This window comes from Phyllobates terribilis, unplaced genomic scaffold, assembly GCF_046119375.1.
Source record: "Phyllobates terribilis strain yellow unplaced genomic scaffold, ASM4611937v1 Scaffold_1__5_contigs__length_1240528914, whole genome shotgun sequence".
NCBI classification, from domain to species: Eukaryota; Metazoa; Chordata; class Amphibia; order Anura; family Dendrobatidae; genus Phyllobates; species Phyllobates terribilis.
Genome location: NW_027362761.1, coordinates 437297910 through 437586267, shown reverse-complemented (window position 1 = coordinate 437586267; position 288358 = coordinate 437297910).

Genomic DNA, 288358 nt, shown 5'->3' with positions numbered 1-288358 from the left:
ATTAGTAATGGGGGTGTCTTATAGAAGCCTCTCTACTACTAACCTGGGCTTGATCTCAGCTGGCATTATAAGCTGACATCAACCCCAGCCCTATTACCCTACTGCGACCGCTACAGGGCAGTGGGAAGAGCGAGGCTAAGTGCCAGAATTGGCGCATCCTATGGATGCGCCATTTCTGGGGTGGCTGACGGCTGGTGTTTCTAGCCTGGGAGAGGGCCAATATTCATGGCACCCTTCCTGGGCTATTAATGTCAGCCCCCAGCTGTTTGCCTAGCCTTTGCTAGCTATTAAAATAGGGGGGACCCCATGTCATTTTTTTGGGGCCCCCCATTTTAATAGCTAGTAAAGGCTAGGTATTCAGCTGGGAGCTGATATTAGTAGCCTGGGAAGCTCCGTGGGTTTTACCCCCTTCCCAGGCTTCAAACATCTGCCCCAGCCATCTGCTTAACCTCCTCTAGAGACTAAAATTACGGGGAACCCCACACCAATTTTTTTTTTTTAATAAATCCTTTATTTTAACACTAAATGACAAGTACAGTAATCAACACTACCACTGTACTTCTTATATATACAGTACAGACCAAAAGTTTGGACACACCTTCTCATTTTAAGATTTTTCTGTATTTTCATAACTATGAAAATTGTACATTCACACTGAAGGCATCAAAACTATGAATTAACACATGTGGAATTATATACTTAACAACAAAGTGTGAAACAACTGAAAATATGTCTTATATTCTAGGTTCTTCAAAGTAGCCACCTTTTGCTTTGATGACTGCTTTGCACACTCTTGGCATTCTCTTGATGAGCTTCAAGAGGTAGTCACCGGAAATGGTCTTCCAGCAATCTTGAAGGAGTTCCCGGAGATGCTTAGCACTTGTTGGCCCTTTTGCCTTCACTCTGCGGTCCAGCTCACCCCAAACCATCTCGATTGGATTCAGGTCTAGTGACTGTGGAGGCCAGGTCATCTAGCGTAGCACCCATCACTCTCCTTCTTGGTCAAATAGCCCTTACACAGCCTGGAGGTGTGTTTGGGGTCATTGTCCTGTTGAAAAATAAATGATGGTCCAACTAAACGCAAACCGGATGGAATAGCATGCCGCTGCATGATACTGTGGTAGCCATGCTCGTTCAGTATGCCTTAAATTTTGAATAAATCCCCAACAGTGTCACCAGCAAAGCACCCCCACACCATCACACCTCCTCCTCCATGCTTCTCGGTGGGAACCAGGCATGTAGAGTCCAACCGTTCACCTTTTTTGCATCGCACAAAGACACGGTGGTTGGAACCAAAGATCTCAAATTTGGACTCATCAGACCAAAGCACAGATTTCCACTTTTCCAATGTCCATTCCTTGTGTTCTTTAGCCCAAACAAGTCTCTTCTGCTTGCTGTCTGTCCTTAGCAGTGGTTTCCTAGCTGCTATTTTACCATGAAGGCCTGCTACACAAAGTCTCCTCTTAACAGTTGTTGTAGAGATGTATCTGCTGCTAGAACTCTGTGTGGCATTGACCTGGTCTCTAATCTGAGCTGCTGTTAACCTGCGATTTCTGAGGCTGGTGACTCGGATAAACTTATCCTCAGAAGCAGAGGTGACTCTTGGTCTTTCTTTCCTTGGGCGGTCCTCATGTAAGCCAGTTTCTTTGTAGCGCTTGATGGTTTTTGCAACTGCACTTGGGGACACTTTCAAAGTTTGCCCAATTTTTCGGACTGACTGACCTTCATTTCTTAAAGCAATGATGGCCACTCGTTTTTCTTTACTTAGCTGCTTTTTTCTTGCCATAATACAAATTCTAACAGTCTATTAAGTAGGACTATCAGCTGTGTATCCACCTAACTTCTGCACAACACAACTGATGGTCTCAACCTCATTTATAAGGCAAGAAATCCCACTTATTAAATCTGACAGGGCACACCTGTGAAGTGAAAACCATTTCCGGTGACTACCTCTTGAAGCTCATCAAGAGAATGCCAAGAGTGTGCAAAGCAGTCATCAAAGCAAAAGGTGGCTACTTTGAAGAACCTAGAATATAAGACATATTTTTAGTTGTTTCACACTTTTTTGTTAAGCATATAATTCCACATGTGTTAATTCATAGTTTTGATGCCTTCAGTGTGAATGTACAATTTTCAAAGTCATGAAAATACAGAAAAATCTTTAAATGAAAAGGTGTGTCCAAACTTTTGGTCTGTACTGTATGTGACTGACATGTTTCTATGTATCTAATCTATGTGTGATGCTCTATTCTTTCTATTCTAAATTGTTGGGTACCGATGCTGAATTGCCGGCCGGCTTTTTTAAAGAGACGGTGCATCAACACTGTCACTGTACTTCTTATACATGTGACTGACATGTTTCTATCTATCTAATCTATGTGTGATGCTCTATTCTTTCTGTTCTAAATTGTCGAGTACCGGTGTATGCCGCTTCTGAATTGCTGGCTGGCTTTTTTAAAGAGAGCATCTTCTGAGCAGTTTGTGTGCTTTTGGACACCTTTGAAGGTGTTTTCTATGTGTTTTCTATGTGTTTCTATGTGTTTTTGTTTCCCTGCCATTGGTTTTAACGGTGTTCAACGGTGTTTGACGGTGTTCTAAGGTGTTCGACGAATAGTTCCACGAACCTCCCCGGTGTTCGACGAACCTAACCGAACCCGAACACTATGGGGGTGGCTCAACACTACTCAACACTAGTAACTGTCCTTTTTGTGATTCATGTATAATTTTGATTGGTCTTTTTAGGAAAGTAATTTGTCCCTTGTTAGGGGCATACACGTTGACTAGGGTGTAGCATGTATCATTTATTTTGCAGATGAGAATTAGAAAGCGGCCATCTTCATCTTTAATTAAGTTGATTTTTTCAAATTTAGCAGTGTCTTTGACAATGATAGCTACCCCTGGCCTTTTCATTTTATTGGAAGATAAAAAAATATTTGGGTAGTTTTTGTTCATGAATTTAGGTGGATTATCAATTGAAAACTTAGTTTCCTGTATGCCTGCAATGTCAATATTTAATTATGTAAGTTTTTTCCATATTAGGAATCGTTTCTGGGGTGAATTTAGACCTTTAACATTGTAGGATAAGAATTTGTTAGCCATAGTCTGAGTCAGATGCTTGGGTAGCAATGTGGAAATTTTGGTAAGATAGAGTGCATAGGGGCATAGGGGTAACATTTTGAGATAGTAATTCTGTGACTTCCATTTTCAAGAGGGGTTACCGGTAAATGAATGGTGAATGAACAACCGGGTTCAGAGGCACCCGTAAATTTTAAGGGACTCGTAGGTCACTAAAGAGCTGGTAGAGAGGAAGAGTCAAAGCAAATGTAAAACTTCCGAGGAGACTAAAGTTTTAGCCTTTGTGCCTAGGCTGGACCTTAGTTAGAGAGAAATGGGTTAAGTGCTTAGGTGTGATATGAAGCTTCATGTATTGGATATATGGAGATCCTTAAGAGTTTTTAATCCCGCTGCTGTCTCGACAATTGTACTCATCTTTTGTTTAAAGGAGAAGATGACATTAGTGGTTGGTCGTCCCCATCTGTAAGGAATTTTTTTCTCTTGGAGGATATCAGTGATCGGTTTCACTGACTTGCGTCTAGTCATAGTCTCTTTTGATATGTCTGTGAAGACTTTAATTTTCTCGAATGGAGAGGGCAATGTTTTATTGATCCTTAAGAAGTTGGTGATCTGGTCCCTCGTCTGATAAAATGAAAATTTTACTATGACATCTCGAGGGATATCATTGGGTAGATGGGATGGCTTGGGTAGTCTACAGTGGTGGCCAAAAGTATTGGCACCCCTGCAATTCTGTCAGATAATACTCAGTTTCTTCCTGAAAATGATTGCAATCACAAATTCTTTGGTATTATTATCTTCATTTAATTTACTTGCAAGGAAAAAACACAAAAGAGAATGAAACAAAAATCAAATCTTTGATCATTTCACACAAAACTCCAAAAATCGGCCGGACAAAAGTATTGGCACCCTCAGCCTAATACTTGGTTGCACAACCTTTAGCCAAAATAACTGCGAACAACCGCTTCCGGTAACCATCAATGAGTTTCTTACAATGCTCTGCTGGAATTGTAGACCATTCTTCTTTGGCAGACTGCTCCACGTCCCTGATATTTGAAGGGTGCCTTCTCCAAACTGCCATTTTGAGATCTCTCCACAGGTGTTCTATGGGATTCAGGTCTGGACTCATTGCTGGCCACCTTAGAAGTCTCCAGTGCTTTCTCGCAAACCATTTTATAGTGCTTTTGGAAGTGTGTTTTGGGTCATTGTCCTGCTGGAAGACCCATGACCTCTGAGGGAGACCCAGCTTTCTCACACTGTGCCCTACATTATGCTGCAAAATTTGTTGGTAGTCTTCAGACTTCATAATGCCATGCACACGGTCAAGCTGTCCTGTGCCAGAGGCAGCAAAGCAACCCCAAAACATCAGGGAACCTCTGCCATGTTTGACTGTATGGACCGTGTTCTTTTCTTTGAATGCCTCTTTTTTTTCCTGTACACTCTATGTTGATGCTTTTTCCCAAAAAGCTCTACTTTTGTCTCATCTGACCAGAGAACATTCTTCCAAAACGTTTTAGGCTTTCTCAGGTAAGTTTTGGCAAACTCCAGCCTGGCTTTTTTATGTCTCGGGGTAAGAAATGGGGTCTTCCTGGGTATCCTACCATACAGTCCCTTTTCATTCAGATGCCGACAGATAGTACGGGTTGACACTGTTGTACCCTCGGACTGCAGGGCAGCTTGAACTTGTTTGGATGTTAGTCGAGGTTCTTTATCCACCATCCGCACAATCTTGCATTGAAATCTCTCGTCAATTTTTCTTTTCCGTCCACATCTAGGGAGGTTAGCCACAGTGCCATGGGCTTTAAACTTCTTGGAAGACACAGGAACATTCAGGTCTTTGGAGATGGACTTGTAGCCTTGAGATTGCTCATGCTTCCTCACAATTTGGTTTCTCAAGTCCTCAGACAGTTCTTTGGTCTTCTTTCTTTTCTCCATGCTCAATGTGGTACACACAAGGACACAGGGCAGAGGTTGAGTCAACTTTAATCCATGTTAACTGGCTGCAAGTGTGATTTAGTTATTGCCAACACCTGTTAGGTGCCACAGGTAAGTTACAGGTGCTGTTAATTACACGAATTAGAGAAGCATCACATGATTTTTCAAACAGTGCCAATATTTTTGTCCACCCCCTTTTTAGGTTTGGTGTGGAATTGTATCCAATTTGGCTTTAGGACAATTCTTTTTGTGTTTTTTCATTGAAGACAAATTAAATGAAGATAATAATACCAAAGAATTTGTGATTGCAATCATTTTCAGGAAGAAACTGAGTATTATCTGACAGAATTGGAGGGGTGCCAATACTTTTGGCCACCACTGTATGTGCTCTTTCTAATGAATATTGGATATCCGATAAGGTGGGAATTATTGTTTTAATCAGGTCTTTCATGAAGGACATGAGTTCGGGGTTTTTGACCTTTTCCGGAATTCCTCTAAATATGAGGTTGTTGCGGCGGTCTCGATCCTCTCTATCCGCTAGTTTATCTTTCAGAAACTTTATGTAAAGGAATTTTAAATATATCATAGACATACATTTGTACCATGTGGCTCAACCAGCATTAGAAAATGTTAGCTAGAGCATGTATTAGCTGTGCTGCAGTTGGTGTTCCAAACTGAAGAATTTAAAGACAATTTTGATCAATGCATTGCATATTTTCAAGGGCCAAGAAATTTGCTGTTCCTAAATACATTTTCCTATGTTTTTTATTTATTCTTTCGAATCCTGTGTTTTTTTTATGTAGCTGGATATTTCCCGGCGTTAGATGGTTGATTCTAACTTTTAAGCTGTGTAGTGATTCTCTATTCCCAAAATACTCTGACATTTTGAAAAAAAAGTTGTGCTTTGAACTGTTTCGATCAAGTAACTATAGCCAGAGGAGTTAATTAAAACCTATAGAGAGACATATATTGATTAATTAGATCACAATTTTGACACGTGTTGCAATTTCTCATAAGGTTAGTTCAGACCAGTGTGCTCTCTACCAGAAACAAGTACTCAAGGGTTCAAGTTTTACACATCACTGTCACAAACAAACAATATCAAATCAATATTGAGCCAAAGACACAGCGAAAAGTTTACAGGCAAAACAAAAAATGTGAAAAACTTAAATCACCTGTTAAGCCATAAACCTGAACCAAACATAAAATATGTTTTTTATAATAAAAAAATAAAGTTTAATGTTTGTATATACTGTATAAAATAAATCACTGAAATCCTTTAATTGAAAGTGTCAAATAGATGTTTTTTAGTAATTTGAATCAGATGCCAAAAAACATTTATTTTGCGATTTTAAATCTTTCAATAATATTTTTGCATGATTATGGGAGCAGCCATGTTGTCTGAGACAAAGATTTTCTTTACAACAGCCACATGGACCTATCTAAACTATTAATATGGGCAAACAGGTTAAAGAATGTGATACCTGTATGTCTCATATCAGATGTCCTCTTGTTGAATGAAATATATGGAAATGACTCACTTTTATGGGAGAATTTCCAAGATATTTTCATGAAATCAAGATGATTTATCAACAACAAGGCATCTAATATGAGGCATACAGGTAACACTCTAATCAGCAGTCTATAACCTGCATGTTCATATTAATAGTTTAGATAGCTCAAATGTGGTGACAGATTCTCTTTAAAATAGGAAAAAAGTCTACTTTGGACTTTACGCCAAATTCATGAATTGCATGAGTTTTGATAAATTTTGTGCCAAAAATAGCAACTAATGCCACAAGACAAAAAAGTGTTTTTCTGTTACATTCTGTGTAAATTGTACTGAACAAAAATTGTGAAATTTTTCATCAGATTGCATAGAGATGGGGTTATTCTCCTTTAGAAGCTATAATACTTGCAAAAACAATCCATACATAAGTAATAAAAAAATAAATATTAATGCAAAAGAAACATAATAATTAATTTTAAGAATATTTGTGCAAATATTATACTATAATGTTGTAAGAGTAGCTCTGACACCAACTTAGATGTTTCTGAGATTCAGACAGGGGACAGCGAGAAGAAAGAAAGGCATGTGATTTCCAACAGTCTCCAAGGAGTTCTAGTGGATTGTTCATATACAGTAACGACTAGTGATGAGCGAGCACTAAAATGCTTGGGTATTCGTTGCTCGGGTCGAGCACATTGGAATACTCGGGTGCTCGGTCCGAGCAACGAGCCCATTGTAAGTCTATGGGAAACTCAAGCATTTTTCCAGCGCTCCCCCCCCCCCCGGCTGTTTGCAGAGGGCCTAAAAATTGCCCCAATCGATGAGAACAGTGCTCAAATGACATGGGAACAGCATGAGGAAGACCCCTGGAAGCATCTCTAACTCCCAGGTCACTGCTGTCTACAATGTTGTCAGAGTATTACGTCACTTTTACGGACGCACAAAAAAACATACAAAAATGAAATCACAATGGATTTTCCTGGGAAAAATGTTAAGGAACATACTTGCCAGGGTAATGACTTGTATATAAGGCAAAATAAATATACAAAAACAAAAATGCTCCTCCACACCTTGGGCTATGTTCACACGTAGCATTTTTGAAGCGTTTTTGCACTTTTACATTGCTTTCAATGGTGAAAAATACATTCACCGGTAAATGTCATTTTAACATTTTACAACCTTATCTGGCCATATGGTGTATCAGACATGATCAGACACATTCTGTTTCATTTATGAAGCAGTGACTCTGAAAGTCACAAAGCCTATTTTATAGGGCCAACAGGCGGCCCTTACTATTCTTAAAAGGCTAGCAGTCGGCCCTCACTATTGTTAGAGAGCCATCAGCCGGCTATGCTTTGTTGTTCCCATTATTAATGATTGGGTCTCCTATACTGTTATTGCATATGCAGAAACTGCAAGGGCTGCCAAAAATTTGGATGCACCCCAATACCCCTTTGAAGAGACATAGAGGAGGGCCTCAGTAAAAAAAAATGTTCCCATTATAAAGGAGTGGGTCTCCTATAGTGGTAATGCCCATGCAGTGATTGCAAGGGCTGCCAAAATTTGGGAAAAACCCCAATAACAATTTAGAGACACATAGAGGTGGGCCTCAGTAACGAGTACGACATGTTCCCATTAGAAAGGAGCGGGTATGCTATACAGTTATAGGATATGCAGTGAGTACAACGGCTGCCAAAATTTAGGAAAAACCCCAATAACAATTTAAAGACACATAGAGGTGGGCCTCAGTAACAACAGGTTCCCATTAGAAAGGAGCAGGTCTCCTATACTGTTGTTGCGTATGCAGTGACTGCAATGTCTGTCAAAAATTTGGAAGCACTTCAATGGCCCTTGCAAAAGACGTATAGGAGTGCCTCCTGAAAAAAATGTTCTCATTATTAGGAAGTGGGTCTCCCATACTGTTTGCCTATGCAGTGAATGCAACGGCTGCCAAAAATTTGGAGGCACTCCAATGCCCATTGCAAGAAACATAGATATGGTGATATGGTAGATATGGTGGTGATATGGTGGTGGAGGATGAGGATGAGGAGAAGGAGGAGGACAAGAGCAAATAGACAAAATCAGGAAGCATATACCCATGTCTGGGTGTGCATGGGAACAGAGTTAGGCCTCTCAAAAAAAAAGACACTGTATTTGAGTTTGTTACGCTGCTATCATTCGGTGGTGTTGAGAAGTCTGGCCCAATCCAGCCCTTGTTCATTTCTATAAGAGTCAGCCTGTAAGCATTTTCAGTTGACAGGCGGATGTGCCTATTGGTTATAATTCCACCAGCGGCACTCAAAACCCTCTCTGACAAAACGGTAGCGGCAGGACAGGCCAGGACCTACAAGGCGTAGAGAGCCAGTTCATTCCACATGTCCAGCTTGGATACCCAATAAATATAAAGCACAGAGAAATCACGGAGGACGTTGGTATGGTTGGCAAAGTACTCTTTCAGCATCTTCCTAAACTTTTCCCTCCTTGTGAGAGTACCCCGCGCCTCAGGGCCTGTGCGGTGGGAGGGCCTGAGAAAACTGTCCCAGAATTTTGACAGTGTTCCCCTGCCTCTGCTGGATTGAATTTGTGTCTCTCTTGCCTATACTCCTTGGTTGTCCAACGAACTGTGACTTCTACCGCCAGCGTTTTCAGAACGGAATTTTTTAATAATTCCACAACAAGGGCCTTCTGGTGCAGCCCCATTTTATTAGGCCTGTCTGCCATGGGAATAAGAGATTGAAATCTTGCCTAGTACCATGGGTCTAAAAGAGTCACTAAGCAGTAATGACTGTCAACCAAAATTTGAACAAAGCGAGGGTCACGGGAAAGGCAGCGTAACATAAACTCAGCCATGCGTGCCAGACTGCTAATAGGCAAGACTTCCGTGTCCTCACCAAGACTGACCATGCTCTCCTTCTCATCCTCCTCCTCTCTGTCATCAGGCCATCTGCGCTGAACAGATGGTATGGCCAAAATATCGACCAATACCTCATGTAATATATTTATCTTATACATTATTTTTCATCTTTTTTCACATTTTCCATTTTTTGCAGGATGCGGCCAGGCCCTTCATCTGACCTGGGTGGTGCACGTATATAGTGCCGGGCAGCCCACTCAATTTAAAATTATGGGCATCATTAATAGGCTGTAAGACAGACACAGTGCACCACACCTATCTGTGTGACTGGCGTCCTATATAAGCTGCATTTGTGTGCAATATTAATACAACACAGCCACTCACATATCTGCCAATTCATGGAGGGGGTAGCTGTCGCATCAGTATTTCGCACCTGTGCGGCCCCTGCCTTTATCATGGGGTGTGCTGCGTCCTGCTTGTGCTTTGGTAATCTGACCTGGCGTTGGTAAGGCTGTTTTTTCCTGTGATGTTCACTACAAATGGCTGGATTTGAATTGCAGTTATATGTGATTTTAGATAGCGGGCCTGTAGTTTACTAATACTACTCTTCGCAGCGACCTCGTGTGAATAGCTTCACTGACACACTGCAAAAAAATGTAAATGGAGGCCAGAAATGGCTGAATTTGGACCACAGTTATATGTTATACTAGATATTGAACCCGTCCTACGCCCGGGTGGCGAGCATTTTTATTGGTATATGGTCTCCCATGCTGGTATGTGCTGCCTCCCTCCTGGTAATTCTACTGCCCCCATCCTGTCCCCACCATCCTATCCTGGTATGCATGACACCCCTCATCCCAATCCTGGTATGCATGGCACCCCTCATCCCTATCCTATAATGCATGGCACCCCTCAACCCTATCCTGGTATGCATGGCACAATTCACCCCCAATCCTGGTATGCATGCCACCCCTCACCCCCAGTCCTGGTATGCATGGCTCCCTCATCCCCAATCCTGGTATGCATGGCACCCCTCATCCCTAACCTGTAATGCATGGCACCCCTCATCGCTATCCTGGTATTCATGGCACAATTCATCCCAATCCTGGTATGCATGGCTCCCTCATCCCCAATCCTGGTATGCATGGGTCCCTCATCCCCAATCCTGGTATGCATGGCACTCCTCATCCCTAATTCTGGTATACATGGCTTCCTCATCCCCAATCCTTGTATGCATTGCTCCCTCATCCCCAATCCTGGTATGCATGGCACCCCTCATTCCAAATCTGGTATACAATGCACCCCTCATCCCCAATCCTGGCATGCATGGCTCCCTCTGTTATGATCTGAAACATGTACTAAGGAAAGATAGGGGAAAGCTGTCCCTACAGTAAGACTAAGCTGAATCCCTACGATGTAGCGGGCTGCCTGTTCCTAGTGAACAGACCCGCCTTAGTCCTCGGCTAGTCTGAACGAAGACCTATAGATTTAAGGGAGGGATCCCTAAAAGAACTAAGGACTGGGACAAAAATGGGACACCTCCTAAACAGAAGTTGTTGCAGAACACAAAATCACAAACTGACAAAAAGTACTAGAGGTCCCAGAGGACCAAGCGAACTTGACAGAGAAAGGCACAGAAGCACCAAGCTAGAGAAACAGTAAAATACTGAAGTCCAGCACAGCCAGAAGGGCGGAGCTGGAATATAAAGGCAGATGGTCACATGACCGCATACCACGAGATAGAAAAAACAAACAGGAAGGTTCTAACAGTACCCCTTCTTTTATGAGGATCCTCCGGATCCTCCAGGCCCAGGCCTATCCGGAAACCTCCTGTGGAAAGCTTTAACAAGCCTAGGAGCAGAGACATCATCCGTCCTTACCCAGGAGTTGTTTTCAGGAATGAAACCCTTCCAGGAGACAAGATACTGTAATCTCCCTCTATGCCATCTAGAATTCAAGATACGAGAAATTTCATATTCGTCGTCTTCCACCACAGGAGGAACTGCGACATTGGCGTCCCTATCAGATACGTCAGCCTTTTTCAACAAGGAAACATGAAACACAGGATTAATCTTCCAGGAAGTAGGGACATCCAACCTAACAGCAGACCGGTTAACAACCTGAAGCACCTTAAATGGACCCACAAACTTAGGACCCAGTTTTTTAGAGGGAATCCTCAACCCCAGGTTTTTTGAGGACAACCAAACCATGTCACCCAAAGTAAACAAAACCTCTTTACGTTTCCTGTCAAAATACTTCTTGGACTTCTTGTTAGCCTCTTTAAGGTTACAACGTACATTAGTCCAAACTCTCTCCAAATCACTGGAAAAATTCTCCTCCTCCGGCACCGCCGACCCCAATTTGGAGAACGAACCAAAAGACGGATGTTTCCCAGTACAACAAAAAGATGGAGAACACCCAGCAGAGGAGGATGCATGATTGTTAAGAGCAAATTGTGCAAGAGGCAGAAACTCAGACTACACCTCTTGATTGTCCGCCACAAAACAAGGCAAAAACTGTTCAACATCCTGGTTCTTTCTTTCAGTCTGTCCATTCGACTCGGGATGATAACCAGATGAAAATAACAAATGGACTCCCAACCTGTCACAAAAAGCACGCCAAAAGCGAGCCACAAACTGAGGTCCTCTATCAGAAACAATATCCATGGGAACGCCATGGAGCTTGACAATCTCCTTAACAAACGCCTTAGCGAGTGTCTTGGCGCAGGGCAACTTAATGAATGGAACCAAATGACACATCTTACTAAAACGGTCCACGACCACCCAGATGACAGTAAAACCCTTTGACACAGGAAGATCAGTAATAAAATCCATAGTGAGATGCGTCCAAGGCGCATTAGGAACCTCCAGAGGGCAAAGCAACCCCGCACCAGCAGTATGTGAAGCCTTTGACCTAGCACACACAGTACACTGACGCACCCACTTCATGAATTCCTTCTGCCATCCAGGCCACCAAAAACTGCGACTGATAAGTCTCTTAGTCTCCGAAACTCCTGGATAACCTGCCAACCGAGACTCATGACACTCCACAAACAAACCTCTCCTAAAGGCTCTAGGCATGACCAACCGCCCATGGGTAATGTTAGATGGAGCATCATCTTGAGCATTCAGAATCCCATTCTCCAAAACGGAGTCCAAAGCCGCCACTACAACTCCTTTCTGTAAAATGCTCTCCTCCTCCTCGGCACCGACCGTAGGAGAGAAGCTGCGAGATAAAGCATCGGCTTTAACATTCTTAGTACCAGGGATATAGGTAACAGAAAAATGAAACCGAGAAAAAAAAAGTGCCCACCTAGCTTGATGGGCATTCAAGCACTTGGCAGCATCAAGATAGATCAAATTCTTATGATCTGTGAAAACCTGAATAGGAAATCTAGCGCCTTCCAAAAAATGACACCAATGTTCAAATGCGAGTTTAATAGCCAGCAACTCCTGATTTCCAACATCATAATTCAGTTCGGTTTCTGAACATTTTTTTTCGAAAAGAAGGCACAAGCATGTACTCCACCCTTGTTCTCCTGAGACAAAACTGCTCCGACCCCCACCGATGAAGCATCGACCTCGACCAAAAAAGGCTTGGTCTCATCAGGCTGCATAAGGATAGGGGCAGAACTGAACCTCTCTTTGAGATGCTCAAATGCTTCAATGGCCTCAGTAGTCCACTGGGCCGTATTCGCACCTTTCCTGGTGAGATCGGTTGGAGGTTTAACAATTACAGAAAAATTCTTAATGAATTTCCTGTAATAATTGGCAAAACCCAAAAATCTCTGTATAGATTTCAAACCAATAGGCCTAGGCCATTCCTGCACAGCCTGAACCTTCACAGGGTCCATCTCAAAGCCCTCACTGGAGACAATGTAGCCCAAAAAATTTATTTTCTGCACCGCGAACTCACATTTCTCCAGCTTAGCAAAGAGTGAATTATCACTCAATAACTGCAAAACTTCATGTATACTCTACCAATGGGACTCTAGATCTGGTGAATAAATCAAAATGTCACCCAAATACACAACCACATTCTTACCAATCAAAGGTCTCAGGATGTAATTAATAAGGTTCTGAAAAAATGCAGGTGCATTGGTAAGACCAAAAGGCATCACCAGATTCTCAAAATGACCTACCGGAGTGTTAAACACAGTTTTCCATTCATCTACCCTCCTTCACTCGTAACAAATTGTATGCCCCCCCGGAGATCAATTTTGGAGAACCACTTGGTTCCCACTAACTGGTTAAAGAAGTCAGGAATGAACGGCAATAGGTAGGAATTGCGTACGGCAATCTTATTAATTTCACGAAAATCCAGACATGGACGTAAACCGCCGTCCTTTTTTTAACAACGAAGAATCCAACTGCCACAGGTGACTTAGAAGGCCTAATGTGACCAGCAGCCAGGCTAGTCTCTATGTACTCCTCCAAGGCCTTTCTTTCAGGGATAGTCAGATTAAACAAGCGACTTTTGGGAAGAGTAGCACCCGGAACAAACTCAATGGGGCAATTATAATCCCTATGAGGAGGTAAAACTTGCGACTCCTCCTCCGAAAAGACCCTCCAAAAATCTTGAATAAGTACCGGTAATTCCCCTTTTTCCACAGCCGCAATGCGACCATTACAACATTTATCATAGCACTTCGGACTCCAAGACTTAATCACATTAGTAGACCAGTCCAATAAAGGATTGTGCAGTCTTAACCAAGGCAATCCTAGAACAACTGGAGAGGGCAAATTATCCAAAACAACCAAGTCCAAATTTTCTTGGTGAACTCTATTGATAATGAGGGGAAATGCAGCAGTCTTGTGAGTAATATATTTCAAAGGAGTGTTATCAATTGCAACCACAGAAATAGGTGATGACAAAGGTTTGGATTTCAATTTAAGATTTTCCAAAAACCCTTTGTCAATCACATTAAGTGTTGATCCACAATCCACAAATACCTGAAATTCAATCAAATCTCCCTGCAGAGTAGTACTCCCAGAAAGAAACTCTCCTGCAGAGCGAAAACAAGCTATACGGGCGTAACTGACCTTTTTTTTTTCTTTACTTAAACGACGCTCACAATACTTAATCAAATGGTCAGCTTTACCACAATAAAGACACAATCCCTCGGCGAATCTCCGGTCTCTTTCCTGAGAGTGGAGTGACATCGCCCCAACCTCCATCGGTTCCCCGCCGTCAGAGCAGATTTTCTGGGGACTAGGACCTGACATTACAGGAGTCTTTACCTCATTGAGCCTGCACCTCAGTCTCCTGTCTATACAAACAGCTAAGTGCATAGCTTCCTGCAGAGTCTCAGGTGCAGGGAATGCAATTAGCAAATCCTTAACCCTTTCACTCAGACCCTCAAGAAATAAACATCTCAGCGCCGGATCATTCCACTTAACTTCTGAAGCCCATCTCCTGAAGTGTGTGCAATAATTTTCAACATCATCTGACCCCTGATTCAAACGTCTAAGTTCTGATTCAGCAGATGAGATTTGATCAGGATCGTCATATAATAGTCCCATAGCAGAAAAAAATTCTTCAACAGACCTTAAACACGGATCATTAGGCTGGAGAGAAAAGGCCCACCCCTGTGGTTCATTGCGCAAAAGTGACATAATAAGACCAATGCGCTGTGATTCATTCTCAGAGGATCTTGGTCTCAAATGAAAATATAACAAACAAGCATTTTTAAAGGAAAAAAAATCTTGCTGTTTATCATAAAATCATCAGGCAGTCCTACCTTGGGTTCGACAAAATGCGTTCCAGGACAGCTACTCACGTGTTGCTGAAGCTCGGCCACCTCCAGAGACAATCCCTGCAGGCGTTGAGCCAAATCCTGGAGGAAACCATTCTGATCTCCGAATTTCTTTCCTGTTAGTGTTTTGGGCAGGACTTACTGTTATGATCTGCAACATGTACTAAGGAAAGATAGGGGAAAGCTGTCCCTACAGTAAGACTAAGCTGAATCCCTACGATGTAGCGGGCTGCCTGTTCCTAGTGAACAGACCCGCCTTAGTCCTCGGCTAGTCTGAACGAAGACCTATAGATTTAAGGGAGGGATCCCTAAAAGAACTAAGGACTGGGACAAAAATGGGACACCTCCTAAACAGAAGTTGTTGCAGAACACAAAAAGATGAACTGACAAAAAGTACTAGAGGTCCCAGAGGACCAAGCGAACTTGACAAAGAAAGGCACAGAAGCACCAGGCTAGAGAAACAGTAAAAAACTGAAGTCCAGCAAAGCCAGAAGGGCGGAGCTAGAATATAAAGGCAGATGGTCACGTGACCGCAAACCACACGATAGAAAAAACAAACAGGAAGGTTCTAACACCCTCACCCCCATCGTGGTATGCATGGCACTCCTCATCCCTAGCCTGGCATGCATGGCACTCCTCATCCCTATCCTGGAATGCATGGGCACCTCATCCCCAATCCTGGTATACATTGTACCCTTCATCCCTATCCTGGTATACATGGTACCACTCATCCCTATCCTGGTATGCATGGCCCCTCATTCAAATCCTGGTATGCATGCCCCCCCCCACATCCCTATCCTGGTATGCGTGGCCCCTCAGCTGAATCCTTGTATGCATGCCCCCCCCCACATCCCTATCCTGGTATGCATGGCCCCCTCATCCCCAATTCTGGTATGCATGGCTCCCTCATCCCCAATCCTGGTATGCATGGCTCCCTCATCCCCGATCCTGGTATGCATGGCACCCCTCATCCCCAATCCTGGTATGTATGGCACCCCTCATCCCCAATCCTGGTACGTATGGCAACCCTCATCCCCAATCCTGGTATGCATGGCACCCCTCATCCCCAATCCTGGTATGTATGGCACCCCTCATCCCCAATCCTGGTACGTATGGCACCCCTCATCCCCAATCCTGGTATGCATGGCAACCCTAATCCCCAATCCTGGTATGCATGGCACCCCTCATCCTCAATTCTGGTATGCATGGCACCCATCATTCCAAATCTGTTAAACATTGCAACCCCTAATCCCAATCCTGGTATGCATGGCCCCCTCATCCCAAATTTGGTATATATGGCACCCCTCATCCCACTCCTGGTATGTATGGGACCCCTCATCCCCCAATCCTGGTATGTATGGTACCCAATCCCTCATCCTGGTATGCATGGCACCACTCATCCCCCAATCCTGGCATGCATGGCACCCCATCCCTCATCCTGGTATGTATGGTACCCCTCATCCCTATCCTGGTATGTATGGTACCTCTCATCCTGGAATGCATGGCACCCCATCCGTCATCCTGGTAGGTATGGTATCCCTCATCCTTATCCTGGTATGTATGGTACTCCTCATCCTGGTATGCATGGCACCCTATTCCTCATCATGGTAAGCATGGCACCCCTCATCCCTATTCTGGTATGTATGGCACCCCTCTTCCAACAATCCTGGTATGTATGGCCTCCTCATCCCCGAATCCTGGTATGCATGGAACCCCATCCCTCATCCTGGTATGCATGGTACCCTTCATCCCTACCCTGGTATATATGGCACCCATCATCCCCCAATCATAGTATGTATGGCCTCCTCATCATCTTCCAAGCCTGGTATGCATGGCACCCCATCCCTCATCCTGGTATGCATGGTAACCCTCATCCCTATTCTGGTATGTATAGTACCCCTCATCCTGGTATGCATGGCACCCCTCATCCCAATTCTGGTATGTATGGCCTCCTCATCCCTGAAACCTGGTATGCATGGCACCCAATCCATCATCCTGGTATGCATGTCACCCCTCATCCCTATATTGGTATGCATGGCACCCCATTTATTATCTTGGTATGCATGGCACCCCTCATTCCAATCCTGGTATGTATGATACCCCTCATCCCTATACTAGTACGTATGGTACCCCTCATCCTGGTATGCATGGTGTCAAGAAAGTCAGCCGCCATCTTAGGTATGATACGTCATACCTGAAGATATTCCCTATTGTCATTTCTAAAAATCCCTCACACAGCTCCTACCATGTCACATTTCTCCAGGCCCTGGTAAATAGAGCAATTCGCCCCACCTCTGGAGATCAGTCTCCAGGAACTTCTTTGATATGGTAAATAGATGGGCCAGCTTTTTTGTTTCCAAGCAGGACAGAGTCAGGGAGACCCTAGGGGGTAATTAACACCTTGATGTCACTTGAAACCAGAAGCAAACCATTTGTACAAGCATGCAAACCTCTCCATTGTCTCAATAAACCATGTGCTTTATTTGCGGAAAATGTCCACCAAAAGCTACAGATATACTATCAACTCATAACCACACAATACAAGTTAGGGAACCAGAATAAAATGTATCATGTGGGGAAGGTGCCAGCGGCCACAATCCTGGGACTTATAAATCCATGAGTTGCCTGGAAAGCTAGATATTTAGAAGAACCATATACAAGTAGAGATGAGCGTTGTTCTACTCGAACTGTTCGCCAATCTCAAATTCGAGCTGTTTTGGGCGGTGTTCGAGCCGGTCGGCGAACACGAACAATTTGAGAAAAATTCGGCTGTTCGAGGTTATGTTCGATAACTGTTCGTGCACCAAAATCATAACTGGATTTTTTCTCAGTAATGATGAAAATTAATGTTAATACGCAGTTTGAGTGTACAGCGGGGCGGGGGGAGGGGCAGGGGATGGATCTCTGCAGGAACAATGAAGATCTCCATTTTTTTTTCTCTTTCCCGCATTTGCAGTGGGGAGGTGCAATCTGTCAGCCTATCAGCAGCGCACACACGGAGCGAAGTGCTTTTTTTCACACAAGCAAGGGCATGTGTGATTGGCAGTGTATGTCACATGTCCTTGCCCTATAAGACCAAGCCATTTTCCCCGTCGCCACCATTTTCTCACTGCTGCAGCTGCGTGTTAGACGGCACCGCTGTTGCTGTGTGTGCTATACCTTGTTAATTTCAAGCCAATTTTCGCACAAATATACAGATAGCTTGGGAGTAGGGAATAGTTGTGATTGCAGTCCTTTTAAGGACTAGGTTACAGCATTTCCTACGACTTTTATCAGGGAGGTCTGTGCTCTTAAATAGATAGGTTGTGGGAGTAAAGACTAATTGTAATTGGAGTCCTTTTCAGGACTAGGTTACATGAGTTCCTATCAGTTTTTGCCAGGCAGGTCTGTGCCAGTGCTGTGCAAGTTTTTTTCACAGCATTTGGCTGAATCTAGCAAAGCTAATCCTTTTTGGCCTATTGCAGAGTGTGTTAGTCAGTGGAGTAGCCTATCTGTGTTGCAAGATATAACACCTGTGTATAGAATACCAATTTTTTTACTGCACCTAGTGAAGTAAAATCTTTTGGGCATAGCATCATTCTATTAGTCCATCTATACTGACCTCCATCAGGTTGCAAACTGAATATAATTTTTTTCTGCATCTAGCTCTGAAAAAATATTTGGGCTTCTAGCGGTGTGTGGGACTTGGTCTATTAGTCCATCTATACTGACCTCCATCAGGTTGCAAATTAAAAATAATTTTTTTCTGCATCTAGCTCTGAAAAAATATTTGGGCTTCTAGCAGTGTGTGGGACTTGGTCTATTAGTCCATCTATACTGACCTACATCAGGTTGCAAATTAAAAATAATTTTTTTCTGCATCTAGCTCTGAAAAAATATTTGGGCTTCTAGCAGTGTGTGGGACTTGGTCTATTAGTCCATCTATACTGACCTCCATCAGGTTGCAAATTAAAAATAATTTTTTTCTGCATCTAGCTCTGAAAAAATATTTGGGCTTCTAGCAGTGTGTGGGACTTGGTCTATTAGTCCATCTATACTGACCTCCATCAGGTTGCAAATTGAATAAAAAAAATTTCTGCATCTAGCTCTGAAAAAATATTTGGGCTTCTAGCGGTGTGTGGGACTTGGTCTATTAGACCATCTATACTGACCTCCATCAGGTTGCAAATTAAAAATATTTTTTTTCTGCATCTAGCTCTGAAAAAATATTTGGGCTTCTAGCAGTGTGTGGGACTTGGTCTATTAGTCCATCTATACTGACCTCCATCAGGTTGCAAATTAAAAATAATTTTTTTCTGCATCTAGCTCTGAAAAAATATTTGGGCTTCCAGCAGTGTGTGGGACTTGGTCTATTAGTCCATCTATAATGACCTACATCAGGTTGCAAATTAAAAATAATTTTTTTCTGCATCTAGCTCTGAAAAAATATTTGGGCTTCTAGCGGTGTGTGGGACTTGGTCTATTAGTCCATCTATACTGACCTCCATCAGGTTGCAAATTAAAAATAATTTTTTTCTGCATCTAGCTCTGAAAAAATATTTGGGCTTCTAGCAGTGTGTGGGACTTGGTCTATTAGTCCATCTATACTGACCTACATCAGGTTGCAAATTAAAAATAATTTTTTTCTGCATCTAGCTCTGAAAAAATATTTGGGCTTCTAGCAGTGTGTGGGACTTGGTCTATTAGTCCATCTATACTGACCTCCATCAGGTTGCAAATTAAAAATAATTTTTTTCTGCATCTAGCTCTGAAAAAATATTTGGGCTTCTAGCAGTGTGTGGGACTTGGTCTATTAGTCCATCTATACTGACCTCCATCAGGTTGCAAATTGAATAAAAAAATTTTCTGCATCTAGCTCTGAAAAAATATTTGGGCTTCTAGCGGTGTGTGGGACTTGGTCTATTAGTCCATCTATACTGACCTCCATCAGGTTGCAAATTAAAAATAATTTTTTTCTGCATCTAACCCAGCCAATAGTTTTGGCCTAATACCACAGTTTGGCCACTCAGCTCTGCTCGGTTACCATCCATTGTTTTTTTGTGCAAACAACTCCAGAGTTGTGAATTAGTTAACCACCAAAATGAGTGGAAAAAGGCCTGCTGCTGGTGGAAAGGGGAATAGGCGTGTTGGGAAGGGGAAAAAAGGTTGTGTCCGTGGGGTAGGTGCAGAAGAAAGACCATCTTCCAGCCAAACTAAAATGTCTACTTCTTTTAGCGGACAATGTGATAAGATCCCTTTCTTACGGCCACGCCAATCGCTACAAATTCCAGATGAGGCACAAAAACAGCAGGTGCTTCAACGGATATCAAGTGCTCCTTTAAGTGGGCTCTCCTCCACATCAACTTCAACATCACAAATACTCCAGTCCTCAAAGGTGTCACCCAAATCGCACTTGCTTCCTCACAGCTTTCAAATCTCCAGCTGCCCGTCTGAGTGTGAGGTAGAACAGATGGTTGAGTCTGCAGAGCTGTTTACTCATACTATAGCCTGGGAATCAGAGGTCGACTCCAGCGCTTCTGTGAATCCAGACGAGGAAATGATCTGCACTGATGCCCAGAATCTTTATGAGTCGGATCCAGGACCAGACGCAGAAGGTTCTGACCATAATGTAGACCCTCATTCCCAAACTGTAACTCCTGTTGGTGGAGAGAATGAGGAAGACGATGATAAGACTCAAATACCTGATTGGAGCGACAACTTTAGTTTTTTGTCAGGGCAGGAACAGGTTGGCTCTGAGGACGACGGGTGTGATAACGCACAGGGTGATGATGATGAGGTCGGAGATCCCACTTACTGTCAACCCACAGTCAGCCAAGAGATGAGGTCAGCAGAGGAGGTGGAGGAAGATGCTAGTGACGACGAGGTCAGGTTGCGCCTTCCTGGACAGAGACGTAGTACTGGAAGCACGTCAACAACTGCATCCTCAAACACAACTCTGCCTCTCACCACAAGTCGTGGTGGCTCTTCAGGTCGCATGGGTGCTAAGCCTTGCATAGCCTGGGCATTTTTTCAGATCGATAAAGATGACCCAACTCGTGTTATCTGTAACATTTGTCAGCAAAAGCTAAGTAGAGGCCAAAAAATACATAGTTTGAGTACTTCATGCATGAACCGGCACATGGACATGAAGCATAAGTTGCAGTGGGAAGCTCAGTGTGCTACAATGCGGCCTAGCCGGCCGGGCCAATCACCGTCTGCCATATCTTGTGCATCCGCGGCCTCTTCATCCTCTGTGACTGGGGGGACAGCAGTCACACCTGTTTTGGGGCGCAGACCTGCCACCTCTTTACCCGCAACAGCCAGCGTGATTGGCAGGTCATCATTTTCTTTGGAGGTGGTAACACCAGCTGGTGTTGAGCGCTGTCCGACATCGATAGCACCACCTTTGGATCAAGGCAACCTAACATGTCCGCCTGCATCTTCCTCACAGACCGGCAGTTTGCCGGGGACACCCTTATCAACCCCGTCTAAGCACAATAGCCAGCCCTCGGTCCCTCAGATGTAGACAAGTAAAAGACCATTTCCTCCTAGCCATGAGAAAGCTAAGAGGTTGAATTTCACCATCTGCAAGCTCTTGGCTACAGAAATGCTGCCTTTCCGCCTGGTGGACACAGAGGATTTTCGAGACCTTATGTCCGTCGCAGTGCCCCAGTACCAGATGCCCAGTCGGCACTACTTCTCAAAGAAAGGTGTGCCTGCGCTCCACCAGCATGTCGCACACAACATCACCGCTTCTTTGAGAAACTCTGTGTGTGACAGGGTGCATTTCACCACAGACACTTGGACGAGTAGGCATGGACAGGGGCGTTACATGTCGCTGACTGGGCACTGGGTAACTATGGTGACAGCAGGACAAGGGGCTGCTGTCCAAGTCTTGCCGTCCCCACGAGTTGTGCGTCAATCCTCTTTATGTCAAAGTTCCTCCACTGCTTCTGCCTCCTCAACCTCCTCTCGGTCTTCCACCTGCACCCAAAGCCTGTCTGGTCATGCCACAAGCTTTCTAACTGCGCAGAAGGGATCCTGCACACCTCCTTACTATGCTGGCAGTAGGGCTCAACGTCATCAGGCGGTTTTTACATTGAAATGTCTGGGAAATGTGAGTCACACAGCTGAGGAGTTGTGGTCAGCTCTGGAGAACCAATTTCATGAATGGTTGTCTCCACTGGACCTGAAACCAGGGAAGGCCGTGTGCGACAATGCTGCAAACCTGGGTGCGGCCCTTCGCCGGGGCAATGTCACACACGTGCCTTGTATGGCTCACGTGTTGAACCTGGTTGTCCAGCAATTTTTAGCCCACTATCCCAGACTAGATGGCCTTCTGCAGAGGGCACGGTCGCTGTGTGCTCACTTCCGCCGTTCGCATCCCGCAGCTCAGCGACTTACATCTCTACAGAAGTCGTTGGGCCTGCCACTTCACCGGCTAAAATGCGATGTGCCTACCCGGTGGAATTCAACTCTGCACATGTTGCAGCGACTGTGGCAGCACCGACAAGCCCTGGTGCAATACGTTCTGACGTATAGCCTGGGCCAACGAGATTCACAGGTGGGGCAAATCACGCTGGAGGAGTGGTCTCAGATCAGGGACCTATGCACCCTTCTGCACAGTTTTGAAATGGCGACGAAGATGTTTAGTGCTGACGATGCCATTATCAGCATGACTATTCCGGTGATTTACATGCTGGAGCACATGTTAAACAGAATTCGGAGTCAGGTGGTGGCACAAGAGGAGGTGGAGGAAGTAGAGGAGGAGGAGTTGTATGCGGAAGGGCTAACATCTGCAAGGTCCAGACGGTCGGCAGCACCAAGGCGGCAGGCATGTGAGGGTGGGGGAGATGGTTTTACCAGGGCGCATGGTAGCAGCCAAACTAGTGAGGAAGGTGCAGGAGCCCAGGAAGAAGTGGAGGACAAACTGATGGAAGACTCATCAGATGAGGGAGACCTTGATCACATTTCTGTTGTGCGAGGTTGGGGGGAGAGGATAGAGGAAGGAAGCATGATTGTTACCTCGCCACCAACACAACAGGGACTTGGTGCTCCTGGATGCGCAACACACATGAGTGCCTTCTTGCTGCACTACCTGCAACATGACCCTCGAATTGTGAGAATTAGAAATAATCCTGACTACTGGGTTGCCACACTGTTAGATCCCCGGTACAAAAGTAAATTTGCAGAAATTATTCCTGCCATAGAAAGGGATGCACGCATGCAGGAGTATCAGCAGAGACTGTTGCAGAATCTTACATGTGCTTTTCCACAAAATACCAGTGGTGCACGTAGTGAATCTCACAGTTCCAACTTGCCAACCGTGGGACCGTCAAGTGTTCAGCACTCAAACCGTAACAGAACCACAGTATCTGCTGGTAACATCAATTTTGCGGAATCATTTCACCACTTTTTTAGCCCATCCTTTGCAAGGCCACAGGAGACAAGAAGTCTGACACATAGTCAACGCCTAGAGACGATGGTACAGGAGTATCTCCAAGTAAACATTGAAGCCACGACTGTGTCACTGGACCCTTGCTCTTTTTGGGCTTCCAATCTGGATAAATGGCCGGAGCTAGCCACTTACGCCTTGGAGATCTTGTCATGCCCCGCAGCCAGCGTTCTGTCTGAACGTGTGTTCAGCGCTGCTGGTGGTGTGCTGACAGATAAGCGCACGCGGCTCTCCACTGATAATGTAGACAGACTCACGTTCATAAAGATGAACAAATCATGGATCCGAAACGACTTTTCTACCCCTGTGTCATCCTGGGGAGAGTAAAAGCTTGATGATTGGTTAAAATCACCCTACCAACCGTTTTAAGCTTTCAAATTACTAATCATGTTTATCTGTATCTTGACTGGAAAATAATTTGGGCTTTGTAGCAGTGTGCAGCACTGATCCTATTAGGCCATCTATACTAAAGCTTCACCAGATTTAAAATTAAAAATAATTTTTAGCTGCATCTAGCCCGGAAAATAATTTTGGGGCTCCGAGATGCGCAAGGCACATAAGTGCCTTCTTGCTGCACTACCTGCAGCATGACCCTCATATTGTCAGAATTCGAAGTAATCATGACTACTGGGTTGCCACACTCTTAGATCCCCCAAACTTTTCGATCAACCTTTTCATTTTAATAAAGACCAAAAAAATGGTCATTTTTGAAATTATAAGCATTAGCAGGTTGTTAGAAACTGAAATCAAACAGTTTTCAACTCAAAACTTTATTCTAGGTGATGTTACATTTTCACATAGGACCCCTTGTTCGAAAGGAGCTTCTGAACTCTCTCGTCCATTGAATTTGTCAGGTTTTGGATGGTTTCTGCTTCAATTGTTTTGCATGAGGACAGAATACCCTCCCAGAGCTGTTGCTTAGATGTGAACTGCCTCCCGCCATCATAGACACTCCTTTTAATGATGCTCCAAAGGTTCTGAATGGGGTAGAGGTCAGGGGAGCATGGGGGTCACACCATAAGTTTGTCCCCTTTTATGCCCATATCAGCCAGAGATGCAGATGTTTTATGTGCAGCATGAGATGGTGCATTATCATGCAGAAAAATGATCTTGCTGTGAAATACACGGTTCTTCTTCTTGAACCATGGCAGGAAGTGCTGTTTGAGAAAATCCACATACATTATGGAGTTCATCTTTAGCGCCTTCAGGGATCCTAAAGGGGCCGACAATCTCTCTCCCCATGATTCCAGCCCAAAACATTACTCCACCTCCTCCTTGTTGGCGCTGTAGCCGTGTTTGCGTGGGGTGTACATCAACCAGCCATCCTCCACTCCATCCATCTGGACCATCGAGCGCTGCACGGCACTCATCCGTGAACAAAACAGTTTTGAAATCAGTCTTCATGTAATGTTTGGCCCACTGGAGCCGTTTCTGCTTGTGTGAAGTGGATAGAGGAGGTCGACAGGATGGCGCATGCACAGCTGCAAACCTCTGAAGGACCCTGCATCTTGTTGTTCGGGGGACGTTGGAGGCACAAGCAGCTTCAAAAACTTGTCTGCTGCTATGACAAGGCTTTTTTGCCGCTGCTCTTTCAACCTGACGTAATTGCCTGTAGGAAAGAGTCCTCAATTTGCCCTTATCAGCACGCACACGTGTGTACTGTGAATCAGCTACATACTTCTTGATTGCCAGGACACTTCATCCTGATCATCGCACAATGTTGATTGTAGTCATGCCTTGACCTAAACACTCCACAATTTGTTGCTTCTCAGCAGCCGACACATCCTTTTTCTTTCCCATTTTGGCAGAAAATGTAGGCTGCTTAATAATGTGAGAGAGCCTTCTTAAGTAGTCTTGCCTTTCATTGGACACACCTGCCAAACTAATTAGCACAGGTGTCTGCAATTGCTTACAGTGATATAAAGAGCCCTGACACACATCACCATCAATGAGTTTAACTGACAAACAAACAAATTCTTCCCTTATCACTCCTAAACACTTTTTGTATAATAATTTGGAACGCAGTGTACATGTGCTTTTCCACAAAACACCAGTGGTTCACGTAGTGAATCTTACAGTTCTAACTTGCCAACCGTGGTCTGTATGGAGTTGTTCAATAAAGGGCCCAAAATTAAGATAACATAGATGGGAGAGGTCTCTATGAATAGGAATTCCTAAGTATTTGATACCCTGTGAGGGCCAGGCAAAGGGAAAGTTGGACTGGATGGAATCCTATATGGATTTGGGGAGGGAGACATCGAGGGCCTCAGACTTCGCTGCATTGATTTTAAAATTTTACCATGTAACAAAGTGATCTATTTCAGCCATAACAGCATGGATGGATATATGTGATTGAGTGATATATACTAGGACATCATCAGCAAATAGAGAGCACTTGTACTCGGTGCCTCCCACCTCAATCCACCTAATATTGGGGTTATGGCGAATTGATGAGAGCAGGTGCTCCGTCACTAGGATGTATAAGAGAGGGGACAGAGGACATCACTGCCTTGTCCCATTGGTGATTGTGAAAGGTGATGAAAATGTTCTGACGCACCCCCTGGGCCTTGGGACACCCGGAGCCGGACCCTTTTTGGTGGATGCTGGTGGTTGTAGTCTTCGTGGCGGCGACCCAGTTCCGTGGCTCAGGGCGGTCAAACCAGTGGCGGAACTATTTATGTGGTTTTCATGTTTAAATGTCCGACTACGCCACCCGTGGATTGCGGTCAGAGTGAACCGCCGCTACAGGGCAGACCACTGAGGCTGGTGTTGTGGGTGCAGCAGAGCGTAGCATAACTCCCCAAAGGAGGAGTATAGCCTCAGGGCAGTGTATGCGGAGGATGGGGGTGATGGTGCAGGGCAGCAGCAGTAACGACACGGAGTCAGTGATGCAGTTCAGGGCCTTTACTCACAGTTCTTATTATCCAGACCACGTCTGCAGGTAACGGCTGCCCACGTCGTACTGTGCTCACCAGGTGAGGGGCTCAGACAACTCCCAGATAACTTTGGAGCACTTCACAGGACCCCCTTTGTGTGTCCTTTGTCTGGCCTTTCTTACCAACACTTCTGTCTGGCTGCCTCGGGCCTCCTCTTGGTAAACTTGGCGCCAGTTTCCCTGACCCTATGTGGTGCCTTCCTAGCGGGTGTAGCGAGGGGCTGTGCCACATAAAATGTCAGAGCCTCCGGTTTCTAGCTGAGGGTCGTTTCCTGCCTCCACTAGTTCGGGGACCGGTCTCCCCCTTTGGCCTGACCCCTCCACGCAGGTGGATTCGGGCCTGCGGTGGCGACTCGCCCGTCCGCACCCCTGGGATCCCTTCATTCCTCGTTCCTGGAGCCTTCTCCGCTCCTCTTCCTTCCTTCTCCCTCTTCCAGGCCTGGGCCTCTGTTACTAGGCCCGCCTCCGGAGCAGAGCTCATGCAGAGCCCCTGCTCCCTGCCACTTCTGCTCAGACTTCTCTGCACTGAACTAAGATGGTGCCCACCTTTTATACTCCCTTCTCAATGCACCCAGGAACTGCTTCCTCCCTGCTCCTGCACTACAGGGTTCCCCTTCCTCAGTGTTCCCTCCCCCCACTCCAGCCAGGGACAGGGACTGTCGTGCCCATCTCAGGGGCATATTGGTCGCCCTGCCCCATGGCAATGTGGTGTAATGCATGCAGGTGTCGGGTCCTGATCCACACTCCATCCTTACCTGAGAGTGAGATATCACACCTCTGGGTGAGGTGCAATACGTCTTTAGCAACCGAGCCCTCAGGGTGCTACAGTTCCATTTATCTTCAGCCTAGGTGACGTATTGCGATACAGGGCCGTGATTTTGGCTATAAAAGGGTCCCCTAGACCCCTACCCCAAGCTTTTTAAGAGAATCATATATGGCGTGCCAGGAGACTCTATGGAATGCTTTCTCAGCATCCAACGAGAGTATCTAATTACAAATTTTTAACTGCATCTAGCCCAGGAAATACTTTGTGCCTAGTAGCAGGGTCTGCTAGTAAGCGGATTATCCCGGCTGTTAAGCAAGCTGCACCACCTGTAGTTTAGACACTTAATTTTTTCAAAGGAAATGCTTCGGGACCATGGGATACTTAGTGAAGAGCATCAGGAGGCACCCCAAGGCATAGGGGCTGGGACTGGCAGTAGGATGCCTTGCGGTGGACAGCCGAGCTCGATCCTTATAAAAGCTTTTTAACTGCAGCAGCTTTAGTGGACGCTACTGGAGCTGGAATTACCGCGGCTGCTGGCATGAGACTTGCCCTCCAATAGATCCTTGTAAATGGATTTAAAGTGTATTCATTCAAATTAGAGAGACAATTTAAATTAAAAAGCTTAGAGCTGCCTCCACCACAGGGGGGCTCGCTCGACCCACCAGCGGACAGGCACCAGTATTGGGAGAGGGGGGCTGGCCGTCAGGGTTCACCGCGGCTCTGGCACAAACCCGGCGACACGGAGGTGGCACGGGCAGGAGCGGACTGGCCGTGTCGGCTTCTCACTTTTTGGATTTTAGAAGGGCATGACATGCCTATATCTGTGTCTCCCCCTCCTTTTACTCCTCCACCTCTTTTATTTTCGCATGACTATATGTACTTGTCACTTTTCCATGTGTTAGTTATGTCTTCTGAGCAGTTTGTCAGCTTTTGGACACCTTTGAAGGTGTTTTCTATGTGTTTCTATGTGTTTTTGTTTGCCTGCCATTGGTTTTAACGGTGTTCGAAGGTGTTCGACGAACAGTTCGACGAACAGTTCGGCGAACACACGGGTGTTCGACGAACCGAACCGAACTCGAACACTACGGGGGTGGCTCAACACTATATACAAGGTCCCAGGTCGAGGCATGTTTAGAGTCAATGGCTTCCCCAGAAGAGTAGGATCACGACGAGACCTCTGGTGATATGATGAGATCACCCCAGGGAAAGTTATGGGTACTTTTCTCAAAACTGGCATTGGTAGGGGGGGCTGGGCTTAGTAAACTGACATCACCAAGAGTGGGGTGACAGGACTTTAGTATAGCCAACAGCCAGAAACTCCCTTCAGTTTTGACCAAGGAGATGATGTGAACAACTCCTAACGTCGGGTCCAGGTCTCTGAGTGGGAGGAGCACCTTTGCCATGTGCTGCTGAGGCCTGGACGACTGCAACCAAGCTTGAACCTGTGGGATAGCAAAGCCTCCCTTGCACCACAAGAACGGTAACTGATTTATCGCTGTTATTCCTGTGTTTTGTATTTCTAATTGTTATATCTCTTATTCTGGCCAAATACCATTGTATAGTTAATTGTATAGCATTGTAATCTAGTGTATTCTTATAATCTATTAAATCATAAAGTAATCGTGGGCTGTATCCTTTACTCTGCATATACCAATCCATTGGTCCAGAAACGCTTGGCTGAAATGCTACTGGGTTGGTTCCTGACCCGATACAAGTCTATTAACGGACCGGGCTTGTATCAAACGAGAACTGGTGGCAGCATACCATCTGGGGGATTTGAGGAAGGCTGGCAGTGACGGTCGGAGGTGTGGATATATGTTACTGGCGCAGCCAGGGAAATATATATATACCGCCCTCACTGCAGAGGGCCTCAAATACCCAGAGGGCTACAGGACGGCCTCTCCGGCGACCACTCACTCTAGGTGCAGTACCTTGACTGACCTGAGAGGCAATGGGGTGCCAGAGAGTTGTGTCTTTATCGTGGCGTCACGGATTGGTGACATATAAGGGACAACACACCACCGTGTTTTCCCCCGCTGGTAGCAGCTTCCTGGCACTACTTACTCTAGGTGCAGTACCTTGACTCACCTGAGAGGTAAGGGGTGCCAGAGAGCTGCACCCACCGGCCGGCATTTCAACACACATGGCAAGCCATTCCTCATCCTGGCATGCATGGTAACCCTTATCCCTATTCTTTTATGTATGGCACCTCTCATCCACCAATCCTGGTATGTATGGCCTCCCCATCCCCCAATCCTGGTATGCATGGCACCCCATCCCTCATCCTGGTATGCATGGTACCCCTCATCCCTATTCTGGTATTATGGTACCCCTCATCCTGGTATGCATGGCACCCCTCATCCCTATCCTGGTATATATGGTACCCCTCATTCTGATATGCATGGCACCCCATTCCTCATCCTGGTATGCATGGTACCCCTTATCCGTATTCTGGTATGTATGGCACCTCTCATCCCCCAATCCTGGTATGCATGGCCTCCTCATCACCCAATCCTGGTATGCATGGCACCCCATCCCTCATCCTGGTATGCATGGCACCCCTCATCCCTATTCTGGTATTCATAATACCCCTCATCCTGGTATGCATGGTACCCCACATTCCTATCCTACAATGTATGGTAACCCTCATCCCTATTCTGGTATGCATGGCACCCCTCACCCCACATTCCTGGTATGCATGGTCCCCTCACACCCCAATACTGGTATGCATGGTGCCTTCAAGCCCCAATACTGGTATGCATGGTCTCCTCACCCCCCAATCCTGGTATGCATGGTCCCCTCTTCCCCAATCCTGGTATGTGTTGTACCCCTCATCCTGGTATGCATGGTCTCCTCACCCCCCAATCCTGGTATGTGTGGTACCCCTCACCCCCAATCCTGGTATGCATGGTCCCCTCACCCCCCCAATCCTGGTGTGCATGGTCCCCTCACCCCCCCAATCCTGGTATGCATGGTCCCCTCCTCCCTATCCTGGTATACATGGTATCACTCATCCCTATCCTGGTATGCATGGCCCCTCATCTGAATCCTGGTATTCAAGGTCCCCACTCATCCCTATCCTGGTATGCACGGCCCCTCATCCGAATCCTGGTATGCATGGCCCCCATACTGCCCTATCCTGGTATGCATGGTACCCCTCATTCCTATCCTGGTTTGCATGGCCCCTCATAAGAATCCTTGTATGGATGCCCCCCGACATCCCTATCCTGGTATGCATGGCCCCCTCATCCCCAATCCTGGTATGCATGGCTCCCTCATCTCCAATCCTGGTATGCATGGCACCCCTCATCCCCAACCCTGGTATGCATGGCACCCCTCATTCCCAATCCTGGTATGTATGGCACCCCTCATCCCCAATCCTGGTATGCATGGTACCCCTCATCCCCAATCCTGGTATGCATGGCACCCCTCATCACCCAATCCTGGTATGCATGGCACCCCATCCTTCATCCTGGTATGCATGGCACCCCTCATCCCTATTCTGGTATTCATAATACCCCTCATCCTGGTATGCATGGTACCCCACATTCCTATCCTACAATGCATGGTACCCCACATTCCTATCCTAGTATGTATGGTAACCCTCATCCCTATTCTGGTATGCATGGCACCCCTCACCATACATTCCTGGTATGCATGGTCCCCTCACCCCCCAATCCTGGTATGCAGGGTCCCTTCAAGCCCCAATACTGGTGTGCATGGTCCCCTCACCTCCCAATCCTGGTATGCATGGTCCCCTCACCCCCAATCCTGGTATGTGTTGTACCCCTCATCCTGGTATGCATGGTCTCCTCACCCCCCAATCCTGGTATGTGTGGTACCCCTCACCCCCCATCCTGGTATGTATGGTCCCCTCACCCCCCCAATCCTGGTGTGCATGGTCCCCTCACCCCCCCAATCCTGGTATGCATGGTCCCCTCCTCCCTATCCTGGTATACATGGTATCACTCATCCCTATCCTGGTATGCATGGCCCCTCATCCGAATCCTGGTATTCAAGGTCCCCCCTCATCCCTATCCTGGTATGCACGGCCCCTCATCTGAATCCTGGTATGCATGGCCCCCACACTGCACTATCCTGGTATGCATGGTACCCCTCATTCCTATCCTGGTATGCATGGCCCCTCATCCGAATCCTTGTATGCATGCCCCCCGACATCCCTATCCTGGTATGCATGGCCCCCTCATCCCCAATCCTGGTATGCATGGCTCCCTCATCTCCAATCCTGGTATGCATGGCACCCCTCATCCCCAATACTGGCATGCATGGCCCCCCTCATTCCCAATCCTGGTATGTATGGCACCCCTCATCCCCAATCCTGGTATGCATGGTACCCCTCATCCCCAATCCTGGTATGCATGGCACCCCTCATCACCCAATCCTGGTATGCATGGCACCCCATCCCTCATCCTGGTATGCATGGCACCCCTCATCCCTATTCTGGTATTCATAATACCCCTCATCCTGGTATGCATGGTACCTCACATTCCTATCCTACAATGCATGGCACCCCTCATCCTCAATCCTGGTATGTATGGCACCCCTCATTCCAAATCTGGCATACATTGCACCCCTCTTCCCAATCCTGGTATGCATGGCCCCCTAATCCCAAATTTGGCATACATGGCACCCCTCATCCCAATCCTGGTATGTATGGGACCCCTCATCCCCCAATCCTGGTATGTATGGTACCCAATCCCTCATCCTGGTATGAATGGCACCACTCATCCCCCAATCCTGGCATGCCTGGCACCCCATCCCTCATCCTGGTATGTATGGTACCCCTCATCTCTATCCTGGTATGTATGGTACCCCTCATCCTGGTATGCATGGCACCCCTCATCCAAATTCTGGAATCTATGGCCTCCTCATCCCAGAAACATGGCACCCAATCCATCATCCTAGTATGCATGTCACCCCTCATCCCTATCCTGGTATGCATGGCACCCCATTCCTCAACCTGGCATGCATGGTAACCCTAATCCCTATTCTGGTATGTATGGCGGCTCTCATCCCCCAATCTTGGTATGTATGGCCTCCTCATCCCCCAATCCTGGTATGCATGGCACCCCATCCCTCATTCTGGTATGCATGGTACCCCTCATCCCTATCCTGGTATGTATGGTACCCCTCATCCTGATATGCATGGCACTCCATTCCTCATCCTGGTATGCATGGTACCCCTTATCCCTATTCTGGTAGGTATGGCACCTCTCATCCCCCAATCCTGGTATGTATAGCCTCCTCATCACTCAATCCTGGTATGCATGGCACCCCATCCCTCATCCTGGTATGCATAGCACCCCTTATCCCTATTCTGGTATTCACGGTACCCCTCATGCTGGTATGCATGGTACCCTGCATTCCTATCCTACAATGCATGGTACCCAACATTCCTATCCTGGTACGTATGATAACACTCATCCCTATTCTGGAATGCATGACACCCCTCACCCCCAATCCTGGTATGCATGGTCCCATCACCCCCCCAATCCTGGTATGCATGTTTCTCTCAACCTCCAATCCTGGTATGCATGGTCCCCTCACCCCCCAATCCTGGTATGCATGGTCCCCTCATCCACAATCCTGGTATGTGTGGTACCCCCCATCCTGGTATGCATGGTCTCCTCACCCCCCAATCCTGGTATGTGTGGTACCCCTCACCCCCCAATCCTGGTATGCATGGTCACCTCACCCCCAATCCTGGTATGCATGGTCCCCTCACCCCCCCAATCCTGGTATGCATGGTCCCCTCACCCCCCCTATCCTGGTATGCATGGTCCCCTCACCCCCAAATCCTGGTATGCATGGTCCCCTCATCCCTATCCTGGTATGCATGGCCCCTCATCCGAATCCTGGTATGCATGGCCGCCCCACTGCCCTATCCTGGTATGCATGGTACCCCTCATTCCTATCCTGGTATGCATGGCCCCTCACCCAAATCCTTGTATGCATGGCCCCCCCACATCCCTATCCTGGTATGCATGGCTCCCTCTTCTCCAATCCTGGTATGCATGGCACCCCTCATCCCCAATCCTGGTATGCATGGCACACCTCATCCCCAATCCTGGTATGCATGGCGCCCTTCATCATCAATCCTGGTATGTATGGCACCCCTCATTCCAAATCTGGTATACATTGCACCCCTCATCCCAATCCTGGTATGCATGGCCCCCTCATCCTAAATTTGGTATATATGGTACCCCTCATCCCAATCCTGGTATGTATGGGACCCCTCTTCCCCCAATCCTGGTATGTATGGTACCCAATCCCTCATCGTGGTATGCATGGCACCACTCTTCCCCCAATCCTGGCATGCATAGCACCCCATCCCTCATCCTGGTATGTATGGTACCTCTCACCCTGGCATGCATGGCACCCTATCCCTCTTCCTGTTAAGCATTGTACCCCTCATCCCTGTTCTGGTATGTATGGCACCCCTCATCCCCCAATCCTGGTATGTATGGCCTCCTCATCCCCCAATCCTGGTATGCATGGCACCCCATCCCTCATCCTGGCATGCATGGTACCCCTCATCCCTATTCTGGTATGTATGGCCCCCCTCATCCCCCAATCCTGGTATGTATGTCCTCTTCATCACCCAATTCTGCTATGCATGGTTCCCCATCCCTCATCCTGGTATGCATGGCACCCCTCATCAGCATTCTGGTATGTAAGGCCTCCTCATCCCATAAAGATGGCACCCAATCCATCATCCTAGTATGCATGTCACCCCTCATCCCTATCCTGGTATGCATGGCACCCCATTTCTTATCCTGCTATGCATGGCACCACTCATCCCAATCCTGGTATGTATGATGCCCCTCATCCCTATCATGGTACATATGGTACCCCTCATCCTTGTATGCATGGCACTCCATTCCTCATCCTGGTATGCATGGTAACTCTTATCACTATTCTGGTATGTATGGCACCTCTCATCCCCCAATCCTGGTATGTATGGCCTCCTCATCCCCCAATCCTGTTATGTACGGCACCCCATCCCTCATCCTGGTATGCATGGCACCGCTCATCCCTATCCTGGTATTCATGGTACCCCTCATCCAGGTATGCATGGTACCCCGCATTCCTATCCTACAATGCATGGTACCCCACATTCCTATCCTGGTACGTATGGTAACACTCATCCCTATTCTGGCATGCATGACACTCCTCACCCCCAATCCTAGTATGCATGGTCCCCTTACCCCCCAATCCTGGTATGCATGGTCCCCTCAACCCCCAATCCTGGTATGCATGGTCCCCTCACCCCCCAATCCTGGTATGCATGGTCCCCTCACCCCTAACCCTGGTATGTGTGGTACCCCCCATCGTGGTATGCATGGTCTCCTCACCCCCCAATCCTGGTATTTGTGGTACCCCTCACCCCTTAATCCTGGTATGCATGGTACTCTCACCCCCCAATCCTGGTATGCATGGTCCCCTCACCCCTAACCCTGGTATGTGTGATACCCCCCATCCTGGTATGCATGGTCGCTTCACCCCCCAATCCTGGTATGTGTGGTACCCCTCACCCCCCAATCCTGGTATGCATGGTCCCCTCACACCCCAATCCTGGTATGCATGATCCCCTCACCCCTAACCCTGGTATGTGTGGTACCCCCCATCTTGGTATGCATGGTCTCCTCACCCCCCAATCCTGATATGTGTGGTACCCCTCACCACCCAATCCTGGTATGCATGGTCCTCTCATCCCCCAATCCTGGTATGCATGGTCCCCTCACCCCGCCAATCCTGGTATGCATGGTCCCCTCATCCCTATCCTAGTATACATGGTACCCCTCATCCCTATCCAGGTATGCATGGCCCCTCATCTGAATACAGGTATGCAAGGTCCCCCCTCATCCCTATCCTGGTATACATGGTACCCCTCATCCCTATCCTGGTATGCACGGCCCCTCATCCGAATCCTGGTATGCATGGCCCCCCACTGCCCTATCCTGGTATGCATGGTACCCCTCATTCCTATTCTGGTATGCATGGCCCCTCATCCGATTCCTTGTATGCATGGCCCCCCCACATCCCTATCCTGGTATGCATGACCCCCTCATCCCCAATCCTGGTATGCATGGCTCCCTCATCTCCAATCCTGGTATGCATGGCTCCCTCATCCCCAATCCTGGTATGCATGGCACCCCTCATCATCAATCCTGCTATGCATGGCACCCCTCATCCCCAATCCTGGTATGCATGGCACCCCTCATCCCCAATCCTGGTATACATTGCACCCCTCATCCCAATCCTGGTATGCATGGCCCCTTCATCCCAAATTTGGTATATATGGTACCCCTCATCCCGATCCTGGTATGTATGGGACCCCTCATCCCCCAATCCTGGTATGTATGGTACCCAATCCCTCATCCTGGTATGCATGGCACCAATCTTCCCCCAATCCTGGCACCCCATCCCTCATCATGGTATGTATGGTACCCCTCATCCCTATCCTGGTATGTATGGTACCTCTCATCCTGGTATGCATGGCTCCCTATCCCTCATCCTGGTAAGCATGGTACCCCTCATCCCTGTTCTGGTATGTATGGCACCCCTCATCCCTCATCCTGGTATGCATAGTAACCCTCATCCCTATTCTGGTATTTATGGTACCCCTCATCCTGGTATGCATGGCACCCCTCATCCCAATTCTGGTATGTATGGCCTCCTCTTCCCAGAAACATGGCACCCAATCCATCATCCTAGTATGCATGTCACCCCTCATCCCTATCCTGGTATGCATGGCACCCCATTTCTTATCCTGATATGCATGGCACCACTCTTCCCAATCCTGGTATGTATGATACCCCTCATCCCTATCCTGGAACACATGGTACCCCTCATCCTTGTATGCATGGCACTCCATTCCTCATCCTGGTATGCATGGTATCCTTAATCCCTATTCTGTTATGTATGGCACCTCTCATTCCCCAATCCTCGTAAGTATGGCCTCCTCGTCCCCCAATCCTGGTATGCATGGCACCCCATCCCTCATCCTGGTATGCATGGCATCCCTCATCCCTATTCTGGTATTCATGGTACTCCTCATCCTGGTATACATGGTACCCCGCATTCCTATCCTGCAATAAACCAAGCAATGTGAACTGAGGTCTAAGATGGTACACATGCAAGAAATAGGAGCATGTTCACACTAGCAAAAAGAAGCAAAACCTACAAAAGACAAAAAATATATCTAATACCCTACCATCATTATATATAAATGTAAAGCAAAGTAGCATATGACATATAGGGTACTTAGTGAACTATTTTTGATCAAAATAAGTATACAAGCCGTCCCACCAGCGACATGGTGACCCTAAATTGGGACGGTACCTATACTGTCTATATTATAAACCTAACTGTATATCAAAGTTGAAGTAATGCATATAAAAGGGTAGACAAATAGAACCGGGTCCCAATATCAGACCACCTAGGCCCGTGGTAAGCTACATATATACTAACCAGCTCAACAAAGGGGATGCCACACCCTTAATTTGCACAGAATGCAAACAAGACAAAAAACCAAGCAATGTGAACTGAGGTCTAAGATGGTACACATGCAAGAAATAGGAGCATGTTCACACTAGCAAAAAGAAGCAAAACCTACAAAAGACAAAAAATATATCTCATACCCTACCATCATTACATATAAATGTAAAGCAAAGTTGCATATTAAATATAGGGTACTTAGTGAACTATTTTTGATCAAAAAAAGTATACAAGCCGTCCCACCAGCGACAAGGTCATCCTAAATTGGGACGGTACCTACACTGTCTATATTAAAAACCTTACTGTATATCAAAGTTGAAGTAATGCATATAAAAGGGTAGACAAATAGAACCGGTTCAGTGTCTACGCATATCGTGATGTCCGGCGCCATACACACTCCTCTTACCTGTAACGGCTCCATGCAGTCTTCTGTCTGGAGCCAGACTGCGCAGGCGTGTCGCAATTGCGCAGTCTATAAGGCTTCAGAGAGAGACACGCAGCTCCCGTTATATTATAGACGTCTGACGAAAAACCACGGTTTTAAATAGCGGGCCTGTAGGTTTCTATTCTTCACAGTGACCTAGTGTGAATAGCTTCACTGACACACTGCAACAAAATGTAAATGGAGGCCAGAAATGGCTGATTTTGGACCGCAGTTATATATGATACGTCTGACGGACAAACATGATTTTAAATAGCGGGCCTGTAGTTTACTAATACTATTCTTCACAGCGACCTCGTGTGAATAGCTTCACTGACACACTGCAACAAAATGTAAATGGAGGCCAGAAATGGCTGATTTTGGACCACAGTTATATGTGATACGTCTGACGGATAACCACAATTTTAAATAGCGGGCCTGTAGATTACTATTCTTTACAGCGACCATGTGTGAATAGCTTCACTGACACTGCAACGAACTGTAAATGAAGGCCAATATTTTCCACATTCACTACAAATTTCTGGATTTTTATCGCTGTAATATGGAAAATATTTGGCTGTATTCTGCAGTGCTAAAAAGCAAATGGAGCAGAAAAATGGTGTACTCTGGATTGCTTTTTAAGCAAATAATCAGAATTAAGATAAAAAAAATTAGCCCTGACCCCTGATATCTGGGACTATGTCTACAAGTATCTGTAATAGCAGGATCAGTCAGAACGTGCAATGGACACTGTTGTGCTGTATACACTGTCTGCCACATACCCTGCCTGCCTTGCTTTTAAAGCAAATAACCAGGATTAAGATAAAAAAAAATTAACCCTGGTCCCTGATATCTGGGGCTTTGTCTACAAATATCTATAACAACAGCAGCAGCAGACAGAACGTGCAATGGACCCTCTTGTGCTGTATGCACTGCAGTCTGCCACAAACCCTTCCTGCCTGCCTAACTCCTACTATCACTACTGAATATATGCAGCTGGATTAGTTCTCAGAAGGACTGTTAGTTCAGATGGATATATTGATATGCTGTGGAATTCTTTTAATAACTATAAACAAGCAAATTTCTCCCTGACTTAGCAGCTGCTCTCCCTACTCTGCCTTTTTCCAGGGTAATCTGTGACGAGCCTAATGTCACAGGGTCTTAAATAGACCCGAGGACACTATGCAGCCAGCCAATCACTGTAATGCCGCAACCAACATGGCTACGGCATCCCTGCATATTCATTGGTTCTCCTGCCTGAGCAACCCAGAAATACTCACCGAGTGCTGAGCTCGTCGAGCACCGTGATGCTCGTGCGAGTGTCAAGTAGTGGCGAGCATGTTCGCTCATCACAAGTAGCGACCAAAAGTTTTGCGCTTTTATTTAAAAGTGTGGTTACTTTTGTCTGGTCGTTTTGGTGCCATTTTCCTAGTGATTTTAGTAAATGAGAAGCAAATGGTTAACAGCTATAAGAACGAAAATGGTGTTTGACATTGTTTTATCCCTTTATGTGTTAGTTTTCAACATTTGCTGGGCCAAATGTTTTGCATATTTTGTCATGAGTAGTCTATTTTTGACTACATTTTATTTTATTTTTTTATGTGTGTTTTAAATTAAAACATGGCAAAGGCAAAGCCAAATTTATCACCAGATGTCAGGAAGCATATTATTCTGAGAGTGAAGTCAGGCAAAAGCTAAAAAGAGGTAGCTATAGAATTCAACTGTAGTTAGAGTCAAGTGTCACGCATATTAAAGAAAGAAAAAGAAGGTTATGGAACAGCTGACAAACCTAGAAGTGGATGACCATGGAAAACTTCCTCCGGAGTTGATCACAATCTTAAGGAAACGTCTAATGTCCATAAAAGTGCCGCACGGACTTTGCATGAAATGGACAAAGAATATGAAGTTAAAGTGAGTCGCCAAACTGTGGTGCCACAGCTAAAAGCAGTAGGGTTGAATGCACGAGTTCCAGTCAAGAAGCCTTTCATCTCTGCAAAGAACCCGAAGATCCGACTTAAGTTTGCCAAAGAACACAGCCAATTGAAAGAGACAGATTGGTCTAAGATGTTGTGGTCGGATGAATCCAAGTTCAATATGTTTGATAGTGATGGGAAGCACTATATATAGCGCCCAATTGGAAAACATAATGATATAAGGTACCAAACAACTACAGTGAAACATGGTGGTGGGAATGTCATGGTTTGGGGCTGCTTTTCTGCGTCATCCATTGGCCCTCTGCATAGAATTAATGGAAATATGAATGCTTCCATGTACAAGGATATACTGGAGAATGTAATGCTGCCACATGGTAAAACCAAAGTAGGCAGGGGATGGAAATTCCAGCAAGACAATGATCCTAAGCACACATCCAATTTATTAAAAAATTGGTTAGCAAATAAAAATGTTCGCCTGTTGCAATGGCCAAGCCAAGTACCTGATTTATACCATATAGATCACCTTTGAGATGAGTTAGTGCGACAAGTTCGGGCCCGTACCCATAGCAATAAAGATGAATTGTTTGCAGATTTGAAAATGGAATTGAGTAAGATCCCTCAATATGCCTTGAATCCCCTAGTGGCTTCAATGCCCTGTCGTGTGGTGCAGTAGTTAAAGAAAAAAGTTATGCTGCAAAATACTAAGTTATAGCATTGTAAGCAATGAATTACTCTCTATGTTGTGATCAATAAATAGTATATGCAAAACTTTTAGCAGCCAATTTTCTTAAATGAAATGACCATACCTATATTCAAAAGCATTTTGGTTAAAATTAAGGTCTTGCATGATGACAACTTCATACACTTTCAATTCATCGCCAGGGAAATGGCAACACAACAACCAGACAGAGGTAATCACACATTTTAAAAAAATGCAAAAATTTGGGTTGCTACTGTATATGTTTATACCCTTCTTAAATGTAGGTGTTATGTATATAAATTTAGGCATTACTTACATGATAATAAGTAGCATAATACAGTGGGTACGGAAAGTATACAGACCCCTTTAAATTTTTCACTCTTTGTTTCATTGCAGCCATTTGGTAAATTCTAAAAAGTTCATTTTTTCTCATTAATGTACACTCTGCACCCCATCTTGACTGAAAAAAAACAGAAATGTAGAATTTTTTACAAATTTATTAAAAAAGAAAAACTGAAATTTCACATGGTCATAAGTATTCAGACCCTTTGCTCAGACACTCATATTTAAGTCACATGCTGTCCATTTCCTTGTGATCCTTTTGAGATGGTTCTCCTTCTTCATTGGAGTCCAGCTGCGTTTAGTTAACTGATAGGACTTGATTTGGAAAGGCACACACTTGTCTATATAAGACCTCACAGCTCATAGTGCATGTCAGACCAAATGAGAATCATGAGCTCAAAGGAACTGCCCAATGAGCTCAGAGACAGAATTGTGGCAAGGCACAGATCTGGCCAAGGTTACAAAATAATTTCTCATTAATGTAAACTCTGCACCCCATCTTGACTGAAAAAAAAAACAGAAATGTAGAAATTTTTGCAAATTTATCAAAAAAGGAAAACTGAAATATCAAATGGTCATAAGTATTCAGACCCTTTGCTCACTATTGAGTAGAAACACCCTTTTGAGCAAGTATAGCCATGAGTCTTCTTGTGAATTATGCAACAAGTGAGTAACAGCCAGTCCAAAAAGAGAAACAGCTATTATCAGGAGACTGGCTAATAGTGACAGCATGGAGCTGCACATTGCTGTAACATCCCAGACATGAGGGGTGAGCAGTGAAGAGCAGTTCCTGTCACGCCATCCCCCTGATAATGTCTCCTTGTCTTCAGTCCAAGGTGAGGGGGCGTGGCCTGCTCCCTGCTAGCAACCTTGCAGTGAAGGAGACATTATCAGGGGGCTGGCTACTACTAGAACCCAGGGGCAGGCCACTCCCCTGCCACACCCCCTCATCTCCTGCTACATTGAAGGAGACATTAGGTGGGGTGACTGCTGCTACTAAAAGCCAGGAGAAGGCCATGTCCCCATTACTCCCCCTCTTCTTGGACTGGTTGTTACAGCAGGGAGCTTCACACTTCTGTGTGACTTATTATCCCAGATGGGAGAGGGGAGCAGTGAAGGGCAGCTCTTGTCACACTGAATTACAAGTGTTCTAAAGATAATAGAACTGCACTGGGCATGTCATCTTAATAGTTTGAGGGCAGGGACAGTAACTTTTTTTTTGTCTCCATGGAGTATCCTTTTAACCTGTGTACATACTTACCTCCACAGTTATTCCGCTGCCTTTAATATCAAGCCACTTTGGACACTTTTATGCTTTAAATCCTGTAGTAACAGTTTGGGGAAGGCTGTTTTCTGTTCCAGCATGACTGTGCCCCACTGCACAAAGCAAGGTCCATAAAAACATAGTTTTGTGAGCTTGGTGTGGATGAGCTTGAATATCCCACACAAAAACCCTGACCTCAACACCTTAAAACATTTTTCGAATGAACTAGTATGAAGATTATGAGAAAGTATCAATCTCATCTAACATCAGTATCTAATTTCACAAATGATTTTTTGGATGAATGGACAAAAATTCCTACAAATAAATTCCAAAGTCTTGTAGAAAGCCTTCCCAGAAGATTGGAAACTGTTATAGCTGGAAAGCGGAAACTAACTTCATATTAATGCCTATGAGTATAGAATGAGATGATATAAAAGCTCTGGTACAAGTAATGTGTAGTTGTACCAATACTTTTGTCCAGATAGTTGATTCAATGGTATATTAATTTAACAATTAAGTTATTTTTAACTATTGCAATTATTTTCAATAATTATTAGGTATATTAAATGATGTATTTTACATTATTTTTGTGGCTTGAAGAAGCATAAACCTTTTTTTTGTGATTGGATGACAATAATTAAGCAAATACATTTCCTTTTTCTGCAGTTTGCAATGAAGTGACATTTGGCAGTGAACAACCTTTTTAAAGTTCAAGAGCTGCATTAAAAGAGGAATGATAAAGGGCATCATTAGGTGAAAACTGTTACTCACTATTTCAATTACTTAGCTACACGAGTGCTTGTGAGAAATAATAGACACAAATCATTGCTATTGACTAAGTATCTATTCAGCTGCCTGAAAAGCAATTTAGACCCAAATCTTTGTCATAAATTTGGGGATGTTAAAACAAGTGTATATATGTAGGAACAGTTCTGCATTTTGGTACATTAAAGATTCCAGAGAGCTCTTTCTAATCCAGTCAAAAATGATGCACCTGCTATTTTCACCTTATTAGCCTGATTGGTGTCTCATTAGTTTTGCCGCAACCTTTCCTAATGATTTAGATATAAATAATGCATTTAATATCTCCTAAACTAGATTCTCAAAGTTTCATTCCATACAATGGAAAATGTTAAATCTGCCCATTGTAACTGTTGTTACTGTATCAGAGCATGCCTAATGTAATCTGTAGCCTTGTGACTTCATCTGATTATTTTACAGAACATAATGGCCACTAATAAAGTTCGGATCTGCTATTAATAGAAATATTGGTGTGGACTAACAATCTTTCTACAATCTAATCATTTTTGAATTTTTGAATACATATATACAGTGTTCACCATAAATAAGTACACCGCAACAGATTTGTCAGAAAGCTGTTAGGTTGCTTTTAGAATCAACATTTTCTATGGGATACCATACTACAAAATACTTATTATTTTGTATATCCAAAAAGGTAATTTTCCTAACAAAATTATTCAAGATTAGTACACCCCAATGAAAGTCTAGATTTTAGACTACAAAATTCTAATTAGGCCTCAATTACTCGTCTGTGTTTAAATAGCACATGGACCCAGTAGGCTTCTGACGCCAGACCTTGGTCAACGGTGTGATGTCAAAGGCCTTCTTCATGCTGGAGGGCCTGGCACGGAGTGAAGATAAAGGAATAGAATGTTGTTTGTGGTCAGAAATAAAAAAAAGGCTGGAAAGAGCTTCACAGAGGACTGGACATGGGGCAGTGGCAACAGGACATGTGAGCAAAGAGGTCATTTCTTTATTCCTTTCCTGGCACTCTAAATTATCAAGATGGCAGCTGTCATTCTGATAAATACACATGTAGAAAATTATAGATAATTCAGATTCAGAAGAATCAAATTGTTTTGTAAAATTCAAAGCCTTGAGCCAATTTGCTAATCTCTAGTATATACATATCAGCCATAACAATAAGACCACCTGCCTAAAATTGTGTAGATTGTACCTAGCATCTTTACAACCGTATTGACCCATTGAGACATGATCTCCGCAAGACATTTAAAGATATCCTGTTTTATATGGCACTATGAAGTTAGCGTGCAGATTCTTGAAGTCCTGTAAGTTGTGAGGTGGGGCCACTATGGAATGGACTGTTTTCTACTGCATTTTCCAAATATGTTTGATCTAACTGGGATTTGAAAAACTTGAAGGCAATGTCAACACTTTGTGATGTCTCTCCAACCATTCCTGAACAATTTTTGCAATGTGGCAGGGCAGATTATCCTACTAAGAAAGAACACTATCATGAGGCAACACCACTGCCATGAAGTGGTGCACTAGGTCTACAACAATGTTTAAGCAGGGGTTACAAGTCAAAGCACAAGGTGACTGCTATTGAAGAAACCCAGTAGTAATACTACTGCCTTGAGTCCAATTTGTGTCTTTAGCAGCCATCTATGGAGACTTCCGCTCTCTGATGTTTAAATGATCAATAAGCAGGCAGAAGGGGGACATCGCCTGAGGAACTGGGGTAAGGCATAATGGTAGTTACAGATTCAAGTGACACAACATAATAGTTTATGGCAGATTAAGAAATTCCACTATAAAGTGGCCAACCCCTATAGCATATAGGATCCTGACTAAAAATAACCACCCTAAAGAGTAGGGTTAGACAGTCTGAATCTCAACTTTATATAAATGGTACTAGTCTATTCTTATTAAAATGTATTGTTCTTAAATGGATTGTCCATTGTTGTCAAATGTGGGACTTTGAGAAAAACAAAAAATATTCCTAAGCACTAACAGGAATGTAGTTGTTACTTACCTGCCTGTTGTGCCCGACGCCATTCTTCACCGGCACAGAGTGGCTGCCGGTGATTCAGCTGCCTCTGCTGATGTCACATCGACAGAGGGGTGGGTTCTTTTCCACCCTGCTCTGTCAATGGGGTGTCACTTCCGATGTTATTCTGGCTGACAGTTAGCTCCCCTAGTGAGAATCCACCTGTCAATCAGAATGATGTCAGAAGACCCGCCCTGTCAACAAAGCAAAGCGGAAAAGAAGCAGCTGCTCTGTCGATGTGACGTCAACAGAGGCTGCTGAATTGCCGACAGGAGCGATCTGTAACTGTTCTGTGCTGACGAAGAACGGCGCCAGGCACAACAGGCAGGTAATTAGCAAATATCTGCCTGTTAGTGCTTAGGCACATTTTCTGTTTTTCACAAAGTCCCGGATTTCCCCTTTAATAATGGCAACAGAGTGCTGCATAAATGAAACACTGATGTACCCTTATCTCTACTTGTAAGTGACATAATTGTGAAGGCTGAGGCCGATCAACAATGCTGATTGACTACTGTGGTCTTTTACATTGTTCACATTAGGAGACCAGCAGGGGACACATAGTTGAAAACAGAAGATTGGCACCAGTCCAGAAATGACTGTATATATTTTATATATGTATACAATATATATTTATATAAGTATATATTTTATAAATTTATGCAGCACCCTGGGGCTACAAATAAGTGGTTGTCAAATAGTGGACAGCCTCTTCAATGACGGAATAGAAGTCAAAGTGCATCAACATAAGATAAGACTGCTATGAATAACCTTGAGTTACATTGTGACCTTCAGTCATTTACATTGCAGCACACTGCACCATTAAAGGTCCTAAACCGGTGATACCATACTAGAGGAATTAAAATACGCTGCAGATCAAACATCCCTAGCTGTGCATTTTATCCCATTGCATTTTCCTTACTGGAGGAATTAACTGATTTTTTATCTATTTTTTTAAGCAGCACCAGCATTTTTGCAGTGTTCCCTCTCTTTTGATAAAAACGGTCACAAGCTGATACTGGAGTAATTACTGTTCATTTAATGATTTACAATAGGTACTTTTGAACTAAATGCACGTATATGCCCAGGCACCTTATTTTTGTCTCTTTAATGCAAAATTGTACATTTTCCACTTAGACTGACTGAACCTTCTCAGTAACTGGGATTTATAGACTAAACTGACAGCTAACCAATACATTACAGTCTGAGTAGTCACATTGATAGGCTCTCCACACCTATGTTGTCTAAAAAAATCAATTTCAGCCAAATATGCCCTGCGTGAGCTATCACAAAGTTATAATTTTAGCCAATTCAGGACAGATATCCCTATCATGGGAAAGGGATGCATCAACTCAGTAATAATGCAGTGCAGTGTACGGTCACATAACGATTTCCACTCTAGAATTACTTCTCAACACTCCAAAACTATGTATGAAAAAAGTGATAACTCTTCATTGAAATACCACATCCTCCAGCTTCTTAAATCCTAAATCAGTTTTAGCAACAAACAGCTCATCTTTAGGGACAAAATTATGTCTATCGCATTAAAAGAGTTATTGCTCTATTGATTTGCATAGTACTTAGCTGCCACATTTACTCACATGAACTGATAAATTTGCAATGGGTGACAGACAGAAAAAAGACAGAAATTGATTTATAAGTTTGTGTAGAATAAAGTCATTGAAAATGCCTCTATTAAAAATCTGCAATTTTTCACAAGCCCTCGCTTGCCTTAATAAATGTGAGAAAGGGTTTGATTTCATTCAGAATTAATGTAGTTTGAAATTGAAATGAGTCGCACTTCCTGCCTTTAGGAGATCTGCTGACATTTCCAGCGTGATCGTTGCTGCCTGGGAAACAAAAAATATGAAGAAAGTAGAAAATAAGATAAATTCTCTATAATTTGCACAATGAGCGCTTAGGACCAATTTTATGAGGTCAAAAACAATTACATTGTGAAAATGTCAGTTCAATATAGGCAATGAGTAATGCTATATATGGAATATCAATAATTATTAGATTTGCTTGTAACAGTATATTAGATACTGGGTGATTTACCTGGGAATTATGGAGGCCCTAGTTCCTTAATATCATTATTTCATTAAAATGTATTTTCTACCACTGGGAATGCAGTAGAAAACTAAAATTACAAAATACCAGAAAAATGAAGGTAAACAGAAAAAAGTATTTTAAAGGTCTTTCCTCCAATTTAGAAAGTAAAAATCTTTGCAACTATTGTAGCAGATGGTAATTCAAAGATTTTATCCTCTGGATATTTATATTTACCCTTTTTTTACTCTACATTTTTCTACAATTATATTGTTTTCAATTTTCATGCACTGTGTGATTTGTACTTGATTTCCTTTGAATATAAAATGGAGTTTCTTTGAATATAAAATGGTAAAAGGTTATTTCCATGCAAACAATAAATGCCTTTTATTAGCTGAAAGTTTACAAAGGGCCTGAATAAATCCCCATACAGTGCTCCAAAAATAATGGCATATTTGTACACTGAATATTTGATGTCAAATTTGACAACAAATCCTGGATTAATACATAACACTGTTTTGCGTTATTACTCTGTTTATGAATAGAACATTCATACCATTCATGTTGAAAGCTCATTGCCACCATAAAACATAATGGCTCTCTACACCAGAACATACAGTGGGTATGGAAAGTATTCAGACCCCTTTACATTTTTCACTCTTTGTTTCATTGCAGCCATTTGGTAAATTCTAAAAAGTTCATTTTTTTTTCTCATTAAAGTACACTCTGCACCCCATCTTGACTGAAAAGAAAAATGTAGAAATTTTTGCAAATGTATTAAAAAAGAAAAACTGAAATATCACATGGTCATAAGTATTCAGACCCTTTGCTCAGACACTCATATTTGAGTCACATGCTGTCCATTTCCTTGTGATCCTCTTTGAGATGGTTCTACTCCTTCATTGGACTCCAGCTGCGTTTAATTAAACTGATAGGACTTGATTTGGAAAGGCACACACCTGTATAAGACCTCACAGCTCACAGTGCATGTCAGACCAAATGAGAATCATAAGCTTAAAGGAACTGTCCAAGGAGTTCAGAGACAGAATTGTGGCAAGGTACTCAAGATTCCTAAGAGCACAGTGGCCTCCATAATCATTAAATGGAAGAAGTTTGGGACCACCAAAAGTCTTCCTAGACTTGGCCATCCAGCCAAACTGAGCAATCGTGGGAGAAGAGCCTTGGTGAGAGAGGTAAAGAAGAACCCCAAGATCACTGTGGCTGAGCTCCAAAGATGCAGTAGGGAGATGAGAGAAAGTTCCACAAAGTCAGTTATCACTGCAGCCCTCCACCAGTTGGGCCTTATGGCAGAGTGGCCCGATGGAAGCCTCTCCTCAGTGCAAGAAATATGAAAGCCCGCATAGAATTTGCTCAAAAACACATGAAGGACTCCCAGACTATGAGAAATAAGATTCTCTGGTCTGATGAGACGAAGATAGAACTTTTTGGTGATAATTATAAGCGGTATGTGTGGAGAAAACCAGGCACTGCTCATCACCTGCCCAATACAATCCCAACAGTGAAACATGGTGATGGCAGCATCATGCTATGGGGGTGTTTTTCAGTTGCAGGGACTGGACGACTAGTTTCAATTGAAGGAAACTTGAATGAGGCCAAGTACAGAGATATTCTGGATGAAAACCTCTTCCAGAGTGCCCTGGACCTCAGACTTGGCCGAAGGTTCACAAGACAATGACCCTAAGCACACAGCTAAAATAACAAAGGAGTGGCTTCAGAACAAATCTGTGACCATTCTTGACTGGCCCAGCCAGAACCCTGACCTAAACCCAATTGAGCATCTCTGGAGAGACCTGAAAATGGCTGTCCACCAACATTCACCATCCAACCTGACGGAACTGGAGAGGATCTGCAAGGAAGAATGGCAGAGGATCTCCAAATCCAGGTGTGAAAAACTTGTTACATCATTCCCAAGAAGACTCATGGCTGTGCTAGCTCAAAAGGGTGCTTCTACTCAATACTGAGCAAAGGGTCTGAATATTTATGACCATGTGATATTTCAGTTTTTCTTTTTTAATAAATTTGCAAAACTTTCTACATTTCAGCTTTTATTCAGTCAAGATGGGGTGCAGATTGTACTTTAATGAGAAAAAAATGAACTTTTTAGAATTTACCAAATTGCTGCAATGAAACAATGAGTGAAAAATTTAAAGGGGTCTGAATACTTTCCGTACCCACTGTATATGTTATAGGCCAAAGGTAATTGGATGATGGTGATTGTGTACATTCTCTACTTTCTGGTTAAAATGAAGAAGATGTTATAGAAGAGGATTGACAATTTATTTGTGACAATGTTCCATAGGAGAAAGATCATAGATTCCACATGTAAGATGATGACGACTTTAGTAAAAAAATAAGAGACAGAGACAATGCATTTTGGCTCTAATGAACGAGCCTTCATCAGATGCAATAAAGCAAAGAAAGGAAAGGTCCAGCTTCTGCTGTCAAAGGTTGTGAAATAAAACCCATGTCTTTATTGGTGATTGTTCTTAAAATTGATACACATTACAATAATGAGGGGAAACCTCCACAAAACCAAGATGTATCAAGTATGTTCTTAATCCTTGCATATGGAGAGCAAATCGTAGATCACATTTATATGTCTTCCTCCCGCCATGAAGCATTACCAGACAGAATTTTTTCCTGCCAAAACGCCTTAAAGGGAATCTGTCAGTAGGTTATTGCTATGTAATGTGAGGATATCATGAGGTAGGGGTTAAAATACAGATTTCAATGATGCGTCACATGTCAGGCTGTTTGCCGTTGTTTACCTACAATGAAGGTTTTGTCACCTAGTGATTATCATTTCCTGGACTTCAGCTACAGCAGCCCATGCATGCTAGTCCAATTCCACCCCCTCCTGTAATAAGCAGCTCACTTTCTATAGATATGTACATAAAGAGCTTGGTGTGGGTGGGGTTAGCTTTATCATCTCTGCTGCATTGCTAAATCTATAAACTCTGACTGTGTCAGAACCATTGCACCCAGTAAACTAAGTAATGCATCGTTGGATTCAGGGTCTCTTTGCTTACATCATGCTGCTCTCAGATGAGGTAGCAAAAACCTGCTGATAGAGTCCCTTTAAAGGGATTCTGTCAGCACACAATGACTATATAAACTAAGTTCTGTTGCTCAGTGCTTCATGGCGGAGACAATCATTTAAATATACCTTCCCTCCTGCTTATTTTCCCTCTATATCCACCACCCCATTATTTGACTGACAGATCTGGCTTCATAGAGCCAAAGAAGGGCAGGGATAGAGGGAACACAAGCTGGTAGGAAGATGTACACTGCTCAAAAAAATAAAGGGAACACTTAAACAACAGAATATAACTCCAAGTAAATCAAACTTCTGTGAAATCAAACTGTCTACTTAGTAAGCAACACTGATTGACAATCAATTTCACATACTGTTGTGCAAATGGAATAGACAATAGATGGAAATTATTGGCAATTATCAAGACACCCTCAATAAAAGAGTGGTTCTGCAGGTGGGGACCACAGACCACATCTCAGTACCAATGCTTTCTGGCTGATGTTTTGGTCACTTTTGAATGTTGGTTGTGCTTTCACACTCGTGGTAGCATGAGACAGACTCTACAACCCACAGAAGTTGCTCAGGTAGTGCAGCTCATCTAGGATGGCACATCAATGCGAGCTGTGGCAAGAAGGTTTGCTGTGTCTGTCAGCGTAGTGTACAGAGGCTGGAAGCGCTACCAGGAGACAGGCCAGTACACCAGGAGACGTGGAGGGGGCCATAGGAGGGCAACAACCCAAAAGCAGGACCGCTACCTCCGCCTTTGTGCAAGGAGGAACAGGAGGAGCACTGCCAAATGACCTCCAGAAGACCACAAATGTGCATGTGTCTGCACAAACGGTTAGAAACTGACTCCATGAGGGTGGTATGAGGGCCTGACATCCACAGATGGGGGTTGTGCTCACAGCCCAACACCATGCAGGATGCTTGGCATTTGCCACAGAACACCAGTGTAGTATCGGCGTCTCTGCCCCCTGACAGGCAGAGACGCCGTCCCTCTTACCGCCGCGCTCCCAGCCCAGCGTCTTCTGGCTCTCCTGCTGCTGCCGAAGCGCGCAGCTTCCCGGGCACTGTGCTTAGGGCGCGCGCGCTCCCTCTTAAAGGGGCCACACGCGCCGTCCTAAGGAGTCCCCGGCCAATGTCCGGAGGACCTCTCATATAAAAGGCACCTCCTCCAAAATGGAGGTGCCCGTGCAAGGTTGTAGCTTTGTGTCCTAAGCTCTGCTTCAGCCCTCAGGTGCTACTGCTAGTCTGACTACCAGTCCAGCCCGCCAGCCTGACTACCAGTCCGCCAGCCTGACTACCAGTCCAGTCCGCCAGTCTGACTACCAGTCCTGTCCGCCTGCCTGACCACCAGTCCAGTCCGCTAGCCTGACTTCCAGTCCAGTCCGCCAGCCTGACTACCAGTCCTGTCCGCCAGCCTGACTACCTGTCTCCGCCAGCCAAGTGTACTCTCCAGCCCGACGGTCTGCCTATGATCCAAACCCGCCAATCTGTCTATGGGCCTGGCTTGCCTGCCTACCTGGAGAACGTACCAGTTACCTGCCGTGCTTATCAGTCAGCCAACTGGAGGCTCCTACCAGTTACCTGCCGTGCCTACCCGGAGGCTCCTGCCAGTTACCTATGGGAGTCACCTGCTCTCATACAAGGACAGGCACAGAGTAGCACCTGGTCTCTCTGCTCGGTTCTTCCCTGGTTCACAGAGTCGATTGAGCCGCCGTGCGACCTTGGTCAGTCAGAGTTGATACCTAGTTCTGCCCCTCTGGTCCCTCCTTGCTCCGCAGCACAGAGGTACCACCACCCGGATCTGTAACAGTTTGCACGGGCCATGGAACCCGGTGGCCTCCAGGCTCCTTTGCTTGCTGACCTGTACCAGGAGGTTTCTCGTCAGAGATCCCAACAGGAAACCATCCTGACCTACCTGTGGTCTGTCAGCTCTCGCCTGGACACGCTGCCTGTCCCACCTGTGCCCGCCTCGAGCCGAGAGACATCCGCTCCGGCGGCGCCGCTGCCTATCAATACCACGGCATACAGCCTAGGACCCCGGCTTTCTGCGCCTCCTCGTTTTGGGGGTGACCCCGTCTTATGTCGGGGTTTTCTGAACCAGTGCACGCTGCACTTTGAACTTCTGGCACATCAGTCTCCCTCCGATCGGGCCAAGGTGGCGTTCATCATGTCTCACCTCACCGGGGAAGCATTGGCATGGCTAAACCCTCTATGGGAGAGAGGGGATTCCCTGGGGTCCGATCTTCTGGCTTTCCTCACTGCCTTCCGGAGGGTCTTTGATGAGCCCGGATGAAGGATTTCTATTGCCTCCTCATTGCTCCGTCTCCGCCAAGGGAGTCTCACCGTGGGCCAGTTTGCCATACAGTTCCGTACCCTCGCTTCTGAGCTTTCCTGGGACAACAAGGCCCTGGTGTCCACCTTCTGGGATAGTCTTTCCAGTCGGATTAAGGACGAGCTAGCCGGCCAGGACATTCCTACCACCCTGGATGACCTGGTGTTACTAGCTACCCGGATTGACTTCCATTTCCTAGAACGTGCTAAGGAGACTACCCGGGAGAGAAGATTTCCTCGTGTTGCTCCTGTTTTCCAGAAACCTGCCTCCCAAACAGCAACTCCCCAGGCACGCTCGCCTGAACCTATGCAGATCGAGCAGACCAAGATGTTCAAGTTTCGCCAAGAAACACGCCAAGCCGAGGGGAGCTGTTTCTACTTTGGTAGTAAGGAGCACCTGATCCGTTCCTGTCCGGTGAAGCCGGGAAACTCCAGTGTCTAGGACCGCTCGGAGAGGTCATCCTAGGCAAGAGTAAATCCTCTCCGTTCTTGACTTTATCCGTCTCTATTTCCTGTGGAGAGAACCGCTTCTTTGAAACCGCGCATCTGGATTCCGGAGCCGCTGGGAATCTCATTTCCCAGTCCCTTGTAGAGAAGTATCAGATTCCTACCAAACCTCTGGTTGAACCATTGGCAGTCGCTTCCGTGGATGGAAGACTCCTTCCGGTGACCATCTTGCTCGTCACTGAGTCCGTAACCCTTCAGGTGGGAATGCTGCACTCAGAGAGGATCTCCTTCCATGTTCTTTCTGGACTCTCTCACTCCCTATTGCTAGGTCTACCCTGGCTACAGAGACATGAATCCGTTCTAAATTGGCAATCCGGTGAGGTGCTCCGTTGGAGGCAGGATTGCCATGAGACCTGCCTGGTCCCGGTTTGCCCGGCTCGACCTCCGTCTATTCCGGCTAATTTATCTGGTCTACCGGCACCTTACTGGTCCTATGCAGATGTCTTAGACAAGAAGGAAGCAGAGACACTGCCACCTGATAGGCCATATGATTGCCCTATCGACCTGGTACCCGGTTCACTACGCCCCTGTATCAATTATAGAGGACTCAACTACATTACTATCAAAAACAAATACCCCCTTCCGCTCATCCCTGAGCTGTTCGACCACCTTAAAGGCGTGAAGATCTTCACCAAGCTAGATCTTCGTGGGGTGTATAACTTGGTCCGGATCCGCCAAGGAGACGAGTGGAAGACGACATTCAATACACGGGACGGCCACTATGTGTGATGCCCTTCGGCCTCTGTAATGCTCCAGCCGTCTTCCAAGAATTAGTTAACGACATCTTCCGTGACCTCTTATATTCTTGCATGGTGGTGTACCTGGACGACATCTTGGTCTTCTCTCCGGATCTTCCCACACACCGGAGGGATGTTCGTCAGGTCCTGCTTAGGCTTAGGCAGAATCACCTATACGCAAAATTTGAGAAATACCTCTTCGAGCAGACCTCTCTTCCATTCCTGGGCTATATTATCTCTAAGACAGGTCTAGGGATGGACCCTGAGAATGTCTCTGCCGTCTTAAAGTGGCCCCGTCCGGAGGGGTTGAAGGCGATTCAGCGATTCCAGGGCTTTGCCAATTATTACCGTCTCTTCGTCCCACATTTCTCTTCCCGGATGCTCCCATCTCTGCACTCACCTGTAAGGGAGCAAATCCTAAGGAATGGCCGTCCGAAGCAGAGGAGGCCTTCCTCTCCTTAAAACAAGCCTTCTCTTCTGCCCCAGTGCTGCACCGTCCGGATAGCAACAAACAGTTCTTTCTGGAGGTTGATGCTACCTCTTCTGGAGTCGAGCGGTGCTCACCCAGAAATCTCCGTCCGGGAGAATGGTGACCTGTGGCTTCTTCTCCAAGCTCTTCTCCTCATCTGAGCTCAACTACTCCATAGGAGACCGAGAACTGCTAGGCATCAAATTGGCGCTGGAGGAGTGGCGCTACCTGCTTGAGGGGGCTCTGCACCCGGTGGTCTTCTACACTGACCACAAAAGCCTGGCATATCTAGAGAGTGCCCAAAGACTCAATCCGCAGTCAGGCCCGGTGGTCTTTGTTCTTCGCCCGCTTCAACTTTATCCTACATTACCGCCCTGCAGACAAGAACGTTAAAGCCGATGCCTTGTCCTCATCCTTCCTGTCTTCTGATCAAGAGGAGGAGCCTATGCATATCATCGATCCCTCCAAAGTGATGAATGTGGCTCCCTTGGACCTGTCTCATCTCCCACCCGGTAAGACGTTTGTAGCAGTTCCGGATCATAAGAAGGTTCTTCACTGGGGTCATTCATCTAAACTAGCCGGCCATGCTGGCCAGAAGAAGACCTTCCTGCCCATTACCCGGCATGACTGGTGGCCTACCCTGCTCAAGGATGTGGTGGTAGACTTAGTCATGGCCTGATCGTCCAGTGCCCGCAACAAGGTTCCCAGACATCTTCCAGCCTGCCGTCTCCTGCCTCTTTCCGTACCTGCTGCCCCGTGGCAACACATAGCTATGGACTTTATTACTGATCTCCCTGTTTCTGCTGGTTGTACTGTCATTTGGGTGGTCGCAGACTGCTTTTCTAAAATGGCCCACTTCATCCCTCTGCCTGGTCTCCCGTCTGCATCTGTGCTGGCTAAGGACTTCATCCATCACATCTTTCGTCTCCACGGACTACCCCTCCACATTGTGTCTGATCGCGGGGTCCAGTTTACTTCGCGTTTCTGGAGAGCTACGTGTAAGCTGCTGGATGTCACCCTGGATTTCTCCTCTGCTTACCATCCGCAGTCCAATGGCCAAGTGGAAAGTATCAACCAGATCCTTACCAGCTTCCTCCGGCACTTCGTCAACGCTCACCATACCGATTGGGTCGAGCTCCTTCCATGGGCTGAGTTCTCCTATAACAACCATGAAAGTGAATCTTCTTCCTAGTCCCCGTTCTTTGTGGTCTACGGTCAACATCCCCGGATTCCGTTTCCCATCTCCGCTTCAGGGGACAACCCTGCCGCGGAGTCTCTGGTCAGCGAATTTTCCACTATTTGGGAGGACACTAGGTCCGCACTTCTTCAACCCTCCGAGCGGATGAAGAAACATGGTGATAAGAGACGCCTGGACCCACCTAAATTCCGTCCGGGAGACAAGGTTTGGCTCTCCTCCAAACATGTTCGTCTCAAAATACCGTCCTATAAGTTGGGTCCACGGTTCATCGGTCCTTTTGAAGTCCTCAAGCAAATCAACCCAGTAGTCTACAAGTTAAAACTCCTGGCCACCTTACGGATTCCCAACTCCTTCCACGTATCTCTCCTCAAACCAGTTGTGCTTAATTCTTTTTCCGACAATCCAGGTACCTCCCCAGCTCCGGTCTCCGCTGAGGATGTCGATGAGGTAGAGAACATTCTGGCCACCAAGAGGTTAAGAGGAAAAACCTTTTTTCTGGTGGATTGGAAGGGGTTTGGCTCAGAGGAGAGAACTTGGGAACCCAGGGAGAACATCCACGCCCCGCCTCTCCTTAAAAAATTTCTTTCCGGCCTAAAAAAGAGGGGGCGTAAAGGGGGGGTACAGTAGTATTGGCGTCTCTGCCCCCTGACAGGCAGAGACACCGTCCCTCTTACCGCCGCTCTCCCGGCCCGGTGTCTTCCGACCATATGCTTGTGCGGTTGGCCCTGGGCTCCTCCTTATGCAGGACAATGCCAGACCTCATGTGGCTGTAGTATGTCAGCAGTTCCTGCAAGATGAAGACATTGAAGCTATGGACTGGCCTGCCCGTTCCCAAGACCTGAATCCAATTGAGCAAATCTGGGACATCATGTCTCACTCCATCCACCAGGAGTTGGCGGATGCTTTAGTCCAGGTCTGGGAGGAGACCCCACAGTAGACCATCCGCAACCTCATCAGGAGCATGCCCAGGCATTGTAGGGAGGTCATATAGGCACGTGGAGGCCACACACAATACTGAGCCTCATTTTGACTTGTTTTAAGGACATTACATCAAAGCTAGATCAGCCTGTAGTGTGTTTTTCCACTTTAATTTTGGGGGTGACTCCAAATCCAGGCCTCCATTGGTTAATAAATTTGATTTCCATTGATGATTTTTGTGTGATTTTGTTGTCAGCACATTCAACTTTGTACAGAACAAAGTATTCAATGAGAATATTTTATTCATTCAGATCTAGGATGTGTTATTTGAGTGTTCCCTTTATTTTTTTGAGCAGTGTATTTAAATGATTGACCCGCCATGAAGCATTGAGTGCCTGTACTTGGTTTGAACAACAGAGTCCCTTTAAGACTTTCAGAGAAAAGATACACAAAAAAAATAAACAGAGTATTTGTATATGTGAATGGTGTCATATACTAAGTAAAAATAACAAATATAGATAAAATACAATAAAAGCAAGAAATTGAATAGATCCAGGTCATTACTAATTGGGGGTTAATAATATAACTTGATTTCTTTCTTAAGGTTTAACCCTAGAGGGACTTGTGCATAAAAAATATAAATCCAGAAAGCTTCATTGTTATGGAGGGCTCTCAATAATCTTCACAAATATTTATTGATGTATATTCAATGACATAGGTAACACATATTGATACGTTTCTGTTATGTGCTGAAATTAAATGTTTTTAGGCATTCATGGAAACTTTCTATAAATGTTATGATTAGACGGTTGTGTAATTTCATACAAGTGTCCCCTAATCCTGGTTTTGTTGTGGAATCTACATTATTTAAATTACACCGCATACACTTAATAATATATACTACTTAATCGGAGTTACAATTCAAGAATTCAATTTTTATTTTGATTTATTGATTTGGTAGTTGCCAGAACTTTATAGCCCGAAGTTTTATCCTTTTAATCAATTCCGATTAGTAAATGAGCATTCCTAGTGTGTTCCAAGTGTAAATGCAATGGCATGCTGTGATATTTAGAAAAATATGGATTTTAGAGAGAGACACTCTAAGGGGTTTCATGATGTAACCCGTACAAAGCCACAGAGAGTGGTGAGTCTCAAAAACAGTTGCCAGGGGATTATGGCCTAAGGATTATCAGGAACAATTGGAAGAAAACCCCTAACATATTTATGTAAAGGACTGGTTTCCTAAGATCTGGTTCAAGGCCATCAGAGACTTACAGAGGAAGAGCGTTAAGTGGTGAGTGGAGGAAGATGAAACTGTGTCTACAGGAGAATGCACCAGGAAAGTTTCTAATAGGGGAGTCTTATCAAGTTAAACTATGTGCTGTAAACATCACGAGAACCCTATGGTCAATCAGCAGCCACTTCACTCTCCCCGCCTTTGGATAAATCACTTACATCCAGAAGAAGTGAGCGCTGCTGCACTCTCTTCCTCCGGATGTATGTGATATGTCAGAAGGTGGGGAGAGTGAAGCAGCCACTGATTGGCCACAGGGATCTCGAGATGTCACACTGCGATCACCAGGAGAGACAGTGCTGACACCACTGGAATGGCGACAAAGGTGAGTATAAGTGTGCTTATTTTATAGGGGAAACATATGGATTGAGAAGGGGTTGTCTGAGCAGTGGACAACTCCTTTAAGAAAAATCTAAAGAAACAGGTGAAGACAAATATTGTTATAAATCCCGTCTTCATTTTTCCCTAAATGTCCACTGTAATTAAAGTAAATAAAGCATCATCACTAGTAATGAGCGAGCATGCTCGTTACTTGATATTTACGAACATGCTCGGGTGTTTTCCGAGTATCTTCAGCGTGCACGGGTGTTATGTTTGAGTTACACCGTGCACATGATTTGCGACTATTTGACAGCTTTAATACATGTGAGGCATGCCTGTTTCTTAGGCATTCCTCACATGTATTAAAGCTGTCAAACAGTTGCAAATCATGTGCTTGGAGTGACTAAAACATAACGGCCTGTATTTGGGGTTACAGGATAGTCTCTACATTGTAATACATTTTAATATTTCCACACTAGAGAATTAGTCATCTGAATGTTAACTACTTGTCTCCTATACGTGTGTGAGTTGACAAGCGTGCACAATCAGGCTCGCACTGGCCCATAGGAGAACAGGAGAATCCTCCGGTAGGCCAATGTGAAGGAATCCTAATGAGTAGTGCTATTACACTTGATTCACAATTTGCAGAAAAAAAAGTGTAAACTAATCATTCATTAAACAAACTAGCCAAATTAATATGACATAGAAGCCAAAATAAATTTGTGTACTAGGGTCAGGTTATTTTTGCATGTAGCTGGGCCCTAACAATCAATGTTACTGGTGGGCCAATGCCAACCCAGTCCGACACTGTGCACAGTCTTGTGACAGCTAAGGCTTTGTTCACATCTGCATCCCTATTTTTTTATTCCATTCCAGGAGAAGAGAGGAACTCATGCTAAAAGCAGCACCCAACAAACCACAGTGACTATAGTACAGCTTGTTAACCTTCCATAAGCGTGTCTCATTTTGCCAGAATAATTAACACAATAAAGTTTTTAAGCCTTTAAAGTTGTCTTTAATCCTTTCATCCGAACTTTTACTTTTGACCCCCTTTTAAATTTGACATAAAAAATAAAAATCATATTTAGGCCTTATTCATATGTCAGTATTGGCCAAAATTTTACATCGGTGTTTGTATGCCAAAACCAGGAGTGGGACTTTCAGAGAAAAACTATAATTGAAAGATTGACACCTGTTCTGTGTTTTGGAGACTGTGACTCTGTGTCTGAATAAGCCTTACACATATTTGCCAAATTTTCAGATTTATTTGGGACAATCCCAGAAACCATATCTTTTTTGTGGGTGTGGTTAAATTTACAGTATATTAAAAAGTGGATGATTTTTGTTTTGGTAGCACATTTGGGTGAAAGTATGCTCACCGAAACGGTTAACAGAACATGCTCACTCATCACTAATCATCACCAAACTTTGTCTATACGTATATCTACTAATTTACCAATGTATGGCCAATTTATATTTTAAAACTCTTCTTTAAGGATTCAAAAGACCATAAAATAATCATCTTGGCACTTTTGAAATAATAATATGCATTACATAAAACAAGTATTGATTCGTTGTAAGTGGTAATGATGACAGTATTTATATGTTTCTTTTTTGTCAGTAAATAGAAAGTTTCCTAAGGCAAAAGACTGCTCTCGGACACTGAATCTTACAGCCCATTCACATATCATTCAAACACAAATAGTCCCTTGCATTAACAATTCTATATTATATATGTATGTTATTTTGTTTCAGAATGACACATGAGAAGTAATCTTCCCTTTCCCTTTCACTTGTACGCTCATTTCTCTTCTCTCTGCCTGGATATACCTATTCAAGCTTTCTCATCTCCATAATTTTCTATTTTTCCACCATAAGAAAGCATGAGAATATATTCTAATTTTGGCTTCAGTGAATAGAACCTGATAACAAATGCATTGTGTAACGAGACTTGGGGAAGAGGCATTTAAGTACCTCTCAGAAATCACCATCTCACTCAGACAGTCATACATTTCATTTAAGTATCCTTATACAGACATTTTTCTTTGATTTAAACAAAGTACTACAGTATGTGTTTATGCATGAAAATGAGTCCAAATACAATGCATGCTTTATACAGTCTTCTGAAATTAAAATGCAGTACATACATATGAATTATTTTGTTAATCCTCAAAATTAATTTTGTCTATCCTCAAAATTAATTTTGTCTTTTAAAGCACTACTCCAGCGTTTTTTTTTTCCAGCACTAGAGTGCTGGAGCTTTAAATTTAAGCCCACTGCCCCAGTTCTTATACTCAATTTCTGGCGGATTCACCTTTTACTGATGTCGCTCTGGTCCCATGGCGCCGTTTTATGCCGGTAACTTCTGACTAGCCGGAAGTCAGAAGTTACGTCACAAGAGCAGAATACAAGTCTATGAAAGCCAGAACAAGACTCTCATAGAGATGTATTGAAAAGTGACCTCGGATGCACTCCATGAAACACTGGAGCTGCCGGAAAGTCACTTTTCTCCGGAGATCTACAGGAGCAAAGCTGGAAAAGGGTGAAGGCAGCAGCAGGTGAGTATTAGACAGGGGGCAGGGGAATTAAATTTTAAACACCACTCCAGCAATGCAATAGAAAAACCGCTGGAGTGGTGCTTTAAATTTATTTTAGTATCTCAGTATTCAAGATGACAGGACTCTTACTCTTTTGTGGGACTAGTTTGGCAGTGGGGTAGGCCCCTTACCTGGTCACCAACTATCATGGACCATACCTCTAAAAGGACATTTTCAATGCAAATTTCAATGGTTTTCAATAAGGGTTTCACTGTACCTATTCATCTATTTTTCTATAGTGCCACACAATATCAGTATGGAGGAAAGAAAAGACATACAATGTTTAAGAGCTAACAACAATATCATCATCAAGCCAGCAGACAAAGGAGGAGCTGTAGCAATCATGAACATGTCAGATTACATACAGGAAGCACACAGACAACTCTTGGATATAAAATACTACATTCCACTTAAGGAAGATCCACCAAAAATTACACCAAGGAACTAATATATATCATCAATGGGTTTGATTCTACTTCATCATCACTACTGGAACATATAATACCAGACAATCCCCAAACAGATACCTTCTAAATGTTACCTAAAATACATCTGGGAGGCCAATCATCTCTGGTATTGGGACATTAACTAAGAATATCTCAGTCTGTGTGGAGAACATTCTGAAACCCTTGGTGAGGCTCACACCCAGCTATATTCAGGACACCACGGATATTCTCTGCAAATTGTCAGTCTTGGGCCTTCCGGAGGACACAATACTAGCCATCATGGATGTAGAGTCTGTCTACTCCAACATTCCTCAAGAAGATGGGATTGCGGCATGCAAACATTTCCTACAAAAAAACAATCTGGCCTCAGAACCAACTCTGCAGTTCATCAGGCTTGTGCTCCATCACAGCTACCATATATATTCGAGTAAAAACTGACTTTTTCAGCCCATTTTTTAGGCTGAAAAAGCCCCCCTCGGCTAATACTCGGGTATATACTCGAGTATATACATAGTCCAGTGGTGGATAGTGGGGAGGGGGTTGCGGTGGCGGAGAAGCAGGGCACACGCAGTAGCTGGCTGCTGCAGCTACCACGTGTGCCCGCTGCTAAAGGGAAATGAATATTCACCCATAGGATTGGAGAGGGGTGAATATCCCTTTCTTTAATAGAGTACACACAGTGTCAACAGTGCCGCAGCTCCCACAGCGGCTCAGTAATCCTTTGTGCCCACTACTATATAGAATGCATATTCACCCTTCTCCACACCCATGGGGGTGTGGGGATGACGGGTGTCATACATACCAGGATTGGGGATGAGGGGGCCATATATACCAGGATTGAGGATGAGGGGGTCATGCATACCAGAATTGGGGATGAGGGGGCCATGTATATCAGGATTGGGGAGGAGGGGGCCATGCATATCAGGATTGGGGATGAGGGGGCCATGAATATCAGGATTGGGGATGAGGGGAGCCATGCATACCAGTATTGAGGATGATGAGGCTATACATATCAGGATTGGGATGAGGGGTGCCATGCATACCAGGGTTGGGGATGATGGGGCCATGCATACCAGGATTGGGGATGATGGGGCCATGCACACCAGGATTGGGGATGATGGGGTCATGCATACCAGAATTGGGTTGAGGGGAGCCATGCATACCAGGATTGGGGATGATGGGGCCATGCATACCAGGATTGGGGATTAGGGGCCATGCATACCAGGATTGATGATGAGTGGGAAATACTTACCAGGATGGGGAAATTTACCAGTAGCTGCTGCATTTCCCACTCTATGCTTATACTCGAGTCAATATGTTTCCCAGTTTTTCATGGTAAAATTATAATTACCATAAATAATCTGGACAGGCTCAAAAGATGATCTGCTTACCTTCCACAATAACTTCAACAAGTTCCACCCAACCATCAAGCTCACCCTCAACTTCTCAAAGTCCCAAATACATTTTGTGGACACCACCATATACAGTACATCAAAGACAACAATATACAAACATCAATTTACCATAAACCCACAGGATGTCCGACATATATTGGATGGAACAGCTTTCATCCAAGAAACACAAAAAAATCCATCATCTACAGTCAAGCTCTGAGGTGCACTCAAATTTGTTGAGACAGTAAGGACAGAAAAGTACAGCTGCTCTCACTGAGGCATGCATTCCTACAACAAGGATACTATCCACTGGTAATAGATGAACAGATCCACAGAGCTACAAGGATCCCAAAAAAAAACCTGAAGAAAACACCTGAAGGTCTGAACTCAAACGTAAGTAGATGTGCATGCAAAATGTAAATGCATGTTCACACAAGGCCATTAAACAGAGAGAAACCAAAGACAAGAAAAATACCCAAATAACTGAAAGTAAATATATAAATCGCACAGTGCAAAAATAATGATAAATAATAAAGGGTATTTAGTTAACATAATTTTGATCAAAATAATGTGAAAGCCATCCCGCCACAAGGATCCCAAGAAGCAGCCTCCTGGATTACAGACAGAGGGAGGACAACAACAGGGTGCCTCTTGCGGTCACATACAACCCAAACATGAACACCCTAAGGAAAATTGGTGCTGATCTCCAACCCATATTCCACAGACATCACAGAAAAAGGAATATTCCCAGAACTACCACTTCTCTCCTACAAACAGCCCTTTAACTTAAGGAATTTACTTGTGAGAAGTGTCCTCTCATCACCATCAGTGATGGGCACATTCCCATGTAACAATAAAAAATATAAAACTTGTACCCACATATTATCATCAAATACAGTCCACATACCAAACACAAATCAGGAATATAAAATCATGGATTTCTTTTCATGTACATCCTCCAATGTAGTGTACATGATACAATGTGCAAGGTGCTCTGAAGGTGTCTATATTAGGGAAACCATGCAAAAACTACAAACAACAATGAATTTACACAGACACACAATCAGCAATGAACTGGACACGCCTGTGGGGAAACATTTTTCTGGACCAAGACACTGTATGACAGACTTAAAAGTCTTAATATTAAAAGGTCATTTCAGGGATGACAGAGAGAGAAAAATTTGGGAATTCAAATTGAACTCAATTTAATACCTGGATTTATGACTCACTACATGGATACAGTTCGCACTTTCACCAGATGGACTAAAGATAACTAAACATTCCCACAGCCTTTACATTAGTAACTAAAAGCCTTAATTTGATTTCCTTGGCTTATCATTAGGAGGCATCACCCCTTACACCTCATGAACAAATGTCCTGCTGTAATATCTCTTAAATATTGTGCCTTCTTCATTTGTCTTAATTCATTTGTAATCCTGCCTGAAGAAGGAGCCTCTGTGCTCTGAAAGTTTGCATATATATTTTTTCTGGTTAGACAATAAAGGTATCACTCCGAGAATACTTTTGTCATTTTTAGGCATAAAAATATTTACTTCTACAGATCAGTAAATGGGAATGCACATCCAAATAAGATATGTAAAAAAATAGAATCCTCAGGACTTTCAAATTTAGACTATTTTTGGATGCCACCATTCCAAAAAAGATATTGGCGCCTATTCATCTTTGAAACTTTTTAAAATCATTTCAATTTTTGTCTGGTGATATTAGTTGCCATTTTTTGGCCCCAAATTCTTCAAAATGGTGCATGCATTTCAAAAATTTGGCGCAAAGTACAAAATTTTAATTTTTAATGTCTTGAACTTTTTTTTAGATTTTGGCACCAAAAGTTGCATGTTTTGCAAAATGGCACAACAATTAAATCAAAATATTGGCGTCCTCAAAAATACACCAGGAAGGGGACTGGAAAGGAGTTGTGCCAAATTTTGCGACTTTTTAAAAGTCACAATTGATGAATATGGGAAAAAAATCTGGAATTGCTAATGTGTAAAGATAGCCATACACATTAGATAAGGGTCAGCTGAACCTACCTATTTCCATGGTCTGACATGCTAATGTTTGCTTAAACTCCTTATCAATGGCAGATGAAAAATTATGCCTATTGGATTTCAACATACCCATTTGTATATTTATACATGAGATAAGCTACTGTCCAAAATATTGACAGCTGATTTTTTTCACCTTTACCCACTAAAAATACAAGAGTGCATGTTTATAAGGGACCTTGTAGGAAGAGAGGTTTGTTTAAAGAGCAGGAAATCCTCCTTGAGTGACAGATCTGATCAGTAGTTTATCCTTCTACAGTGACACAATAATTGTGTGTTATTGTCCTGAAGTCTACACTGTTATCACTAAATTTACAAATAAAAATGACATGGACATAGCTCAGGAAAGTGAGAGCCATGATTGGTAGAACCGCTCTATAAACTGCCCATGGTGGGGCTGGGGGGATTGTAATTATGTAGGATTGATAACAGCTCAGTCAGGAGCTGAGGAGAGATAATGAGATGAGCCACTAAATGCTATATAGAACTCAATGGGCTGGAGAGAGCTCTCATGAGTTAACTCCTCAGCCTGGCATGTAATTACTGCACATACTCAGCCCAGCTCTGGTAATAAATCTTCTTGGCAACAAAGAGTAGACTATGGAAGATAAAAGCTCTCCTATCAGGAAAACTATAGCAGATACAAAAAGCAAGTCAATTAAAGCATTTTAACCACTTAGTTTCCAAGCCAAAATTTTCTAATCTGTCATTTTATGTGATTTTAGCTCTGCAATGTTTCAACATATCCTAATGACTCTAAGATGTTTTTTTATGACGCATTGTACTTTGTTAGTGGTAAATTTAGGTTGCTAAGTTTTTCATTTATTTATAAAAATATCAGTAATTTGATGAAAATTTGTAAAAATGTCAAACTTTGCTTGTTTATACCCTTAAGAAAAATTGTTATAATACACAAGCTAACTAATAGACATTTCACATGTCTACTTTATGTCAGCTTCATTTTTCAAATGTCCTTTTATTTTGCTAGGGTGTTGATAGGTTGAAAATTTTGCAGCAATTTTTCATTTTTTTCAAGTAAATTTAGAAAATGTATCTTTTTTGACACCTATATACCATTGAAGTTACTTTGAGGGGGCTTATCTTTTGGACAACCTTCCAAATTGATACTATTTTACACACAGTACTTCTCAAAGTAGTCAAAATTGCTGGCAGATATCTTATTATCTCTCCAGGTGCATCACAAGGATGAATGCAAGTAGAATGAATGAAATTAAAAATTATTTTTTTCCCACTAAAACAGGCCACCATAGCTAACAAACCTTGAGGCCATTACTTAGTCTCGAATTGCCATGGCAACCATAAGGACAGCACAATCATGATCTTGAGGTGCCAATGGGGTTGAACAGGGAACCCTTTTCTTCTATTAATCATCTGGATACCACGTTTGTTACTGGCAGCAGCATCTAGGGGGCTAAATGGCTATAATTGGTGCCAACATGGATAGTGGTAATAGTATACAGCTGATATCCGCTGCATTTTCACCAGTCAGTTGATGCTATTCTCTTATTTATACGGTGTTTAAAAAGGCATATTAGTAGTCAACAATATGTTAATAACAAGAGAATACCTTTTATTTCATTAATTCACTTTGACAAAGCTGATGTAGTACAGAATGGATTGGTTTCAATAAGACTGATTTGACAGTAATTTCTTCTTTTATGTTAGAGCTGAGTAGTAATATTCAGTTATGTCATTCTTTTTCAATAGTATTGTGCTAGTGGTTCCCTCATGATAACAGCAGTTGTTATCATGATGGATGATGGTGGTAATTGTGTTGATTGATGTCTCTATGCCTTCAGACTACTACGTCCCCTCATGGGCAATACAAAGAAAACAGTATTCTTAAATTCTTTACTTACTGTTCTCATGTGCCTATTTATGCACTTTAGTTGTGTCAATCCTGAGGTGCAGGCTAGAAGAGGTAATATCAGCACTGGGGTAAAGAGACTAAGTAAAAATACTTACCAAAAGCTAAAATGTAAGTCAGAAGAAATTTTAAGTTCTATACTTTCACCCAAATGTGCTACCAAAGCAAAAATCATCCACTTTTTAATATACTGTAAATTTAACCACACCCACAAAAAAGATATGGTTTCTGGGATTGTCCCAAATAAATCTGAAAATTTGGCAAATATGTGTAAGGCTTATTCAGACATCTGTATTTTTGATCAGTTTTTGATTAGTTTTCTATGCCAAAATCAGGAGTGTCTCCAAAACACAGAACAGGTGACAATCTTTCAATTATAGTTTTTCTCTGTAAGTCCCACTCCTGGTTTTGGCATACAAACACCGATGTAAAATTTTGGCCAATACTGACATATGAATAAGGCCTAAATATGATTTTTATTTTTTATGTCAAGTTTAAAAGGGGGTCAAAAGTAAAAGTTCGGATGAAAGGATTAAAGACAACTTTAAAGGCTTAAAAACTTTATTGTGTTAATTTATTCTGGCAAAATGAGACACGCTTATGGAAGGTTAACAAGCTGTACTATAGTCACTGTGGTTTGTTGGGTGCTGCTTTTAGCATGAGTTCCTTTCTTCTCCTGGAATGGAATAAAAAAATAGGGATGCAGATGTGAACAAAGCCAAAACACAATGACTGTGCACAGTGTCGGACTGGGTTGGCATTGGCCCACCAGTAACATTGATTGTTAGGGCCCAGCTACATGCAAAAATAACCTGACCCTAGTACACAAATTTATTTTGGCTTCTATGTCATATTAATTTGGCTAGTTTGTTTAATGAATGATTAGTTTACACTTTTTTTTCCTGCAAATTGTGAATCAAGTGTAATAGCACTACTCATTAGGATTCCTTCACATTGGCCTACCGAAGGATTCTCCTGTTCTCCTATGGGCCAGTGCGAGCCTGACTGTGCACGCTTGTCAACTCACACACGTATAGGAGACAAGTAGTTAACATTCAGATGACTAATTCTCTAGTGTGGAAATATTAAAATGTATTACAATGTAGAGACTATCCTGCAACCCCAAATACAGGGAGCAAATAATCAAAATTAGTTGGAAAACTTGTTTATTATACTTTATGTTTCCATTGTGTTTTTCAATTCTAAAATATTAAATAAAGGCTTTTAGAATCTGTGATAATACTGCTGAGGAAATAATGATGGACAATATACTTAGCAGGAAAATAATTAAGGGTAAAAATCCATTAAACCACTGAGCGTTCTAAAGAGATCCAATTAATTTTTGAATCTGGTTAACCAAGTGGGATGTTTGCAAACAGTGTGAATTCCCAGCAACTAAATGTGTGTCGAGTAGAAATGTTAATCTTGTTAATGAACACCGTTTCCAATGTTTAGCCTGTATTGAAATGTATTAGTGCTCTGTAATGTTGCTCACTTTTCAAACATGGGGGTCCTTTGCCCATTTCAATTTTGAATGTTGATAAGCTTTAATCCCCTAACCCTTTCATGACCTGCATATTTTTTTGTTTTTGCCCTTTCATTTATTCCTGAACCCGCTGCATACAATGTGCATGCAATCTGTGAGCAAAATATATACATTATATGCCATTAATGACTTAGAGATGCTCAACAGAAGTGTGCCCTCACAATTTAGAGTCACTATATCTGTTACAACGATCCCTTAGGTGCTGCCCATGGAGCAATGAGATCAGCCCTGCTGCTGTTTCAACTTGTTCTTGTAGATGATGCAGATGATGTGCCTTAATAATACACGACTCTTTTTAAATTCTAAGGCCTCAATTCATTATGACTGTCGTTTTATATGCCATTTTTAATGATGGCCATGCAAGAATAATATGCTCTGAATTTATTAAAAGGAACACACCCCTTAATCATTTTGGCACATCTTCTCAGTGGCGCATTCTGGAGCAGCATTTCTGGCATAAGAAACACCACCACTTTTCAAAAATATGACAAATGGGTGTAGACATGACTGGTCTTCTCCCAGCTCTGTCCATTTTGATGGAGCTGCTCAAAATAGTTGTGAAAAGGCCAAGAGTTGATTTTCAAAATGTTTTATGACAGTTTTCTGGTGTAATTGCTGAGGTCTAGTTGGGACAGAAGCACGCTTGAGGGCATTGTGTGGGCACACCTATAAGAGCCTTAGAATCTACAGTTGCAGCCCTGTGGCTGGAGTAAAAAGGGAGGAGATATTTTCACGATACCTTTGCTACTCTTTCGGGAATGAAGAATTAACCAAATTTTTTTTACTTTGAAAAGGTGCCAATCCAGCACCAAAACGCGTTGGTTGAATAAAAACCAAGATTTTATACAAATGAGACTTCTTCATTCCTGAAAGCACAACCAAGGTATTGTGATATCTCCGCTGAAGTGAGTTTTCTGGTTTAAATACTTTGATGAATCGGGGCCTAAATGTAGCTATAAAAATGTTGCTATTATAAGGTTAACACATAGAAAAGAATGTCCACCTATAGTGATATTTTTTAACTTAAATGCACACATTTAGGGCTAAGAATATTGATTTTTAGCCCTAAATACATGAATCTGATGAAAAAAAAAAGTACCCAACGGTGGACAGCCCATTTAAGTATATTTAACTACAGAAAAGATTTGTAGTTTTATAGTTGATTATACTTGACTACAAAGAGAAAAATTTGACTTTGCTTTAAAAAGCTTGAAAAAAATAATTTCCTTTATTATCTGTTTCCTGTTGTCTTTGTGCTTAGGCTTTGATTCACATATGTGATTAAAATTATTTTCCATTGGCATAACCTTTGAGTCAAGATAAAAGCAGAACATGTTTTTAAATGGAGAAACAGTTGAACATATTTCTAAGGGTCACCTCTCAAGTCAAGTGTCTGTTGTAAATTGTTTCTTAATTAAAATGTTGCTATAGCTGACTGGACTTCTTCAATTATCTGTAATTTTTCATGTACATAATGTACACTCATTTATCAGTTTAATAATACTGGCAGCCGGATCCACAATTAAGCACTGATATAATTTAAGAAAGACTTTTAAGTGTTGTTGCCTAGATTCTCAGATTGCACGGTTAAGAAGAAAGACATTTGCCAGTAAGACAAAATATCACCTTTGTGCAGAAACGATGTTAAAGAGTTGTCATTTTTCCTTACATGACTTTTTTAGTAATTATCTGTAGTCTCTATAAAACAAAGATTCTCAGATATGTTTCCTGAAACTCTGCTTCGTGACACCCCTCTACTTCTGACAATCTCACATGGTCAGCTCTAATTAGACAGTGTGAGAATGTGTAGAGACATGCACTGATAACAAGGACATTGTAATACCCAGCTGTAAATGAAAGATGTTATTTTTTAAATATTCACTTACATCCTTGCTGTCCCCATTCTGGCACTTGGTCTACTCTTCAACACACTGGAAATGCCGTAGCTATGACCCTTCTTAGCCAGTGATTAGTTCAGTTGGCAGACACTGACATACAAAGTGTAGCAAGAATGGGACCAGGCATGTCTCAGAAGTGGAGCTTTAGGGGTTAAGCATTATTTATTTTTATATATTTAAGCAGTTTAGGGTATTTAAAAAAAATTTTTTGCTTTTACTGAAAAACCCTTTCATTCATACTTTTCCATGGAAAATAGCAAATGTTACAGAAATGAAACCAGCCTTACCAACACCAGGTCAGATTACTAAAGCACTAGCAGGATGCAGTAGACCACCATGATAAATGCGGGGGCAATACAGGTGCAAAATACTGATGCAAACAGCGACTCACAAACTTACCAGTTTATAAAGGGGGTGACTGTGTAGTATTAAAAATGCACACAGATGGGGCTTGCATAGGACGCCAGTCACACAAATAAATGTGATGCACAGTGTTTAGCTTACAGCCTCTTGATGACGCCCATTCTATTAGATCGCCCCAATTCACCCAACCAACACTAAAGGGCCTGGCTGCATCCTGCAAAATGGAAAAATGTGCACAATTTTTTTTTTGAATTTTAGTGTTAGTACTCCTAAGTATGAGGACCCTTCACGTGGGTTGCGAGCTTGCGTGTTTTGGCCAAAATATCGACCAATACCTCATGTAATGTATATATTTTATACATTATTTTTCATCTTTTTATTGCACATTTTTCCATTTTGCAGGATGCAGCCATGCTCTTTAGTACTGGTTGGGTGAATTGGGTCATCTGTCTTGTGGGGTGCACTTATATAGTGATGGGCAGCCTATCTGATCTAATAGTAAGGGTGTCACAATAGGCTGCAAGCCAGAAACTGTGCATCATACGTATCTGTGTGTCTGGCGTCCTATGCAAGCTTCATCTGAGTGCATTTTTAATACTTCACAGCTATACCCTCCATGAATTGGTGGGTCTGTGAATGGCTGTTTGCATCAGTATTTTGCTTCTGTGCTGAATTTTTGTCTATTTCTAAGAGTTAATCACAATTTACTGTATTGTTGGAAATTTGTGATGTAATATATGATCTGGCCAGTAGAGGGCAGTGGAAAGGTCTGACTTCCTGCGCAGGGGTTTGGCAGTTGGAGACAGTTGCAAGGGGAGTTCAAGGAAAGAGTGAAGCTGTGCATCTTTGGAAAAAGGTCTGGATAGAGCGGTGTGACTCTGGATCTGTTTTTGGTTACTCTGGGATGTGTTGTTCGGCTTGACATGAGCCGATTTGGTCACAGCAACAAAGGATACAGCATCTTGAGCTAGGCCACGTGATTCTTATTTCTAACAAATTAGAAAAGCCCAGCATTAGAGAGATCAGCATTCTCTAAGATCTTCAAGTCAGCGTTTCTGATTATTCAGGGTTCAGCCCAGCAAGGACCCTGCTATTTCAGTCTCAAGGTGTACTGGTACCAACTTACATCTGAATATACATGTGCATATATAAATATCCTTATAGAGGTACAGTTAGTTAGTAGAAAAGACCTCTTCAAAAACTGCTCCGAGTAGGCGATTATTAAAGTGCTGGCACAACACTATCATTTTATGGTTTTATGCATAGAAAGGATTAATCACATGTATTTTGTTTGCATATAACTGTTAATAATGTTAAGTGTACCTATGTATACTCTTAGTCGGTATTATTTAGAGAAACTCCTGTCATCGTATTTGTTATTTATACACTGTTTACCTACCATCCTTTCCATTTTTTGTGTTTATAAACTGTTTAGTAAATATTTACAGTACAGACCAAAAGTTTGGACACACCTTCTCTTTTAAAGATTTTTCTGTATTTTCATGACTATGAAAATTGTACATTCACACTGAAGGCATCAAAACTATGAATTAACACATGTGGAATTATATACTTAACAAAAAAGTGTGAAGCAACTGAAAATATGTCTTATATTCTAGGTTCTTCAAAGTCACCTTTTGCTTTGATGACTGCTTTGCACACTCTTGTGCTTTTTTCTTGCCATAATACAAATTCTAACAGTCTATTCAGTAGGACTATCAGCTGTGTATCCACCAGACTTCTGCACAACACAACTGATGGTCCCAACCCCATTTATAAGGCAAGAAATCCCACTTATTAAACCTGACAGGGCGCACCTGTGAAGTGAAAACCATTTCCGGTGACTACCTCTTGAAGCTCATCAAGAGAATGCCAAGAGTGTGCAAAGCAGTCATCAAAGTAAAAGTAAAAAGTAATATTTTTTTGTTAAGTATATAATTCCACATGTGTAAATTCATAGTTTTGATGCCTTCAGTACAATTTTCATAGTCATGAAAATACAGAAAAATCTTTAAATGAGAAGGTGTGTCCAAACTTTTGGTCTGTACTGTATATTATGTTATTTAATCTTTGTGTCTGCTGATTGCTGCTGTACCCCTCGTCCTGTGGCCATCCCTCATCCATGTTTCACTTTTCTGTGAGCTGATTTTAATTTTAGTAAAATAGCAAATGTGTCACAATACGGAGTTCTAAAAATGATGTTCCAGAATTGCTGTTTTGTAGTAAAAACAAGTATTTACCAGAAAAGACATGTCAGGAGAGCTGACAAGTCATCTCTAACAGTGGTGCTTACTATCATACACAAAATCAATTTCTTATGCTGAACTATGTCACTTAAGCCATACGAACATAAGTAAATGGAGATTCATAAAAACTGCTACTAAAAAGAACTATGGTGTGCTGTTTTAAATTGTTGTACAGTGAATATATCTTTAAAGCATGTTGTCGAGAGACAAATATGGTGACACACAGACACTTGAATAACTAGAGACAATGTGATTCACATATGTTGAATTAAAAATAACCATCAGATTCATGCTGCCAAACCAAAGGTTAGCACGGATCAGACACTGGCTGCACGATTGAAGCTGTATATATCTTACTATGGAAAACTGCAGCATTTCAGAGTAAGTATACTATGAAATGTTGGTCAGGGACAGGGACTAGGAGTCTCATCTCTCAATTTTCTCCTTGCCTCAATCCCTTTGACTGACAGGTCTCTCCTTATGTACACAATTCGGGAAAGAACTGTCAGTGAACTGGAGAGGGGCGGTTAGAAGCTGTAGCATTTCACAGTAAAACAAATTTGGCTGCAATCAGAAAGCATGAATTTGATGAGAAGTTCCCTTTAAATAATAGAAACTTGTTTAATGGCACTCATGTCTACACATTATTTGGTAAATTGTCTTAATGGACTTGGAAAATACAGAAGATTTACTGACTATGATCTCGAACATGACATGCTGCAGCTAGAGAGCAAAAAACTCTCAGATAAGTGCATATTCCATTAAACACTTCTATACAATGCCTAAAACTATTTTAACCCATCTTCCGTAGGACATTTTCAATTTTAAATGTTGTTCAATTAACAGTATGGCCCATGAAAATGCAATCTCCTATTATTATTTTAGCTATAACAAAATAAAATAATTTCATTTTTGATCAACAGTTAAAGGTTTGTTTTTTTTTTATTTATGTTCAACAAAAATGTAGATTAAAAAAATAATAATAAAAACTATAAATTATTTCAGTGGGCCATGGCATCAACATTGAAAAGTTTTGGAAAAGTAAACTTTTGTTGGAAAAAAAAAAATCTTTGGGAAATTGTGGACTAGAATAAGCAGTAGTTTACTTTAGCTGGTAGTGACAATTTAATTTTAATTTTTATTATCTGGAAGCAGTGAGGCTCACTAAAAAAAGTGAAAGCAAGTTTGTATTTTGTTTTCGGTGGGTGAAACAGGAAAACGAAGAGGACATGGATTATTTCAGCTTTAACAACAAATTGAAATTTGTTTGGCAGCTATAACAATTTTGGTGAAAAATTGTAAAATTGTAAAATTCTTTTTTGGGAGCAGCTGCTAGCTTGTTGTTCGGAAAGTGAATAAGCAATGGTTTTGTAATATCCTTCCAAACATCCCTTGATTGCGTGCAATTTCTAGTTTCTAATATTTACATGATGAACAGATAGGAGAGTAGAGGCATTGTCACTGGCAGAAGCAGAACAGTATAGTACAAAATGGGCAGGCAGATGCTATGTGTCACTGGTGTGTCAGAGGTGACAGACAGTCACCCTGTAGTGGTTTGCAGGAGATCTCCATGTTTGGCAATGCAGACAGCTGCCTAGATAGGAGGCTGTGTTTAGGACCCAGCGACTACCTCCCTTTAGTCTGGGTGTATATATACCTGGTGTGTCTAGGTGGGCATTGCCGGTTATACTCATTTCTAATTGGAACTTGGCTGAAGCAGCATCATGTCCTCTCTGGAGTCTTGTGGCCGTGTGCCCTGTTGGAGTTCTTTTAAAGCTGAGTTGTTGTTCCCTTGTGTTGTCTTCCCCTTTTGTCTTTAGAGTGCTAGCGGAGGTTGACTAGTGCTCATCTCCTTCCACCTCCAGCTATAGCCTTATGCCAGGGATAGTAGGGCGAGGCATGTGATCAGCGACAACTGCGAAGGCTATATAGGGACGTTAGGGGGAGACAGGGTGATGCTAGTCCAGATTATGAGGTCACCTCTTCCCCCTTTCCCTAGTGTCTGGGCTCCCTTTACCGTCTGTGTTGCACTCACGCCTGGCGTGACTCTCTGTGTTGCACTCACACCTGGCATGACATTATGCCAATCAGCTGTTGGTGAAAGAAAATCTTCACTGATCCAAGCATGATTTCATTTTGACAAACGTAAAGGTTTCGACACTTGTGGGAGTACAATTTTGTCCTCTTTGGTGTAATAAAACCACCTTCTACAGTGAATACTCTCTATGACAGTACACTTGAAGTAGGACAAGATAGTATGCCAATAACAAATTTGGCTAATGTTTGCCACTAGTGTTGAGCGAGCACTAAAATGCTCGGGTGCTCGAAGCTCGGGCCGAGCTCACTGTGATACTCGGGTGCTCGACCCGAGCAACGAGCCCAATGTTAGTCTATGGGAGACCCGAACATTTTTGCGGCGGCTCCCCCGGCAGTCTATAGAAAGCCTAAAAAGTGCCCAAAACGATAGTGACAGTGCTCAAATGACATAGGGACAGCATGGGGATCGCCCCTGGAAGCATTTCTGACCCCCAGGTCACTGCTGTCAACAACGTGGTCAGAGGTATTAAGCCACTTTTACAGGCTCACAATAAAACGTTCAAAAACGAAAGTGAAAGTGCTTTCCTGTGAAATATGTTAACCCCTTAACGACCATGGGTCTTTCTGTTTTAGTGTTTTCCTTTTTTGCTCCCCTTCTTCCCAGAGCCAGAACTTTTTTAATTTTCATTCAATATGGCCATGTGAGGGCTTATTTTTTGTGGGACGAGTTGTACTTTTAAACACCATCACTGGTTTTACCATATTGTGTGCTGGAAAATGGGAAAAAAATTCCAAGTGCAGTGAAACTGCAAAAAAAAATGCAATTCCGCAGTTGTTTCTTGAGTCCTTTTTTTACCACGTTCACAGATTGCTAAAACTGACCTGCCATCATTATTTTCCAGGTCGTTACGAGTTCATAGACACCAAACATGTATAGGTTCTTTTTTATTTAAGTGGTGAAAAAAAAATCCAAAGCTTGCTAAAAAAACAAAAAAAAAATGACGCCATTTTCCGAGACCCTTAGCTTCTCCATTTTTCGGGATCTGGGGCCAGGTGAGGGCTTATTTTATGCGTGCCGGGCAGACGTTTTTATTGATACCTTTTTGGGGTAGATCCGATGTTTTGATCGCCCGTTATTGCATTTTATTGCAAAGTTGTAGCGACCAAAAAAACTTAATTCTGGCGTTTAAAATTTTTTTCTCGTTACGCCGTTTACTGATTGTATTAATTCTTCTTTTATATTGATAGATCGGGCGATTCTGAACGCGGCGATACCAAATATGTGTATGTGTTTTTTTTTTATATATATATATTTTATTTTGAATTGGGCGAAAGGGGGGTGACTTAAACTTTTATATATTTTTTATTTTTTTTATTTTTTTAAAAACTTTTTTTTTACACTTTCTGCTTGCTTCTATAGTCTCCAGAGGAGACTAGAAGCAGCAGTTGTCTGATTGCTTCTACTGCATACAAGCGATGAGCAGATCGCTTGTATGCAGGAGAAATGCTCACTTGCTATGAGCGCTGACCACTAGGTGGTGCTCATAGCAATTGAGACATGACAACCACAGGCGTCTGCTGCAGACCCTGAGTTGTCATGCCCACCCATTGGTGACCCGCGATCACGTGACGGGGTCACTGATGGGCGGGGCTTAGGACTCCCGGAAGCGCGAGTTAAATGCCACTGTCAGAGATTTAACATGTTAACAGCCGTGGGTGGATTGCGATTCCAATAATCAGCTGACATGTGCTCGCTTCAGTGCGTGCTCACCGCCGGAGCCCCCGCTGAACCGGCCTTCTCGACCTGGTGCGTACTTTTACTGACCAGGTCGGAAAGGGGTTAAGGAACATCCTTTCCAGGGTAAAGACTTGTGTATAAGGTAAAATAAATAACCAAAAACAAAAATACTCCTCCACACCTTGGGCTATGTTCACAAGTAGCATTTTTTATGCGTTTTTGCACGTTTGTATTGCTTTCAACCGTGACAAATGCATTCACCGGGAAATGTCATTTTAACATTTTACAACCTTATCTGGCCATGTGCTGTGTGACACATGCATACAGTGCTAAAAAGACACGGGAACAGCATGGGGAAGACCCCTGGAAGCATCTCTGACACCCAGGTCACTACCTAAAAGTGTGCCCATCAGAAGTGATCCTTGCCGCATCAGAAGATGCAGACTTGCAACTATCCCCGTGCAAGTCCTTGTCCCAGGGCAGTGTTCAATTGTACCTCCCCCATAACTTTCAATACAAACGCAAGTATGCAGCCTGCCACCCACCCACCCCCAGGCTGCAATACCATACTGCTAGCTTGCTTGCACTTGAAATTGGGCCTTTTAGGCATGTGGAGGTGGAATCTGGCCACCACGTCATGGCTGCGTCGGTAGCCTGGTATTCATACTCAGTCCCCAGCCGCCCGGCGGCCGGGTGTCCACGCTTGGTCCCCAGCCGCCAGGGGGCGGCCGGGTGTCCATACTCAGTCCCCAGCCGCCCCGCGGCCAGGTGCCCACACACAGTCCCCAGCCGCGTGGGGGTGGCCGGGTGTCCATAAACGGTCCCCAGCCACCCCTATTTGTCCCGGTGCGCCTTATACACAAGCGCGCATACCAAAACATTACCTGTGCCCTCCCCAGTGCATTTAGTGGGAAGGACAGCCTAACCACAAACACGTGGACAAGTGAATGTGGCCAGGAATGGTCCATCTCACTGACGCCTTCACACTGGGTTAATATTGTGGAAGCCGGGACACAGTTGGACACTGGGATGCAACACGTCCTCCAGACATAGAGGATTGCGGGTCCTGGGTCAATCAGGCTTCAACACAAAGTTCGGAAGGTAGACAGCAGCAGTGGTCGGCCTCCTACACAACGATTAAATTATTCATGATCATGAGGCCATCCACCTCCTTAGCTTTCTGTTCCTTGGAATGCAAGCGCATGTATGTAGTAGCAGCTAGGCCTGAGGTGGTCAGCGTTTTGGCGCATATTCTACCTCCTTCGAGGATTGCTGGATGTTTTCCTGCTACTATCCCAGTTCTATGACTCCCATTAAAACAAAGCTTCAGGTGATGAATGATGGATGAGGTGGTGGCAAAGGAGAAAGAGCATGAGGAACAGGGACCATTCACATCAATATCAGGCCAGCCAACCACACATGTCTTGTAGGATATGTTTCTGTACAAAAAGGAGCGGTTCAGCTACACAGTTATAAGGCATACAGTTAATGCAATGCCTACCAAAAATTTCGAGGCACTCCAATGCCCCTTGGAAGTGACATGGAGGTCAGAGGGCCTTAACTAAACCGTTTTTTCCATTTATAGCAACTAGGTCTCCTGTACACTGTTGGCCTAAGCAGGGAATGGAAGGCTTTCCAAAAATTATTAGGCACTGCAATGCCCCTTGAAACAGACGTGGATTACAGCATATTAAAAACCTTCTACCCATTATTGGGGAGTGGGTCTCCCTTAGTGTTCGCCTATGCATTGAAAAGCAAAAGCTGACAAAAATTAGGAGGAAATGCAATGCCCGTTGCAAGAGTCGTGGAGGTTAGAGGTAATTAAAAACAACATGTCAATGCCCCTTGGAAGAGCTGTGGAGTTCAGAGTGGTTTAACAAGACGGTTTTAATGCCTCTTAGAAGAGACGTGGAGTTCAGAGTGGTTTAACAAGACAGTTTTAATGCCCCTTGGAAGAGATGCGGAGGTCACAGTAGCTTAACAAGATGGTTTTAATGCCCCTTGGAAGAGACGTGGAGTTCAGAGTGGTTTAACAAGACAGTTTTAATGCCCCTTGGAAGAGTGGTGGAGGTTACAGTGGAATAAAAAGACAATATCAATGCCCCGTGGAAGAGACGTGGAGGTCACAGTAGCTTAACAAGACGGTTTTAATGCCCCTTGGAAGAGTGGTGGAGGTCGCAGTGGAATAAAAAGACAATATCAATGCTCCTTGGAAGAGTGGTGGAGGTTACAGTGGAATAAAAAGACAATATCAACGCCCTGTGGAAGAGACATGGAGGTCACAGTAGCTTAACAAGACTCTTTTAATGCCCCCTGGAAGAGTGGTGGAGGTCGCAGTGGAATAAAAAGACAATATTAATGACCCTTGGAAGAGACGTGGAGGTCACAGTAGCTTAACAAGACGATTTTAATGCCCCTTACAAGAGCCATGCAGTACAGCATATTAAAAACATTATTCCCATTATTGGGGAGTGGGTCTCCCATAGTCTTTGCCTATGCCTTCCAAGCAAAAGCTGCCAAAAATTAGGAAGGGGGAACTTGCAATGTCCCTTACAAGAGCCATGCAGTACAGTATATTAAAAACATTATTCCCATTATTGGGGAGTGGGTCTCCCATAGTCTTTGCCTATGCCTTCCAAGCAAAAGCTGCCAAAAATTAGGACGGAGGAACTTGCAATGCTGGCAACATGGACCACGGTCACCCTGGTGGTATAGTGGTCATGGAGACTGAGGATAAGGAGAAGAGCAAAAAACAGCCGAAATGAGGAAGCGTATACCCATGTGTGGGTGTGAAGCGATGCATGGGAATACACCTCCCGAAATAACACAGTGGATTTGACTTTATGTTACTCTGCTGTCATTTGGTGGTGATGAGAAGTCTGGCCCAATCCAGCCCTTGTTCATTTTGATAAGGGTCAGCTTGTCAGCATTGTCAGTTGACAGGCGAGTGCGCTTATCAGTTATAATTCCACTAGCGGCACTAAAAACACGCTCCGATAACACGCTAGCGGCAGGGCAGGCCAGGACCTCCAAGGCATACAGAGTGAGTTCATTCCAAGTGTCCAGCTTGGATACCCAATAATTAAAAGGCACAGAGGAATCACGGAGGACGCTGGTACTCCCTCACCATCTTTTGAAACTTTCCACTCCTTGTGAGAGTACCCTACGCCTCAGGGCCTGTTAGCTGGGCAGGTCTCAGAAAACTGTCCTAGAGCATTGACAGTGTTCCCCTGCTTCTGCTGGATTGGAGTTGCGTCTCTCTTGCCTGTATGCCTTAGTTGGGCAGCGAACTGTGACCTCTGCCGCTACCGTGTTCAGATGGGAATTTTTTTAATAGTTCTGCAGCAAGGGCCTTCTGGTACTGCCCCATTTTTGTAGACCTCTCCAACTCAGGAATAAGAGAATGAAAGTTCTCCTTGTAGAGGGGGTCTAAAAGTGTCATCAACCAGTAATGACTGTCACCCAACATTTTGACAATGCGAGGGTCACTGTTAAGGCAGCGAAACATAAAGTCAGCCATGGGTGCCAGACTGGTAACGGGCAAGACTTCCGTGTCCTCACCAAGATGACGACTGATAGTGTTGAGCGATCTCTAAAATGTTCGGGTGCTCGAAGCTCAGGCCGAGCTTACCAATGTTAGTCTCATAGACTAACGAGCCCAATGTTAGTTTATGAGAGACCCGAGCATTTTTGCGGCAGCACCCCCGGCAGTCTGTAGAAAGCCTAAAAAGTGCCCAAAACGATAGTGACAGTGCTCAAAAGACATGGGGGCAGCATGGGGATCGCCCCTGGAAGCATTTCTGACCCCCAGGTCACTGCTGTCAACAACGTGGTCAGAGGTATTAAGCCACTTTTGCGGGCTCACAATAAAACGTTCAAAAACGAAACTGAAACGGTTTTCCTGTGAAATATGTTAAGGAATTTCCTTTCCAGGGTAAAAACTTGTGTATAAGGTAAAATAAATAACCAAAAAACAAAAATACTCCTCCACACCTTGGGCTATGTTCACAAGTAGCATTTTTCATGCGTTTTTGCACTTTTGTATTGCTTTCAACCGTGACAAATGCGTTCACCGGGAAATGTAATTTTAACATTTTACAACCTTATCTGGCCATGTGCTGTGTGTCACATGCATACAGTGCTGAAAAGACAAGGGATCAGCATGGGGAAGACCCCTGGAAGCATCTCTGACCCCCAGGTCACTGTCTAAAAGTATGCCCATCAGAAGTGATCCTTGCCGCATCAGAAGATGCAGACTTGCAACTATCCCAGTGCAAGTCCTTGTCCCAGGGCAGTGTTCAATTGTACCTCCCCCATTCCTTGCAATGCAAGCGAAAATATGCAGCCAACCACCCACCCACCCGCAGGCTGCAATACCATACTGCTAGCTTTCACTTGAAATGGGGCCTTTTAGTTTGGAGGAGGCCGAAGCTAGCCACTACCTCATGGCCGCTTCGGCAGCGAGGTATCCATACTCTGTCCACAGCCGCCCGGCGGTCGAGTGTCCACGCTTGGTCCCCAGCCGCCACGTGGCGGCCAGGTGTCCATACTCGGTCCCCAGCCGCCCTGATTTCTCCTGTCACCTTCCCCCACACTTTTCTTAGCCTGGCCTGCTTTAGGGCAGCATTGGACGAGCCCACCAGAGAACCAGACTCCTCCGGTGGGCCCTGGCTTCTCCATCAGGGGAGTTGAGAGTGCCTAGGTGAGGAGCATGATGATGATGATAGAAGTTAGCATCTGCTTTGTTTTCTTGGAATGCAAGCGCATGTATGTAGTAGCGGCTAGGCCTGAGGTGGTCAGCGTTTTGGCGCATATCCTACCTCCTCCGAGGATTGCTGGATGTTTTCCTGCTACTATCCCAGTTCTATGACTCCTGTTAAAACAAAGCTTCAGGTGATAAATGATGGATGAGGTGGTGGCAATGGAGAAAGAGCAGGAGGAACAGGGACCATTCACATCAATATCAGGCCAGTCAACCAGATATGTCTTGTAGGATATGTTTCTGTAACAAAAGGAGCGGTTCGGCTACACAGTTATAGGGCATACAGTGAGTGCAATGCCTACCAAAAATTTCGAGCCACTCCAATGCCCCTTGGAAATGACATGGAGGTCAGAGGGCGTTAACTAAACCTTTTTTTCGATTTATAGCAACTGGGTCTCCGGTGCACTGTTGGCCTAAGCAGTGAATGGAAGGCTTTCCAAAAATTATGAGGAACTGCAATGCCCCTTACAAGAGCCATGTGTGGCACCCCAGGGGTCTGGTCACCACTGTAATAGAGATATTACGTCGGAGAGCAAGTGGGAGGTTTCCTGGTCAGGATCCCTTAAACATGCAACATCCTCCTGCCCCAGTCCTGGGAGGGGAGAATTCTGCCCTTATAAACTGGATCTGGGGCGGGGTTGAGTGAGTCAGAGAAGAGTCAGAGTGAGAGAAAGGGAAAGTAACAGCAAGGAGCTCTGTAGGAGCTAGGAGCTAAAGACCAGGGGCAGGAAGCTGAGCAGCGCTCGCCCTGGCAGAAGACAATAGGAACCGGACACAGGAGTCCGAAGCTGTGAGGACTTATATATCCAGCAGCAGAAACCAGCCGGCAGGGGATTTCAGGTCCTCTGGCCATAGAAGCCCGGAGGCTCAGTCACAAGCAAGGGAACAGCACCGCAGTCGTGGAGCGGAGGCTAGCAGAAGGCCCCAAGTCACCAGCCATACGGGTGAGCACTACACGGTACACTCAGGGACGTGGGCTACTTCTACCCGCTTACAGCAAGGCAGCCAGGAAGAGTGCAGACAGACGGGGAGGCCTACAACTCCACCTGGCCAGGGGAACTCCTGCTTGCTCACAGACTGACCAGGCCTCTTATGCTAGCCAGTACTCCCGGGAGGGTCTACCTTATAATCATCAATAAAGACCCTGAACTGCACTGCAAAGACTCTGAGTCGTTCTTGCTGCGCTCGTGCACCATCACCCCCATCATCTACACTCACTGCCCTGAGGCTATACTCCTCCCGAGGGGAGTTATCCCATTCTATGCTGCACACACAACACCAGCCTCAGCGGTCTGCCTCGCAGTGGTGGTACTCCCTGACCGCAATCCACGGGTGGCGCAGTCGGACAATTAACCTCAAAACCTAAGAAAGACTGCCACTGGTTTGACCAGCCTGAGCCACGGGACCGGGTCACCGCCACGGAGACTACAGACCCCAGACACCCGGCACCTGGTATCCCACACACGTGTACACACGGCCCAGGGGGCGCGTCACATGCAGTACAGCATATTACAAACATAAGTCCCATTATTGGGGAGTGGGTGTCCCATAGTATTTGCTTATGCCTTGCAAGTAAAAGCTGCGAAAAATTAGGACGGAGCAACTTGCAATGCCCCTTACAAGAGCCATGCAGTACAGCAATTTACAAACATAAGTCCCATTATTGGGGAGTGGGTCTCCCATAGTATTTGCTTATGCTTTCCCAGCAAAAGCTGCCAAAAATTAGGACGGAGCAACTTGCAATGCCCCTTACAAGAGCCATGCAGTACAGCATATTACAAACATAAGTCCCATTATTGGGGAGTGGGTCTCCCATAGTATTTGCTTATGCTTTCCCAGCAAAAGCTGCCAAAAATTAGGACGGAGAAACTTGCAATGCCCCTTACAAGAGCCATGCCGTACAGCATATTACAAACATAAGTCCCATTATTGGGGAGTGGGTGTCCCATAGCATTTGCTTATGCCTTGCAAGCAAAAGCTGCGAAAAATTAGGACGGAGCAACTTGCAATGCCCCTTACAAGAGCCATGCAGTACAGCATATTACAAACATAAGTCCCATTATTGGGGAGTGGGTCTCCCATAGTATTTGCTTATGCTTTCCCAGCAAAAGCTGCCAAAAATTAGGACGGAGCAACTTGCAATGCCCCTTACAAGAGCCATGCAGTATAGCATATTACAAACATAAGTCCCATTATTGGGGAGTGGGTGTCCCATAGTATTTGCTTATGCCTTGCAAGCAAAAACTGCCAAAAATTAGGACGGAGCAACTTGCAATGCCCCTTACAAGAGCCATGCAGTGCAGCATATTACAAACATAAGTCCCATTATTGGGGAGTGGGTCTCCCATAGTATTTGCTTATGCTTTCCCAGCAAAAGCTGCCAAAAATTAGGACGGAGAAACTTGCAATGCCCCTTACAAGAGCCATGCAGTATAGCATATTACAAACATAAGTCCCATTATTGGGGAGTGGGTGTCCCATAGTATTTGCTTATGCCTTGCAAGCAAAAACTGCCAAAAATTAGGACGGAGCAACTTGCAATGCCCCTTACAAGAGCCATGCAGTGCAGCATATTACAAACATAAGTCCCATTATTGGGGAGTGGGTCTCCCATAGTATTTGCTTATGCTTTCCCAGCAAAAGCTGCCAAAAATTAGGACGGAGCAACTTGCAATGCCCCTTACAAGAGCCATGCAGTACAGCATATTACAAACATAAGTCCCATTATTGGGGAGTGGGTCTCCCATAGTATTTGCTTATGCTTTCCCAGCAAAAGCTGCCAAAAATAAGGACGGAGCAACTTGCAATGCCCCTTACAAGAGCCATGCAGTACAGCATATTACAAACATAAGTCCCATTATTGGGGAGTGGGTCCCCCATAGTATTTGCTTATGCTTTCCTAGCAAAAGCTGCCAAAAATTAGGACGGAGCAACTTGCAATGCCCCTTACAAGAGCCATGCAGTACAGCATATTACAAACATAAGTCCCATTATTGGGGAGTGGGTCTCCCATAGTATTTGCTTATGCTTTCCCAGCAAAAGCTGCCAAAAATTAGGACGGAGCAACTTGCAATGCCCCTTACAAGAGCCATGCAGTACAGCATATTACAAACATAAGTCCCATTATTGGGGAGTGGGTGTCCCATAGTATTTGCTTATGCCTTGCAAGCAAAAGCTGCCAAAAATTAGGACGGAGCAACTTGCAATGCCCCTTACAAGAGCCATGCAGTACAGCATATTACAAACATAAGTCCCATTATTGGGGAGTGGGTCTCCCATAGTATTTGCTTATGCTTTCCCAGCAAAAGCTGCCAAAAATTAGGACGGAGAAACTTGCAATGCCCCTTACAAGAGCCATGCCGTACAGCATATTACAAACATAAGTCCCATTATTGGGGAGTGGGTGTCCCATAGCATTTGCTTATGCCTTGCAAGCAAAAGCTGCGAAAAATTAGGACGGAGCAACTTGCAATGCCCCTTACAAGAGCCATGCAGTACAGCATATTACAAACATAAGTCCCATTATTGGGGAGTGGGTCTCCCATAGTATTTGCTTATGCTTTCCCAGCAAAAGCTGCCAAAAATTAGGACGGAGCAACTTGCAATGCCCCTTACAAGAGCCATGCAGTATAGCATATTACAAACATAAGTCCCATTATTGGGGAGTGGGTGTCCCATAGTATTTGCTTATGCCTTGCAAGCAAAAACTGCCAAAAATTAGGACGGAGCAACTTGCAATGCCCCTTACAAGAGCCATGCAGTGCAGCATATTACAAACATAAGTCCCATTATTGGGGAGTGGGTCTCCCATAGTATTTGCTTATGCTTTCCCAGCAAAAGCTGCCAAAAATTAGGACGGAGAAACTTGCAATGCCCCTTACAAGAGCCATGCAGTATAGCATATTACAAACATAAGTCCCATTATTGGGGAGTGGGTGTCCCATAGTATTTGCTTATGCCTTGCAAGCAAAAACTGCCAAAAATTAGGACGGAGCAACTTGCAATGCCCCTTACAAGAGCCATGCAGTGCAGCATATTACAAACATAAGTCCCATTATTGGGGAGTGGGTCTCCCATAGTATTTGCTTATGCTTTCCCAGCAAAAGCTGCCAAAAATTAGGACGGAGCAACTTGCAATGCCCCTTACAAGAGCCATGCAGTACAGCATATTACAAACATAAGTCCCATTATTGGGGAGTGGGTCTCCCATAGTATTTGCTTATGCTTTCCCAGCAAAAGCTGCCAAAAATAAGGACGGAGCAACTTGCAATGCCCCTTACAAGAGCCATGCAGTACAGCATATTACAAACATAAGTCCCATTATTGGGGAGTGGGTCCCCCATAGTATTTGCTTATGCTTTCCTAGCAAAAGCTGCCAAAAATTAGGACGGAGCAACTTGCAATGCCCCTTACAAGAGCCATGCAGTACAGCATATTACAAACATAAGTCCCATTATTGGGGAGTGGGTCTCCCATAGTATTTGCTTATGCTTTCCCAGCAAAAGCTGCCAAAAATTAGGACGGAGCAACTTGCAATGCCCCTTACAAGAGCCATGCAGTACAGCATATTACAAACATAAGTCCCATTATTGGGGAGTGGGTGTCCCATAGTATTTGCTTATGCCTTGCAAGCAAAAGCTGCCAAAAATTAGGACGGAGCAACTTGCAATGCCCCTTACAAGAGCCATGCAGTACAGCATATTACAAACATAAGTCCCATTATTGGGGAGTGGGTCTCCCATAGTATTTGCTTATGCTTTCCCAGCAAAAGCTGCCAAAAATTAGGACGGAGCAACTTGCAATGCCCCTTACAAGAGCCATGCAGTACAGCATATTACAAACATAAGTCCCATTATTGGGGAGTGGGTCTCCCATAGTATTTGCTTATGCTTTCCCAGCAAAAGCTGCCAAAAATTAGGACGGAGCTACTTGCAATGCCCCTTACAACAGCCATGCAGTACAGCATATTACAAACATAAGTCCCATTATTGGGGAGTGGGTGTCCCATAGTATTTGCTTATGCCTTGCAAGCAAAATTTGCCAAAAATTAGGACGGAGCAACTTGCAATGCCCCTTACAAGAGCCATGCAGTACAGCATATTACAAACATAAGTCCCATTATTGGGGAGTGGGTCTCCCATAGTATTTGCTTATGCTTTCCCAGCAAAAGCTGCCAAAAATTAGGACGGAGCAACTTGCAATGCCCCTTACAAGAGCCATGCAGTACAGCATATTACAAACATAAGTCCCATTATTGGGGAGTGGGTCTCCCATAGTATTTGCTTATGCTTTCCCAGCAAAAGCTGCCAAAAATAAGGAAGGAGCAACTTGCAATGCCCCTTACAAGAGCCATGCAGTACAGCATATTACAAACATAAGTCCCATTATTGGGGAGTGGGTCTCCCATAGTATTTGATTATGCTTTCCCAGCAAAAGCTGCCAAAAATTAGGACGGAGCAACTTGCAATGCCCATTACAAGAGCCATGCAGTACAGCATATTACAAACATAAGTCCCATTATTGGGGAGTGGGTCTCCCATAGTATTTGCTTATGCTTTCCGAGCAAAAGCTGCCAAAAATTAGGATGGAGCAACTTGCAATGCCCCTTACAAGAGCCATGCAGTACAGCATATTACAAACATAAGTCCCATTATTGGGGAGTAGGTGTCCCATAGTATTTGCTTATGCCTTGCAAGCAAAAGCTGCCAAAAATTAGGACGGAGCAACTTGCAATGCCCCTTACAAGAGCCATGCAGTACAGCATATTACAAACATAAGTCCTATTATTGGGGAGTGGGTCTCCCATAGTATTTGCTTATGCTTTCCCAGCAAAAGCTGCCAAAAATTAGGACGGAGAAACTTGCAATGCCCCTTACAAGAGCCATGCAGTACAGCGTATTACAAACATAAGTCCCATTATTGGAGAGTGGGTGTCCCATAGTATTTGCTTATGCCTTGCAAGCAAAAGCTGCCAAAAATTAGGACGGAGCAACTTGCAATGCCCCTTACAAGAGCCATGCAGTTCAGCATATTACAAACATAAGTCCCATTATTGGGGAGTGGGTGTCCCATGGTATTTGCTTATGCTTTCCCAGCAAAAGCTGCCAAAAATTAGGACGGAGGAACTTGCAATGCTGGCACCCCGGTGGTATAGTGGTGGTGGAGACTGAGGATAAGGAGAAGAAGATTAAACAGCCGAAACGAGGAAGCGTATACCCATGTGTGGGTGTGAAGCGGTGCATGTGAATACACCTCCCGAAATAACACAGTGGATTTGACTTTATGTTACTCTGCTGTCATTTGGTGGTGATGAGAAGTCTGGCCCAATCCAGCCCTTGTTCATTTTGATAAGGGTCAGCTTGTCAGCATTGTCAGTTGACAGGCGAGTGCGCTTATCAGTTATAATTCCCCCAGCGGCACTAAAAACATGCTCCGATAACACGCTAGCGGCAGGGCAGGCCAGGACCTCCAAGGCGTACAGAGCGAGTTCATTCCAATTGTCCATCTTGGATACCCAATAATTAAAAGGCACAGAGGAATCACGGAGGACGCTGGTACGATCGGCAAGGTACTCCCTCACCATCTTTTGAAACTTTCCACTCCTTGTGAGAGTACCCCGCGCCTCAGGGCCTGTAAGCTAGGCGGGTGTCAGAAAACTGTCCCAGAACGTTGACAGTGTTCCCCTGCCTCTGCTGGATTGGAGTTGCATCTCTCTCGCCTGTACGCCTTGGTTGGGCAACGAACTGTGACCTCTGCCGCTAGCGTGTTCAGATGGGAATTTTTTTAAGAGTTCTGCAGCAAGGGCCTTCTGGTATTGCCCCATTTTTGTAGACCTCTCCACCTCAGGAATAAGAGAGTGAAAGTTCTCCTTGTAGCGGGGGTCTACAAGTGTCACCAACCAGTAATGACTGTCACCCAACATTTTGACAACGCGAGCGTCACGGTTAAGGCAGCGTAACATAAAGTCAGCCATGCGTGCCAGACTGGTAACGGGCAAGATTTCCGTGTCCTCACCAAGATGACGACTGACCATGCTCTCCTCCTCCTCCTCCTCTTCCTCCTCCCCCCGTCCTCAGGCCACCCACGCTGAACCGACGGTATGACACTTGTACAGGTACTACCGTCTACAACGCATGATAGCAGCTCCTGTTCTTCCTCCTCCTCCTCCTCCTCTCCCTCATTGTCCCCCAATGCACGTTGGGATGAGATGAGGCTGGGCTGTGTGTAATCGCCCGCTACGGCTTCTTGATCCATCTCATCATACTCTGGCTGCAATGCCACCTCTTTAATTCTCTGCAGAGAGCGTTGCAAAAGACAGACAAGTGGGATGCTGACACTAATGATGGCGTCATCGCCACTCACCATCTTGGTGGCCTCCTCAAAGTTTGTCAGGATGGTACATATGTCAGACATCCAGGTCCACTCCTGAGGTCTTATGTGTGGAGTCTGACCTGAATATCGACGGCCTTGTTGCAGCTGGTACTCCACAACTGCTCTCTTCTGCTCACAAATCCTTTGCAACATGTGGAGGGTAGAGTTCCAACGTGTGGGGACATCACACACCAGTTGGTGTGCCGGAAGCTGCAAACGCTGCTGCAACACAGCAAGGGCGGCAGAAGCTGTAGCCGACTTGCGAAAATGAGCTGACAGGCGGCGTACTTTCACGAGCAGATCTGGCAACTCGGGGTACGATTTAAGAAACTGCTGAACCACGAGGTTAAGCACATGAGCCAGGCATGGTACGTGTGTGATCTCACCTCGCCTCAGAGCCGCCACCAGGTTACGGCCATTGTCACACACGACCATGCCGGGATGTAGGTTCAGCGGTCTCAGCCACAGATCTGCCTGCTCTTTCACAGCTGTCCACAACTCACAAGCAGTGTGAGGTTTATCACCAAAGCTTTTGAGTTTCAGCACAGCCTGTTGCCGCTTGGCGGAGGCAGTACTGCAATGCTTCCAGCTTGTAACTGATGTGGTGATATCTGAGATGGAGGATGAACATGAGGAGGGGGAGGAGGAGGAGGATGCGCAGGAGCTGTACACTGTGGGGGCAACTCTGACTGACATAGGGCCCACAATCCTCGGTGTGGGGAGGATGTGTTCCGTCCCAAGGTCCGACTGGGTCCCGGCTTCCACTATGTTTACCCAGTGTCAGAGAGATGTACCGTCCCTGGCCACAAGCACTTGTCCACGTGTCCGTTGTCAGGTGGACTCTCACAGTAACTGCGTTGTTGAGGGCACGGCAGATGCTTTGGGACACGTGCTTGTGTAGTGCGGGGATGGCACACCGGGCAAAATAGTGTCGGCTGGGGACCGAGTACCGAGGGATGGCCACCGCCATAAGATTGCGGAAGGATTCCGTCTACACCAGCCTAAAAGGCAGCATTTCCAATGCAAGCAGTCGTGAAATGTGCGAATTTAGGACTGTGGCCTGTGGGGCGTTAGCTGCGAATTTCCGCTTTCGTTCAAAGGTCTGGGTATGGACAATTGAACGCTGCGGTGGGACGTGGACGTGGACGTTGATGCTGTTTCTTGAGAAACTGCCATAACAAGTGAAGACTGAGAGGAGGGGGCATCTTTACATGCAGTATGGACAGGGGATTGCCTTGCACACACAACAGGGGGTTCTATTGCACGCACAACAGTGGAAGAAGCAGTGGTGACACCCGCTGACACTGGTCGTGGACCCTGGGTTTCGCCCCACAAAGTCGGGTGCTTTGCTGCCATGTGCCTGATCATGCTGGTGGTGGTCAGGCTGGTAGTTTTGTCACCCTTGCTGATGCTGGCATGGCAGGTGGAACATATGGCCTTTTTGGGGTTATCAGCAGAGTCTTTAAAAAAATTCCAGACTGGAAGACCTACCGCTTGTACTGGCAATGTCCCTCGTGTTGGTGTTACGGGGAACGATTGCCTGCCTTCTGTCTGCGGCCACCACACTGCTTCTTCCTGCCTGTTGGGGTACTCTGCCTCCCTCCCCCTGTGTGCTGCTGGCCTCACTCTGCATGTCCTCCTTCCACGTTGGGTCAGTTACTAGATCATCCACCACCTCCTCCTCTTCCACTTGTGCACCACGATCCTCCTCTTCACTTCCTGGCAATTTTGTCTCGTCATCGTCCACCTCTTGTGACAGATTGCCAACGTCGACTTCCTGTGGCCGTGGCTGTTCAAATATTTGGGCATCGCAACATGGGATCTCCTCTTCCACCACTTCAAGCGTATCCGGCGAGGGGCCCAAATATGGAAATGGACCAGTGAACAGCTCTTCAGAGTGTCCAAGTGCAGGATCACTTGCTGTCTGACGACACTCGGCATGGTGGGAGGAAGGAGCATCAGGGTGAGGAGGAGTATGCGGTCGAGACTCACGGCTACTAAGAGTTGACCGTGTGGAAGACAGACCGGAGGTGGTGGTGCCCAGGTAACAGGAAGTATTGTCTGCTATCCAATTAATAACCTGTTCACACTGATCAGTTCTCAATACTGGTGTTGTTCTGTGCTTCCCTAGAAATTCGGTCAAGAAGTGGGAGCGAGAAGATGTGGCTGTTGGTTGTGGCACATTTTCACCTTGGCCACGGCCCCGTCCTCTGCACGAACCATCACCAGAACGTCCACTTCCACATCCCTTGCCACGCGCCTTGCCCATTGTAAATTAAGTAAAATAGCTTACACTTGCACTATCAATGGAAAAAGGGTAATAAAGAGTAGATTAGAACCTTGGAAGAGGAAAACCACAGTTATTGTTTACTGGGGTATACCACACTTTTTTAAATAGAGATATTTGCGGCTGAACAGTGAGCGACACACTCAAACTGCTTTTTTTTTAGATACCAAAGGCCCAAAACTGGATAGTACAGCGATTTGACCCGTGGAACTGCGAAACCACACTGGGATGTCGGGCCTACACAAGACTATTTTCAACAGATATATTTTTGTGTCACAACAGTCAGGAGACACTACTGTTTTTCTTTACAGAAAAAACTACCAAAACCTGAATAATAGAGATTTTTTACCGTGGGATGGCAAAACCACAGTTATTGTTTACTGGGGTATACCACACTTTTTTAAATAGAGATATTTGCGGCTGAACAGTGGGCGACACACTCAAACTGTTTTTTTTAGATACAAATGGCCCAAAAGTGGATAATACAGAGGTTTGTACCGTGGAACTGCAAAACCACACTTGTATTTCTCGGGCCTACACCAGACTATTTTCAACAGATCTATTTGTGTCTGAAAAATCAGGGAGACACTATTATTATTTTTATACAGCAAAAAATGCCAAAAACAGGATAATAGAGATGTTTTACCGTGGAACATCAAAACCACAGTAATAATTTACTGGTGTATACCAGACTTTTTTAAATATATATATTTGCGGCTGAACAGTGAGCGACACACTCAAACTGTTTTTTTTAGATACAAATGGCCCATAGAACTGCAAAACCACACTTCTATTTCTCTGGCCTACACCAGACTATTTTCAACAGATATATTTGTGTCTGAAAAATCAGAGGCACACTTTTTTTTGGGGGGGGGCACCAAAAGGTTAATAAGATGGGTATTTGTACATTGTGAAGGAGGAAAAGAAAAAGAGGATTTAGATTAAAAAAAAGGATTTTTCCTGGCCCCCGGGACCTGGAGCTAAGTCCAGCAATTTCAGCAACAGGAGCAGCACACAGGACCGTAATGCAGCATTTGCTGGTATAACCACTGCGTCTCCTATACAGCCTGCCTGCCTGCCTGATATACCTGGGATGGATATTAGTCCTGAGAAGGACTGTTTGTTTGATCTGGCAGCCTTTACAGACCCTACACTAACTATTTTGCAGGATATATCTCTCCCTAAATCAGCAGCGCTGTCCCTACACTGTCTGATCCGGAGCGACTGTGTCCAAGATGGTGGCGCCCGGTTTTAAATACTCGAGATGACGCTGTGCGGCCAGCCAATCACTGCAATGCCCACAAACAACATGGCTGCGGCATTACAGTGACTGGCTGGCATTCCCTGCATGTTCATTGGCTCTGTAAAGAGCACCAAACATGCAGGGCGGAGACCCGAGCTCCTGCCCGAGCAACCCGGAAATGCTCGGTGCTCGCCGAACATCCCGAGTAGCGTGATGCTCGGTTGAGTACCGAGCAGTGTCGAGCATGTTCGCTCAACACTATTTGCCACTAATGCAATCTATTGAGTCAGAAATTCATTGGGTCAGGGGTCAGAACATTTGCCAGAAAAAGGACACTGTTGAGATACAACTGAATCTGGTTTTCAGGCAGCGCTTTTCTGCTGATATGCATCAAGGGGTTCAGTGGCTTATAAATTATCTGGGCCATCATATCATAAATACTGTAATCGCTATTGCTGTCTCAGCTACACATAGCAGTAGGCTGCCACAGACAGAGGAGCACTGACTCAGTAGAGTCTCATGGTCAGACATGAAGTTGGCAGACATCTGCTTATCAAATGCTTCACTAAACAGGGAATACAGCTAATACTGGTGTAAGATGGCCGCCATACAGGTCTTTGAGGGGAGATATGTTGCATCGAGGTTGGTAGCATCGGTGATGTGAGCCCGGTAAAGCATGCTCCAGCACATTTAGTGCTGAGAGAGTTAATAGGGCGTATCAGGATCGGGTTTTACGAGCAGTCATAAAGATGGGTGGGAGTGGTTTCTCACATATCCCCACCTTGGGGCATGGTTTGGGAGATAAAATGGAGACCAAGTGCGTCATTGAGTGTCTGTGTCAGGTGGACGCCGTTATACTGATTTATATGATACCTTGCTTAATAAAATCCTTCCTGTGGTTCTTTTATAATTTTTTTTCTTTTCAGCTTTCAGTTAATGAGATTTTTGAGCTTTGGGGTAACCTGCAGGGAGGGCTCTATCTGGTGCTCTGCTTATGTATTCCTATGTCTGCCTTCTGACAGGTCACTGTGTCTTCAGTGACCTGCCTACTATTTTAAATACTGCCTGTGTAATTTGTGTTCCAAACCTGAAATTTACATGAACCAAAATGGCCCCCCCACGGCCGCATGCGCAGTAGCATCTCTCGGTTGCCGAGAGATGCTACTGCGCAAGCGCAGTAGGAGGTGCCATATTGCAGCAGGCAAATTTCTCTTTTCTCCAGCAAAATGGCATCCGCGCATGCACAGTAGTAGCATCTATCGCTTGCTGATAGATGCTACTGCACAAGCGCCGCTAGTGGAGGAAAAAGAAATTTGCCTGCAGCAATAAGGCGCCGTCGGGCGTGCTTGCGCAGTAGCATTTCATGGTTGCTGAAAGATGGTACTGTGCATTCGCGGCACGCGGCGCCATATTGCTGCAGCTAAATTCTTTTTCCTCCAGCAAAATGGCACCCGCGCCTGCACAGTAGCATCTATCGTTTGTCCTCTTTCCCCCATCTAACTTTCCCCATCTATCGCTCATCATCTTTCCCCCATCTCACTCAACCACCCCATCTGACCTATCTATCAAAAGCGATGGCTGTCCACTTCCCCCAGTCCCACAAGCTCACTGCATTGGGATAACCCTAGACTCTAACTAGAGATGAGCGGTGTTCGACTAGAACTGTTCGCCAATCTCAAATTTGAGCTGTTTTGGGGGTGTTCGAGTCTTTCAGCGAACGCGAACGATTTGCAAAAAATTCGGCTGTTCGAGGTTATGTTCGATAACTGTTCGTGCACCAAAAGAGTAACTGGATTTTTTCACATCATGCAGGGATTGTCTGCCACGCACAGTAATGTCACAGCCAAGGTGGTTGTGGCAATACAGTGGTTGCCCAAATAGATGGGAACAGTGCTCACAGTGAAACATGAAAAGCCGACAATTCAGCAGCGGCATACACCGGTACCCGACAATTTAGAACAGAAAGAATAGAGCATCACACATACAGTGGTGGCCAAAAGTATTGGCACCCCTGCAATTCTGTCAGATAATACTCAGTTTCTTCCTGAAAATGATTGCAATCACAAATTCTTTGGTATTATTATCTTCATTTAATTTGTCATCAATGAAAAAACACACACAAAAAGAATTGTCCTAAAGCCAAATTGGATACAATTCAACACCAAACCTAAAAAAGGGGGTGGACAAAAGTATTGGCACTGTTTGAAAAATCATGTGATGCTTCTCTAATTTGTGTAATTAACAGCACCTGTAACTTACCTGTGGCACCTAACAGGTGTTGGCAATAACTAAATCACACTTGCAGCCAGTTAACATGGATTAAAGTTGACTCAACCTCTGTCCTGTGTCCTTGTGTGTACCACATTGAGCATGGAGAAAAGAAAGAAGACCAAAGAACTGTCTGAGGACTTGAGAAACCAAATTGTGAGGAAGCATGAGCAATCTCAAGGTTATAAGTCCATCTCCAAAGACCTGAATGTTCCTGTGTCTTCCGTGCGCAGTGTCATGAAGAAGTTTAAAGCCCATGGCACTGTGGCTAACCTCCCTAGATGTGGACGGAAAAGAAAAATTGACGAGAGATTTCAATGCAAAATTGTGCGGATGGTGGATAAAGAACCTGGACTAGCATCCAAACAAGTTCAAGCTGCCCTGCAGTCCGAGGGTACAACAGTGTCAACCCGTACTATCCATCGGCGTCTGAATGAAAAGGGACTGTATGGTAGGATACCCAGGAAGACCCCACTTCTTACCCCGAGACATAAAAAAAACAGGCTGGAGTTTGCCAAAACTTACCTTAGAAAGCCTAAAACGTTTTGGAAGAATGTTCTCTGGTCAGATGAGACAAAAGTAGAGCTTTTTGGGAAAAAGCATCAACATAGAGTGTACAGGAAAAAAAAAGAGGCATTCAAAGAAAAGAACACGGTCCCTACAGTCAAACATGGTGGAGGTTCCCTGATGTTTTGGGGTTGCTTTGCTGCCTCTGGCACTGGACTGCTTGACCGTGTGCATGGCATTATGAAGTCTGAAGACTACCAACAAAATTTGCAGCATAATGTAGGGCCCAGTGTGAGAAAGCTGGGTCTCCCTCAGAGGTCATGGGTCTTCCAGCAGGACAATGACCCAAAACACACTTCCAAAAGCACTATAAAATGGTTTGAGAGAAAGCACTGGAGACTTCTAAGGTGGCCAGCAATGAGTCCAGACCTGAATTCCATAGAACACCTGTGGAAAGATCTCAAAATGGCAGTTTGGACAAGGCACCCTTCAAATATCAGGGATCTGGAGCAGTTTGCCAAAGAAGAATGGTCTACAATTCCAGCAGAGCATTGTAAGAAACTCATTCATGGTTACCGGAAGCGGTTGTTCACAGTTATTTTGGCTAAAGGTTGTGCAACCAAGTATTAGGCTGAGGGTGCCAATACTTTTGTCTGGCCCATTTTTGGAGTTTGGTGTGAAATGATCAATGATTTGATTTTTGCTTCATTCTCTTTTGTGTTTTTTCCTTGCAAGCAAATTAAATGAAGATAATAATACCAAAGAATTTGTGATTGCAATCATTGACAGGAAGAAACTGAGTATTATCTGACAGAATTGCAGGGGTGCCAATACTTTTAGCCACCACTGTAGATTAGATAGATAGAAACATGTCAGTCACATATATAAGAAGTACAGTGACAGTGTTGGTTACTGTACTTGTCATTTAGTGTTAAATGATTTATTAAAAAAAATAATAGTGTTTTCATTCACCGTCTCTTTAAAAAAACCGGCCGGGAATTCAGCATCGGTACCCGACAATTTAGAACAGAAAGAATAGAGCATCACACATAGATTAGATAGATAGAAACATGTCAGTCACATATATAATAAGTACAGTGATAGTGTTGATTATTGTACTTGTCACTTAGTGTTAAAATAAAGGATTTATTAAAAAAAAAGTTGGCGTGGGGTTCCCCGTAATTTTAGTCTCTAGCGGAGTTTAAGCAGATGGCTAGGGCAGATGTTTGAAGCCTGGGAAGGGGGTAATACCCACGGAGCTTCCCAGGCTACTAATATCAGCCCCCAGCTGAATACCTAGCCTTTACTAGCTATTAAAATGGGAGACCCCCCAAAAAAATGACGTGGGGTCCCCCCTATTTTAATAGCTAGCAAAGGCTAGGCAGACAGCTGGGGGCTGATATTAATAGCCCAGGAAGGGTGCCATGAATATTGGCCCCCTCCCAGGCTAGAAACACCAGCCGTCAGCCGCACCAGAAATGGCACATCCATAGGATACACCAATTCTGGCACTTAGGCTCGCTTTTCCCACTGCCCTGTAGCGGTGGCAGTGGGGTAATAGGGCTGGGGTTGATGTCAGCTTATAATGCCAGCTGACATCAAGCCCAGGTTAGTAATGGAGAGGCGTCTATAAGACACCCCCATTACTAACCCCATAGTCAAAGTTAAAAAAATACAAACACCCAGAATAAAGTCCTTTAATTGACATAAAGACACAGTTCTTTATTGTTCTAAATTAAACCATAATTGCCGTCACGCCCATTCCAGCTGAAGCCAACTATCTCCTGCAATAAAAGTAAAATAATAAACCAACATCATCCTTACCTTCAAAAGGAAATTTTTTGGGGAGCAAGATTAGAATATAAGGGAGAAAAAGATTTCTCCAATAAGGGTAATAGTTTTAATCTACTTGTATGTACTCTCCAAAAAGACACACATGAGGGATTTTAATAATTAAAAAAATTTCCTTTTGTTGGTTTTGCTTTCATTATAGGGATTTGCGGACCATGTATTATATGGTCGGCAGATAGGTTTTCATCATCCTTACCTTTCTATGGTTCCCAGGACGGTTTCAGCTCTGCTACATTCACTTGACAGGCTGGATCGCAGCTGAAAGCTGCCATCCAGCTTGCCATGCCGTAGACACTGAGAAGCGCAGGCATGCTTGCGCTCCTCAGTGTCTGGCTGTGACGGCATCCAGATGAGCCGAGTTCATGTCCAATTAACTCAGCTCACCTCATGCACGTCACTGACAGAGTGGGAGAATTCTCCTGTGCATGCGGTGAGCGTGAGAGAATGCTCCTGCTGCCATCAAGCCTGTCATCTCGATGTAGCAGAGCTGGAGCCATCCTGGGAACCATGGAAAGGTATGGATGATGTTGGTTTATTATTTTACCTTTATTGCAGGAGATCGTTGGCTTCAGCTGGAATGGGCGTGATGGTAAGTATGGTTTAATTTAGAACAATAAAGAATTCAATTTGTTTATTTCATATTTCCTATGGATGCACCATTTCTGGGGTGGCTGACGGCTGGTGTTTCTAGCCTGGAAGGGGGCCAATATTCATGGCACCCTTCCAGGGCTATTAATATCAGCCCCCAGCTGTCTGCCTAGCCTTTGTTAGCTAAAATTACGGGAAACCTCACGCCAATTTTTTTTTCAATAAATCCTTTATTTTAGCACTAAGTGACAAGTACAGTAATAAACACTATCACTGTACTTATTATATATGTGACTGACATGTTTCTATCTATCTAATCTATGTGTAATGCTCTATTCTTTCTGTTCTAAATTGTCGGGTACCGATGCTGAATTGCCGGCCGGCTTTTTTAAAGAGACGGTGCATGAAAACACTCTTATTTTTTTTAATAAATCCTTTAACACTAAATGACAAGTACAGCAACCAACACTGTCACTATACTTCTTATATATGTGACTGACATGTTTCTATCTATCTAATCTATGTGTGAAGCTCTATTCTTTCTGTTCTAAATTGTCGGGTACCGATGCTGAATTGCCGGCCGGCTTTTTTAAAGAGAGTGCCTTCTGAGCAGTTTGTCAGCTTTTGGACACCTTTGAAGGTGTTTTCTATTTGTTTTTATTTGCCTGCCATTGGTTTTAACGGTGCTCGACGGTGTCCGACAGTGTTCTAAGGTGTTCGACGAACAGTTCCACGAATATCCCGGTGTTCGACTAACCGAACCCGAACACTACGGGGGTGGCTCAACACTAACTCTAACCTCTCCTTCAAACCACATATCCAAGCCCTTTCCACTTCCTGCCGACTCCAACTCAAAAACATCTCCTGGATCCACACATTTCTCAACCATTAAAATTGCAAAAACACTAGTGCACGACCTCATCATCTCCCACCTCGACTACTGCAACCTCCTGCTCTGTTGCCTCCCTTCCAACACTCCTGCACCCCTCCAATCTATCCTAAACACTGCTGCCTGACTAATCCACCTGTCCCCCCTGCTATTCCCCGGCCTCTCCTCTCTGTCAAATGCTTCACTGGCTCCCCATTGCCCAGAGACTCCAGTTCAAAACCCTAACCATGGCATACAAAGCCATCAACAACCTGTCTCCTCCATACATCTGTGACCTAGTCTCCCGGTACATACCTACACGCAACCTACGATCCTCACAAGATCTCCTTCTCTGCTCCCCTCTCATCTCATCTTCCCACAATCGCATACAAAATTTCTCCCGTGCATCTGCTCTATTCTGGAACTCTCTACGCCAAAGCATCAGACTCTCGCCTACCTTGGAAACCTTCAAAAGGAACCTGAAGACCCACCTCTTCCGACAACCCTACAACCTGCAGTAACCATTGCTCCTCCACACCGCTGCACGAGCAGCTCTACCTTCACCTACTGTATCCTCACCCATCCCTTGTAGATTGTGAGCTCTCGCGGGCAGGGTCCTCTCTCATTCTGTACCAGTTTGCCATTGCATTTTTGTTCAAGATTATAGTAATTGTTTTTGCTATGAATACCCCCTTTCTCATATGTAAAGTGCCATGGAATTAATGGCGCTAAAATGATAGATAATAATAATTTGCCTGCAGTAATATGGCGCTGCCGGCCGCAGTTGCGCAGTAGCATCTCTCGCAACGAGAGATGCTACTGCGCATGCGTGCGTGGGGAGGCCATTTTGGTGCATGTAAATTTCAGGTTTGGAACACAAATTACACAGGCAGTATTTAAAATAGTAGGCAGGTCAATGAAGGCACAGTGACCTGTCAGAAGGTACACGTAGGAATACATAAGCAGAGCACCAGTTAAAGGCCCTCCCCAAAGGCCCGACCCGAAGCACGAGAATCTCATTAACTGAAAACTGAAAATAAAGATTATTAAAGTACCACAGGATGGATTTCATCAACCAAGGTATAATTTTACTCAGTGCAACAGCGCCCACCTGACAGTATATGTGGTTTACTGAGTACAATCTTGCTGACAGGTGCGCTTTAATAAACCAGCCTGAAAAACTGAAATCACTTCCTGTGCCTACCTCAATCGCATCTGAGTGAGTACAAACCCTACTATTGGTGCTTGAAGCATGGGCACGAATTCCAAGGGGAAGTGTGACTACTGCAGAGATACCGCATGTCCTGGGTGAAAGAGCGACTGCAAGAGCGAAAGCGATGGAAGAATTGATAAAGCAAGCGGTGCAGACTAATCTCCATCAGCAACAGATAAGGCAGCAGCAGCATCAACAGCAGCAGCAGTGGCAACAGCAGCAGCAGATGCAGCAGCAGCACAAGCAGCAGATGGAACTCCTAGCCGACTACCCCACCACCAAGTCCAGGTGATGACTCACATGTGAGGAAGACGGTTTGAAGAGCCTTAGAAATTATGACCCTGGGTGATGATGTCGAGGCATTCCTGATGGTTTTTGAGAGGGTGGTGGTGCAGGAGGAATTGCCTCCGGAGCAGTGGGTGGACATTCTCACGCCATATTTAACAGGGGAGCCGCAGAAGTCCTATCATGACCAGGCCTTGCAAGACGCAAAAGAGTATACCAAGTTGAAGACTGAGATTTTGGCACACTTAGGAGTCACTCTGACTGTCAGAGCTCAATGGGTGCACCACTGGGCCTATTGCAGTGACAAACTTCCCCGGTCCCAAATGTTCGACCTCCTACACCTAGTCCAAACGTGGTTGCAACCTTAATCTTCCTCCCCAGCACAGATGGAGGAGAGGGTCCTCATGGACAGGTTCATACACTCCCTTTCAAGACTGATGCAATCCTGGGTTGCCCAGGGAGATCCCCATATTGCTGATGACCTGGTGGGGTAGTGGAAAGGTATCAGGCGGTTGAGAATGCTTTGGGGAAGCAAGGGGTCATAGCATCTCCATACTGGGATTCTCAAAGGGGGGCGGACACCCAATAGAGGGGAACTAGAGCCACATCTCAGGGGCATCCAAGAGCCCAAGAGGGGTCTGAGTTGCTGCCAAAGGCTCCATCCAATAGCATAATTTGTTGGAGATGTCACATAGCCGCCCGTCGCCCCATGACCACCGAGCCAATGGACTGCAGCATAGGACGGCGCTTCTCGTATTTTGCATATTCTGCCTGCAGTGCTATCCCCCAACAAGGTGAGGGACTGCAGGCATGCCCCATGTAAGTGAATGGAGTGCAAATGACTGGTCTCTTGAACTCTGGAGTTTGGTAACCCTAGTGAGAGCCACAATTCCTCATTGGTTGATTCCTGGGAAAATGGTGGGCATCCGCTGTAGCCATGGGGACTCTAAGGACTACCCTGTGGCCCAAGTGGTCATAGTCACAAACTGTGGCGCTGAGTCCCATGAGGTGGGCGTAATCAAGGATCAATTGCACCCTGTTATAATAGGTGGTACTTTTCCTTGTTTTGGGACTTGTGGGGAATAGGGAGGATGCAGGGTTGTCTGGAAAACAGCCAGGTCGCTCCTAAAGAAAACTCATTGCAGGCCGCAACTGACTGGTTTCCTTTTTGTGTGCTTGTTAGCGATGAGTATGAGGCAGCATCCCCGGAGGCCAACTTCCCTGAGGTGGAGGGGTCTGGGGGAAACTTTGAAACTGCCCAACTCAGGGTCTTAAAGGGGTGTTTGATAATGTGACTGTTTTTAATGGTGCTGCTCAAGAGCCGGGGGCTGACACCTGATATCTGTACTTTGGCGTAAATGGAGAGCTACTATATCAGGTCACCAAGCTCAAAGGGGAGATAATCGAGCAGTTACTAGTGCCAGGGCTGTATAGATGCAGGGTGTTAGATATGGTCCATGCACATGTGTTAGGTGGTCATCTGGGGGTACAAAAAAAACAGGAAAGGATCCTCCAGAGGTTCTACTGGCCTGGTTGTCATTGAGAGGTTGCGAATTATTGTAGGTCCTGTCCTGTCTGCCAGCTGACCTCTTCTGTGGCTCACTTCCGCAGCTCCTAAGTGCAATTACCTATCATTAAGTTCACATTCGATCGCATAGCCATGGATCTAGTAGAACCCCTGGTCAAGTCCACCAGAGGGCATCAGTATATCCTGGTAGTACTGGACTATGCTACATGGTATACGGAGGCTGTACCTTTATGAAACTCCTCCATCAAGTGTATATCCCCGGAGTTGGTCCATATCAGGAGATCTTAATGGACCAAATGACTCCATTTATGTCAAAAGTGATGATTGAGTTGTGCAAAACCCTGCAAATTACACCACTCCAGACCTCAGTCTACCATCCCCAGATGGATGGCTTGGTGGAGAGGTTTAATAAAACCTTGAAGGCAATGTTGAAGAAGGTCAATAAATAAGGATGGCTGAGACTGAGACTGTCTGCTGCCATACCTTCTGTTTTCCATCAGAGAAGGTCCACGGGCCTCTAGGGGATTCTCCCTTTTTGAGCTGTTATATGGCTAAAATCCCCCCGGACTCTTGTATGTAGCAAAGGAGACCTTGGAGGCGGAGTCTACACCCTACAGGAGAATCAAACATGTGGCCCAGATACAAGAGAGAATTGCCGAGGTGATGCCCATTGTGAAAGAACATCTCCTCAAAGCACAAGAGGCACAGTCGAGGGTGTACAATAGATCGACAAGGGGGAGACGCTTCAACCCTGGGGATTGGGCACTAGTGCTGGTACTTACGGTGGAGAGAAAATTCCTGGCCAAATGGCCGGGCCCCCATGAAGTAGTTTAGAAGGTTGGCAACATCAGCTATAAAGTCCACCAACCAGGAAGAAGGAAGCCCTACCAGGTGTACCACACCAACCTGATTAAGCAAGATAGGAGGCAGTGGAAGCTCCGTATTTGGCAGCGAAGTCTGAAGTCGATGTGGAAGAGGTCAAGGTAGCAGAATTGCTGTCACACGTCCAAAAGCAACAGTGCCATGAGTTGATACATGGGAACAGAGAATTGTTCTCGGAACTATCGGGGTGTACCCAGATCATAGAGCATGAGGTTCTTATGGAGCCTCATATCCAGGTAAACTTGAAGCCATATCGGATTCCCGAAGCCCGTCGAGAGGTGATCTCGAAAGAGGTGAAGCGGATGCTGAGCCTGGAAGTAATTGAAGAGTCCAAGAGTGGCTGACCCAGTCCCATAGTCTTAGTACCGAAACCCGATGGAAAATGGTGGTTTTGTAATGACTATAGGAATCTGAATGAGGTCTCTAAGTTCGATACGTACCCAATGCTTAGGGTAGATGAACTGATTGAAAGGCTTGGGCCGGCCAGGTACATAACCACCCTTGACCTCACAAAAGGGTATTGGCAAATTCCCATGTCCCAATATGCCAAGGAGAATGCTGTCTTGCCAGATGGTTGTTTCCAGTACAAATAGATGCCGTTTGGGTTGCAAGGAGCTCTGGCTACCTTCCTGAGAGCCATGGACCGGATCCTAGCTCCCCACAAGAAGTAAGCAGCGACCTACCTGGATGACATTGTGATCTTCAGCCAGGATTGGGAAAGCCATCTGAGCAAAGTCCAGATGATACTTGATGCTCTACGGAAGGCGGGGTTTTCCATCAACCCAAAGAAATGTGCCATGGGCATGGAGGAAGCCAAATACTTGGGCTATGTCATAGGCAGAGGCGAGATAAAGGCCCAAATATAAAAAGTTGACATGATTCAGAGTTGGCCACAACCTCTCTCAAAGAAGCATTTCAGGGAATTCCCTTGCATTGTGGGCTACTAGCACAGAATCATTACTAACTTCACCATGATAGTTGCCCCTCTGATGGACCTCCTTAAAGGGACAAAGTCGGCTATGGCTAAGTTGTATTCAGAAGCTGAAATGGTGTTCCAGGAACTGAAGCTTGCTCTGTGTAAGCAGCCAGTGCTGGTGGCACCGGATTTCTCTAAGGAGTTTGTGATCCAGATGGATGTGTCAGATGTCGGGCTTGGCGCTGTCTTATCACAAGAGGTGAATGGGGAAGAGCACCCCATAATGTATCAAAATTGGTCATCCTGTGAGAAGAATTACTCCATAGTGAGAAGGAATGTTTGGCCATCAAGTGGGTGTTGGAAACTCTAAGATACTACCTCTTAGGCAGAAAATTTAGGCTAGCATCAAACCATACCCCACTGAGGTGGATGAGGGAGAAGAAGGGGAACAATGCCCGAGTGACCAGGTCTTCTTAGCGCTTCAAGACTTTAGCTTCCATGTAGAGCATAGACCCAAGAAACTGCACGGCAATGCTGACGCACTGTCGAGGGTCCACTGTTTGATAGCGGAAGGTGCCAAGCCCCCCGGCTTTGAGCAGAGGGGGGGGTATGTAAGCTGGTAACCAGTCAGTTTCTTGAGGAGAGATATGTATCAACGAGGTTGGTGGCTACGGTGAAAGCCCTGGAAAGCATGCTTCAGTACGCATAGTGATGAGAGAGTTAATAGGGCGTATCAGGGCTGGGTTTTACGAGCAGTCATAGAGATAGGTGGTAGTGGCTACTCGCATATCCCCACCTTGGGGGCCTAGTTTGGGAGATAAAATGGAGACCAAGTGTCTCATTGAGGATTTATATCTGGAGATGTGTAGATCTCTAGTGTGTTGGTCTGTGCTAAGGAGTTAAGAACTAGACACTGACCTAAGCTGGTGAATCCCCAATATTGTATGGACTTTTTACTTTGGGTTTCCACTTTGTGCTGGAAAAGGCTGTTTTTTTGTTTTGCTTCCTGAGCAGTTTATGCAGTCTAAATAAACCAGCCTGGATATTCCACTAGAATCACTTCCTGTGCCTACCTCAACCGCAGCTGAGTGAGTAAAAACCCTACTCTGGTAATATGATCACAAGGGAAAGGAATAAGAGGTCAGCAAGAGTCTGGCTCTTATTACTGGCCGGTTTGCTTCTCTGACTTGAACAGATGATGCAGATTTATGTGCCAGTAATGAGCCATAGTCCCTAGTCAATTTTTGCTAGGTATTCCCTAGTTTATTTTTCTTCTGCAGATCCTACACACTACAAAAGATTTGTTGGCTGACAACATTGAAAAGAATTCTCATACCCAAAATGAATGCACTTAGGACCACAACCTCAACTGCCATAAACAGACCAGAACTTTTAGGCACTAATGAGCCTCCACCACAAAGAGCAGCTACAGTGTTATCTGCTCCGAAGCTGACTGCAGAGGAAGCTGATATGTTGGAAGATGTTTTGGCCAGATTTCAGCGCCACTCTTTATTATCATTCTCACCACACTCCTTTCCTCATCTGATGACATCAATTCCTCATCACCCTGATCTGGTTCACAGGACATGTCCACAACACTATCATCATCATTATCACCATTATCATCATTGTCATCATCATCATCATCCGATACTCGGCTGACAGTTGTCTTGGTGTAGGAAATGTCCAGAATAGGAATGAGCAGATTGCTTCACACAACCTTTGTTCATGGTCCAGGTCAGTGTTTTCTGGCTGTGAACAGGACCTTATGATCAGCAGGACTGGTGAGAGGTCACCTACGTGCCACATGCTGTAAAAATGACGTCATGCCAGGCAAACAAATCAAACGCCATGCCAGGAAACCAAGAAGTTCAGAAAATTTTTGCAGCTCCTGTTCACTGCCAGAGAACACTGACCAGGATCTTGGACCGGTGTTGCATGAAGTGATCCAGTCATCTCTAGTTATGAGCTCAATGCCCCGCTCTCCTGATTCTCATCTCTTTTACCACCTCCACTGCCATGGTCATTGCCACTACCAACACAGCTGTCAGCCCCACTACTATTACCACCAACACCAACACAGCCATATCGTCTTTCCCTATCTCCAAATGTAAACACTGTCCTCATTCACCACATCTACTAGAAGATTTTTTTGTGAAATATTAGGGGACTAACAGTCAGAGAAAAAAGAGATGTTATTCATTGACTGAACATCCTCAATCAAAAAGATTAACTGTTGATGCAGTGGCGGAGGAGACATGTTCAGAATCAGAACACAGGTAACATTACCCTGCTGTGACTAAGATGAGTGATGTGCCACATAGTCCATAATTTCCACCTCTTCTTCCTTCCATCAATACGTCGTACAGTTGCCAAAGGCAAAGGAGTTCGATTGGGAGGTGCCTATGGTAGTACTACTGCACATTTTTCTTGCCAGATTCTATGGCTTGAATTTTTTTCTTTTACATGACTTCATACATTGCCATTGACACTTGGAAACATTCTCTAGTATTTTTTGTGATTCACACATAGTGAGGCACAGAGTTACTTTCAATGACTGTATTTTTTTTTCACCAATCTCTAGTAGTTTTTTATCACATTTTCCCCTTCCCAAAAGATAACTAACTAAGAAATGCTAAACAAATGCCAAAAAAACAACAGTGGCTGCAGCATTGGAATGGCATCTATATACTGCAATTTAGACAAATATTTTTTTTTGTGACATGTACAATTTGTAAGGAAAACATTCACAGAGTTAAATAAAATTTCTTTAAAGCTTGTTTGTAATTTTTTTAATACAATTCCCCCTTCCCAAAAAAACAATAAATGCTTGTTAAGCGGTAAAACCAACAATAGTGGCCACAATCTGTAGCATTGTTGGTGACATTCACGAGAGTTGAGAGGATTTCTCTGCAGAGGATCAAGTTTAGAGATGAGCGTTGTTCTACTCGAACTGTTCGCCAATCTCAAATTCGAGCTGTTTTGGGCGGTGTTCGAGCCGTTCGGCGAACACGTACAATTTGAGAAAAATTCGGCTGTTCGAGGTTATGTTCGATAACTGTTTGTGCACCAAAATCATAACTGGATTTTTTCTCAGTAATGATGAAAATTAATGTTAATACGCAGTTTGAGTGTACAGCGGGGTGGGGGGAGGGGCAGGGGATGGATCTCTGCAGGAACAATGAAGATCTCCATTTTTTTTTTCTCTTTCCCGCATTTACAGTGGGGAGGTGCAATCTGTCAGCCTATCAGCAGCGCACACACGGAGCGAAGTGCTTTTTTTCACACAAGCAAGGGCATGTGTCATTGGCAGTGTATGTCACATGTCCTTGCCCTATAAGACCAAGCCATTTTCCCCGTCGCCACCATTTTCTCACTGCTGCAGCTGCGTGTTAGACGGCACCGCTGTTGCTGTGTGCGCTATACCTTGTTAATTTCAAGCCAATTTTCGCACAAATCTACAGATAGCTGGGAGTAGGGAATAGTTGTGATTGCAGTCCTTTTAAGGACTAGGTTACAGCATTTCCTAAGACTTTTATCAGGCAGGTCTGTGCTCTTAAATAGATAGATTGTGGGAGTAAAGACTAATTGTAATTGGAGTCCTTTTCAGGACTAGGTTACATCAGTTCCTATCAGTTTTTGCCAGGCAGGTCTGTGCCAGTGCTGTGCAAGTTTTTTTCACAGCATTTGGCTGAATCTAGCAAAGCTAATCCTTTTTGGCCTATTGCAGAGTGTGTTAGTCAGTGGAGTAGCCTATCTGTGTTGCAAGATATACCACCTGTGTATAGAATACCAATTTTTTTACTGCACCTAGTGAAGTAAAATCTTTTGGGCATAGCATCATTCTATTAGTCCATCTATACTGACCTCCATCAGGTTGCAAATTGAATATAATTTTTTTCTGCATCTAGCTCTGAAAAAATATTGTGCTTCTAGATGTGTGTGGGACTTGTTGTATTAGTCCATCTATACTGACGTCCATCAGGTTGCAAACTGCATATATTTTTTTCTTCATCTACCTCTGAAACAATATTGGGCTTCTAGCTGTGTGTGGGACTTGTTCTATTAATCCATCTATACAGACCTCCATCAGGTTGCAAACTGAATATATTTTTTTCTGCATCTACCTCTGAAAAAATATTGGGCTTCTAGCTGTGTGTGGGACTTGTTGTATTAGCCCATCTATACTGACCTCCATCAGGTTGCAAATTGAATATAATTTTTTTCTGCATCTAGCTCTGAAAAAATATTGGGCTTCTAGCTGTGTGTGGGACTTGTTGTATTAGTCCATCTATACTGACCTCCATCAGGTTGCAAACTGCATATATTTTTTTCTTCATCTACCTCTGAAAAAATATTGGGCTTCTAGCTGTGTGTGGAACTTGTTCTATTAATCCATCTATACAGACCTCCATCAGGTTGCAAACTGAATATATTTTTTTCTGCATCTACCTCTGAAAAAATATTGGGCTTCTAGCTGTGTGTGGGACTTGTTGTATTAGTCCATCTATACTGACCTCCATCAGGTTGCAAACTGAATATATTTTTTTCTGCATCTACCTCTGAAAAAATATTGGGCTTCTAGCTGTGTGTGGACGTGTTCTATTAATCCATCTATACAGACCTCCATCAGGTTGCAAACTGAATATATTTTTTTCTGCATCTACCTCTGAAAAAATATTGGGCTTCTAGCTGTGTGTGGGACTTGTTGTATTAGTCCATCTATACTGACCTCCATCAGGTTGCAAACTGAATATATTTTTTTCTGCATCTACCTCTGAAAAAATATTGGGCTTCTAGCTGTGTGTGGGACTTGTTCTATTAATCCATCTATACAGACCTCCATCAGGTTGCAAACTGAATATATTTTTTTCTGCATCTACCTCTGAAAAAATATTGGGCTTCTAGCTGTGTGTGGGACTTGTTGTATTAGTCCATCTATACTGACCTCCATCAGGTTGCAAACTGAATATATTTTTTTCTGCATCTACCTCTGAAAAAATATTGGGCTTCTAGCTGTGTGTGGGACTTGTTCTATTAATCCATCTATACAGACCTCCATCAGGTTGCAAACTGAATATATTTTTTTCTGCATCTACCTCTGAAAAAATATTGGGCTTCTAGCTGTGTGTGGGACTTGTTGTATTAGTCCATCTATACTGACCTCCATCAGGTTGCAAACTGAATATATTTTTTTCTGCATCTACCTCTGAAAAAATATTGGGCTTCTAGCTGTGTGTGGGACGTGTTCTATTAATCCATCTATACAGACCTCCATCAGGTTGCAAACTGAATATATTTTTTTCTGCATCTACCTCTGAAAAAATATTGGGCTTCTAGCTGTGTGTGGGACTTGTTGTATTAGTCCATCTATACTGACCTCCATCAGGTTGCAAACTGAATATATTTTTTTCTGCATCTACCTCTGAAAAAATATTGGGCTTCTAGCTGTGTGTGGGACTTGTTCTATTAATCCATCTATACAGACCTCCATCAGGTTGCAAACTGAATATATTTTTTTCTGCATCTACCTCTGAAAAAATATTGGGCTTCTAGCTGTGTGTGGGACTTGTTGTATTAGTCCATCTATACTGACCTCCATCAGGTTGCAAACTGAATATATTTTTTTCTGCATCTACCTCTGAAAAAATATTGGGCTTCTAGCTGTGTGTGGGACTTGTTCTATTAATCCATCTATACAGACCTCCATCAGGTTGCAAACTGAATATATTTTTTTCTGCATCTACCTCTGAAAAAATATTGGGCTTCTAGCTGTGTGTGGGACTTGTTGTATTAGTCCATCTATACTGACCTCCATCAGGTTGCAAACTGAATATATTTTTTTCTGCATCTACCTCTGAAAAAATATTTGGCTTCTATCTGTGTGTGGGACTTGTTCTATTAATCCATCTATACAGACCTCCATCAGGTTGCAAACTGAATATATTTTTTTCTGCATCTACCTCTGAAAAAATATTTGGCCTTCTAGCAGAGTGTGGGACTTTCTCTATTAGTCCATCTATACTGACCTCCATCAGGTTGCAAATTAAAAATAATTTTTATCTGCATCTAGCTCTGAAAAAATATTTGGCCTTCTAGCAGTGTGTGGGACTTTCTCTATTAGTCCATCTATACTGACCTCCATCAGGTTGCAAATTGAATATAATTTTTTTCTGCATCTAACCCAGCCAATAGTTTTGGCCTAATACCACAGTTTGGCCACTCAGCTCTGCTCGGTTCCCATCCATTGTTTTTTTGTGCAAACAACTCCAGAGTTGTTAATTAGTTAACCACCAAAATGAGTGGAAAAAGGCCTGCTGCTGGTGGAAAGGGGAATAGGCGTGTTGGGAAGGGGAAAAAAGGTTGTGTCCGTGGGGTAGGTGTTAAAGCAACAGTAACATCTGCAGAAGAAAGACCATCTTCCAGCCAAACTAAAATGTCTACTTCTTTTAGCGGACAATGTGATAAGATCCCTTTCTTACGGCCACGCCAATCACTACAAATTCCAGATGAGACACAAAAACAGCAGGTGCTTCAACGGATATCAAGTGCTCCTTTAAGTGGGCTCTCCTCCACATCAACTTCAACATCACAAATACTCCAGTCCTCAAAGGTGTCACCCCAATCGCACTTGCTTCCTCACAGCTCCCAAATCTCCAGCTGCCCGTCTGAGTATGAGGTAGAACAGATGGTTGAGTCTGCAGAGCTGTTTACTCATACTATAGCCTGGGAATCAGAGGTTGACTCCAGCGCTTCTGTGAATCCAGACGAGGAAATGATCTGCACTGATGCCCAGAATCTTTATGAGTCGGATCCAGGACCAGACGCAGAAGGTTCTGACCATAATGTAGACCCTCATTCCCAAACTGTAACTCCTGTTGGTGGAGACAATGAGGAAGACGATGATAAGACTCAAATACCTGATTGGAGCGACAACTTTAGTTTTTTGTCAGGGCAGGAACAGGTTATCTCTGAGGACGACGGGTGTGATAACGCACAGGGTGATGATGATGAGGTTGGAGATCCCACTTACTGTCAACCCACAGTCAGCCAAGAGATGAGGTCAGCAGAGGAGGTGGAGGAAGATGCTAGTGACGACGAGGTCAGGTTGCGCCTTCCTGGACAGAGACGTAGTACTGGAAGCACGTCAACAACTGCATCCTCAAACACAACTCTGCCTCTCACCACAAGTCGTGGTGGCTCTTCAGGTCGCATGGGTGCTAAGCCTTGCATAGCCTGGGCATTTTTTCAGATCGATAAAGATGACCCAACTCGTGTTATCTGTAACATTTGTCAGCAAAAGCTAAGTAGAGGCCAAAAAATACATAGTTTGAGTACTTCATGCATGAACCGGCACATGGACATGAAGCATAAGTTGCAGTGGGAAGCTCAGTGTGCTACAATGCGGCCTAGCCGGCCGGGCCAACCACCGTCTGCCATATCTTGTGCATCCGCGGCCTCTTCATCCTCTGTGACTGGGGGGACAGCAGTCACACCTGTTTTGGGGCGCAGACCTGCCACCTCTTTACCCGCAACAGCCAGCGTGATTGGCAGGTCATCATTTTCTTTGGAGGTGGTAACACCAGCTGGTGTTGAGCGCTGTCCGACATCGATAGCACCACCTTTGGATCAAGGCAACCTAACATGTCCGCCTGCATCTTCCTCACAGACCGGCAGTTTGCCGGGGACACCCTTATCAACCCCGTCACAATAGCCAGCCCTCGGTGTTAGAACCTTGCTCTTAGGTTTTTTCCTTTGCTGGTCACATGACCTTGTTGGCCTATTTAATCCTGCTCCGCCCTTCTGGCTTTGCTGGACTTCATTGTATAACTACTTTCTAGCTAGCCTGTGCTCTGTATCTAACTCTGTTAGTTTGCTTGGTCTACGGACCTCAGTGTTCTATATATTTTGTTTGTTTGTCTGTCTGCTACTATTTCTGTTAGGAGGTGTCCCATTTTCCTCCCAGTCCTTAGTACTTGAAGGGATTCCTTCCCCACATCTATAGGTCTCCGTACAGACTAGCTTAGGACTTTAGCAGGTCTGATCGCAGGATCAGGTCCCCTGTTACATCGTAGGGATAAAGCTGAGTTCTATCGTAGGGACAGATCTCCTCTCTTTCCTTAGCTCTGGTAGCAGAACATAACACTCGGTCCCTCAGATGTGGACAAGTAAAAGACCATTTCCTCCTAGCCATGAGAAAGCTAAGAGGTTGAATTTCACCATCTGCAAGTTCTTGGTTACAGAAATGCTGCCTTTCTGCCTGGTGGACACAGAGGATTTTCGAGACCTTATGTCGGTCGCAGTGCCCCAGTACCAGATGCCCAGTCGGCACTACTTCTCAAAGAAAGGTGTGCCTGCGCTCCACCAACATGTCGCACACAACATCACCGCTTCTTTGAGAAACTCTGTGTGTGACAGAGTGCATTTCACCACAGACACTTGGACGAGTAGGCATGGACAGGGGCGTTACATGTCGCTGACTGGGCACTGGGTAACTATGGTGACAGCAGGACAAGGGGCTGCTGTCCAAGTCTTGCCGTCCCCACGAGTTGTGCGTCAATCCTCTTTATGTCAAAGTTCCTCCACTGCTTCTGCCTCCTCAACCTCCTCTCGGTCTTCCACCTGCACCCAAAGCCTGTCTGGTCATGCCACAAGCTTTCTAACTGCGCAGAAGGGATCCTGCACACCTCCTTACTATGCTGGCAGTAGGGCTCAACGTCATCAGGCGGTTTTTACATTGAAATGTCTGGGAAATGTGAGTCACACAGCTGAGGAGTTGTGGTCAGCTCTGGAGAACCAATTTCATGAATGGTTGTCTCCACTGGACCTGAAACCAGGGAAGGCCGTGTGCGACAATGCTGCAAACCTGGGTGCGGCCCTTCGCCGGGGCAATGTCACACACGTGCCTTGTATGGCTCACGTGTTGAACCTGGTTGTCCAGCAATTTTTAGCCCACTATCCCAGACTAGATGGCCTTCTGCAGAGGGCACGGTCGCTGTGTGCTCACTTCCGCCGTTCGCATCCCGCAGCTCAGCGACTTACATCTCTACAGAAGTCGTTGGGCCTGACACTTCACCGGCTAAAATGCGATGTGCCTACCCGGTGGAATTCAACTCTGCACATGTTGCAGCGACTGTGGCAGCACCGACAAGCCCTGGTGCAATACGTTCTGACATATAGCCTGGGCCAACGAGATCCAGAGGTGGGGCAAATCACGCTGGAGGAGTGGTCTCAGATCAGGGACCTATGCACCCTTCTGCACAGTTTTGAAATGGCGACGAAGATGTTTAGTGCTGACGATGCCATTATCAGCATGACTATTCCGGTGATTTACATGCTGGAGCACATGTTAAACAGAATTCGGAGTCAGGTGGTGGCACAAGAGGAGGTGGAGGAAGTAGAGGAGTAGGAGTTGTATGCGGAAGGGCTAACATCTGCAAGGTCCAGACGGTCGGCAGCACCAAGGCGGCAGGCATGTGAGGGTGGGGGAGATGGTTTTACCAGGGCGCATGGTAGCAGCCAAACTAGTGAGGAAGGTGCAGGAGCCCAGGAAGAAGTGGAGGACGAACTGATGGAAGACTCATCAGATGAGGGAGACCTTGATCACATTTCTGTTGTGCGAGGTTGGGGGGAGAGGACAGAGGAAGGAAGCATGATTGTTACCTCGCCACCAACACAACAGGTACTTGGTGCTCCTGGATGCGCAACACACATGAGTGCCTTCTTGCTGCACTACCTGCAACATGACCCTCGAATTGTGAGAATTAGAAATAATCCTGACTACTGGGTTGCCACACTGTTAGATCCCCGGTACAAAAGTAAATTTGCAGAAATTATTCCTGCCATAGAAAGGGATGCACGCATGCAGGAGTATCAGCAGAGACTGTTGCAGAATCTTACATGTGCTTTTCCACAAAATACCAGTGGTGCACATAGTGAATCTCACAGTTCCAACTTGCCAACCGTGGGACCGTCAAGTGTTCAGCACTCAAACCGTAACAGAACCACAGTATCTGCTGGTAACATCAATTTTGCGGAATCATTTTACCACTTTTTTAGCCCATCCTTTGCAAGGCCACAGGAGACAAGAAGTCTGACACATAGTCAACGCCTAGAGACGATGGTACAGGAGTATCTCCAAGTAAAGATTGAAGCCACGACTGTGTCACTGGACCCTTGCTCTTTTTGGGCTTCCAATTTGGATAAATGGCCGGAGCTAGCCACTTACGCCTTGGAGATCTTGTCATGCCCCGCAGCCAGCGTTCTGTCTGAACGTGTGTTCAGCGCTGCTGGTGGTGTGCTGACAGATAAGCGCACGCGGCTCTCCACTGATAATGTAGACAGACTCACGTTCATAAAGATGAACAAATCATGGATCCGAAACGACTTTTCTACCCCTGTGTCATCCTGGGGAGAGTAAAAGCTTGATGATTGGTTAAAATCACCCTACCAACCGTTTTAAGCTTTCAAATTACTAATCATGTTTATCTGCATCTTGGCTGGAAAATAATTTGGGCTTTGTAGCAGTGTGCAGCACTGATTCTATTAGGCCATCTATAATAAGCTCCACCAGATTTAAAATTACTAATCATGTTTATCTGTATCTTGACTGGAAAATAATTTGGGCTTTGTAGCAGTGTGCAGCACTGATCCTATTAGGCCATCTATACTAAAGCTTCACCAGATTTAAAATTAATAATAATTTTTAGCTGCATCTAGCCCGGAAAATAATTTTGGGGCTCCGAGATGCGCAAGACACATAAGTGCCTTCTTGCTGCACTACCTGCAGCATGACCCTCATATTGTCAGAATTCGAAGTAATCATGACTACTGGGTTGCCACACTCTTAGATCCCCCAAACTTTTCGATCAACCTTTTCATTTTAATAAAGACCAAAAAAATGGTCATTTTTGAAATTATAAGCATTAGCAGGTTGTTAGAAACTGAAATCAAACAGTTTTCAACTCAAAACTTTATTCTAGGTGATGTTACATTTTCACATAGGACCCCTTGTTCGAAAGGAGCTTCTGAACTCTCTCGTCCATTGAATTTGTCAGGTTTTGGATGGTTTCTGCTTCAATTGTTTTGCATGAGGACAGAATACCCTCCCAGAGCTGTTGCTTAGATGTGAACTGCCTCCCGCCATCATAGACACTCCTTTTAATGATGCTCCAAAGGTTCTGAATGGGGTAGAGGTCAGGGGAGCATGGGGGTCACACCATAAGTTTGTCCCCTTTTATGCCCATATCAGCCAGAGATGCAGATGTTTTATGTGCAGCATGAGATGGTGCATTATCATGCAGAAAAATGATCTTGCTGTGAAATACATGGTTCTTCTTCTTGAACCATGGCAGGAAGTGCTGTTTGAGAAAATCCACATACATTATGGAGTTCATCTTTAGCGCCTTCAGGGATCCTAAAGGGGCCGACAATCTCTCTCCCCATGATTCCAGCCCAAAACATTACTCCACCTCCTCCTTGTTGGCGCTGTAGCCGTGTTTGCGTGGGGTGTCCATCAACCAGCCATCCTCCACTCCATCCATCTGGACCATCGAGCGCTGCACGGCACTCATCCGTGAACAAAACAGTTTTGAAATCAGTCTTCATGTAATGTTTGGCCCACTGGAGCCGTTTCTGCTTGTGTGAAGTGGATAGAGGAGGTCGACAGGATGGCGTATGCACAGCTGCAAACCTCTGAAGGACCCTGCATCTTGTTGTTCGGGGGACGTTGGAGGCACCAGCAGCTTCAAAAACTTGTCTGCTGCTATGACAAGGCTTTTTTGCCGCTGCTCTTTCAACCTGACGTAATTGCCTGTAGGAAAGAGTCCTCAATTTGTCCTTATCAGCACGCACATGTGTGTACTGCGAATCAGCTACATACTTCTTGATTGCCAAGACACTTCATGCTGATCATCGCACAATGTTGATTGTAGTCATGCCTTGACCTAAACACTCCACAATTTGTTGCTTCTCAGCAGCCGACACATCCTTTTTCTTTCCCATTTTGGCAGAAAATGTAGGCTGCTTAATAATGTGAGACAGCCTTCTTAAGTAGTCTTGCCTTTCATTGGACACACCTGCCAAACTAATTAGCACAGGTGTCTGCAATTGCTTACAGTGATATAAAGAGCCCTGACACACATCACCATCAATGAGTTTAACTAACAAACAAACAAATTCTTCCCTTATCACTCCTAAACACTTTTTGCATAATAATTTGGAACACAGTGTACATGTGCTTTTCCACAAAACACCAGTGGTTCACGTAGTGAATCTTACAGTTCTAACTTGCCAACCGTGGTCTGTATGGAGTTGTTCAATAAAGGACCCAAAATTAAGATAACATAGATGGGAGAGGTCTCTATGAATAGGAATTCCTAAGTATTTGATACCCTGTGAGGGCCAGGCAAAGGGAAAGTTGGACTGGATGGAATCCTATATGGATTTGGGGAGGGAGACATCGATGGCCTCAGACTTCGCTGCATTGATTTTAAAATTTGACCATGTAACAAAGTGATCTATTTCAGCCATAACAGCATGGATGGATATATGTGATTGAGTGATATATACTAGGACATCATCAGCAAATAGAGAGCACTTGTACTCGGTGCCTCCCACCTCAATCCACCTAATATTGGGGTTATGGCGAATTGATGAGAGCAGGTGCTCCGTCACTAGGATGTATAAGAGAGGGGACAGAGAACATCCCTGCCTTGTCCCATTGGTGATTGTGAAAGGTGATGAAAATGTTCTGACGCGCCCCCTGGGCCTTGGGACACCCGGAGCCGGACCCTTTTTGGTGGATGCTGGTGGTTGTAGTCTCCGTGGCGGCAACCCGGTTCCGTGGCTCAGGGCGGTCAAACCAGTGGCGGAACTATTTATGTGGTTTTGATGTTTAAATGTCCGACTACGCCACCCGTGGATTGCGGTCAGAGTGAACCGCCGCTCCAGGGCAGACCGCTGAGGCTGGTGTTGTGGGTGCAGCAGAGCGTAGCATAACTCCCCATGGGAGGAGTATAGCCTCAGGGCAGTGTATGCGGAGGATGGGGGTGATGGTGCAGGGCAGCAGCAGTAATGACACGGAGTCAGTGATGCAGTCCAGGGCCTTTACTCACAGTTCTTATTATCCAGACCACGTCTGCAGGTAACGGCTGCCCACGTCGTACTGTGCTCACCAGGTGAGGGGCTCAGACAACTCCCAGATAAATTTGGAGTGCTTCACAGGACCCCCTTTGTGTGTCCTTTGTCTGGCCTTTCTTACCAACCCTTCTGTCCGGCTGCCTCGGGCCTCCTCTTGGTAAACTTGGCGCCAGTTTCCCTGACCCTATGTGGTGCCTTCCTAGCGGGTGTAGCGAGGGGCTGCGCCACATAAAATGTCACAGCCTCCTGTTTCTAGCTGAGGGTCGTTTCCTGCCTCCACTAGTTTCGGGGACCGGTCTCCCCCTTTGGCGTGACCCCTCCACGCAGGTGGATTCGGGCGTGCGGTAGCGACTCGCCCATCCGCACCCCTGAGATCCCTTCGTTCCTCGTTCCTGGAGCCTTCTCCGCTCCTCTTCCTTCCTTCTCCCTCTTCCAGGCCTGGGCCTCTGTTACTAGGCCCGCCTCCGGAGCAGAGCTCATGCAGAGCCCCTGCTCCCTGCCACTTCTGCTCAGACTTCTCTGCACTGAACTAAGATGGTGCCCACCTTTTATACTCCCTTCTCAATGCACCCAGGAACTGCTTCCTCCCTGCTCCTGCACTACAGGGTTCCCCTTCCTCAGTGTTCCCTCCCCCCACTCCAGCCAGGGACAGGGACTGTCGTGCCCATCTCAGGGGCATATTGGTCGCCCTGCCCCACGGCAATGTGGTGTAATGCATGCAGGTGTCGGGTCCTAATCCACACTACATCCTTACCTGAGAGTGAGATATCACACCTCTGGGTGAGGTGCAATACCTCTGTAGCAACCGAACCCTCAGGGTGCTACAGTTCCATTTATCTTCAGCCTAGGTGACGTATTGCGATACAGGGCCATGATTTTGGCTATAAAAGGGTCCCCTAGACCCCTACCCCAAGCTTTTTAAGAGAATCATATATGGCGTGCCAGGAGACTCTATGGAATGCTTTCTCAGCATCCAACGAGAGTATCTAATTACAAATTTTTAACTGCATCTAGCCCAGGAAATACTTTGTGCCTAGTAGCAGGGTCTGCTAGTCAGCGGATTATCCCGGCTGTTAAGCAAGCTACACCACCTGTAGTTTGGACACTTCATTTTTTCAAAGGAAATGCTTCGGGACCACGGGATACTCAGTGAAGAGCATCAGGAGGCACCCCAAGGCATAGGGGCTCGGACTGGTTTTAGGATGCCTTGCGGTGGACAGCCGAGCTCGATCCTTATAAAAGCTTTTTAACTGCAGCAGCTTTAGTGGACGCTACTGGAGCTGGAATTACGCGGCTGCTGGCATGAGACTTGCCCTCCAATAGATCCTTGTAAATGTATTTAAAGTGTATTTATTCAAATTAGAGAGACAATTTAAATTGAAAAGCTTAGAGCTGCCTCCACCACAGGGGGGCTCGCTCGACCCACCAGCGGACAGGCACCAGTATTGGGAGAGGGGGGCTGGCCGTCAGGGTTCACCGCAGCTCTGGCACAAACCCGGCGACACGGAGGTGGCACGGGCAGGAGCGGACTGAACGTGTCGGCTTCTCACTTTTTGGATTTTAGAAGGGCATGACATGCCTATATCTGTGTCTCCCCCTCCTTTTACTCCTCCGCCTCTTTTCTTTTCGCATGACTATATGTACTTGTCACTTTTCCATGTGTTAGTTGTGTCTTCTGAGCAGTTTGTCAGCTTTTGGACACCTTTGAAGGTGTTTTCTATGTGTTTCTATGTGTTTTTGTTTGCCTGCCATTGGTTATAACGGTGTTCGAAGGTGTTCGACGAACAGTTCGATGAACAGTTCGGCGAACACACGGGTGTTCGACGAACCGAACCGAACTCGAACAATAATTTCTCCATATTGACTGAGCTATACTATGTGATAGCTGCCAGACATAAAACCCTTATCAACAAAGGATAAACTGGTATGTCATATGCTGACTTACTGACTTTGATGCAGACTCAGGAGCTGAGCTCACATCTTTCCAGGCAGATGATAGTTGTAACATTCAGCTTTGCTTCACCCACGGCTGTTATACTGTTAAATACTGCAGTTAATCTCTGACAGTGTCATTTACAGCACGCCAGCGGGGATGGTGCATCATTCCATGCACCCCACGGCACCCTCGTGATGTCATTGCAGGATGTTGTTTGATTGCCATGATGTCCAGAGAAGTGTTGAGCCACCCCCGTAGTGTTCGAGTTCGGTTCGGTTCGTCGAACACCCGTGTGTTCGCCGAACTGTTCGTCGAACTGTTCGTCGAACACCTTCGAACACCGTTAAAACCAATGGCAGGCAAACAAACACATAGAAACACATAGAAAACACCTTCAAAGGTGTCCAAAAGCTGACAAACTGCTCAGAAGACATAACTAACACATGGAAAAGTGACAAGTACATATAGTCATGCGAAAATAAAAGAGGTGGAGGAGTAAAAGGAGGGGGAGACACAGATATAGGCATGTCATGCCCTTCTAAAATCCAAAAAGTGAGAAGCCGACACGGCCAGCCCCCCTCTCCCAATACTGGTGCCTGTCCGCTGGTGGGTCGAGCGAGCCCCCCTGTGGTGGAGGCAGCTCTAAGCTTTTTAATTTAAATTGTCTCTCTAATTTGAATGAATACACTTTAAATCCATTTACAAGGATCTATTGGAGGGCAAGTCTCATGCCAGCAGCCTCGTAATTCCAGCTCCAGTAGCGTCCACTAAAGCTGCTGCAGTTAAAAAGCTTTTATAAGGATCGAGCTCGGCTGTCCACCGCAAGGCATCCTACTGCCAGTCCCAGCCCCTATGCCTTGGGGTGCCTCCTGATGCTCTTCACTGAGTATCCCGTGGTCCCGAAGCATTTCCTTTGAAAAAATGAAGTGTCCAAACTACAGGTGGTGTAGCTTGCTTAACAGCCGGGATAATCTGCTGACTAGCAGACCCTGCTACTAGGCACAAAGTATTTCCTGGGCTAGATGCAGTTAAAAATTTGTAATTAGATACTCTCGTTGGATGCTGAGAAAGCATTCCATAGAGTCTCCTGGCACGCCATATATGATTCTCTTAAAAAGCTTGGGGTAGGGGTCTAGGGGACCCTTTTATAGCCAAAATCACGGCCCTGTATCGCAATACGTCACCTAGGCTGAAGATAAATGGAACTGTAGCACCCTGAGGGCTCGGTTGCTACAGAAGTATTGCACCTCACCCAGAGGTGTGATATCTCACTCTCAGGTAAGGATGTAGTGTGGATCAGGACCCGACACCTGCATGCATTACACCACATTGCCGTGGGGCAGGGCGACCAATATGCCCCTGAGATGGGCACGACAGTCCCTGTCCCTGGCTGGAGTGGGGGGAGGGAACACTGAGGAAGGGGAACCCTGTAGTGCAGGAGCAGGGAGGAAGCAGTTCCTGGGTGCATTGAGAAGGGAGTATAAAAGGTGGGCACCATCTTAGTTCAGTGCAGAGAAGTCTGAGCAGAAGTGGCAGGGAGCAGGGGCTCTGCATGAGCTCTGCTCTGGAGGCGGGCCTAGTAACAGAGGCCCAGGCCTGGAAGAGGGAGAAGGAAGGAAGAGGAGCGGAGAAGGCTCCAGGAACGAGGAACGAAGGGATCTCAGGGGTGCGGACGGGCGAGTCGCCACCGCACACCAGAATCCACCTGCGTGGAGGGGTCAGGCCAAAGGGGGAGACCGGTCCCCGAAACTAGTGGAGGCAGGAAACGACCCTCAGCTAGAAACAGGAGGCTGTGACATTTTATGTGGCGCAGCCCCTCGCTACACCCGCTAGGAAGGCACCACATATTGTCAGGGAAACTGGCGCCAAGTTTACCAAGAGGAGGCCCGAGGCAGCCGGACAGAAGGGTTGGTAAGAAAGGCCAGACAAAGGACACACAAAGGGGGTCCTGTGAAGCACTCCAAATTTATCTGGGAGTTGTCTGAGCCCCTCACCTGGTGAGCACAGTACGACGTGGGCAGCCGTTACCTGCAGACGTGGTCTGGATAATAAGAACTGTGAGTAAAGGCCCTGGACTGCATCACTGACTCCGTGTCATTACTGCTGCTGCCCTGCACCATCACCCCCATCCTCCGCATACACTGCCCTGAGGCTATACTCCTCCCGTGGGGAGTTATGCTACGCTCTGCTGCACCCACAACACCAGCCTCAGCGGTCTGTCCTGGAGCGGCGGTTCACTCTGACCGCAATCCACGGGTGGCGTAGTCGGACATTTAAACATCAAAACCACATAAATAGTTCCGCCACTGGTTTGACCGCCCTGAGCCACGGAACCGGGTTGCCGCCACGGAGACTACAACCACCAGCATCCACCAAAAAGGGTCCGGCTCCGGGTGTCCCAAGGCCCAGGGGGCGCGTCAGAACATTTTCATCACCTTTCACAATCACCAATGGGACAAGGCAGGGATGTTCTCTGTCCCCTCTCTTATACATCCTAGTGACGGAGCACCTGCTCTCATCAATTCGCCATAACCCCAATATTAGGTGGATTGAGGTGGGAGGCACCGAGTACAAGTGCTCTCTATTTGCTGATGATGTCCTAGTATATATCACTCAATCACATATATCCATCCATGCTGTTATGGCTGAAATAGATCACTTTGTTACATGGTCAAATATTAAAATCAATGCAGCGAAGTCTGAGGCCCTCGATGTCTCCCTCCCCAAATCCATATAGGATTCCATCCAGTCCAACTTTCCCTTTGCCTGGCCCTCACAGGGTATCAAATACTTAGGAATTCCTATTCATAGAGACCTCTCCCATCTATGTTATCTTAATTTTGGGCCCTTTATTGAACAACTCCATACAGACCACGGTTGGCAAGTTAGAACTGTAAGATTCACTACGTGAACCACTGGTGTTTTGTGGAAAAGCACATGTACACTGTGTTCCAAATTATTATGCAAAAAGTGTTTAGGAGTGATAAGGGAAGAATTTGTTTGTTTGTCAGTTAAACTCATTGATGGTGATGTGTGTCAGGGCTCTTTATATCACTGTAAGCAATTGCAGACACCAGTGCTAATTTGTTTGGCAGGTGTGTCCAATGAAAGGCAAGACTACTTAAGAAGGCTCTCTCACATTATTCAGCAGCCTACATTTTCTGCCAAAATGGGAAAGAAAAAGGATGTGTCGGCTGCTGAGAAGCAACAAATTGTGGAGTGTTTAGGTCAAGGCATGACTACAATCAACATTGTGCGATGATCAGGATGAAGTGTCTTGGCAATCAAGAAGTATGTAGCTGATTCACAGTACACACGTGTGCGTGCTGATAAGGGCAAATTGAGGACTCTTTCCTACAGGCAATTACGTCAGGTTGAAAGAGCAGCGGCAAAAAAGCCTTGTCATAGCAGCAGACAAGTTTTTGAAGCTGCTTGTGCCTCCAACGTCCCCCGAACAACAAGATGCAGGGTCCTTCAGAGGTTTGCAGCTGTGCATACGCCATCCTGTCGACCTCCTCTATCCACTTCACACAAGCAGAAACGGCTCCAGTGGGCCAAACATTACATGAAGACTGATTTCAAAACTGTTTTGTTCACGGATGAGTGCCGTGCAGCGCTCGATGGTCCAGATGGATGGAGTGGAGGATGGCTGGTTGATGGACACCCCACGCAAACACGGCTACAGCGCCAACAAGAAGGCGGTGGAGTAATGTTTTGGGCTGGAATCATGGGGAGAGAGATTGTCGGCCCCTTTAGGATCCCTGAAGGCGTTAAAGATGAACTCCATAATGTATGTGGATTTTCTCAAACAGCACTTCCTGCCATGGTTCAAGAAGAAGAACCGTGTATTTCACAGCAAGATCATTTTTCTGCATGATAATGCACCATCTCATGCTGCACATAAAACATCTGCATCTCTGGCTGATATGGGCATAAAAGGGGACAAACTTATGGTGTGACCCCCATGCTCCCCTGACCTCTACCCCATTCAGAACCTTTGGAGCATCATTAAAAGGAGTGTCTATGATGGCGGGAGGCAGTTCACATCTAAGCAACAGCTCTGGGAGGGTATTCTGTCCTCATGCAAAACAATTGAAGCAGAAACCATCCAAAACCTGACAAATTCAATGGACGAGAGAGTTCAGAAGCTCCTTTCGAACAAGGGGTCCTATGTGAAAATGTAACATCACCTAGAATAAAGTTTTGAGTTGAAAACTGTTTGATTTCAGTTTCTAACAACCTGCTAATGCTTATAATTTCAAAAATGACCATTTTTTTGGTCTTTATTAAAATGAAAAGGTTGATCGAAAAGTTTGGGGGATCTAAGAGTGTGGCAACCCAGTAGTCATGATTACTTCGAATTCTGACAATATGAGGGTCATGCTGCAGGTAGTGCAGCAAGAAGGCACTTATGTGTCTTGCGCATCTCGGAGCCCCAAAATTATTTTCCGGGCTAGATGCAGCTAAAAATTATTTTTAATTTTAAATCTGGTGGAGCTTATTATAGATGGCCTAATAGGATCAGTGCTGCACACTGCTACAAAGCCCAAATTATTTTCCAGTCAAGATACAGATAAACATGATTAGTAATTTGAAAGCTTAAAACGGTTGGTAGGGTGATTTTAAACAATCATCAAGCTTTTACTCTCCCCAGGATGACACAGGGGTAGAAAAGTCGTTTCGGATCCATGATTTGTTCATCTTTATGAACGTGAGTCTGTCTACATTATCAGTGGAGAGCCGCGTGCGCTTATCTGTCAGCACACCACCAGCAGCGCTGAACACACGTTCAGACAGAACGCTGGCTGCGGGGCATGACAAGATCTCCAAGGCGTAAGTGGCTAGCTCCGGCCATTTATCCAGATTGGAAGCCCAAAAAGAGCAAGGGTCCAGTGACACAGTCGTGGCTTCAATGTTTACTTGGAGATACTCCTGTACCATCGTCTCTAGGCGTTGACTATGTGTCAGACTTCTTGTCTCCTGTGGCTTGCAAAGGATGGGCTAAAAAAGTGGTGAAATGATTCCGCAAAATTGATGTTACCACCAGGTACTGTGGTTCTGTTACAGTTTGAGTGCTGAACACTTGACGGTCCCACGGTTGGCAAGTTGGAACTGTGAGATTCACTACGTGCACCACTGGTATTTTGTGGAAAAGCACATGTAAGATTCTGCAACAGTCTCTGCTGATACTCCTGCATGCGTGCATCCCTTTCTATGGCAGGAATAATTTCTGCAAATTTACTTTTGTACCGGGGATCTAACAGTGTGGCAACCCAGTAGTCAGGATTATTTCTAATTCTCACAATTCGAGGGTCATGTTGCAGGTAGTGCAGCAAGAAGGCACTCATGTGTGTTGCGCATCCAGGAGCACCAAGTCCCTGTTGTGTTGGTGGCGAGGTAACAATCATGCTTCCTTCCTCTGTCCTCTCCCCCCAACCTCGCACAACAGAAATGTGATCAAGGTCTCCCTCATCTGATGAGTCTTCCATCAGTTCGTCCTCCACTTCTTCCTGGGCTCCTGCACCTTCCTCACTAGTTTGGCTGCTACCATGCGCCCTGGTAAAACCATCTCCCCCACCCTCACATGCCTGCCGCCTTGGTGCTGCCGACCGTCTGGACCTTGCAGATGTTAGCCCTTCCGCATACAACTCCTCCTCCTCTACTTCCTCCACCTCCTCTTGTGCCACCACCTGACTCCGAATTCTGTTTAACATGTGCTCCAGCATGTAAATCACCGGAATAGTCATGCTGATAATGGCATCGTCAGCACTAAACATCTTCGTCGCCATTTCAAAACTGTGCAGAAGGGTGCATAGGTCCCTGATCTGAGACCACTCCTCCAGCGTGATTTGCCCCACCTCTGAATCTCGTTGGCCCAGGCTATACGTTAGAACGTATTGCATCAGGGCTTGTCGGTGCTGCCACAGTCGCTGCAACATGTGCAGAGTTGAATTCCACCGGGTAGGCACATCGCATTTTAGCCGGTGAAGTGGCAGGCCCAACGACTTCTGTAGAGATGTAAGTCGCTGAGCTGCGGGATGCGAACGGCGGAAGTGAGCACACAGCGACCGTGCCCTCTGCAGAAGGCCATCTAGTCTGGGATAGTGGGCTAAAAATTGCTGGACAACCAGGTTCAACACGTGAGCCATACAAGGCACGTGTGTGACATTGCCCCAGCGAAGGGCCGCACCCAGGTTTGCAGCATTGTCGCACACGGCCTTCCCTGGTTTCAGGTCCAGTGGAGACAACCATTCATGAAATTGGTTCTCCAGAGCTGACCACAACTCCTCAGCTGTGTGACTCACATTTCCCAGACATTTCAATGTAAAAACCGCCTGATGACGTTGAGCCCTACTGCCAGCATAGTAAGGAGGTGTGCAGGATCCCTTCTGCGCAGTTAGAAAGCTTGTGGCATGACCAGACAGGCTTTGGGTGCAGGTGGAAGACCGAGAGGAGGTTGAGGAGGCAGAAGCAGTGGAGGAACTTTGACATAAAGAGGATTGACGCACAACTCGTGGGGACGGCAAGACTTGGACAGCAGCCCCTTGTCCTGCTGTCACCATAGTTACCCAGTGCCCAGTCAGCGACATGTAACGCCCCTGTCCATGCCTACTCGTCCAAGTGTCTGTGGTGAAATGCACCCTGTCACACACAGAGTTTCTCAAAGAAGCGGTGATGTTGTGTGCGACATGCTGGTGGAGCGCAGGCACACCTTTCTTTGAGAAGTAGTGCCGACTGGGCATCTGGTACTGGGGCACTGCGACGGACATAAGGTCTCGAAAATCCTCTGTGTCCACCAGGCGGAAAGGAAGCATTTCTGTAGCCAAGAGCTTGCAGATGGTGAAATTCAACCTCTTAGCTTTCTCATGACTAGGAGGAAATGGTCTTTTACTTGTCCACATCTGAGGGACCGAGGGCTGGCTCTTGTGCTTAGACGGGGTTGATAAGGGTGTCCCCGGCAAACTGCCGGTCTGTGAGGAAGATGCAGGCGGACATGTTAGGTTGCCTTGATCCAAAGGTGGTGCTATCGATGTCGGACAGCGCTCAACACCAGCTGCTGTTACCACCTCCAAAGAAAATGATGACCTGCCAATCACGCTGGCTGTTGCGGGTAAAGAGGTGGCAGGTCTGCGCCCCAAAACAGGTGTGACTGCTGTCCCCCCAGTCTTCAGTGTGAATGTACAATTTTCAAAGTCATGAAAATACAGAAAAATCTTTAAATGAGAAGGTGTGTCCAAACTTTTGGTCTATACTGTATATATATAAATATATATATATTTTTATATAAAAGTTCAAATCACCCTCCTTTTGCCCCATTATAACTAAATGAATTAAAAAAACAAGCACATATATGTGGTACTAATAAATAGCAGATTTCATAAATATTCATTCATGTTGCTAATTTTAAGACACTAATATTTCTCAAATTGTACTTACGTATGTTGGCTCTGTTAACTGATTGTATTACGTTACAGTACATTTAATAAAATACAAAACATGTTAATCAAATGACATGCCATTGCAATGCCAGGTTATATCTTGGTAATTTTACAATGCATTCATTGTATTTCTTAGAAGAAACATTACATATCTTGCCTCTGAAATCTTATGATACGTGTTTACTTCCCTTACAAAACATAGCTTCTGAGTAAGTAAGCAAAACCAAGTCATAAAAGAAGATACAACTGTTGGAAAATAGCGTGAAATGCGCATAATAATATTGAACAATTACTGATGTATCTGGATTTGATGCTAATGGTGATTTATTGTAATGTTACAGCCCATTACTCTAGCTTTCTATTCATTGTGATTGTTCTCAACTCATATATTTTGCATTGTTGGAAAAAAAATAAAAAAGAAAAGCGCACAAATTTTTCTCCAACCTGTAATATAATCTGAAATAATCCTATTTCACTCCCCAAAGGAGGATTTAAGTAAACTTATTTAAATATTGATTTGATTTAAATTGCTCTTTTATTCATTCACTTTGCATTTTGTCAATTGATAAAAAAAACTACTAACACGTACATTTTTTAAAACATTCTTACTTTGCAGCATTTTTCCACAGTACTGTATGCTGAGGTCACTGTAACATTACTAACGCTGTATTTGTGAGCTTGAATTGGTTTGGATGAGATCCGAGGACACCTCAGAATGTTATACATGTATTTTCAGAACAAATGAAGTATTTTAGATTTGCAGAAAATTGATTTGAAAACAACATTGACGAGGCTTGCAAATTCAAATTTTAGAAAAATGCTCTCATCTCTACCTAATATTTATCATGTTTTCTTATGACATTCCAGTGTTTTAAGCATTTGATCTATACTCCACTATTGTAAGCTATGATTTGTAAATTTTTACTAATTTGTCTTTTGAATATATACTGTACTTTATACAGTGGGGAAAATAAGTATTTTATACATTGCTAATTTTGCGAGTTTTCCCACCTACAAAGAATGAAGAGGTCTGTAATTCTTATCATAGGTACACTTCAACTGTGAGAGATAGAATCTAAAAATAAAAACCAGAAAATCACATTGTATGATTTTTAAATAATTAAATTGCATTTTATTGCATGAAATAAGTATTTGATCACCTGGCTCTCACAGACCTCTTAATTTTTCATAAAGAAGCCCTCCTACTCTGGACTCATTACCTGTATTAATTGCACCTGTTTGAACTCATTACTTGTATAAAAGACACCTGTCCGCACACTCTATCAATCACACTCCAACCTCTCCACCATGGCAAAGACCAAAGAGCTGTCTAAGGACAACAGGGACAAAATTGTAGACCTGCAGAAAGCTGGGATGGGCTACAGGACAATAGGCAACTACTGTTGGCACAATTATTAGAAAATGAAAGAAACACATGATGACTGTCAATCTTCCTTGATCTGGTGCTTCATGCAAGATCTTGCCTCGTGGGGTAAGCATGATTCTGAGAAAGGTCAGGAATCAGCCCAGGACTACAATGGAGGACCTGGCCAATGACCTCAAGAGAGCTGGGGCAACAGTCTCAAACATTACCATTAGTAACATACTACGCTGTCATGGATTCAAATCCTGCAGAGGTCCTACTGCTTACGCCAGCACATGTCCATGCCAATTTGAAGTTCGCCAATGACCATCTGGATGATTCGAAGGAGGCATGGGAGAAGGATATGTGGTCAGATGAGAACAAAATAGAACTTTTTGGTATCAACTTCACTCTCCATGTTTTGAGGAAGAAGAAGGATGAGTACAACCCCAAGAACCCTATCCCAACCGTGAAGTATGGTGGTAGAAACATCATACTTTGGGGGTGCCTTTCTGCAAAGGGGACAGGACGACTGTACCGTATTGAAGGGAGGATGGATGGGGTCATGTATCGCGAGATTTTGGACAACAACCTCCTTCCCTCAGTAAGAGCATTGAAGAAGGATCATAGCTGGGTCTTCCAGCATGAAAATGACCAGAAACAAACAGCCAGGGCAACTAAGTAGTGGCTCCATAAGAAGCAGTTCAAGGTCCTTGAGTGGCCTAGCCAGTCTCCAGACCTGAACCCAATAGAAAATCTTTAGTGGGAGCTGAAACTCAATGTAGCCCAGTGACAGCCCCGAAGGCTGAAAGATCTGGAGATCTGTAGGGAGGAGTGGGCCAAAATCCATGCTGCAGTGTGTGCCAACTTGGCTAAGAGCTACAGGAAACATCTGACCTCTGTAATTACAAAAAAGGTTTCTGTACCAAATATTATGTTCTGTTTTTCTATTGTGTCAAATACTTATTTCATGCAATAAAATGCAAATTAATTAAGTAAAAATCATACTATGTGATTTTCTGGATTTTTTTTTAATTCTGTCTCTCACAGTTGAAGTGTACCTACGATAAAAATTACAGACCTCTCCATTATTTGTTTATGGGAAAACGTGCAAAATCAGCAGTTTATGAAATACTTATTTTCCCCACTTTATATACAGGTGCTTCTCACAAAATTAGAATATCATCGAAAAGTTAATTTATTTCAGTTCTTCAATACAAAAAGTGAAACTCATATATTATATAGAGTCATTACACACAGAGTGATCTATTTCAAGTGTTTATTTCTGTTAATGTATATGATTATGGCTTACAGCCAATGAAAACAAAAAAGTCGTGATCTCAGTAAATTAGAATACTTTATAACAACATCTTGAAAGATGTTTTTAAAATCCGAAATGTTGGCCTACTGAAATGCATGTTCAGTAAATGCACTCAATACTTGGTCGGGGCTCCTTTTGCATCAATTACTGCATCAATGCGGCATGGCATGGAGGCGATCAGTCTGTGGCACTGCTGAGGTGTTATGGAAGACCAGGTTGCTTTGGTAGCAGCCTTCAGCTTGTCTGCATTGTTGGGTCTGATGTCTCTCATCTTCCTCTTGACAATACCCCATAGATTCTCTATCGGGTTAAAGTCAGGTGTGTTTGCTGGCCAATCAAGCATAGTGATACTGTTGTTTTTAAACCAAGTATTGAGTCCATTCCTTGTGAATCTCCCCAAAATTTTTTAATGGCCTTTTCTTAACAATCCTTTCAAGACTGCGGTTATCCTGGTTGCTTGTGCACCTTTTTCCACCACACTTTTTCCTTCCACTCAACTTTTCATTAATATGCTTGGATACTGCACTCTGTGAGCAGCCAGCTTCTTTAGCAATGACCTTTTGTGGCTTACCCTCCTTGTGGAGTGTGTCAATGACTGTCTTCTGGACAGTCTTCCCATTGATTGTGGAGCCTACTGAAACAGACTAAGGGACCTTTTTAAATTCTTAGGAAGCCTTTGCAGGTGTTTTTTGTTAATCATTTTAATTTACTGAGATAATGACTTTTGTGTTTTCATTGGCTGTAGCAATGTAACAGAAATAAACACTTGAAATAGATCACTCTGTTTGTAATGACTCGATATAATATGAGTTTCACTTTTTGTATTGAACAACTTAAATAAATTAACTTTTCGATGATACTCTAATTTTGTGAGAAGCACCCGTATATGTTCTCTCTTCACTGCAATGCTGCTTCTTCATTGTGTGATAAATTATTAATTTCTTTATAGAAATAAAGATTTTTCTCACTTTAATAGTAACTTCTTTGATGCATTGTTCTCTCTTTATTGTGTGATTATTGTGCTCCAATATTAAACCAAAAAAATCCCCTTTACATATTTATTTTAATTCTAGGTACCATAGAACTTTCTTGCAGCCTTGTCTCTATAATTAAAGCTAAGGTTTGATTTACATGGGTCAATAAACGTTGCTAAATGACCCCTCGGTTAACTACATGTAAGTTGCTCTGTGGTTGTTTAATAACCCGATAAGACAGACCAATCGCCCTTCTAATGCGCACAGATTGATCATTACAATTGTTCTGTGCACATCATTGTTTTCATTCGAAATGTCCTTTCTATACAGAACAATGTGCTGCCGAGCTTAAAATAAATTATAACCAATATATAATTATTGGGTGATTGGCAACCTTTTTATACAGGCTGATAATCAAAAAATGAGCACTTGTAGGAACGATCATTACACAATATCGGCTGGTGTAAATGTACCTGAAAAGATAATTAATATACAGACCTCAGCAGAAATGAATACACCCCCTTTGAAAAGTAAGATTTTAATCAATATTTCCTTGAAGACAAGAACAATTTCCTACATTTTGACACGTTGAGCATCACTCTCCATCCAGCATCCAGGCTCTAGAAGAGGACATTCAAGAAGAATGTAATAAGATAAATGTTTAAATATGTTGCCAATTTGTTCATTCCTTACCTAGAAGACTTGGTTCTGGTATAAAAATCATGTAGGTCATACAAAATTTGAAGAAAATTGAAGATTTTGTAATGAAAGTTAAATTATTGATCTTATTTTCCTGTTAAGGGATAAAAAAATGTAAAAATGAAACTCAGTTTTGTCAAAATTTGGGGAATTGTTCTTATGTTTAGTTTGATATTGATTAATTTTTTCCTTTTCAAAGCCGGTGTTCTCTTTTCTTCTAAGCACTGTAGGTATTTTCTATCTCTATTGGCTGTTTTGCATCATATTTTTCTTTACAATAGGAGACATCTCCTATGTGTTGTTGATATACCTCATTAATATCTCCATTGTAGATTCAGTTATAGCTTACCCACAATACCCTGTTGGTCTGCTGAGCAACAAATATCAAGAGCTGATCTAGTGATGTATGGTGGGATCTGTTGGATTCCATTATGGCGTTCATTGTTTTTGTTTAAATCAATAAAACAACTATAAAGCATATTCACAATTTATAGAGCCTCAAATGACAGTGTGAACTCAACCTTATTTGTAAAAGAAATCCACTTCTATAGGATTAAATACTTAATATTTAATTATATAAAAAAAAACATCAGAGATTTGTCTGTTATTTGGGAGATTTTTTCTCCCACCTGGTTGTTCTCAGTATTTTTTGTTTTCTTCTGCAGCTTGATAAACTTCTTCATAATTCTCAAGGCCAAAATTAGTTACAAGAAATATGACTTGTATTTTGAGGAAGATCTAACTTAATACTTCTTCATAACTTCAGCCTCCAAAAGACTGCATTCAATCAGTTTCAATGGTGTGAACTATTTTCTCTCCTTTGAGAGCAATTATGTCTTTTTGGAGATATATAATGGTGACAAATATTGGACATAGAGGTAGAGGTGAAGCCCGTCCAGTGCCTTACATATCAATAATATCAGGTGTTTGATTTATACTTTGGTCCCCTATCTATGTATCTCAGTATATGTTGTATTGTCTGAAGAATAGTGTCTATGAGCTGAGGAAGTAATGACTTTTCCAGCAACCCCTATCATTTCATGTATCATTTAAGTGAAATATCTGCAGATGAAGAAAAGTTCTTTGCTTTTGTCTCTAATATCCAGTATTGAATGCTGAATCGCTATTGACTGTACATCATAATTAACTGAAATTATTGCTATATTGTTCACTTGCCACTAATTACCTTGCCAACATTAATCAGCTTAAATGAAGAGCTGTGTAATTATCTGGAATGTCAGTCTACTGTATCATATTACTGTATATGTAATCTGTATATATTTTCATTAGAAGAGAGATATTTTAACATGTGATGCTACGTTGCATATTGATGATGGAAACTTATTGTAATTAAGCTAATTATTTTAGAATTTTCCATACAACTAAGATTTTAATCTAATTTGCAGTGCATAGCTTGACTTATTTTTTAGAGAAGCACTCCCATCAAACTTTTTATCCTTTTAATTAGAGATGAGAAGACCCGAACTTAAAAATTTGGCATTCGTACCCGACAGTTACTGTCTGGTGCTCAACGCCGAATACGGACTTTCCCTGGAAGTCAGTTGCAATGTTCAGTGTTCTGGGGAAAGACCATTGCAGTGAGAAAGAGAGAGAATGAGAATGAATTTTCCAGTTTAAAAGTCTGGGTCCCCATTGTTTACAATGGGATTTGGGTTATGGTTCAAGTTCTGGTACTGGAACCGAACTTTGGATTAAGGTTCAGATCAGGTACCAGAACCTGAACTTCCACGGGTCCGCTCATCCCTACTCTTAATATTTTGCAATCATCATATTGTGCAGTGCAGTGCAAGGAAAGAATCAGAAGTAGACTATACATTTTACTAATTCTGTGATCACATTCTTTTATTGATCAGTGGTGGACCTTCATTGATCACAAAGTTATGGTATGTTCTTGCAATTTGTTACAATCTGTTAAACTTTTTACTCTGAGCAGTAAAGCACATTGCAAAATGTGTATGTACTATTAATACAGGAAAGATATAGCAGGATTTAAGCAACCAGGAGCTTTGTAGTGATTGCTCAATCTGTGTCACCTTTTCACTCTTCAAAGGTAACCTGTCACTTAAAATATAGGGATAATTACAGGTAGAGAGCTATTAAATCCAATGTAGCTGACTTACTGGATGTGTGGCTACTGGGAAAAAAATTAAGTCTTATTGTTCCTTGTAGCCCCTTGCTATTCATCAGGTTGGTGCAGGGACCCATTAAAGTCATTGCTCACTATATAGTGAGTGAGGTTGTAATCACTTTCCAGCACTTTAATTTACAGCCTGCTCTGTACACATACAATCTGCTCTGCATACAAACTTTTTTTCCCAATCATTTGCCCATAGGAATCTCTGAAGGACTTGAAAAACACCTGAAATAATATATAGACAATGTATACATTAAAAGGAATCTGTCAACTGATTTTTGCTATGTAATCTGAGAACAGCATGAGGAAGTGTTTACTTACACTGAAGGTATTATCACCTGGTGATTATCATTGCTGTGAGCCAACTCCGCCCCCTCCTGTGATAAGCATCTCACTGTCTATAGACAATGTAAATACATAGACTGGTGTGGATGGGGTTAGCTTTCTCAGCTCTGCCGCATTACTAAATATAAAAACTCTGATTGTGTCAAAACGGCTGCACTCAGAAAACTAAGCGATACATTCTCAGATGAGGTAGCAAAAACCTGTTGACAGATTCCCTTGAAAAAAAAGGTATGTACAACACATGAAAACCATAAGGCTTTTTTTTCAATAGGCAACAGTTTTTTTTCTCCAACTCAGGTTGTAATACATTTATGCCATATAAATATGTTTTTTGCGTAATTAAGAAACTTTGCAATTCACCTCTTCCGTACTGGGTGAATTTTCAATTTGTTCTTTTGTTTTTTACTCCCTTTAATCTAAAGGCCATATTGTTTTTTATTTTTTGGTCAACATTGCCTCATGATGATTTATATTTTGCAAGACAAGTTGTAGATAGATTTACACCATTTAGTTTACCATATAATGTACTGAAAAATAGGGAAAAGCCAAGCTGGATGAAATAGTGAAAAAACCCTGCAATTCTGCCATAGTGTTGTCACGGATTTACCGCGACAGACAGGAGTGAGAAAACTGCAGCGTCTGAGTTCACATACTCCTGCATTGAATAGAAGCACTTCTCCCTTGTATTAAATGGTGCTAGTTTCTTTCAGCAGTGCAGGAGTAATTCTGCTCAGCTTTGAGTCTCTGTAGCTTCTATTTGGAAGTTCTCAGCTGAGCATTATCAGCCATTCCCCTCTCTTATATAATCTCTGCTCTGGCTATCTAGGATTGCCAGTGTTATGTGTTGCACAGCCTGGTGAAGAGTGGAGTGGAGGTGTTGGTGTTTGGTAGACATTTAAGGAGAGTTTTTTGTGACTGTTGCTTGGAGTTTTGGTTATGTGCATAGTGCCACCCTCTTCTATTTTTGTTCACCTTCCTAATCCCTTTGGTGTTTCCTGCTGTTGTCTGTGAGTGCATATTTTGTGTTTTTGGTATTTTAATTTGTCCCTGTACGTTCCTCCTTGTTTATCTAGTTTACACTATTCCTCTCCACTTCCCTGGGTGTGGGAGGGGACAGATAAGGGCTGATTCAGGAGTAGAGATGAGCGGTGTCCGACTCGAACTGTTCGCCAATCTCAAATTCAAGCTGTTTTGGGCGGTGTTCGAGTCGTTCGGTGAACACGAACGATTTGAAAAAAATTCGGCTGTTCGAGGTTATGTTCGATAACTGTTCGTGCACCAAAATCATAACTGGATTTTTTCTCAGTAATGCTGAAAATTAATGTTAATATGCAGTTTGAGTGTACAGCGGGGCGGGGGGAGGGGCAGGGAATGGATCTCTGCAGAAATAATGAAGATCTCCATTTTTTTTCTCTTTCCCGCATGTACAGTGGGGAGGTGCAATCTGTCAGCCTATCAGCAGTGCACACATGGAGCGAAGTGCTTTTTTTCACACAAGCAAGGGCATGTGTCATTGGCATGTGTATGTCACATGTCCTTGCCCTATAAGACCCAGCCATTTTCCCCGTCGCCACCATTTTCTCACTGCTACAGCTGCGTGTTAGACAGCACCGCTGTTGCTGTGTGCACTATACCTTGTTAATTTAAAGCCAATTTTCGCACAAATCTACAGATAGCTTGGGAGTAGGAAAGAGTTGTGATTGCAGTCCTTTTAAGGACTAGGTTACATCATTTCCTATGACTTTTATCAGGCAGGTCTGTGCTCTTAAATAGATAGGTTGGGAATAAAGACTAATTGTAATTGCAGTCCTTTTCAGGGCTAAGTTACATCATTTCCTATCACTTTTTGCCAGGCAGGTCTGTGCAAGTGCTGTGCAAGTTTTTTTCACAGCATTTGGCTAAATCTAGCAAAGCAAATGCTTTTCGGCCTATTGCAGAGTGTTTTAGTTAGTGGAGTAGCCAATCTGTGTTGCAAGCTACACAACCTGAGCATAGAATACAATTTTTTTTACTGCACCTAGTGAAGTAAAACCTTTTGGCCATAGCATCATTATATTAGTCCATCTATACTAACCTCCACCAGGTTGCAAATTTAATATAATTTTTTTCTGCATCTAGCTCTGAAAAAATATTTCAGCTTCTAGCAGTGTGTGGGACTTGTTCTATTAGTCCATCTATACTGACCTCCATCAGGTTGCAAATTCAATATAATTTTTTTCTGCATCTAGCTCTGAAAAATATTTCGGCTTCTAGCAGTGTGTGGGACTTGTTCTATTAGTCCATCTATGCTGACCTCCATGAGGTTGCAAATTCAATCTAATTTTTTTCTGCATCTAGCTCTGAACAAATATTTCAGCTTGTAGCAGTGTGTGGGACTTGTTATATTAGTCCATCTATACTGACATCCATCAGGTTACAAATTCAATATAATTTTTTTCTGCATCTAGCTCTGAAAAATATTTAGGCTTCCAGCAGTGTGTGGGACTTGTTCTATTAGTCCATCTATACTGACCTCCATCAGGTTGCAAATTCAATATAATTTTTTTCTGCATCTAGCTCTGAAAAAATATTTCAGCTTGTTGCAGTGTGTGGGACTTGATCTATTAGTCCATCTATACTGACCTCCATCAGGTTGCAAATTCAATATAATTTTTTTCTGCATCTAGCTCTGAAAAAATATTTAGGCTTCTAGCAGTGCGTGGGACTTGTTCTATTAGTCCATCTATACTGACCTCCATCAGGTTACAAATTCAATATAATTTTTTTCTGCATCTAGCTCTGAAAAAATATTTCAGCTTGTAGCAGTGTGTGGGACTTGTTGTATTAGTCCATCTATACTGACCTCCATCAGGTTGCAAATTCAATATAATTTTTTCTGCATCTAGCTCTGAAAAAATATTTCGGCTTCTAGCAGTGTGTGGGACCTGTTCTATTAGTCCATCTATACTGACCTCCATCAGGTTGCAAATTCAATATAATTTTTTTCTGCACCTAGCTCTGAAAAAATATTTCAGTTTGTAGCAGTGTGTGGGACTTGTTCTATTAGTCCATCTATACTGACCTCCATCAGGTTGCAAATTCAATATAATTTTTTTCTGCATCTAGCTCTGAAAAATATTTAGGCTTCTAGCAGTGTGTGGGACTTGTTCTATTAGTGCATCTATACTGACCTCCATCAGGCTGCAAATTCAATCTAATTTTTTTCTTCATGTAGCTCTGAAAAAATATTTCGGCTTCTAGCAGTGTGTGGGACTTGTTCTATTAGTCTATCTATACTGACCTCCATCAGGTTGCAAATTCAATATAATTTTTTTCTGCATCTAGCTCTGAAAAAATATTTCGGCTTCTAGCAGTGTGTGGGACTTGTTCTATTAGTCCATCTATACTGACCTCCATCAGGTTGCAAATTCAATCAAATTTTTTTCTGCATCTAGCTGTGAAAAAATATTTCAGCTTGTAGCAGTGTGTGGGACTTGCTCTATTAGTCCATCTATACTGACCTCCATCAGGTTGCATATTCAATATAATTTTTTTCTGCATCTAGCTCTGAAAAAATATTTCGGCTTCTAGCAGTGTGTGGGACTTGTTCTATTAGTCCATCTATACTGACCTCCATCAGGTTGCAAATTCAATATAATTTTTATCTGCATCTAACCCAGCCAATACTTTTGGCCTAACAACACAGTTTGGCCACTCAGCTCTGCTCGGTTCCCATCCATTGTTTTTTTGTGCAAACAACTCCAGAGTTGTGAATTAGATAACCACCAAAATGAGTGGAAAAAGGCCTGCTGCTGGTGGAAAGGGGAATAGGCGTGTTGGTAAGGGGAAAAAATGTTGTGTCCGTGGGGTAGGTGTTAAAGCAACAGTAACATCTGCAGAAGAAAGACCATCTTCCAGCCAAACTAAGATGTCTACTTCATTTAGCGGACAATGTGATACGATCCCTTTCTTACGGCCACGCCAATCGCTATAAATTCCAGACGAGGCACAAAAACAGCAGGTGCTTCAACGGATATCAAGTGCTCCTTTAAGTGGTCTCTCCTCTACCTCAACTTCAACATCACAAATACTCCAGTCCTCACAGTTGTCACCCCAATCGCACTTGCTTCCTCACAGCTCCCAAGTCTCCAGCTGCCCGTCTGAGTATGGGGTAGAACAGATGGTTGAGTCTGCAGAGCTGTTTACTCATACTATAGCCTGGGAATCAGAGGTCGGCTCCAGAGCTTCTGTGAATCCAGACGAGGAAATGATATGCACTGATGCCCAGAATCTTTATGAGTCGGATCCAGGACCAGACGCAGAAGGTTCTGACCATAATGTAGACCCTCGTTCCCAAACTGTAACTTCTGTTGGTGGAGACAATGAGGAAGACGATAATGAGACTCAAATACCTGATTGGAGTGACAACTTTAGTTTTTTGTCAGGGCAGGAACAGGTTGGCTCTGAGGACGATGGATGTAATAACACACAGGGTGATGATGATGAGGTTGGAGATCCCACTTACTGTCAACCCACAGTCAGCCAAGAGTTGAGGTCAGCAGAGGAGGTGGAGGAGAGTGCTAGTGACAACGAGGTCAGGTTGCGCTTTCCTGGACAGAGACATAGTACTGGAAGCAAGTCAACAACTGCATCCTCAAACACATCTCTGCCTCTCACCACAAGTCGTGGTGGCTCTTCAGGTCGCATGGGTGCTAAGCCTTGCATAGCCTGGTCATTTTTTCAGATCGATAAAGATGACCCAACTCGTGTTATCTGTAACATTTGTTAGCAAAAGCTAAGTAGAGGCCAAAAAATACATAGTTTGAGTACTTCATGCATGAACCGGCACATGGACATGAAGCATAAGTTGCAGTGGGAAGCTCACTGTGCTACAATGCGGCCTAGCCGGCCGGGCCAACCATCGTCTGCCACATCTTGTGCATCCGCGGCCTCTTCATCCTCTGTGACTGGGGGGACAGCAGTCACACCTGTTTTGGGACGCAGACCTGCCACCACTTTACCCCCAACTGCCAGCATGATTGGCAAGTCATCATTTTCTTTGGAGGTGGTAACACCAGCTGGTGTTGAGCGCTGTCCGACATCGATAGCACCACCTTTGAATCAAGGCAACCTAACATGTCCGCCTGCATCTTCCTCACAGACCGTCAGTTTGCCGGGGACACCCTTCTCAACCCCGTCTAAGCACAACAGCCAGCCCTAGGTCTCTCAGATGTGGACAAGTAAAAGACCATTTCCTCCTAGCCATGAGAAAGCTAAGAGGTTGAATTTCACCATCTGCAAGCTGTTGGCTACAGAAATGCTTCCTTTCCGCCTGGTGGACACAGAGGACTTTCGAGACCTTATGTCCGTCGCAGTGCCCCAGTACCAGATGCCCAGTCAGCACTACTTCTCAAAGAAAGGTGTGCCTGCACTCCACCAGCATGTCGCACACAACATCACCGCTTCTTTAAGAAACTCTGTGCGTGTCAGGGTGCATTTCACCACAGACACTTGGACGAGTAGGCATGGACAGGGGCGTTACATGTCGCTGACTGGGCACTGGGTAACTATGGTGACAGCAGGACAAGGGGCTGCTGTCCAAGTCTTGCCGTCCTCACGAGTTGTGCGTCAATCCTCTTTATCTCAAAGTTCCTCCACTGCTTCTGCCTCCTCAACCTCCTCTCGGTCCTCCACCTGCACCCAAAGCCTGTCTGGTCATGCCACAAGCTTTCTAACTGCGCAGAAGGGATCCTGCACACCTCCTTACTATGCTGGCTGCAGGGTTCAACGTCATTAGGCGGTTTTTACTTTGAAATGTCTGGGAAATGTGAGTCGCACAGCTGAGGAGTTGTGGTCAGCTCTGGAGAACCAGTTTCATGAATGGTTGTCTCCACTGGACCTGAAACCAGGGAAGGCCGTGTGCGACAATGCTGCAAACCTGGGTGCGGCGCTTTGCCGGGGCAATGTCACACACGTGCCTTGTATGGCTCACGTGTTGAACCTGGTTGTCCAGCAATTTTTAGCCCACTATCAAGACTAGATGGCCTTCTGCAGAGGGCACGGTCACTGTGTGCTCACTTCCGCCGTTCGCATCCCGCAGCTCAGCGACTTACATCTCTACAGAAGTCGTTGGGCCTGCCACTTCACCGGCTAAAATGCGATGTGCCTACCCGGTGGAATTCAACTCTGCACATGTTGCAGCGACTGTGACAGCACCGACAAGCCCTGGTGCAATACGTTATGATGTATAGCCTGGACCAACGAGATCCAGAGGTGGGGCAAATCACGCTGGAGGAGTGGTCTCAGATCAAGGACCTATGCACCCTTCTGCACAGTTTTGAAATGGCGACGAAGATGTTTAGTGCTGACGATGTCATTATGAGCATGACTATTCCGGTGATTTACAGTACAGACCAAAAGTTTGGACACACCTTCTCATTTAAAGATTTTTCTGTATTTTCATGACTAAGAAAATTGTACATTCACACTGAAGGCATCAAAACTATGAATTAACACATGTGGAATTATTTACTTAACAAAAAAGTGTGAAACAACTGAAAATATGTCTTATATTCTAGGTTCTTCAAAGTAGCCACCTTTTGCTTTGATGACTGCTTTGCACACTCTTGGCATACTCTTGATTAGCTTCAAGAGGTAGTCACTGGAAATGGTCTTCCAACAATCTTGAAGGAGTTCCCAGAGATGCTTAGCACTTGTTGGCCCTTTTGCCTTCACTCTGCGGTCCAGCTCACCCCAAACCATCTCGACTGGGTTCAGGTCTGGTGATTGTGGAGGCCAGGTCATCTGGCGTAGCACCCCATCACTCTCACTCTTGGACAAATAGTCCTTACACAGCCTGGAGGTGTGTTTGGGGTCATTTTCCTATAGAAAAATAAATGATGGTCCAACTAAACGCAAACTGGATGGAATAGCATGCCACTGCAAGATGCTGTGGTAGCAATGCTGGTTCAGTATGCCTTCAATTTTGAATAAATCCCCAACAGTGTCACCAGCAAAGCACCCCCACACCATCACACCTCCTCCTTCATGCTTCACGGTGGGAACCAGGCATGAAGAGTCCATCCGTTCACCTTTTCTGCGTCGCACAAAGACACGGTGGTTGAAACCAAAGATCTCAAATTTGGACTCATCAGACCAAAGCACAGATTTCCACTGGTCTAATGTCCATTCCTTGTGTTCTTTAGCCCAAACAAGTCTCTTCTGCTTGTTGCCTGTCCTTAGCAGTGGTTTCCTAGCAGCTATTTTACCATGAAGGCCTGCTGCACAAAGTCTCCTCTTAACAGTTGTTGAAGAGATGTGTCTGCTGCTAGAACTCTGTGTGGCATTGACCTGGTCTCTAATCAAAGCTGCTGTTAACCTGTGATTTCTGAGGCTGGTGACTCGGATAAACTTATCCTCCGAAGCAGAGGTGACTCTTGGTCTTCCTTTCCTGGGGCGGTCCTCATGTGAGCCAGTTTCTTTGTAGCGCTTGATGGTTTTTGCAACTGCACTTGGGGACACTTTCAAAGTTTGCCCAATTTTTCGGACTGACTGACCTTTATTTCTTAAAGTAATGATGGCCACTTGTTTTTCTTTACTTAGCTGCTTTTTTCTTGCCTTAATACAAATTCTAACAGTCTATTCAGTAGGACTCTCAGCTGTGTATCCACCTGACTTCTGCACAACACAACTGATGGTCCCAACCCCATTTATAAGGCAAGAAATGCCACTTATTAAACCTGACAGGGCACACCTGTGAAGTGAAAACCATTTCCGGTGACTACCTCTTGAAGCTCATCAACAGAATTCCAAGAGTGTGCAAAGCAGTCATCAAAGCAAAAGGTGGCTACTTTGAAGAACCTAGAATATAAGACATATTTTCAGTTGTTTCACACTTTTTTGTTAAGTATATAATTCCACATGTGTTAATTCATAGTTTTAATGCCTTCAGTGTGAATGTACAATTTTCATAGCCACGAAAATACAGAAAAATCTTTAAATGAGAAGGTGTGTCCAAACTTTTGGTCTGTACTGTACATGCTAGAGCACATGTTAAACAGAATTCGGAGTCAGGTGGTGACACAAGAGGAGGTGGAGGAAGTAGAGGAGGAGAAGTTGTATGCGGAAGGGCTAACATCTGCAAGGTCCAGACGGTCGGCAGCACCAAGGCAGCAGGCATGTGAGGGTGGGGGAGATGGTTTTACCAGGGCACATGGTAGCAGCCAAACTAGTGAGGAAAGTGCAGGAGCCCAGGAAGAAGTGGAGTACCAACTGATGGAAGACTCATCAGATGAGGGAGACCTTGATCACATTTCTGTTGTGCGAGGTTGGGGGGAGAGGACAGAGGAAGGAAGCATGATTGTTACCTCGCCACAAACACAACAGGGACTTGGTGCTCCTGGATGCGCAAGACACATGAGTGCCTTCTTGCTGCACTAACTGCAACATGACCCTCGAATTGTGAGAGTTAGAAATAATCCTGACTACTGGGTTGCCACACTGTTAGGTCACCGGTACAAAAGTAAATTTGCAGAAATTATTCCTGCCATAGAAAGGGATGCACGCATGCAGGAGTATCAGCAGAGACTGTTGCAGAATCTTACATGTGCTTTTCCACAAAACACCAGTGGTGCACATAGTGAATCTCACAGTTCCAACTTGCCAACCGTGGGATCGTCGAGTGTTCAGCACTCAAACCGTAACAGAAACACAGTGTCTGCTGATAACATCAATTTTGCGGAATCATTTCACCACTTTTTTAGCCCATCGTTTGCAAGGCCAAAGGAGACAAGAAGTCTGACACATAGTCAACGCCTAGAGAAGATGGTACAGGAGTATCTCCAAGTAAACATTGAAGCCATGACTGTGTCACTAGACCCTTGCTCTTTTTGGGCTTCCAATCTGGATAAATGGCCAGAGCTCGCCACTTACGCCTTGGAGATCTTGTCATGCCCTGCAGCCAGCGTTCTGTCTGAACGTATGTTCAGCGCTGCTGGTGGTGTGCTGTCAGATAAGCACACGCGGCTCTCCACTGATAATGTAGACAGACTCAAGTTCATAAAGATGAACAAATCATGGATCTGAAACGACTTTTCTACCCCTGTGTCATCCTGGGGAGAGTAAAAGCTTGATGATTGGTTAAAATCACCTCACCAACCGTTTTAAGCTTTAAAATTACTAATCATGTTTATCTGTATCTTGGCTGGAAAATAATTTGGGCTTTGTAGCAGTGTGCAGTACTGATTCTATTAGGCCATCTATACTAAGTTCCACCAGATTTAAAATTACTAAACATGTTTATCTGTATCTTGGCTGGAAAATAATTTGGGCTTTGTAGCAGTGTGCAGTACTGATTCTATTAGGCCATCTATACTAAGCTCCACCAGATTTAAAATTACTAATCATGTTTATCTGTATCTTGGCAGGAAAATAATTTGGGCTTTGTAGCAGTGTGCAGTACTGATTCTATTAGGCCATCTATACTAAGCTCCACCAGATTTAAAATTACTTATCATGTTTATCGGTATCTTGGCTGGAAAATAATTTGGGCTTTGTAGCAGTGTGCAGTACTGATTCTATTAGGCCATCTATACTAAGCTCCACCAGCTTTCAAATTAATAATAATTTTTAGCTACATTTAGCCCGGAAAATAATTTTGGGGCTCCTAGATGCGCAAGACACATGAGTGCCTTCTTGCTGCACTACCTGCAACATGACCCTCAGATTGTCAGAATTCAAAGTAATCCTGACTACTGGGTTGCCACACTCTTAGATCCCCCACACTCTTCGATCAACCTTTTCATTTTAATAAAGAACAAAAAAATGGTAATGTTTGAAATTATAAGCATTAGCAGGTTATTAGAAACTGAAATCAAACAGTTTTCAACTCAAAACTTTATTCTAGGTGATGTTACATTTGCACATAGGACCCCTTGTTCGAAAGGAGCTTCTGAACTCTCTCGTCCATTGAATTTGTCAGGTTTTGGATGGTTTCTGCTTCAATTGTTTTGCATGAGGACAGAATACATTCCCAGAGCTGTTGCTTAGATGTGAACTGCCTCCCGCCATCATAGACACTCCTTTTGATGATGCTCTAGAGGTTCTGAATGGGGTTGAGGTCAGGGGAGCATGGGGGTCACACCATAAGTTTGTCCCCTTTTATGCCCATATCAGCCAGAGATGCAGATGTGTTATGTGCAGCATGATATGGCTCATTATCATGCATGAAAATCATCTTGTTGTGGAATACACAGTTCTTCGTCTTGAACCATGGCAGGAATTGCTGTTTGAGAAACTCCACATACATTATGGAGTTCATCATTACCCCTTCAGGGATCCTAAAGGGGCCGACAATCTCTCTCCCCATGATTCCAGCCCAAAACATTACTCCACCTCCTCCTTGTTGGTGCTGTAGCCGTGTTTGCGTGGGGTGTCCATCAACCAGCCATCCTCCACTCCATCCATCTGGACCATCGAGCGCTGCACAGCACTCATCGGTGAACAAAACAGTTTTGAAGTCAGTCTTCATGTATTGTTTGGCCCACTGGAACCGTTTCTGCTTGTGTGCAGTGGATAGAGGAGGTCGACAGGATGACTTACGCAAAGCTGCAAACCTCTGAAGGACTCTGCATCTTGTTGTTCGGGAGACGTTGGAGGCACCAGCAGCTTCAAAAACTTGTCTGCTGCTATGACAAGGCTTTTTTGCCGCTGCTCTTTTAACCTGACGTAATTGCCCGTAGGAAAGAGTCCTCAATTTTACCTTATCAGCACGCACATGTGTGTACTGTGAATCAGCTACATACTTCTTGATTGTGCGATGATCAGGATGAAGCGTCTTGGCAATGTTGATTGTAGTCATGCCTTGACCTAAACACTCCACAATTTGTTGCTTATCAGCAGCCGACACATCCTTTTTCTTTCCCATTTTGGCAGAAAATGTAGGCTGCTTCAAAATGTGGGACAGCCTTCTTAAGTAGTCTTGCCTTTCATTGGACACACCTGCCAAACTAATTAGCACAGCTGTCTGCAATTGCTTACAGTGATATAAAGAGCCCTGACACACATCACCATCAATGAGTTTAACTGACAAAAAAACAAATTCTTCCCTTATCACTCCTAAACACTTTTTGCATAATAATTTGGCACACATTGTACATGTGCTTTTCCACAAAACACCAGTGGTTCACGTAGTGAATCTTAAAGTTCTAACTTGCCAACCGTGGTCTGTATGGAGTTGTTCAATAAAGGGCCCAAAATTAAGATAACATAGATGGGAGAGGTCTCTATGAATAGGAATTCCTAAGTATTTGATACCCTGTGAGGGCCAGGCAAAGGGAAAGTTGGACTGGATGGAATCCTGTATGGATTTGGGGAGGGAGACATCGAGGGCCTCAGACTTCGCTGCATTGATGTTAAAATTTGACCATGTAACAAAATGATCTATTTCAGCCATAACAGCAGGGATGGATATATGTGATTGAGTGATATATTCTAGGACATCATGAGCAAATGCAGAGCACTTGTACTCGGTGCCTCCCACCTCAATCCACCTAATATTGGGGTCATGGCGAATTGATGAGAGCAGGTGCTCCGTCCCTAGGATGTATAAGAGAGGGGACAGAGGACATCCCTGCCTTGTCCCATTGGTGATTATGAAAGGTGATGAAAATGTTCTGAAGCGCCCCCTGGGCCTTGGGACACCCGGAGCCGGACCCTTTTTGGTGGATGCTGGTGGTTGTAGTCTCCGTGGCGGCGACCCGGTTCCATGGCTCAGGGCGGTCAAACCAGTGGCGGAACTATTTATGTGATTTTGATGTTTAAATATCCGACTACGCCACCCGTGGATTGCGGTCAGAGTGAACCGCCGCTGCAGGGCAGACCGCTGAGGCTGGTGTTGTGGGTGCAGCAGAGCGTAGTATAACTCCTCACGGGAGGAGTATAGCCTCAGGGCAGTGTATGCAGAGGATGGGGGTGATGGTGCAGGGCAGCAGCAGTAGCGACACGGAGTTAGTGATGCAGTCCAGTGCCTTTACTCACAGTTCTTATTATCCAGACCACTTCTGCAGGTAACTGCTGCCCACGTCGTACTGTGCTCACCAAGTGAGGGGCTCAGACAACTCCCAGATAACTTTGGAGCGCTTCTCAGGACCCCCTTTGTGTGTCCTTTGTCTGGCCTTTCTTACCAACGCTTCTGTCCGGCTGCCTCGGGCCTCCTCTTGGTAAACTTGGCGCCCGTTTCCCTGACCCTATGTGGTGCCTTCCTAGCGGGTGTAGCGAGGGGCTGTGCCAAATAAAATGTCACAGCCTCTGGTTTCTAGCTGAGGGCCATTTCCCGCCTCCACTAGTTTTGGGGACCGGTCACCCCCTTTGGCCTGACCCCTCCACGGAGGTGGATTCGGGAGTGCGGTGGCGACTCGCCCGTCCGCACCCCTGGGATCTCTTCGTTCCACGTTCCTGGAGCCTTCTCCGCTCCTCTTCCTTCCTTCTCCCTCTTCCAGGCCTGGGCCTCTGTTACTAGGCCCGCCTCCGGAGCAGTGCTCATGCAGAGCCCCTGCTCCCTGTCACTTCTGCTCAGACTTCTCTGCACTGAACTAAGATGGTGCCCACCTTTTATACTCCCTTCTCAATTCACCCAGGAACTGCTTCCTCCCTGCTCCTGCACTACAAGGTTCCCCTTCCTCGGTGTTCCCTCCCCCCACTTCAGCCAGGGACAGGGACTGTCATGTCCATCTCAGGGGCATATTGGTCACCCTGCCCCACGGCAATGTGGTGTGATGCATGCAGGTGTCGGGGTCCTGATCCACACTCCATCCTTACCTGAGAGTGAGATATCACACCTCTGGGTGAGGTGCAATACCTCTGTAGCAACTGAGCCCTCGGGGTGCTACAGTTTCATTTATCTTCAGCCTAGGTGACCTATTGCGATACAGGGCCGTGATTTTGGCTATAAAAGGGTCCCCTAGACCCCTACCCCAAGCTTTTTAAGAGAATAATATATGGCGTGCCAGGAGACTCTATGGAATGCTTTCTCAGCATCCAACGAGAGTATCTAATTACAAATTTTTAACTGCATCTAGCCCAGGAAATACTTTGTGCCTAGTAGCAGTGTCTGCTAGTCAGCGGATTATCCCAGCTGTTAAGCAAGCTACACCACCTGTAGTTTGGACACTTAATTTTTTCAAAGGAAATGGTTCTGGACCCCAGGATACTCAGTGAAGAGCATCAGCAGGCAACCCAAGGCACAGGGGCTGGGACTGGTGGTAGGACGCCATGCGGTGGACCGCCGAACTCGATCCTTATAAAAGCTTTTCAACTGCAGCAGCTTTAGTGGACGCTACTGGAGCTGGAATTCCCACGGCTGCTGGCATGAGACTTGCCCTCCAATAGAGCCTTGTAAAAGGATTTAAAGTGTATTCATTCAAATTAGAGAGACAATTTAAATTAAAAAGCTTAGACCTGCCTCCACCACAGGGGGGCTCGCTTGACCCACCAGCGGACAGGCACCAGTATTGGGAGAGGGGGGCTGGCCGTCAGAGTCCACCGCGGCTCTGGAACAAACCTGGCGAAACGGAGTTCGCACGGGCAGGAACGGACTGGCCGTGTCGGCTTCACACTTTTTTGGTTTTAGAAGGGCATGACATGCCTATATCTGTGTCTCCTCCTCCTTTTACTCCTCCACCTCTTTTCTTTTCGCACGACTGTATGTACTTGTCACTTTTCCATGTGTTAGTTGTGTCTTCTGAGCAGTTTGTCAGCTTTTGGACACCTTTGAAGGTGTTTTCTATGTGTTTCTATGTGTTTTTGTTTGCCTGCCTTTGGTTTTAACGGTGTTCAAAGGTGTTCGACGAACAGTTCGACGAACAGTTCGGCGAACATACGGGTGTTCGACGAACCGAACCGAACTCGAACTCGAACACTATGGGGGTGGCTCAACACTATTCAGGAGAACAGCAGGGTACGTGGCCCCAGCATCTTCACCATCTGAAGAAACCTGGGTGACAGGGATAGATAGGGCGCACCTGGTGTTAGGGGCAGGGTAGAAGCCCTAGGTCCCAGGTTATCAGACAACAGCATCGTGACAAGTGTTTTGAGTTTTTTGTTTACAGCATTCATTGTTTGGCAAAAAATAACCCCACAACAGCAAATTTCTTTTTGTTTTATGACTTGTACCATTTTGTGTCTATTTTAGAGTTTCGCAAATTGGACTTTTATGGATGTAGCAATTCTCAATATGTTTATATTTTATATTCTATTTGTTTTTTTTATTGAGGTAAAAAGGATAATTCAAACATTTATGTTTTTTTTTGTGTTTTCATACTGTTAAGTAAATTTTTACCTTTTTTTGGTCTCCTTAGGGCACTTAAACCTGTAATAATTTAATTGCATTCAGTCTCCTGTGTGGTGTATATATTGTACTGGGCAGCTTGTCTGATCTAATAGTAGGGGTGTTGGAAATAGGCTGTTATCCGCTTATGGTGTGAGTGGCACCCTATTTAGACCTGTGTGCATTTTGGATACCAGGCAGCCACCCCACGGATGTTTAGTGGGTTAGTAAGTGGTTGTTCATTAGTACTATGTACCTGTGCTACCCCCGCCTTTATCATTGGGTCCTGCTGCATCTTGTAGTGCATTTGTGTCTGGACATGGTATTGGTAAGTATGGCTGCCTTTTTTTCTGTGATTTTTTTATTGATTTATCTCCTTTTTTCAGCTAATTGCATTTAGGCTAAGTGCCCACGAAGCAGAAATGCTCTGGATTTTTTCTGCATCTCCCTGGCAGGAAAAACGCATGCGTTTTTAATGCCAGGTATAAGCATTTGTGAAGCGTTTTTGCATGCATTTCCGCATGCGGGTTGTAAAGCTCTTTTCCAAGCGATTTTAGCATCACCTGGAAAAGTGCTTGACAACTTAGTCACACTATAAAAATCCATGCAACCGGCATAGATTCATATAGTGTGACCAAGTATTGATGCTGCAAATGCAGGATCAATAGTAAAAAAAAAGAATAAAATGGTGAAAAATAAAAATAAAACATTTTACTCACCTTCCGATGGCCCCCGGTCTGCTTCTCCGGTGTCTTCAGCGGCTCGCAGTGGTGTAAAAGGACCTTCCATGACATAATTTAGTCATGTGACTAAATGACATTATGGAAGGTCCTTTTACACCACCACGAGCCGCTGAAGACACCGGACGCACCGTACAGGAGACCTGGGGCCATCAGAAGGTGAGTATAATGTTTTTTTTTATTTTAATTCTTTTTTAACTACAGGTACTATGGTACCCAGGTCTGGAGGAGAGTCTCCTCTTCTCCAGACCCGGGTACCATCCGTGCATTGAATCGCTTAATATCCGCATGTGTACATGTACTTATGTGGATATTATGCGATTCAATGCAAGTCAATGACGGCAATTACGCCGCTTCTCCGCAAAATTAATGGACGTGCTGCGGATTTTTCCGTAATGATAATCTGCAGCGGAAATTTCCGCAGCAGGTGCACAGCACATGCGGATTATCATTGGGGACCATGAGGCACGTATTACCAAGTGTTTTTTAAGCGTTTTCCCCGTGCAATTTCCGTAGCGAAAAATCTACGGAAATTGCACGGGGAAAACGCTTGAAAAACGCATAGTGGGCACGCAGCCTTACTATATATGTAGCAAAATGAATGATCTTCTATATCAAAAGTCAATGTTAAAGATGTTGATGCTGGGGGCCTTCAATAGACTGCACTACTTAAACACCACAGTCAGAAATTAACTGCGTCATTTAAACAGATAAACAATAGCAATTGGAGCTAGGTCCAATTACTGCTGTTAGAGGCAAGTGCTGGATGTATAACACAGCCAGCTGCTGACCTCTCTATACACATGCACCTAACATAAGACAGACTCATTCTTATTAAAGGTTATTGATATAATATTTATTAGGCCAGAACTACATATAAATTGGATTAAGTAGAAATGAGAAATATTAATCTTTTCAATATGATTTCCATTCCTGTTAAATCCACTTCTGACTTTTTGTACAAAAACACTATTGAAAACATCACCAAAAGCAATATAAAAAATGCACCAGAAACTACATATTCAGTGTAATCCTAGTGTCTCTTTTTGCCTAAAATTAAAAGGGCTGCCCCTTTTCAATAAACCATTTTTGTGAGAAGGGTCATTTTATGATGAGATGATCACAACATGTCCAGCTACTGGAACTCCCAGCAGTCAGAAGTAATCTGTGTAATGATTCAGCAGATAGTATTTAATTTAAAATGTGGTATCTACAATTTACTTTAAAATTTTGTTCCTACACTCTTTTTAAAGACATTCCTTGTAGTCTTATGTTATATGGCTTCTTACTATCAAAGTTATAAGAATAGTGAAAAAAGGAAGGATTTAAGTAGCATTTATCATTTAAAGTGTCAATTGAAGTGTTCTTACAGTAACATAGCAAATACTGTAAACTGGAGATTAAAGGAAGTACTTGAGCAGACCACATAAATCATATTATTCAAGGCTAACTGCTGTTGATATGACGTCTCAGTTGGATATTGTATCTGTTTTTTGAGCAGCATTATATCTTATTCTGCTTTTCAGTACACACAATTCAATTCTTCACACGAACAAGAAAAACCTTTTTAGTTACTCACTTTGTACTCTTCTCTTTGTAACATTTTCAATATATACTGTATAAGTTTTTTGATAAACATACCTGTCTTACACACTTACAAATCTCTCCTCAACTAAAAACTACATTTCACTTTATGAGGAATAAGGAAGCTTTCAATTGATATTTTTTCTTTCTATTAATACGTAGAATTTAGTGATGAGCGAGCACTAAAATGCTTGGGTACTCGTTTTCAGGCTGCCCCCCCGGCGGTCTGCAGAGGGTCTAAAAATTGTCCAAATCGATGGGAAGAGTGCTCAAATGACATGGAAACAGCATGGGGAAAACCCCTGGAAGCATCTCTGACTCCCAGGTTACTGCTGTCAACAATGTTGTCAGAGTATTTTGACACTTTTACGGACTCACAATAAAACATACAAAAACGAAACCACTATGGATTTTCCCGGGAAAAATGTAAAGGAACTTCCTTTCCAGGGTAATGACTTGTATCTAAGGTAAAATAAATAACCAAAAACAAAAATGCTCCTCCACGCCCTAGGCTATGTTCACACGTAGTGTTTTTGATGCGTTTTTGCACTTTTGCATTGCTTTCAATGGTGAAAAATACATTCACCTGTAAATGCCATTTTAACATTTTACAATCTTATCTGGCCATGTCATCAGACACATTCTGTTTCATTTATGAAGCAGGGACTCTGAAAGTCACAAATACTATTTTTATAGGGCCATCAGGCGGCCCTTACTATTCTTAAAGGGCCAGCAGTCGGCCCTCACTATTGTTAGAGGGCCATCAGACAGCTATGCTTTGCTGTTCCCATTATTAAAGAGTGGGTCTCCTATACTGTTATTGCGTATCCAGTGACTGCAAGGGCTGCCAAAAATTTTGACGCACCTCAATACCCCTTTGAAGAGACAAAGAAGAGGGCCTCAGTAAAAAAAATGTCCCCATTATAAAGAAGTGGGTCTCCTATAGTAGTAATGCCCATGTAGTGACTGCAAGGGCTGCCAAAATTTGAGAAAAACCTCAATAACAATTTAAAGACACATAGAGGTGGGCCACAGTAACGTCATGTTCCTAGAAAAGAGGGGTTCTGCTATACAGTTATAGGGTTTGCAGTAAGTACAAGGGCTGCCAAAATTTAGGAAAAGCCCCAATAACAATTTAAAGACACATAGAGGTGGGCCATAGTAACAACAAGTTCCCATTAGAAAGGAGAGGATCTGCTATCCAGTTATAGGATATGCAGTGAGTACAAGGACTGCCAAAATTTAGGAAAAACCCCAATAACAATTTAAAGACACATAAAGGTGGGCCTCAGTAACAACATGTTCCAAGAAATGAGCAGTTCTGCTCTACAGTTATAGTGTATGCAGTGAGTACAAGGGCTGCCAAAATTTAGAAAAAACCCCAATAACAATTTAAAGACACATAGAGGTGGACCGCAGTAAAAAAATGTTCCCATTAGAAAGGAGAGCGTCTCCTATCCTGTTATAGGGTATGAAGTGAGTACAACGACTGCCAAAAATTTGGAGGAACTCCAAGGCCCCTTGCAAGAGACGTAGAGGTCGGAGGGCCTCCTGAAAACAAAGGTCCCATTATTAGGAAATAGGTCTGTCATACTGTTTGCCTATGCAGTGAATGCAACGGTTGCCAAAAATTTGGAGGAACTCTAATGCCCTTTGGAGACATAGAGGTCAAAGGGCCTCCTGAAAAAAAATGTTTCCATTATTAGGAAGTGGGTCTCCCATACTGTTTGTCTATGCAGTGAATGCAACGGCTGCCAAAAACTTGGAGGAACTCCAATGCCCCTTGCAAGAGACGTAGATATGGTGATATGGTAGATATGGTGGTGATATGGTGGTGGAGGATGAGGATGAGGAGAAGCAAGAGGACAAAAGCAAATAGACAAAATCAGGAAGCGTATACCCATGTCTGGGTGTGAAGATAGATGCATGGGAATAGAGTTAGACTTCCAAAAAAAAGACACTGTATTTGAGTTTATGTTATGCTGCTATCATTCAGTGGTGTTGAGAATTCTGGCCCAATCCAGGCCTTGTTCATTTTTATAAGAGTCAGCCTGTCAGCATTTTCAGTTGACAGGCGGATGCATCTATCAGTTAATATTCCACCAGCGGCACTGAAAAACCGCTGTGATAAAACACTAGTGTCAGGGCAGGCCAGGACCTCCAAGGTGTAGAGAGCCAGTTCATGCCACGTGTCCAGCTTGGATACCCAATAATTATAAGGCACAGAGGAATCACGTAGGATGTTGGTACGGTCGGCAAAGTACTCCCTCACCATCTTCCCTAACTTTGCACTCCTTGTGAGAGTATACAACACCTCAGAGCCTGTAAGATGGCAGGGGAACTTTGACAATGTTCCCCTGCCTCTGCTGGATTTGAGTTGTGTCTTTTTTGCCTGTACTCCTTGGTTGTCCAAAGTACCGTGATCTCTGCCGCCAGCGTTTTCAGGGCCTTCTCGTACTGCCCCATTTTCATAGGCCTGTCCGGCACGGGAATAAGACACAGAAAGTTCTCCTTGTAGCGTGGGTCTAGAAGTGTCACCAACCAGTAAGGATTGTCACCCAAAATTTAGACAACGCTAGGGTCATGGGAAAGGCAGGATAACATAAACTCAGCCATGTGTGCCAGACTTCTAGCAGTCAAGACTTCTGTGTCCTCACCAAGAGGATGACTGACCATGCTCTCCTCCTCCTCCCTGTCCTCAGGCCATCCACGCTGAACAGACGGTATGACAGTTGTGCAAGTAGTACAGTCTATAGTGCAGTAAACTAGCTCCTGTTCTTCCTCCTCCTCCTCCTCTTCCTACTTGTCACCCAATCTAGTTTGGGATGAGATGAGGTTGGGATGAGTGGAATCACCCTGTATGGTTCCTTTCCATCTCATCCTGCTCCACCTGCAATGCATCCTCTTTAATTGTGAGCAGAGAGCGTTTCAGAAGACAGAGAAGCGGTATGGTGATGCTAATTATTACGTCATCGCCGCTCACCATCTTGGTGGAGTCCTCAAAGTTTTGAAGGATGGTACAGATGTCTGACATCCATGTCCACTCCTGACGTCTTATGTCTGGAGTCTGACCTGAATACCGACGGCCTTGTTGATGCTAGTAGTCAACAACTGCCCTCTTCTGCTCACAAATCCTTCCCAATATGTGCAATATAGCGTTCCAACGCGTGGGGACATCACACACCAGTCGGTGAGCTGGAAGCTGCAAATGCTGCTGAAGCAGGGCAAGGGTGGTGGAAGCTGTAGCTGACTTTCTAAAATGGGCACACACACGGCCAACTTTGACAAGCAAATCCAGCAGATCAGGGTAGGTTTTGAAAAACCACTGAACCATGAGGTTAAGCACATGGGCCAGGCATGGTACGTGTGTGAGCTCGCCTCGCCTCAGAGCCGCCACCAGGTTCCGGCCATTGTCACACATGACCATGCCTGGCTTTAGGGTCAGCAGTGTCAGCCACAGATCTGCCTGCTATTTCAGAGCTGTCCACAACTCTTCAGCATTGTGCTGTTTGCCACCTAAGCATATTAGCTTCAGCACAGCCTGTTGCCGCTTGGTTGAGGCAATGCTGCAGTGCTTCCAGCTTGTGACTGATGTGGTCATTTCGGAGGTGGAGGCTGAAGAGGAGGAGGAGGAAGTGCAGGAGCTGTACAGTCATGGCCAAAAGTATTGAGAATGAGACAAATAGTAATTTTTCCAAAGTTTACTGCTTCATTTTTTGTAATGGCAATTTGCATATACTCCTGAATGTCAGAGTGATCAGCTTAACCGCAATTACTGTACTTGCAAAGTCAATATTTGCCCAGAAAATGAACTTTAACCCCCAAAACACATTTCAACATCATTGCAGTCCTGCCTTAAAAGGAGCAGCTAACATCGTTTTAGTGATTGATCCATTAACACAGGTGTGGGTGTTGATGAGGACAGGGCTGGCGATCAATCAGTCATGATTAAGTAAGAATGACATCACTGGACACTTTAAAAGGAGGCTGGTTCTTGGTATCATTGTTTCTCTTCAGTTAACCATGGTTATCTCTAAAGAAACACGTGCAGCCATCATTGCACTGCACAAAAATGGCCTAACAGGGAAGAGTATCGCAGCTACAAAGATTGCACCTCAGTCAACAATCTATCGCATCATCAAGAACTTCAAGGAGAGAGCTTCCATTGTTGTCAAAAAGGCTCCAGGGCGCCCAAGAAAGACCAGCAAGCGCCAGGACCGTATCTTAAAACTGTTTCAGCTGCGGGATCGGACTACCAGCAGTGCCGAGCTTGCTCAGGAATGGCAGCAGGCTGGTGTGAGTGCTTCTGCACGCACTGTGAGGCGGAGACTCTTTGAGCAAGGGCTGGTTTCAAGGAGGGCAGCAAAGAAGCCACTTCTCTCCAGAAAAAACATCAGGGACCGACTGATATTCTGCAAAAGGTACAGGGAGTGGACTGCTGAGGACTGGGGCAAAGTCATTTTCTCTGATGAATCCCCTTTTCGATTGTTTGAGACATCTGGAAAACAGCTTATTCGGAGAAGAAGAGGTGAGCGCTACCACCAGTCTTGTCTCATGCCAACTGTAAAGCATCCTGAAACCATTCATGTGTGGGGTTGCTTCTCAGCCAAGGGAATCGGCTCACTCACAGTCTTGCCTAAAAACACAGCCATGAATAAAGAATGGTACCAGAATGTCCTCCAAGAGCAACTTCTCCCAACCGTCCAAGAGCAGTTTGGCGCCCAACAATGCCTTTTCCAGCATGATGGAGCACCTTGCCATAAAGCAAAGGTGATAACTAAATGGCTCATGGAACAAAACATAGAGATTTTGGGTCCATGGCCTGGAAACTCCCCAGATCTTAATCCCATTGAGAACTTGTGGTCAATCAAGAGACGGGTGGACAAACAAAGACCAACAAATTCTGGCAAAATGCAAGCATTGATTATGCAAGAATGGACTGCTATCAGTCAGGATTTGGTCCAAAAGTTGATTGAGAGCATACCAGGGAGAATTACAGAGGTCTTGAAGAAGAAGGGGCAACACTGCAAATATTGACTTGCTGCATTAACTCATTCTAACTGTCAATATAACCTATTGGTACTCATAATATGATTGCAATTATATTTCTGTATGTGATATAAACATCAGACAAACACTAATAAAAACCAGAGGCCAGCAGATCATGTGAAAATATAATTTTGGTGTCATTCTCAAAACTTTTGGCCATGACTGTAGAATGTGGTGGCAACCCTGATTGACCCAGACCCTGTAATCCTCGGCGTTGGGAGGAAGTGTTCCATCCCAAGGTCTGACTGGGTCCCGGCATCCACTATATTAACCCAGTGTGCCGTCAGCGAGATGTACCATCCCTGCCCACAAACACTTGTCCACGAGTCCGTGGTTAGGTGGGCTTTCCCAGTAACTGCGTTGTTGAGGGCACGGTTAATGTTGTGGGACACGTGCTCATGTAATGCGGGGACGGCACACGGGGAGAAATAGTGACGGCTGGGGACCAAGTTCCGAGGGATGGCCGTCGCAATCAGGTTGCGGAAAGCTTCCGTCTCCACGAGCCTAAAAGGCAACATTTTGAGTGCAAGCGTTTGCGAAATGTGTGAATTAGTAGCTTGGCCTGTGGGGTGTTGGCTGCATATTTGCACTTGTGCTCCAAGGACTGGGGTAGGGACAACTGAATGGGACAAGGACGTGGACTTGCTTGCTGATGGTGCTAGTTGAGAGTGTGCAATGACACGTGCAGGACGGGAGTCATCTTCGCATGCGCCATGGATAGGGATTGGCGTGCACGCACAAAAGCGGAACAAGCAGTTGTGTCACTCGCAGACACTGTTTCTGGACCCTGGGGTTCAGCCCACTTAGTCGGGAGCTTTGCTGCCATATGCCTAATCATGCTGGTGGTGGTCATGCTTCTAGTTTTGCTACCCTTGCTGATGCTGGCCTGGCAGGTGGTGCAAATAGCCTTTTTGAGGTTATCTGCAGAGTCTTTAAAAAACAACCAGACTCGGAAAGACCTATCAATTGTACTGTTAACTTCCATCGTGTTGGCGTTACGAGGAACACTTTCCCACCTTGTCTGCGGCCACCACACGGCTTCTTCCTGCCTGTTGTGGTGCTATGCCTCCCTCCCTCTGGGTGCTGCTGTCCTCGATCTGCATGTCCAACTGCCATGTTGGGTCAGTTACTATATAATCCTCCACCTCGTCTTCCACTTCCACACCCTGGTCCTCCTCCTGACTTTCTAGCAATTGTGTCTCATCATCATCATCCACCTCTTGGGGCAGTAATTGCACTTTCGCACCGTTGCCTTTGTGTGACCGTGGCTGCTCCAATATTTGGGCAACGCTACACATGTTCTCCTCTTGACTTGTTTGAAGCTGGCCAGGCGTGAGGCCTGAATCTACAAATGGAAAAGTGAACAGCTCTTCTGAGTGTCCAAGTGTGGGATCAGTTGTCTCCGGGCACTCGGCATGGTGGGAGGAAGGAGGATCAGGGTGAGCAATATGTGGTCCAGACTCACGGCTACTGAGACTTGACCGTGTGGAAGACAGGGTGGTGGTGGTGGTGGTGGCAAAGTGACTGGAAGCATTATCTGCTATCCAACCAACAACCTTTTGACACTGCTCTGTGTTCAATAGTGGTGTTCTGCAGTCTCCTAGTAATTGGGACAAGAAGGTTGAGCGACAAGATGTGAGTGTTTGTTTTGACACAATTTCAGCTTGCCCACGGCCACGGCCTCGGCCTCTGCATGCGCCATCACCATCACGTCCACTTCCCCATGCCTTGCCACGCACCTTGCCCATTTTAAGTGGAGTACAATATTTTCCACATTCACTAGAAATGGCTGATTTTGAAACTCAGTTATATGTGATGCGTCTGACAGAGAACCATGGTTTTAAATAGAAGGCCTGAAGTTTACTAATACTATTCTTCACAGAGACCTCGTGTGCATAGCTTGACCGACACACTGCAACAAAATGGAAATGGAAACCAAAAATGGCTGATTTTGGAACGCAGTTATATGTGATAAGTCTGACAGAGAACCACGGTTTTAAATAGCAGGCCTGTAGCTTACTAATACTATTCTTCACAGAGACCTCGTGTGAATAGCTTGACCGACAAAAAAAAATTAGCCCTGGCCCCTGATGTCTGGGACTATGTCTACAAATATTTGTCACAGCAGGATCAGTCAGAAGTTGAACGTGCAATGGACCCTCTTGTGCTATATTATGCATTGCAGTCTGTCACATACCCTGCCTGCCTGCCTAACTCCTGCTATCACCTTCACCACAGAAAATATGCAGCTGGATTAGTCCTCAGAAGGACTGTTAATTCAGATGGATATATAGATATATGTTGTGGAATACCTATACTAACTATAAACAAGCAAATCTCTCCCTGACTCAGCAGAAGCTCCCCCTACTCTGCCTGTTTCCGGGGTAGACTGTGACGAGCATAGTGGCGCCAAGTCTTATATAGACCTGATGATGCTGTGCGGCCAGCCAATCAATGTAATGCCCACAACCAACATGGCTACGGCATTACAGTGCGTGGCAAGCAATCCCTGCATGTTCATTGGCTCTCTAAAGAGTGCCAAACATGCAGGACAGGGACCCGAGCTCCCACCCAAGCAACCCGGAAATTCTCGCTGAGCGCCGAGCTTGTAGAGCACCGTGATGCTCGAGCAAGTACCGAGTAGTGGCGAGCACGTTCGCTCATCACTACTTAGCATATTAGCTTTAGCACAGCCTGTTGCCGCTTGGCCAAGGCAGTGCTGCAGTGCTTCCAGCTTGCGACTGATGTGGTCATTTCGGAGATGGATGCTGAAGAGGAAGAGGATGAGGAGGAGGTGCAGGAGCTGTAGAATGTGGGGACAACCCTGATTGACCCAGGGCCGCAATCCTCGGTGTCGGGAGGACGTGTTCCGTCCCAAGGTCCGACTGGGTCCCAGCTTCCACTATATTAACCCAGTGTGCCATCAGTGAGATGTAGCATCCCTGCCCACAAGCACTTGTCCACGTGTCAGTGGTTAGGTGGACTTTCCCAGTAACTGCATTGTTGAAGTCACAGGTAATGTTCTAGGACATGTGCTCATGTTATGCGGGGACGGCACACTAGGAGAAATAGTGGCAGCTGGGGACTGAGTACCGAGGGACAGCCGCCATGAGGTTGTGGAAAGATTCCGTCTCCACGAGCCTAAAAGACAACATTTCAAGTGTAAGCATTCGAGAAATCTGGCAGTTTAGTGCTGTGGACTGTGGGTGGTTGGCTGCCTATTTGCGCTTGTGTTCAAAGGACTGGGGTAGGGACAACTGAACGCTGTGTTGGGACAAGGACGTGGTTGCTGATGTTGCTAGTTGAGAGTGTACAATGACACGTGCATTGGCGTGCACACCCAACAGCGGAACAGGCAGTGGTGTCACCCGCAGACACTATTTCTGGACCCTGGCTTTCAGTCCAACTAGTCGGGTGCTTCGCTGTCATGTGCCTGAGCATGCTGGTGGTCATCAGGTTGGTAGTTTTGCTGCCCATGCTGATGCTGGCATGGCAGATGTTGCAAATGGCTTTTTTGGGGTTAACTGGACAGTCTTTAAAAAAAAGCCAGACTCTGGAAGACATAACAGTTGGACTAGCAACTTCCCTCGTGTTAGTGTTCCGGGTCAGCGACCAAGTGTGAATAGGTTGAACAACTGGCAGATTTCAAATGGAGTGTAATATTTGGCACGCTCCCCAAAATGTCATGATTATTACGGCAGTAATATCGGATCACGTCTGAAAATGGACAAGTCTCCCTCCTTCCACAATACAGCAGTGCGAATAAAATTAAACAAATCCTGCTGCATGCTGCTAACAAGCAAATGGAGCAGTAAAAATATGTATTATATGGCTTTTAAAGCAAATAATCAGGATTAAGAGCAAAAGTAATATTAGCCCTGATATCTAGGACTATGGATATCAGTAACAGCAGCAGACAGAGTGTGTAATGGACCCTCTTCTGCTTTATTCACTCTCCACAAATCTCCCTGCCTAACTCCTGCTATCACCAGGATTAATAATATGAATGTGGATTAGTCATTAGAAGGACTGTTAGTTGAGATGTATATTGCTCTGAAATACCTATACTTCACTAAATAAACTGCCAATTCTCTCCCTAACTCGACTTTGCTGAGGGTCACCGGGTCTGATATAGACCCGATGACGCTATGCGGCCAGCCAATCATTGTAATGCCACAACCAACATGGCTGTGGCATTTCAGTGGGTGGCAGGCAATCCCTGCATGTTTATTCGCTGTCTAAACATGAGGGGCGGGGACTCGAGTTCCCGCCTGAGCATCCAGGAAGTACTCGCCGAGCATCTGGAACAGTGAGATGCTTGGGCGAGTATCAAGCAGTAGCAAGCACGCTCGCTCATCACTAATAAAAACATATTTAAAAAATTACAAATCTAAAGTGTGCAATATTTTGAAAAGAAAAAAATGATATAAACTACCAAAACTCCACAACAATGTCACAAACAAAAGTAAACCTCTCCAGCCATAGGCTTTTAAGTAACATTGAATCTCAACATAATTGACCAACCAAAGAACAGTTAAAAGCCAATGATTTAAAGAAGTTGCCCACTATATCAATATTGATGACCTAAAAGAGGTCATCAATATAAAATTGATAGTTAATTATGGATGAGTGGACCCGTGAAGCTCGGGTTCTGGTACCCTACCCAAATTTTAGACCAAAGTTCAGTTCAGGTACCAGAATGGTACCTGTCCTTGAACCAGAACCCAAACCCCATTGAAAATTTAGATTATAAGCCCCAATGGGGACAGTGCCGATAATGTGTCTGAATTGTAAAGCGCTGCGGAATATGTTGGCGCTATATAAATAAAAAGATTATCATTATTATTATTGCTGTACAGTCTATGTAACTCCTTCACATGAACTTAACAGTACACTGATTCTGGTTGCTATTGACTTCCAGTGCTGCACACCTCCCTACTTTCACAGTAGTGAGGTGTTATAGATAACAATAAGAAAGGGGGAGGAATACATCAAATCCAAGTGCAGTGTAAGTTATCCACCCAAGTCTTATGAGATGCTTGTCTGTCTGTCTTGTCATGAGAAATAGAAAACCCCATCTGGCAAAGTCTGCAGTAGACGATGATGTAACACACACTACACAACACCAGTGTCTCCCAGCAAGAGGAAGAAAATAATCCAAATAGCTTCTAAAAGATTAAATCAGTTTAGGAATGAAGCTGCACTGATACATACAGTAAAAGTTGGAGGAGGTAGCAGCAGCATGGACACACAGACCTCATAGCCTGCATGTATTACTGGGACGGACCATGTACTGTCCAAAATGTGAAGGGTCTCACCCACATGTAAAGAGACTGACCTACATGTGAAGAGAGGGACCCACCCATGAAGGTAGGAGTGACCCACCCAAATGTGAAAAAAGAAGCCCACTCACATAAGTAAAAGCTGTAAATTGAATGTCAGTGGAGCTGAAAGTGAACAAGCAAATGAAAATTGCAGTCTAAAGCTTTTTGCAGCTTTAACTGAACAGCTAAAATATTTAACCTTCCTCTTGTGTTAGGGTCGTGACCGACCCTTTTTAGGTTTTAAATGCATACAAATTCTACATACATTTGTTTATTGCATCAAGACTTTTTGACTTTTTCAGGAATTTATTTTTAAACAAAATACAATAAATAAAACTATTTTACTAAATTGTAACAATTCTCTTATTAAAATTATAACATTTGTGTTGTTGGGGTCAATTTTGACCCAGGTCTAATATAAGAGTAAAAAAACAATAATAAGTCCCAAAACTGAACTCATAAACACAATATAAACCAACAGCCCACAGCCAGCTCTACCTCCAACAACTTGAGTTAGGGACATGTCCAGGCATGTATGGCCAAATCAGCTTAGAGTTGGTACTTTGCAGAGTATACATCTCCAGTTTACACATGCAACAATGAGGAGAAGATTTGATGTAAGCCAAATTCTGGATTATATCTTAGATGATAATGAATCAGAGGACACACAGCAGCAAACTGATACAGATGAACAGGTTTCTGAGGAGGAAGATGATGTGGAGTATCAACCGGAAGACACAGACAGTTCTGATCAGTCTGATGAGGAGGTCACTGGTGCTGAAGCTGCTCCCGCTGAAAGATTCAAATCCAAAAGTGGCAAGATCAGTTGGAGCTCAGTACCTCCAGATGTACATGGCAGGGCAGATGCTGCAAATGTCATAAAAATGACCCCTGGGATCACAAGGTTTGCTGTGACAAGAGTAAGTGACATCAAGTCATGTTTTGATCTGTTTATGCCATTGTCAATAAAAAAAGTCATTATTGCTATGACAAACCTTGAAGGAAAAAAAGTCCACGGCAACATGTGGAATGACCTTCATGATAATGTCCTGGATGCCTACATTGGTGTTATTCTCCTTGCTGGAGTGTACAAATCCTGCAATGAGGCCACTGATAGTCTCTGGGACGCATCGACAGGCAGGATTATTTTCCGGGAAACAATGTCACTTCAAAATTTTCAAATGATAACAAGAGTCCTCAGATTTGACAACAGAGACACCAGAACAAAATCTGATAAACTTGCTCCCATCAGGGATGTTTGGGAGAAATGGGTGCAGCTCCTTCCACTGATGTTCAACCCAGGGCCAGAGGTGACAGTAGACGAACGTTTTCTCCCTTTCCGCGGAAAATGCCCCTTCCGGCAATACATGCCAAGTAAGCCAGGCAAATACGGCATAAAAATTTCGGCAGCCTGTGAAGCAAAAACTAGCTATGCATGGAATCTACAGATTTACACAGGCAAGTCTGCAAGTGGCATCCCTGAAAAAAAACAAGGAAAATGTGTAGTCCTCGATATGACTACTGGACTGCAGGGTCACAACATTATTTGTGACAATTTTTTTACCAGCTATGACCTTGGACAAGAACTTCTCAGGAGGAAAATCACCATGGTGGGCACAGTGAAAAAAAAAAAACGGAGCTGCCCACTGAATTGTTGCAGATGAAGGACAGGGCTCCACTTTCCTCAAAGTTTGTTTATACAGACACCACCACTGCTGTTTCATACTGCCCCAAAAAATGATGGAATGTGGTACTGATGTCCACACTTCACAAAGATGCATCTGTGTCATCCTGGACTATAACAAAAACAAAGGAGGAGTGGACAACCTGGACAAGCTGACTGCCAACTACACTTGCCAGCGAATTACTAGGAGATGGCCAATGGTTGTATTTTACAACATCCTTGATGTGTCAGCATGCAATTCATTTGTGTTGTGGACCCACATTCACCAAGGATGGAATTCAAAGAAAAAACACAAGCGGAGGATGTTTCTTGAGGAACTAGGAAGATCCCTTGTCAAGGCGCACATTGACCAAAGGGAACGAGTGCCCCGAGACCCAGCCGCTGCAGCCTTGGTCCGACAACTCCAGAGCTCATCAAGTGCTTCGTCCACACTCACAGCAACACAAAGAGCATCATCACCAGCATCCTCCTCAACCAGGCCTGCCTCAACATCAACCACAACAGCCACAACCCCAGTGAGACCACCTGATTCTAAAAGAAAGAGGTGTCAGATCTACCCTAGCAATAAGGACAGAAAGACAAACACATCGTGCTTTGGCTGCAAAAAATACCTCTGCAAAGAACACACAAAAAGTGTCACTTTTTGCCACACATGAATCTAAATACTAATGCATCTAAAAACTAGTACTTGATTTCTGTTGATTTGCTTGATTGATTGTTGTTTGTTTGTTTGACCTAGAAAAGCTACTTTTTATTATTATTGCTATTAATGTTAATATAATTTTCATCTTTTATTTGTATTAAAGTTCTATAAAAAAAAATCAGTTTTTTGCCTTTTTCATAAAGTAGTTAGATATGGGTCAAAATTGACCCGTAACACAATAGATGTTACTAGAGTTAATAATATAAAATATATATACAGTACAGACCAAAAGTTTGGACACACCTTCTCATTTAAAGATTTTTCAGCATTTTCATGACTATGAAAATTGTACATTCACACTGAATGCATCAAAACTATGAATTAACACATGTGGAATTATACACTTAACAAAAAAGTGTGAAACAACTGAAAATATGTCTTATATTCTAGGTTCCTCAAAGTAGTCACCTTTTCCTTTGATGACTGCTTTGCACACTTTTGGCATTCTCCTGATGAGCTTCAAGAGGTAGTCACCGGAAATGGTTTTCACTTCACAGGTGTGCCCTGTCAGGTTTAATAAGTGGGATTTCTTGCCTTATAAATAGGGTTGGGACCATCAGTTGTGTTGTGCATAAGTCTGGTGGAAACACAGCTGATAGTCCTACTGAATAGACTGTTAGCTGCTTTTTTCTTACCATAATACAAATTCTAAGTAAAGAAAAACGAGTGGTCATCATTACTTTAAGAAATGAAGGTCAGACAGTGTGAAAAATTGGGAAAACTTTGAAAGTGTCCCCAAATGAAGTTGCAGAAACCATCAAGCGCTACAAAGAAACTGGCTCACATGAGGACCGCCCCAGGAAAGGAAGACCAAGAGTCACCTCTGCTTCTGAGGCTAAGTTTATCCGAGTCACCAGCCTCAGAAATCGCAGGTTACCAGCAGCTCAGATTAGAGACCAGGTCAATGCCACACAGAGTTCTAGCAGCAGACACATCTCTTCAACAACTGTTAAGAGGAGACTTTGTGCAGCAGGCCTTCATGGTAAAATAGCTTCTAGGAAACCACTGCTAAGGACAGGCGACAAGCAGAAGAGACTTGTGTGGGCTAAAGAACACAAGGAATGGACATTAGACCAGTGGAAATCTGCTTTGGTCTGATGAGTCCAAATTTGAGCTCTTTGGTTCCAACCACAGTGTCTTTGGGCGACGCAGAAAAGGTGAACGGATGGACTCTACATGCCTGGTTCCCACAGTAAAGCATGGAAGAGGAAGTGTGATGGTTTGTGGGTGCTTTACTGTTGACACTGTTGGGGATTTATTCAAAATTGAAGGCATACTGAACCAGCATGGGTATCACAGGATCTTGCAGCGGCATGCTATTCCATCCGGTTTGCGTTTAGTTGGACCATCATTTATTTTTCAACAGGACAATGACCCCAAACACACCTCCAGGCTGTGTAAGGGCTATTTGACCAAGTAGGAGAGTGATGGGGTGCTACGCCAGATGACCTGGCCTCCACAGTCACCAGACCTGAACCCAATCGAGATGGTTTGGGGTGAGCTGGACCGCAGAGTGAAGGCAAAAGGACCAACAAGTGCTAAGCATCTCTGGGAACTCCTTCAAGATTGTTGGAAGACCATTTCTAGTGACTATGTTTTGAAGCTCATCAAGAGAATGCCAAATGTGCGCAAAGCAGTTATCAAAACAAAAAGTGGCTACCTTGAAGAACCTAGAATATAAGTCATATTTTCAGTTGTTTCACACTTTTTTGTTAACTATATAATTCCACATGTGTTAATTCATAGTTTTGATGCCTTCAGTGTGAATGTACTATTTTTATAGTCATGAAAATACAGAAAAATCTTTAAATGAGAAGGTGTGTCCAAACTTTTGGTCTGTACTGTACGTATACTTTTTTTTACATTTAAGAAATGTTTTCTAAAACCCTTCAGTAATAGTCAGGTAATATAACAAACTTTTTTAAGTTTATATTATTCTCTTGAGGTTCATTTGACAATATTTTTATATTGAAAATGAAGGGTATGCTCTCAAATGAAAGGCCCAGGGGGCCACAACAAAAATATTAAAATCAATCCTTCCATGGATGAGAAACCCTAACAAGGTAACTAAGAGGTAAGAAACAAATTGGATCATAAATAACTGTTTTTAGGGTATCCTAGGGGTGATTTAAGACACGAGTCAAAACCGACCCGTTAACAAAAGAAATAGTAACAGAAAGCTAACACAAGAGGAAGGTTTTAAAACATTTTTTATGACAAAGATTTCCAGAGGTTTGAACCTGTAACTGACAGGATGTATCAGTACATCGGTTGCATGTGTTTTGGACTGGGCTCAAGAACTGAGCCCAAACGATACAAGGCAGGCCCGGACTAATGTTATATGGCTAGCACTGGTCTCTAACAGCAGCTAGCTCCAATTGCTGCAGTTTAACCATTTAAATGTCACTGTCCATCTCTGAAATTTAGCTATATGGCAGCAGTGGGGCATCTGTTCTTCTGAAGTTCTCATGCACAGACCCCTTCATTCACCATTGCAATGTAACCACAGTGTCAAGGCCCCATTACTGCAATTTTGAACTCCCATATACAGTAGCTCAGCCTCTGATTGGGCTTCATTTTTACCATATGTTGCAGTATTGAAGTATTGCAGTATATAGCACAAACTATCATACATTTGCAAGCTCAAGTCCCTTAGGTGGTCTAAAGAAACAAGTGAAAAGTAAAAAAGAAAACATTTTAAAAAATATAGAAAATTTAAAAATGTAAAACTTAGAATCACCACCTAATTTTCCCAATCCCAAAAAAAAATCAAACAGCATAAAGGAAAAAACACCTCCCTCCAAAAATGTAATAAAAAGCAATCAAAATCTTGTGTACCCCATAATACTAAACCATAAAAAAAATCAGACAACAAACGTGTGTACAAATTTATATAATCTTTATTTTTTAATAATAATAAGAACATATTAAAAAAATTGGAGAATTGCCTAAAGGAAAGGACCAAAGGGCTACGTAGGATAAATACTACAAATACAGAAGATTAAATTATATTGTGCACTACTACTGACCACAAGGTAGCCTATTATGTGCGTATTCAAAAGCAGATAGGTAGGAAACTATGAAAACTAGCGGGTAAAGCTTAAAAAACTATTTGATATGTATCAAAATAGTAGAATATGCAAAACAGACCCTGTAGTGATAAAACAAACTATCAGTCAGACAATTGCAGGTTAAAGTTCCCTGTGGGTTCTAAGAAAACAAGTGGAAAAAAAAAAAGTTTCAAAAATATAAAACTAAAATCCTCCTTTTCCCAATCTAAAAATAAAAATATAAATAGCTTATAGAAAAAAGAAAACACCAGAATTGCTGCTTTTTGGACACCACGTCTCTCAAAAAATTAATAAAAAACATTAAAAATGTCTCTAAGCTGGTGATGGCTGTGCCTTACAGCCAGGACCTGCTTCTAATAATCGCGGGTTGAGTGAAGCTCTGCATGTGATTGTTAACCTGTTAAATGCTGCTATCATACTCGGACAGCAATATTTACCACACGTTGGCATGGGGGCGCGTCATCCTAAGTGCCCAAGTACAACTTGTCTAGCAAAAAAAAAAAAGCCCTCATATTTGTATGTGGATAGAAAAATAAAAAAGATATGGCTCTGGGAAGAAGGGAGGAAAAAACAAAAACACAATACGCTGCGTTGTGAAGGGTTTGACATTCCCAAAGCACTTAAAGAGGTTGTCCACTATTTTTTCATTGATGACCTATCCTTAGGTCATCAATGCCTGAGTGGCCAAGGTCCGACACCCAGCACCCCCATCGATTAGCTGTTATCAGTGTTGGCGGGAGAGGCCGCCTGCTGGAAGCACTCACTTGCGGAGCTGCTCCGTCTTCTGATAGTGGCCGCCACAGGGTACTGCACATCCACCCCCTACTGATTTGAATAGAAGTTGGATATGCAGTACCAAGCCTCGGCCACGATCAAAAGACGGAGCAGCTCGCCGAGTGAGTACTTCCGGTGAGTACCTTCAGTCAGGGAGCAACAGATTGCATAAGTAAAGGTGTGGATGACATTATCTTTTAGATAGTAAAATAATCATATAAACAATGTGGGATGTGAATCATTCTGACAGATTTCTTTTAGGAAGCAGATTTTGGGAGGGAGTATAATATTTTTGGGTACTGCATAAAAAAAATGCCCTTGTGATTCTTTGAATTGAATCAATCACATACAGTATTAGATTATGGATATTTAGATTTTTGTTGTTGCAATAGTATAGATTCATAGAACATGGATCTGTAACATGAAAGCACTCTTTTTACAACTATCTGCAATTTTCTGATTGTGTATCTGAAAAATACAGTTTGCAGCACAGAAAAGCATAAAGCTATTTATTTTTCAAAAATCGAAAGAGAAAGAATGACACATCATAACATCTTATCTGCCTAAAAGAAGGAAATTGCCAGGAGATTTTTCTGGTAGAAATGTGAAAAAATACTGTCAATATGTTAGAACAATAAAAATCTCCTGGGTGGCTATAAAATTAAATGGAGCCTGTTTCACCTTGCATCCTGTCTCAATGTTGAAAAATAGGTTTGATCAGCCTCGCTGGCCACTTGTGTCATCTCTATCTGAGCAGTCTTCTTTATGAGAAATATCTTGCTGATATAAATGATTGCTGCCTCCTTTGAAATAAGGAGGAAAATAACATACAAAGGATATTTTTAAGTTACAGTGTACGCAATATCATACTAAAATAAGTCATCAAATAACTTGTGGCGTGTTTATACAGCCATAGAACTAGCGTAGAAGCTATGCCTCAAAAGTATTATTCAGCAGTGTATCATTTTAAGGATTTTGCTTGCATCAATTAAACCAATGGAGTCTAATAAAACTTATGAGTTTAGCCTACAAATGACTATTGATATTTTCAGAAATTAATATTTTAAATGATGATGGTTTGTTTACACATGCACATTGTCTACAACCAAAGTATTAGATGCAATTATATAAATTTATCAGAACTATGGCATCAATAATACAGCTAAGACAATAAAAACAGCAATAATGACTGTGATGAGCAATTGCTGACTTTATGCCAATGTAAAACGATAAAAAAAGATAAGTAAAGATAAGTGAGTGTATATCCATGAGATAAACATGGTGTAGGGATGACATATTAGTGCTCACTAAAAATGAGAGGACCAGGCAAATTCAAATTCTCCTCTTTGCATGGATTTCCATAGGAATTCAATTAATATTGAAGCATAATAAACATAAAATATTAAAAAATCCTCACACTCACCTTACCACTCACCTCTTCGGACCCATCACTCATCAATGTCACACGTCTAGTCCCCGCCGCATCGTCTGATCGCTGCCAGTTGCGCTGAGATCCTTGGCCCTCTTAAACAAGGATGGGATATCTGGCTATGACGAGGCCCAGGTGGGTTCTTTGTAAGAACACAAAAGGACATGGCATCATGATATCAAGACATGCACCTTATCCTTGCATGTGCAAAACCTCATCAGAGCCAAAAGTCTCAGCCTACCATGAAAAGCCCAGTGATTTCAATTGGAGAGGCAGCAATCAGATGTTTTGAGGACTGTGAGGACTGGACTGGGGATGGTGAGACATTGAGGGGCCGAATGGTGAGTAGTTAGTTGAATATAATTTATTTTTTTATTTTTAAACATTTTGATGGCCTTTTACGAATCAGAAAAATGGCGATTAGAAGCTGCAATTTTGCTCAATTCACGTGATAGCGAATTGCAAACATTTTTTGTAAAATTCCACTCAGATATACTCGTTCGTCTCTAGTGCTCATTTTATCATTTTGTTTAATTGTGATACAAATGTAGTTTAGCTGAATTTATCATGTGGCACAACTGAATAATATCCATCATTTTATTTCTTTAAAGTTGTTGTCCCCAAGACTCGCAGACATACAGTACAGACCAAAAGTTTGGACACACCTTCTTCTCATTTAAAGATTTTTCTGTATTTTCATGACTATGAAAATTGTACATTCACACTGAAGGCATTAAAACTATAAAAATTAACACATGTGGAATTATATACTTAACAAAAAAGTGTGAAACAACTGAAAATATGTCTTATATTCTAGGTTCTTCAAAGTAGCCACCTTTTGCTTTGCACACTCTTGGCATTCTCTTGATGAGCTTCAAGAGGTAGTCACCGGAAATGGTTTTCACTTCACAGGTGTGCCCTGTCAGGTTTAATAAGTGGGATTTCTTGCCTTATAAATGGGGTTGGGACCATCAGTTGTGCTGTGTAGAAGTCTGGTGGATACACAGCTGATAGTCCTACTAAATAGACTGTTAGAATTGGTATTATGGCAAGAAAAAGCAGCTAAGTAAAGAAAAACGAGTGGCCATCATTACTTTAAGAAATAAAGGTCAGTCAGTGCGAAAAATTGGGAAAACTTTGAAAGTGTCCCCAAGTGCAGTTGCAAAAACCATCAAGCGCTACAAAGAAACTGGCTCACATGAGGACTGCCCCAGGAAAGGAAGACCAAGAGTCACCTCTGCTTCTGAGGATAAGTTTATCCGAGTCACCAGCCTCAGAAATTGCAGGTTAACAGCAGCTCAGATTAGAGACCAGGTCAATGCCACACAGAGTTCTAGCAGCAGACACATCTCTTCAACAACTGTTAAGAGGAGACTTTGTGCAGCAGGCCTTCATGGTAAAATAGCTGCTTGGAAACCACTGCTAAGGACAGGCAACAAGCAGAAGAGATTTGTTTGGGATAAAGAACACAAGGAATGGGCATTAGACCAGTGGAAATCTGTGCTTTGGTCTGATGAGTCCAAATTTGAGATCTTTGGTTCCAACCACCGTGTCTTTGTGTGATGCAGAAAAGGTGAACAGATGGACTCTACATGCCTGGTTCCCACCGTGAAGCACGGAGGAGGTGTGATGGTGTGGGGGTGCTTTGCTGGAGACACTGTTGGGGATTTATTCAAAATTGAAGGCATACTGAACCAGCATGGCTACCACAGCATCTTGCAGCGGCATGCTATTCCATCCGGTTTGCGTTTAGTTGGACCATTATTTATTCTTCAACAGGACAATGACCCCAAACACACCTCCAGGCTGTGTAAGGGGTATTTGACCAAGAAGGAGAGTGATGGGGTGCTACGCCAGATGACCTAGCCTCCACAGTCTCCACACCTGAACCCAATCGAGATGGTTTGGGGTGAGCTGAACCGCAGAGTGAAGGCAAAAGAGCCAGCAAGTGCTAAGCATCTCTGGGAACTCCTTCAAGATTGTTGGAAGACCATTTTCGGTGACTACCTCTGGGCTCAGCAGTGATGCTGATGTATATAGCACAAGATTAGTGATTGATTACAGCAGTTATATGTACTGTAATCATGATGTGACTGCTGCAGTCTGCCAACAAAGACAAGGACGGCAGCTAAAAGACAGTGGGGAACCTGGGAAGGGTGAGAATAGCTTTGTTTGTTAGTTCTTATGTCTGAAAGCCTGTGTGTAGATAAAAATTAATACCAGACAGGTTATTAAAGTTTGGTTTACACTCCATTATGGGAACTGTCAAATGTATTCCACAGCAGTATGAAGCTAAATAAAACTATAAATGATAAGCTGTACATTTTATTTCTTTTTGCAAGCAGTTGTATTTAAAATTGTCAACTATGCCTTTCAATATGCACAGGCAACTCTTTATGAATACTTAAGATATGTCCAAGAGGTACAGGACAGTTTTGGGGTCTTTCTTAAGAAACAATAAATTTATAGACAGCCTCAAGGCCCAAATACTGCCAATCAATAGTTATAGTGCAGCAAAAAGTAGAATTAAAATATAACTTTTACTAGATTCGTTAAAAGATAGTATACAATAACACACAAAACACAGATATAATGGTAAAATTACAAACAAAGCTCTGTAGACTGCCCTTGTAAGGTCAAGAGTCTTGGGGTCCTAGGGTCAGTCAATGTGACAGGGAATAATAGGGTCAGAGATTGAGCACCACCATGAGTGATCTGAGGAACCGTGGATGGGACGTCTCATCTTACTGGATCGGTGAGATTGTTACATTTTTCACTTTTATACGACACTGCTTTAGTGGCCGGATATAAGGCCAATTGGTAAGCCTTATGGTGATAGCATGATGGAGTATAAAGGAGTTTTCCCTATTATATTTCATTGACCACTGTCACCGTTTGTCTTAGACAGGGACAAGGGCTTTGTTTGTAATTTTACCATTATATGTGTGTTTTGTGTGTTATTGTATACTATCTTTTAACAAATCTAGTAATAGTTATATTTTAATTCTGCTTTTGGCTGCACTATATATATGACTTTCTTACGACCTGGATTGTCGATATTATTATGGCAAAATTTTCAACGCTAGGTTTCATAATAGAAGAATGAAAAGAGCATTTTCATTTCTTAGCATTGCACTTAATAGCCAGGATCAGAGGTTTCTTTATGGCTGCATTTACAGTTTGTAGACGGGCTGCAAATTTATATCACAATCAAGGTAGAGAGTCTTAATGAAGTACGTGCAGGAATAAGATGCACCATATTCAATAAAGGGGCACCCCAATTAATGAATATATCTCATTAGTGACCTGCACCTTGGCATGTCTTACCTGAACTGTTATTCTAGTCAGGGACTAGATTAACATTTCTGGCTTAAAAACTGCTGCCCCATTAATGAATTTGACATTGCCCTTCTCCAGTTTCACCCATTTTGGTGGAGCTACTTACAACAGTTATGAAAAAAAGGTTGCACAATTTTTTCACAACATGACATTGCACAAAAATGTTGCAAATTTGGAAAGTGTTTTCTGGCATAAGCACTTGATGAATCTGGACCAATGCCTTTTATGCAGCCATTGCAGTGAAAAGAAAACAAACATGACCTTAACATTTGAACGCAGCTTAAACCCGGACATAACTATGGTTGATCATATGGGCACAGCTGTTACATCTTGCACAATGACTGTTATGTAAAAGTAAATGCTGGAGTTCCACCTATTTAAGATGTACATGTCTAGCAGTTTAAAAAGGGAGTAAATTGAGCTTGTCAGTGACTTAAAGAGTAACTGTGCTTTCAAGTTACTATTTAAAATAAACTGTCCTGTGAGTATACATGAGGAATAACATTATTTATGGGCATTATGTGACTTATATCCTGCATTCTTACCAATTCTCCCTTCTGTATGCTTTATCTGTAATTGGCAACTCACTGTGTGCTGGAGGAAGAGACAAGCTGCAGTGACTTCTTCTATTTGACAGCACAACACAGAGAGGTCCCTGCTCTTCATTCACTTTTTAGCTCCCGGAGACAATCTACAGCAACCTACAGCAACATGGAGGATATTATGCAGCAGAACTTAGCTGTGTTGATCTGAATCAACCTCTGATGTGAGGTAAAACACTTGCTACAGAGCTCTGCACCACGTTCGATTGTCTGCCTTTGTTCTCATCCCTGTTGCTCACTCCTCCTAGGCTGTGTCACATGACACCTTCAATCAGTCTCCTCCAAGCAAGAACAGACTTGAGCTTCTTTTCATAATGGATGGATAACTCAGAAGGAAGGGGGGAGGATAAGAAGGGTCTGATTAGTAAAAAAAAAAAAGCTGATTATTCAGATAAGATACATTACAAAGTTTCTTACAGTCGTCTGTAATATTGATTTATGCAAAGTTTGTTGAAAGTACAGTTCAGTTGTAATATTCCCTAACATTCTGTAACTTACATCAGGGGTGTATTATCGTGTATATAATATTTTCATGAACATGCAAGTATGAGTTATCTTATTTGATTTGGGAGCTGGAGTTCTGGTGCTTCGACTCATTTCAACATTATAACATTTTACAAACTGTGCTTAATATACTATTGTAATGGAAATGTATAACATCAGTAAAGTAATATTAGTTTAGTCTGCATCCACAGGACTGTCTCTACACTAAGGGCATAACCTGTGGGCATTTTGATTACAGGAACCTAGAACCAAGGGGGGGATGGATTCACTGAAAATATAGAGGTGTCAATCATCACACCTCAGCCTGGTGAGCCAATCTTCAAAGAGTGGGCAGATGGTTATTGTAGCCAGGTTGGATATTTCCTATTTACTATTTGGAGGGGGATGGAATTGGAGGCACAAAGTATTTAAATTGAAAGGTGCTTTCCCCTAAAGTAACCCACGGTCCAGTCATAGACCAGCAATTTTAATGTTATACTCTAGGCTGTCCTTGAAATTTGAGCCCAGGACAAGTTGTATAAAAGATGGATTACACAATAGGAAGGTATTGAAATGTGCGCATCAACTGTTGTTGGTTGTGATCAAAAATTCATTTCTCCTTCCCCCAATGTAAAAGAAGAATAACTTTAGACAGAAACATTTAGGTACCTAATCGTCAATGGGTCTCTACATATATGGTTAAGGGTAAACTGATATTAAACATTCTTCTTTATAGTATAGATTTATGGCTTTATGTCACTATTTATTGCCAAGTTATGGGCTGTTACACTTAACAGATTCACAAAAAAAATCATTGCTGTGCTGTATTCCTTGCCTTGACTATTATACAGGCTATGATATGAGAGGTTTTATTATATTATGTGATGTACTATGCTATGTGATTGCTGTGCTATACTATGTTATAGCTGCAAGCCATTATTGTGAAGTCTTGTCAAAAGTCATGTGAGCCTTCTCTTGCTGATGCAACATTCTTCATTGTGTAAAATAGCGGTAGGCATTTCATGCAAATTGAATCACAAATTGGCGAATTTTGCACGGTCCATCGAATTTCATAGAATTTGACGCACAATTGATTTTCATTGAATCAGTTTTTAATCTTTAACATAAATAAGTAAACACATTTAATGAGGACCTTGCGCCAAATTTTTCATGTTGAACTTGGCAAATGATGTAATGATAACTGCAGAGGAGACTAAAATGTTTTTTTTTGCCTCTCCGTTGTAGATATTTTAAAAAAGAAAGTATTTGACACCCAGTAATTTAAGTCCAAGTGAGTGTTATCAAAGTTTTTACTGGGGGCATGAGCCTTTTCTCTCTATATTACATTGCCCAATAATAAACAGGTGGCAACATACAGGAGAAAAAGAACACGCCCGACAATAGTTCAGAACAAGCTACTCCAGTGTGAGGTGTAATGAATGCCTGCTCTGCTCTCACTGCAGAACCATTACAAATTTCAAAGTTACTGTTAGCATAACAGACATAAGTGTGATTACTAACATCTTTGAACTTTCATCCCCACACAAGTAATATGGGGGTAGGGGCAGAACAGCAAAGGTGATAGTGCTATGAGATGAAGAGAGCTGCCATGACTTTATTTGAACAGTGTTAATCATCTATGCTTTCCTCCCAGCACTATCTAATCATACATGAGGCTAGACCGTGTGATCAAAAGATCAGAGCTGTTTGGTATTACATCTCACCCTCTAATAAACTCTAATAAATACTCTAAGCTATGGTGGGGATGTTTTCTTTCACTTCTGTGTGTTGCTAACTGTTTATGATAGGACAATGTCATACAGAGGGAAGAAGTACACGCACCCCCCGAGAAAACTTGGACTTAATGAAAATAAACACTTTACGTTCCAAATACTTTGATTGCTAATATCTCTGCAACTGAGAGGTGAAATAAAAAAAAGTTATTCTGCTCGGCAGCTTGTAAATACATTGTGTGTTCAGTTCAACATAAAAATTATATAAAATTTAATTAAATGTCCTATTTAAAAATTATATGAATATGAAATATGTCTGTAAGTGTAAGTATAGGTATTTTTTTTCTCCTTTCAATCTTTTATTTGTACCTTACAAATATTTGGGGCTATATATTTTAAAGCAAAGCCTCATGCTAGTAATAAGATATCTCAAAGGATCAAATAAGGTTATGTGACATTACTAAAATACTTGTTGACACAAAATATGGTGCCTTATATTTTCTAAATTATTAATGGTGCAATTATCTGCTTATATTACTCAGCACCAACTTGACATTTGGAAAATTAGATTTTCTGTAGTTGTAATGAAAATTGTGTATTGAATGTTAATTTTCCAGCCAAACCCAAATATAAGTTAACTACAGTAATCTACAACAAGCGATGGCCATGGAACAAATTGCTATACAGTATTTGATGAGATGTTAAGTGATTTCAATCAGTTACTTGTCACAGATAACATAGCTATCTATTTTCCCCCCTAAATTATTAATAGCCCAATTATCTGCTTGCACTAGTATGAAATTGAGAAAGAAATGGTTTCAGTAATTGTACAAAAATGAGATGATTGAATTGTTAACCAACCAAGCCCAAAAAAGTTACCAACATAAGTTAGTCAATTTATAACTCAATTGACACATCTGGCCCTGTGTTGATAGAGTACTGTACTGTGAACATGCTGAAGGCATGCAATCATTTAATCGCAAAATGTGTTGCTTTAAATATGAGGTGATAAAATGAGGTTTCCATCAAGTGAGCATGGAATAATAATAACATGTTGTCAATTGAAATTCAGAAAAAATAGTGATGACAATAATAACAATAATAATAATTATTATTGTTGTTGTTACAATTGTAATTATTGCTATTATTATTTAAATTGATCTGTTATGCTTTAGTTTTTTCTATATAATATATTAAAATGATGGTAAAAAAAATGCGAGAATTAGTGTAGAAAACCCTACAAAGGAATAAATAAATATGGTACACATTTTGGAAGCAAACAATTAATTGTTACTTGTTTCCACATCAGAAGTCTTTAGAGTATCTGGAGATTTAACAGGTCCTCTTTAATGGGTTATTAATAAAATATGAAGTTATACTGTGGATCAGGAGTAACTTCCTGATCGCTAGGGGTGTAAACGCTGGAACCGCTTTGATTTTTAGATCTGGAATTAAAAACCTGGAAAATTGCCTTTGCAGAGCACCATTTGAATGTACCAGAGATGCTCATGCTCGACCTTTGCTACATTTATTTTCAATGGGACTGCTGGAAATAGATGAGCATGGTGATTGGCTTTCTCTGGCAGTCCTATAGGAAGTAATTGGAGCAGAGGTCAAGAATGCACACCTCCACTTCCATTCAAGACAGGGCTCTAGTTTCGGTTTCCAGAGCCCAAATCTCGGGAATTTGGGAGGGACCCCCAGTATTCTGAACCCAGGTAACCAGTAAGTCATACCCTGTCCTCTGGATAGGGGAGCACCTTAAATCTTGGGACTAAGATCCAGAGACTCCAAACAAGGCCTAGTGAGTGAAGTGGTGGCTGCATTAAAATGTGAAGATCAAATAAGTACATATTTAAATATAATGTCATAGTGCAACACAAAAACATAGAAAACTGAAGTTTGGTGTTTTTTCATCTCCTTTTGCATTTTTTTCTTATATTTTCTTTTCATCCCCATTTAGTATGTGCTCCATTGACAATGCTATAATGCTATCAGGAGAGTATCTTGTGGGATGTATGCATGCCTTGAACAACCGTTTGAGAGCGAATATATCTGCTATGGATGTTATATTTTTGGAAGTCCAGGTAATGGACCTATATGTAGCTTGCAACACACAGGAGCATTGCAAATCTGGAGAGGAGTTTAGAGCTTGCTGAGCATGCTTTATCTGGTGACAGCAATATGGAGGTTGGTGTAGGTGGATAAGCTCTAGACACAGAGGTAGGTAACTGAGTAACAGTTGCAGAAAGGGTAAAGGGAAAAGTGTCGAGGGGCCCTGTCCTGATCAGGCACAACCTAGTAAAGATGCCTGTTTGGCTGATATTAGGAATGCAAGCCCAGGACTGGGATCACTACAGCAGAATGTTGCTCCTACAACCAGGGAGATGACTGCGGTAGGAAGGAGGGAAATAGGAGTGCAGCACAGGACAGACAGATGGTGGTGGTAGGGGACTCTATAATTAGGAGGACAGACGGGGTCATCTTCCGCTGAGACTGTGAATGCCGAACAGTGTGTTGTCTGCCGGGTGATTGAGTTTAGCATATTGGGGATCCAAAAAACAGATTGAAGGGTGGGACTTGGTAAAAGCCAATGGATATGGTACACATTGGTACAAATGACAGTCAGACAATGTAAATGAATGACAGTACAAATGAAAGTCAGTGGGAAATAGAAGGTTCTTAAAAATGATTACAGGAAATTAGAAGAGAGACTGAAGTTCGTGAATAGTGTTGAGCCACCCCCGTAGTGTTCGGGTTCGGTTAGTCGAACAGCGGGATGTTCGTGGAACTGTTTGTCGAACATCTTAGAACACTGTCGAACACCGTCGAACACCGTTAAAACCAATGGCAGGCAAATAAAAACACATAGAAAACACCTTCAAAGGTGTCTAAAAGGTGATAAACTGCTCAGAAGACACTCTCTTTAAAAAAGCCGGCCGGCAATTCAGCGTCGGTACCCGACAATTTAGAACAGAGAGAATAGAGCATCACACATAGATTAGATAGATAGAAACAAGTCAGTCACATATATAAGAAGTACAGTGACAGTGTTGGGTACTGTACTTGTCATTTAGTGTTAAAGGATTGTTAAAAAAAATAACAGTGTTTTCATGCACCGTCTCTTTAAAAAAGCCGGCTGGCAAAACAGCATCGGTACCCGACAATTTAGAGCAGAAAGAATAGAGCATCACACATATATTAGATAGATAGAAACATGTCAGTCACATATATAATAAGTACAGTGATAGTGTTGATTACTGTACTTGTCATTTAGTGTTAAAATAAAGGATTTATTAAAACAAAAATTGGCGTGAGGTTCCCCATGATTTTAGTCTCTAGCGGAGGTTAAGCAGATGGCTGGGGCAGATGTTTGAAGCCTGGGAAGGGGGCAATACCCACGAAGCGTCCCAGGCTACTAATATCAGCCCCCAGCTGAATACCTAGCCTTTACTAGCTATTAAAATGGGGAACCCCGAAAAAAAATGACGTGGGGTCCCCCCTATTTTAATAGCTAGCAAAGGCTAGGAAAATAGCTGGGGGCTGACGTTAATAGCCCAGGAAGTGTGCCATGAATATTGGCCCCCTCCCAGGCTAGAAACACCAGCCGTCAGTGGCCCCAGAAATGGCGCATCCATAGGATGCGCCAATTCTGGCACTTAGCCTCGCTCTTTCCACTGCCCTGTAGCGGTGGCAGTGGGGTAATAGGGCTGGGGTTGCTGTCAGCTTATAATGCCAGCTGACATCAAGCCCAGGTTAGTAATGTAGAGGGGTCTATAAGACACCCCCATTACTAACCCCATAGTCAAAGTTTAAAAAAAACACCAACACCCAGGATATAGACCTTTAATTGAAATAAACACACAATTCTTTATTGTTCTAAATTAAACCATACTCAACGTCACGCCCATTCCAGCTGAAGCCAATGTCTTCTGCAATAAAAGTAAAATAATAAACCAACATCATCCTTACCTTTCCATGGTTCCCAGGACGGCTCGAGCTCTGCTACATTCACATGACATGCTGGATCGCAGCCGAAAGCTGCCATCCAGCTTGCCATGCCGCAGACACTGAGAAGCGCAGGCATGCTTGCGCTCCTCAGTGTCTCGCTGTGACGACATCCAGATGAGCCGAGTTCATGTCCAATGACCTCAGCTCACCTCATGCACATCACTGACAGCGTGGGAGAATTCTCCTGCGCTCACGGTAAGCGCAAGCGCAGGAGAATTTTCCCACGCTGTCAGTGACGTGCATGAGGTGAGCTGAGTTCATTGAACTCAGCTCGTCACAGCTCGCCTCATGCACGTCACTGACAGCGTGGGAAAATTCTCCTGCGCTTGCCGTGAGTGCAGGAGAATACTCTCACGCTCACGGCAAGCGCAGGAGAATTTTCCCACGCTGTCAGTGACGTGTATCAGGTGAGCTGAGTTCACTGGACATGTCCACGCACGTCACTGACAGCGAGGGAAAATTCTCCTGTGCTTGCGCTTGCCGTGAGCGCAGGAGAATTCTCTCACGCTCACCGCATGCGCAGGAGAATTCTCCCACGCTGTCAGTGACGTGCATGAGGTGAGCGGAGGTCATTGGACATGAACTCAGCTCATCTGGATGCCGTCACAGCCAGACACTGAGGAGCGCAAGCATGCCTGCATTTTTCAGTGTCTGCGGCATGGCAAGCTGGATGGCAGCTTTCGGCTGCGATCCAGCCTGTCATGTGAATGTAGCAGAGCTGGAGCCGTCCTGGGAACCATGGAAAGGTAAGGAAGAGATTGGTTTATTATTTTACTTTTATTGCAGGAGGCATTGGCTTCAGCTGGAATGGGCGTGATGGTAGGTATGGTTTAATTGAGAACATTAAAGAATTGTGTGTTTATTTCAATTAAAGGATTTCATTCTGGGTGTTTGTGTTTTTTTTTTAACTTTGACTATGGGGTTAGTAATGGGGGTGTCTTATAGACGCCTCTCCATTTCTAACCTGGGCTTGATGTCAGCTGGCATTATAAGCTGACATCAACCCCAGCCCTATTACCCCACTGCCACCACTACAGGGCAGTGGGAAGAGCGAGGCTAAGTGCCAGAATTGGCGCATCCTATGGATGCGCCATTTCTGGGGTGGCTGAGGGCTGGTGTTTCTAGCCTGTGAGAGGGCCAATATTCATGGGATTGAATAATAGCCTTCCTGGGCTATTAATATCAGCCCCCAGCTGTCTGCCTAGCATTTGCTAGCTATTAAAATAGGGAGGACCCCACGTCATTTTTTTTAGGGGTCCCCCATTTTAATAGCTAGTAAAGGCTAGGTATTCAGCTGGGGGCTGATATTAGTAGCCTGGAAGCTCTGTGGGTATTACCCCCTTCCCAGGCTTCAAACATCTGCCCCAGCCGTCTGCTTAACCTCCGCTAGAGACTAAAATTACGGGGAACCCCACGCCAATTTTTTTTTAATAAATCCTTTATTTTAACACTAAATGACAAGTACAGTAATCAACACTATCACTGTACTTATTATATATGTGACTGACATGTTTCTATCTATCTAATCTATGTGTAATGCTCTATTCTTTCTGTTCTAAATTGTCGGGTACCGATGCTGAATTGCCGGCCGGCTTTTTTAAAGAGACGGTGCATGAAAACACTATTATTTTTTTTTAAATAAATCCTTTAACACCAAATGACAAGTACAGTAACCAACACTGTCACTGTACTTCTTATATATGTGACTGACAGCTATCTAATCTATGTGTGATGCTCTATTCTTTCTGTTCTAAATTGTCGGGTACCGGTGTATGCCGCTGCTGAATTGCCGGCTTTTCATGTTTCACTGTGAGCACTGTTCCCATCGATTTGGGCAACCACTGTAATGCCACAAATACCATGGCTGTGGCATTACAGTAAGTGGCAGACAATCCCTGCATGATGTGAAAAAATCCAGTTACGCTTTTGGTGCACGAACAGTTATCGAACATAACCTCGAACAGCCGAATTTTTTGCAAATCGTTCGCGCTCGTCGAACGACTCGAACATCGCCCAAAACAGCTCGAATTTGAGATTGGCGAACAGTTCTAGTCGAACACCGCTCATCTCTATTCGTGAACTCCAAGGTCGTGTTTTCATAAATTCTCCTGCTGCTATGAAAGTCACTAGAAAGGCAGCTGGAACTTAGGGAGATAAATAAGTGGTTTACAGATTGGCACAACAATGAAGGATTTGGGATCATAGAGAACTGGGCTAACTTTTCTGTCTGCTATAATCTCTACAGTAGGTATAAGTTGCACCTCAAAGGCAAGGATGCAGCTGTGCTGGGGGATATTATGTTCAGTCAAATGAAGTAGCTTTTAAACTTGGAGGAAGGATATTTGTGCAAAAATGGGGATAGATAGAGCAGACAAAGAGAGGGAGACAGTAGGGACAAATAAGGAGTAATAAATGTGCTAATAGTATTAAATGTCTGCAGGCGAATGCAATAAGTCTTGCAAACAAAATGAATAAATTAGAGACTCTTATCTCAGCTGCAAATTATGATATGGTGGGCACTACAGAAATTTGGTTGAATGAGAACCATAACTGGGTGACAAAAGTCAGAAAGGATAGGAAAGACAAAAAATTGGAAGGGGTGTGTATTTTCGTTGAATCCAACGTAAGACCTGTGCTCAGTGGAGACAGTGGGAAGCGTTGCAATTATGGGACATGGGACATAGAATTTTCTTTTTGTGCTAAACAAAAGTCTTTTCCACAATTCAAGACAATTATCTCTCAGTTGGTAGATGAGATATCCAGAGGAGATAATTTGCTGGATCTGGTTCTGCCAAATAGACCAGATGCTTATAATATTTATTGGTCCGCGAGTATATGGGCATCAGCGGCCTTAACATAGTACATTTCAATGTAATATTCAATAAAACGTTTCAAATGGGAAATACAAAAAAAACTTGACATTTTATGAAACCTACATTCACTAGATTAAGGAAGGAGTTTAGTCATGTAGACTGGTATCGTGTCCAAGCAACCAGTGTTACCCTACAAAAATGGGGAGTGTTTAACCCTTTTACCCCCGAGGGTGGTTTGCAAGTTAATGACCAGGACAATTTTTACAATTCTGACCACTGTCACTTTATGAGGTAATAACTCTGAAACGCTTCAACGGATCTGACTGATTCTGAGACTGTTTTTGCGTGACAAATTGTACTTCATTATGGTGGTAAAAGTTCTTCGATATGACTTGCATTTATTTGTGAAAAAAATTGGTGAATAATTTAAAAATTTAGCAATTTTCAAAATTTGAATTTTCATGCCCTTAAATCAGAGAGTCATGTCACACAAAATAGTTAATAAATTATATTTCCCACATGTCTACTTTACATCAGCACAATTTTGGAACCAAATTTTTTTTTTTGTTAGGAAGTTATAAGGGTTAAAAGTAGACCAGTGATTTCTCATTTTTCCAACAAAATTTACAAAACCATTATTTTAGGGACCACATCATATTTGAAGTGACTTTGAGGGGTCTTCATGACAGAAAATACCCAAAAGTGACACCATTTTAAAAGCTGCACCCATAAAGGTGCTCAAAACCACATTCAAGAAATGTATTAACCCTTCAGGTTCTTCACAGGAATTTTTGGAATATGGAAGGAAAAAATGAACATTTAACTTTTTTCACAAATATGCTATATTAGACCATATTTTTTTTATTTTTGCAATGGTAGCAGGAAAAAATGGACCCCAAAATTTATTGTGCAATACCTCCTGAGCATGCCAATACCCCATATGTAGGAGAAAACCACTGTTTAGGCACATGGCAGGGTTTGGAAGGGAAAGAGCGCCATTTGACTTTTTGAATGTAAAATTTGCTTGAATAATTAGTGGACACCATGTCGCGTTTGGGGAACCCCTGATGTGCCTAAACAGTGGAAATCCCCCACATGTGAAACCATTTTGGAATTTAGACCTCTCAAGGAACTTATCTAGATATGTGGTGAGCACCTTGAACCTTGTGCTTCACAGAAGTTTATAACATTGAGCCGTAAAAATAAAATGTTTCACGTTTTTCCCACAAAAATGTATTTTCAGCCCCAAATTTTGCATTTTCTTAAGATTAACAAGAAAAATTGCACCATGAAATTTGTTGCGCAATTTCTCCTGAGTAAGCCAATACCCATATGTGGGGGAAATCCACTGTTTGGGCGCATGACAGTGTTCAGAAGGGAAGGAGCGCCATTTGACTTTTTGATGTAAAATTTTCTTGAATAATTAGCGGACACCATGTCGAGTTTGGACGTTTGGAGAGCCCCTGATGTGCCTAAACAGTGGAAACTGCCCACAACTGACCTCATTTTATAACCCTCAATGAACTTCTCTAAATGTGTGGTGAGCACCCTGAACCCCCGGTGCTTCACAGACGTTTATAACGTAGAGCCATGAAAATAAAAAAAAAATCACTTTTTCCACAAAAATTATCATTTAGCCCCAAATATTTTATTTTCACGAGGGTAAGAGGAGAAAATGGACCCCAAAAACTGTTGTGCAATATCTCCTGAGTACACTGATACCCCATATGCGGGGAATATGCAATGTTTTGGCGCACGGCAGGGTTCAGAAGAGGGGCACTGTGTGACTTTTTGAATGCAAAATTGGCTGGAATCGAGAGCGGACGCCATGTCGCGTTTGGAGACCCCCTAATGTGCCTAAATTGTGGAAACCCCCACAAGTGAACCCATTTTGAAAAACTAGACCCCTCAATGATTTTATCAAGGGGTATAGTGAACATTTTGAACCCAGAGGTACTACATAGAATTTGATAACATTAGGTCATCATATTGAATAAGTTGTCAGTAGTCTTAAGCGCAAGTGCTTGCTACTTGAGTTTGCATCGGGTACTCGGGTAGGCACCAAGTATCGTGGGTGCTCGAGTGACATGCTCGAGTCCCCGCCCCACATGTTTCATGGTTGTTAGACATCAAAAAAAGCATGTGGGGATCACTCGTGCATGACAGGCAATCCCCGTGAGTTTTTTTGGCTATATAACAGCCGCAAAACATATGGGGCGGAGACTTGAGCATGTCACTCGAGCATCCGCGATACTCAGTGCATACCAGAGCACCTGATGCAAGCTCAAGTAGCAAGCATTTGCGCTTAACACTAGTCGCAATATTGTCATCATTTTTTTTTCTTTACTTTTGAAAAAATCTCAACCCCAACACAACCCTAACCCCAACCCTTATACAACCCCAACCCTTATACAACCCTAACCCTAGCACAACCCTAACCCTAGCACATCCCTAACCCTAGCACAACCCCAACCCTAACCCTAGCACAACCCCAACCCTAACACAACAAAAACCCTAGCACAACCCTAACCTTAGCACAACCCTAACCCTAGCACAACCATAGCATAACCCTACCCATAACCCTAGCACAACCTTAACCTTAGCACAACCCTAACCCTAGCACATCCCTAAACCTAACCCTAGCACAATCCTAAACCTAGCAGAACCCTAACCCTAGCACAACCTTAACCCTAGCACAACCCTAACCCTAGCACAATCCTAATCCTAGCATAACTCCTTCCCTAGCATTTATTTTTTATGCTGTTCCTCGCGCGGTATAAATGATTAGAATACTTTATTCTTCGGGTCGGTGCGATTACAGCGATAACACATTTATATTGGGTTTTTATGATTAACAGCTGTCACACACTAAAAAAACGTTTTTATGCAAAGACTAGTTTTTGCATCGCCATATTTTGAGAGCTATAATTTTTCCATATTTCTGCCGACAGAGTCATGTGATTGCTTGTTTTTTGCTGGACAAGTTGAAGTTTTTCTTGGTACTATTTTCGGGCATGTGACATTTTTTGATCGCTTTCTATTCCGATTTTTGGGAGGCAGAATAAACAAAAACCAACAATTCAGGATTCTTTTTTTATTATGCTGTTCTGCGAGTGGTAAAATTCATTCGGTAGTGTTATTCTTCAGGTCAGTACGTTTACAGCGGTACTATATTTATATATTTTTTGTATGTTTTGGCGCTTTTACACAATTAAAACTATTTTATAGAAAAAACATTTTTTTTGCATCGCATTATTCTGAGAGCTATAACTTTTAGTTTTCGGCTGATGGAGCTGTATGGCAGCTTGTTTTTTGCGGGACAAGGTGACGTTTTCAGCGGTACAATTTTTATTTACATTTGTCTTTTTGATCGCGTTTTATTCCATTTTTTGTTTGGCAGTATGATGATAAAGCATAGTGTTTTGCTTTGTTTTTTATTTATTTTTTTACCGTGTTCACTGAAGGGGTTAACTAGTGGGACAGTTTTATAGATCAGTATATTTTTATTTTTTTGAATTATTTTTTCATTTTTTTTTAAATACTTTTACAATTTTTTTTTTTCCTTTCTGAGACTTTTTTTTAACTTTTACACTTTGTCCCACTAATGGACTTTCATTTTTTGCAGGCTGATCGCTTGCACAGCATAAGGATGAAGCATCATCCCCTTAGCTGTGCAGGTTGTCACAGCCCTGCACACACAAGTTAGGTAAATTGTGCACTGAGCACAATCTAGCTAACATGTTGCTGCCTGGTGACCCTGATGTCATCATGACGACATCGGGTCACCATGTCAACTATCCGGTCCCGGTATACACAGCGCAGGATGCCGGACAGGAGGTAAGAGGGGGCGCTCTCACCACTGCTTGCCCCAGAAATGCTGCGATCGACTTGTGCTGGGAGCGGTGTGGCACCACTCCTTGCACATAGTTCCTGATGTCAGCTGTGACAATCAGCTGACACCCATTGGCGATTGCGCCCGCACAGTCTCTGTGTGGGCACGATAGCCAGGGCGTATTAATACGTATCTGGTCCAATAGGTCCAGGGTGCAGGTACATATTAATACGCCCCACGTCAGAAAGGGGTTAAAGATAAATTACTATAATACAGTAGAAAGCCTTTACTCTCTGATTATAACATTTCCAGGGATAAAAAGAAAATTTTATGGTTAAATAGATGGTACAAAGTATAATAAGACCAAAACAAAGGACATTTCTTGAAGGCAAAGAAGTAAGAAATAGCAACCACAAGTATAAAGATCTCAATAGGAAATGCAAAGAAATATATATTCATGCAAAAAAGAGAGGCCATTGACCCATTAAAAGATGATCATAGCAATGTAATGAGAAAGGACAAAGAGAACAGTTTTGGTTGAGCAAATTAAATATTGACCAAGCTCGAGGGTCAGTTTGCATTCATCCTCAGATATTGAGGGAGTTGAGTTCAGTAATAGAGTTGAGCCACCCCCGTAGTGTTCGAGTTCAGTTCGGTTCGTCGAACACCTGTATGTTCGCCGAACTGTTCGTTGAACACCGTCAAACACCGTTAAAACCAATGGCAGGCAAACAAAAACACATAGAAACACATAGAAAACACCTTCAAAGGTGTCCAAACCCTGACAAACTGCTCAGAAGACACAACTAACACATGGAAAAGTGACAAGTACATATAGTTATGCGAAAAGAAAAGAGGTGGAGGAGTAAAAGGAGGGGGAGACACAGATATAGGCATGTCATGCCCTTCTAAAACCAAAAAAGTGCGAAGTTGACACGGCCGGTCCGTTCCTGCCCATGCGACCTCCATGTCGCCAGGTTTGTGCCTGAGCTGCGGTGGACCCTGACGGCCAGCCCCCCTCTCCCAATACTGGTGCCTGTCCGCTGGTGGGTCGAGCGAGCCCGCCTGCGGTGGAGGCAGGTCTAAGCTTTTTAATTTAAATTGTCTCTGTAATTTGAATGAGTACACTTTAAATCCTTTTACAAGGATCTATTGGAGGGCAAGTCTCATGCCAGCAGCCGCGGTACTTCCTGTTTGGTCAGTGGGAGGACTGCTGCTGAGGAGAGTGGTTGTGATTTTGGAGCTCCTGGGCCGTAAGGTTTTTTTTTCCTGGAAGGACCCCCCCCTTGGATCCGGAGGAAGGAGGGTGGTTGGTGGACTATAGTGGGGCTTGTCCCCTGTCTCCCACCCCTCGGTTGATACCGGGGGTGGGAGTCCCATTGTTTTGGACTGTGTGGACTTGCTGGGACTTTTATTTTTATTATTATTTCTATAGGCCTCCCCTGAGATGAGGGGCACCAAAAAGGCCAAAGTGGCCAAAGAGGCGGCAGGGCGCGTGCTGCCGCTGGGCTGGGGGCAGAGGGGATCTCTCCTCCCAGAGGGGAACCTGGTGCTTGCTGGGGTACAGCGGCAGTCCCCAAGGACTGGGGTGTCCAGGCCGTGGGGGAGCCTATAACCACCTATGGCTCCTGCCTCAACTTGTACCTCAGTGAGCACAAAGAGGTATGCAAGATCTTGAAGCGACTCCGGGAGGAGCTGCGGTGTGCCCGGCAGGCTGCAAACTACGCTTCAAAGAACCGGAGACCAGCCCTGTCGTCCCGAGTTGAAGAGCTGAAAAGTTCCATCACACTGGCGGAGGACAGGAAGGCAGAATTAGTGTTGAATGCGGGACCCTTCAAAGAGAAACTAATAAACGATGAAAGGTTCTGGGGGGCACCAGTGGGGTCTGGTTGTCCGACCCAGGCAGAGGTGGAGGAGGCCAAGGAGCCTGCCAAGATCAAGGAGTCTGCCATGGAGGAGGAGGAGGAGGAGAAGCCGGACAGCCTGCCTGGGGACCTGGTAAGTGATCACCAGGTCACACATAGTGGGCTATTAGACCCTCACCAAGTCGCGCTCCCATCGGACGCCAGTAGTGTGGAGGATGATGGTGGGAGTAGTGACAGTGGTGGCGAAGGGGGTTACCTCATGCGCCAGATCCGGCGGCTCGAGTCCCCGGGAGTGGATTTCTCCCAGTTTACATTTGGGGGCGAGGGCTGCCTGGATGAGGCAACTGGGAAGGTGAGGAAGAAAAAAGGGAGGAATAAAATCAGAATGGAAGAAAAACTCGTGTACGTCCCCCTTCCTGGGACCCCCGGGTCCCACTATTTTCCCACTTCCCACCCCGGCCTGGTTTCTGGTGTGGGCCCAGTGCAAGGGGGCGGGAAGAAAAATGTAACTATGGTGAAGGCTGCCATCCATGCTGGCTGTAGCATGGATGGGGGAAGGGTACCTAACATGAAGATGGTGCCGGAGGTCCGGCTGACCCGCGACCCCACCTTGGTGGGGGAGGTTGTGCTACCGGGGTCCCTGGAGAGTGTGTCATCTACCGGGTCTGCGGGGGCCCCGGGGCCAGCTAGTAACAGCAAGGGGTCGGCTGTGATAGCCGCCGCCATCCTACCCCCACCCGCACGCTCGGCGGAGGGGGCCGGCCAGCCAGGGCCCCCTGCTGGCCTGTTTCCACATGGGGCTGCGGGGGCCTTGGCACCGGTAACATCAAGGGGCGAGAGGTCTGTCGTGGCTGAGGTGCAGCCGGCCATGTCCCGGACCGCACCACCGGCGGTGGGGGTGGTGTCGCCGGGGTCCCCTGTGTGCCTGCCACCATCTGGGGCCATACAGGCCTCGGCGCCGGCAGTGAGTGAGGGCGGGCGTTTGGGGGTTAAAACTGCGGCTACACAGCCGGCCGTGTCCCTGACTGCCACTTTGGCAGGGGGCACGGCGCTGCCAGGGTCTGCAGAAGTCCCGGTGCCAGTTTTAAAACCCAGAGAAGCAAAAACAGCAGCAAAATCAGTAAAAACAGTTAAAACTACAGTATCAGCTGTGGCCCCGTCCCCATCCGCGGGAGGGGGGGTCGCGCCGTTGGGGGCCCCCGCTGGCATGGTCTTACCTGGTTCGGTGGGGTCCTCGGCGGTGGCTGGTCCCCTCAGGGGAAACGTTCTGCAGGCGGGAATGGAGGAGCAATGCTCTGCAGCAGCTCCCACAGTGGCTGCAGGCTCTGCTAAGACAGGGGGCGTGTCCAGCTTGGTCGGCAGCAGTGAGGGCTGTGAAAGGAAAGAGGAGACTACACCCAAGGCACCCATACCACTCATTCCTAAGCCCAGGCTCCATAGGATAACACCAGCTGCTCCTAATCAGCACACTATGGTTAATGTGAGTAATATGAAATATAATAACAAAGGAGGGAATAATGAGACGGGGTCTGGTGTGAGAGTGGCAGGGGAGGGGCAGGATATGAGTGGGGGGAGGGGAAAAACACGGGGGGGGGAATGCAGGTTTATGGTGTGAATGGCGCCAATGGAAAAAATGGTGAAAATGGAGAAAATGGGGAATGTGTGGAAATGGATGAATGGCCAGTTTTGGGAGGGGGCAGGGTGAGTGGTGAGGCTGGTGATGCAAGGGGGGTGAATGGTGAGGTGAGGGCCGGTCCACTGTCCAATCAAGTGAGGGGTGCCGGCGCTAATGGCGGCGCCGGAATTAATTTTTCACTGGCTGTGGCGGGGTGTTCCTCACCTTCAGGCTCAGGAGAGGGAGATTTCCACCGCCATCTTGTGCAGGCCCTGAGGCGTGGGGATCGGACGATCCAAGTAGAGGGGAGGGATGTGGACCTGTCCTTTTGGTTGGACAAATTTGGACAGGCCGCTTTCCAAGAGAAAAAGGGGGGAGAGACTGTATGGTCTCTCCCTACAGCCGGGCGGGGGGTGTCCAGGAGAAATGTAGTCCGTCTCCGGTGGAGGGGTAATGATGCGTGCCCACCAAGATCAAGGGTAGTGAAGCTCCTCCTGGAGATGGGATTCAGGGCGAATGACATTTTTGCCCTGATACATCCTTTTGGCGCCTCCATCTTTGATGTTAGCTTTGTTCGGCCGGAGGGTATGGAGCTTTTCTGGTCGAACTATGAGCTGGCAAAAGAGACGCCCAGCTGGCGGGGTCTTGTCGCGGAGGCGATATCCCGCCAGAATGGCCCTAAGAAGGTGACCGTGCTGACGTGCAATGAGTCACTTTCGGGAGTCGATATCATGACCTGGCTCAGCAGGTACGGAGAAGTGGTGGAGGCACCAAAGAAAATCATGGACGAGGGCATTTGGTCAGGGGGCTGGACCTTCATGATGAGGTTGAAAAGGTCCGGCGGCACTGTCACCCACATCCCTTCCTCGGCTTTCCTTGGGAGGGACAGGATCCTGGTTTTCTACCAGGGGCAGCCGAAAGTGTGCCACAGGTGCGGTGATCCCACGCACTTTAGTGCAGCATGCAGGGTACAGAAATGCACCCTGTGTGGAGGGATAGGCCATCTCGCCGCCTCCTGTGGTACGGTTCGGTGCCACCTGTGTGATGCCGTCGGGCATCCGTTCAGTCGCTGCCCTCGTTCCTTCGCCAACGCCGTCTTTGGTCAGGCGGAGGGTGGCCGTGTTGGGATGGATCCCAGCAGTGCGCCCTCTGCTGAGCCTGAGGCTGGTGGAAGCGGGGGGGCTGAGGGGCCAGTGAAGAACAAGAAGGTCCGGGGCCCCTCTTATCATCGGAGGCAGGAGAGGCGCCTGGTTGGGGAAGGGCAGAGGGATCCCCAGTCAACTGGGGTGATGACTGCCCCCCCTCCAGGGGTCTCGACCGGTGCCACTGAGGCCCTGGGGGAGGAGGTGCTGAGTGAGGAGACCAGGAGGATGTTGAAGGAGGAGGCGGCTGCGCTCTCAGATTCCTCCCAATATGAAAGTGTTGAGGAGGACGTGGACGTGCAGCATACAGCAGAGGGTGACAGTGAAACCCAAAAAAAGAGGCGAAGGAGGACGAGGAAGATCAATGGGAAGGGGGTTAAAAAATCTGCCCCCCCCTTGACCAGCAAGGTGCCGGCGGAGGGCTCCACGATCTCCCCTCTGATCTCTGTCTCCAACCGGTTTGGAGTCCTCGAGGACTCTGATGTGGCGGGGGTCGAGGGCAAAGAGCCGGGGGAGCCACCTGAGGGGCCTGTGGGGGACGGCGAGGTCCTTCCCTCAGGGGGTATGCCATCTTCCTCTGGGGGAGGGACTGTCCCTGAACCTGGGGGTGAGGAAAAAAGGGGAGGGGGAGGTGCTATGCATATGACAGTGTCCCTCAAACGCCGTGAGCGTGACAGCAAGGGGTCTTTGTCGGACGGTGAGGGGGGTGGAGGGAAGAAGAAAGCCATCTAATTCGATCACCCAATGGCTGCACCCTCCCCGTTAACGCTGGCGTCCATTAATGTCGCCAGCATAAAATCAGATGCGGCTAGATTTACGGCCTTTGATTTTCTCACCCGGTTTGAGGCTGAAATTTTATTTTTGCAGGAGACCAGACTAACTGACATGGGGGCCATTCACAAGGCAAGAAGTGAGTGGAGGTGTGGGCCCTCATACTGGTCTCTTGCGGCCGAGCCGTATAGCGGGGTGGCGGTCCTTTTTAAGACCACAGCGGTAGAATGCCGGAGGGTTATCGAAGTAGAAATGGGGAGGTGCTTGGTTTTAGACGTCTTCATGGGGGGACAGGAGCTTCGGCTCATAAACATCTACGGTCCCCAATCAAAGTGGGACCGCAAATGTCTCCTACTGAAGATCAAGCCCTATCTTTTTACGAGTCGGCAGGTGGTCTTTGGAGGGGACTTCAACACCGTCACAAGATTACGTGACCGGGGAGGCTCCAATGGCCGGCTGGCTTACGATAGCGTGACTCTGAATAGTATAGCTAGTGATGCTCGCCTGGTGGATGTCCACATCCGGCACACCCCAGGTCACAGTGGTTTCACCTATTATAGGGGTAGTTGTAGGTCCAGAATAGACAGGTTTTTTTTAAAGGAGGAGGCCGTCTCTTCAGCAGTGTCCGTTGTGGAGGTGGAATTCTCCGATCACTGTCTAATTTTCTTTTCCTTGAATGTTTCAGAAACCCCCCGGATGGGGAGAGGACTATGGAAGCTGAATTCATCACTGCTGGAAGAAGCGGAGGTGAGACAATCCTTTGAGGATTTTCTTCAGAGCCAGGTACCGCTGTTGGATCTGTGTAGCACTAAGTCTGAGTGGTGGGAGATGCTCAAAGATCGGGTTGCGAGTTTCTTCCGCCAGCTCTCTAGCCTCAGGAGCCTGAGCAGGTACCGCCTGTACCAGAGCCTGAGGAGGAAACTTGAGCAGCTCGTCTCGACTGGAGGTGACCGTGAGGAGATCTCCAGAGTGAAGTCTTTGCTCAAGAGGAGTCAGTACGATAGACACACATCTTTGGTTTTTGAGAGGGATTTCGGGAACTACCGCTCGTCGTCAGGTCGTTCTACTCACGCCTCTTGGGAAAGAGGGATCTAGATCGAGACGTGACGTCGACTTTCCTGGCCGAAGCCGTTCCTGAGACAGGGGATGACCCCTCTCTCGGCGTTTTGACTGAGGCAATCAGGGAAGAGGAAGTGAGACTGGCCATTGATGGGCTTCGGCTCAAGAAATTGCCAGGTCCAGACGGCTTAACATCTGAATTTTATAAAACCTTTAGGGACTCTTTGGTCCCCCTCTTGACGGAGGTGTTCAACGAGTGCCTTTCCTCGGGTGCTCTTCCCCATTCAATGAGGAGGTCTGCCCTGATTATCCTGTCAAAAGGTAGGGACTCGTCCCGTATTGAGAATTGGCGTCCCATAGCGCTTCTCAATACGGACCGGAAGGTTCTGGCAAAGGTGCTTTTTAATCGGTTGGTGAAATTTGCACCCCGGCTCCTCTCGGGGTCCCAGCATTGCTCTGTTCCAGGCCACAGCACATTTAGTGCTGTACTTGGTGTCCAAGAGGCAGTGGAGCAGGGTAGGGCTGGCTTCTGGAAGGGGTTTCTGCTGTCCCTAGATCAAGCAAAGGCTTTTGATCGGGTGAACCACGACTACCTCTGGTCTGTCCTTTTGAGGTACGATCTGCCCAGGGGGTTCGTAAATTGGTTAAAGGCATTGTATGCAGGGGCTGAGACTTTCCCGCTGGTGAATGGTTGGTCTGGCCGCCCTTTTGGGGTGGAATCTGGGGTTCGCCATGGCTGTCCGTTGAGCCCGCTGTTATACGTGTTCGCCCTCGACCACTTTTTAAGGAGGATCGAGGGTGGACCATTGGCGGGAGTCCGGATGGACCGGGCGGCCCCGGAGGCCACCTTGAGGGCAGTGGCGTACGCCGATGATGTCTCCTTGTTTGTATCCTCGAAAGAGGAGGCGGACTGGGTGATGTCTGAGGTTGATCGCTACTCGGAGGCATCTGGGTCTAAGATCAACCAGGAGAAGTGTGGGAGTCTCTGGCTGGGAGGGGGAGACCCTAGTTTCGGTCTCCCGGACACCCTCCCAGAACCCCAAGCCACAGCAAAGATCTTAGGCATCAATTTCAGCCCGGGTGATTACCCCCAGCTAAATTGGGAGGGCAGGCTAAAGATCGCCACTCAAAAGGTGGACCAGTGGAAGGGTTGAACTTTGACCCTAAGGGAGCGGGTGAACCTGATCAAGTGTTACCTTCTGCCTTTGCTGAACTATTTGGGCAGCGTTTGAATTTTGCCAGAACCTCTTTGGACACGGGTCTACGGCCTGTTTTTCCAGATGTTATGGGGAAACATTCTCAACCTAGTCAAGAGGGAGGTCACATACCGTACGAGGAGACTAGGCGGGTTGGGTATGGTCAACCCGGTGGTATTCTTAGTGAATGCCTTCCTTAAAACCAACATAGGGCTCCTCCGTGGGTTTTCTCCTGCAAGGGATGGCTTCGACCCTTCTTCCAGGAATGGGAGTCAGGAGGGCGAGTGAGGGACCTACGTACACTGCACGGGCATCTCCCGGCTTATGTTACCCTGGTTTTGAAGGTGATCCGCCAGTGGGGTCTGGGAATGTGGGAGATCAGAACTATACCGAGGAAATTCCTTCACAGAAAGGTTCTGTTGACCTGTTTCCAGAAGCCTCTGGTCCTCAAGGATTGCCCAGGTCGGGATCTGGAGGGGGGGCTGAGGTTGCTAATTTCTACTCTGATCCCCTTGAAGTTTTGGGACTTGGCCTGGTGCTGCTTTCACGGGAGGCTGTATATAAGGGGCAATTTGAAGTACAGGAATTCCGATGACCGGTGTTGCCCCCGTGAGGAATGCTGCGACGTGCTGGAAAGTATGGAGCACTTCCTCCTTCAGTGCCCCTTTAATACAGGGGTCTACAACAGGGTGGGTGCTTCCATAGGCTGGCCTAGGCTGGCTCGCCTCTCCTATCCGGAGTGGGCGTACGGAGCATTTGGGTCCCTGGCTGGCCGAGATCGGTGCACGTTATTCCTAGTTAGTTTAGTGGTCAGGTTCTACACGTGGAATGCACGCTGTCTAGTGTCCACTCAGCAGAAAACCCTCCCCATGGATGAGGTGGTTAGGAACATTCTGGGTGACCTCGGTAAAGTGCGCTCACTGGAATTTGACAGGCTGGGCACTAAGAAGGCCTCCCGCCTCTGGAGGGGTCTTTCTTTTGAAGTGCCTTGAGGGCCAGATTATGTTCAGTGTTACAGCAGTAGGGGCAGGTATTTAGGCAGTAGGGAGAGATACGCATAGGGACAGCTAGGGACAGAGGAGGGAAAGATAGTTAGGCACGTGGTGAGGTAGATAGAGCGATAGGGGCAGGGAGGGATAGATAGGGATAGGTTTTTAATTAGGGGCAGTTTTGAGATAGTGAGGGTAAGATAGGTTTATTTTTGTGTAGTAGGGAAAGTGCCTGTCTTTCCGGCTCCTGGTGGTGGGCTGTTAACTTCCACCGCAGTCTTTTGTTTTCAAAACTCTAGGCAATGTATGGGGCTCGCAAGCACCGAACCATGGCTGAGAAATGTATTGTTTTTGGTGAGATGTAATGTTGTTATGTCATTTTGTTCTGGGAGAAATGTGCACAGTTGTTAGTCAGCTGTGATAAATATTAAGGGAAATGCAGTAGTGGGGTGAAGGTAAACCCCACAGGTTAGGTTGATGGCTAAGAGTAAATATGTGTTTTGAGGTGTTATATATGTGTTATATACGTTATATGTGTTATATATGTTTTAGGTGTTAAAGCTATGATCCTTTCTTTTGTGATAAGAGTTGGGGGAAAAAAAAATAAAAATAAAAAATAAATAAATAAAAAAAAATAAAAAAAAATAATAATATGTATATGTCGGTTTATATGTATGTGTATATATATGTATGTTTGTGTATGTATATATATATATGTGTATAGTGTGGCTGGGATAAGTTTTAGTTATAGTTTGGTTTGGCGGATTGCCATATGAATTATGTTGGGGCGGTGGACCGGGGTTTTTTGTAGGTTGAGAAGTGAAGGAAGTGTGATAGTGTGTAATGCGGGCCCTTCTCTCTTTTCTTTTCTCTCCTTGTCCTATGTCGGAACCTGGAGGATGAAGGGTGAGGAGCTCGGGAGGAGGAGAAGAGTTAAGGAGTCAAAGAGGAGGAGAAGGAGAAGAAGAGGAGTAAGCTAAGGAGTGAAGTATAAACTAAAACTAAGGAGAGGAAAGGATCAGAGCAGAGCAGGCTGGGAAACGGTCTTTTGTTTACCCATGCCAGGACTTACAAGAGATTCTAGGACTCAAAGACTCATGGACTCTAATGCTCCCTCCGGTAAGGAAACTTTTTGACAGAGCCTGATGGACATCCGGGACTCCTAAAAATCTCTTTGAACTCTGCTAGGGTGTTTGTTTTATTTCTGAGGTCATATGGGCCTTGTATAAGGTCTAGAAAGTTTATATGTTTTCTTTCCCATTTTAGTGTGGATCCAGATGAGGACATGTTTCGTTAAGGTTTTGTCTTTATGGTTGGGTTGTGGTAGGGGAATTGGTTAAGTGTGGAATATGTATTTTGTATGGTTTTCTATTTTTATAATAAAAAAAGAGTTCCAGCTCCAGTAACGTCCACTAAAGCTGCTGCAGTTAAAAAGCTTTTATAAGGATCGAGCTTGGCGGTCCACCGCAAGGCGTCCTACTGCCAGTCCCAGCCCCTGTGCCTTGGGGTGCCTCCCCGATGCTCTTCACTGAGTGTCCCGGGGGCCCGAAGCATTTCCTTTGAAAAAATTAAGTGTCCAAACTACAGGTGGTGTAGCTTGCTTAACAGGTGGGATAATCCGCTGACTAGCAGACACTGCTACTAGGTTCAAAGTATTTCCTGGGCTAGATGCAGTTAAAAATTTGCAATTAGATCTACAGGCGGTGGCTACTCCGCTGACTAGCAGACACTGCTGCTAGGCCTAAAGTATTGCCTGGGCTAGATGCAGTTAAAAATTTGTAATTAGATACTCTCGTTGGATGCTGAGAAAGCATTCCATAGAGTCTCCTGGCACGCCATATATTATTCTCTTAAAAAGCTTGGGGTAGGGGTCTACGGGACCCTTTTATAGCCAAAATCATGGCCCTGTATCGTAATCCGTCAGCTAGGCTGAAGGTAAATGGAACATTTTCAGCACCTTTCATAATCACCAATGGGACAAGGCAGGGATGTCCTCTGTCCCCTCTCTTATACATCCTAGTGATGGAGCACCTGCTCTCATCAATTTGCGATAACCCCAATATTAGGTGGATTGAGGTGGGAGGCACCGAGTACAAGTGCTCTGCATTTGCTGATGATGTTCTAGTATATATCACTCAATCACATATATCCATCCCTGCAGTTATGGCTGAAATAGATCACTTTGTTACATGGTCAAATTTTAAAATGAATGCAGCGAAGTCTGAGGCCCTCGATGTCTCCCTCCCCAAATCCATACAGGATTCCATCCAGTCCAACTTTCCCTTTGCCTGGCCCTCACAGGGTATCAAATACTTAGGAATTCATATTCATAGAGACCTCTCCCGTCTATTTTATCTTAAGTTTGGGCCCTTTATTGAACAACTCCATAAAGATCTTACTTCTTGGACGGTGAAGGATTTTTCCTGATTCGGCAGAATAAGTATACTAAAAATGAACGTCCTACCTAAACTCTTATACCTCTTCCAAACCATTCCCGTGGTAATTCCCTCAAATTTTTGGAAAAGACTACGCAGTAGCTTTTAGTCTCCCCAGGATGACACAGGTGGGGCAGATGGTCGTTGTCCCGGCCCGCTAGGCCGCGTTGCAGCACAGTGAGCTTCGCACTGCAACTTATGCTTCATATCCATGTGACGGTTCATGCATGAAGTACTCAAACTATGTATTTTTTGGCCTCTACTTAGCTTTTGGTGACAAATGTTACAGATAACACGAGTTGGGTCATCCTTAGCGATCTGAAAAAATGCACAGGCTATGGAAGGTTTAGAGCTCATGTGACTCTGCTACTAGCAATACTATCAAATGATTGGCTGGGTTTGATGCAGAGAGTCTGGATTTGGTTGGGGGTCCCCACAGTCTGCCTAGGCTAGATGCAGTTAAAAATTCTCATTAGATTCACAGGCGGTGCAGCTTGCTTCGCAGCTGGGCTAATACGCCCAAAGTATTGGTAGACTCTATATTAAATAAGGAAGGATTCACTGACTGTGGTGGCCCCTCCGTTGGCCGTGGTGATTGGTGGAGATTTGGTGGATGATTATAGGAGAAAGCTCCATAATAGAGAAAGTTGGTGGATTTATACTTTAAATACACGTGTACCAGCGGGTTTAAACATCAGACATGATTTGATGTATCATTATGAGTGATCATTTATAGATTATTATTATATATATGTTCCTTTTTTCTTCTTTTCTTTTTCTTTTTGATTATTTACATTTAAATGCATTGTTTCTGTGCTATATGATTTTAACATGGTATGTGTGTTTAAATTTCTGATTAACTCAGCCTTGAACAGGTGCATAGCAGGACATGACATATAAATACCACTTCCTTGCTGTTTTTTTGCTATGCAATGATTAAGAACTCGTATATATATTGTGCAGAAAGAAGGGTGAAAGTCCGCCCAGGCGGGAGGAAATTGGAGTTTCATAAAACATATTTGAACTGGAGAGGTATTAGAGGCCTGCAATGGCCACAGGTACTAATGGAGGTAATCAAGGTAGGGAGAGAGGCAACAGGTCCGGTCATCTTAGTTTTACAGGCCGGGGGAAACAACATAGCTTATCACAAGAGCGCATAACTAATGGCAATAATGGAACTAGACACTGAGCGCTTCAGAGAATTTTTCACAAAACTAACTATAGTATGGTCAGAGATTGTGCCGAGAACGGTAAGGCAAGGTGCGTGAGACATCACGGCCATCGAACGGACAAGGCAGGTAATAAATATTCGGATGGCAAAATTTATAAGAGACAGAGGCTGTGTAGTGATACGACACCGACAACTGGAAGGAGATAAAGCAGGCCTCATGTTGCCCGACGGTGTTCGCTTAATGGATATTGGACTGGACATATTACTGTCAGGACTCCAGGACGGAGTGGAACAAGCGTTAAGAGTGATGGATGGGGGTCAGAGTCCTGCATACGAGTAAGCAGGATCCTCCGTGGCCTGGAAATAGAAAGGACATGTTGGAGAGTTACACTTGTTGGCCAACTTGCCGTTGTGGAGACTGGAGACACAGGGCATGCTGCAACAAGCTGAATTATTTTAGAAATAAAATGCATTTCTAATGGAATGAGTATAAACAGTTAATAAAGCTGTGACCGATCCTCACCCATCCAGTTGTAAGAGTTACATGATTGTATTGTCAATGAAAGGGGGGCGTTAGGGGTCTGAGCATTTGGGTTTGGTTAGGGGTCCCCACAGTCTGCCTAGGCTTGATGCATTTAAAAATCATTATTAGATACACAGGCGGTGCAGCTTGCTTCGCAGCTGGGTTACTACGCTGACTAGCAGACACTGAAGCTTTGGAGCAGACCTCTGAGTAAACAGCTCTTCAGACTCAACCATCTGTGTTACCTCAAGCCATAGTGTATGTATTTTCTTATGGTTAAAAGGGGGGGGGAGACCCAACCCACCTCTAATTGACAAAGCAAGGGGACTCCAAAAAGAGTCTCCATTTTTTCCAAAAATTTGTGCCACAGACATCAATTACCCCAGAGTTGCTTAAAACGGTTGGTTAGAATAAGTACCACACACTGCTACTATGCCCAAAATTATTTTCCAGACAAGATGCAGCTAAAAATTATTAGTAATTTGCAAGCTGGTGGAGATTAGTATAGATGGCATAATAGAATGAGTACCGCACACTGCTACAGGCCCAAAATTATTTTCCAGACAAGATGCAGCTAAAAATTATTAGTAATTTGCAAGCTGGTGGAGCTTAGTATAGATGGCATAATAGAATGAGTACCGCACACTGCTACAGGCCCAAAATTATTTTCCAGACAAGATGCAGCTAAAAATTATTAGTAATTTGAAAGCTTAAAACGGTTGGTGAGGTGATTTTACGAAATCCTCAAGCTTTTACTCTCCCCAGGATGACACAGGGGTAGAAAAGTCCTTGCGGATCCATGATTTGTTCATCTTTATGAACGTGAGTCTGTCTACATTGTCAGTGGACAGCGGCGTGCGCTTATCTGTCAGCACACCACCAGAAGCGCTGAACACACGTTCAGAGAGAACCCTGGCTGCGGGGCATGACAAGATCTCCAAGGCGTAAGTGGCAAGCTCCAGCCATTTATCCAGATTGGAAGCCCAAAAAGAGCTAGGGTCCAGGGACACAGTCATGGCTTCGATGTTTACTTGGAGATACTCCTGTACCATCGTCTCTACGCTTTGACTATGTGTCAGACTTCTTGTCTCCTGTGGCCTTGCAAAGGATGGGCTAAAAAAGCTGTGAAATGATTCCGCAAAATTGCTGTTACCAGCATATACTGTGTTTCTGTTACGGTTTGAGTGCTGAACACTCGAACGTCCCACGGTTGGCAAGTTAGAACTGTGAGATTCACTACGTGTACCACTGGTGTTTTGTGGAAAAGCACATGTAAGATTCTGCAACAGTCTCTGCTGATACTCCTGCATGCGTGAATCCCTTTCTATGGCAGGAATTATTTTGGCAAATTTACTTTTGTACCTGGGATCTAAGAGTGTTGCAACCCAGTAGTCAAGATTATTTCGAATTCTGACAATTCGAGGGTCAAGTTGCAGGTAGTGCAGCAAGAAGGCACTCATGTGTCTTGCGCATCCAGTAGCACCAAGTCCCTGTTGTGTTGGTGGCGAGGTAAGAATCATGCTTCCTTCCTCTGCCCTCTCCCCCCAACCTCGCACAACAGAAATGTGATCAAGGTCTCCCTCATCTGATGAGTCTTCCATCAGTTCATCCTCCACTTCTTCCTGGGCTCCTGCACCTTCCTCACTAGTTTGGCTGTTGCCATGTGCCCTGGTAAATCCATCTCCCCCACCCTCACATGCCTGCCGACTTGGTGCTGCCGACCGTCTGGACCTTGCAGATGTTAGCCCTTCCACATACAACTCCTCCTCCTCTACTTCCTACACCTTCTTTTGTCGCACCACCTGACTCCGAATTCTGTTTAACATGTGCTCCAGCATGTAAATCACCGGAATAGTCAAGCTGATAATGGCATCATCAGCACTAAACATCTTCGTCGCCAATTCAAAACTGTGCAGAAGGGTGCCTAGGTCCCTGATCTGAGACCACTCCTCCAGCGTGATTTGCCCCACCTCTGGATCCCGTTGGCCCAGGCTATATGTCAGAACGTATTGCACCAGGGTTTGTCGGTGCTGCCACAGTCACTGCGACATGTGCAGAGTTGAATTCCACCGGGTAGGCACATCGCATTTTAGCCGGTGAAGTAGCAGGCCCAATGACTTCTGCAGAGATGTAAGTCGCTGAGCTGCGGAATGCGAATGGCAGAAGTGAGCACACAGCGACCCTGTCCTCTGCAGAAGGCCATCTAGTCCGGGAGAGTGGTCTAAAAATTGCTGGACAACCAGGTTCAACACGTGAGCCATACAAGGCACGTGTGTGACATTGCCCCGGCGAAGGGCCGCACCGAGGTTTGCAGCATTGTCGCACACGGCCTTCCCTGGTTTCAGGTCCAGTGGAGACAACCATTCATGAAACTGGTTCTCCAGAGCTGACCACAACTCCTCAGCTGTGTGACTCACATTTCCCAGACATTTCAAAGTAAAAACCGCCTAATGACATTGAGCCCTGCTGCAAGCATAGTAAGGAGGTGTGCAGGATCCCTTCTGCGCAATTAGAAAGCTTGTGGCATGACCAGACAGGCTTTGGGTGCAGGTGGAGGACCGAGAGGAGGTTGAGGAGGCAGAAGCAGTGGAGGAACTTCGAGATAAAGAGGATTGACGCACAACTCGTGGGGACGGCAAGACTTGGACAGCAGCCCCTTGTCCTGCTGTCACCATAGTTACCCAGTGCCCAGTCAGCGACATGTAACGCCCCTGTCCATGCCTACTCGTCCAAGTGTCTGTGGTGAAATGTACCCTGTCACACACAGAGTTTCTCAAGCGGTGATGTTGTGTGCGACATGCTGGTGGAGCACCGACTGGGCATCTGGTACTGGAGCACTGCGACGGACATAAGGTCTCGAAAATCCTCTGTGTCCACCAGGCGGAAAGGCAGCATATCTGTAGCCAAGAGCTTGCAGATGGTGAAATTCAACCTCTTAGCTTTCTCATGGCTAGGAGGAAATGGTCTTTTACTTGTCCACATCTGAGGGACCGAGGGCTGGCTGTTGTGCTTAGATGGGGTTGAGAAGGGTGTCCCCGGCAAACTGTCGGTCTGTGAGTAAGATGCAGGCGGACATGTTAGGTTGCCTTGATCCAAAGGTGGTGATCTCGATGACGGAGAGCGCTCAACACCAGCTGGTGTTTCCACCTCCAAAGAAAATAATGACCTGCCAATCACGCTGGCTGTTGCGGTTAAAGAGGTGGCAGGTCTGCGTCCCAAAACAGGTGTGACTGCTGTCCCCCCAGTCACAGAGGTGGTTGGCCCGGCCCGCTAGGCTTCACTGTAGCACAGTGAGCTTCCCACTGCAACTTATGCTTCAAATCCATGTGACGGTTCATGCATGAAGTACTCAAACTATGTATTTTTTGGCCTCTACTTAGCTTTTGGTGACAAATTTTACTGATAACACGAGTTGGGTCATCATTATCGATCTGAAAAAATGCCCAGGCTATGCAAGGCTTAGCACCCATGCGACCTGACTTGTGGTCAGAGGCAAAGTTGTGTTTGAGGATGCAGTTGTTGACGTGCTTACATACATAGTTTACATAGTTTATAAGGCCGAAAAAAGACAAGCGTCCATCCAGTTCAGCCTATTTCTTGTGCACTGCAGCTATTTCGCAGCGTTGATCCAGGGGAAGGCAACAAAAAAACATGCGGTATAGGCCAATTTACATCATTGAGGAAAAATTCACTTCCCGACACCAATCTGGCAGTCAGATTAAATCCCTGGATTAATTAACTAAGCATAAGATGTAATTTTATTGTTCTCAAGAAAGGCGTCCAGGCCTCTCTTGAACTCTTTAAGTGAGTTGGACATCACCACTTCCTCTCCCAGAGAGTTCCAGAGTCTCACGGCTCTGACCGTAAAGAATCCCCTTCTATGCTGGTGCAGGAATCTCCTTTCCTCCAGACGCATAGTGTGCCCCCTCGTCTTTGTCACCATCCTTGGTATAAACAGGTCATGGGAGAGATCTCTGTACTGGCCCCTGATGTATTTATACATGTTTATGAGGTCTCCCCTAAGCCTTCTCTTTTCCAATGTAAATAGGCCTAATTTTGACAACCTCTCTGGGTATTCTAGTCCCTCCATTCCCTTTATTACCTTAGTCGCCCTCCTTTGTACCCTCTCTAGCTCCAATATGTCTTTCCTGAGCACCGGAGTCCAGAACTGTGCGGCCTTACCAGCGCTTTATACAGAGGAAGAACAATGTTCTCATCATATGCCCCTATTCCTCTTCTGATGCATGCCATGACTCTATTTGCCTTCGCAGCTGCTGCCTGACACTGGGCACTCCAATTTAATTTGCTATTAACCAAGACGCCCAGGTCCTTCTCCATGTCAGATTTCCCCAACGGTTTCCCATTTAATATGTATGGGTGACTGCTGTTTTTCTTTCCCATGTGCATGACCTTACATTTATCGGCATTGAACCCCATTTGCCATTTTTTAGCCCAACTCCCCAATTTATCTAAATCCTCCTGCAGCTGTGCCCTGTCCTCATCTGTATTAACTACTTTACAAAGTTTAGTATCATCTGCAAATATTGCTAGTTTACTATGCAACCCTTCCACTAGATCATTAATAAATATATTAAATAATATAGGGCCCAAGACAGACCCTTGAGGCACCCCGCTAGTAACCCTGACACACCCTGAGCTTACTCCATTGATAACCACCCTCTGCTTTCTATCACTCAGCCAGCTATTTACCCACTTGCACACATTATCCCCCAGACCAAGCATTCTCATTTTATATACCAACCTTTTGTGTGGCACGGTATCAAACGCTTTGGAGAAGTCAAGGTATACAACATCCACTGACTCTCCCCGGTCCAGCTGTGAGCTCACCTCCTCGTAGAAGGCCATCAGGTTTGTTTGGCAGGAGCGATCCCTCATGAATCCATGTTGATATGGAGTTAGACAGTTATTATCATTAAGATATTCTACAATAGCATCTCTAAGAAATCCTTCAAACAATTTACCCACAACAGACGTTAAGCTTACTGGTCTATAGTTCCCAGGGTCACTTTTAAACCCCTTTTTGAATATTGGTACCACATTTGCTTGGCGCCAGTCAATAAAGAGTGGTTGAATATAAGATACAGCGGTCTGTCTATCACATTACTTAATTCTTTTAGTACCCGGGGGTGTATGCCATCTGGGCCTGGTGACTTGTCTATTTTGATATTATTTAGGCATTTCTGAACTTCCTCCTGGGTTAGGTGGGTGATATTTAGCGGAGGGTTTACTTTATCACTCTGCATTTCCTCCAATACATTGTTTTCTTTTGTGAAAACAGTGGAGAAGAAGCTATTGAGTAGGTTTGCTTTACCCTCATCGCCCTCTATGATTTTACCCAGGTTATTTTTCAATGGGCCAACTCCATCAGTTTTAATCCTTTTACTGTTTATATAGTTAAAGAACAGTTTGGGATTCGTTTTACTTTCCTTGGCAATTAGTCTCTCTGTCTCCTCTTTTGCTATTCTTATTTGTTTCTTACAGATTTTGTTTTTTTCCCTATAAGATATTAGCGCTTCCTTCCTGCTTCCAGTACTACGTCTGTGTCCAGGAAGGCGCAACCTGACCTTGTCGTCAGTAGCATCCTCCTCCACCTCCTATGCTGACCTCATCGACTGGCTGACTGTGGGTTGACAGTAAGTGGGATCTGCAACCTCGTCATCATCACCCTGTGTGCTCTCAATCCCGTCGTCCTCAGAACCAACCTCTTCCTGCCCTGACAAAAAACTCAAGTTGTCGCTCCATTCAGGTATTTCAGTCTCATCAACGTCTTCCTCATTGTCTCCACCAACAGGAGTTACAGTTTGGGAACGAGGGTCTACATTATGGTGAGAACCTTCAGCGCCTGGTCCTGATTCCGACTCATAAAGATTCTGGGCATCATTGCAGATCATTTCCTCATCTGGATTCACAGAAGTTCTGGAGCCGACCTCTGATTCCCAGGCTATAGTATGAGTAAACAACTCTGCAGACTCAACCATCTGTTCTACCCCATACTCAGACGGGCCGCTGGAGACTTGGGAGCTGTGAGGAAGCAAGTGCGATTGGGGTGACACCTCTGAGGACTGGAGTATTTGTGATGTTGAAGTTGAGGTGGAGGAGAGCCCACTTAAAGGAGCACTTGATATCCGTTGAAGCACCTGCTGTTTTTGTGCCTCATCTGGAATTTGTAGCGATTGGCATGGCCGTAAGAAAGGGATCGTATCACATTGTCCGCTAAAAGAAGTAGACATCTTAGTTTGGCTGGAAGATGGTCTTTCTTCTGCAGATGTTACTGTTGCTTTAACACCTACCCCACGGACACAAACTTTTTTTCCCTTCCCAACACGCCTATTCCCCTTTCCACCAGCAGCAGGCCTTTTTCCACTCATTTTGGTGGTTAACTAATTGACAACTCTGGAGTTGTTTGCACAAAAAATGATGGATGGGAACCGAGCAGAGCTGAGTGGCCAAACTGTGGTATTAGCCAAAAAGGATTGGCTGGGTTAGATGCAGTAAAACAATTTTATTACATACATAGGTGGTGGCGCTTAGTATAGATGGACTAATAGAATGAGTCCCACACACTGCTACAAGCCCAAAATTATTTTCCGAGCTAGATGCAGATAAAAATCATTTGTAATTTGTAAGCTGGTGGAGCTTAGTATAGATGGACTAATAGAATAAGTCCCACACACTGCTAGAAGCCCAAAATTATTTTCCGAGCTAGATGTAGATAAAAATTATTTATAATTTGCAAGCTGGTGGAGGTTAGTATAGATGGACTAATAGAATAAGTCCCACACACTGCTACAAGCCCAAAATTATTTTCCGAGCTAGATGCAGATAAAAATTATTTGTAATTTGCAAGCTGGTGGAGCTTAGAATAGATGGCCTAATAGAATGAGTCCAACACACTGCTACAAGCCCAAAATTATTTTCTGAGCTAGATGCAGATAAAAATTATTTGTAATTTGCAAGCTGGTGGAGCTTAGTATAGATGGACTAATATAATGAGTCCAACACACTGCTACAAGCTCAAAATTATTTTCCAAGCTAGATGCAGATAAAAATTATTTGTAATTTGCAAGCTGGTGGAGCTTAGTATAGATGGCCTAATAGAATGATGCTATGCCAAAAAGGTTTTACTTGGCTAGGTGCCGTAAAAAAAATTGTTTTCTATACACAGGTGGTGTAGCTTGCAACACAGATACGCAACTCCACTGACTAACACACACTGCAAGAGGCCAAAAAGGATTTGCTTAGCTAGATTTAGCCAAATGCTGTGAAAAACACTTGCACAGCACTGGCACAGACCTGCCTGCTAAAGTCGTAGGAAATGCTGTAACCTAGTCCTCAAAAGGACTGCAATTACAAGTAGACCCTACTCCCAACCTATCTATTTAAGAGCACAGACATTCCTGCTAAAAGTCATAGGAAATGCTGGAACCTATTCCTCAAAAGGACTGCAATCACAACTATTCCCTACTCCCAAGCTATCTGTATATTTCTGAAAAAATTGGCTTGAAATTAACACTGAAAGTATAGCGCACACAACAACAGCGGTGTCGTCTAACACGCAGCTGCAGCAGTGAGAAAATGGTGGCAACGGGGAAAATGGCTGGGTCTTATAGGGCAAGAATATGTGACATACACAGCCAATGACACATGCCCTTGCTTGTGTGAAAAAAAGCAGTTCGCTCCGTGTGTGCACTGCTGATACGCTGACAGATTGCACCTCCCCACTGTAAATGCGGGAAAGAGAAAAAAAAATGGAGATCTTCATTATTTATGCAGAGATCCATCCCCTGCCCCTCCCCCTGCCCCGCTGTACACTCAAACTGCATATTAACATTAATTATCAGCATTACTGTGAAAAAATCCAGTTATGATTTTGGTGCACGAACAGTTATCGAACATAACCTCGAATAGCCGGATTTTTTTCAAATCGTTCGTGTTCGCCGAACGGCTCGAACACCGCTCAAAACAGCTCGAATTTGAGATTGGCGAACAGTTCGAGTCGAACACCGCTCATCTCTATTCAGTAATTAACAAACTGCTGTATCTCATCTTATACTCTCTTGTGACAGGGTCGGTGCCCCAAAGTGCCACATTGGAGGATGACTGACGTGGTACGAATATTTAAGAAGGTAAGAAGGTGGATCCAGACATCAAGGCAACTACCATCCTGTAAGTCAGACATCAGTAGTGTACAAAATTTTTGAGGGCATTATGAAAGGTGACCTGCAAAAATATATTGCAGGGAAAAATATAAAGCTGACAACCAACATGGATTCATGAAAGATAAGTCGCATCATCAATATAAGTTTCTACAAGGAGGTAAGTGAAATCTGTTTGTTGCTCATGCAGCTTATGTGATATATCTGGACTTTGCAAAGGCATTTGATACTATACCATACAACAGTCTTGTACTGAAGCTCCAGACACAGGGACTGTGAGACACTATATGCACATGGGTAAAAAACTGGTTAAGGTACAGGAAACAAAGCGTCATAAATGGTACATTATTTAAATGGGATAAATCAGCAGTGGGGAACACAAGGATCTGTGTTAGGAACAATTATTTTTATTCTCTTTATTAATGACCTGGTGACTAGCATTGAGAGTTGTCAGTCTCTGCTGATGACACAAAGCAATGTAGGATAATAAAAACTGGGCCTGACAGTACAATATTACAAAAAAATCTAGATGAGATTTCTGCATGGGCAAACACTTGGCAAATGTGGTTTAATATTGATAAATGTAATGTAATGTATCTAGAACAGAATAATCCCATTGCTACATATACTGTACATTAAATGAAAATAAAATAGGGAATACAGAACAGGAAAAGGACTTCGGTATTCTGGTTATTAGTAAGGTAAGCAGCAGTACTCAATGTCAAGCAGCAGATGCAAAAGCCAACAAGATTTTAGGGTGTACAAAAAGAGAAAATATTCTGTGATCCAAATGTATTATTTCCCCTCAATAAATCACTTGTAGGGTCACATCTTGAATATGGGATCTAGTTTTGGGCTCCACACTTTGAAAAAGATTTTCAGAAGTTAGAGTCAGTTCAAAAGTGGGCAACTAGATTATTATATGGGATGGAGATTCTCTCCTGTAATGAGAGGTTGGAACAGTTGGGCTTGTTTAGCTTAAAAAAGATGCCTCAGTGGAGATCTCATTTATTTGAATAAATACATGTATGGTCACTACAAAGGCCTGGCACGTGACTTTTTCTTCCAAAGACCTTACAAAGGACCAGGGAGAATATATTATGTGTGGAGGAAAGATGATTCTGTCAGCTGAATAGGAAAGGGTTCTTTTTGTTGCAGCAGTCAGACTGTGGAATGCCCTATCACAAGAGGTAGTAATGGCAGACACTATAACAGCATTTACAAATGCAGTGGTGTAACTAGAGTCAGTTGGGCCCTGGTGCAAGATTTTGGACCGAGGCCCCCCATCCTGGTATATATTTGTCCTCCGTCCTGGTATATATCCCCAAATCCTGGTATATATGTCCCTTTTCCAGCTTGGGGCCCAACCTGGTATATATAAATTCCCCATCCACGTATAAACCCCTTATCTTTGGCCCCTGATAAACATATATATATCTCCCATCCTGGTAATATGTCCTTTATCCTGGCATATGGCCCATATCCTGGGCTTCATCCTGGTAATATCTTACTTATCCTTGGCCCCATCCTGATATGTATATATACACTGCTCAAAAAAATAAAGGGAACCCTTAAACAACAGAATATAATTCCAAGTAAATCAAACTTCTGTGAAATCAAACTGTCCACTTAGGAAACAACAATCAATTTCACATGCTGTTGTGCAAATGGAATAGACAATAGATGGAAATTATTGGCAATTATCAAGACACCTTCAATAAAGGAATGGTTCTGCAGGTGGGAACCACAGACCAAATCTCAGTACCAATGCTTTCTGGCTGATGTTTTGATCACTTTTGAATGTTGGTTGTGCTTTCACACTCATGGTAGCATGAGACGGACTCTATAACCCACAGAAGTTGCTCAGGTAGTGCAGCTCATCAAGGATGGCACATCAATGCGAGCTGTGGCAAGAAGGTTTGCTGTGTCTGTCAGCGTAGTGTCCAGAGGCTGGAGGCGCTGCCAGGAGACAGGCCAGTACACCAGGAGACATGGAGGGGGCTGTAGGAGGGCAACAACCCAACAGCAGGACCGCTACCTCTGCCTTTGTGCATGGAGGAACAGGAGGAGCACTGCCAGAGCCCTGCAAAATTACCTCCAGCAGGCAACAAATGTGCATGTGTCTGCACAAACAGTTAGAAACCGACTCCATGAGGGTGGTATGAGGGCCCGACGTCCACAGATGGGGGTTGTGCTCACAGCCCAACACCGTACAGGACGCTTGGCATTTGCCACAAAACACCAGGATTGGCAAAGTCGCCTCTGGCGCCCTGTGCTCTTCACAGATGAAAGCAGGTTCACACTGAGCACATGTGACAGACGAAACAGAGTCTGGAGATGCTGTGGAGAGTGATCTGCTGCCTGCAACATCCTTCAGCATGACCGGTTTGGAAGTGGGTCAGTAATGGTGTGGGGTAGCATTTCTTTGGATGGCCGCACAGCCCTCCATGTGCTCGCCAGAGGTAGCCGAACTGCCATTAGGTACCGAGATGAGATCCTCAGACCCCTTGTGAGACCATATGCTGGTGCGGTTGGCCCTGGGTTCCTTCTAATGCAGGACAATGCCAGACCTCATGTGGCTGGAGTGTGTCAGCAGTTCCTGCAAGATTAAGGCATTGAAGCTATGGACTGGCCCGCCCGTTCCCCAGACCTGAATCAGATTGAGCACATCTGGGACATCATGTCTCGCTCCAACAACGTCACGTTGCACCACAGACTGTCCAGGAATTGGCTGATGCTTTAGTCCAGGTCTGGGAGGAGATCCCACAGGAGACCATCCGCAACCTCATCAGGAGCATGCCCAGGCGTTGTAGGGAGGTCATACAGGCACGTGGAGGCCACACACAATACTGAGCCTCTTTTTGACTTGTTTTAAGGACATTGCATCAAAGTTGGATCAGCCTGTAGTGTGTTTTTCCACTTTAATTTTGGGGGTGACTCCAAATCCAGGCCTCCATTGGTTAATAAATTTGATTTCCATTGATGATTTTTGTGTGATTTTGTTGTCAGCACATTCAACTTTGTACAGAACAAAGTATTCAATGAAAATATTTAATTCATTTAGATGTAGGATGTGTTATTTGAATGTTCCCTTTATTTTTTTGAACAGTGTATATGCACAGTATATATATATATATATATATATATATATATACATATATATACTGCTGTGCTCAAAAGTTTACATACCGCACCAGAATTTTTGCTTTCATATCCTTGTTTCAGAGAATATGAATGATAGCAAGAAAACTTTTTCTGCACTCACGGTTATTGGTTAGGTGAAGCCATTTATTGTCAAGCTACTGTGGTTTCTCTTTTTAAATGTTAATGACAACCAAAAACATTCAAATGACCCTGATCAAAAGTTCACATACCCTGGTGATTTTGGCCTGATAACATGCTCAGAATTTGACACAAATGGGTTTGAATGGCTACTAAAGGTAACATCCTCACCTGTGACCTGTCGGCTTGTAATCAGTGTGTGTGTGCATAAAAGCTGAGTGAGTTTCTGGAATCCAGACAGACTCTTGCATCTTTCATCTAGCCACTGATGTTTTTGGATTGTGAGTCATGGGGAAAGCAAAAGAATTGTCAACGGATCTACGGGAAAAGGTAGTTGAACATTATAACACAGGAAAGGGATACAAAAAGATATCCAAGGAATTGATAATGCCAGTCAGCAGCATTCGAACTGTGATTTACAAATGGAAAATCAGGGGCTTTGTAAAAACCAAACCACGGTCAGGTAGACCAACAAAAATTTTGGCCACAACTGCCAGGAAAATTGTTTGGGATGCAATGAAAAACCCACAAATAACCTCAGCTGAAATTCAGGACTCTCTTAAAAAACTAGCGGTGTGGCTGTTTCAAGATGCACAATAAGAAGGCACTTGAAGAAAAATCGGCTGCATGGTTGAGTCGCCAGAAGAAAGCCATTACTGCACAAATGCCACAAAGTATCTCGCCTACAATATGCCAAACAGCACAGAGACAAGCCTCAAAACTTCTGGTACAAGGTAATTTGGAGTGATGAGACCAAAATTGAACTTTTTGGCCACAACCATAAACGTTACATTTGGAGAGAGGTCAACAAGGTCTATAATGAAAGGAACACCATTCCTATTGTAAAACTAAAACACGGAGGTGAATCACTGATGTTTTGGGGATGTGTGAGCAACAAAGGCACAGGAAACTTGGTAAAAGTTGAAGGAAAGATGAATGCAGCACATTATCAGCAAATACTGGAGACAAATTTGCACTCATCAGCCCGGAAGCTGCGCATGGGACGTACTTGGATGTTCCAACATGACACCGATCCAAAACACAAGGCCAAGTCGACCTGTCAATGGTTACAGGAGAACAAAGTGAAGGTTCTGGAGTGGCCATCTCAGGCTTCTGACCTCAATATCATTGAGCCACTCTGGGGAGATCTCAAGCATGAAGTTCATGCTAGACAGCCCAGGAATTTACAGGAACTGAAGGCTTTTTGCCAAGAAGAATGGGCAGCTTTACCCACTGAGAAAATAAAGAACCTCATCCACAACTACCACAAAAGACTGTGTCAGCTGTCATTGATGTTAAAGGGGGCAATACACTGTATTAAGAACTGGGGTATGTGAACTTCTGATCAGGGTCATTTGGATGTTTTTAGTTGTCATTAAGATTTAAAAAGATAAAACACAGTAGTTTAATAATAAATGGCTTCAACCCACCAATAACCTTGAGTGGAGAAAAAGTTTTTTGTTATCATTCATATTCTCTAAACAAGGCCAAGAAAGCAAAAATTCTGCCGGGGTATGTAAAATTTTGAGCACAACTGTATATATCTCCCATGCTGGTAATATGTACATTATCCTGGTACATGTCCCTTATCCTGGCTAGGTGCTTTTTTCATAATAAATGGCAGTGTGGATTATAAATAATCTAGGGATAAAGTAAATGTATAACTGGTGGAGAAAGGTTGAACTTGATGGATCTATGACTTTTGCATCAGGTTCTATGAGCTTTCCACATCTTGCCTCTGAGATTTTTACCCATTCCTCAAGGCATAATTGCTCCAGCTCCTTCAAGTTGGTTTCTTCTGGTGAACAGCAATCTTCAAGTTTGACCACAGATTCTCAATTTGGATTAAGGTCTGGGCTTTGACTAGGCTAGTCCAAAACATTTACAAGTTTCCCTTAAACAACTGGACTGATGCTTTAGCAGTATACTTTAGGGCATTGTCTTGTTGGAAGGTGAACTTTCGTCCCAGTCTCAAATCACTGACAGACTGAAACAGGTTTTGCTCAAGAAAATCCCTGTATTTCGCACCATCCATCTTCCCCTTGACTCGGACCATTTTCCTTATCACTGCTGCCGAAAAACATCCCCACACCATGTTGCTGCCCCACCATGTGTCACTATGGGGATAGTGTTCTTGAGGTGATGAGCAGAGTTAGTTTTGCGCCAGACACAGCGTTTACCTTGGTGGTCAAAAGTTCAATTTTGGTCTTATCTGACCACACCACCTTCCTCCATACATTTGCGAAGTCTCCCACATGTCTTTTGGCAAACTCAAAACAAGCCTTACAATTTTTGTTTGTGTAAGTAAAGGCTTTTTTCTGCCCATTCTTTCATAAAGGCTTTTTCTATGGAGTGTATGGCTTCTTGCGGTCGTATGGATAGATACTCCAGTCTCTGCTTGGGAACTTTGCAGCTCCTTCAGGGTTACCTTTGTGTTGCCTCTCTGGTTAATGGAAATAGAAAAAATTAGGGTGTATTAAAAAATAACTTTTATTTCAATGATTAAAATATCCTAAAGTGCAGTGTAATATCAAATCTCATAACAACAGAGACAAATAGGAGATCCCATTATCCCAGACAATATTGCTACTGGCCCAGTAGCCAAGTAGTGCCAATTCAGTATAGGGCAATAAAAGTAGCATAGCGGATCTAAAAACCATTTACTTGCCCACCACTGTCTATATTCCAATAATAGAAGCCTTGTGGCTTCAATAAACTATGTAGCAATATTTTGTACCATATACCTCATGTTTTGATGCCACCATATAAATTATGTGCTATTGTTCAGTTCATTTAATTTAAATAGTATATCATTGGACCCAGGGGATTGTGTACACATTTAAATAGAAGAACCAGCAAAGGTAGTAATCATAGATGAGCATACCTGTTGTAAGTATTAACAAAAAAAATGGTAATTCTTAGCACATCAGATTACGTAATATAAGCCTCTAATGTTCAATTTAAGAAATGCAGCATTATCAGAAATGCATTATAAGGGTAAACATATAAATAACGCTACTGTTGCCCTGTATCACAGAGCTTGTACTGAAACACAATAGGACGTCTTGCTAAATTTTCACGCAAGGTGTGGGAAAGACAAAGGAAAGAGGGAAAGGGAGCCCAGACTCTAGGGGAGGGAAGTGGAGACCTCCTCGGGTGATATAACGTCACCCTGTCTCCCCTAACGTCCCTGTATTGGCTCTTCACCATTCGCCGCACGCATACCTCACCTTCGCCTTTCCCTGGCGTTTGGCTCAAGCTAGAGAAGGGAGGAGATGAGCACTAGTCGATCTCCACTAAACACTATAGACAACAAGGAAGGACAAACAGGGAGAAATAGCTTAGCTTTAGATGACTCCAGACAAATGCGCACGCGTCCTCAAGCTCCAGAGAGGACAAAGTACTGCTCTTGCTAAAGCCTTCACAGGTAGTGATGAATATCGCCGGCACCACCCTCTAGAACACACCATGTATTTATACACCCAGGCCAGGGAGTTAATTAGCCAGAGGGAGGTAGCCGCTGGGTCCTAGAGACAGCCTCTAAGAAGATGTCTGTAATGCCACACATACTTTTGGAACCTGCAACACCATGCTGGTGTCCATAATACAGAGTGGAGTGTTAATCCTTTAAAGTCCTCCCAACGCATTTCCTCAAATAGCTTTGATTCATCAGGGGAGCTTATCAAATAAAGGTCCATCAACAGGGACCAACAAACTGCACCAGTGGTTTACACATCATGTTTGTTGCAATGGGGAACTCACAGGACTGTTTATTTAAACACGACCCCACCACTCAGTCTCTGCCTCTGGCGTGTGATGCATATCTGGTCTGTGGATCGTATTTCCAGTAGCTGGCCCGCACTTCTAGCCGGTGGAACGCAAGTGGCCCGGAAGTGAACTGCAATGCGTCACTTCCGGTATCGCATGCAGACCGCTGGCCTGTCAGGCGTCTCGGTCACTCGGAAACAGGAGGAGGCATCTCTCCCCAGTCATATGCTGAAGCACAATTGCCCCACAGGAAGGTTGGGCAAAACCCGCTTACAGGCGGAAAGGAGGCGGACAATCTGACATAGGACCTGAATCTAAGAATCCAAATATGTCATACCCTTATTGTACATGGACATGGGTACCTAGAATCGATGGGGTCATAAAAATACGTTTGAGGATAGGACAATCATTTTCCTTATAGGCAAATACAGGGTAAAAAAATGGAAAAACCTACCAAATTGGTAGATGGAGAGATACAGTTGTTAGTTACATATCAGAGGGGTGAACACAAGGGGAGACAGACAAAGGAGAGCAAAAGATGTATACAAATAGCACGTGCGTGACACCACAGATCCCAGAGGGATACTCCGGGAATACTGTTCATACATACAAAGATAACAAAGAGGAATAGTATTTTGTCCCTGTGTTTTCATCTCTGCTACATCTAATTCCAATCATTTTATTAAAATTTTATAAATGGTTAGAAGGGGAATGGGCACGGGTATGGGAAGGAAAGAAAGTTGATCTTTTTATTGGGTAAACTTAGGGAAGATGAAAGAATGAAAGAAGGGAATAGAATGAGGGATAGGAGAATAATAACAATATTGTAATAATATTATTAACAGTGGTTATAATATTAAACTAGAAATATACTAATAGGGTTTAAGATTTTTGTGAACATAAGTTTAAAGTGAAATCACCAAACTTTACTAAGGAGAATACGAAAGTATTATGAAACAAATATACTGTAATATTAGACGCTTATCTGAATGAACCTTTTGGCTATTTTTAATTAGCACTTGCCCTTTAAATATGTAGGCTTTTGGCTCAAGAGAAGTATGTTTGATAGATACTAGGTCAGAGTTTCATCAAAGGAAAGTGTGCCTAGGCTAGCGGGCACACAAGAATTGGCTAATGTGTATTAGTGTTGTGTAAATAATTCATATGTTCAATAATTACATATATTTTAGAACATAGAATCATAGAATCATAGAATGGTAGAGTTGGAAGGGACCTCCTGGGTCATCTGGTCCAACCCCCTGCTCAAAGCAGGATTCACTAGATCATCTCAGACAGATGTCTGAGATGATACAGAGTGCTGCTGTATTCTTTAGTTTGCATGTATGTAATGCAGTCATAGCAGCTCGCACCTGTTCACCTTTGCTTTATTCTGTACATTGACGGATGTTCTGTGTGCAATTCTTCATAGGTAGATACATGCGTATTAAAACGGTTTTCTTCCTATAACAGAAATATTTTAACGTTGAATGGATTATAATATATTCACTGTTGTTTACAGTGTTTTGGTCGAGATATAAGCTCTTTTTAATACTATGATTTCTGACCAAAATAACGTTTTCTTTCCTAGGTTATGCTCAGTCAGTGTAACATTTAAGTGAAATCATAGGCTCCTCATGCCAGAACAATTTTTCTTCCACAGTTCTGCATGAATTGTATGATAAGGCGCACAATTCTAACTACACTTCAATGTTTAGCTGAGTGTAACTTCCTCTCAAAACCATGTGGCTGCAGTCACAATGACTTTTTGTTATTATTCTAAGTGGTTAAATAAATTCATGTGGGGACTAAGAAAAGAAAATGTAGCAGACAACAGCTATCCCTAAATACACCGCGTGCAGAATTATTAGGCAAATGAGTATTTTGATCACATGATATTTTTTATACATGTTGTCCAACTCCAAGCTGCATAGGCTTAAGATACAAATAACAATTAAGTAAATCTGGTGATGTGCATCTCTGTAATGAGGAGGGGTGTTGACTAATGACATTAACACCCTATATAAGGTGTGCTTAATTATTAGGCAACTTCCTTTCCTTTGGCAAAATGGGTCAGAAGAGAGATTTGACGGGCTCTGAAAAGTCCAAAATGGTGAGATGTCTTGCAGAGGGATGCAGCAGTCTTGAAATTTCCAAACTTTTGAAGCGTGATCACCGAACAATCAAGCGTTTCATGTCAAATAGACAACAGGGTCGCAAGAAGCGTGTTGGCCAAAAAAGGCGCAAAATAACTGCCCATGAATTGAGGAAAATCAAGCGTGAAGCTGCCAACATGCCATTCGCCACCAGTTTTGCCATATTTCAGAGCTGCAACATTACTGGAGTATCAAAAAGCACAAGGTGTACGATACTCAGGGACATGACCAAGGTAAGGAAGGCTGAAAAACGACCACCTTTGAATAAGAAACATAAGATAAAACGTCAAGAATGGGACAAGAAATATCTTAAGACTGATTTTTCAAAGGTTTTATGGACTGATGAATTGAGAGTGACTCTTGATGGGCCAGATGGATGGGCCAGAGGCTGGATCAGTAAAGGGCAGAGAGCTCCAATCCGACTCAGACGCCAGCAAGGTGGAGGTGGGGTACTGGTATGGGCTGGTATCATCAAAGATGAACTTGTGGGACCTTTTCGGGTTGAGGATGGAGTGAAGCTCAACTCCCAGACCTACTGCCAGTTTCTGGAAGACAACTTCTTCAAGCAGTGGTACAGGAAGAAGTCGGTATCGTTCAAGAAAAACATTATTTTCATGCAGGACAATGCTCCATCACATGCATCCACCTACTCCACAGCGTGGCTGGCCAGTAAAGGTCTAAACGAAGAAAAAATAATGACATGGCCCCCTTGTTCACCTGATCTGAACCCCATAGAGAACCTGTGGTCCATCATAAAATGTGAAATCTACAGGGACGGAAAACAGTACACCTCTCGGAACAGTGTCTGGGAGGCTGTGGTGGCTGCTGCACGCAATGTTGATTGAAAACAGATCAAGCAACTGACAGAATCTATGGATGGAAGGCTGTTGAGTGTCATCGTAAAGAAAGGTGGCTATATTCATCACTAATTTTATTTGTTTTTGTTTTTGCATGTCAGAAATGTTTATTTCTAATTTTTGTGCACTGATATTGTTTTACCTGGTGAAAATAAACAAGTGAGATGGGATTATATTTGGTTTTTATTAAGTTGCGTAATAATTATGCACAGTAATAGTTACCTGCACAAACAGATATCCTCCTAAGATAGCCAAATCGAAAAAAAAACACTCCAACTTCCAAAAATATTAAGCTTGGATATTTATGAGTCTTTTGGGTTCATTGAGAACATAGCTGTTGATCAATAATAAAAATAATCCTCTAAAATACAACTTGCCTAATAATTCTGCACACAGTGTATTGTCTGACATGTATTTTTCTTAGATCAAAGGGAAAGCAACTATAACAAATGCAAAACTTTTTAAAGAACAATTACAAGCAGAGATGGAAGAATCTATTCACAGGACCCTGCTCCATAGGCCAGGTCAATAATCTGTGACTGATGGACGAGAGGGCATGCAAATCTCTTTACCTCTCAGCTTTCCCGACTCTTTTTATGATTAGCCAGACCGGAGTGACATCATCATTGCATCATCTAAATATAAGTAGAATGGGTTTGATTCGATTAGCAGGACCAATCCCAGCAGCCAAGTCAGTAATTTCAGGCTGCTGGACAGAATTCCTAAGAACCACCTAATGACTTAAGGCGTCAGTGGCACTTCTTCAGCCCTGTTCTGTCTCCCCCTCAATTTCCCCTCAATTCATTACCAGTGTTTGTTCTACGTTCTCTCTCCCTCCCCCTGAGTTCATTATTAGTCCCTGTGTTGAAGATGACGAATTTCAATTTCAAAAGTTCCAGAGATTAGTGATAACAGATTCAAGAGAAAGCTAGCCCACCCTGATTGAAATGAACCCTGGGGTGCTGCTGTCATGTTTCACAAGTAGGCAAATTCAAACAGACAAAAGATTACAGATGCAAACCTGATCTGTATTTCCTGTCGACTGGATTAGTGCAGATGACTGTATGTATATTTGCCACAGCATATTTGTGAAATTGTTTATTAATTTAACACTAAAGGTGTGCTACCCCTTTTTTTTTTAATGTGCTTTGGAGCAAGTGTCCCTCTCATGAACTGTGCACCCTTATACACCCTTCTATCCCAGAAAGGGTTTTAATTACTTGTTATGCCTGGTTCCTATCTCTCCCCCATTTCAGTCAAGTCCTGTTTAGCTTCATAGAGAGGTGAGCCACAATGGTTAGGGACCATCCAAGGTTAAGGTCACTTTGACATGGTTAGGTGGCCTTTTCATCTCTTTATAAAAAAATGTTAACTAAGTACCTTACGTTTTTTATGTGTGTAGAAGTGATGGGATTCATATATTTATTGGTTGCAATGTACTCATATATAGTATACACTTGTATGTGTGAAAATGACCCTTTGTGCAGTTGATAATGTTTCCTGACAAAAAATAAAAGGCTGGTTTGTGATTCCAGTGTTGAGCTATGACTTACTGCTGAAGTGATGGATAAAAAATGTATCCTGGATTGTAGGAGTATGTGTTCTGTAGAGGGTTGTGACTCGCCCCCAGGGCAGTGGGGTACTCGGCAGCCGGGCCTTATTGGTGCTTTTGGGGGAGATCACGGTGGTTGGCCGGGTCCGTGACCCAGGGCGGTCAGTGCAAAAAGGGGATATTTATAGGGGATTTGTCGTGACGCCACCTGTGGTGTCTGGTGAGGATAACCAGCGCTGCGACAATCCTCTGAGGCAGGTGTTAGGGCAGCTTGAGATGGAATGGCTCCCCACAGGTGGAGCAGGCCTCAGGGCAGTGTAAACGATGCAGGTTGTGCTGGGCGTTGTGTTGCAAGGGGGAGCGATGGGGCAGCAGAAGTTACGGACATAGACAGGAGATTTGCTTCTTTACCTTTACTGGTGCTGTTGTTAGGTACAGTCCAGAGTAGTGTTGAGCCACCCCCATAGTGTTCGAGTTCGGTTCGGTTCGTCGAACACCCATGTGTTCGCCGAACTGTTCGTCGAACTGTTCGTCGAACACCTTCGAACACCGTTAACACCAATGGCAGGCAAACAAAAACACATAGAAACACATAGAAAACACCTTCAAAGGTGTCCAAAAGCTGACAAACTGCTCAGAAGACACAACTAACACATGGAAAAGTGACAAGTACATATAGTCATGCGAAAATAAAAGAGGTGGAGGAGTAAAAGGAGGGGGAGACACAGATATAGGCATGTCATGCCCTTCTAAAATCCAAAAAGTGAGAAGCCGAGACGGCCAGTCCGCTCCTGCCCGTGCCACCTCCGTGTCGCCGGGTTTGTGCCAGAGCCGCGGTGAACCCTGACGGCCAGCCCCCCTCTCCCAATACTGGTGCCTGTCCGCTGGTGGGTCGAGAGAGCCCCCCTGTGGTGGAGGCAGCTCTAAGCTTTTTAATTCAAATTGTCCCTCTAATTTGAATGAATACACTTTAAATCCATTTACAAGGATCTATTGGAGGGCAAGTCTCATGCCAGCAGCCGCGTAATTCCAGCTCCAGTAGCGTCCACTAAAGCTGCTGCAGTTAAAAAGCTTTTATAAGGATCGAGCTCGGCTGTCCACCGCAAGGCATCCTAGTGCCAGTCCCAGCCCCTATGCCTTGGGGTGCCTCCTGATGCTCTTCACTGAGTATCCCGTGGTCCCGAAGCATTTCCTTTGAAAAAATTAAGTGTCCAAACTACAGGTGGTGTAGCTTGCTTAACAGCCGGGATAATCCGCTGACTAGCAGACACTGCTACTAGGCACAAAGTATTTCCTGGGCTAGATGCAGTTAAAAATTTGTAAGTAGATACTCTCGTTGGATGCTGAGAAAGCATTCCATAGAGTCTCCTGGCACGCCATATATGATTCTCTTAAAAAGCTTGGGGTAGGGGTCTAGGGGACCCTTTTATAGCCAAAATCACGGCCCTGTATCACAATACGTCACCTAGGCTGAAGATAAATGGAACTGTAGCACCGAGGGCTCGGTTGCTACAGACGTATTGCACCTCACCCAGAGGTGTGATATCTCACTCTCAGATAAGGATGGAGTGTGGATCAGGACCCGACACCTGCATGCATTACACCACATTGCCGTGGGGCAGGGCGACCAATATGCCCCTGAGATGGGTACGACAGTCCCTGTCCCTGGCTGGAGTGGGGGGAGGGAACACTGAGGAAGGGGAACCCTGCAGTGCAGGAGCAGGGAGGAAGCAGTTCCTGGGTGCATTGAGAAGGGAGTATAAAAGGTGGGCACCATCTTAGTTCAGTGCAGAGAAGTCTGAGCAGAAGTGGCAGGGAGCAGGGGCTCTGCATGAGCTCTGCTCCGGAGGCGGGCCTAGTAACAGAGGCCCAGGCCTGCAAGAGGGAGAAGGAAGGAAGAGGAGCGGAGAAGGCTCCAGGAACGAGGAATGAAGGGATCCCAGGGGTGCGGACGGGCGAGTCGCCACCGCACGCCCGAATCCACCTGCGTGGAGGGGTCAGGCCAAAGGGGGAGACCGGTCCCCGAACTAGTGGAGGCAGGAAACGACCCTCAGCTAGAAACCGGAGGCTCTGACATTTTATGTGGCGCAGCCCCTTGCTCCACCCGCTAGGAAGGCACCACATAGGGTCAGGGAAACTGGCGCCAAGTTTACCAAGAGGAGGCCCGAGGCAGCCGGACAGAAGTGTTGGTAAGAAAGGCCAGACAAAGGACACACAAAGGGGGTCCTGTGAAGCGCTCCAAAGTTATCTGGGAGTTGTCTGAGCCCCTCACCTGGTGAGCACAGTACGACGTGGGCAGCCGTTACCTGCAGACGTGGTCTGGATAATAAGAACTGTGAGTAAAGGCCCTGAACTGCATCACTGACTCCGTTTCGTTACTGCTGCTGCCCTGCACCATCACCCCCATCCTCCGCATACACTGCCCTGATGCTATACTCCTCCCGTGGGGAGTTATGCTACGCTCTGCTGCACCCACAACACCAGCCTTAGCGGTCTGCCCTGTAGCGGCGGTTCACTCTGACCGCAATCCACGGGTGGCGTAGTCGGACATTTAAACATCAAAACCACATAAATAGTTCCGCCACTGGTTTGACCGCCCTGAGCCACGGAACCGGATCGCCGCCACGAAGACTACAACCACCAGCATCCACCAAAAAGGGTCCGGCTCCGGGTGTCCCAAGGCCCAGGGGGTGCGTCAGAACATTTTCATCACCTTTCACAATCACCAATGGGACAAGGCAGGGATGTCCTCTGTCCCCTCTCTTATACATCCTAGTGACGGAGCACCTGCTCTCATCAATTCGCCATAACCCCAATATTAGGTGGTTTGAGGTGGGAGGCACCGAGTACAAGTGCTCTCTATTTGCTGATGATGTCCTAGTATATATCACTCAATCACATATATCCATCCCTGCTGTTATGGCTGAAATAGATCACTTTGTTACATGGTAAAATTTTAAAATCAGTGCAGCGAAGTCTGAGGCCCTCGATGTCTCCCTCCCTAAATCCATATAGGATTCCATCCAGTCCAACTTTCCCTTTGCCTGGCCCTCACAGGGTATCAAATACTTAGGAATTCCTATTCATAGAGACCTCTCCCATCTATGTTATCTTAATTTTGGGCCCTTTATTGAACAATTCCATACAGACCACGGTTGGCAAGTTAGAACTGTAAGATTCACTACGTGAACCACTGGTGTTTTGTGGAAAAGCACATGTACACCGCGTTCCAAATTATTATGCAAAAAGTGTTTAGGAGTGATAAGGGAAGAATTTGTTTGTTTGTCAGTTAAACTCATTGATGGTGATGTGTGTCAGGGCTCTTTATATCACTGTAAGCATTTGCAGACACCTGTGCTAATTAGTTTGGCAGGTGTGTCCAATGAAAGGCAAGACTACTTAAGAAGGCTCTCTCACATTATTAAGCAGCCTACATTTTCTGCCAAAATGGGAAAGAAAAAGGATGTGTCGGCTGCTGAGAAGCAACAAATTGTGGAGTGTTTAGGTCAAGGCATGACTACAATCAACATTGTGCGATGATCAGGATGAAGTGTCTTGGCAATCAAGAAGTATGTAGCTGATTCACAGTACACACGTGTGCGTGCTGATAAGGGCAAATTGAGGACTCTTTCCTACAGGCAATTACGTCAGGTTGAAAGAGCAGCGGCAAAAAAGCCTTGTCATAGCAGCAGACAAGTTTTTGAAGCTGCTTGTGCCTCCAACGTCCCCCGAACAACAAGATCAGGGTCCTTCAGAGGTTTGCAGCTGTGCATACGCCATCCTGTCGACCTCCTCTATCCACTTCACACAAGCAGAAACGGCTCCAGTGGGCCAAACATTACATGAAGACTGATTTCAAAACTGTTTTGTTCACGGATGAGTGCCGTGCAGCGCTCGATGGTCCAGATGAATGGAGTGGAGGATGGCTGGTTGATGGACACCCCACGCAAACACGGCTACAGCGCCAACAAGGAGGAGGTGGAGTAATGTTTTGGGCTGGAATCATGGGGAGAGAGATTGTCGGCCCCTTTAGGATCCCTGAAGGCGCTAAAGATGAACTCCATAATGTATGTGGATTTTCTCAAACAGCACTTCCTGCCATGGTTCAAGAAGAAGAACCGTGTATTTCACAGCAAGATCATTTTTCTGCATGATAATGCACCATCTCATGCTGCACATAAAACATCTGCATCTCTGGCTGATATGGGCATAAAAGGGGACAAACTTATGGTGTGACCCCCATGCTCCCCTGACCTCTACCCCATTCAGAACCTTTGGAGCATCATTAAAAGGAGTGTCTATGATGGCGGGAGGCAGTTCACATCTAAGCAACAGCTCTGGGAGGGTATTCTGTCCTCATGCAAAACAATTGAAGCAGAAACCATCCAAAACCTGACAAATTCAATGGACGAGAGAGTTCAGAAGCTCCTTTCGAACAAGGGGTCCTATGTGAAAATGTAACATCACCTAGAATAAAGTTTTGAGTTGAAAACTGTTTGATTTCAGTTTCTAACAACCTGCTAATGCTTATAATTTCAAAAATGACCATTTTTTTGGTCTTTATTAAAATGAAAAGGTTGATCGAAAAGTTTGGGGGATCTAAGAGTGTGGCAACCCAGTAGTCATGATTACTTCGAATTCTGACAATATGAGGGTCATGCTGCAGGTAGTGCAGCAAGAAGGCACTTATGTGCCTTGCGCATCTCGGAGCCCCAAAATTATTTTCCGGGCTAGATGCAGCTAAAAATTATTTTTAATTTTAAATCTGGTGAAGCTTATTATAGATGGCCTAATAGGATCAGTGCTGCACACTGCTACAAAGCCCAAATTATTTTCCAGTCAAGATACAGATAAACATGATTAGTAATTTGAAAGCTTAAAACGGTTGGTAGGGTGATTTTAACCAATCATCAAGCTTTTACTCTCCCCAGGATGACACAGGGGTAGAAAAGTCGTTTCGGATCCATGATTTGTTCATCTTTATGAACGTGAGTCTGTCTACATTATCAGTGGAGAGCCGCGTGCGCTTATCTGTCAGCACACCACCAGCAGCGCTGAACACACGTTCAGACAGAACGCTGGCTGCGGGGCATGACAAGATCTCCAAGGCGTAAGTGGCTAGCTCCGGCCATTTATCCAGATTGGAAACCCAAAAAGAGCAAGGGTCCAGTGACACAGTCGTGGCTTCAATGTTTACTTGGAGATACTCCTGTACCATCGTCTCTAGGCGTTGACTATGTGTCAGACTTCTTGTCTCCTGTGGCCTTGCAAAGGATGGGCTAAAAAAGTGGTGAAATGATTCCGCAAAATTGATGTTACCAGCAGATACTGTGGTTCTGTTACGGTTTGAGTGCTGAACACTTGACGGTCCCACGGTTGGCAAGTTGGAACTGTGAGATTCACTACGTGCACCACTGGTATTTTGTGGAAAAGCACATGTAAGATTCTGCAACAGTCTCTGCTGATACTCCTGCATGCGTGCATCCCTTTCTATGGCAGGAATAATTTCTGCAAATTTACTTTTGTACCGGGGATCTAACAGTGTGGCAACCCAGTAGTCAGGATTTTTTCTAATTCTCACAATTCGAGGGTCATGTTGCAGGTAGTGCAGCAAGAAGGCACTCATGTGTGTTGCGCATCCAGGAGCACCAAGTCCCTGTTGTGTTGGTGGCGAGGTAACAATCATGCTTCCTTCCTCTGTCCTCTCCCCCCAACCTCGCACAACAGAAATGTGATCAAGGTCTCCCTCATCTGATGAGTCTTCCATCAGTTCGTCCTCCACTTCTTCCTGGGCTCCTGCACCTTCCTCACTAGTTTGGCTGCTACCATGCGCCCTGGTAAAATCATCTCCCCCACCCTCACATGCCTGCCGCCTTGGTGCTGCCGACTGTCTGGACCTTGCAGATGTTAGCCCTTCCGCATACAACTCCTCCTCCTCTACTTCCTCCACCTCCTCTTGTGCCACCACTTGACTCCGAATTCTGTTTAACATGTGCTCCAGCATGTAAATCACTGGAATAGTCATGCTGATAATGGCATCGTCAGCACTAAACATCTTCGTCGCCATTTCAAAACTGTGCAGAAGGGTGCATAGGTCCCTGATCTGAGACCACTCCTCCAGCGTGATTTGCCCCACCTCTGAATCTCGTTGGCCCAGGCTATACGTCAGAACGTATTGCACCAGGGCTTGTCGGTGCTGCCACAGTCGCTGCAACATGTGCAGAGTTGAATTCCACCGGGTAGGCACATCGCATTTTAGCCGGTGAAGTGGCAGGCCCAACGACTTCTGTAGAGATGTAAGTCGCTGAGCTGCGGGATGCGAACGGCGGAAGTGAGCACACAGCGACCGTGCCCTCTGCAGAAGGCCATCTAGTCTGGGATAGTGGGCTAAAAATTGCTGGACAACCAGGTTCAACACGTGAGCCATACAAGGCACGTGTGTGACATTGCCCCGGCGAAGGGCCGCACCCAGGTTTGCAGCATTGTCGCACACGGCCTTCCCTGGTTTCAGGTCCAGTGGAGACAACCATTCATGAAATTGGTTCTCCAGAGCTGACCACAACTCCTCAGCTGTGTGACTCACATTTCCCAGACATTTCAATGTAAAAACCGCCTGATGACGTTGAGCCCTACTGCCAGCATAGTAAGGAGGTGTGCAGGATCCCTTCTGCGCAGTTAGAAAGCTTGTGGCATGACCAGACAGGATTTGGGTGCAGGTGGAAGACCGAGAGGAGGTTGAGGAGGCAGAAGCAGTGGAGGAACTTTGACATAAAGAGGATTGACGCACAACTCGTGGGGACGGCAAGACTTGGACAGCAGCCCCTTGTCCTGCTGTCACCATAGTTACCCAGTGCCCAGTTAGCGACATGTAACGCCCCTGTCCATGCCTACTCGTCCAAGTGTCTGTGGTGAAATGCACCCTGTCACACACAGAGTTTCTCAAAGAAGCGGTGATGTTGTGTGCGACATGCTGGTGGAGCGCAGGCACACCTTTCTTTGAGAAGTAGTGCCGACTGGGCATCTGGTACTGGGGCACTGCGACGGACATAAGGTCTCGAAAATCCTCTGTGTCCACCAGGCGGAAAGGCAGCATTTCTGTAGCCAAGAGCTTGCAGATGGTGAAATTCAACCTCTTAGCTTTCTCATGGCTAGGAGGAAATGGTCTTTTACTTGTCCACATCTGAGGGACCGAGGGCTGGCTATTGTGCTTAGACGGGGTTGATAAGGGTGTCCCCGGCAAACTGCCGGTCTGTGAGGAAGATGCAGGCGGACATGTTAGGTTGCCTTGATCCAAAGGTGGTGCTATCGATGTCGGACAGCGCTCAAGACCAGCTGGTGTTACCACCTCCAAAGAAAATGATGACCTGCCAATCACGCTGGCTGTTGCGGGTAAAGAGGTGGCAGGTCTGCGCCCCAAAACAGGTGTGACTGCTGTCCCCCCAGTCACAGAGGATGAAGAGGCCGTGGATGCACAAGATATGGCAGACGGTGGTTGGCCCGGCCGGCTAGGCCGCATTGTAGCACACTGAGCTTCCCACTGCAACTTATGCTTCATGTCCATGTGCCGGTTCATGCATGAAGTACTCAAACTATGTATTTTTTGGCCTCTACTTAGCTTTTGCTGACAAATGTTACAGATAACACGAGTTGGGTCATCTTTATCGATCTGAAAAAATGCCCAGGCTATGCAAGGCTTAGCACCCATGCGACCTGAAGAGCCACCACGACTTGTGGTGAGAGGCAGAGTTGTGTTTGAGGATGCAGTTGTTGACGTGCTTCCAGTACTACGTCTCTGTCCAGGAAGGCGCAACCTGACCTCGTCGTCACTAGCATCTTCCTCCACCTCCTCTGCTGACCTCATCTCTTGGCTGACTGTGGGTTGACAGTAAGTGGGATCTCCGACCTCATCATCATCACCCTGTGCGTTATCACACCCGTCGTCCTCAGAGCCAACCTGTTCCTGCCCTGACAAAAAACTAAAGTTGTCGCTCCAATCAGGTATTTGAGTCTTATCATCGTCTTCCTCATTGTCTCCACCAACAGGAGTTACAGTTTGGGAATGAGGGTCTACATTATGGTCAGAACCTTCTGCGTCTGGTCCTGGATCCGACTCATAAAGATTCTGGGCATCAGTGCAGATCATTTCCTCGTCTGGATTCACAGAAGCGCTGGAGTCGACCTCTGATTCCCAGGCTATAGTATGAGTAAACAGCTCTGCAGACTCAACCATCTGTTCTACCTCATACTCAGACGGGCAGCTGGAGATTTGGGAGCTGTGAGGAAGCAAGTGCGATTTGGTTGACACCTTTGACGACTGGAGTATTTGTGATGTTGAAGTTGATGTGGAGGAGAGCCCACTTAAAGGAGCACTTGATATCCGTTGAAGCACCTGCTGTTTTTGTGCCTCATCTGGAATTTGTAGCGATTGGCGTGGCCGTAAGAAAGGGATCTTATCACATTGTCCGCTAAAAGAAGTAGACATTTTAGTTTGGCTGGAAGATGGTCTTTCTTCTGCACCTACCCCACGGACACAACCTTTTTTCCCCTTCCCAACACGCCTATTCCCCTTTCCACCAGCAGCAGGCCTTTTTCCACTCATTTTGGTGGTTAACTAATTCACAACTCTGGAGTTGTTTGCACAAAAAAACAATGGATGGTAACCGAGCAGAGCTGAGTGGCCAAACTGTGGTATTAGGCCAAAACTATTGGCTGGGTTAGATGCAGAAAAAAATTATTTTTAATTTGCAACCTGATGGAGGTCAGTATAGATGGACTAATAGACCAAGTCCCACACACCGCTAGAAGCCCAAATATTTTTTCAGAGCTAGATGCAGAAAATTTTTTTATTCAATTTGCAACCTGATGGAGGTCAGTATAGATGGACTAATAGACCAAGTCCCACACACTGCTAGAAGCCCAAATATTTTTTCAGAGCTAGATGCAGAAAAAAATTATTTTTAATTTGCAACCTGATGGAGGTCAGTATAGATGGACTAATAGACCAAGTCCCACACACTGCTAGAAGCCCAAATATTTTTTCAGAGCTAGATGCAGAAATAAAATATTTTTAATTAGCAACCTGATGGAGGTCAGTATAGATGGACTAATAGAACAAGTCCCACACGCTGCTAGAAGCCCAAATATTTTTTCAGAGATAAATGAAGAAAAAAATTATTTTTAATTTGCAACCTGATGGAGGTCAGTATAGATGGACTAATAGACCAAGTCCCACACACTGCTAGAAGCCCAAATATTTTTTCAGAGCTAGATGCAGAAAAAAATTATTTTTAATTTGCAACCTGATGGAGGTCAGTATAGATGGACTAATAGACCAAGTCCCACACACCGCTAGAAGCCCAAATATTTTTTCAGAGCTAGATGCAGAAATTTTTTTTATTCAATTTGCAACCTGATGGAGGTCAGTATAGATGGACTAATAGACCAAGTCCCACACACTGCTAGAAGCCCAAATATTTTTTCAGAGCTAGATGCAGAAAAAAATTATTTTTAATTTGCAACCTGATGGAGGTCAGTATAGATGGACTCATAGACCAAGTCCCACACACTACTAGAAGCCCAAATACTTTTTCAGAGCTAGATGCAGAAAAAAATTATTTTTAATTTGCAACCTGATGGAGGTCAGTATAGATGGACTAATAGACCAAGTCCCACACACCGCTAGAAGCCCAAATATTTTTTCAGAGCTAGATGCAGAAAAAAATTATATTCAATTTGCAACCTGCTGGAGGTCAGTATAGAAGGACTAATAGAACAAGTCCCACACACTGCTAGAAGCCCAAATATTTTTTCAGAGCTAAATGAAGAAAAAAATTATTTTTAATTTGCAACCTGATGGAGGTCAGTATAGATGGACTAATAGACCAAGTCCCACACACCGCTAGTAGCCCAAATATTTTTTCAGAGCTAGATGCAGAAAATTTTTTTATTCAATTTGCAACCTGATGGAGGTCAGTATAGATGGACTAATAGACCAAGTCCCACACACTGCTAGAAGCCCAAATATTTTTTCAGAGCTAGATGCAGAAAAAAATTATTTTTAATTTGCAACCTGATGGAGGTCAGTATAGATGGACTAATAGACCAAGTCCCACACACTGCTAGAAGCCCAAATATTTTTTCAGAGCTAGATGCAGAAAAAAATTATTTTTAATTTGCAACCTGATGGAGGTCAGTATAGATGGACTAATAGAACAAGTCCCACACGCTGCTAGAAGCCCAAATATTTTTTCAGAGATAAATGAAGAAAAAAATTATTTTTAATTTGCAACCTGATGGAGGTCAGTATAGATGGACTAATAGACCAAGTCCCACACACTGCTAGAAGCCCAAATATTTTTTCAGAGCTAGATGCAGAAAAAAATTATATTCAATTTGCAACCTGCTGGAGGTCAGTATAGAAGGACTAATAGAACAAGTCCCACACACTGCTAGAAGCCCAAATATTTTTTCAGAGCTAAATGAAGAAAAAAAATATTTTTAATTTGCAACCTGATGGAGGTCAGTATAGATGGACTAATAGACCAAGTCCCACACACTGCTAGAAGCCCAAATATTTTTTCAGAGCTAGATGCAGAAAAAAATTATATTCAGTTTGCAACCTGATGGAGGTCAGTATAGATGGTCTAATAGAATGATGCTATGCCCAAAAGATTTTACTTCACTAGGTGCAGTAAAAAAATTGGTATTCTATACACAGGTGGTATATCTTGCAACACAGATAGGCTACTCCACTGACTAACACACTCTGCAATAGGCCAAAAAGGATTAGCTTTGCTAGATTCAGCCAAATGCTGTGAAAAAAACTTGCACAGCACTGGCACAGACCTGCCTGGCAAAAACTGATAGGAACTGATGTAACCTAGTCCTGAAAAGGACTCCAATTACAATTAGTCTTTACTCCCACAATCTATCTATTTAAGAGCACAGACCTGCTTGATAAAAGTCGTAGGAAATGCTGTAACCTAGTCCTTAAAAGGACTGCAATCACAACTATTCCCTACTCCCAAGCTATCTGTATATTTGTGCGAAAATTGGCTTGAAATTAACAAGGTATAGCGCACACAGCAACAGCGGTGCAGTCTAACACGCAGCTGCAGCAGTGAGAAAATGGTGACGACGGGGAAAATGGCTTGGTCTTATAGGGCAAGGACATGTGACATACACTGCCAATCACACATGCCCTTGCTTGTGTGAAAAAAAGCACTTCGCTCCGTGTGTGCGCTGCTGATAGGCTGACAGATTGCACCTCCCCACTGCAAATGCGGGAAAGAGAAAAAAAAATGGAGATCTTCATTGTTCCTGCAGAGATCCATCCCCTGCCCCTCCCCCCGCCCCGCTGTACACTCAAACTGCGTATTAACATTAATTTTCATCATTACTGAGAAAAAATCCAGTTATGATTTTGGTGCACAAACAGTTATCGAACATAACCTCGAATAGCCGAATTTTTCTCAAATTGTTCGTGTTCGCCGACCGGCTCGAACACCGCCCAAAACAGCTCGAATTTGAGATTGGCGAACAGTTCGAGTAGAACAACGCTCATCTCTAGTCCAGAGTACTCCAGGTGAAGGGCACACTTTTGGACTCTCCCCAGGGCCACCTGATCCGATGCTGTCTCTGTGTATGTTCCTGGCCAGCCTGCAACTGAGCCTAGACTATGTGTTCTGCTTTTACTTCACCTGTTGCTCTGAAGTAGGACCTCTGGTTGGTAACCACTTTCCCTGGACATCGGCGCCTTCGTGGTTCCTGGTCCTGAAGGTGTCTAGCTTCAGGTTTGCCAGGGACTTGTAGTCCTCCTGGGATTCCGGTTATCCCTAATTGGTGTAAAGGGTCCCTGTAGGCTCGGACCCGGTGACCGGTTTGTATAACGGGGTGAGCTTACTATGCACCTCTGCCCCCTTAGCTTGACTCTCTTTTTCTCCTCGCCGTCGACCACACTCGGGGCCCTCACTACTCGGCAGCTGGCGTGCTGCGTCTTCACCGCTCTCTGAGTGTCAGCACCCTCTCAGCTCATAGACTCAATTCTGTCTGAGCTTAACAGCTAACTCCACTGAGCTGCCTGACTCCACCTTCCCTATATACAGTACAGACCAAAGTTTGGACACAACTTCTCATTTAAAGATTTTTCTGTATTTTCATGACTATGAAAATTGTACATTCACACTGAAGGCATCAAAACTATGAATTAACACATGTGGAATTATATACTTAACAAAAAAGTGTGAAACAACTGAAAATATATTTTATATTCTAGGTTCTTCAAAGTAGCCACCTTTTGCTTTGATGACTGCTTTGCACACTCTTGGCATTCTCTTGATGAGCTTCAAGAGGTAGTCACCGGAAATTGTTTTCACTTCACAGGTGTGCCCTGTCAGGTTTAATAAGTGGGATTTCTTGCCTTATAAATGGGGTTGGGACCATTAGTTGCGTTGCGCAGAAGTCAGGTGGATACACAGCTGATAGTCCTACTGAATAGACTGTTAGAATTTCTATTATGGAAAGACAAAAGCAGCTAAGTAAAGAAAAACAAGTGCCCATCATTACTTTAAGAAATGAAGGTCAGTCAGTGCGAAAAATTGGGAAAACTTTGAAAGTGTCCCCAAGTGCAGTTGCAAAAACCATCAAGCGCTACAAAGAATCTGGCTCAAATGAGGACCGCCCCAGGAAAGGAAGACCAAGAGTCACCTCTGCTTCTGAGGATAAGTTTATCCGAGTCACCAGCCTCAGAAATCGCAGGTTAACAGCAGCTCAGATTAGAGACCAGGTCAATGCCACACAGAGTTCTAGCAGCAGACACATCTCTTCAACAACTGTTAAGAGGAGACTTTGTGCAGCAGGCCTTCATGGTAAAATAGATGCTAGGAAACCACTGCTAAGGACAGGCAACAAGCAGAAGAGACTTGTTTAGGCTAAAGAACACAAGGAATGGACATTAGACCAGTGGAAATATGTGCTTTGGTCTAATGAGTCCAAATTTGAGATCTTTGGTTCCAACCACCGTGTCTGTGTGCGACGCAGAAAAGGTGAACGGATGGACTCTACATGCCTGGTTCCCACCGTGAAGCATGGAGGAGGAGGTGTGATGGTGTGGGGGTGCTTTGCTGGTGACACTGTTGGGGATTTATTCAAAATTGAAGGCATACTGAACCAGCATGGCTACCACAGGATCTTTCAGTGGCATGCTATTCCATCCGGTTTGCGTTTAGTTGGACCATCATTTATTTTTCAACAGGACAATGACACCAAACACACCTCCCGGCTTTGTAAGGGCTATTTGACCAAGAGGGAGAGTGATGGGGTGCTATGCCAGATGACCTGTCCTCCACAGTCATCAGACCTGAACCCAATCGAGATGGTTTGGGGTGAGCTGGACCGTAGAGTGAAGGCAAAAGGGCCAACAAGTGCTAAGCATCTCTGGGAACTCCTTCAAGATTGTTGGAAGACTGTTTCCGGTGACTACCTCTTGAAGCTCATCAAGAGAATGCCAAGAGTGTGCAAAGCAGCCATCAAAGCAAAAGGTGGCTACTTTGAAGAACCTAGAATGTAAGACATATTTTCAGTTGTTTCACACTTTTTTGTTAAGTATATAATTCCACATGTGTTAATTCATAGTTCTGATGCCTTCAGTGTGAATGTACAATTTTCATAGTCATGAAAATACAGAAAAATCTTTAAATGAGAAGGTGTGTCCAAACTTTTGGTCTGTACTGTATATCCCTAACAGGCTCCCTCTGCTGGTCTGAGGTGAAAGGTGGAGGTGTATGAATATAGTGAGGGTCTCTTGTGGAGAAGTCCATCCATGCACCCTTCTGGGTTCTTTGGCACCAATGTGCAGCAGGGCGCCACATTCCCCCCTAGTAAAACTCAGTACTCCTGGACAGAAGCATTTTTTTTTTTCAAAAACAGGTTAACAATAATAATAACAATATGGTTACAGCAAGTCCCGTAACCTGGTGTCCTTTTCACCGAAAGTGGATGAGTAGCATGAGGGACCCATCCGAAAACCCTCAACATAGGCCCTGGGCGTGGCTGCAGGGCATAAGTGATCCAGGAGATGGACCACGTCTTCCACCCCGCCAAACGGGTTTTTGTTCAGTGGTTACTTAAAAGGCACTCCAGGGAGTGCAATTATGTACATGAACAGTTTTTGGGCTGCTCACAGTCCTCAGCCACAGATTCTTTTATATATATATATATATATATATATATATATATATATATATATATATATATATATATATACCCTTACGGGTAACTAAATGCAATGCTAAGTGTCCATGTCACCTAAATTGTCCATTGTAAGGCAAAACACATCAATAATTAAATGCATGAAAATTACACGAGAATAACATACCCAGGGGCAACTATTTATACCATCAGAGTTTTCCTTTCTATTCTCTATATCTGACAGGGGTCTGACCTTGCGTGCTACATGTTGACCTACGTAGAACTTGGATGCGTGTGGTACTGGTGTTTGTACTACCTCCCATTCTGTCAGTTCTAGGTGTGGGGGGACTGCAAGGCTGCCTTAACCTCTCTACGGGACTGGCAAGTGTACCATTGGCTGGGCCTTCTCGCTCTGCTCCAACCGGGGATCCTTCTTCCGGGGATTCTTCCTGAGCAGGCTCTTCTGGGGCACTTACAGGTTCTACTTGCTGTGGAGGGTCTTCTGGCTGTTGGTAAAAGAGGATCACAGGTATTATCACTGCTCCTCCTAGTTGGGGCCAATCTGCCGGGAAATCTCCTAATTCAGTACGTATCACTGCTATTTTAGGCTCCTCCGGTACGATGAGAGGCACTCCTTCCTGGGGCTTTAGCAGACTTGGACACAACTTCATATAGTCTCTAGATACTGTTGCAGTCGTTCTTCCTCCGTTCTTGGTAATTAAACAGGTCTTCCTGTTATCAAATCTTGAATTTAACACAGAGTAGGGTTCCCTCTCCCACTGGTCATCAAGCTTGTGGTTTCTTCTTTTTCTCTTTAGCACGACTTCTCCAGGTGCTAAGGGTTCTGCTGGTGCACTCTTGTTGTACTGTGCTTCCTGCTTGTCTCTTACCCTATTCAGACTGTCTTCGACACAGGCTTGTACTCTCCTGTACTGTTCCTGTCGCGTCGTGTCCCAGTCCTCAGTGGACATATCTGCTTCGGGTTCTACTACACCAAGCTCCAGGTCCATGGGCAACTTTCCGGGTCTTGCTCGCATGAGATATGCTGGAGTACAATTGGTGGAACTCACAGGTATGTGGTTGTACAAATCTACCAGGTCAGGTAGCTTGTCGGGCCACTGGTTTCTTTCTTCTAGCGGTAAGGTCTTCAACAGGTCGATGACGATGTTATTCATCTTTTCACATAACCTATTGGTTTGGGGGTGATACGGTGTAGTCCGGATCTTCTTACACCCGTACAGATGGCAAAACTCCTTGAACAATTCGGATTCAAAGGCAGGGCCTTGATCTGTCAGCACCTGCTCCGGGTATTCATGGGGGATGCAGAAGAATGCCTGAAACGTCTTCGCTGCAGTTTCCGCCGTCAGAAACTTTATGGGGGCGACCACCAGGAACCGGGAGTAGTGATCCACCATGGTCAGGGCATAGGAATATCCTGACCTGCTGGGTGACAGCTTGACATGATCCAGGGCCACGATCTCTAAGGGTCGAGTTGTCTTGATGTGTTGCAGGGGTGCCTTCTGGCTGCTGTAGTCTTTTCTTCTGAGGCTACAGGGTCCACAATCCCGGCACCATCTCTCTATGGAACTGCTCATTCCAAACCAATAAAACCGACCTTTCAGGAGGGTTTCTAGCTTCTTCCAGCCAAAGTGTCCTGCTTGATATTGGTACGCCTCCAACACCATCTGGATGTCCGTCCTGGGCACTACGATCTGCCATACCATCTCATGAGTCCTGGGGTTAACGTACCTTCGGTACAGCTTCTCTCTATAGATGAACAGCCGGCTTCTCTCATTCCACAGCTGCTTGGCTTGTAGAGACGCGTCCTTCTCCAGAGAGGAACCTTCCTGGGTTATTAGTTCTTTAATATGGCTGACAACCGGGTCGCTGTCCTGGGTCTCCTTCCAGCTGTGGTGAGGCAAAGGGTTTAACGTCTTACCGCGAGGCCTCCTGGAGGCTCGTTGCTCGTGGACCATTCCATTAGGGTGGAAGGCAGGTAGCTCAATCTCCTCCAGGTCATCCACTTCTTCTTCGGTGTCCGACTGGTGAGGCATCCTGGACAGGGCATTGGCGTTGGCATTCTTGCGGCCTGACCGATACTTAATGGTGAACTTGTAGTTTGACATCCATCGTTGTTCTATGGCTCCTAACTTGGCTGTTTCTAGATGAGTCAAGGGGTTATTATCAGTGTAGGCAGTGAACTTACTGGAGGCTAGGTAGTGCTTGAACCACTCGGTGATGGCCCAGACCAGGGCCAGGAACTCCAACTTGAAGCTGCTATAGTTCTCTGGGTTCCTCTCGTTCGGGCGGAGCTTCCTGCTTGCATAGGCGATCACCTTCTCTCGGCCATTCTGCTTCTGACTTAATACAGCTCCTAATCCTTCGTTGCTGGCATCAGTGTACAGCAGGAACGGTTGGCTGTAGTCAGGGTAGGCTAGGATCTCTTTGCCGGTCAGGATCCCCTTCATCACCTCAAAGGATTCAGCTTGCTCCTTACCCCACTGGAACGGGGGGTTACTGCCTCTCCCGGACTGTCCTACCAGGAGATCTTGCAAAGGCGCCACTTTCTTGGTATAGTCCTTCACAAACCTCCGGTAATATCCGACTAGTCCCAGGAACTGACGTACCTCCTTGAGGCTCTTCGGCTCCGGACATTTCTGGATGGCAGTGACCTTCTCCGGGTCCAGTGCTACTCTTTCTGGACTGACGATGTGCCCCAGGTACTGTACCTTTCGCTTGAGCTGGTGGCACTGAGAGGGCTTCAGCTTCATCCCATACCGGGACAGTGACTCAAATGCCTCTGCCAGGTGCTTCAAATGGCCCTCGTACGTTTTGGAGTACACTATCACATCATCCAGGTATAGCAGCACAGTCTCGAAGTTGCGGTGTCCCAGGCAGTACTCCATCAATCTCTGGAATGTTCCGGGGGCGTTGCAGAGTCCAAACGGCATACTGTTGAACTCGCAGAGTCCCATCTGGGTATTAAAGGCTGTCTTCTCCCGATCCTCCTCAGCAACAGCTACTTGCCAGTATCCACTAGTGAGGTCAAGGGTGGAGAAGTAATTTGCAGACTTTAATGCAGCCAGGGATTCCTCTATATGGGGCAAAGGGTATGCATCCTTGTGTGTTATGCGATTTACCTGTCTGTAATCTACACACATTCTCATGCCTCCGTCCTTTTTCCTGACTAGGACCAGGGGAGCTGCCCAGGGACTACAGCTATCCCTTACTACCCCTGTCTTCTTCATGTCGTGAAACATCTCCTTCGCCTTCTGGTAGTGTGCTGGTGGTATGGGCCTGTAACGTTCTTTGATGGGTGGATGGTCACCTGTGGGTATATGGTGCTGTACCCCTTTAATCCTCCCAAAGTCAAGTGGGTGTTTACTGAATACCTGCTCGTATTCCTGAACCACCCAGTGTACACCCTGCTTCTGATGGGCAGGAGTGGTGTCTGTCCCAACATGGAGCAGTTGACACCAATCCTCCACTTGGGTTCCCAGGTCATTATCCTCCACTTCGTCTGGTGAGGTTAAGGACTCCGCCGTGTGTATGCAGTTGTTATCTACTGTGTACAGTTTGGCAACAGTGGCATAGCGTGGCCATCTAACCTTGACCTCCCCATAGTTTAGGAGGCATACGGGCACCCTCCCATTGCGTACATCCACCACCCCTCTGGCAGTCAAGAGTGTAGGTCTATGCTCCGAACTAAGGGGCTCTACTACCGCCTGGTAGCTCAATCCTTTGAGACCTATTGCTGCTCTACACCAAATCAGCATCTCACTCATCGAGGGGGATCACAATGGGTATCGGGTCTGTCACCAGTACATTACCGATTTAACCACCTTTAGCTTTACCTGTTGCAGGTACATAAGGGCTCGGATCTCTTTCTGGAGCACCCTCCTCTGCCCTGGTCTGGCGGTGTCAGCCATCTGTTGGAGCAAGAACAACACTTCTCCCAAACAGTTATTAACAATATTTGTGCCAAGTACCATATACAAGTCTGCATCATCAGGATTAGTCTCTACTACAATTAGTCCCTGGTCCTTCAGTTCCACTCTTCCCACCTTTACATCCACATCCTTAACTCCGACTAGGTTAAGGGGGAGGCCATTAGAGGCATACACAGAAAAGATTGGAGCTGGTGGGTGAAGTTTCTCTATGGACCAGAACCTTTTGTAGAGGACATCAGGCATGATGGTTACCTGAGATCCTGTGTCCAGCAGGGCAGGTGTCGCGATGCCGACCAGCACAATGGACAGGAAAGGTCTTCCTCCCACGAACCGGCGGTACCAGTTTGATGGGCCTGGTTGGTTTAATCCTTGGTGTCGGCCCTCGGCCCCAGGGTTTCCTTGTTTAAAGGGCAGGTACGCGTGGTGTGGCCTGCTTTATGGCAGTGGTAGCAGATGAAGTCTTCTAGAGGGTGCCGTTGGTTGTTGGTCCTCCCACGTGGTGGCGTTGTCCTCCTTCTTCTTCTCATCCAGGGGACATCCTCAGGGCTATCGACTAGCAGGATCCTTCCTTCCGGCTCAGGCTCCATCTGTAGCTGCAGGGTGCTCATGACAGTGGCCAGGGTTTTACTTAGCTGGCGCACTTCAGAGCGTAGGCTGTCCAGCTCCCTAGGGGACACTGTTTGCATCCTTGTTTCAGCCGTTAGTGAAGGAGTGGTGGGTGCTGCAGGCACTGGGGTGTCCCCACCCTGGTAACACTGGATAGGAGTGTCTGTGGTTTCCAGGGGCTGCAGGCCCTTTATAGCCATGTCTTTAAGGGTGTCAAAGGTGGCATCTGGATGGTCTAAGGCCCACCACCATACAATTCTGCTCTCCTCCTGGGACTTCAACCCCCGGATGAACTGTTCCATCAGCATTTTATTTTCCTCATGGATGCTGGCTGGACTAACCTGTTTCAGGGCCCGCAGGGCCTCCTGTAAGTGCCAGGCATAGTCCCGGATACTGTCCTCGGGTTTCTGGACACACTGGTAGAACCTCATCCAGAGATCTGTCTCAGTGCGGTTTTCAAACGCTGTTTGCAATCTTTTAAAGATGATGGACACAGATTCTTGGTCTGCGGCTGGCCAGGTTTCCACTTCTCGCTTAGCGGCACCAGTCAATTGTCCTAACACTACAGCGCCTCTCTGCTTGCCAGTCATAGAATACATATCCAGTATGCCGCAGATTTTCCTCTTGAATCCGGACCGTGTGTCCAGTTTACCATTATACTGGGGGAACCACTTAGCTCCAGGGATATATGGCAGGGGCATAGGTATCAACGGAGTTACGACCCCTGCTGGTGGAGCGGCCGCTCCGGCCTGTGCAGCGCCGGGCGCAGGTTGGGCATCAGGAGCGTTAACTGGTGCTCCGGCGGCTTGCTGGTCGTCGGCCATGGCTGCATGGAACAGAGACCCCAATACTTAAAAAAATATGTCTTTACTAGTAAAGCTAAGTATGCTGCTTTGAAGGTTATAATATCCCTAGTATCCCATGGGCAGTATGGTGGCTTAGTGGTTAGCACTGTAGCCTTGTAGTGCTGGGGTCCTGGGTTCAAATCCCACCAATGACAACAGCTGCAAGGAGTTTGTATGTTCTCTCCGTGTTTGTGTGGGTTTCCTTTGGGTACTCCGGTTTACTCCCACATTTCAAAAGACATACTGATAGGGAATCTAGATTGTGATCCCCAATGGGGTCAGTGCCACTAATGTCTGTAAAGCGCTGTGGAATTAATGGCGCCATATAAGTGAGTAAAATAAATAATGTGCCCCTTCAATCAACAAATACCCTTTAGTGCCCCCAACAAAGTAATAATGCCCCTTGATAGCATTAATCGAAACTAATAATGCCTTTATTTAAAATGAATAATGTGTTCAGTGCTCCTACAAGTCCCTATATGCAATATGATGGCCCCCAAAGCCCTTTATATACAGTATGATGCCCCCATAGCTCCCTGTACCCAATATAATGTCCCCACAACTTCCTATATACATTGAGGATTCCTATACACAATATGATGAGGCCCTCACAGCCCCATATTTTCAGTATGATGGCCACCACAGCCCCTAACCACAATATGATGCCCCTACAACTCACTATATACATTGAGGTCCCCTATATACAGTATGATGAGGCCCCCCACAGCCCCTGAATACAGTATGATGGTCCCATTTCACCCTACATGCAGTATGATGTCCTAAAAACACTGTATATACATTATGAGGCCCCATATATACAATTATGTCCCCACAACTCCATATATACATTATGAGGCCCCCATTGCCCCTATATGCAATATGATGAGGCCCCAACAGCCCCTTATTTTCAGTATGATGGCCACCACAGCCCCTATATGCAATATGATGATGCCCCCACAACATTGATGCCACCTATATACAATATGATGAGACCCCCCGCAGCCTCTGAATACAATATGATGGTTCCATTTCACCCTTCATACAGTATGGTGTCCCAAAAATCCTGTATATACATTATGAGACCCCTCAGAGCCCCATATATACAATTATGTCACCACAACTCCTTATATACATTCTGAGGCCCCCATAGGCCCCTATATGCAATATCATGAGGCCCTACAGCCCCCTATATATAGTATGATAGCCTTCTACAGTCCCCTACATACAGTATAATGGCCCCCACTGCTCCCTATGTACTGTTTTTTGGCCCTCACAGCTCCTTACATATTGTATTACAGCCACCACAGCTCCCTATATACTATATTATGGCCCCACAGCCTCTAATATACTGTATTATGTCCATTATGTCCCCACAGCCCTTTATATACTGTATTATGGCCCCCACAGCCTCTTATTCACTGTATTATGGCCTCCCACATACCCTTATGCACTGTATTAAGGCCCCCACAGACCCTTATACACTGTATTTTGACCCTCACAGCCATTTATATACTGTACTATGGCAACCACAGCACCTTATACATTGTATTATGGTCCCCATAGCCCTTTATACACTGTATTATGCCCCACACAGCCCCCTTTATACTGTATTATGGCTCCCACAGCCGCTTATGCACTGTATTATGGCCTCCCACAGCCCCTTATGGACTGTATTAAGGCACCACAGCCCCTTATACATTGTATTCTGACCCTCACAGCCCTTTATATCTGTATTATGACCGCCACATCAGCTTATACACTGTATTATGGTCCCCCAGCCCCTTAAACATTGTACTGTGGCCCCAACAGCCCCTTATACACTGCATTATGGCCTTCATAGCCTCTTATATACTATGTTATAGCTCCCACAACCTGATGAAAAAACAATAAAGTTTATACTCACCTAATCCTGATTCCTGGTACTACAGCCTCCATCTCCTCTTCTGATTTCTATAGCAGGCCTGCAGAGGTATGTTGACGTCTCACAAGCTGCAGGCCTACAACGGTCTGCGGCTTAGAAAATGGAGATTTATAGAGCAGGGAGCTCGTGGCTTGCTACTCTATCATGAACTTGAACTGTACCGGCATAATTTTGATGCTGACACAGTTCAATGTATCAGTCGTCAGAAATCGAGGGCTCCGGGCAAGAAGTTTGGGGCCAGAGCCCCAGATCTTTGACGCTAACAACGCCTGTGCTGTAGGGCATACTCCACTACTACCTGTATCATATCTTGATGAAAAGATGGAATATATTTCTTGCTGTATTAGAACTTTCTGAGGACTGCAAAGCATGAAATACAGTAGTTATTTAGGCGGACAACTAGTCTGTATTTTCATTCTGTTATGCATTTTATGATCTTATGAATGTTTAATAAAGGACATTGTTTTTAAGATCTCAGAGAGTGCTGCATTGCTGGTGTATGCTGTTTTATCGTCTGCAAGGATTACTATACTCTGACATCAGAAAATGCTAATGATATATTATTATCTTATTTAAATATAAATGCACAAAATACATTTGAAAAGTATTATTCTACCTTTGTATGTTCCAGATTTTTCTTTCCTAACCGGTTACTAAGATTTACCTACTAATGGGTGGTCAAAGGCATTTATAGAGTGTCTGCTTTCTTAGTAATTCACTAATGCCCCTGTCATACTTGCTAATATGTGAATTTGTGTATCTTTATCTTTTGGTGAATTGTCAAGAAAGATAAACCTTGAGAAGACAGGTGCATGAAGAAGAAAAGCAGCCTTTCATGTCATCAGATATAGTAAGGCAGTAAAACTAATAAGCAGAAAGGAAGGTGAAATTGAAACAGATTTAGAAATGACAGTTTAATGAAAGTTTTGCAATGTATTAATCTGACAGAAAACATGTATTGTCAAGCAAGCTAAAATGATTGAGCTATATAACACACAGTGAAAGAAGAGAGGTCAAGCTGAAATTTGCACAGTAAACACCCTAGACATTCGTGTAAACTGGAACATTGCAATATAAATGTACATAACCAGAGAATATGTGTTATTTAACACATAAGTAAAAACAAAACTGAGAGGTGTCACTGGATATTTAAAGATATTCATGATCTCCAACCAGCAAAATTCTTACTTAAAAATACACCAGGATCAAAGACATTAGAAATTTCGAATATGATGAAATGGTTGAGAGATTCAATGTCATCTGGTCCCCTTGGGATACTTTTTGGACACTCCTGAATATCTAAGAGCCTTGTTTGCTGGGTCATTCATTTTCCCTTGCTCTTCATTCCCCAATGCCTATACTTGCCCTTCCCCTTCTTGTCTGTTGTCATTCTTGTACATCTTCACTCCCTTTCAGATTATAAGTAATTTGAACTTTGTCGTAAGTTACTGCACATCTATTATATATTCAGTTTAATCCATTTTCATTGTAATTTGATAGTTTATCAGTCTTTTTATTTTGTCTGTCTTTCAAGTCTATATTTTATGAAGCATAAAAAATCTTTTAATACAAATTACAATTAAAAAATGTCATCATTTAAAAACTGATCAATAAAGACACAAAGAGCTTGTCTGATTTAGAGTTGTTTCATACCCACATTTCTATTAGTGTATAAATGAGAGAGGAACCAAATTGATTTGAAGCAAATTAAATTGATGTCAAATTTTATAAAATTCCCGCTGAATTCAAACAATTTGCGATTTGATTTGTGTGAATCACCAAAAATGCTTTCCGTCTTTTTACGCATTGCAGAAGGTTTCATCAGTCACAGAAGGTTGAAATGACATATGGAGCGACCAAGTGGGAATCCCATAATCAGGAGGGACTATTATAGCCTGTTTAGGCAGGATTTGCTGCAGCTATTTTAAAGTTATGTTAGAATAGTGAGCTTACAGTGGCGACTAAAAGTTTTGCATTTTTTTTTAAAGTGTGCTTACTTTTGTCTAGTTGTTGTGATGCCATTTTCCTGGTGATTTTAGTAAACCGGAAGCAAATCGTTGCCAGCTATAATGACAAAAATTGTGGTTGACATTGTTTTATCCCTTTATGTTAGTTTTCAACATTTGCTGGGCCAAATGTTTTGCATATTTTGTCACGGGTAGTCGAATTTTGCCTAAAATGTTATTTTTTTGTTCACGTGTGTGTTTTCAGGTTAAAACATAGCAAAGACAAAGCCACATTTATCACCAGATGTCAAGAAGCTTATTATTCTGAGAGTGAAGTCAGGCAAAAGCCAAAAAGAGGTAGCTCTGGAATTCAACTGTTCTCAGAGTCAAGTTTCACATATATTAAAAAAAAGAAAAAGAAGGTTATGGAACAGCTGACTAACCTATAAGTGGATGACCACGGAAAACTTCCTCCAGAGTTGATCACATTATTAAGAAAATGTCAGTATCTGATGTTCATAAAAGTACTGTACAGATTTCGCATGAAATGAACAAAGAATATGGAGTCAAAGTGAGTTGCCAAACTGTGGTGCGATGGCTAAGAGCAGTAGGGTTGAATGCACAAGTTCCAGTCAAGAAGCCTTTCTTCTCTGTGAAGAAATGGAAGGTCCGACTTGGGTTTGCCAAAGAACACAGCCAATGGAAAGAGACAGATTGGTCTAAGGTTGTTCTAAAGTTTTGTAGTCGGATGAATCCAAGTTCAATCTGTGTGGTAGTGATGGTAAGAACTATATATACCGCCCAATTTGAAAACATAATGATGTAAGGTACCAAACACCTACAGTGAAACATGGTGGTGGCAATGTCATAGTTTGGGGCTGCTTTTCTGCATTTGCCATTGGCCCTCTGCATAGAGTTGATGGAAATATGAATTCTACCATATACAAGGATATACTGGAGAATGTAATGCTGCCACATGGTAAAACCAAAGTAGGCAGGGGATGGAAATTCCAGCAAGACAATGATCCTAAGCACACATCCAATTTAGTAAAAAATTAGTTTGCAAAGAAAAATGTTCGCCTATTGCAATGACCAAACCAATCACCATATAGAGCACCTTTGAGATGAGTTAGGGCGACGAGTTGTGGCCCGTACCCATAGCAATTAAGATGAATTGTTTGCAGATTTGTAAATGGAATGGAACAAGATCCCTCAAGATGTCTTGAATCCCCTAGCTGTGTCAATGCCCCATTGGTGTGATGCAGTAATTAAAGCAAGAGGTTATGCTACAAAATACTAAGTTATAGCATTGTAAACAATGAATTACTCTCTATGTTGTGATCAATAAATAGTATATGCAAAACTTTTGGTAGTCAGTTTTCTGTAAATAAATGACCATACCTACTGTAGCATCCCTGGCGGCGTGCTGGCATGGCTTACCATCTCCCACCATGCAAGACCGCCAACTTACTTATCAGTCCTGGCTGCACACTTTACTCCATTACGTGCTGTGTGCATGTCTCTTGTCTGATTGCTTAGGGTGGCGGCGCTGTTACTTCCTGATTCTTAAAGTTACAGTGTGCGCAGTCCTAATGCATCCCCATCCTATTGCTGTGAGTCACTGGATACTTAAACCCCCTCCACCCAGTAGGAGGTGCCTGAGCAACGCTTTCTTTCAGTGTGTTCTGTGCAACTGAGTTGCCAGGTCCTGTCCTGTATCTTGTCTGTTTCCACCTCTCTGGGGGCTGAGTACCCAGGCCCGTTACCTGTATCTGTGACTTCTAGTCTGTTTCCGCATCCCCGGGGGCTGAGTACCCAGGCTCGTTCCTTTATCTTGTTCCAGGATCAGTTCCTGTCTGAACTGTGTCCTTGCCCATTACCTGTTTGTCTCTATGTCCGATTCTTCCCTTTTCCTGCAGTGTCTGAACCTGCACCTAACTCCAACTCGTTGTCTCTGTACTTCTGTTTCTGAGTTTTGTGTCCACTCGCTACTTCATTGCAAGTACCTTGTGTGTATCTGTTTCTGCTTGTCCCGTTTCCCTGCCTCCGTTTCTACCTCCTGTGCTCTACCTATCTATCTGTGTTTCCCAGTCTGTTCCATGTGAACAGAGCCCTGTCCTGTCTGCCTGCACCTGCGGTTCCGCTCTGCTCCGATTGTTCTCTGTGCCTGCGGTTCCGCTCTGCTCTGCTTGTCCTCCATGCCTGCGGTTCTGCTCTGCTCTGCTTGTCCTCCACGCCTGTGGCTCTGCTCTGCTTGTCCACCGCACTAGCGGCTCAGTTCCTGTATCCCAGTCTGTACTGGTCCCTATCCAGCCTGCTTTCCTACCTGCCAGTATCGGCCTGTCTGTATACCTGCCGTGCTTGCCAGTACCCGCCTGTCTGCATACCTGCTGTGCCTGCCATTACCCACCTGTCTACATACCAGCCGTGCCTGCCAGTACCCACCTGTCTGCATACCAGCCATGCCTGCCAGTACCCACCTGTTTGCATACCAGCCTAACCTGCCCGTTCCTGCATTCCCCGGTGTGGGTCAACAGCTGTGATCGGGGTGTGACCTGGAGTAGCACCTGGGCCACCTCCCACGTCCATCCTCGGACCACGGAGTCGATTAAGCCTCCGTGTGTTCGTGGTCGGATCTGGGGAGGCCCCTAGTCACGCCCCTCCAGGAACTCCTCCATTAGTGGCCCAGTGGGACCACTAACCACGCTCAGGCCAGTCAGTCTGGTTTTGGTTAAAATTAAGATGTTGCATAATGATATCTTCATGCACTTTCAATTCATCACCAGGGAAATGGCATCATGACAACCAGACAGAAGTAATCACACATTAAGAAAAATGCAAAACTTTTGGTTGCTACTGATTGTCAGAGCTCTCAGCTCAGCAACGGAGATAGGCAGAGAAAGCCCTAAAACATTGGACAAATACAGACAGTAATGTGTTGTATAACTACAGTACTGAAGAAGATAAGTGTAGTTGTGTGCGGAAAAGATAAAGATTCAATTGATAGGGGGAGAAAGATAAGACTGGTGACAGCAGCCGTGCCAGACCAGTGTGATTGGTCATTGATATGGTGAAGATGGCAGCTGTCCTGCTGAATTACAATGGAATTTTATTTTTCTTCATTCTTAATGCACTAAAAATGAAAAACAAGAGAGAACAACATTTTTATAGAAAAAAAAGTCTGAGATTGGTTTCACATTGCATTTCTTGTGCAATTAATTTTATGAAGGGGCGAATAATTGTTTTTTAAAAATACAAAAGTAATATTTTTTTGCATCTTTATTACTAGTAAAATTGTACATCTGTATGCACCAAACCAATACAGCACGCTGCTGCAGGTGCTGACTTTTTAGCCATTTACCTACTGAGCAGTACTTATTTTATAGTTTTGGGAAGGGGGTTGAGTATTGTACAAAGTGTATGGTAAAATAAAAAAGTGGCAATGGATGGGTTATTGTAAAAGAAAAAAAAAACATACCATGACTAAGAATGTGGAAGCTGCTAGCCACAATAGAAGTACCACCACCTCTGGCACCAGCTATCTGTTTATCATTTTGGCTAGGATAGTGGTGATGTATGATGAGCGGAGGGCATGCTGTTAATCTAATTTTTTTTTCTTCTAAACTTAATGTATGCAGATTACAGCAAACCAATCAGGGCACAGGAACTATCCACAAAAACCAGAAACAAGCCATTGGCTGCTGAAGTCACATGTCCCTCTCCATATAAAGAGTGGACATATTGTTTTAGCGCCATTTAGTCAGTATAATAGCCCAGATAGACTGCTCCTGATGCTGGTCTTGGATACTGAGAGATTTTAAATAGTTAGCTAGGGGGTGGCTTCTAAGTCAGATAGTTTACATAGACAGGATACTGTCTTGCTGGGAAATTGACCTTTCAGCAGATCAATCATTTTTGCTATTAGTAAGGTCCAAACAGAGACAGCAGGGCACATTTCAGCTTAGAACTCTGTTGTGCACTGCTTATATTGTGCTTCATGCACGAGTACACCTTTGAAACTCCATTTTTTTCTCTTCCTACCATCCTACATTAAGCAAGCCACATCTGACTTTATAATTCTTTAACGCTGAAATTCAGCTGTATCCAGGGCTCCATAGAAAAAAATAAATTTTTTTCTGTTACTACCATGATACATACAACAGGTCACATCTCAGCTTGAAATTTTTAGGCGCGCATATTCTACTGTATACAGGTGTCGTCCACAGTAAAAAATCAAATTTCTTCTGTTACTAATGTAATACGGCAGGACACATCTCAGCTTGTAATTTTTTGGTGCATATATTCTACTGTATCCAGGTCTCAGCCACTGTAAAAAATCGAATTTCTTCTGTTACTAACGTGATACAGCAGGCTGCATCTCAGCTTGAAATTTTATATTCTACTGTGTACAGACCTCATCCACAGTAAAAAATCAAATTTCTTCTGTTACTAACATGATACAGCAGGCCACATCTCAGCTTGAAATGTTTTGGTGCATATATTATACTGTATCCAGGCCTCATTCATAGTAAAAAAAATCTAATTTCTTCTGGTAATAATGTGATACAGCAGGCCACATCACAGCTTGAAATTTTTGGGCTCATCTATTCTATTGTATACGGGCCTCATCCACAGTAAAGAATCTTATTTCTTCTGATACTAATGTGATACAGCAGGCCACATCTCAGCTTGACTTTTTTAGGCGCCCATATTCTACTAAATACAGGCCTCATCAACAGTAAAAAATCTAATTTCTTCTGTTACTAATGTGTCACCCCAGGCCTGGATGCCACAAATAATAAAGGCTGTGTCTGAGAGCAGGAGGGAGGTTCCATGGTTAGGGACAATTAGCATACAGCACCTCCTGTCCCAGGCCAGTAAGGGGAGCTGGCTGCCCCTATAAAAGCTGGAACTGGGGGCAGGGTTAGAGAGAACTGGACGACCTAGCTCAGGAGTGAGACTAGTCCCAGAGAAGGAGGGACAGTTCAGCTGTAGCTGAGGAGGTCGTGAGGCAGTGGAGAAGCCACGAGCCAGGGACGTACGGCGCGGAGAGCCTGTCTTCGCAGCTAGAGAACCATCTAACCGGACATTGGGGTACGAGGCTGTAAAGACTCTAAGTCCAGCAGCAGAGAACCAATCCGCGAGGGATTTCATGTCCTTTGGCCTAAAAAGCCTGGAGTCTCCGCCACAGCAGAAGGGACCAGCAAAGCCAAGAGAGGCCAGAGGTAAAAGGAGCCCAAGTTGCAAGCCATACGGGTGAGAATACACGGCACGCTCAGGGACGTGGGCTATTTTACCACTAAAAGTGGGATAGTCAGAAAGAGCATAAAGAGCACGGTAGGCCTACACCCTCACCCTGACCAGAGGGGCTTCCCGAGTGTTCTCAGACATCCAGGTCCCTTCTAGCCGGAACTGTTGTTGGGTCATTACCATCTGTTATAATAAAGACCCTGAACTGTTTAAGCAGACTCTGCATTCTGACCATCGCGGCCGGAACTATCACCCCCAACATCCACCTACACTGCCCTGGGGCTACACTCCTCCCGTGGGGAGTTATCCTATCCCTGTGCTGCACACCAATACCAGGCCCAGCGGTCTGCCCTGCAGCGGCGGTTACCCCTGACCGCAATCCACGGGTGCCGTAGTCGGACATTTAAAGCACTGATTGATAGACCGCCATTTGGTCTGACCACCCTGAGCCACGGGACCGGGTTGCCACCACTACTACCCCCAGCAATGTACAGAGGCCCGGTCTCGAGTGCCCCGTGGCCCAGGGGGCGAGTCAGCTTTGGCGTAGTCGGCAGGATTGTGACCAACCCGCCAGAAACGGGTATTGCGTGCCTGAAAAGACTTTATACTTACCTGAGCAAAGTTTCCCGCCATTCGGGGCCGTTTCCCGCCAAAAGGAGCCATCTTCGGGACGCCGCGCGGGAAGAAGAGGGGTGTGGACACCAAAACTGCGCGAGACCTGAAGCCCCGCCCTACGTCTGGACGCTGCGCAAGGCCCTGGAAGGAGAGAGAGCGACGCTGACTTCACCAGGACGCAACTCATTGTCCTCGCCCAGAGCAGCGCTAGCGGAACCGCGGCCTATGGAAGAGGATCAACAGAAGGTAGGCCACGGTTAACTAGGGGGGAGGAAGATGTCAGAAGCGGATGGGCCCACTACCACCAGCGTGGCTGCAGCAGCGGTGATGCCGTTTTCCATGCCCTATATCCCCGGAGCGGCCTGGCTGCCCTAGTACTCAGGGGAATCCCATACATTAAGTGACTTTAAAGAAAGACTGAACAGTTTATTTAAAGTCTATCCCCTAATGGAAGAACAGAAAATCAGCATACTGACCGGGCAGTTAACTGGTGTGGCCCAGCGGGAGGTAAAATCATGGCCAGCTGAGGAGAAAAGGACTGTAAAGGACTTTTTGGCCTGGCTGCGGGGTACCTTTGACACCCGCACCTCAGCTTAAATTAAAATGCTGTTCTACGGATGTAAGCAGCGGATACAGGACAGCATCAGAGATTATGCCCTAAATTTACAGGAAGCCCTGGGAGCAATCAAACAAGCTGACCCTGGCAGCATGCAGGATACAGATAAACTATTGACTGACCAGTTCATAGAAGGTCTGCTGTCCAGCGCCCACAGAACCCAGCTGCACCTCATGGCCCTACAGAACTCCGATTTGACTTTCGCACAGTTTAAAGAGAGGGTGCTCCGAGAACCCACACCAGGTGGTGCTGTAGCTTCCCGGCGTCCTGCCATTACGTACCACCAGGAGGCGACTCCCTACCCTGCAGACCTTGTGGGGGCTGATGCGCAGGCCCTAAACCCATCCCCACCTGCAAATCTGCACCATCAGGTCCAAGAACTGACAAAGAGTGTTGCTGCATTGACCAGGACCGTACAGTCGTTACAGATGGACCCGTCAGGACCAATCAAGCTGGCTTCCAGTCCGGAGGATGTCCCGTGGCATCAACGGAGGAGGATCCCGTCGTTCAGAGGGAGGCCCACGGACCATTACACTGAGGGTGGACAGCCGATTTGCCGCCGTTGCAGCCAGCCGGGACACATAGCCAGGTACTGTACTTTAAACGGGTCCGACCTGGGGCAGAGGGCCAACCCCCAGGCATAAGGTCATCAGGCCTGTCTAATTGGGACGATAAGTACGTGGGGGGGCGCCCAGTTTTACCCGTAGTGCTGGACGGTATCCCCCTGAGTGCACTGCTGGACACCGGGTCCCAAGTGACTACCATCCCCTATGTACTTTTCAAGTGGTACTGGAGTGACACTGATATAACACGCTATCCAGACAGTGACTTGGACATCATCGCCAGCAATGGCTTGCCCGTGCCCCAGGTGGGGTTCAGAGAGATGACCATTAAGATTGGTAAAGTTGAACTGCCGGCACAGGGAGTGATTATTGTGGACTTTGACCGTCGAGAAAGTCACCCTAAAATAACCTTGGGTACTAACATGATTGAAAATTGTCTTTCAGAGATAATTGTAATTTTGCAGCAGGTGGCGATGAATGCTAGTTCCAGCCAACAGAGAGTCCTCCAGAAAGAGATACGAGCTCTGATGAGACGGCAACAGGTAGAACTGTCTTATGGTGAGATCGGTAGCGTGAGGATGAGTGACCCGTTCCCCATTTCCATGCCTCCCAAAAGTGAAATGATGATCTGGTGTCGGACTGCAATCGGGTTAAGAGGAAGAGACTACCAAGCCATAGTAGAACCCGTGTACTTAGACAGCAGGCCCACGATTTTGACAGCTCGGGGGGGTGGTTGATGTCCGCCATGGAAGGGTGCCCGTCCGGATCTTAAACATTGGGGAAAGGGAAGTACACTTGCCCCGGTATGCTACACTAGCCAAATTGTTTGCTGTCGAACACAATGCTCTCTGGGTCGTGGAGCCCTTGCCTCCATCACCCCCGGTGGAGGATAATGGCTCCCAGAAACACAAGGAGGACTGGTGCCAGAAACTCCATGTGGGTGGTGACTCCACTCCCTTGCACCAAAAACAAGGAGTCTACCGGGTGGTTCAGAAGTATGAGAGAATCTTTAGTAAGCACCCGCTGGACTTCGGCAGAGTGAAAGGGGTAGAACACCACATCCCCATGGGGAGCCACCCACCAATAAAAGAAAGATACAGACCTGCACCCCCGCACACTATCAGAACGCAAAGGGCATGCTGAGAGAAATGAAAGAAGCCGGGGTCATTAGAGACAGTTGTAGCCCCTGGGCAGCCCCCTTGGTTCTGGTAAAAAAGAAAGACGGTACTATGACAATGTGCGTGGACTATAGACAAGTCAATCGTATCACCCATAAAGATGCATACCCGTTGACTAGAATAGAGGAGTCTTTGGCCGCACTAAAATCAGCTAATTTCTTCTCTACTTTGGACCTTACTAGCGGGTACTGGCAGGTTCCTGTGGCAGAGGCTGACAAGGAGAAGACCGCCTTCACCACCCCGATGGGATTAAGTGAATTCAATTGTATGCCATTCGGGCTCTGCAACGCACCCGGGACCTTCCAGAGGCTGATGGAATGCTGTATAGGGGACCGAAACTTTGAGACGGTCCTACTTTACCTGTACGATGTGATTGTATATTCAAAGACCTATGAGGACCATCTGAAACACCTGGCAGAGGTGTTCGAAGCCCTGGCAGGCTTTGGCCTGAAGATGAAGCCCTCAAAGTGTCACCTGTTGAAACCGAAGGTACAGTACCTAGGACACGTGGTGAGTGCTGAGGGAGTAGCCTCCGACCCCGACAAGGTTACAGCCATCAAGAGCTGGCCAAGCCCCTCTAACATCAAAGAAGTGAGGCAATTCCTCGGGTTGGTAGGCTACTACCGAAGGTTCATCCCCGGGTTCACTAAGATGGCAGCTCCAATGCAGGACCTCCTGATAGGTCAGTCTAAATCCAGAAGTCACAAGCCACCCTTCAAGTGGGATAAGTTGGAAGAGGATTCCTTCCGCCAACTGAAGATGGCCCTCACGGGGGATCAAATTCTGGCCTACCCTGATTATGGCCAGCCTTTTATCCTCCACACCGATGCCAGTAATATGGGGCTAGGAGCAGTACTGTCCTAAAACTAACAGGGCAGGGAACGAATGATAGCGTATGCCAGCCGGAAGCTGAGGCCCAGTGAAAGAAACCCGGAGAATTACAGCTCCTTCAAGCTAGAATTCTTGGCAGTGGTGTGGGTCGTCACAGAATGGTTTAAACATTACCTGGCCCCCGCAAAGTTCACTGTGTACACGGACAACAACCCATTGACACACATGGATAATGCAAGACTTGGTGCCCTAGAACAGCGGTGATTGGCCCGGCTATCAAATTATGACTTCACAATCAAATACCGGGCGGGCAGAACCAACGACAATGCGGATGCCCTATCAAGAATGCCCCACCTACCTGAAGTAGAAGAAGACTCAGAAGATCTGGAGGAAGTAGAGCTCCCTGCGTTCCACTGGTATGGGGCCACTCAGTATTCTCACCGAGTAAGAGACAAAGACCTAACCACCGTCATGTTCAACCCCTTACCCCACCACGGCTGGGCTGAAATGCAAGATAGTGACCCTGCAATTCGCCTGGTGAAAGGCATGTTAACCCAGGCAGACGCTAGCCCTGGCCCGGACGCTCCAGAGGAAGCCAAGCAGTTATGGAAGGAGAAAAGCAGGCTATTCCTCTACAAAGGTAAGCTGTGCAGAAGGCTTGTCAACCACCGGACGCACGAGCTGACCTGGCAAGTAGTAGTCCCAAGACTAGATGCAGCAATGGTCCTGGAGGCCTACCATGACAGAGCGGGACACTTTGGGTGGAAGAAGCTGGAGTTCCTACTGAGAGAGCGGTTCTTCTGGATCGGTATGAGAGGGGCCATAGAGAAGTGGTGCAGGGACTGCGGCCCATGTAACCTCAGAAGGAAGGACCGTACCAGCCAGAAGACACCCTTGAGGCCCATCGTCACCAGGCAGCCTCTTGAGCTGGTAGCTCTGGATCATGTGAAATTGGCTCCAAGCCGGTCTGGCTACATCTATGCCCTGACAATAGTGGATCACTATTCCCGCTTCCTGGTGGTGGTCCCAGTTAAAGACTTGACAGCCCAAACGGCGGCCAGAGCCTTCCAGCAGGACTTCTGCCGCCCACACGGGTATCCGGAACAGGTACTAACAGACCAAGGTCCAGCGTTCGAGGCTGAAGTCTTCCAGGAGTTCTGCAACCTCTACGGCTGTAAGAAGATTCAGACGACGCCTTACCACCCACAAACCAGCGGGATGTGTGAGAAAATGAATCAGATAGTCATTGATCTCCTCAAGACGTTGCCCCTGGAAGAAAGCAGCCTGTGGCCGGAAAAACTGCCGGACCTGATAGACTTATACAATCATATCCCGGTGAATGCTACCAACTGCACCTCGGCTTACCTGATGCGAGCAAGACCAGGTAAGCTGCCTATGGACCTGGAGATGGGAGTCCTGACACCCGAGGACACCTCTCCAGATGTGGACTGGGATACAGAACGGCGGCTACAGTACAAAAAGGTACAGGAGAGCGTGGAGAGGAGCCTGGCTCAGGCAAGAGAAAAGCAAGAGAGGCTCTTCAACCAACACGCCCCTGCTCGTCCCCTGGAATCTGGCGAGCAGGTCCTGAAGCGGAAGAGAAGGCTTCACAAGCTAGATGACCAGTGGGAGAGAGACCCGTACACAGTACTGCCGTCCAACCGCGACAACTCGAAGGTCTGTGTAATAAGCAAGGATGGAGGAGAGACCACGAACACTGTCTCCAGAGACCACCTAAAACGGTGCCCCGAGCAACTACAGAGTGCAAGTGAAGATCAAGATGACCTTGAGCCCTCAGTGGACAAGGATGAAACGGTCAGCACCATTCTCGGAGAGTTTCCCCGGTCCTGGACTCGGATAAACGACGCAATAGTGGTACCCGTCCTACACTTCCTTCATGCAACCCAGCAAGAACCTACAGGAGAGCAGGAAGAATCAGAAGACCAAGCAGCCCCAGAGGCAGAAAAACCCATGTCAGAAGCCCAGGAGAGTCAACCCTCTGTTGACAGTGAGCCTGCCATGCCTTCGGTAAGCCAAAGGACGCGCAGACAGCTGCCTGCATTGCCTGTAAACCCAGCTAGTAGCTGTACCCTAAATGATAGTGGGGAAAGCCAGGTTAGATCACCACCAGACAGTGGGTTACGCAGGTCAACCCGGAGCACTAGGGGGCAGATACCCGCTCGCTGGAAAATAGAGGGTGTGTAAAGAACTGTAAATAACACTTATAAGTAGTTGTCAAATGTTGAAATGTTTAAACAGTTAATTGTATGACCAGTAATTATGTCTTTTCAGTTTCCTTCAGTTGACTATATGGACTAACAGGTTATGAACTTTGAGTAACCGGGACTTTCTTGTAAAATATGTTCGGAGCTTAACCAAAGGAATGAATAAAGACTGTCAAGGACTCGGGGCAAGGACAGACCCCCACCTGGTTAAAGCTCCCCTTGTGTTGGTGATATGGACACCCGGTCACAGACCACACTGTGACCCTAAGAACTCAATATGTGATGTTGTTTGCTATTTCCTTCCCTGTAGTGTTTTCATGGTCATGTATAAATACCCTGTTTGTTTTTGGCCAAAAAGGCTTAGTTCCGGAGTACTAAACTTTTACTAGGGGGGAATGTGTCACCCCAGGCCTGGATGCCATAAATAATAAAGGCTGTGTCTGAGAGCAGGAGGGAGGTTCCCTGGTTAGGGACAATTAGCATACAGCACCTCCTGTCCCAGGCCAGTAGGGGGAGCTGGCTGCTCCTATAAAAGCTGGAACTGGGGGCAGGGTTAGAGAGAACTGGACGACCTAGCTCAGTAGTGAGACTAGTCCCAGAGAAGGAGGGACAGTTCAGCTGTAGCTGAGGAGCTCGTGAGGCAGTGGAGAAGCCACGAGCCAGGGATGTATGGCGCGGAGAGCATGTCCTGGCAGCTAGAGAACCATCTAACCGGACATTGGGGTTCAAGGCTGTAAAGACTCTAAGTCCAGCAGCAGAGAACCAATCTGCGAGGGATTTCATGTCCTTTGGCATAAAAAGCCCGGAGGCTCCGCTACAACAGAAGGGACCAGCAAAGCCAAGAGAGGCCAGAGGTAAAAGGAGCCCAAGTTGCAAGCCATACGGGTGAGAATACACGGCACGCTCAGGGACGTGGGCTATTTTACCACTAAAAGGGGGATAGTCAGAAAGAGCATTGAGAGCACGGTAGGCCTACACCCTCACCCTGACCAGAGGGGCTTCCCAAGTGTTCTCAGACATCCAGGCCCCTTCTAGCCAGAACTGTTGTTGGGTCATTACCATCTGTTATAATAAAGACCCTGAACTGTTTAAGCGGACTCTGCATTCTGACCATCGCGGCCGGAACTATCACCCCCAACATCCACCTACACTGCCCTGGGGCTACACTCCTCCCGTGGGGAGTTATCCTATCCCTGTGCTGCACACCAATACCAGCCCCAGCGGTCTGCCCTGCAGTGGCGGTTACCCCTGACCGCAATCCACGGGTGGCATAGTCGGACATTTAAAGCACTGATTGATAGACCGCCATTTGGTCTGACCACCCTGAGCCACGGGACCGGGTTGCCACCACTACTACCCCCAGCAACGTACAGAGGCCCGGTCTCGAGTGCCCCGTGGCCCAGGGGGCGAGTCACTAACATGATACAGCAGGCCACATCTCTGCTTGACATTTTTAGGCGCACATATTCTACTAAATACAGGCCTCATCAACAGTAAAAAATCGAATTTCTTCTGTTACTATCATGATACAGCAGGCCACATCTCAGCTTGCAATTTTTTGGCGCATATATTTTACTGTATCCTGGTCTCATCCATTGTAAAAAATGGAATTTCTTCTGTTACTAACATGATACAGCAGTTCACATCTCAGCTTGAATTTTTTTGGCGGATGTATTCTACTGTATTCAGGCCTCGACCACAGTAAAAAATCAAATTTCTTCTGGTAATAATGTGATACAGCAGGCCACATCTCAGCTTGAAATTTTTGGGCTCATCTCTTCTATTGTATACAGGCCTCATCCACAGTAAAAAATCTAATTTCTTTTGTTACTAATGTGATACAGCAGGCCACATCTCATCTTGAAATTTTTTAGCGCATATATTCTATTGTATACAGGCCTCGTCCACAGTAAAGAATCTTATTTCTTCTGTTACTAATGTGATACAGCAGGCCACATCTCAGCTTGCAATTGTTTGGCACATATATTCTACTGTGTCCAGGCCTCATCCACAGTAAAAAAAATCTAATTTCTTCTGTAACTAACGTGATACAGCAGGCCACATCTCAGCTTGAAATTTTTTGGTGCTTATCTTCTACTGTATTCAGGCCTCAACCACAGTAAAAAATCGAATTTCTTCTTTTACTAATGTGATGCAGCAGGCCACATTTCAGCTTGAAAAATTTTGGCGCATATATTCTAGTGGATATAAGCCTCGACCACACTAAAAAAATCTATTTTTTTCTGCTACTAACATGATACAACAGGCCACATCTAAGCATGACATTTTTGTCACATATATTCTGCTGTATACAGGCTTCGTCCACAGTAAAAAAAATCAAATTTCTTCTGTAACTAATGTGATACAGCAGGCCATAACTCAGCTTGAAATTTTTGGCGTATATATTCTAGTGTATACAGGCCTCGTCCACAGTAAAAATCTAATTTCTTCTGTTACTAACGTGATACAGCAGGCCACATCTCAGCTTGACATTTTTAAGCGCACATATTCTAGTGTGTTCAGGCCTCATCCACAATAAAAAATCTAATTTCTTCTTTTACTAATGTGATTCAGCAGGCCATATTTCAGCTTGAAAAATTTTGGCTCATATATTCTACTGGATATAAGCCTCGACCACACAAAAAAAATCTTTTTTTTTCTGCTACTAACATGATACAACAGGCCACATCTAAGCATGACATTTTTGTCACATATATTCTGCTGTATACAGGCTTCGTCCACAGTAAAAAAATCAAATTTCTTCTGTAACTAACGTGATACAGCAGGCCATATCTCAGCTTGAAATTTTTTGGCGTATATATTCTAGTGTATACAGGCCTCGTCCACAGTAAAAAATCTATTTTTTTCTGTTACTAACGTGATACAGCAGGCCACATCTCAGCTTGACATTTTTAAGCGCACATTTTCTAGTGTGTCAAGGCCTCATCCACAGTAAAAAAATCTAATTTCTTCTGTTAGCAACGTGATACGGCAGGCCACATCTCAGCTTGAAATTTTTTGGTGCATATATTCTACTGTATACAGGCCTCGTCCACAGTAAAAATCTAATTTCTTCTGTTACTAACATGATACAGCAGGCCACATCTAAGCATGAAATTTTTTGTCACATATATTCTGCTGTATACAGGCTTCGTCTACAGTAAAAAATCTAATTTCTTCTGTAACCAATGTGATACAGCAGGCGATATCTCAGCTTGAAATTTCTAGGTGCATATATTCTACTGTATATAGGCCTCATCCACAATAAAAAATCGAACTTCTTCTGTTACTAACATGAAAAAGCAGGCCACATCTCAGCTTGAAATTTTTTGGCACTGAGATTCTGCTGTATCCAGGGCTCCACAGTTCAAAATCAATTTTTTTGTTGATAATAGTATGATCCAACCACACTATCTGAGCAACATGAGTGGTAAAAAACAAGGTCATAGGGGAAGGGGGAATAGGCTTGGTGTTCAAGGTGTATGGGGTACGTGGTAATGCTAGTGAAAGCTCTAGTGAACCAACGTCTTATACAAAGACAACTGATAATTTCTGTTACTGTATGGGCTACTCCATTCCCTTTCTTTAGCAGCCGCAGGTCGCCTTGTAAATGAGGGCCAGAAAAAGTATGTGCTCCAGTGGATGGCAAGCACTGCATCAAGTGACCTCTCCTTCTCTTCCTCCACCTCAACTTCAAACACAGTACAGTCCTCATGGGTAGCATCGCAATTACCCTTGTTTACCCTCCACGCCTCAACTCTCCAACCACCAAACTGACTTTAGGGAACCACAGATGGGAGAGTTTGCACAGCTGTTCACACATTCTATGCCATGGACATCAGAGGTCTGCTCCAAACATTCACAGACTCACGAGGAGGAAAGCATAAGCACCAATGTACAAATTTTTTTTATGTTGGATCCAGGGCAGGATGAAGTAAAGTCTGAGCAGAATCCTGACCCTCATCACCAGATGTTAACCACCATGGGGGGAGTTGATCCTGATGAGACTCAGATACCTAAGGCGCATGCAGACTGTACTGTGCTGTCAGGGCAGGAAGAGGAGGAGGGTGACTTTCAGGGTGAGGAATGGGAGAACAGAGAGGATGATGATGAGGTTGTAGATAGTGTTGAGCCACCCCCGTAGTGTTCGAATTCGGTTCGGTTCGTCGAACACCCTTGTGTTCGCCGAACTGTTCGTCGAACACCTTCGAACACCGTTAAAACCAATGGCAGGCAAACAAAAACTCATAGAAACACATAGAAAACACTTTCAAAGGTGTCCATGCCCTTCTAAAATCCAAAAAGTGAGAAGCCGACACAGCCAGTCCGTTCCTGCCAGTGCCACCTCAGCGTCGCTGGGTTTGTGCCAGAGCCGCGGTGGACCCTGACGGCCAGCCCCCCTCTCCCAATACTGGAGCCTGTCCGCTGGTGGGTCGAGCGAGCCCCCTGTGGTGGAGGCAGGTCTAAGCTTTTTAATTTAAATTGTCTCTCTAATTTGAATGAATACACTTTAAATCCTTTTACAAGGATCTATTGGAGGGCAAGTCTCATGCCATCAGTCGTGTAATTCCAGCTCCAGCAGTGTCCACTAAAGCTGCTGCAGTTAAAAAGCTTTTATAAGGATCGAGCTCGGCGGTCCACCGCAAGGCGTCCTACCGCCAGTCCCAGCCCATGTGCCTTGGGGTGCCTCCTCATGCTTTTCACTGAGTATCCCGGGGTCCCGAAGCATTAACTTTGAAAAAATTAAGTGTCCAAACAACAGGTGGTGTAGCTTGCTTAACAGCCGGGATAATCCGCTGACTAGCAGACACTGCTACTAGACACAACGTATTTCCTGGGCTAGATGCAGTTAAAAATTTGTAATTAGATACTCTCGTTGGATGCTAAGAAAGCATTCCATAGAGTCTCCTGGCACGCCATATATTATTCTCTTAAAAAGCTTGGGGTAGGGGTCTAGGGGACCCTTTTATAGCCAAAATCACGGCCCTGTATCGCAATACGTCACCTGAAGATAAATGGAACTGTAGCACCCCGAGGGCTTGGTTGCTACAGAGGTATTGCACCTCACCCAGAGGTGTGATATCTCACTCTCAGGTAAGGATGGAGTGTGGATTAGGACCCCGACACCTGCATGCATTACACCACATTGCCGTGGGGCAGGGCGACCAATATGCCTCTGAGATGAGCACGACAGTCCCTGTCCCTGGCTGGAGTGGGGGGAGGGAACACTGAGGAAGGGGAACCCTGTAGTGCAGGAGCAGGGAGGAAGCAGTTCCTGGGTGCATTGAGAAGGAAGTATAAAAGGTGGGCACCATCTTAGTTCAGTGCAGAGAAGTCTGAGCAGAAGTGACAGGGAGCAGGGGCTCTGCATGAGCTCTGCTCCGGAGGCGGGCCTAGTAAAAGAGGCCCAGGCCTGGAAGAGGGAGAAGGAAGGAAGAGGAGCGGAGAAGGCTCCAGGAACGAGGAACGAAGGGATCCCAGGGGTGCGGACGGGCGAGTCGCCACCGCACGCCCGAATCCACCTGCGTGGAGGGGTCAGGCCAAAGGGGGAGACCGGTCCCCGAAACTAGTGGAGGCGGGAAATGACCCTCAGCTAGAAACCGGAGGCTGTGACATTTTATGTGGCACAGCCCCTCGCTACACCCGCTAGGAAGGCACCACATAGGGTCAGGGAAACTGGCGCCAAGTTTACCAAGAGGAGGCCCGAGGCAGCCGGACAGAAGCGTTGGTAAGAAAGGCCAGACAAAGGACACACAAAGGGGGTCCTGTGAAGCACTCCAAAGTTATCTGGGAGTTGTCTGAGCCCCTCACCTGTTAAGCACAGTAAGACGTGGGCAGCCGTTACCTGCAGAAGTGGTCTGGATAATAAGAACTGTGAGTAAAGGCCCTGGACTGCATCACTGACTCCGTGTCGTTACTGCTGCTGCCCTGCACCATCACCCCCATCCTCCGCATACATTGCCCTGAGGCTATACTCCTCCCGTGGGGAGTTATGCTATGCTCTGCTACACCCACAACACCAGCCTCAGGGGTCTGCCCTGCAGCGGCGGTTCACTCTGACCGCAATCCACGGGTGGCGTAGTCGGACATTTAAACATCAAAACCTCATAAATAGTTCCGCCACTGGTTTGACCGCCCTGAGCCACGGAACCGGGTCGCCGCCAAGGAGACTACAACCACCAGCATCCACCAAAAAGGGTCCGGCTCCGGGTGTCCCAAGGCCCAGGGGGCGCGTCAGAACATTTTCATCACCTTTCATAACCACGAATGGGACATGGCAGGGAAGTCCTCTGTCCTCTCTCTTATACATCCTAGTGACGGAGCACCTGCTCTCATCAATTCGCCATAACCCCAATATTAGGTGGATTGAGGTGGGATGCACCGAGGACAAGTGCTCTCTATTTGCTGATGATGTCCTAGTATATATCACTCAATCACATATATCCATCCCTGCTGTTATGGCTGAAATAGATCACTTTGTTACATGGTCAAATTTTAAAATCAATGCAGCGAAGTCTGAGGCCCTCGATGTCTCCCTCCCAAAATCCATACAGGATTCCATCCAGTCCAACTTTCCCTTTGCCTGGCCCTCACAGGGTATCAAATACTTAGGAATTCCTATTCATAGAGACCTCTCCCGTCTATGTTATCTTAATTTTGGGCCCTTTATTGAACAACTCCATACAGACCACGGTTGGCAAGTTAGAACTGTAAGATTCACTACGTGAACCACTGGTGTTTTGTGGAAAAGCACGTGTACACTGTGTTCCAAATTATTATGCAAAAAGTGTTTAGGAGTGATAAGGGAAGAATTTGTTTGTTTGTCAGCTAAACTCATTGATGGTGATGTGTGTCAGGGCTCTTTATATCACTGTAAGCAATTGCAGACACCTGTGCTAATTAGTTTGGCAGGTGTGTCCAATGAAAGGCAAGACTACTTAAGAAGGCTGTCCCACATTATTAAGCAGCCTACATTTTCTGCCAAAATGGGAAAGAAAAAGGATGTGTCGGCTGCTGAGAAGCAACAAATTGTGGAGTGCTTAGGTCAAGGCATGACTACAATCAACATTGTGCGATGATCAGGATGAAGTGTCTTGGCAATCAAGAAGTATGTAGCTGATTCACAGTACACACGTGTGCGTGCTGATAAGGGCAAATTGAGGACTCTTTCCTACAGGCAATTACGTCAGGTTAAAAGAGCAGCGGCAAAAAAGCCTTGTCATAGCAGCAGACAAGTTTTTGAAGCTGCTGGTGCCTCCAACGTCCCCCGAACAACAAGATGCAGGGTCCTTCAGAGGTTTGCAGCTGTGCGTACGCCATCCTGTCGACGTCCTCTATCCACTTCACACAAGCAGAAACGGCTCCAGTCGGCCAAACAATACATGAAGACTGATTTCAAAACTGTTTTGTTCACGGATGAGTGCCGTGCAACGCTCGATGGTCCAGATGGATGGAGTGGAAGATGGCTGGTTGATGGACACCCCACGCAAACACGGCTACAGCGCCAACAAGGAGGAGGTGAAGTAATGTTTTGGGCTGGAATCATGGGGAGAGAGATTGTCGGCCCCTTTAGGATCCCTGAAGGGGTAAAGATGAACTCCATAATGTATGTGGAGTTTCTCAAACAGCACTTCCTGCCATGGTTCAAGAAGAAGAACCGTGTATTCCACAGCAAGATCATTTTTATGCATGATAATGCACCGTCTCATGCTGCACATAACACATCTGCATCTCTGGCTGATATGGGCATAAAAGGGGACAAACTTATGGTGTGACCCCCATGCTCCCCTGACCTCTACCCCATTCAGAACCTCTGGAGCATCATCAAAAGGAGTGTCTATGATGGCAGGAGGCAGTTCACATCTAAGCAACAGCTCTGGGAGGGTATTCTGTCCTCATGCAAAACAATTGAAGCAGAAACCATCCAAAACCTGACAAATTCAATGGACGAGAGAGTTCAGAAGCTCCTTTCGAACAAGGGGTCCTATGTGCAAATGTAACATCACCTAGAATAAAGTTTTGAGTTGAAAACTGTTTGATTTCAGTTTCTAATAACCTGCTAATGCTTATAATTTCAAAAATGACCATTTTTTTGGTCTTTATTAAAATGAAAAGGTTGATCCAAGAGTGTGGGGGATCTAAGAGTGTGGCAACCCAGTAGTCAGGATTACTTCGAATTCTGAAAATCTGAGCGTCATGTTGCAGGTAGTGCAGCAAGAAGGCACTTATGTGTCTTGCGCATCTCGGAGCCCCAAAATTATTTTCCGGGCTAGATGCAGCTAAAAATTATTATTATTTTTAAATCTGGTGGAGCTTAGTATAGATGGCCTAATAGAATCAGTACTGCACACTGCTACAAAGTCCAAATTATTTTCCAGCCAAGATACAGATAAACATGATTAGTAATTTTAAATCTGGAGGAGCTTAGTATAGATGGCCTATTAGAATCAGTGCTGCACACTGCTACAAAGCCCAAATTATTTTCCAGCCAAGATACAGATAAACATGATTAGTAATTTGAAAGCTTAAAACGGTTGGTGAGGTGATTTTAACAAATCATCAAGCTTTTACTCTCCCCAGGATGACACAGGGGTAGAAAAAGTCGTTTCGGATCCATGATTTGTTCATCTTTATGAACGTGAGTCTGTCTACATTATCAGTGGAGAGCCGCGTGCGTTTATCTGTCAGCACACTACCAGCAGCGCTGAACACACGTTCAGACAGAACGCTGGCTGCGGGGCATGACAAGATCTCCAAGGTGTAAGTGGCTAGCTCCGGCCATTTATCCTGATTGGAAGCCCAAAAAGAGCAAGGGTCCAGTGACACAGTCATGGCTTCAATGTTTACTTGGAGATACTCCTGTACCATCGTCTCTAGGCGTTGACTATGTGTCAGACTTCTTGTCTCCTGTGGCCTTGCAAAGGATGGGCTAAAAAAGTGGTGAAATGATTCCGCAAAATTGATGTTACCAGCAGATACTGTGTTTCTGTTACGGTTTGAGAGCTGAAAACTCGACGGTCCCACGGTTGGCAAGTTGGAACTGTGAGATTCACTACGTGCACCACTGGTGTTTTGTTGAAAAGCACATGTAAGATTCTGCAACAGTCTCTGCTGATACTCCTGCATGCGTGCATCCCTTTCTATGGCAGGAATAATTTCTGCAAATTTACTTTTGTACAGGGGATTTAACAGTGTGGCAACATAGTAGTCAGGATTATTTCTAATTCTCACAATTCGAGGGTCATGTTGCAGGTAGTGCAGCAAGAAGGCACTCATGTGTCTTGTGCATCCAGGAGCACCAAGTCCCTGTTGTGTTGGTGGCGAGGTAACAATCATGCTTCCTTCCTCTGTCCTCTCCCCCGAACCTCGCACAACAGAAATGTGATCAAGGTCTCCCTCATCTGATGAGTCTTCCATCAGTTCGTCCTCCACTTCTTCCTGGGCTCCTGCACCTTCCTCACTAGTTTGGCTGCTACCATGCGCCCTGGAAAAACCATCTCCCCCACCCTCACATGCCTGCCGCCTTGGTGCTGCCGACCGTCTGGACCTTGCAGATGTTAGCCCTTCCGCATACAACTCCTCCTCCTTTACTGCCTCCACCTCCTCTTGTGCCACCACCTGACTCCGAATTCTGTTTAACATGTGCTCCAGCATGTAAATCACCGGAATAGTCATGCTGATAATGGCATCGTCAGTACTAAACATCTTCGTCGCCATTTCAAAACTGTGCAGAAGGGTGCATAGGTCCCTGATCTGAGACCACTCCTCCAGCGTGATTTGCCCCACCTCTTGATCTCGTTGGCCCAGGCTATACGTCAGAACGTATTGCACCAGGGCTTGTCGGTGCTGCCACAGTCGCTGCAACATGTGCAGAGTTGAATTCCACCGGGTAGGCACATAGCATTTTAGCCGGTGAAGTGGCATCCCCAACGAATTCTGTAGAGATGTAAGTCGCTGAGCTGCGGGATGTGAATGGCGGAATTGAGCACACAGCGACCGTGCCCTCTGCAGAAGGCCAACTAGTCAGGGATAGTGGGCTAAAAATTGCTGGACAACCAGGTTCAACACGTGAGCCATACAAGGCACGTGTGTGACATTGCCCCGGCAAAGGGCCGCACCCAGGTTTGCAGCATTGTCGCACACGGCCTTCCCTGATTTCAGGTCCAGTGGAGACAACCATTCATGAAATTGGTTCTCCAGAGCTGACCACAACTCCTCAGCTGTGTGACTCACATTTCCCAGACATTTCAAAGTAAAAATCGCCTGATGACGTTGAGCCCTACTGCCAGCATAGCAAGGAGGTGTGCAGGATCAGTTCTGCGCAGTTAGAAAGCCTGTGGCATGACCAGACAGGCTTTGGGTGCAGGTGGAGTACCGAGAGGAGGTTGAGGAGGCAGAAGCAGTGGAGGAACTTTGAGATAAAAAGGATTGACGCACAACTCGTGGGGACGGCAAGACTTGGACAGCAGCCCCTTGTCCTGCTGTCACAATAGTCACCCAGTGCCCAGTCAGCGGCATGTAACGCCCCTGTCCATGCCTACTCGTCCAAGTGTCTGTGGTGAAATGCACCCTGTCACACACAGAGTTTCTCAAAGAAGCGGTGATGTTGTGTGCGACATGCTGGTGGAGCGCAGGCACACCTTTCTTTGAGAAGTAGTGCCGACTGGGCATCTGGTACTGGGGCACTGCGACGGACGTAAGGTCTCGAAAATCCTCTGTGTCCACCAGGCGGAAAGGCAGCATTTCTGTAGCCAAGAGCTTGCAGATGGTGAAATTCAACCTCTTAGCTTTCTCATGGCTAGGAGGAAATGGTCTTTTACTTGTCCACATCTGAGGGACCGAGGGCTGGCTATTGTGCTTAGACGGGGTTGATAAGGGTGTCCCTGGCAAACTGCCGGTCTGTGAGGAAGATGCAGGCGGACATGTTAGGTTACCTTGATCCAAAGGTGGTGCTATCGATGTCGGACAGCGCTCAACACCAGCTGGTGTTACCACCTCCAAAGAAAATGATGACCTGCCAATCACGCTGGCTGTTGTGGGTAAAGAGGTGGCAGGTCTGCGTCCCAAAACAGGTGTGACTGCTGTCCCCCCAGTCACAGAGGATGAAGAGGCCGAGGATGCACAAGATATGGCAGACAGTGGTTGGCCCGGCCGGCTAGGCCGCATTGTAGCACAGTGAGCTTCCCACTGCAACTTATGCTTCATGTCCATGTGCCGGTTCATGCATGAAGTACTCAAACTATGTATTTTTTGGCCTCTACTTAGCTTTTGCTGACAAATGTTACAGATAACACGAGTTGGGTCATCTTTATCGATCTGAAAAAATGCCCAGGCTATGCAAGGCTTAGTACCCATGCGACCTGAAGAGCCACCACGACTTGTGGTGAGAGGCAGAGTTGTGTTTGAGGATGCAGTTGTTGACGTGCTTCCAGTACTACGTCTCTGTCCAGGAAGGTGCAACCTGACCTCGTCGTCACTAGCATTCTCCTCCACCTCCTCTGCTGACCTCATCTCTTGGCTGACTGTGGGTTGACAGTAAGTGGGATCTCCAACCTCATCATCATCACCCTGTGCGTTATCACACCCGTCGTCCTCAGAGCCAACCTGTTCCTGCCCTGACAAAAAACTAAAGTTGTCGCTCCAATCAGGTATTTGAGTCTCATCATCGTCTTCCACATTGTCTCCACCAACATGAGTTGCAGTTTGGGAATGAGGGTCTACATTATGGTCAGAACCTTCAGGGTCTGGTCCAGGATCCGACTCATAAACATTCTGGGCATCAGTGCAGATCATTTCCTCATCTGGATTCACAGAAGCGCTGGAGCCGACCTCTGATTCCCAGGCTATAATATGAGTAAACAGCTCTGCAGACTCAACCATCTGTTCTACCTCATACTCAAACAGGCAGCTGGAGATTTGGGAGCTGTGAGGAAGCAAGTGCGATTGGGGTGACACCTTTGAGGACTGGAGTATTTGTGATGTTGAAGTTGATGTGGAGGAGAGCCCACTTAAAGGAGCACTTGATATCTGTTGAAGCACCTGTTGTTTTTGTGCCTCATCTGGAATTTGTAGCGATTGGCGTGGCCTTAAGAAAGGGATCTTATCACATTAACCGCTAAAAGAAGTAGACATTTTAGTTTGGCTGGAAGATGGTCTTTCTTCTGCAGATGTTACTGTTGCTTTAACACCTACCCCACGGACACAACCTTTTTTCCACTTCCCAACACGCCTATTCCCCTTTCCACCACACTGCTAGAAGCCCAAATATTTTTTCAGAGCTAGATGCAGAAAAAAATTATATTCAATTTGCAACCTGATGGAGGTCAGTATAGATGGACTAATAGAACAAGTCCCACACACTGCTAGAAGCCCAAATATTTTTTCAGAGCTAGATGCAGAAAAAAATTATTTTTAATTTGCAACCTGATGGAAGTCAGTATAGATGGACTAATAGACCAAGTCCCACACACTGCTAGAAGCCCAAATATTTTTTCAGAGCTAGATGCAGAAAAAAATTATTTTTAATTTGCAACCTGATGGAGGTCAGTATAGATGGACTAATAGACCAAGTCCCACACACTGCTAGAAGCAAAATATTTTTTCAGAGCTAGATGCAGAAAAAAATTATATTCAAATTGCAACATGATGGAGGTCAGTATAGATGGACTAATAGACCAAGTCCCACACACTGCTAGAAGCCCAAATATTTTTTCAGAGCTCGATACAGAAAAAAATGATATTCAATTTGCAACCTGATGGAGGTCAGTATAGATGGACTAATAGAACAAGTCCCACACACTGCTAGAAGCCCAAATATTTTTTCAGAGCTAGATGCAGAAAAAAATTATATTGAATTTGCAACCTGATGGAGGTCAGTATAGATGGAATAATAGACCATTTCCCACACACTGCTAGAAGCCCAAATATTTTTTCAGAGCTAGATGCAGAAAAAAATTATTTTTAATTTGCAATCTGATGGAGGTCAGTATAGATGGACTAATAGACCAAGTCCCACACACTGCTAGAAGCCCAAATATTTTTTCAGACCTAGATGCAGAAAAAAATTATATTCAATTTGCAACCTGATGGAGGTCAGTACAGATGGACTAATAGAACAAGTCCCACACACTGCTAGAAGCCCAAATATTTTTTCAGAGCTAGATGCAGATAAAAATTATTTTTAATTTGCAACCTGATGGAGGTCAGTATAGATGGACTAATAGAACAAGTCCTACACACTGCTAGAAGCCCAAATATTTTTTCAGAGCTAGATGAAGAAAAAAATTATTTTCAATTTGCAACCTGATGGAGGTCAGTATAGATGGACTAATATACCAAGTCCCACACACTGCTAGAAGCCCAAATATTTTTTCAGAGCTAGATGCAGAAAAAAATTATATTCAATTTGCAACCTGATGGAAGTCAGTATAGATGGACTAATAGACCAAGTCCCACACACTGCTAGAAGCCCAAATATTTTTTCAGAGCTAGATGCAGAAAAAAATTATATTCAATTTGCAACCTGATGGAGGTCAGTATAGATGGACTAATAGAACAAGTCCCACACACTGCTAGAAGCCCAAATATTTTTTCAGAGCTAGATGCAGAAAAAAATTATATTGAATTTGCAACCTGATGGAGGTCAGTATAGATGGAATAATAGACCATTTCCCACACACTGCTAGAAGCCCAAATATTTTTTCAGAGCTAGATGCAGAAAAAAATTATTTTTAATTTGCAATCTGATGGAGGTCAGTATAGATGGAATAATAGACCAAGTCCCACACACTGCTAGAAGCCCAAATATTTTTTCAGAGCTAGATGAAGAAAAAAATTATTTTTAATTTGCAACCTGATGGAGGTCAGTATAGATGGACTAATAGAACAAGTCCCACACACTGCTAGAAGCCCAAATGTTTTTTCAGACCTAGATGCAGAAAAAAATTATATTCAATTTGCAACCTGATGGAGGTCAGTATAGATGGACAAATAGAACAAGTCCCACACACTGCTAGAAGCCCAAATATTTTTTCAGAGCTAGATGCAGATAAAAATTATTTTTAATTTGCAACCTGATGGAGGTCAGTATAGATGGACTAATAGAACAAGTCCTACACACTGCTAGAAGCCCAAATATTTTTTCAGAGCTAGATGAAGGATAAAATTATTTTCAATTTGCAACCTGATGGAGGTCAGTATAGATGGACTAATATACCAAGTCCCACACACTGCTAGAAGCCCAAATATTTTTTCAGAGCTAGATGCAGAAAAAAATTATATTCAATTTGCAACCTGATGGAAGTCAGTATAGGTGGACTAATAGACCAAGTCCCACACACTGCTAGAAGCCCAAATATTTTTTCAGAGCTAGATGCAGAAAAAAATTATATTCAATTTGCAACCTGATGGAGGTCAGTATAGATGGACTAATAGAACAAGTCCCACACACTGCTAGAAGCCCAAATATTTTTTCAGAGCTAGATGCAGAAAAAAATTATATTGAATTTGCAACCTGATGGAGGTCAGTAGAGATGGACTAATAGAACAAGTCCCACACACTGCTAGAAGCCCAAATATTTTTTCAGAGCTAGATGCAGAAAAAAATTATATTCAATTTGCAACCTGATGGAGGTCAGTATAGATGGCCTAATAGGACAAGTCCTACACACTGGTAGAAGCCCAAATATTTTTTCAGAGCTAGATGCAGATAAAAATTATTTTTAATTTGCAACCTGATGGAGGTCAGTATAGATGGACTAATAGACCAAGTCCCACACACTTCTAGAAGCCCAAATATTTTTTCAGAGCTAGATGCAGATAAAAATTATTTTTCATTTGCAACCTGATGGAGGTCAGTATAGATGGACTAATAGAACAAGTCCCACACACTGTTAGAAGCCCAAATATTTTTTCAGAGCTAGATGCAGAAAAAAATTATATTCAATTTGCCACCTTATGTAGGTCAGTATAGATGGACTAATAGAATGATGCTATGCCCAAAAGGTTTTACTTCACTAGGTGCAGTAAAAAAATTGGTATTCTATGCACAGGTGGTGTAACTTGCAACACAGATTGGCTACTCCACTGACTAACACACTCTGCAATAGGCCAAAAAGGATTAGCTTTGCTAGATTTAGCCAAATGCTGTGAAAAAAAACTTGCACAGCACTGGCACAGACCTGCCTGGCAAAAACTGATAGGAACTGATGTAACTTAGTCCTGAAAAGGACTGCAATTACAATTAGTCTTTACTCCCAAACTGTCTATTTAAGAGCACAGACCTGCCTGATAAAAGTCGTAGGAAATGCTGTAACCTAGTCCTTAAAAGGACTGCAATCACAACTCTTCCCTACTCCCAAGCTATCTGTAGATTTGTGCGAAAATTGGCTTTAAATTAACAAGGTATAGCGCACACAGCAACAGCGGTGCCGTCTAACACGCAGCTGCAGCAGTGAGAAAATGGTGGCGACGGGGAAAATGGCTGGGTCTTATAGGGCAAGGACATGTGACATACACTGCCAATGACACATGCCCTTGCTTGTGTGAAAAAAAGCACTTCGCTCCGTGTGTGCTCTGCTGATAGGCTGACAGATTGCGCCTCCCCACTGTAAATGCAGGAGAGAGAAAAAAAATGGGGATCTTCATTATTTCTGCAGAGATCCATCCCCTGCCCCTCCCCCCGCCCCGCTGAACACTCAAACTGCGTATTAACATTAATTTTCAGCATTACTGAGAAAAAATCCAGTTATGATTTTTGTGCACGAACAGTTATCGAACATAACCTCGAACAGCCGAATTTTTTTCAAATTGTTCGTGTTCGCCGAACGGCTCGAACACCGCCCAAAACAGCTCAAATTTGAGATTGGCGAACAGTTCGAGTCGAACAACGCTCATCTCTAGTTGTAGATCCCACTTGGTGTGAACCCAGAGGCATGCAGCTAAGTAGCTCAGCAGAGGAGGTGGAGGAAGAGGAAGAAAAGAAGGTTACATTGTGGTCTACGACACTGACAAAGAGTGATGCAACCACGACGAGCACTGCATCCTTAGCCACAACTGTGGCTGTGGCCAGCAGCTGTCATGGATCTGACGCTCATAGGGGCAGCAAGGGTTGCCTAGCCTGGGCCTTTCTTGACACTGCAAAGGATGAGCCAACTCACATTATCTGCCAACTTTGCAAAAAAAAATTGCAATAATTTGTCTACTACATGCATGAACCGTCACATGCGCGATCAAAATCCATTAGTCTGGCAATCTCACTGCGAAAAATATGGACCAGCAGGCCTTATCAACCATCAGTCGCTCCATCAACCGCATCTGCTGCTTCCTCTTCCTTCTCTGTCACCTTGCCAAATGTTCTCACGCACGTCTCCGACCACAAAACCTCCACTTGTTTACCCGCTCCAGTCAGGCTGAGTGAGATCCCATCAGCTGTAATGGAAGTGGACATGCCTGCTGTTTTTGCTTCACCGAGCACACCACATCTTTCTCAGTAGACAGTAACAACTCCAACTGCACCACACTCACGGTCCAGCAGTGTGTCGACTACACCATACTCTGCCCTCTCTCAGCACAGCATCCAGCCCTCGGTCCCGCAGTTATGGTCACGTAAAATATTGTTTCCTCCTACACATGACAAAGCTAAGAGGCTGAACTCCACCATCTCCAATCTGTTGGCCACAGACATGCTGCCTTTCCGCCTGGTGTATACAGACAATTTCCGAAAGCTGATTGCTATCGCAGTCCCCCAAGACCAGTTGTCCAGTCGCCAGTACTTCTCTAAGAAAGCTGTGCCTGCACTACACCAGCATGTCGCAGACAACATCACCCGTTCCTTGACTAAATTTATTTCTGCCAGGGTGTATTTCACCACAGACAACTGGATGAGTAAACAGGGCCAGGGGCTTTACATCTCACTTACAGGGCACTGGGTGACTCTGGTGGCTGTGGGGGCAGGCGGGGAAGGGGCTGCCCTAAAAGTCTTGGAATCCCCAAGGCTTGCGAGACGAACCTATGTATCTAACACGCCTACTCCACCTCCTCTTGGGCTTACACCTGCGCCCTCAACCTCTGCCTTAATGAGACACGTTTCAACAGTGCAAAGAGAATCACCCCCACCTCTGTACTGCGCAGCCACGGCTCACTGCAATCAGGCAGTGTTAAAATAAATATGCCTTGGAGATCGCAGTCATATACAGTAGCTGAAGAGTTGTGGACAGCTATCCAGGCCAAGTTTGAGCAATGGCTGTCTCCACTGATCTTGGAGCCAGGGAAGGCTGTATGAGATAACGGTACAAACCTGCTGACGGCCCTACGTGAGACAAGCTCACACATGTGCTTTGTGTGGCTCACATCCTCAATCTGGTGGTACAGCAATTTCTCCACCACTATCTGGGCTGGATGCGACGCTGCAGAAAGCACATTTACTGTGTGCTCACTTCCGCTGTACGCCCCCTGCAGGTCATCGACTTGCATCAATACAGAGGTCTTTGTCCAAATCAGTTAATCATTTGATATGCGATGTGCTGACACAGTAGAATTCCTCTCTGCACATGTTGCAGCGACTGTGACAGCAACGAGCCCTGACGCAGTATCTCACGTTGTATAGCCTGGGCCAATGCAGTACGGGCTTTGTGAAAATCAAACTTGCGAACACAGATTATGGACCTCTACACTCTTCTGCACAGTCAACTACTAAGATGGTTAACGCTGATGATGACATCATCAGCATCACTATCATTTACATGCTGGAGCACACTTTGAATAGTCTGCTGTAGGAGGTGGTGGTCCCAGAGGAAGAGGAGGAAGCAGAGGAGGATGCGGAAGGGATAACAATGTCACTAAGTTCCAGACTGTCATCACACAGGCGGTGCCAAGGGAGGGTGGATTACAGCGATCGAGGGGGCTGGTGGCACCAGACAAACTGTTAGTGAAGGTGCAGGAGCCGAGGAACAAATGGAGGAGGAAGACTTGATGGGCAAGTAACAGTCAGGAGATGAAGAGGATAATCATCCCCTCTCTGTTAATTGTGGTTGGTGGGAGGGGGCGGAGGAAACAAGCATCAGTGTTACCAAGCCACCAACACAGCATGGGCTTGGACTTTATGGAAGAGCTTGACACATGAGTGCCTTCTTGCTGCATTATCTGCAACATGTTCCCCGTATAGTTAGGGTTCAAAAGAGTGCTGACTACTGGGTTGCTTCTCTGTTAGATCCACGTTATAGGAGTAAATTTTGCCAGATGCTTCCTGGCCTGGGCAGGGCCCTACGCATGCCAGAGCATCGAACACACTTTTAGACAACCTTAAGAGAGGTTTTCCCCAGACAGCAGTGAGACACACAGTGTGCATCACAATTCTAGACTTAAAAACTCAGTAATAAAAATTTGTCAATGCAAAAAAACATTAGCAGCAGCGTAAGTGGCAGATGCAATATCTGTGAGTCCATTCACACATTTTTTCGACCAGCTCGTGCACCAGCACAACAAGCTACAAGTCTGACACATGGTGAACAACTGGAGAGGATCGAGCAGGAGTATCTCAAGCTCAATATCAATACCATCATGGAAGGTTTGGACCCTTTTACATTTTGGTCTTCAAAAATGGAAGAGTGGCCGGAGCTCACCTGTCAAGCCTAGGAGGTTTTATCATGCCTGGCAGCCAGCAATCCCTCAGAATGTGTCTTCAGCGCTGCTGGCGGTGTCCTGACGGATAAGTGCAGCTGACTGTCACCTGAAAGTGTGGACTGCCTAACTTTCATCAAGATGAACAAGTCATGGATCGCCAAGGACTTTTGCATCTTAATCACAGACTGTGCAGAGAAGACAATGGTGTAGTTTTTAGTGTGCCGCATTGATCTTGTGTAATTGAAGTCTGTGATATCTTTGCCGTGGCTTCTGTGCCAGCTGTTGCTGCTGCTTCTGATGTTAACTAGTGATGGGCAAGCACTAAAATGCTCGGGTGCTCGATGCTCGGGTTGAGCAAATTGGAATTCTCGGGTGCTCAACGCGAGCAACGAGCCCAATGTGAGTCTATGGGAAACTCAAGCATTTTTCAGGCGGCTCTCCCCGGCGGTCTGCAGAGGGTCTAAAAATTGCCCAAATCGATGGCATCAGTGCTCAAATTACATGGGAACAGCATGGGGAAGACCCCTGGAAGCATTTCTGACTCCCAGGTCACTACTGTGAAGAACGTTGTCAGAGGTAATACGCCACTTTTACAGACTCAAAATAAAATATACAAAAACGAAACCAAAATGGATTTTCCTGGAAAATATGTTAAGGAACATCCTTTCCAGGGTAATGACTTGTATATAAGGCAAAATAAATAACCAAAACCAGATATACTCCTCCACACCTTGGGCTATGTTCACACATAGCGTTTTTGATGTTTTTTTGCACTTTTGCATTGCTTTCAACCGTGACAAATGCACTCACTGGGAGATGTCATTTTAACTTTTTACAACCTTATCTGGCCATGTGGTGTGTGAGACAGGATCAGACACATCTTGTTTCATTTATGATGGAAGAACTCTGAAAGTCACAAAGCCTATTTTTATAGGGCCATCAGGCGGCCTTTACTATTCTTAAAGGGCCAGCAGTCAGCCCTCCCTATTGTTAGAGAGCCATCAGCCGGATATGCTTGGTTGTTCCCATTACTAAAGAGTGGGTCTCCTATACTGTTATTACATATGCAGTGAGTGGCAGGGCTGCCCAAAATTTGGACACACCCCAATAAACCTTTGAAAATTTGGACGCACCCCAATATCCCTTTGAAGAGACTTCGAAGAGGGCTTCCTGAAAACAATGTTCCCATTATTAGGAAGTGGGTCTCCCATACTGTTTGCGTATGCAGTGATTGCAAGGGCTGTCAGAAATTTGGACCTACTCCAATGCCCCATGGAAGAGACGTAGAGAAGGGCCTCCTGAAAAAATGTTTTCCCATTATTAGGAAGTTGGTCTCCCATTGTGTTTGCCTATGAAGTGCATTCAAGGGTTGCCAAAAATTTGGAAGCACTCCAATGCCCCTTGGAAGAGACGTAGAGGGCCTCATGAAAAAATGTTCCCATTATTAAGAAGTGGGTCTCCCATAGTGTTGGCCTATGCAGTGAATGCAAGGGCTGCCAAAAATTGAGAGGCACTCCAATGCACTTTGGAAAAGATGTGGAGGAAGGCCTCATAAAAAAATGTAACCTCCTTGTCTTCCTCCTCCTCTACCTCCTCTGCTGAGCTACTCAGCTGCTTGCCTCTGGGTTCACATCAAGTGGAATCTACAACCTCATTGTCTTCCTATCTGTTCTCCCACTCCTCACCCTGAGAGTCACCCTCCCCCGCTTCCTGCCTTGACAGCAAAGTACAGTCCCTGTGCACCTCAGGTATCTGATTCTCATCAGTATCACCGAATTCATGATCTTTCCACCACCTCATTCAACACCCCAACTGACCTATCCATCAAAATCAATGGTGGACCGCTCTCCCCAGTCCCGCAAGCTTGACTTTGATCTCTCCTTCATACCTGAAATACAAACCCTTTCTACTTCCTGCCCATTCTGACTCCAAAATATCTCGCAGATCCGCACATTCCTCAACCATGAATCTGCAAAAACACTTGTGCAGGCCCTCATCATCTCCTGCCTCGACTACTGAAACCTCCTGCCCTGTGACCTTCTTTCTAACACTCTCACATCCCTCCAATCTATCCTAAACTCTGCTAGCTGACTAATTCACCTATCACCCTGCTATTCCCCAGCTTCTCCCCTCTGTTAATCCCTGCACTGGCTCCCTGTTGCCCAGAGACTCCAGTTAAAAACCCTAACTTTGGTATACAAAGCCATCCAAAACCTGTCTCCTCCATAAATCTATGACCTAGTCTCCCGGTACTTACCTGTGTGCAACCTCCGATCTTCACAAGATCTCTTTCTCTACTTCCCTCTTATCTCCTCTTCCCATGATCGCATGCAAGATTTGTCCCGTGCATTTCTTCTACTCAGGAACTCTCTACTCAGACTCTCGCCTACCGTGGAAACCTTCAAAAGGAACCTGAATACCCACCTCTTCCGACAAGCGTACAACCTGCAGTAACCCTCCCTCCACCATATGACTGCATGACCAGCTCTATCCTCACCTACTGCATAGTCACCCTTTCCTTGCAGATTGTTTGTGAACCCTCACAGCAGTGTCCTCTCTACTCCTGTCGGCGACCCCTTTTCATATGTAAAGCACCATGCAACAAATGGCACTATAATAATAAATGATAATAATTATACTATTTGTACTATGGGTTAATTGATTCCACTTTTCCTGGTGTCTGTCCCTAATTTGAGTTGTTTTGGCAGCTTGTGGGTCCCTTTGAAGGTGTTGTGTATGCATTTGGTTTTGCCTCCCATTGATTGCATTGGGATCCAGATATGTTGGACGAATTTTTCGAAGAACATCGGGAAGTTCGCCGATATGAAACAAATCGAACCTTGAGAGGTTCGCTCATCTCTAGTACTGAAGTATACTTGCTGCCATTGTGCAGTAGCACAGGTTTAAGACTTTTTTTGATGAATCAATAAAGAGTCTCCACTCTTTATCAATAGTCTCATATTGTGCTCAATGTCAAATTTTTCCATCACTGGAATACACTAGAGCACCATCTTGAGAAAAGTATGGAAGGAATTCCTTTTCCATGCTTCTGTGGTATGAAAAACAGGTACCAGGAGCTAGCAGGTTATTTTCCTTTAGTCTAGAGCTTAAAAGTTCTGCAGAATCTTTAGAAAGGTCCAAGACCCTGACTAAATCATTTAATTTGAGTTGTAAAAAAAGCTGTGGCAATCTAGTTACATGAAAATCATCCACCAAAGGTCACACAAAGAGGTCAAACTATAGTGCAAGAAAAAGCCTATGGAGTCAGTGTTTCTGAAAAAACTGTATGTGATGGAATTTTTTTTTAAATTTTTACTGATTTCAGCAATCGAAAGTATGTAAAAATCACCTTTTACATTTCAAACAATTTTACCCTTGCAGACCTGTGATATTATTCAAACCACGTATTGAAAAGGTTGTTCTGAGTATCGAAAAACATTGTTGAGGGAAAAAAGAGACATCACATTATTAATCATGACTTTGCAATAGTGGCTTAATTATTGAAGTGAAAAAAATAGTTGGTAGTCATATTTGTAGTAAGTTAACATGTCAGAAACATTCAAGTCTATGTTTAACAAATATGGTCTAGAAATTCTGATTGTATCCAAGTAAGTGTGTAATTGATCTGCCCCTGGATTGATATACTTTTGCTTAGCTTTTGCACTTAGAACTCATGGTCTTTCCAGACTGTGCCGCAAACCTGCTTTTCAGTCAAAAATAAGCAGCATGTAGTTTTTGCACTTGGATCCTTTGTTGGATGATTAGTAAATGCAGATCATGCGGCTAAAGATTATATTATCTGAAGGAATAAGAAAACAAAGACAATACAATTACCTGAATTTTCAAGTTGTGAATCAGCTGGCCTTTAAATTATATACATCCATTATCAGACAAAGAGACATTTTAAATTAGGAATGAAATATGGTAGCTTCAAGCGGAGAATAGACTGTTTCTCAAAGGCATTAAAACTTGCAGTACAATAGTAAACACACAAAATTCATCACTGATGCAGAATTTCCATTTGTTATATAACCAGTTTCCAAATAGTTTAATCTTAAAATCAGAATGGATAACACACAAAGAAGAATAGCACAAGCATGTCAAAATAAGTCATGAGATTTTTCTAATTTAAGATTTTTCTAAATGTGCTATTGACAAGAAATTCTCACCAGATATTGGTATCAACCCACCCAATCAACCATGGATGTCCATAAATTCTGTCTAACCAGCCGCATGTCCTTCTGTTAACCAGTTCCTGGCCGGTCTTGCTTCCCTGCCCCTTTGGGGGTCGCCTGCTATGGCTCTAGGGTCTGTCCTGGAGTAGCACCTGACACACTGACCAAACAGTGATGCGATTCAGATTCAGAACTCTGATGAATAATGGTTTGAGTTCTTACATATGGAAAAATATTGTGGATACCCGAATAAAGCCTTAAAAAGGACCTTTCATCTAATTTTTCATGTTGAGCTGAACACATGATGTAATAATGACTGCAGAGTGGAATAAACCATTTTTTTTTATATTTCGCCTCTCTGTTATTAGCAAAGTATTTGGCTCTTAATAAGTTAACTTTTGTCAAATCCCAGTGGGTGTTTTCACTGGGGCGTCTACTAGTTCTCCCTGTGTGAGTTACAATCTGATAACACCCACTTGAACTTAATAAAAGTCAACTCATTGGATGCCAAATACTTTGATTGCTAGTATATTCACAATGGAGAGGCAAAATTAAAAATGACCAAAAAACATTTTTTACGCTCTGCAGCCATTATTACATTGTGTGTCCAGTTAAGAATGAAAAATTTGGTAAAAAGTATAATTTAACATTGCATAATCCATTTAAGAGGGTCAATTTTTTGTGTTGTGATATTCTAGTGCTGTGTTATCTGAATCAAGGTAACCCTTGCTAGCTATGTGTACACTTGATGTGCCATATATGCCTAAGATTCTGATTACAAAGAGACTCATTATATTATTTTTTTATTTTTTTTATTTTTTGTCATTTATAACGTTCAAGCAGTGAGACTATAAAACTCTTTGCCACATAGCACTGTAATGGTTGATTCATTAAAAAAGTACAAGGAGCGCCTGGATGCATTTCTTGAAAAATATTATATTACAGGTTATAAGTACTGTGATGGGACGTTGATTCAAGGAACAAGTCTGCATCTATGTCATGGGTTTCTTGCCTTCCTCGGAATCATCATGTTAGGCTATTGGTTCAACACAAAAGACTTGTTTCTTCTTTCAACCTTAAAACGATGATGCTATAATGATAGTACAACTTGTAATTAATATGCAATTTTTAGATTCACAAATAATTATAGTGTATACTTGTATCTGCTAACTAATGGGCAACAGAATTTTGAAATATTTTCACAATTCTAATGTGCAAATAGATAATGCTTTTTATGCATTGGCTATTACATTTGGCAATACTTGATAATGTTAGTCAATGTATTTCCATTCATTCAGTGACATTTTTCGGAGATATGCACTCATTTTGTATATTGTACCATGTGCTTCTTTGACATCCAGTAATATGAGATTTCATTTGACTGAATAAAACAAATCAAATAACCCTTCACACTTACTGGTAGAGACGAATGAGGAAGCTTCCACACCATCACTCACATTAAAGAGCCAAAATAAATGCAAACGTTCCACCTTTGTAATAAACTGAATGAGCTGCTTTTCCCCGGCTTAAAATCATCCATCTTTGTCAAAGGTTTCCTTTTTTCTATAGTTCTGAGACAGCAGTTGTATATACATAAGCCAAGCAGCTAGAAAATTTCTCATTTACGTCAGTAACACATGATTATGTTTTCAAAATATGGGAGATGAAAGATTTGTAGTAATGTAATAAATATAAGCTAGAGTGTTACATACATTCATTCAAGTTTTGCCTTATAAGTTTATGACACTTGCTTACAGATACAACTGAAAAAATGAGAAGAGCAAGGAGGAAGCCATGGGTGACAAGAAAAAAGGCATGGAACTCTGAAATTTGTTGCAGCAAAAAAATCACATAAACCCACCTTTGTGAGGATTCATCTTACCATACCCAATTTCAACAGAAATGTAGAATCTCTTGCTTTGTTGTTTTGATCCACATTTCGCTATTCTTGGAATATTTTTACTAAGCTTGATGCCTCTTAGATCAAGAATTCAAACAGGTTATTTTTAATGCAAAATGAACAATTAGCAACTTTGGAAATTAATATTTTGTTGCAGCCTGCTCCTTAATGCACAAAAACCCACATGTATAGTTTAATACAATGTTTCCCAAACACCAGGTCAAACCCGTGCCCTCCCCTACAGATCATGTTTTCAGGATTTCCTTAGTATGCCACAGATGATGGAATTATTATCAAGACATCAGAAATTGCCATATGTTCTCTCACCTGTGCAATACTAAGGAAATCCTGAAAACATGATCTGCTGGGGCCTTGAGGACTGGAGTTTGGGAAACACTGGTCAAATTCTAAAGTTATAAATTACTCACTGTTAGAGATGGATGGAACTGATAAAATTTGAATTTGCCTGTTTGCATGGATTTTAGTGGGAAGTTTAACTCGCAGAAAAATTATTCTCTGCAATTTTAATGTTCATTATGCTCTGGATTCTCTCCAGAGGTCAGAGCATAATATACATAAGATATACAAATTGTTTAAAAATGCTTATGCTCACCTTACCGCTCGCAGCTCCCACTGATTTGTGCCCATTGTCTGGTCCTCCTGCCCATTGATTGGTCCATTCTCCTCCTGTTTCTTGTCCATTGTCTTCCCTGCCTGCTGTCTGCATCACATATCCAGCCAAGTGTTCACTCTAGGCCGGGGTTTTCAGCCTCAAGCAGGCCCTGTAGTTAACTCTTCATGCAGAGTGACCTCCGAGTAGGCTCCAGAGCATGCACAATGAGTTTAATTTTGGCAGTAGGGAGAAAAACAATTTATAGGTTTTAGACAACCTGAGTTCACGAGTGGTAAGTTCAGTGTAGGTTTTTCTACAGGGGCATTCAGTATGATAGACATTTCCTTTGGAGGCACACGTTAGATGTTTTCCAATGTTAAACGTTTTAGTCCCATCAAAGTTGTTGGTTTTAATCCAGTTAGAACAGGCTTTGCAGTATCCACAGGGGTAAAACCCTCTGATTTCAGGCAGAAGGCAGGACTCATTTCGCTTAAGGGGGCAAGATACACACATGGTCAAAATTGTTGGTACAACTCGTTTAATGAAAGAAAAACCTACAATGGTCACAGAAATAACTTGAATCTGACAAAAGTAATAATAAATTAAAAATCTATGAAAATGAACAAATGAAAGTCAGACATTGCTTTGAAAACCTGGCTTCCACAGAATTTTAAAAAAAAATAAACTCATGAAATAGGCCTGGACAGAAATGGTGGTACCTCTGAAAATAATGTGACAAAAGGGACATGTTAAATCAAATTGTGTCCACTAAGCATCACAAGTGTCTACAATCTTGTAATTAGTTAGTGCAGGGCTGATAGTGTATATAGGGCTACAGATACTCACTGTGCTGTTTGGTGACATGGTATGTACCATACTCAACATGGACCAGAGGAAGCAAAGGAAAGAGTTGTCTCAGGAGATTAGAAAGAAAATTATAGACAAGCATGTTAAAGGTAAAGGTTATAACACCATATCCAAGCAGCTTGATGTTCCTGTGACTAGAGTTGCACATATTATTCCGAAATTGAAGAGCCGTGGGACTGTAGCCAACCTCCCTGGATGTGGAAGCAGGAGGAAAATTGATGACAAATCAAAGAGACAGATAATACGAATGGTAACAAAAGAGCCCAGGATAACTTCTAAAGAGATTAAAGGTGAACTTCAAGCTCTAGGAACATCAGTGTTCGATCACATCATCTGTCATTGTTTGATCGAAAGTGGACTTCATGGAAGATGACCAAGGAGACCACCATTGTTAAAAAGAAATCATAAAAAAAGCCAGACTAGAATTTGCCAAACTACATGTTGCCAAGCCACAAAGCTTCTGGGAGAATGTCATATGGACAGATGAGACAAAAATGGAAGTTTTTGGCAAAACACATCAGCTCTATGTTCACAGATGGAAAAATGAAGCATATCAAGAAAAGAACACTGTCCCTACTGTGAAACATGGGGGAGACTCTGTTATGTTTTGGGGCAGCTTTGCTGCATCTGGCACAGGGTGTCTTGAATCTGTGCAGGGTACAATGAAATCTCAAGACTATCAAGGGATTCTTGAGAGAAATGTGCTGCCCAGTGTCAGAAAGCTTGGTCTCAGTCGCAGGTCATGGGTCTTGCAACAGGATAATGACTAGAGATGAGCGGTGTTCGACTAGAACTGTTCGCCAATCTCAAATTCGAGCTGTTTTGGGTGGTGTTCGAGTTGTTCGACGAACCCGAACGATTTGCAAAAAATTCGGCTGTTCGAGGTTATGTTCGATAACTGTTCGTGCACCAAAAGCGTGTCCTGCATGTCTGGCGCTATTTAGAGCACCAATCATGAAGGGATTGTCTGCCACTCACTGTAATGCCACAGCCATGGTGGTTGTGGCATTACAGTGATTGCCCAAATCGATGGGAACAGTGCTCACAGTGAAACATGAAAAGCCGGCAATTCAGCAGCGGCATATACCGGTACCCGACAATTTAGAACCGAAAGAATAGAGCTTCACACATAGATTAGATAGATAGAAACATGTCAGTCACACATATAAGAAGCACAGTGACAGTGTTGCTTGCTGTACTTGTCATTTAGTGTAAAGGATTTATAAAAAAAAATAATAGTGTTTTCATGCACCGTCTCTTTAAAAAAGCCGGCCGGCAATTCAGCATCTGTACCCGACAATTTATAACAGAAAGAATAGAGAATAACACATAGATTAGGTAGATAGAAACATGTCAGTCACATATATATGAAGTACTGTGACAGTGTTGCTTACTGTACTTGTCATTTAGTGTAAAGGATTTATCAAAAAAAATAATAGTGTTTTCATGCACCGTCTCTTTAAAAAAGCCGGCTGGCAATTCAGCATCTGTACGCGACAATTTATAACAGAAAGAATAGAGAATCACACATAGATTAGGTAGATAGAAACATGTTAGTCACATATATATGAAGTACTGTGACAGTGTTGCTTACTGTACTTGTCATTTACTGCAAAGGATTTATTAAAAAAAATAATAGTGTTTTCATGCACCGTCTCTTTAAAAAAGCCGGCTGGCAATTCAGCATCTGTACCCGACAATTTAGAATAGAAGGAAAAGAGAATCACACATAGATTAGATAGATAGAAACATGTCAGCCACATATATACGAAGTACAGTGACAGTGTTGGTTACTTTACTTGTCATTTAGTATTAAAATAAAGGATTTATTATTAAAAAAAATTGGCGTGGGGTTCCCCGTAATTTTAGTCTCTAGCGGAGGTTAAGCAGACGGCTGGGGCAGATGTTTGAAGCCTGGGAAGGGGGTAATACCCACGGAGCTTCCCAGGCTACTAATATCAGCCCCCAGCTGAATACCTAGCCTTTACTAGCTATTAAAATGGAGGACCCCCCCCAAAAAAATGACGTGGGGTCCCCCCTAATTTAATAGCTAGCAAAGGCTAGGCAGACAGCTGGGGGCTGATATTAATAGCCCAGGAAGGGAGCCATGAATATTGGCCCCCTCCCAGGCTAGAAACACCAGCCGTCAGCCGCTCCAGAAATGGCGCATCCATAGGATGCGCCAATTCTGGCACTTAGCCTCGCTCTTCCACGCTGCCCTGGTGCGGTGGCAGGGAGTAATAGGGTTGGGGTTGATGTCAGCTTATAATGCCAGCTGACATCAAGCACAGGTTAGTAATGGAGAGGCGTCTATAAGACACCCCCATTACTAACCCCATAGTCAAAGTTAAAAGAAAACACAAACACCCAGAATAAAGTCCTTTAATTGAAATAAAGACACATTCCTTTATTGTTCTAAATTAAACTATACTTACCATCACGCCCATTCCAGCTGAAGCCAACGATCTCCTGCAATAAAAGAAAAATAATAAAGCAACCTCATCCTTACCTTTCCATGGTTCCCAGGACAGCTTCAGCTCTGCTACATCGAGATGACAGGCTGGACCGCAGCAGAACGCTGCCATCCAGCCTGTCATCCCGCAGACACTGAGAAGCGCAGGCATGCTTGCGCTCCTCAGTGTCTCGCTGTGACGGCATAAAGATGAGACGAGTTCATGTCCAATGAACTCGGCGCACCTCATGCACGTCACTGACAGCGTGGGAGAATTCTCCTGCACTCAGCACTTCAGCGTGAGAATTCTCCCACGCTGTCAGTGACGTGCATGAGGTCAGCTGAGTTCATTGGACATGAATGAGCTCACCTCATGCACGTCACTGACAGCGTGGGAGAATTCTCACGCTGTAGCGCTGAGTGCAGGAGAATTTTCCCACGCTGTAAGTGACGTGCATGAGGTGAGCTGAGATCATTGGACATGAATGAGCTCACCTCATGCACGTCACTGACAGCGTGGGAAAATTCTCCTGCACTCAGCGCTTCAGCGTGAGAATTTTCCCACGCTGTCAGTGACGTGCATGAGGTGAGCTCATTCATGTCCAATGAACTCAGCTGACCTCATGTACATCACTGACAGCGTGGGAGAATTTTCACGCTGAAGTGCTGAGTGCAGGAGAATTCTCCCACGCTGTCAGTGACGTGCATGAGGTGCGCCGAGTTCATTGGACATGAGCTTGTCTCATCTTTATGCCGTCACAGCGAGACAGTGAGGAGCGCAAGCATGCCTGCGCTTCTCAGTGTCCGCGGGATGACAGGCTGGATGGCAGCTTTCTGCTGCAGTCCAGCCTGTCATCTCGATGTAGCAGAGCTGAAGCTGTCGTGGGAACCATGGAAAGGTAAGGATGATGTTGCTTAATTATTTTACTTTTATTGCAGAAGACATTGGCTTCAGCTGGAATGGGCGTGACGGTAAGTATGGTTTAATTTAGAACAATAAAGAATTGTGTGTTTATTTCAATTAAAGGACTTTATTCTGGGTGTTGTGTTTTTTTAAATACTTTACTAGAAATTCATGGTGGTCATGTCTAATATTGGCGTGACCCCATGAATTTCGGGCTTAGGGCCAGCTGATAATGCCAAGCTGGCCTTAACCCCTTTATTACCCAGTGAGCCACCGCACCAGGGCCCTGGATGAGTTGGGTACAGCGCCAGAAGATGGCGCTTCTATGAACGCGCCATTTTCTGGGGCGGCTGCGGACTGCAATTTGCAGCGGGTGGGGCCCAGAAAGCTTGGGCCTCCCTGCACTGCGGATTCCAGCTCCCAGCTGCCTAGTTGTACCTGGCTGGGCACAAAAATAGGGCGAAGCCCCACGCATTTTTTTTTTTAATTATTTCATGAAATTCATGGAATAATTAAGAAAAAAAGGGCTTCCCTATATTGTTGTGTCCAACCAGGTACAAATAGGCAGCTGGTGGTTGGGGGCAGCCCGTCCCTGCCTGCTGTACCTGGCTGGACACAAATATAGTGCGAAGCCCCACGTCAATTTTTTTTTAATTATTTCATGAAATAATTTTTTTAAAAAAGGGCTTCCCTATATTGTTGTGTCTGGCCAGGTACAAATAGGCAGCTGGTGGTTGGGGGCAGCCCGTTCCTGCCTGCTGTACCTGACTGGACACAAATATAGGGCGAAGCCCCACGTCAATTTTTTTTAAATTATTTCAGGAAATTCATGAAATAATGAAAAAAAAATTGATGTGGGGCTTCGCCCTATATTTGTGTCCAGTCAGGTACAGCAGGCAGGAACGGGCTGCTCCCAACCACCAGCTGCCTATTTGTACCTAGCCGGACACAACAATATAGGGAAGCCCTTTTTTTCTTAATTATTCCATGAATTTCATGAATTTAAAAAAAAAATACGTGGAGCTTCGCCCTATTTTTGTGTCCAGCCAGGTACAACTAGGCAGCTGGGGGCTGGAATCTGCAGCGCAGGGAGGCCCAAGCTTTCTGGGCCCCACCCGCTGCAAATTGCAGTCTGCAGCCGCCCCGGAAAATGGCGCGTTCATAGAAGCTGTACCCAACTCATCCAGGGCCCTGGTGCGGTGGCTCACTGGGTAATAAAGGGGTTAAGGCCAGCTTGGCATTATCAGCTGGCCCTAAGCCCGAAATTCATGGGGTCACGCCAATATTAGACATGACCACCATGAATTTCTAGTAAAGTATTTAAAAAAAACACAAACACCCAGAAAAAAGTCCTTTAATTGAAATAAACACACAATTCTTTATTGTTCTAAATTAAACCATACTTACCGTCACGCCCATTCCAGCTGAAGCCAACGATCTCCTGCAATAAAAGTAAAATAATAAAGCAACATCATCCTTACCTTTCCATGGCTCCCATGACAGCTTCATCTCTGCTACATCGAGATGACAGGCTGGACCGCAGCAGAACGCTGCCATCCAGCCTGTCATCCCGCAGACACTGAGAAGCGCAGGCTTGCTTGCGCTACTCAGTGTCTGGCTGTGACGGCATCCAGATGAGCCGAGGTCATGTCCAATGAACTCGGCTCACCTCATGCACGTCACTGACAGCGTGGGAAAATTCTCACGCTGAAGCGCTGAGTGCAGGAGAATTCTCCCACGCTGTCAGTGACGTACTAACCTGGGCTTGATGTCAGCTGGCATTATAAGCTGACATCAACCTCAACCCTATTACCCCCTGCCACCGCACCAGGGCAGCGTGGAAGAGCGAGGCTAAGTGCCAGAATTGGCGCATCCTATGGATGCGCCATTTCTGGGGCGGCTGACGGCTGGTGTTTCTAGCCTGGGAGGGGGCCAATATTCATGGCTCCCTTCCTGGGCTATTAATATCAGCCCCCAGCTGTCTGCCTAGCCTTTGCTAGCTATTAAATTAGGGGGGACCCCACGTCATTTTTTTGGGGGGGGTCCTCCATTTTAATAGCTAGTAAAGGCTAGGTATTCAGCTGGGGGCTGATATTAGTAGCCTGGGAAGCTCCGTGGGTATTACCCCCTTCCCAGGCTTCAAACATCTGCCCCAGCTGTCTGCTTAACCTCCGCTAGAGACTAAAATTACGGGGAACCCCACGCCAATTTTTTTTAATAATAAATCCTTTATTTTAATACTAAATGACAAGTACAGTAACCAACACTGTCACTGTACTTATTATATATGTGACTGACATGTTTCTATCTATCTAATCTATGTGTGAAGCTCTATTCTGTCTGTTAAAAATTGTCGGGTACAGATGCTGAATTGCCAGCCGGCTTTTTTAAAGAGACGGTGCATGAAAACACTATTATTTTTTTTAATAAATCTTTTGCAGTAAATGACAAGTACAGTAAGCAACACTGTCACAGTACTTCATATATATGTGACTGACATGTTTCTATCTATCTAATCTATGTGTGAAGCTCTATTCTGTCTGTTATAAATTGTCGGGTACCGCTGCTGAATTGCCGGCCGGCTTTTTTAAAGAGACGGTGCACGAAAACACTATTATATTTTTTAATAAATCCTTTACACTAAATGACAAGTACAGTAAGCAACACTGTCACTGTACTTCGTATATATGTGGCTGACATGTTTCTATCTATCTAATCTATGTGTGATTCTCTATTCCTTCTATTCTAAATTGTCGGGTACAGATGCTGAATTGCCAGCCGGCTTTTTTAAAGAGACGGTGCATGAAAACACTATTATTTTTTTTAATAAATCCTTTGCAGTAAATGACAAGTACAGTAAGCAACACTGTCACAGTACTTCATATATATGTGACTGACATGTTTCTATCTATCTAATCTATGTGTGAAGCTCTATTCTGTCTGTTATAAATTGTCGGGTACCGCTGCTGAATTGCCGGCCGGCTTTTTTAAAGAGACGGTGCACGAAAACACTATTATATTTTTTAATAAATCCTTTACACTAAATGACAAGTACAGTAAGCAACACTGTCACTGTACTTCATATATATGTGACTGACATGTTTCTATCTATCTAATCTATGTGTGATGCTCTATTCTGTCTGTTATAAATTGTCGGGTACCGCTGCTGAATTGCCGGCCGGCTTTTTTAAAGAGACGGTGCACGAAAACACTATTATATTTTTTAATAAATCCTTTACACTAAATGACAAGTACAGTAACCAACACTGTTACTGTACTTCTTTTATATGTGACTGACATGTTTCTATCTATCTAATCTATGTGTGATGCTCTATTCCTTCTTGTCTAAATTGTCAGGTACCGGTGTATGCCGCTGCTGAATTGCCGGCCGGCTTTTTTAAAGAAAGCGTCTTCTGAGCAGTTTGTCAGCTTTTGGACACCTTTGAAGGTGTTTTCTATGTGTTCCTATGTGTTTTTGTTTGCCTGCCATTGGTTTTAACGGTGTTCGACGGTGTTCTAAGGTGTTCGACGAACAGTTCGACGAACAGTTCCTCGAACATCCCGGTGTTCGACGAACCGATCCGAACCCGAACACTACGGGGGTGGCTCAACACTAATAATGACCCAAAACACATGGCTAAAAACACCCAAGAATGGCTAAGAGGAAACATTGGACTATTCTGAAGTGGCCTTCTATGAGCCCTGACCTAAATCCTATTGAGCGTCTTTGGAAAGAGCTGAAACATGCCGTCTGGAAAAGGCAACCTTCAAACACGAGACAACTGGTGCAGTTTGCTCATGAGGAGTGGTCCAAAATACTTGACGAGAGGAGCAAAAGTCTCATTGACAGTTACAGGAATTGTTTTATTGCAGTGATTGCCTCAGAAGGTTATTCAACAAAATATTAAGTTAAGAGTACCATCATTTCTGTCAAGGCCTATTTCATGAGTTTAATTTTTTAAAAATTCTGTGGAAGCAGGGTTGAAAAGCAATGTCTGACTTTCATTTGTTCATTTTCATAGATTTTTAATTTATTATTACTTTTGTCAGATTCAAGTTATTTCTGTGACCATTGTGGGTTTTTCTTTCATTAAACGAGAGGTACCAATAATTTTGATCACATGTGTACTTACTGTACATTTTTTCTGTCATAATGCATGTACTCTATTTCCAACATATTGGCTGTTTTTATAAATCACACATCATAAAGGTCAGATTTGGTGTGTTCCAATAGCTAGTAAGAAAACAATTTCAGTCTTTTGAATTCTGAGCAAATATACAGCTATAAGGGGGTGTTTTGTTTGTTGGTCTCTCTCTGGTCTTGATGAGAGGGTGTTTTAGAGTTTATGCTCCAGATTCATTATGAGGCATACACTAGTGCTGAGCGAGCATGCTTGCTACTGCTCGGTGCTCGCCCGAGCATCTCACCGCTCGACATGCTCGGCGCTCTCCGAGTATTTCCGGGGTTGCTCGGTGGGAGCTTGGGTCCCCTCCCTGCATGTTTGGCACTCTTTAGAGTACCAATGAACATACAGAGATTGTCTGCCACACACTCTAATTCCGCAACCATGTTGGTTGTGGCATTACAGTGATTGGCTGACCGCACAGCGTCCTCAAGTCTACATCAGACCAGGTGCCGCCATGCTCATCACAATGTACTCTGGAATCAGGCAGTGTAGGGAGAGGTGCTGCCGAGCTAGGGAGAGATTTGCTTGTTTCTTAGTTAGTGTAGGTATACCACCATATATTATTCACATATCCATCTCAACTAACAGTCCTTCTGAGGACTAATCCAGTAATCCAGCGGCATGGATATCAGTGCTAGACAGGCAGGCAATGTATGTGGCAGACTGGAGTGCATATAGCAAGAGTTCCAGTTCTGTCTGCTGCTGGTGCTTTTAAAGATATTTGTAGAAATAGCCCCAGGTATCAGGGGCCAGGAATCATTTTTTTTTGTCTTAATCCTGATTATTTGCTTAAAAAGCAATCCAGAGAACACCGTTTTTCTGCTCCATTTGCTTGTTGGCACTGCAGAATACAGTCAGATCCTTTCCATATTACAGCGTAAAAATCCATCTATTTAAAACTGTGGTTTGTCCGTCACACGGATCCCATATAATTGCACTGAAAATTCTGCCATTTCTGGCCTCCATTGAAATTTTGTTGCAGTGTGTCAGTGAAGTTATTGACACAAGGTCGCTGTTAAAAATAGATACCTACAGGCCAGCTATTTAAAACTGTGGTTTTCCATCACACGGATCACATATCACTGCGGTTGAAATCCAGCCATTTGTAGTTAACGTGGAAAATATTGTCCTCCATTTAAAATGGGCAAGGTGCATTGCAAGGGAGGGGGAAGTGGACGTGATGGTGATGATTGTACATGCAGAGGATGAGGCCGAGGCCGTGGGCTAGCTGAAATTGTGCCACAACAAACACCCACATCTTCTCACTCGACCTTCCTGTCCCAATTAATAGGGGACTGCAGAACACCACTATTGAAAACAGAGAAATGTGAAAAGGTTATTGGTTTGATAGCAGATAATGCTTCCAGTCACTTAGCTACCACCACCACACTCTGTCTTCCACATGGTCAAGTCTCAGTAGCCGTGAGTCTGGACTGCATATTCCTTACTAGAGTAGTAATAAGGTAACACCAGCTCACCTGAGCAATGACGTCCTGAAGCATAGGTGCGATGAACCATTCGCAGTAGTTCCACAGCATAAGGAGAAAGGATTACCAGTTTCATGAATAGTTAAAAAAATAGGTTTCTTTATTGTGAAAAAAGCTCTTTAAAAACAGATTCTATAGTCACATAGTATAGCCATGGCAACGAGTTTCGAACGCTAAAGATGCGTTCTTTGTCGAGACTGGCTTGCAAATGGCATACCCATGGTATATAAACCATTGTTCACCAATCGCATACAAAATGGAAGGCACATGATACATAAATTTGCATACAAAAATATAAAACCAATTTGCAGAGTATATGCATAGTAAAAACAATCACATGACAAAGAAGAAATCACATATGCATAGAAAAATGACTCGCTATAATGGAACAGTAGTTCCCTCCGTAAATTTAGTCCATTTGGTTGGCAAGTGTTCAGACGATACATCCAAAATGCTTCTCGATCAAGTAGGCGTCTCCTATTATCCCCGCCCCGAGGATCAAAGGTAAGTTTTTCAATGCCAAAGACCTGAAATGAGGATGTCTCTCTATTATGCTGCTCAATAAAATGTCTGGAGGCACAAGAAATGTTATGATTAGTGACATTAAAAATATCAGAAAGATGTTCTGCCACTCGCTGTTTTAATTTTCTTATAGTGCATCCCACATATAACAAATAGCAACTGGCACATCTTATGATGTAAACCACATAATTACTGTTGCAATTCAGATAACTTTTTATATTGTGTGTTTCACTAGAATCAGCATTAGTGAAGTTTTTAGTGATTTTTACATAGCGACAAATGCCGCATCTGGTGTAACCACACTTGTAAAACCCTTTACAATTAAGCCAGGTATGCCTTTTTTGTCGATTATTTGGGCGACTAGATGCCAATAGCCCCACTATTGTTTGTGCTTTTCTTGCCACCACCAAAACTCCAGAATCAAGAATTTTAGATAATACAGTATACTCATATAAAATAGGAAGATGTTTCAGTAGTATGTTTTTAATCAGTTGAAATTGTGAACTATATCTAAAGGAAATAACATTTCGATTTTTATGTGCTGTAATATCATTGCGATTAATCCTTGCCCTAGACTGATCAATTAGATCCAGTCTATTTTTACTGTCCACAATTTTTTCTGCTCTCTTTAAAGACCAATCCGGATAACCCCTAGATTTCAAATTATTTTTACACCTGATGAATTCTTCATCCAATTTATTTGCATTGTTACAGTTATGTTTGATTCTTGTCAGTTCCCCCAGAGGTATAGCTTTTATAGTATGGCGCGGATGTCCGCTTTTGGCATGTAGAATGGTTTTCCCAGATATGGGTTTGGAAAATGTGGAAGTAGTGATGGAACCGTCAAGAATCTCCAATTTTAGATCAAGAAATGATAAACACTTGGAATCAAAAGTGTAAGTGAAAGAAAGATTGAATTCATTGTTATTTAAAGACTTGATGAATTCTGGTATGGCAGACACATCCCCAGTCCAAATAAAGATCAAATCATCGATGTATCTGCCATACCAGAAAACATCACGAGCCCATGGATTGGCGAAGGTGTACAATGCAACATATTCCCAATGGGACATTACCATATTTGCCAACGATGGAGAATAGCTAGATCCCATGGATACTCCTCTACATTGGAGATAAAATTCCTGATTGTACATAAAAAAATTATTAGTCATTAATGATGAGCGTTGTTCGACTCGAACTGTTCGCCAATCTCAAATTCGAGCTGTTTTGAGCGGTTTTCGAGCCGTTCGGCGAACACGAACGATTTGAAAAAAATCCGGCTGTACGAAGTTATGTTCGATAACTGTTTGTGCACCAAAATCATAACTGGATTTTTTTACAGTAATGCTGATAATCAATGTTAATGCACAGTTTGAATGTACAGCGGGGTGGGGGGAGGGGCATGGGAAGGATCTCTGCATAAATAATGAAGATCTCCATTTTTTTTTCTCTTTCCCGCATTTACAGTGGGGAGGTGCAATCTGTCAGCCTATCAGCAGTGCACACACGGTGCGAACTGCTTTTTTTCACACAAGCAAGGGCATGTGTCATTGGCTGTGTATGTCACATGTCCTTGCCCTATAAGACCCAGCCATTTTCCCCGTCGCCACCATTTTCTCACTGCTGCAGCTGCGTGTTAGACGGCATTGCTGTTGCTGTGTGCGCTATACTTTCAGTGTTAATTTCAAGCCAATTTTCTCTGAAATATACAGATAGCTTGGGAGTAGGGAAGAGTTGTGATTGCAGTCCTTTTGAGGACTAGGTTACAGCATTTCCTACGACTTTTAGAAGGCAGGTCTGTGCTCTTAAATAGATAGGTTGGGAGTAGGAACTAATTGTAATTTCAGTCCTTTTGAGGACTATTTTACAGCATTTCCTAGGACTTTTTGCCAGACAGGTCTGTGCCAGTGCTGTGCAAGTGTTTTTCACAGCATTTGGCTAAATCTAGCTAAGCAAATCCTTTTTGGCCTCTTGCAGTGTGTGTTAGTCAGTGGAGTAGCGTATCTGTGTTGCAAGCTACACCACCTGTGTATAGAATACAATTTTTTTTACTGCACCTAGCCAAGTAAAACTTTTTGGGCATAGCATCATTCTATTAGGCCATCTATACTAAGCTCCACCAGCTTGCAAATTAGTAATAATTTTTATCTGCATCTAGCTCGGAAAATAATTTTGGGCTTGTAGCAGTGTGTGGGACTTATTCTTAGTCCATCTATATTAGGCTCCTCCAGCTTGCAAATTACAAAATAATTTTTATCTGCATCTAGCTCGGAAAATAATTTTGGCCTTGAAGCAGTGTGTGGGACTCATTCTTAGTCCATCTATACTAAGCTCCTCCAGCTTGCAAATTACAAATAATTTTTAGCTGCATCTAGCTCGGAAAATAATTTTGGGCCTAGTAGTAGTGTGTGGTACTCATTGTATTAGGCCATCTATACCAAGCTCCACCAGCTTTAAAATTAATAATAATTTTTAGCTGCATCTTGCCTGTAAAATAATTTTGGGCATATTAGCAGTGTGTGGTACTCATTCTATTAGGCCATCTATACTAAGCTCCACCAGCTTTCAAATTAC